General features: G+C 31.6%; 10 protein-coding genes, 2 long non-coding RNA genes and 2 pseudogenes across 17 annotated transcripts; 7 read left to right on the forward strand and 7 right to left on the reverse strand.

Moving 5' to 3' along the window:
- Positions 1–25,493: 25,493 nt before the first annotated feature.
- LOC143045206 (ras-related protein Rap-2a pseudogene) lies at positions 25,494–52,663 on the forward strand (annotated as a pseudogene).
- Positions 52,664–67,259: 14,596 nt separating this feature from the next.
- LOC143045208 (toll-like receptor 4) lies at positions 67,260–70,371 on the forward strand. Its single transcript, XM_076217555.1, has one exon. It carries the CDS (start codon positions 67,268–67,270, stop codon positions 69,719–69,721), a length of 2,454 nt encoding a protein of 817 aa, XP_076073670.1. The 5' UTR covers positions 67,260–67,267; the 3' UTR covers positions 69,722–70,371.
- A 7,845-nt stretch (positions 70,372–78,216) lies between these two features.
- LOC143045209 (uncharacterized) lies at positions 78,217–80,002 on the forward strand. The gene is made up of 3 exons (XM_076217556.1): positions 78,217–78,362; positions 79,203–79,226; positions 79,788–80,002. Exons 1-3 carry the CDS (start codon positions 78,308–78,310, stop codon positions 79,964–79,966), a joined length of 258 nt encoding a protein of 85 aa, XP_076073671.1. The 5' UTR covers positions 78,217–78,307; the 3' UTR covers positions 79,967–80,002.
- Positions 80,003–85,962: 5,960 nt separating this feature from the next.
- On the forward strand, positions 85,963–110,186 carry LOC143045210 (inhibitor of nuclear factor kappa-B kinase subunit alpha-like). Its single transcript, XM_076217558.1, has 19 exons — positions 85,963–86,083; positions 88,710–88,807; positions 89,630–89,842; positions 90,377–90,535; positions 91,136–91,225; positions 91,917–92,041; positions 92,645–92,752; positions 93,223–93,352; positions 95,536–95,736; positions 96,489–96,623; positions 97,265–97,356; positions 98,152–98,253; positions 101,074–101,191; positions 101,590–101,702; positions 101,993–102,042; positions 103,131–103,233; positions 103,899–104,043; positions 104,646–104,788; positions 105,514–110,186. Exons 2-19 carry the CDS (start codon positions 88,712–88,714, stop codon positions 105,605–105,607), a joined length of 2,217 nt encoding a protein of 738 aa, XP_076073673.1. The 5' UTR covers positions 85,963–86,083; positions 88,710–88,711; the 3' UTR covers positions 105,608–110,186.
- Positions 110,187–113,409: 3,223 nt separating this feature from the next.
- Positions 113,410–120,405, reverse strand: LOC143045211 (multiple inositol polyphosphate phosphatase 1-like). Its single transcript, XM_076217559.1, has 4 exons — positions 119,658–120,405; positions 116,126–116,247; positions 115,206–115,321; positions 113,410–114,163 (listed from the first exon to the last, which is right to left on the reverse strand). Exons 1-4 carry the CDS (start codon positions 120,385–120,387, stop codon positions 113,791–113,793), a joined length of 1,341 nt encoding a protein of 446 aa, XP_076073674.1. The 5' UTR covers positions 120,388–120,405; the 3' UTR covers positions 113,410–113,790.
- A 186-nt stretch (positions 120,406–120,591) lies between these two features.
- LOC143045212 (bifunctional 3'-phosphoadenosine 5'-phosphosulfate synthase-like) lies at positions 120,592–154,368 on the forward strand. Of its 4 annotated transcripts, none has more exons than XM_076217563.1 (12): positions 120,592–120,722; positions 143,102–143,452; positions 144,359–144,497; positions 144,964–145,082; positions 145,816–145,929; positions 146,653–146,764; positions 148,024–148,229; positions 148,838–148,969; positions 151,283–151,412; positions 151,968–152,110; positions 152,470–152,595; positions 153,244–154,368. In XM_076217563.1, exons 1-12 carry the CDS (start codon positions 120,693–120,695, stop codon positions 153,484–153,486), a joined length of 1,845 nt encoding a protein of 614 aa, XP_076073678.1. In that variant the 5' UTR covers positions 120,592–120,692; the 3' UTR covers positions 153,487–154,368. The 4 variants fall into 4 exon arrangements, with proteins under 4 accessions (XP_076073678.1, XP_076073675.1, XP_076073676.1 ...); XM_076217560.1 differs by lacking the exon at positions 120,592–120,722 and adding an exon at positions 128,202–128,270; XM_076217561.1 differs by lacking the exon at positions 120,592–120,722 and adding an exon at positions 129,834–129,857.
- An 8,639-nt stretch (positions 154,369–163,007) lies between these two features.
- LOC143045213 (transcription initiation factor TFIID subunit 6-like) lies at positions 163,008–183,225 on the reverse strand. 2 transcript variants are annotated; one of them, XM_076217566.1, is made up of 13 exons: positions 183,075–183,225; positions 178,882–179,078; positions 175,603–175,689; positions 174,906–175,059; positions 173,487–173,704; positions 171,686–171,751; positions 171,021–171,098; positions 170,401–170,502; positions 169,624–169,748; positions 168,124–168,256; positions 167,444–167,569; positions 165,313–165,519; positions 163,008–163,850 (listed from the first exon to the last, which is right to left on the reverse strand). In XM_076217566.1, exons 2-13 carry the CDS (start codon positions 179,038–179,040, stop codon positions 163,395–163,397), a joined length of 1,911 nt encoding a protein of 636 aa, XP_076073681.1. In that variant the 5' UTR covers positions 179,041–179,078; positions 183,075–183,225; the 3' UTR covers positions 163,008–163,394. The 2 variants fall into 2 exon arrangements, with proteins under 2 accessions (XP_076073681.1, XP_076073680.1); XM_076217565.1 differs by having other exon boundaries at positions 183,071–183,225.
- Positions 183,226–184,903: 1,678 nt separating this feature from the next.
- Positions 184,904–186,936, reverse strand: LOC143046949 (uncharacterized). Its single transcript, XR_012969325.1, has 2 exons — positions 185,965–186,936; positions 184,904–185,145 (listed from the first exon to the last, which is right to left on the reverse strand). It is a non-coding gene; the product is annotated as an uncharacterized LOC143046949 (long non-coding RNA).
- A 1,633-nt stretch (positions 186,937–188,569) lies between these two features.
- Positions 188,570–189,354, reverse strand: LOC143046567 (uncharacterized; the record flags this gene model as incomplete). The annotated part of the gene is made up of 1 exon (XM_076219726.1): positions 188,570–189,354. A coding segment is annotated over one exon (672 nt), but the record flags the coding sequence as incomplete, so codon positions are not given.
- Positions 189,355–189,558: 204 nt separating this feature from the next.
- On the reverse strand, positions 189,559–193,936 carry LOC143046568 (adenosine deaminase-like; annotated as a pseudogene).
- Positions 193,937–208,783: 14,847 nt separating this feature from the next.
- LOC143045215 (uncharacterized) lies at positions 208,784–210,860 on the reverse strand. Its single transcript, XR_012968907.1, has 2 exons — positions 209,605–210,860; positions 208,784–209,132 (listed from the first exon to the last, which is right to left on the reverse strand). It is a non-coding gene; the product is annotated as an uncharacterized LOC143045215 (long non-coding RNA).
- Positions 210,861–223,859: 12,999 nt separating this feature from the next.
- LOC143045216 (adenosine deaminase 2-like) lies at positions 223,860–252,734 on the reverse strand. Of its 2 annotated transcripts, none has more exons than XM_076217568.1 (4): positions 252,716–252,734; positions 231,398–231,599; positions 226,144–226,321; positions 223,860–225,498 (listed from the first exon to the last, which is right to left on the reverse strand). In XM_076217568.1, exons 2-4 carry the CDS (start codon positions 231,557–231,559, stop codon positions 223,913–223,915), a joined length of 1,926 nt encoding a protein of 641 aa, XP_076073683.1. In that variant the 5' UTR covers positions 231,560–231,599; positions 252,716–252,734; the 3' UTR covers positions 223,860–223,912. The 2 variants fall into 2 exon arrangements, with proteins under 2 accessions (XP_076073683.1, XP_076073682.1); XM_076217567.1 differs by lacking the exon at positions 252,716–252,734 and adding an exon at positions 247,656–247,815.
- A 17,306-nt stretch (positions 252,735–270,040) lies between these two features.
- Positions 270,041–274,553, forward strand: LOC143045217 (uncharacterized). The gene is made up of 6 exons (XM_076217569.1): positions 270,041–270,100; positions 270,763–270,919; positions 271,944–272,227; positions 272,569–272,682; positions 273,073–273,179; positions 274,138–274,553. The coding sequence occupies exons 2-6, from the start codon at positions 270,879–270,881 to the stop codon at positions 274,318–274,320; spliced, it is 729 nt and encodes a 242-aa protein (XP_076073684.1). The 5' UTR covers positions 270,041–270,100; positions 270,763–270,878; the 3' UTR covers positions 274,321–274,553.
- Positions 274,554–279,921: 5,368 nt separating this feature from the next.
- LOC143046950 (uncharacterized) lies at positions 279,922–284,191 on the forward strand. The gene is made up of 6 exons (XM_076219986.1): positions 279,922–280,015; positions 280,987–281,146; positions 281,557–282,083; positions 282,382–282,498; positions 283,000–283,106; positions 283,793–284,191. Exons 1-6 carry the CDS (start codon positions 279,928–279,930, stop codon positions 283,973–283,975), a joined length of 1,182 nt encoding a protein of 393 aa, XP_076076101.1. The 5' UTR covers positions 279,922–279,927; the 3' UTR covers positions 283,976–284,191.
- Positions 284,192–288,358: the final 4,167 nt, after the last annotated feature.

The following is a 288,358-nucleotide window of genomic DNA, read 5'->3' on the forward strand; positions in this document are numbered from 1 at the left end:
TGCAGAGTTCATACCAAACCTTCTCAAAGACTGATATAAGACAAGTTATGTATGCTTTAGTTTTTCGGATGTATTAAAAATACATATCTTTTGTCGTGCATTTAAATTCATCAGTGAGTGTTTGAATCTCATTATATGTAACAAGTTACACCACAAGGTTTGATGATGAGTAAATTAAAATATGCACCAATAACTTTCTTGAAATCATCATGTAACACCTGCTTTATACTGAACTTGCTAGCCTGTCCTGTGGCGAAATTATGTTGCTTGTGTCAAAATAACATCTGATTATGTTGCTGATATGACATATGTCTGCAAGACTGCTGATTTTGTAATAAAAAGATTTTTTTTTATCAAATATCAGATTTTGTGCATATTTGTACGTAAATTATCAGCTGCAATAGAGACAACATGAAGTTGTCGTCTGACGACTGACAAATAGTTCAAAAAGGCTACATAATGTGTCGAGCAGCTACTGACTAGCTAGCAATTAAGATATGATTAAAAGCTTATAATCTGTATGGGAATGTAGTTGTAAAATTTTCACAAATGTGTTGTATTTGTTTCACCAGCAAACAGGGAGAGCACTAAAAAATAGGTAATTAATTTCATGCGTCAGGGATGCTTTTCTGGATTAACCTTCATCATGAACACGCAAAGCCATATATCTAAAAAACAATTATTTATAAAGATAAAATAAAATAAGGGTGGTTTACGCCTTTATTTAACTATCGTTGGATGTCTACGGAAAGTACAAAACAGAAACAGCTAGAGCGTGTAATGACTTAAAAGGAACTACACAAATTTGCCAAATCAAATTTGATGTTCTTGATAGAGGGAAGCTATTAAACCAAGAGTTCCAAATGGTGAAGTTGAAATCATCCCTTCGTAGATTTTACGGACGCCATCACGAGGTGGTTGGCCGTTATGGAATAACCGTTTCACATAATCTATGCCTGAGGTAGAAAAGCCTTAGTATTTCAAAATTTCAAAATTTTGTAAACAGGTAATTTATAAATATAACCATATCAATGATAATTCATGTCAATACGAAAAAGTGCTGACAACTGGTTTGCATGACCACAAATCTTTACAAAAATATCAGTTTAAAAAGATACTGGTACACTTTGTAGTTTATTGTATCCTTAGGACCAAACGTTTATTCATTAAGTCAAATGTAAGTTTTGTTCTAGAAAATCCATTAAGTTTAAACCTTAGCAAATCCTCAATAATATATTTGTAACTAAGCTCCTTATGTAATATTGTAAGTGTTTACGTTTCCTAGACTTCTCATAAATCCGCACAGCTGACATTTGTCCAATTGACAGGTCTTCATTCCAATGACATTTTGTGAATTCACTGATCCGACATACCACTTCAACTAATATTGAAGATTAAATATTAACTGTTGATATGATCAACAGCTCTAAGAATACAAAATAACAAAATGTACTATATAATATATCAAAAGTACCAGGATTATAATTTAGTACGCCAGACGCGCGTTTCGTCATAAGACTCATCAGTGACGTTCATATCAAAACATTTATAAAGCCAAACAAGTACAAAATTTAAGAGCATTGAGGATCCAAAATTCCAAAAAGTTGTGCCAAATTCGGCCAAGGTAATCTATGCCTGGGATAAGAAAATCCTTAGTTTTTCGAAAAATCCAAAGTTTTGTAAACAGGAAATTTATAAAAATGACCACATTATTGAAATTCATGTCAAAACCGAAGTGTTGACTACTGGGCTGGTGATACCCTCAGGAACAAAACGTCCACCAGTACTATGCCACATGTGCCAATTTTACCTGCTTTTTATGATACTCTGGTAAAGCAAATGCTAAACTCAAAAAAGAGTACAAAGAAAGACCTTAAGGCAACTAAGCTGTTATGACAGTTGTTCCAAACTACAATATATCTTTAAATTGAAAGCCTTTTAAGAATTGCTCATATCATCTATCAATTGAATACGGTTTATTTGAGAATTTTGAACGTTAAAAGACTTATTGGAGTTTATTTTATATAAGGGTTTGAGCGTTCCTGGTATAGATTAATCAAGAAAAGCACTTCGAACCCATGAAATGTATAACTAAATGTTTTCAATTTTTATATTCTATATCGACTAAAAAGGTCACACATATTCGTTTCATTCTCAGATTAACGCAGAGATGTTTCCGTGCAAAGACAGGAGTGTTTGAATAACCCAAATTATAGCAATTAATATGATTGATATTACACGAAAATCGCAGGTATTCGTCCATTTGACAGCAACGAAACAATAGTTAAAACACAACTTATAAGATAGATTTTCAGTCAGATTGTTAAAATCTTCTTTGCATTTTGGGTTTTTAAAATGGTAACTTAGAGTGTGTCAGATATCTGTTGGTTCACTAAACAATATTGTTCCTTCTTTTACGACTAAATATTATTAAAATCGAGGAAAAGGTTGGTTTTTGTGTAAATAGTTATCAAAAGTACCAGGATTATAATTTTATACGCCAGACGCGCGTTTCGTCTACATAAGACTCATCAGTGACGCTCAGATCAAAATAGTTAAAAAGCCGAATAAATACAAAGTTGAAGAGCATTGAGGATCCCAAAAAGTTGTGCCAAATACGGCTAAGGTTATCTACTCCTGGGGTAAGAAAATCCTTAGTTTTTCGAAAAATTCAAAGTTTTGTAAACAGAAAATTTATAAAAATGACCATATAATTGATATTCATGTCAACACCGAAGTGCTAACTACTGGGCTGGTGATACCCTCGGGGACGAAACGTCCACCAGCAGTGGCATCGACCCAGTGTTGTAAATAGTTATCAAAAGTACCAGGATTATAATTTACTACGCCAGACGCGCGTTTCGTCTACATAAGACTCATCAGTGAGGTTTTTGTGTAATTGTCTTTAAGGAACAAACACGAGTAATTATCAAATTTAGAAATCTAGAAATCACGATCTAATAAAATGGGGGAAATTATATTTATCCCTTCAAAACATATTATATACGGTTTATTTTAAGGTTTTAGACTGTTAACGACCTTTTTTCTATACACTAGTACATTTAATATCCAATATCGACTTGAACAGTTACACTGGAGGTTTATGCAAAATTACCCAAGTGATTTTTGTATTTGAACATTTTAAATTTAGCATCATATACATATTTTTAAAATGACATTCTTCTATTGTATAATAATGAGATTGCTTCACTGGGTTGTTATTTGTGACAACCAAAAATATATTAATATGGATCTTTCAAAAGTTTGCGGTATCTATAAATTAAGACCAGGTTCTCTTTTCACTAAATTTCTACTAACTGAAATTAATCGTAAGTTTCATTAAAATGTTCATGACTTACGAGTGTTTCAACTTCTAATATGGTTTATGAGAAGAATCCGCAGATGTTTATTAAAAGTCCCTTTAAAGTAAAATGTAAATTTTATTCTTGAAAATCTATTAGATTTAATCCTTTGCAAATCCTCAATATGATATTTGTAACTGAGCTCCTTGTGTAATATAAGTAAGTGGTTTTGATTCGTATACTTTACATAAATCCCTTTGTAATATCATGCTTCATTGTCCCGTGCACATTACATAACATTTATATTGTTCGTCCGCTTCAAAAATAAAGTCAGTGACAAATCCCTGCAAGTTTTATGACCATAAATACCAACAATATCATTTTGAAAAGATACGAGTACGCATTGCATTTTGTTATTTTTCTGAAGACCAGACGTTTATTCATTAAGTCAAATGTAAATTTTGTTCTTGAAAATCTATTAGATTTAATCCTTTATAAATCCTCTGTATGAGTTTTGTCTCGTAGACTTAACATAAATCCTTACGAGTGACATTTGTCCAATTGACATTTTGTAGAATTTACCGATCTTATAAACCACTTTAATAAATATTCAAAATTAAATATTGACTGTTGATGTGTTCAACAGTTCTAAGATTACAAAATAACAAAATTTTACTGTGCCAGTGTTACTTGTGTGTAATGATACTCTTGTAGCAAGTGTTAAACTTATTTTGGTGGGGTTCGTGTTGCTTTCATAGTCTTCAACTCTCTATGCTGTGTCATGTGTACTATTGTTTGTCTTTTTTCCATTTTTTGCAATGGCGTTGCAGTTTATTTTCGATGTATAATATGATTAACTCTCTGGTATCTTTCGCCCCTCTTCTTTAACAAAGCTTTAAAACAAAGCACCTTTGTGCAACTAAGCTGAAATGATAATTATTCCAAACTACAATACTGTTATATCTTTTTATTGATAGCCTTCTAAGAAAGGGAACACAACAAACATTGAAGAAGTTCTAATATTTACTATCAAATCAACACATATGAAATACCGTTCATTTGAGGGTTTTTGACGTTAAAGGGGCACTAGCTACGAGATATATGAAAAACCTAATATATTATTTTTTTGGCTCAATCATTAATGAAATACAGATAGTGAAGTACAAATTCATTTTTAGTAGCCAATAAGGTTTATTTTTTTTTAAATAAGCAAACAAACATTGATTATGAATTATTCACTTGCAAGTGAATAATTCGACCTCATTGAATCCGTATTCATGTGAACTTTAATTTAACCCCTTAGCTTCAGATGGATAATACGTGACGTGAATTGTATGTGTAAATTTATTTAAAGGAAGAGAATGACAACATTGAAAGTGAAACAAAGGTAAATCATTTGATTGACTGATTCAATCCACAAATAAACATTCTAATACAGGTAAAAACGATGATAAACATTTATTTTTCATCTGTAATATGAAATTAAATAGATCTAGAATAATTTAACAGCACGTTTTTGCTTAATCTATGTATATCTATATTTATGTTTACATCGCTTATATGGTCATCGGATGACTTTGGAGGTCGATAAATAATTAGATGGCGTCTAAACTCAAATACACACGAAACGAAGCTTCGTATTTCATGCCTGTGCACAGTTTGTTGTTTTATTTAGACTTTTAATAGTTTGAACAAATGTTTTATATTGTTATAAATAAAATTCTCTAGAATCGGTGAACATGAACTTGACAGCTAGTGCCCCTTTCAAAGACGTTTTGCATTTTATTTTCAAAACAAAAAACGGATATGGGATATATATCCGTGACAAAACATCAATACAACCACAACAACAACAACAACAAACACAACATAAAAAGCAGAGTAACTGAGCTTTTAGTTGCTATTCTTAGCCTCTTAACATCCTTGGCTTTTAAATATACGGGTTTGAACGTTCCTGATGAAGGTTAATCCAGGAGCGCTTCGACCCCATGAAATTTATAAAATGTTTTTTTATATCTTCTATCGACTAAAACGGTCACACATATGGTTTATACAAAATAAAACAGAGGCGTTTGTATTTTAACATTTATGTAGCAGCATATATATGATTTTAAAGTGACATTTTTTTGTATTCAATAATGATGTTTGTTTAATTAGTCTCGTCCTCATGTCAATCAAACATAAAATTAGGGGGTGGTGCAATCTCACTCGTTTAATTCAGTGGTTGTCGTTTGATGCTGTATATTATTTGTATGATCATTATTTTAAGCATAAATCAGACTGCTGGTGTTTTTGTTAGAATCGTTTTATGTTCGTCATTTACGGTCCGTTTATAGCCGACTATGCGGTATGGAGTTGATGCATTGTTGAACGACGCACGGTGACCTATAGTTATTAATTTCTGTGTTTTATGGTCAATTGTTGAGAGGTGTCTATCAATCATGCAATTTCCTCTTATTATCATATAAACGGCATATATGAAAACAAATCAGTTTGAGGAGAAGTTTTGTACAAAATGCAGTTTACTGTATCCCTTACTAAGACCAGACGAATATTTATTAAGTTAAATGTAAATTTTGTAAAAATTGATTAGATTTAATCCTTTGCATAATATTTATATTGCATTTTGTAACTGAGCTCCTTATGTAATATTTATAAGTGTTAACGTTACCAAGATTTACATAAAATCGCATGACTGACATTTGTGCAAATGACATGTATTCATTCCAGTGACATTTTGTAGAATTTACTGATCCAACAAACCACATTAACTAATATTCAAGATTAAATATTGGATGTCTGTTAATCAATATGTCTACGAATTCACAATACAAAAAAAGGTACTGATAGTCAGTTAAACGTGTTTCTAAAGATATTCAAGCAATTTTGCATAGTTTCTCATTATTTTGTATCCACATTCATAGTCCGAGATATAAAATAGTCGTTCCATTGTCAGATTATCGAAGAGTTGTTTCTATGCAAACAAACAAATGTTTGAATTACCTAAATTAGGTGTCATACCACCAATCACTCCCTCAAATTTAGAACGTATGTGAAAGTCAGCCTACTCGGACAAAAAATAGTGCATTTGATGTCATTGTTTACTTAAACTAACCAACAAATTGGCAGAAATGAAACTTTTGGTGAAAGAGAAATATATTAAGACCATTTTGAGCTAAAATTTACTTGTTTATGAGTTTGCATTCAAAATTGAGGATTAATGCACTCCATAGTATACTAATTTAAGATTTCCAGAAAACCAGGGGTTATTTTTAGTGGAACCTCTATTCGGAAGACCTTTTCTTTTTTATATGATTTTAAACATCTGTTGAAAATTGGCATGTAGAAAGCTGATACATGTACAATTCAGGATATACCTGGTTTCTATGAAGTTAAACTTAAGGTAAAATATTTAGAAAGCTGTGAAAATTGTAAAATTTGGTTGAACAGATAGGGACTTTTAATTGGTTGTATGACACCTAAAGTATAAAACTTAATATGATTGATAATACCACCAATATTTCAGGTATTCGTCCACTAGACAGCAACATAACATCAGTGAAAAACACAATTACAAATAAGACAAATATTCATTCAGATGTTTTAAAATATAAAAAGTCCTTGTATTTTGGGTTTGTATAGGGAAAAACTAAAAGTGTGTCGGATATCTGTTGGGTCACTAAATTTTTCCAGCTTTTCACAAAATTGATGTTAAGATATTGTCCCTTTTTATGACTAAAGAGTCATTTAAATCTAGGAAGGGTTTGTTTTTATTAATTTGTCTTTAAGAAACAAACACGAATACTCATCAAATTCGAAGTTCCCGACCAATTAAAAATGGAAATAATATCTATCACTTCAGCACATATCTACTACGGCTTATTTTATGGTTTTCGACAGATAACGACTTTTTTCTTCATACATTTTATATCCTTTAAAGACTTGAACAGTTACACTCCAGGTTTATTCAAAATAACACAAGTGACTTTTGTTTTGGAACATTTTCAATAATATGATATTATTACGTAAGTATTTCTGTATTGGCCTTGTTATTGGTCCGAGGCTTGCTGTATTGGCCTGAGGCGAAGCCGAAGGCCAATACAGCTGGCCGAGGACCAATAACAAGGCCAATACAGAAATACACGTAATAATATCTTTATTAATTAACTACAGTGTTACAATATTTTTTTAATTTCATTTCAAAAGAGATAAATATTTTTACCTTGCAGTAGAACTATCCAAATCTCAGTTTGTTTCTTTTTATTAGATGCAATACATAATGATGTGGTGCTGTTTCCAGGTGTCTTCAGCATTTTCTCATCTGATGAATTTTTCTACCCTTTTCAGTTACTATAAAGTGTTACAACTTAAATTTAGACGCACCACATAAATAGTAATTGGAAAGGTACTGCCATTGCATGTGTAATGCAGAAACTAATTTAAAATCGATGTGTACAATCGTGAAATTATGAGGTCGTCAAGAAATGAACTTTGTGATAATCTACTCGTTCCCCAAACCTGAAATAGTTTTATCGTCACGTCTGCTTTCAAAATACCTTTTAAATGAATGTGACCGTCTTTCGCCTGAAATGTATGCCATACTGACATTTTCAGCATGTTTAAGATAACTAAATGACAACTGTGAACTGCGTCTTCAAAACAACTGTTTACTTTCAGTTTGTGTTTATCGTGACTTTCGATGTAAAACCTAGAGACGTTCCGAAATCCTGCACTTGTGTCAACTCGGCCAATATAGAATAACTCGGCCAATACAGAAAAAAATCTGTATTGGCCCAGTTATTCTGTATTGGCCCAGTCTACACATTATATTGCATAGGCAGTTTTCATCATATTAAGTCCAATAACAGTGTAGTTAATTAATAATACATCATAAAATCATTTTGAAATGGTATTCTTATATTGTATATTGATGTTTGTTTCACTTGGTTCTTCTTCCTGTCAACCAAAAGTATAGGTTATTTTTTTTACATAAATAAGGCCGTTAGTTTTCTTGTTTGAAATGTTTTGCATTGTCTTATCGGGCCCTTTTATAGCTGAATATGCGGTATGGGCTTTGCGCTTTGTTGAAGGCCGTACGGTGACCTATAGCTGTTAATGTCTGTGTCATTTTGGTCTCTTGTGGACAGTTGTCTCATTGGCAATCAAACCACATCTTCTTTTTTATAATATAGATCTTCAGTTTGAAACAATTTTAGTACGCTATGCAGTGTACTGCTATACTAAAATGTTCATGTCTTACGAGTGTTTTAACTTGTAAGATATTTTATGAAAATAGTCGCAGACATTTATTCATTAAGTAAAATTTAAATGTATTCTTGAAAATCAATTAGTTTTATTCCTTTGCAAATCCTTACTATATTAATTGTAACTGAGCTCCTTATGTAATATTTGTAAGTGGTTTTGTCTCGTAGACTTTACATAAATCCTTACGAGTGATATTTGTCTAATTGACAGGTATTCATTCCATTGACATTTTGTAGAATTTACCGATCCAATAAACCACTTTAATTTATATTCAAGATTAAATATTGACTGTTGGTATGATCAGTATGTCTAAGATTGTAAAATAACAAAAAGTACTGTAAGCAAGATTTTTGTGTTTATAAAGATACTTTGGTAGCAAGTTTACACAGCGTGACAAAGAATTCGTCATATTTGTATGTTAAAAAGTTATGAGGTGAGGTTTCGAAAACATCTAAGCTGAGGGAATAGTTATTCCAAACCGTAAAAGAGGACCGAAAGATACCAAAGGGACAGTCAAGTAAAGTATTATATTGAAAGGCTTCTACGAATGCACACACAACGGTCATTGAAGTAGTGTAAATAACGTATCAATTCAATAATATAATCAAATAGTTTTGGGTTTTAGACTAATAAGGTTATATTTTTATGCTTGTTAAAAGTTTTTTAAAATCCTTTATTGCATAAACTTTACTCACTTTAGGTTCATATTAAAACGTTGTAGAAAGTAATAGTCTTTTTAACGTTTTTAATGAACATGCAGGCAGAGATGGGTCCGATTACTTTCAATGTAATTGATTAAATTACAATTACTTTTTCATTTGTACGATTAAATTAAATTAATGATTACATCATTTCTGAAAGTATCTGATTAAATTAATGATTACATTGGCAAAGTAATCATGATTACATCTGATTACAATGAATTTAAAAACAAAACATTTTGAATGATATGAATGAATAAACGTTCAATATAACTATAGCATTTTTGAGAAAGTATTTCATTTGGTTCAATTATAAAATGATAACTTCAAATTAAACTTCATCTATTTAAATAAACACCAAATTTCACTACATATATATACATTACACTTTATCACCAATGATCTCTGAATTATTTTGAATTAAATTTAATAAAGATATATCATAATCAAGAGTTTTTTGTTTGTCTTCTGACCTCTTTCATAATTTATATGTATTCCAAGTTGCAGTTTATGGAAGTTTAAATATGGATGAAATAAAGTTACCAGTTAAAACTATGTTTAATTTTAATAGAAATGTTTAATCAAATTTTAAACAATATGTAAGTACTAAAAATCATTGCATTTTACATGTCCAGTCCAAATACAAAAAAAAATTAAACAATATATTTGTCCAACTTTTAATTTAGTTTGTGCTAATTAGATAAATTTTCATGTCTGATGTATCTCTTATCATACATGTATATATTTCCCTACAGCTATACTGAATTGGTAATTGCAATAAAAACAAACCTTAATTAGTCCCCTACCTGTCAATTCAAAGTTGACAAAAATCACAAAAATTAACAAAAGATTATAATTCAGGGTTAAAGAAAAGTATTACTTGAATATATAACAGTTATTATCAAATATTAATATGAAGATCATTATAAAACGATGAATATACATGTATGTACAATATCTTTTACCAAGATAACAGGTATATAATTGTATTATATGTCTCTGCTTAGGCTAATGGTGACTTTTCAATACTGTAACAGTTTATTTTTTTTTACTGAAGTAGACATGCTTAAAGTAACCAAACCATTTAAGTTTGTTTAAAATTTATCAAAAATGAATAACAAAGAGATTCATTTAATGACCAAAATCACAATTTTTTTCATTGTAATCAGAATGTAATCAAAAAGTAATCATGATTACAGGGTATTTTGAAAAGTAATTGATTAAATTAAATTACATGTAATCAGATTTTTGACTGATTACTTGAAAAATTGTAATCAATTACAGCTGATTAACGATTAACGATTACAATTACAATTACCCCAAGTCTGCATGAAGGTCAATGGTTTGGTTTTTTTCGACGTGTTTTGTCCCGCTTGTAATGTAATATGTTATTCTCTGACACAACGGCAAAATCATATTACCAGTACAAGAGAGGTGAAAGATAACAAATGGACATTCATTTGTCGAAAACAAACTGGCAATGTCACAACATAAAACGAATAACCACAAAAACCCAAACAACAGTACACAATACACAGCATAGAAAACTATATACTGAATTAAATGAACCGCACAAAAAACGGATGTAATATACGGTGCCTCCAAACGGTAAGCAGATCCTAATTTACAGGCACCCGTCATGTTGCTCATTGGTATCTCTATTGTTATAATTGTTTTTTTCTTCATTTAATGAAAATGTACCACATCTTTCTATATCTATGTGATAGCTAGTGATGTATACGTCAGCAGAATCTTCAGTGTATACAGCATCTGTAAAACTTAAAATCCTCGTCTTGTTTTGCTTTTCCATTTTTTATCTGTTGCCACAATTTTGATTCTGTTTTAAGAATTCAGTTCATACCATTATTTTTTATGGTAAAACAAAATATGGATGATTTGATGGTATTAGCATTTAGAAATGTGAATATTGATAAAAAGCACATATATATGTAACATTTCTACCAGAGTTGTATTTTATTTACAATTTTATCATTTGATATTTTTATGAGCATTTCCCAATTGTACATTGAAATCAAATTCATCACAATAATGCTGCAGGTTTATGATCAGGCGAGTTGCATACCAACAAAAAACTTCTTTGGTTAATATTAAAGTTTTATTGAGTTCCTACATATACGCAGACGCAATTTTATCTATTTAAAGTTGAAATATTTTTTAGAATAAAGAAGGGAATAGTATTTATGTCATAAATTGTCATTATGAACAACTCACAGAAGATACCAGTTTAAAAAGTGTACGCCAGAAGCCTCATTAGTGACAGTCGAAAAAAAAGTGAAACATTCCAAATAAAGTACGATGTTGGGGAGAATTGAGGACATCATTCCAAAATGTTTTGCCAAATCAAGTAAATATAACATTTTCTTTTGGGTTTTTTTCAAGCAGAGCTCCTATAAAGTGTGATAAATGTAGTAATTGGCCTTCTGTTGTCTTTGCAGATTAATCGACACAAAACACAATATTTTGAGATAATGAAAATGCATCAAATAAGGTTAAAATTCATAAATGCAGCATTCAAAGATATATAGAGAAACTCTTAGTTTGAATGTCTTACTTCGTGCACTTTATTCCGGGACAATATATATTTTTTTAAGGTGCTTGTTTAACCAAAAGAAGAACCGGCACATGGAAATGATATTCATAGGAAAGGTTATTACGATATGCAGTTTCCAGTATCATTAGATTATAAAGTCCAGACGCTTATTCATTACTTAATTGTAAATTTTTATTTGAGAAAATCGATTACATTAAATACTTCTCAGGCTATTAAGACGAGTTTTAAACTGAGCTCCTTACGTAATATTTATAAGCGTTTACGTTTCCTAGACTTCTCATTATTCCTTACTAGTGACATTTGTCCAATTGACAGGTATTCATTCCATTGACATTTTGTAGAATTTTCTAATCGTACTAACCACTTTAACTCATATTTAAGATTAAATAGAAACTGTTGATGCATTCAGTAACTCTAAGTATACAAAATTCCAAAATGTATTGTTAGCCAGTTTTTTTTTTTTATGTTTGTAAAGATACATTGTAACCAAGTGTCAAACTTTACAAAGCTTTACCAAGAGACGATAATGTTATTATGTTTATACCGGTAAATACCTTGCACAATAAAAGAGTAAAATTTATCCAACTCACCTGTGAAAATATTTATTCCTAACTATTATGTATCATTTGATTAGGAGGCTGTAAAGAATGCGTTTAGAATGGCCATTTAAGTGCTGTTAATAATGCATATCAATTCAACAAATATCAAAACAAAATTTTTAGTCTTTATCGCCTAAAACTTGCCCACTTAAGGCTCATACAAACACAATACAGAAATTTCCGTTTTTTTTGTTAACATTTTAAATAGAGTATAAAAATCGGTGATTTTTTTCTATTATTTTTGTCGAAATTGTACTATGATAATGTACATATTTGGTTATTCTCTGACAACAGTAACTGACACAACTGTAAAATTATTTTACCAGTTAAGGAGAAGCACAAATAACAAATGAACATTAATCTGACAATGGTATGGTATACAACGAAACATGACAAAAACAATAAACAGTACACAGAAGTAGACTGATCAACACGAACCCCACAAATAAACTAGTTTGATCTCTGGTGCTCCAGAACGGTAAGCATATTCCACTCTATAGTCGGCACCCGTTATATTTCTCATTGGTATTGTCAATGTAGTAACCACGTTTTTATCTAATGACGGTATGCATTTAACAGTCAGGGCGCTGTATAAATCAATAGAAATTGTAGTGTTTAAATCATCTTTATATCGTCTTTAATTGGTTTGGTTTCTTTTCTTCTTTTGCCATTTCAGGAGTGGTAACTTCCGACACTTTTATAACTTCAAAAAACCAGATCAATTAATGTAACATTCGTGCTTGTTTGCTGTTCCTTTGAGACTGTTAAATTAATATAGTAACAGAGGGGTGAAAGATATCAGAAGAAAAGTCGAACTCAAAGATCGAAAAAAAAAAAAACTGACATACCATGGCTAACAAAAAAAAAAAACGACAAACAGACAAAAACACAATTTCTCGATACTTTAACTTCTTCTGAGCAATTTTAATTTTGTTTTTTTTTTTCAAATTCAGTTAATTTTCATCTGTTCATACGATGCTACTTATTTCGGTATGTTTCAAAACTTCTTTTATACAGAATTAATTAATACAAATTTATTACAAGGAAGCTATTAAACCAAGAGTTCCAAATGGTGAAGTTGAAATCATTCCTTCGTAAATTTTACGACGCCATCACGAGTTAGTTGACCGTTATGAAATAGCCGTTTCACAAATGATATCGGATATGTTCCTTACGTCGTAACTACAATCCCCTTTCTTTTCATGAATGTGACCTACAGAATTAGACTATTTAGAGAATTTGTTATCACATAAGCAACACGACGGGTGCCACATGTGGAGCAGGATCTGCTTACCCTTCCGGAACACCTGAGATCACCCCAAGTTTTTGGTGGGGTTCGTGTTGTTTATTCTTTAGTTTTCTATGTTGTGTCATGTGTACTATTGTTTGTCTTTTTTTCATTTTTAGCCATGTCGTTGTCAGTTTATTTTAGATTTTTTAGTTTGACTGTCCTTTTGGTATCTTTCGTCCCTCTTTTATTAAAAAAATATAAAATAGATCTACAATAGTTGTATATATTATTCATAATAAGCAGCTAAAAATGCATTGGAAATCATCTCATATTTTTGGGGTTTTTATATTATTATTAGCGTGCATTTTTTATGAACATTTCCCATTTGAAAGTAAAATCACAAAAATAACTCCGATGATAAATCAAAATGGGAAGTGCGTGATCAAAAGACAAAACCAAAGGCTCAAACACATCAAACGAATAGATAACAACTGTCATATATATAACTTAGTACAGGCAATTTCGTATGTAGAAAATGGTGAATTAAAACAATTTTTATAACATGCCAAACCTCTTTCTTGTATGACAGTCGTATTGAATTAAACATAGAGTGTAGATGTATAGAAAATCGAATTCATAATATTAACGGTGCAAATAAAGTTTCTGATCAGGTAACAGGCATAAAAAACACAATTTTTATATAACTTAAGTGTGTTAAATAGTTACCAGGGCCAGAATGATAATATAATAGACAGACGCGCGTTTCGTCTATATAAGACCCATAAGTGACGCTCAGATCAACAGAGTTATTAAGCCAAACAAGTACAAAGTTGATGAGCATTTAGGATCCAATATTCCGAAACGTTGTGCCAAATACGGTTAAGGTAATCTATGCCTTGGATAAGAAAATCTTTAGTATTTAGAAAAGTTCATACTTTTGTAAACAGGAAATTTATAAAAATGACCATATATATTTAATATTCATGTCACCACAGAAGTGCTGACTCCTGGGTTCTCGGGGACGAAACGGCTACAGTTGCATCGAGACGCATATCATCTTGTTAAAGTTTTCATTCACTTATAGGAGAAAGGCGGGCATTGACATTTTTAAGAAACTCGCATTAGATACCAGCCTCAAAAATGTTTTTCATCTACAAAAGACTCATCTTTGGCGGTTTTATAAAAACCGTTAAAAATACCAAATAAAATTACGAAGATGAGAAGAATTAAGGACCCAAATGATCGAAATATTTTGCTATATAAAGTAAATCTAACATTTCCTGTTGGGTATTTTGGTAAACATAGTGTATATAATTTGTTATGTCTTGTAATGACTTCATTAACTCATCTAACGTCTAAATGAATTAACTGACATACAACACAGTTTGGTATGTTTATAAAATAGCACTTAATAAGGATAAAATTCACAAATACAATATTATAAGATTTATAAAGAAACTCCTAGTTTGAATAACTTACTTTATGCACTTTATTCCGAGTTAACAGTCATTTTAAAAGTTGATGTTTGTTAAAATGAATTAAAGTACTTGAACAGGGTTATAATTTTAGGAGGAAAGGTTGTCACGATATGCAGTTTGCGGTACCATTATGTTATTATAACTAGAAGTTTATTCATTAAGTCAAATGTAAATGTTGTTCTCGAAAATCATGTAGAATTAATCCCTTCCAGACTCTGAAGATTATTTTTCTAACAGAGCTCGTTATGTAATATTTGTAAGGGCTTACGTTATCAAGATTAAACATAAATCCTTACGACTGACATTTGTTTAATTGACAGGTATTCATTCCAATGACATTTTGTAGAATTTACTGACACAACAAACCACATTTACTAATATTCTAAATTAAATATTGACTGTTTGTGTTCAATAAGTCTGGGAATGAAAAAACAACAAAACGTATTGTAGACCAATTATATGTGTTTGGGGACATATTCTAGCTAGTCGGAAATATCATGATTATCAATGCTTAACAAAGAAACGGTACTTCATTGGATGTTAATAATCAGTAGTACATGTTCACGTTATATAGTTGAGGTATACCCAATTAGACTGCAATGACAGTAGAGCCATTTCATAATGTATCTTTTAACATTTGAAGAATACAAGGAATAACCTCATCATAGATACCACACTTAAAAAATGTTTTCTGTTTACAAAACAAAACCGCTCGAATCATTAGGTAAAACAGGCAAGTTAAAATTCGAAGTTAAAGAGCATTTAGGACAAAAAATTCCGAAAGTTTTTGCTTTAAACAGCTAAATTTATCTACTCCCGGGTTAGAAGACCATAAGTATAACAATTCATGTCAACAAAAGTGTGCTGACAACAAACATTGAAGAAATGTAACTAACGCATAACAAATTCAACAAATGTTTTACACGATTTATTGCAGGATTTTGAATGTGTTTTATGCATTATATTTTATATAGCCTCCTACATGTTATATCCTTTGTCGCTTAAACCTTGCATTGTAGTTAAGTTGAAGAACATCAATGGTTTTGCTTTTTTTTTAAACATCAAGGTCAATTATTGTTTTTTTCTGATAACATTTTTTGTCACTGATAATATACAAATTTGGTTGTTTTTGGACATGTTAAAGACTGTTAATGTATAAATGTATAAATGAAAATAAAACTCATAAGTGGTTTATTTTTGGATCCCTATCATGGAACGCTCAAAGAAATATTTGAAATTTTAGCGATTTATACATACCTTAAAACTTTATCGTATTACTGTTATTGCATCGATATTATTCAGTTCCTTAATTTGTTTTGTCATTAAAGGGGCTCGCGGGTCTAAATAAAAAATAAATAGTACAGGATTTTGATATATTTTTTCTATAAATGAACTTTATCTGATACTTAATAGATGAATAAAAAAATGGGATAACCGTTCATTTTCGCTCAAAATTTGCCTTCGAACGAAGCATACATTTTTGTACAGGTACGTTTTGTCTGTTGAAATAAAAGGAGAAAAGGACGTTATATTGAAATAAAAAAAAAATAATTACAGAAATCGCTCAAATTTTACAATATTTAAGTTTAAGTACAGCTTATCTGAATATTATAATAAAAAATATAGGTCACCGATGAGTTAAAGAAGATATTTCAATTTTAATGCCAAAAAATGACATTTTTGCACCAAAGGGAGATAATTTGGAGCTTTTTCAATGATATATACATTTTAAAAATCATCTGGGGCCAACACGAATTGATTTTTGAATGAATTTTGTACCATATGATAAAGTAACAAGTAATAAAGGTAATAAATAAAATTTGTAATGAAAAATAAATATTTTTTTTCCGAAATTGTTAAACCCTCGAGCCTCCTTGACTTGTTATTTCTTTTTCTTCTTTCTGTTGCAACTTCGATTCTAAAAGTGCTTTCATCTCAACTTCCAACACTTTAATGACTATTTGTTGAAGTTTGTATTATATTTTAAGATAGAGCCGGAAGACTGCGTTTGATTTATGTCCTGATTTGACTTTACAAACGAAAAATACGTCCTATGTTTGTTTTTAGCAGAATGCCTATTATGAGTGACATTCATGGTAATGGGTTTGTTAGTGCGATAATGTGATTATCTTGGCAGATAATTTGACACATCACACAGCTATGTGTATTAATGGAATGGCACCAATAATGAGTAAAGTTCACAAATAACAGCATTCAAGATGTAAGATGTTTAAAGCTGCATTTCAAGACAATAGATAAGTTCTAGTACTCGGAAACGGTTCATTTGTTGAAGAAATCTTCTTTGGTTTCAGTTTTGATAAACTCCGTTGATTTAACAAGCACTATCAATTAGTATCACATGTTATCGATAATTTAACGTATAATTCTTAAAACAACTCTTACGACATTTAAATTGAAATTATGCATTTCTTGAATTTAATTACGCTGTGTCTCACAAATGATTTACTTAACATTTAAAGTCAAAATACGTATCGAAACATTGAATCTGACTGAACATGTACACAGGGAATCAACTGTGTGAAATACTATTGAGGCTGATAGCTCTCTATATGTCATTAATTCTGGTAATATTGAAAACGTAAGAAACGTAACCCTGAGACTAGTCTACCATAAAACAATATGTCTTATCTTTTTGACATCACATCAAAATCGATTATAATTAAATTTCATGCATCAATAATTGTTGTTTGAAGTTGTGATATTTGTGAAATTGAAGATAACAAGATTTCCGTAATTCTTACATCTAAACAAGATTAATGATTCCGATGTCATCGGGATAAAAGTAAAGCTTCATCAAAACAAAGGTATAACTACATATGAACATATCGAATATTAGAGGCACAAACAATGGAATGTCATATTCAAAATAAATCATGTTTGGCCATGACATTAATGTCGCAATATTTTGAGGAGAAGTATATTAATTTGGATTTTATACTTTTCTAAAGTCTCAACGGATTTGTTCTTTCGTTTAAATTTGAAATTAAATGATCATAGTGGTACTTGAAGAACTTCCGATGTCATTTAAGATTTACAGAAGGAAAATCTCATTTTTACAGGTGACGGCGGAAATGTTTTACCTGAAATTCTGATTTTCCGTCTCTTTAATTCAAACTCGTGGAAGACGATCTAAAACTACAAATTCTCAAACTTATATCTTACATGTACGTTTAGGATGATCTGTTCAAATAGATATGATCGTAAATATTTATTGCTCTACGAGTTTAATTTTAGTCTCCAATTGATGTTCTAACGTCTCATGGGAAACACGTGTTTCGAAAGAACATTCGACTTATAATAATTGTAATTTTAACTTACAATCAATATTTGCAGCAATAAATTGATTACAGTATGGTTCATAGGAAAGTCATCGCATGTTTTGTTTCTGATGCTGTCTTAATTGGGTGTTAGTTGTCTTAAGCGAACTTCAAAATCAATCAATCTGACAACCAGAAGAAAACAATGCATAAATAAGATTTCTTTTCTGACTAAGAATTAATGATGAAGAAAAACCAAACATTACTAGAACTTTAGTCGATAACAGATATTAAAAGAATTTAGTAATTTGCATTTTTTTACACAACAAAATATTATTATTTACCAAAAAAGAAGGAATAACATAAAAATGTGGCGAACACTGTAAAAACCGTGCAGCAAGTTATTTTAAAGAATGCACCACCTTTTTATGTTATTTTGAATAGACACAACAAATATTACAATCATTACTTATAATTTAATTCTAAGTAGTTGTAATCATAAAAAAACGTTGATGACGTCAAAATCGCATAACAGAACTATGTTTATGATCAGATAGACAAAACAATGTCAGCCAATCAGTAGACGTGTTATATTCAAAATTAAATTATTAAATGGTGAAACAATGAGACATACTAAGTCATTCAAATCTGTTTATTTGCGAATTTCTTTTATTTCTTTTTTCTATTTCTTTTTTATGAATCAGAGTAGTTTGCAGATTATTAGTTTTAAAAGACGTTTGTTCGATTTAAGTTTCAAAATGGTAATTTTAAATGATTACAAGAAAAATAATTTGGAGGAAACTCACTTTTTAAAATATTTTGATTCTTGGGTGTTAAGATAAAATGTGACCACCAACTACAAATTAAGACTGCTCATTGTTATTGGTGTAAAAAATTTGAAAGTTATATATAAGTTTCCTGTTTTTGTAAATATTATTTATTGGTCTTTTTTCACCAATAAAAAAGTGTTCAATGCACATTGTCTTTTTAATGTATAAACTTTTGGACATTTTTTTTTTCACTAATGAAAGAACTCTGCTTATATCTTTCACATGAAATAAAATTTCAATCAAATCGATACTAACGACAAGAAAATTGTTATTTACAGCCATAAAAAAGAAACAAAATAACTATAATGCCTTCTTAAATAGGCGCTAGTCTATGTCATTAAATAGAGGAATCGAAGTAACAAAATAGAAATACCGAATGCATAAGACAAGCGTGGAATGCTTTTTCAGTTCATATTTCAATTCAATATACCCTGTCGACATTCACGCTTTGTAAATATATTCAATATGTAGTCTTCTATATTGTTCTGACATATACAGTTAACCTCCAATTTAGACGTTTTGTATGACGAGAGCCTGTCAATGATCTTTCTATTTCATTTTGCCACTTTCCAGAAGCACCTACATAGGTATGCATCCCAAAACGGACATAGTATCTCAGGTTTCGTTATTTTTCTCGATATCAGCAAAAGAGGGGTGTTGCTTACTGCAAAAATGTGAAGTGCAAACTCTTTAAATTAAATCTATCTCTTCAGACCATTGTGTTGGCCTTTTTTTGGTTTACTATCTAAATGCGGCTCAATAAATTTTTAATTTGATAAAGACGCAGTCCTATCCCTCTTGTAGATGATATTACCGATAATTAATTTACAAGATATATAAAATATCACATAATATATGCAAGTGTTTTATTTATAGAAGACACATTAAATGTACCCATTCAACTCTCGATACTAGTATACTTTTGATGAACGACAAAAAAAAACGCCATTCACTACAAAGAATGCATTTGCCGTTGTAATTTGTGGAGCAGAATAAATACTTTGACCTATACTTGTTAACGTTTTCACATTGTGACTTGGTTTTAGATGTGTCTCATTGGCACTCATACCTCATCTTCTTATTTATATTGATACATAAAATAAATAATAACATATCATTATTTTTTTTTGGGGGGGGGAGGGTTTGTTTGGGAATTTCTATGTTATGATAAAATAACTCACGAATGTTTACAAGTTTTATTAATAACTGACATGATTGAAAATACTTTGTGTCATGAATTCGGTTACAAATAACCACACTTTCATTAAATGTAGTACTAAAATAAAAAAAAAACACAACAGAAATAATTGTATTTTGCATGCAAATTTAATATTCTACGCCCACATTTATTTGTTCATGAAATTGGATCAGCTATCTTCTTTCAGACATATAGTTTTAACATTTCAAATGTATTCAGAATACAAAAAGTTCAATATTATTTAGATATTAATCGAAGTACAAATGGGCAAAATAACTAGTGTACTAGAATTTCAACTTCAGTTTATGAGCTCCGCCAATACAAGGAGCGTATTTTTTTAATATTTGTCTGTTTTGGTTTGATTGTTAACTTAATGTGATCATTTTTATAAATTTCCTGATACAAAACTTTGAATTTTTCGAAAAACTAAGGATTTTCTTGTCCCAGGAATAGATTACCTTAGCCGTATTTGGCACAACTTTTTGGAATTTTGGATCCTCTATGCTCTTCAACTTTGTATTGTTTGGCTTTATAACTATTTTGATATGAGCGTCACTGATGAGTCTTATGTAGACGAAACGCGCGTCTGGCGTACTAAATTATAATCCTGGTAATTTTGATAACTATTTACACCACTGGGTCGATGCCACTGCTGGTGGACGTTTCGTCCCCGAGGGTATCACCAGCCCAGTAGTCAGCACTTCGGTGTTGACATGAATATCAATAATGTGATCATTTTTATAAATTTCCTGATACAAAACTTTGAATTTTTCGAAAAACTAAGGATTTTCTTGTCCAAGGAATAGATTACCTTAGCCGTATTTGGCACAACTTTTTGGAATTTTGGATCCTCTATGCTCTTCAACTTTGTATTGTTTGGCTTTATAACTATTTTGATATGAGCGTCATTGATGAGTCTTATGTAGACGAAACGCACGTCTGGCGTACTAAATTATAATCCTGGTACTTTTGATAACTATTTACACCACTGGGTCGATGCCACTGCTTGTGGACGTTTCGTCCCCGAGGGTATCACCAGCCCAGTAGTCAGCACTTCGGTGTTGACATGAATATTAATAATGTGATCATTTTTATAAATTTCCTGATACAAAACTTTGAATTTTTCGAAAAACTAAGGATTTTCTTGTCCCAGGAATAGATTACCTTAGCCGTATTTGGCACAACTTTTTGGAATTTTAGATCCTCTTTACTCTTCAACTTTGTATTGTTTGGCTTTATAACTATTTTGATATGAGCGTCTGGCGTACTAAATTATAATCCTGGTACTTTTGATAACTATTATCCACTTTATTAATATCATAATAAGTGTATCTACTATCTAGTATATACCTAACATTAACCAATACCAATGCAATCAAAACTTTTTATTACTGACTGAATGCTTTGCATATTTTATAAATTTTAGACTATATATAGTTTTATTAGCTATGTATATATCTTTATAATGTGTCTGTTATGGAAAAAAAATTCAATTTATTTGCTCACCGAGAAAACTGCAGTAAAATGGAAACAAATAAACAATAATTGCTGGTGAATTATTCATTGTGTCGTGGCTTCATTTTTATGCCCCATCAACGAAAGTAAAGGGGCATTATAGTTTTTGATGAAGTCGAACTTGAAACTTAGTACACTTTTGCTTATTATATGATCTTTCTTATTTTAAAGCCAAATTAGACTTCTGACCCCAATTTCACGGTCCACTGAACATAGAAAATGAAAGTGGGAGTTTCAGGTTAAGGTTTTTGGTCAAGGTAGTTTTTGATGAAGCTGAAGTCCAATCAACTTGAAACTTTGTACACTTGTTGCTTATAATATGGTCTTTCTAATTTTAAAGCCAAATTAGACTTTTGACCCCAATTTCACGGTCCACTGAACATAGAAAATGAAAGTGGGAGTTTCAGGTTCAATGGGAACAATGGGAACAAACTGTGCCCCTCTACTTGCCGACTTGATTCTTTATTATTATGAGGCTGACTTCATACAGGAACTTCTTGGGAAGAAAGATAAGAAGTTAGCAATATCCTTTAACTCTACTTTTCGCTATATAGATGATGTTCTTTCACTAAATAATTCAAAATTTGGTGACTATGTGGAACGCATCTATCCAATCGAGCTAGAGATAAAGGATACTACAGATACAGTTAAGTCGGCCTCATATCTTGACTTACATCTAGAAATTGACGATGAGGGTCGGTTGAAAACAAAACTTTACGACAAAAGAGATGATTTCAGCTTTCCAATTGTGAACTTTCCATTTCTAAGTAGCAACATTCCAGCAGCACCTGCATACGGGGCATATATCTCCCAATTGATACACTATTCCCGTGCTTGCATTTCCTATCATGATTTTCTTGATAGAGGGTTACTGCTTACAAGGAAGCTATTAAACCAAGAGTTCCAAATGGTGAAGTTGAAATCATTCCTTCGTAAATTTTACGGACGCCAGCACGAGTTGGTTGACCGTTATGGAATAACCGTTTCACAAATTATATCAGATATGTTCCTTACGTCGTAACTACAATCCCCTTCCCTTTCATGAATGTGACCTACCGAATTAGACTATTTACCGGATTTGTTATCACATAAGCAACACGACGGGTGCCACATGTGGAGCAGGATCTGCTTACCCTTCCGGAGCACCTGAGATCACCCCTAGTTTTTTGGTGGGATTCGTGTTGTTTATTCTTTAGTTTTCTATGTTGTGTCGTATGTGCTGTTGTTTGTTTGTCTTTTTCATTTTTAGCCATGGCGTTGTCAGTTTGTTTTAGATTTATGAGTTTGACTGTCCCTTTGGTATCTTTCGTCCCCCTTTTAAAGTTTTTGGTAAACTAAAGGTAGTTTTTGATGAAATTGAAGTCCAATGAACTTGAAACTTAATACATATGTTCTCTATAGTATAATCTTTCTAATTTTAATGCCAAATTAGATTATTACCTAATTTCACGGTCCATGGAACATGGAAAAGGATAGTGCGAGTGGGGCATCCGTGTACAATGGACACATTCTTGTTTCTCTATGAGATTATCTGTCCTTCACTGTACTACAATTCGTTGCACTGTCAAAATACCATACAGCAACCTAATCCAACGCGATTAAAGTATGTGACGTTATTAGTCCTTTCAAGCATAAAATGAATTTACTTTACATTGAGTTTTGTGAAATGCAATGTTCGTTTCTATCATTATTTGTTGCTAGCTATAAATTAAGGTTTAATCCACCATTTTTCTATATTAGGAAAATATATGTTCCATGTCAGTAATATGACAGTTGTTTCTATATTCGTATGATTTGTTTGAGCTTTTTATTTTGCCATTAGATAAGAGACTTTTCGCTTTCAATTATCATTGAAGCTAGATTTCAAATCACAGGTTCTTCATTGTGAGAGTTAAACCCCAATTTTTGACCAATGGTGTAAAAGAAAAGTATCTGAACAAATTGGAAAACATAAGTTGAAAAGGGCGTGAATCATCAAATCGACAATAAGCCAATAATCAGCCTATAAAATGACATAAGACATAAGTATCAATTAGAGAGTGCTGGTAGTATCTGAAACACTAGTTCAAAGCCAAAATTCTCTTATATAATGAATAGACAATGTTCCTAGATTAAAATATCAACCAGTCAACCTCTAACGAAATCAAAGTAAAGAAGTCATGAGCAGTCTGAGAAAAGCATGACGTTGTACAGTACAAAAACATTAGTATCAACAGGATGTGGATTATAAGGGATTAAAACCAAATAACAATAAACATTAACAAGTAATGAGTTCAACTATTGAAAATAAATTCAATATTACTATCGATGAGGACAATATCAAAAGATATTGCAACAAAAACAAGGTCATATTGATAAACTTTAAATTTAAGATAACGTCTATTTAAAAGACAAATCCTATAAAGGTATTTCCCTATATAGTAACCGAAATAGTACGATAGAATATCCCGTTTGTAATACAATTTCTATTTTCACAATAGAATTTAGTGGTTTTTAATCAATCCACTAATACATCACGCAAAATGTGATTCATGGATGAAAAAAAAAACGTACACATTTGTATTGTTGTTATTTTTTCGGATTGTTAAGTTATGTAAAACATTTAATTTCTACTTGAACAGTGATGTGAATTTTATGAAATGCGATATTAAAGTCTCAACAGATAGATTCCCCAATGATCTACAGTCTTTTTATTGTATATATTACGGCAATTGGTCTTACATGCTCATTAAAAATAGAGTGAACATTATTTTGTACATGTACACAAATAAGAAATTTATAGATATAAAATGTGTAGCATTTCTTCGGGCACTCCTTTGCTTTAGATTAACTGTATGATTTAACAATAAAGAAAGGCTACTTAAGTATTTTAGTAAAGAAATTCCGATTTGATAATTTACCAGTTAAACAAAGATTACCTTCATTGGAATTCTAAATATCAGTACAGACACGAGCATAAGGAACAATTTCGGACTGCATTTGCATGTTCTGATCCTTTGCATGGTCAAGTTTGTAAAGGAAATTATGACAAGCACTGAATGTTTAAAATTACTCACCAGCGAATTAAAATCTGTTAACAACCGATTCCAAGTCTCTATTAAATATAAAAAAAGAAGATGTGGTATGATTGCCAATGAGACAACTCTCCACAAGAGAGAAATAAAGTCAGCTAATTTTATAAACAAACAAGCACTTATTATACAATTACTAATTACGCTAATCTGTATAGGGACTCGTTTTGTAAACAAAACAAAAACAAGTTTCTATTGTTTTACATAAATATGAACCTCATGACCCGTTGAACAATCAATTATACGAATTTTGTTCTGGTTCATAGAAAAGTAACAGCAACCGCTCATGTTTCCCCAGCTGTGTTAATACTCATTGGTCTTAAACAAGATTACGTGGGTCCGTCCTGATATTTCTGTAAAAGATACAATCGGCTTTTGTTTTATAACTGTTATCTGTAATACGATCTAAACGTTCCATGAGATGTAATTTTAATGTCAGTTTCATATTGATTTTAACTCAAATGGAGGAAAAATTAAAATTCCAAACAGAGGAGGATTCCTTATGATATCTGTTAAATGGTATGAAACATGTCATTTAAGATGACGAGCACAAATTATGATTGAATTTCTATGTAAGGTAAGGAGGTTTTACTGTACTAATTTACCAATGAGAATTTTCTCATAGCGTTTATTATTATTATTCATCATGTCTAAGTTGTATATCCCTTGATTTAACTTTAAAAATGAGATTTGTAACAAACAAACGTGAAATAATTTGCAAGTGCTCAATCAAAGTTATTGCTAGAGGGTAAAGTTAATTGAAACTTTTGCGTTTGCTTGAAATATATCGTATTTATAAACGGTTTCTTCCAACATAAAAGCTTCAATGTAACGGAATAAAAAAAAAACAATCTTCTTCTGGCAGAAATGATACATTAAGAAGTTTCAAAACTGAGAACAGCCAAAAGCTTTCAACAAAGATCATTTACTTTATTTTAAAATAAAACACTTAGTTCGCTTTTGCTTTTCAGTCATAGATTGTAGATGTTAAACGTAAGTCGCTTGATGTCTGTATATAGAAAAGTTAAACTACAAAAGACATAAAAATTCAATACGAAATAAATAAATAGAAAATCTCAAAGGTCATTGATATATCTAGCCTGTGAAATCTTATTGTTCATGAGGTATAGTGCCAATTCTCTAATGATATTATATAATGTTACTTGCCATTGTATGTTTTGAAACTCAAGGGTAAATTAACAATAACAAAATAGCTACCACTATAACTAGTAAACGAATAATAGTCTGAAACGGCAATTTTCAATTGAACAATAATCCTTAAGTTATTTTCATTTTTAAGTTAGTTTTCTACTGCGATAAATTCAATATTTTTCTAATCATTCGTTTGCAGTCAATTAACATGATTAAGTCTTTGTTCACAATGTTCAATCGTTGTGTAGTTACCTATGCAGATCAACAGCATTTCTGAATTGTCTGAATAGCTACTGACCATATTCAGACAAAGTAATCTATTGGCTGTCTGTAATTTCTCAAATTATAAAGCCATAGCTAGGTCTTTGATCGGTCACATAAGGTGCAAATACTTATGCATGTTATGCAAACACTTTCACATGGATTCAATTTGTTACGGCTTAATGCATTATCGTATTTAGTATGTTAAAGATTAAAAAAAAATCATTAATATCATGAAAAACTTTACAAAAATACGATACGAAATATTTAACATGTATTAATTCCATGAGTTACGAAATGGAAGATGTATTTTGACCATAGGGTACGAAATGTATATAATCCTTGGTACGAAATGGATACAATCCTTGTTACAAAATGCTAAATGTGGGGTACTAAAAGGCAAATTTGGGTACAAAATGACAGAAGTACGGAATGGTGAAGGTACGAAATGACTTGCTTTCATGCAGACTTTTCAGATGATGTTATTATAAATTTAAATGAGCGTTTCAGACTAAAATTAGTTTACTGTCAATTGAGAGGTTTACCTAGTTGTAAAACCAGGTTAATTCACGATTTTCTACATCAAGAAAATGTCTGTACACGTCAGGAGTATGACAGATATTTTCCGTTCGTCGGAACATTTGAGGTTTTGATTTTGCTATTGTATCTAGGAATTTTCGTTCTGAACTTCACTTGGATTTCGGTATTTTTTATTATTTTTTTATTTTACTTTTCACAAGTGTATGAAAGTTGACAAAACATATCATGTTACATTCTTCAATGAAATCAGGAACTTATAATCCAATGGTTGTGGTAGGTTGACTTCTTCCTTTTATGTTTGTCATTGTTTACTGTAATTGAGCTGTAAGATTTATCTTTTGAAATATTTAACACATAACTTACTATTGGTGATATGGCTGTTGTGTTTTTATTTGTTGAAGTTTAAATAGTGACTTGTAGTTGTTTATATTCTTGTTCTTTGTTGTGCAACACATTTCCTTACTTTACATATTTGAGTCATCAAGTATGTATGACATATTGCTTTCTTTACATGGTTATTCAAATGGAAATGCTCTTAGCAGATAAATGCATTACTGTACGTTCTGTAGCTCTAAAGTAAATAATATTCTCTGGAGTGTCACAATTTTTTAATTGCGTAATTTTAAATATCTTTAATTGATCAATAAATAAAACTATTTTAATACGATCATCAGATCACGTTCCAAAGATAGAGTTACAGAAAAGTAAAAATTAATCATAGCTGGATTCATTTGTAGTATTGAAACAAACCTGAATATTAGTCATAAATAGATAAAACTAACCGTTTTGTGTTTGTCAAACTCGATGTTTTATTTTAATCTTAAAGATATTAATTCAAGAATCACCATAAACAAATACTTCATGCGCAATCAACAAATACGTCGTATGTTACATCAAATTGTTTGAATTACAATATAAAATAAATATAAATCTTCTCAACAAAGCAGGAAATCAAGCAAAATGTCTGAATTGTTTTCGTATTAACAAACCCAAGAATTAGTACAAGAGCCAAACCATGTACACTGTTCAGTTACTATATCCGATTTTATAATTAAGGAGTAATCATGCAAAATGTATGTTATACGTTAAATAAAAAAAGTCAAGAATCCATAATGTATTCCGAATCTAACGGACAGATATTCAGATGAATGTTTATACATCACGAAAACAATCAGTGCTATTTCGCATTTGATCAGAATTACTATTAGGAAAGTAAAACGAGACAACTACATGTAATTCTTATAGTTGGTTTGCCTGCCAAAAAGTTGTTTCATTTGATCTAGATAACATCAAACCCACATGTTCAGATATTTCAAAATATCTTTAAAAAGTAAAAAATATGCCCACAAATGCATTTGGATACGTTTGCAAACAAGCTCTTTTGTTTCATTTATACTTTTTACCTATATGGAATTAGTTGAAGAATGTACATAGCGGCTTCTAGACGCCTTTTCTGCGAAATTGTTAGTATTCTATACTGAAAAAGACACAACTTTATAAAAGTGTGCTGTGTCTTTCTAAATAGATTGCAGTTTGAGGAAGAATAAAACAAAAATGAAAGTAAGTTTATTTTATTCCTCTGAAGTTTACCTGGCATAAAGCAACTATTGGCTAACTGCTACTCTTTAAAAATATAAAAAAAATATCACTATGATGATACAAACTTGGGGAAGATGTCGTTTGCGAGCTCAAAAAGAAAGTAATTATTGTCAAAAGATTTAAAAATTAATAATAAAAAAATAGAGTACTGCATGCTGATGAATACTATCATTCAAGCAGACTGTACTTGGTTCTGTCAACAGTTTAATATCTCAAACAGAATACTTTACATATGTTTTAGTCCTTGTATTATTTATGCCAAAAATGGTACTATCGGTGGTAAAGGCCAAAACAAATTAAAAAACAAAAAAACATATAACTTAGTCAGTTGTGTTTCCATGGAATGTTATTTCTGAAATACATACCACGAGCACTGAAATTCATATATTATACTTTTCTTACAAATCAAATAGGTAAAAAGAACCCAATAAGACCAGGGCACGCGGGTGGTGTCAAATGTTATTTGCGCTAACAACTCTTGTCTCTAGCAGGTTTTTTTTTATCCAGGAGAATTTGAAAAAGATAATATAATTTTAATTTTAAATTGCGATGTTCCAACTTGAAGCTGGAAAATGGATAAATATCCCTGGAAAGAGCGATATTAGTACATGTTGTGGATTAGCAGATTATTTGGGAATGATTTTCATTATAATTTATTTATTTGAATGCTAACAAATAGGTATCATATCTTCATTGAGACAAATATAGCAGATTTGTTTTAAAGTTTATCCTGGATAATTATGATAAAATGAAAAGTATGATAACTAATTGTAATATTACTCATGTCCTAAAATAATAATCTTTAAAAAGAAAATCCCTCAATATGTATGAAATTAAATTCATCGAAGATACCAGGATCAGGTTTACGTGAGAATGGTTATATCAATAACGTTGTTTTTATAGGTGAAATGTACTGTAATATTTTGATAATTTAAAAAATGTATTTATAATGCTACGCATTACAGCTTTATGTATAATGGTTGTGTTCATCTTGTAACAAATACTGTATTAGGTTAAATAAAACAAAAAATCCTGTAAAATTTGAATTTTATAAACGTAAATAACTTGTTTTATACGTAACAAAATATGAAAAATTAAGACAGATGAATAATTAATAATGCAAAGGGAAAAACTAAAACAAAATCAGTAAATTATATATGAAGTAAAACTTAAAATTAGAATTAAATGAAATACACGTGTTTTAACATAAGTCGTTGTGTAGGCTTTCGAACAACTTTGAAAAATACACGTGTTTCAACACAAGTCGCTGTGGAGGCTTTCTATAAATATCAAATCTTATTGGAATAAAGTTCTGACAAACTATATGAGAGCATGCTGGTGGTGATTAATGGTGTACATGCTCAGAACTCTAGTTTCTTAATTTGGGATACGTTTACTTACAACAAACATAAACAAAGAGAAATAAGTTGATTCTTAAAAAAGTTGAATCATTAATCATTGTTCCGAAAGCTTATGATTACTATAAATAACCGTGATTACTATAGCGCAAACTATGACGCGTCGAATCATTGTTCCTCAAGCTTATGATTACTATAAATAACCGGGATTACTATAGCACAAACTATGACGCGTCTCAGTTAATGATATCATATGCGTTTTAGTAATTGCTGCAACTGACACTTTCTTGACCCGGTGATGGTGAAATATGAACATTTCATGGTACAGAAATTTTCAAAAAAAGAACAAAAAGATGACTAATGTAAAAGTTAAATAGCACAAATACCGTACTCTGAGGAAAGTTCAAAACGGAGTGCCCTATTCAAATGGCAAAATCAAAAGCTCAAACACATCAAGCTGATGGATAACGAATGTCGTATTCCTGACTTGGTGCAGGCATTTTCTTATGTAGAAAACCCTGGTTTTACAGCGATTTAAAGTTCTCAATTGTATGAGAGTCGAATAATATTTTATTAAATTGACAGCGAAATGTGAACAAAACAAACAGACAAGAAAAGAAAAAATGTCAAAAATAAGGTACAACAGGCAACATTATATTAAAATAAATATGCCAAAAGAGAATAAAACAAACAGGAATATAGTAAAGCACATTATCAAAAACGGAAGAAAAGAAAACACAAATTTACCATTTACCACAATAACACTATGACGGAGTGGATAAATTCCGGTCAAGTCAATGAATATTGCCAAAACTAAACTAATTTACAGTACAACTAATAATTTGCAAAGACAAATAAAAGACATATATAACACTTTTTATTAAGATGATAAACAATAAAATCCATACTTCAAGACCATAAAAAGGTTTCAACAAAAAAAAGAGAAAAGTATGAGACAACGTCTGTAAACATATTGTTAAATTTCAAAATAACTTGATTTAAGAGAAAACAACACGTGTCGATAAATCAGGTATACTATTAAATAGATGACTATAAGAATCAACGTATAGACAATACGTATATAAGTAATTCAGGATTTTATTTATGAATTACAGTGGATGTCTTTGCTCAAATTACTTTTATTGAAAACTCTTAATAGGTTTAGTTAAACTTATATTACTGATTGTTCTTTCTGTTAATGCACCAAAAGTTTCATTAATTATGTCGATAGGCCATTCGATATAAGAATATAAATTTTAGATTAAAAATATTTTTATAGACCAAATTATGGTGCAACTATACAGCTTTAATAAGTAAAACCCCATTCCACATACTATAATAGATTTTGAGTCATGAATTCAAAATACACGGTAACACTTCTTTTATAATAGCAATTATTGTTTATCAGATAATTGAATTTAATGAGGCTACTGGCGTATGTTGTTTTTGGATTATGTACACGTGTTTGTATTATAAATCAAAAGTGTCCGCTTACACTGTCTTACATTTTGGAAACACCTCTTGTTAAGAATGATTACTATCACGTGCATTTTGTTCTTAAGAGTGTAAAGCACGTTATAACTTTCTCACATAGCATCTGTTTAGCTTTATACAAACATTTTGTTATAATCACCCACAGAAAGACAATAGGGTCCCGGTAACATTACCATTATTACGACAGATTACAGACGCTCTCCCTAGTATTTGTTCATCTACTTATGAATCTTTATTATTTAAATCTTCATTTATTTTGGCATTTTTCGCTATGTTACGTGTAAGTGAATTTACGACAAAAAATAAATCCGATTCTAGTACCGAGGCACTGCAATTGTCGGGTGTGGTCGTGTCAGATTGTCAATTAAAAATTAACATTAAGAAAAGTAAAACGGATCAGAGAGGTTATTCAACGTTCATTGTGATAAATAAATACAGAGATAACGCGAGCATTTGCCATGTGTTAACCTTGAAGAAATATTTAGCTGCACGTCCTGCGGTTTCAGGCTGTTATCATTTATTTATGCATTTTGACGGGTCACCGCTAACCCGTTATCAACTGTCAGCTATGCTAAGAAAGTCAAATATTTTTTGTAACATTCCAAACCCTAACCTTTTGAAATTGCATTCATTTAGAATTGGAGCCGCCACAGAGGCGAGCAAACGTGGTATTAATGACGAAGCTATTACAAAATGGGGAAGGTGGTCGTCAGGTGCATTTGAGCGTTACATCAGGATTCATTGGTGAAAATAATTTCAATTTTCAATTTCTTTATATGTACATAAAGAACAGAAGTAAACAACATTATAACAAACTCCTTAAATAGTTTTCGGTTTGTAGGTCATGAGCTCCAGTCAACTATTTGGATAATGGGATCTTCTATTCCCCATTGGGCTGGCATAACAGCTGCTAGCCGATCTGGTGGGAAAAACCTTAATTTGGATAGGCTTGGAGTACAAGTTAAATGGATAACTAAATCAGGAATGAAATGGAAAGATCTGGATTCATCTTTTGAAAGTGAAATCAAAAAGTGGCCAGCCCCTAATTATATATTTATACATCTAGGTGCAAATGATTTAGTTTTTATGAAATCAAAAGAGCTAATAGAGAACATCAAATGTTCAATTTTGAGAATAAAGGTTTTTGCACCTGACATCAGAATAATTTGGTCAGACATTTTACCAAGGCCCAATTGGCATGGAACATTAAGGCCAAAGTTAGTGGAAATAGCTAGAAAAAGAGTCAATTGTGCCGTAAGATCATTTATAAAGACCGAAGGCCAATATATTTCGAGGTATCCAGCTATCAAAGCCTCTGAACACAATTTATTTAGACATGACGGCTGCCACCTGTCACAAGTCGGTATTGGCATTTTCCTAAATAACATTCAGGCTGCCATTGAAACTTTCGTACTCGGTGTTGCTAAGGTTTTCCCACCAGATGAATGAGCGCAGAGAATGTTTGGCGGTGAATGGGGATTTATAAGACCCTCATTCATTTGGCGGTTCAGGGAGACAATAAACAGACTTGGAACTGTCCCCCTCTGGCACATATCTCTACCCTACCGGCTCTTTAGTGGAGGGTATCAAATAATTTCCTAGGGTTCACTCTTGTCATCAAGAGGAATCCCCTCCACTTCTGGTATCAGAAGGGAGGTGTCATCTCCGCAGTACACGTAATTCAGGTTGTTTGCATTTAAAAAATCGGAGAGACTGTTGTTTTCAGAGGTCTGTGTAAACAGAGGGGGGGTCTCTGTCCAGTCCACTCTTGCACGTAGGAGGGATGTTTTGACACTTATGTTATCATAGGGTCACCGATATGCTCTTTTCAATCCTTTGGCTATCGGTTTGTTTGTCTCCCTGGAACTGGTTAAACATTTTATCTGCGGCCTATCAAATATCCACACATACATATTTTGTACATATACTTGTTGTATTATTAGTAATAAATATTCTATATTCTTTCTACAATTTGTATTGTCTGTTTTTCAGCGCCAGTAGTCCGTTTATTAATAACAAATAACGCATATCTGTGTACTGTTTCATAATGAAATGATGCGATTTCAAACTATCAATCCCTGTTTTTGGTTGGGTACTTGTTGCTTTGTCTTTAGTTTTCTTTTTTATGTGTGTATATTGTTTGTCTTTTGGGCGTTTTTCAATTTTTGTCATGGCGTTGTCAGATTTGTTTCGTCTTATGGGTTATATCCCTTTGGTATTTTCACCTCTCTCTTCCATTGAAACTGTAGTACCACATAATATGTTTTTCCATATGAGGACATTTTTATTTACGTCGTAACTACAATCCCTTTCCCTTTCATGAATGTGACCTACCGAATTAGACCATTTACCGGATTTGTTATCACATAAGCAACACGACGGGTGCCGCATGTGGAGCAGGATCTGCTTACCCTTCCGGAGCACCTGAGAAATGTGAGATCACCCCCAGTTTTTTGGTGGGGTTCGTGTTGTTTATTCTTTAGTTTTCTATGTTGTGTCGTGTGTGCTGTTGTTTGTTTGTCTTTTTCATTTTTAGCCATGGCGTTGTCAGTTTGTTTTAGATTAATGAGTTTGACTGTCCCTTTGGTATCTTTCGTCCCTCTTTTACATCGTCGTTCCATAAATAAATGACAAATGTATGTCCATAAATTAAAGTTTTTGAACACTGAGCTACAAAAAATATGAATTTACGAGGTTGATAAGACTTTTGCACACGACTGAGCCTATCCTAGTATCAGATTTATGTCATTTTGTTTCTAAGCCCAACAAACAGCTAATCACAATAAATGTATATTAGCCATTAATCTTCTATTCGTATTATTTGTTTTGTAACCATAACCTAGATAATTACGTGGGATTATCATGATATTTCCAAGATGAAACACTGTAAGAAATAATCAGCTTTTGCTTTATAACTTTTTGTTTTGAAATCAGATGATTTTCTGTCATTCTTGACAATAATCTGTGATTGTTCATAGTATTTGTTAAGGGTTTTATTGATTTTAATCAACACGGGGATAGAGAAAAGGTTTTCTGACTAATTTTGTAATAGTAACAACCAGGATTCAAATCTTGAAATTCATATAAGGCTGCAATAATTGAATTTGTTATTTCATCTGTATCACAGATGATCATAACTTCAGAAGTTACTTTAATGTCATTTAAAAGGTGCTATTAAGGTAAGAAGCTTAATTATTCTTTTGATTTAATCTTGTTACTCAATATACAGACATTTAATTATTAATTTATTTTATTAAAGACGCCATAGTGAAAAAATATAGAAAATGAAATTGAACAATCTCCATTAAACACACCACATGGGAAAATAAAGATTGATAAACACTAAAACCATCGAAACTCGGAAGTGAAATCAAGTACTTTGGAAAAGCTAGCATTGTCTGGTACATTAGTCGCGTAACTCGTGTTCTGATCCGACAAGTAAAACTCTATGAAAAGGCTTCGGATATGACAAGCAATTCGGCGTCAAGTCTATTTATTTCATAAAAAAGACGGAATAGTGATTACGATGCAGATTTATTGTTTAACTTCTAGAGGATTTATACTCAATATGCTCTTCGGGTACTTCTAAATGTTTGCCATGCAAAGGAAAGTTTGCAGTGAAAAAAAAAGGATCTCGTTTTATGTAGTGTAAAGCTATATTCGGTACCGATCTTAATTGTGAGATCAACTTCAGCTTTTGTATTGCTCGGTCTTTAGTTTTCAAAGTCGTGTTTTGTGTATTTTTGTTTGTCTTCTGGTCGTTTTAAACCATGGCGTTGTCAGTTTATTTTTTACTGATGAGTTTGAATGTTTCTTTGGTATCTTTCGGATCTCTTTTGTCAATTAATTAGTTATTTAAGATATGAAGCAGGCCTCACTATGAGATCCCTTATTATAAGTAAAAATGGGAGAGTTGCGATCAAATAGTCAAGAACATGACAAGAAATCATCTATAGAGCACATAAGAAGTAAAAAGATAATCCCATCTTCTTCTTTTTTTTTTCTTGAAAAAAAACCTTTACAAAGTCTTCCTCATAACAACTCATCGTATAGAGTACCAAAGTTGGTCCCATAGAAATACCGACTGCATGTTAATCAAATGTCAATAGAAAGTGGCAAATATGTTGTCAATATAAATCCAATCATCTCGATGACGTCGTAAAACAAGTGTATACCAAAATTACATAAGCGTTCTAGTCTTTATTCGTCTATGTTGTGTTTGTCTATTTGTCTATTTTTCTTTATATATCATCTGGCCATAGCGTTGTCAGTTTATTTTCAGTTATAAGGGTATCTTTCGCCCGTCTTTTGAATGAATGAATGAATTTATTTATTTGCAAAAAGCATTTACATGCTATAGCAATCAAAGCATATATTACTTATATGACACAATAATAAACAGCAGAAAACAACACATCATACAAAGTTAAGTAAGAATTTGACATCTCTTTTCCCATGCTGCCTTAATATAATTACATAATTTTATAGAAACAGTTTTATTGACAGCTTTTAACATTTGATCCAGTTCATAAATATTTGGCCAAGAACAAAAGTATTTTGGTAAATAATGTGACCTTACAGGTCTGTATACAGGAAAAACTAAAACAAAATGATATTCGTCTTCAACAACGTTCATATTACAACAAAGACACAATCGTAATTCTCTTGGCGTATTGGTATATCTACCAACTTCGATATTTAATTGAAGTGTCCCACTACGTAGTTTCGTAAGTAATCGAACATCACAAAAGAAATTTCAGTAATTTTCAAGACAAAAATCTGTCTTGATTCTTCTATACATGTAAAGTGTTTCACAATCACATAAAGATGTGGACCACTCTTGTAAATATTGATCAGTAATACGTTTTTTTAACAATATCAAAAACTACATAAGTTACATCCTGTGAAATCCACAAAAAGTTTTAAAAAAATAAAATATGAAACCAATATTTTCAAATTCTAATACGCCTTGAAACATACACCACATAGAAATCTACAAAAACGGTTAAAATTAATTCAATATCACGATGAAAGCCCCATATTTCTGATGTGTAACTAAAAACGGAACTAACTATACTGTCAAATAAAATACAACATTGATCAGTTGAAATGTAAACGCTTTTGAGAGTATTCATTAGTGTTGATAAGGCCTTGGATCCTTGCTGAGCCAGACGTTTCTCTGTTTGTAGAAATTTGCCATTAGAATGCAGTAATATTCCGAGGTAAACATATGAATCAACTATTTGGAGTTTGTTGTTGTCATAGAAAAAAATATTCTTAACCCGCTGCCAGCCATTTGTAAGGAAGCAACCATTTGATTTTCTGGGGGGTGGGGTGGGGGGAGCTGGGGGGGTTGCTATGGATTTTTCTGGAAAAAAAGTTTGTTTCCAGTTTTTGTAGAAAAAAATAATTTGTTTTTGATTCTGAGAAAAAAAATTGTTTGTTTCCCCCTCAGCTGCCACTATATGTAATGCTAAAATTGAAAGAAAAAAATTGTTTTCGACTGGACGCGAAAAAAAGTTTGTCAAGAAAAAAATCCAATATCGTCCTCTGTGAATTCAGAATCTAAAACATGTATGTCTAAATTATCAAAAGTTTCATAATTTAATAGATTTGATACTTCCTCACAAAACTCCGAAGGATCAGCACCGAGAACATTTTCAAAGTATCTAGACATCTTTTCATTATCAATTACACATGTTTTCTTCTTTTATGCTTAAGTGCTGACCAAAATTTTCTGGGATCCGTTTTGGCTATATTACACAGTTCCATGCTTTTTCGTCGTTTAAAAGTATATTGTGCTTGGCGTTTTATTTTATTGAAACTATTTCTAGCGACTACATAAGAGAGTCTATTTATATCGGTAGGATGACGTTGAAAAAAGTTCCTTGCTTTATGAAAATGTTGGCGAACTTTTTCACATTTTTCATTGAACCATTCATTATTTGGCCTTTTATGAAGAACTCTTATATATATATCTGGATTTGTTAGCCATTCTCTAAATAATCTTTCAAAATTCCTTACGAAAAAAGGATTACAGTTATTGTGAGTACGAATGATTATACTAATATCCCGTTTATTATCAATTATGATTTTTTTATGTTATGTGATCAACATACAAAAAAAATATTTTGTATTGTGCTTTGTTTGTATATACAAATGACATGACAGAAAGACTGACAACATTTTGCAGGATCTGCTTACCCCTCAGGAGCACCAAAGATCACCGCCAGTTTTTGGTGGGGTTCGTGTTGCTTAGTCTTTAGTTTTCTATGTTTTGTCTTCTGTATTATTTTTTGTCTGTTTGTCTTTTTATTTTTAGCCATGGCATTATCAGTTTATTTTCATTCTATGAGTTTTACTTTCCCTATGGTATCTTTCATTCCGCTTTTGATCTTAAGTTTGAGATGAATGTATTTTATCAGTTCTTCTGTACCCGTATATTTATTCTCATTTGTATCAACGACAGCTATAATGTACTATATATAAGACGTGTTACGGTACTTTTCTATTTCAAATTTATGTATTTGGTTTTGATGTTATTTTTGTTATTCTCATCGGATTTTGTCTTATACTTAGTCCGTTTCTCTGAGTGTTACATTTTAATGTTGTGTCGTTGTTCTCCTTATATTTAATGCGTTTCCTTCATTTTAGTTTGTTCCCCGATTTTGTTTTTTGTCCATCGATTTACGAGTTGTGAACAACGGTATACTACTGTTGCCTTTATTTAATGTCATTTGATAAAAAAGAAACCTTTCCGTTTTGAATTTCATTGGCGTTCTGCATATTTGCTATTTTACTTATTAACCAATTTTAAACAAAAACTTACAATGTTTTACGTTTCACATGTATGTTGACATAATCTTTGACGAAATCCATTAAAATTCAAAAGTTGTGTCTCCAGTAAATGGTTTCATTCTATTTCGATCATTTGACTAACACATTTGTTAGAGATGTTTTGTTGAAAATGTTGTATTAATTTACTAAACAAGGTCATCTGTCTAGCATGTAATCCAATACTGTCAATATTGAAAAAATCTTCCAAGATTTAAGAAATAAATTGGTTGTGCATTAAAACCAATTTTGCGTACTTTTAAACTGTGTATTTCTGTGGGGATTACATACGACATCAACCTTGAGAATGGCTTCTACTCCGATAATGTAATGAATATTAACCAATTTTAGTAATTGACTTATCAAAGATAAATTTGCTGAATAATGAATTGTTGTTCTCTCCTTTGTTGTATACACAATCAGAAGGTTAACGATTTTTATTTTGAATGCTGACTGTGTTTATATGCATTTTGCTTAGAACATGAAATAATTAACCCGGTTTAATTTTTTAAAGTCTGCAATGAACAATGTATACTCAATACGGCAGCTAGCACTGGTTTCAACCGATTTTTATTTCTATAGTTATTAATTGTACTTAATCTTGTCGTTTAAAGTACAGATATTAAAGAGTTATATAAAATAAAATGGCGGACTTTACCTGTCATTTAGTTTTGAATATTATCAGTCACTTAAAATATGAAATGGTTAGTTTTACTGATTTTTTTAATTAGTTTTGATTTAACAAATTCAGATAAGTGATTTTTTTTTTAGATATCAAATGTCCATGACCATACCATTTTAATTTGATTGATTAATTGAAATTGATATGAATACTTTTTTTTCTGCAAAGACAAAAACGAAGATTTACACTACAGTGTTTCTGATGTTCCGTTATATTCCTCTTATAGTTGATGTGTTTCCCTTGGTTTTAGTTTGTAACAGGGATTTATTTTCTCTCAATCGATTTTTGACGTTTTAACAGCGGTGTTCTGCTGTTACCTTTTTTCACAACTGTATCTTTCAGTGGGATAGCTGAAGAATTGCTATATGTTCATAGTCGACAACACCAAAATATTACCAATTTGTATTATCTATAAGTCACGACCAGAAATACCTATTAGTTAATGTATACTACATAAGTTCAGAGTGTTATCAAATATTGAACAAGTCTTTTCTTCTTATCAAATAGGGAAGTTTATCTTACAAACATATTGTTAAAATTCTCATTACGTTTATATTTGCACTTGCAAATTCATTTTTAAGCACACTCAATTAACTTCGAATGATCTTTTAATATTCTTGATTAAGCTTAATTTACAGTCAATTTCCTGGCTGAAACAAGTCTATTCAATTTACGAGCAACAGAGTAGCGGACTAATGATATCTCATCAAGACTCATAACTATATGATCTATAAGAACGCCTTTCTCGTCATGCTCTCACTATGAATAAGTCGGCTATGGAACGATTGTTGCTCAAAGCAAAGTTGTATAATTGAATTTTAACTATAACAATTACTGTTTAATGGAATGTGTTTGGACGACATGGCTACAGGGTTATGACAATCTTTCTGAAGAAGCTTTAGTCGATTTTGTACGTTTATCAATAGAAAAAAAGAAAGAAAAAACTTGTGAATCAAAGATCAGAGATTTACTTGCTACTATATATATGTCAATGTTACAGCAATCAATCGACAAAAAAAAAAGTCGTTTAGAGGTCAAAATACGATTTTCAACAAGTAGCAGACATGAAATCTTTTAAAAAACTTTGTGGAATTTCACCATTGTCAATAAAAAAATGTGATTCCAAGATCAGAGGTTTTACTTCTCCGTATCTATGATAAAAACACAGCAATTTTTGGACAAAATAAAACCAAAGTCGTTTAGTAGTCAATGTACGATTTTCAATAATTGGAAGAAATAGAAATATATAGCTACATGGTGACCGTTACAAAAATATTTTAGCAAAAACCATAGTGGAGTTTTACCTTTATCGGTAGAAGCAAAAAATAACGTCTAGTAAATACAGTGATATAGATTTTACTTGTCCATATCTGTGTTAATAACACAGTAATATATTGTCAAAAACCCAAAGTCGTCTGGAGTTAAGTTTTGAAATTACAACACAACAACCACATTGTGCAAGAAAAGTTGCAAGATTGAAGTTCGTCAAAGTTATTAATATAAGGACAATGAATTGAATGATCCAGTAAATCCTGTTGATAGCAAGACAAATTATACCTTCAGATAACAAGAGTGCACACGCTGAAATGTCTCGCCTTCTATACTAATCATTGATATTATGTTGATAGTCCTAAGTATAAAGCTAAGCTTTATTACAACTGTCACATAAACTTAACATTAACCAAGATAACTAAACAAAGACCAATGAACCTTGAAAAAGAGGTCCAGGTCAGATGAACCATGCCAGGCAGACAGGTACAGCTAACAATGCTTCTATACAACATATATAGTTGACACATTACTTATAGTTTAAGAAAAATAGACCAAAACACAAAAACTTAACACTGTGCAATGAACCGTGAAAATGAGGTCACGGTTAAATAAAACCTGCTCGACTGACATAAAGATCATAAAATATTTCCATACACCAAATATAGTTGACCTATGGCATATAGCATTAGATAAAAAGACCAAAACTCAAAAACTTAACTTTGACCACTGAACCATGAAAATGAGGTCAAGGTCACATGACATCTGCCCGCTAGACATGTACACTTAACAATCATTCCATACAACAAATATAGTAGATCTATTGCATATGGTATGAGAAAAACAGACCAAAACACAAAAATTTAACTATAACCACTGAACCATGAAAATGAGGTCAAGGTCAGATGACACCTGCCAGTTGGACATGTACACCTTACAGTCCTTCCATACACCGAATATACTAACCCTATTGCTTATAGTATCTGAGATATGGACTTGACCACCAAAACTTAACCTTGTTCACTGATCCATGAAATTAGGTCGAGGTCAAGTGAAAACTGTCTGACAGACATGAGGACCTTGCAAGGTACGCACATATCAAATATAGTTATCCTATTACTTATAATAAGAGAGAATTCAACATTACAAAAAATTTGAACTTTTTTTTCAAGTGGTCACTGAACCATGAAAATGAGGTCAAGGACATTGGACATGTGACTGACGGAAACTTCGTAACATGAAGCATCTATATACAAAGTATGAAGCATCCAGGTCTTCCACCTTCTAAAATATAAAACTTTTAAGAAGTGAGCTAACGCCGCCGCCGTAGCCGCCGTAGCCGCCGCCGCCGGATCACTATCCCTATGTCGAGCTTTCTGCAACAAAAGTTGCAGGCTCGACAAAAACGACAATGATCATCAGGGCTCTGAATTCAGGGCTCAGCTCATTTGGATCGGAATTTTGTACTAGACATTTAGTAACCTTTATGATTGTAACAAAGAACAAACCCGGTATGTAACTAAGTGGAACATGTACGTGCTTGTCTTACTGTTTTTATACTGAATTCCGAAAAGTTTTTCTTCGTTTTGGTACTATTCTAGATTAAAGGCCATTATGTGTGTCTTCTACATGTAATATCATTTTCTACTGCCAAATGATATTTATAAATACTCCAATTCAAAAACTGTAATGTGGAAAGAAATTGATCAAATAAAAAAAATTAAAATCACAAAAATACAGAACTCTCATGAAAATTAAAACGGAAAGTCCCTAATCAAAACACGAGTCAAATATGTGATAACTTGTTTTTTAAGGATATGAACTTGAATTAAAATTTGTGAATTGAATGATTTGATACTAATGTTCTTTAGATGAAGACGAGATCTTGAAATGCATGTTAAAGTCAATCTGCTTAAAATCTTTAATATTTAATAATCAATCAGCTGAAAATGAGTCACGTGATGTCGATTTTTTTCTCTATAAAATGTACAGCTTATAGTCAGAACACCATTACATTTATTACATTATAATTAATGAATTAGAACACGACAAAATAAGTACAAATTTTATTAATTTCATCAAGGCTTCTGGCAGACCATTATTCATAGTTGAATCTGAACAAAGCAGTCAGTGTTAAAAATAGATTCTGATGTTTCAGATAATATATAGAGTCTTCGCTTGTGGAGTAAAACTAACATATTTTTAAAATAAATGCGGTCAAGTTTAATCGACACGGTGTTAAGATTCTCATTGTTTTATTGGATTTTACTCTAAACCCAATTTTTGTTGTTACCTGACAGATATGGTTCAAAGTTTGGTACATTGACTTTTAACAAATGAGAGGGGAACACGATGTGCAAAATAATCCTACAACTGTAGAAGTTGGAGACTATTTGGATTATTTGCAAAAAGAGGAGTGTAAACTCTTTTAATATTATGATTTTTACGAATTGCGTTTCTAGTTTACTAAAATTCGATGGTTCATATCAATCATTCGTTTTCATTGCATGAACATTCATATATAAACTATCAAACAAACGCAAACGATATATTGTCTGTTCGTAATATTGCATTTCTTTGTATTTACAATAGGTTTGCATGATGGAATTCCGATTGTCACTAGTTAGTATCGATATATTGCCTTTGTGTTTATTTGATGTTGTCTTGTGAGTATCTACTCCATAACCCTTTATTTGATATAAAGATAATGACTATTTATCGTATGACAGCCCCTCTTCATAACAAAAAAAGTTATTTTTAATCATCACATATATTAATAAGCACACCGGATTTCCTTGTTATGTTATCCAAAAATAGAATAATAATCACTAGGTTGTTGCTGCAGCTGAAATTAGTATCTTTATAATATGTGGGTATTTTGTTGTCACAACGGGTCTATTTTCAATAAAAGCAACTCACACGCAATTACAAAATATATAATAGTGTTTAAAACGCTTTGAACTGTAACTGACAGTTCTTTGAGAAGTTTATATCAGGTTTCATAGTAATCAGGTATGCAGTATAAGGAGTTTAAATTTTCTGGGGTCTCTTGCTTGAACTCTATTGAATCTGTACTGATTGATATGTTGGTCTGGGAAACCTGATGTATCTATTAGTTGTTATTGGATTTCGAGTATCTGTCAGTATCCATTAGTACTCTAATGTCGGTATTTGTGCATCTAGTTTTTTGTTTGTTGTTTTGATGCGTCTTCGAATGATTTTTACATTTTATGTTTTATCGTCACACCATTACACAGGTTTGGGCTGGGAAAGTATATTTAACACATTTTCCTGGTAAAGGCTATTGGGCACTCGCAGACATTTTCTTTAAAGATAAAATTTATGAAGATAGTTTAACAATGGTATTTGTAAGAAAGACTTACCGATATCGGTGTTAGTCGTTCTATAAGGTATAGAACCACTCATTTCGAACCCGGTCAGAAAGAACATGCAATGAAGTAGTGCATATTATAAACAATATAGTTCCTACTTATAGAAGAGGGACGAAAGATACCAGAGGGACAGTCAAATCTATGGCAAGCCGTTCTCGTCAAAACTATGTTTAAACCATTTTTCGAAAAATTTACCCACTGAGAATTACAACAAAATACACTGAGATTTAAAAACTTCAAAACACACACTGAGAATTAAAAATTACACACTGAGAATTAAAAATTACACACTGAGATTTCATAAAGACGCACTGAGATTACAAAAATGAAAAACACACACTGAGAATTGAAAATTACACACTGAGATTTCAAAAAGACACACTTAGAATAAATAAACTGAAAACACACACTAAGAATTTGAAATTACACACTGAGAATTTAGAATTACACACTGAGATTTGTGCGCATTTTTTATGTGCACATATCTAATTAGAATACTTAATCTGAATATATCACAAGCTTAAACAACTAGGGGACAGAACTCGTCAGTCCTTCGATTTGGTCCCAAATTATTTATAAAAAAAACTTTAGAAATACAAGCTAGAACAAGAAAAATACCGACTTATTCTTATTACAAAATATAACCAAATTGTGAAAAACTTTATTAAAATTATAACAAAACATTAGAACAATCTGCAAAAAACCAAAGAATGCCGTGAAATTTTACTCAAGTGTCTATTATGATAGCATATAAACGTAACAAAAATATAAAAGATTACCTTGCGAAATCAGGGTAACAGTTGGAAGACTTTTGAAAAGGGACTCATGCTTAAACTGTTTTAAGTAAAAAAAAAATCCCGATACACTGGTAGTAATGATCTGAATTATAGGCAACAAACTTATGAATATGAGCGATTTTAAGTCTTGAAATTTATTAGGAATGTTGGTTGAAGGAATTGCTTTACATTATAATGACAAGAGTTCTTGAGATCAAGATATTAATCTGTTGAATTATTCATCTCATGAATGTTCATTAGTAATTTGCATATTAATCTCAGTGTGTATTTTTGAAATCTCAGTGTGTAATTAACAATTCTCAGTGTCTGTTTTTCAATTTATTTCATCTTAGTGTGTCTTTTTAAAATCTCATTGTGTAATTTTGAATTCTCAGTGTGTGTTTTTTAATTTTTTAAATCTCAGTGTGTAATTTAGATTTCTCAGTGTGTTATTTTAGGTTTTTAAATCTCAGTGTGTATTTTTTTTCGAAAAAAAGGGTTTAAACATAGTTTTGACGAGAACGGCTTGCCATACAAACCCATCAATCGAAAATAAACTAACAACGCCATAGCTGTATATTTGTCAATAGGGGAACTATTCGGAATATTTCGTATCAAATGAAGTATGGGGACTTGTGATCACTAAAGAATATTTGTTACCAGCTTCTTTTGAATAATACAAAAGTATATAAAATTATAATAGGAGTGCACAATTATCCTGTTGTTCAGATCATAATTACCTATATCATGTATATTTAAACTGCCTATCTTCAAGGAACCTGCACGCTTTAATATGCAATAAAAAGTATGTTAATTGTTCAAATGTTCAAAGTAAAAGTCAGGAGAACTTATAGGTTTGAAATTAATTCCGATTGACTGTCATTTTATAACAACAACTGTAACAAACAAAGTAGCCATTAAGCCTTGAAATTGCAGAATTAAATAAAGATAGTAATGGAGCTATGAATTATAGGTTTTATTTCATAATGGTTTTACATATAAGCATCTATTGACGAATTTTATATTTTTTTCTTTAGATTCGGAGTTCTAAATATTATTATTTTCCATAATTGTTATGTAGTCAAACATCTTCATGTATGCGTTGGTTTCATTGTTGTTGTGTTGTTATATATTGATGTTTACTCAGATATACTTCCACTTATAGTGATGGACAAGTTTTAACTTGATGAATTTATAACATCAAACAATTAAAGCATTGCGTTGGAATCATATTATTAATTGAAAATATCTATTTTCAATCCAGATGATTATATTTTATTGATTTAGAAATAAAAGTCCAATAATTATCTACCAAAATTTTACCCGATAATTTTTATTTTTTCATATTTGGCATTTTATATATTATTCATGTACAAAAATATATAACAGAATGAAATGAGGAATTCTATGACCACGTTCTATGTGAAGATATTTTTAAAATCAATATGAATAAAAATGCACCTTTGCGACTATCATAACTAAAAGCTATAACCTTTGGATTTTATATTTTATAATAGACGAAACCCATTAAAATCTGACGGATTAAAAGTAGTTTATTTTTCATCCTACGGCATTGAATGTTTCAGATATTAAAACTATATGTGTATTGATGAATCGTAGTCTGATTATAAAATAATACAACAACTAAAAAAGTAAAACAAGGTTGAATGTTTGACTATAGGCACAATAAAGTTAATTAGTTCATATCGGTTAAGAATAAGCTTATCTTATGGCACGAGAACACAGTTATTTCGTAGTGCATTTCTTTTAGCCAATAAATTCAAATTAAAACAATCGCACCTGCTCTTTCTCAAAAAGATTTTTACAGTGTAGTGTACTACCAGTGAGACAAATAATATCAAAATTATAGAAACTTTTACCAGGTCTAACTCAAAATATTGACAATTCTGTGTTAAGGGGGTGTAAAATTCAGTTTGACAGCTTCAGACGTGATAAATTTGACCTTTTTGAACTGGACCAAATCACTACTTTACATAAAGATTCAGCACCCAAATTTACATGTAATTACATCCCCCTACTTAATATTTCATGCATTTAATATCAAGAAATAAATTGGGAAAGTGTATCAAATAAAACATGCAAGTTATACACTGTTTACACTAGGGACTAGATCCGTGGACAACGAAAACCACAGGACAATAACTGTGTCCTTGGACCTTATTGGATAAAAAGGAACCACATAACATTCATTATTCTTCAGTAATAAATTCCATCGGTTATCACCAGAACAAAACGGACCAGAAAACCGGTCGTTAACGGATTTTTACATGATAATTATCGATGGGGCATGGTTTACGTCTGTTAATGACCGTTTGAACGTGGTTTCTCTCTGTTAATGACCATTGGGGCGTGGTTTCTTTGTTAATGACCGATGGGGCGTGGTTTCTCTGTTTAGAAAAATGGCACTTTAATAAAACATTTTTTCATGTTGAATAGTTTACCATATGTTTTCGTAAATTATAAGATTATAAAGAACTTGATTTAGTGTATTCATTTACTTAACAATTGCATTAATTAAAAATGAATGGCAGTATTACTACGACTAGTCTTCATATTTGCCATAGAAATCGCACAACTACTCGAGTTTGCTTTGGATATTTTGAATTTATGAGAATTTTTAAAAACCTGGTTCCTCAATAAATAAACATAATAGTTTTTGAAGAACTGGTCATTACCGTGATATACCGCAGGACAATGGTATTGACTGGGACAGCGATAATGACCTCGCCTTCTGCTCAGTCATTATCACAATCTTAGTCAATACCACTGTCCTGTTGGCAGTCCATATATCACGATAATGACCAGCTTTTCATGAACTATTATGTAATTATGTATCCTTGCTCTAGTACAAAACTCAGCATAACACCATCTATTGTGGGAAAAGCGTGCTACTTGTAAACAATTGTAGTTGTGAGCGTGTGTTTTGAAAGAATTCGAGGCTTGGATTATGTAAATTACATCATAAATGAGAAAGATAGAATGAGACAGAATGTTTTTTTCTTATTTTGATTTTCAGTTAATTCCTACATTCTGATGTTGAATGCGAAAGTTTTGAGATTAAAACTTATGTTTGATGTTATAAGGTTGCGCTTCCGGCATGTCTCCGAAAAAGAACAATTATATTTGTCGATATATTTGCGTTAAAAGCTTCGACCACTTACCAATTAGACGGGTACCACAAACATTGAAGGAAATACACACCCTTCACTGTACTTATTGGAGTGTTTTCTATGCGTACGGCGGGTTTTTTCTGTCATTTCACCTAAGCTTGATGTGTTTCATTCGTGTATTGCTTTATGCAGTCTGACTATATATTCCATCTCCACTAGAGCGATATGATGACAGAAAAATACACTCAATGAAGATTTCATTCCAAATTCACAACTATAAAATATCTTCTCAAAGTATTTCTACTGCTGGCGAATTTGAGATATTGATAACATTCCTGTTAATCAAAACTAATTCCTATTTTTTAAAGAATATATGACTTATATGTACATAAGATGGAATCGTCTCATATATTCGTGGCTGACCCCACTTAGATATAAGAACGAACATTCTTATATAATCTATTCATTGTTAATAATAAGACAAATAATTTATAAATATGTCTTTTGGCATAAAATACCTAACGCCTACTTTTAATCTACTCAGGGTTCGTGCATGAATAAATTAGCATTGTATCGTCTGGCGTTAGTATTAGTACATTTCCTATTCACCAATGTCTTAGATTTCAGTGTTTTATGCTAACGAATTGGATAAAATGTGTTCTCACATTAAATGTTTTAGTTTTAGTATGTTGTATAGACATATACGTAATATACTGCTGAATAATATAGAATTAATGTTTTTCCAGTGGTGTTGTTTTCAATTAATGGTATTAGAAAGCAAATAAATATTAATAAAGAGATATAGCTAACATTCTCACACACGGCTAAGAGATAATGCGACTGTTGACGGCTCCTTGAATAAATTGCTTTAATTTTCTCATTGATTATTGGCCGTTGTATATTTTGTTCACGGAGACTTAGCTGTAAACAACAGACGCGTCAGATATGAAATGAACATGATCAACTAATCAGTGTCAGTTAAAATTATTGTCAGTGATTATAGCAGAGATTGCATGTGAACTATGATTTAGGTATGTTTATTTTTTTCTCACTTTTTTTTCGCTTTAAAATCAGCGCTTCCTAGAACATTTGTTTTACTTTATTTCTTTCATTTTTTTTTTCTTATATTTTTTTGTGTGTTGAAAATGTCTTTATAAGTAACTTTAGCTTTTCCTTCTTTTTTCCTTTTTGTTGTAAAAAAGGGGGGTCATTTCATCTTTTTTTGTATTCTGTTTGTTTTACTACTTGAGGTAATATTTAAAGGGAGGGTTCGATACGTTTGAGGTAAACCAACAAAGTTTTTTTCATGGCTTCTTTTTGCATGGGTCATTTTAGTTTTTGATAAAACTTGTATAATCACGGTATACACAGCTACTTTTGAAGAGGTACTATTTCTGTACCAAAAATCTGTAGTACTGGAAATTTACTTTTAATATTCAGTACTATTTTGTTCCTTTGAAATTATTGTAATATTTAGGTACCTGTATTTTACAGTTACTGTACTTGATTTGTACTTGAAATTTAAGTACTACATATTTTTGGTTATTGTTCCTTTTTCAGTATTTTGAAAGTTTGTCTTTTTCAAATTTCGTAAAGATATGATGTTCAAATATGGGATACTGTGGTCATTGTTGGTATTATCTCTATACCAATATTTTAAGTACAAATCAATTACTGGAAAATACAAGAGCCTTGTACATGTATTAATACACAAGCGTTTTTTGTAAATCATCAAAAGTATCATTTTTTCTTTTGCAAGTGCTAGTACATAACTTTTAAACTCTATTGATATTAGTAACAAGAAATGATATGTTTGATGTTTTATGCAGACGATTTAATCATGATTATAAATTCATTTAATCATTGAAAAACTCTTCCGTTTGAACTCTTTAAATAAAACCAAAAAAAGGAGAAATACCATACATGTACATGTATCGTTGTTTAATAGGATATGTACATACTCTCTTGCTAGAGCCAGCATGTTTTCCTTCTCAAGTTATTGCTATGATATTTGTCTATGACACTTATTTTGTTATCTGAAACTGGTTTATTTCCATTAAACTGGTTTATTTCCATAAAACAACAATATCGCAGTTGCTGTTAACAATAGTTTAGGGAGCTACCATTTGAATTTTAGGGAGAGAAGGGGGAGGGAGGTAGGACGAAAAATTAATCCTGAAATTTTGTTAATCGTATAAATCTCTGTCCTGCCTTTTATATTTTGAACTATATTCGGTCCTGCCTTTTTTATCAGTTCATCTTGACTTTCATTTTTACATAAATTGCCGTTCTGTCTTTTTTCCCTATGTTGCTCATCCTGCCTTTTTTTTTTAACTCAAAACTCTTGTACTGCGTTTTTCAAATTTCATCATAGCCCCCACCCACCTCCCTCCTTTCCACATAGCTTTCTTGTATATTGTTTAAGCTTGCTCTTGCTCTCAAATTATCACTTGCGAACAGATGGTCATCATGGCTTTAAAGAATCGTGTATGCCTTGTATCGACTTGTAAAAAACTTATAACCTGACAAAGACACCATTATTCTCAGTCTAAAGGAGTATTCTTAGTTGAACAATTTGTTACTTGTTAATAACCAACAAAAAAACAATCTTTAAAAATCTTTTTCACATTTACCTTTTAAAAATTTATAATTTTATGCATACCTGCAATACAAGTCGTTACTGAAATAGAAATAAGATATCCCGAACACATGCCCCCTTTTTTGCGCCACATATAAAATGCACGCGGCCGAATGAAAGAGAGAGTTTTAAAAAGTCACGCCCACATACACACAAATAAGCTCAACGCTTGATCCCTGACTGAGCTAAATTACTATTGATTTTATATTAACAGATTTCTATCAATTTTAAATGGATTTGAGGATCATATGTATAGTTTATTGGTTTAATTGTAAGTGCAAATCTCATAACGAACTATTATTTATAACACTTTGTTTGAAATGGTAAGGTTTTGATCCGACTCCCGGGAAGCCTTTAAAAACCAGAATATTTTTCTTTGTAATTTTAAGTAGAACTTCGTATAAGAACTCATGATTGTTATAATCTAAAGTAGGAAAATACGATAGTGGTGTCATAAAAAGGGAAATGTGCTGAGAACGAAGTTTTTTTATCACTTGTCCTTTATTCTCGGTCGAAACGAACAAAGAACTCTGTCTCTGCTATTTTAGGAATTCGCTAATTATAATAACACAACACGGAAACGAATGAAACCTACATTGTGTGCGGCATCTTATTTTTTAAAACAATAGACAATTGTGTTATACATATCTTTAGTAAGCATACACGTATAACATGTGCCCGTCATATTTGTGTATTTTTGTTTTCAGTGTTGAAACAAAAAGATGTACATAGCGCTTAATCCATCTTTCTGATTGAATTGATCATTAATTCCTTTTTATTAATTTTCTTACAGGTGACAAAATGTAATTAATGATCAGATGACTGTGATTGGAAGTAAAAACAAACCAGACACATGTCTTTTAATGCGAGAGATAGCTGTACCGCGTCAGATGGCAATATGAATTTACAACAAAAAATCAAACTTTTGTAATCCTTGAAATTAATTGCACAAGTATTTTTTTTTTCGAATCAAAGAAAAAAAAACTCGATCTGCTATTCCACATATCTTAGACACAGAGTAAAATGTTTTGAAATTATTAAAAATCTTACAGTAAATATATCTATATCAGGAAGCGTATGAGAATGGTTGATGTCGATCAAAGGAATAGAGTTGTCTTTCTCGGAGCAGGTGGAGTAGGAAAAAGCTCGGTATTAAAAAGATTTCTGTTTGGTACATATAACGAAAAATACAAAGAGACAATAGAGGATTTGTTCGCTAAGGAATATGATATATGTGGAACTCATTTAAAAGTTGATTTTCTTGATACGGCCGGAAATATTGCTTTCCCAGCAATGCGACGCCTCTCAATTGTCAATGCTCACGGCTTTGTTTTAGTTTATTCTATCACAAATGAACAAACATTTGAAGAAGTCAAACAATTATGGGAGCAAATAAAGGAAGCCCGAGAAAATTATCAAGAAATTCCATGTGTAATTGTGGGGAATCATTTAGATGAGGAAAATAATAGACAAGTTGAGAGATTTGATGCCCTTAATTGGGCTTACAACGAGGACTTAGGCGGAGGGTTTATTGAAGTTTCTGCCAAGGAAGATACCGGAATTTCCGACATTTTTAAACTTTTACTTGGACAAGTCAAAACACCTCGAGCTAAACATACCGAACGTTTTATGTTGCGACGAATGAGTGTTCATTCATTAGAATGTCCCGAACCGGAAACGACGCCACCAGAAGATATTCAGGCTGAAGACAAGTCTAAATTCTCACGCAGTCGCAGTCTTATACGAAGAGGAAGCAAGCCAAAAATGAAGCGATCATCAAGGTCAAAAGGTGACTGTGCCGTTTCATAATTTTTCATACTTTTAAAGGAACAACATTCAAACTTATTGGCTACCAAATGTGCTTATCTATGAGTTTGAGCATTTGCTGCGATGTAAGGTTTGTTATAATTATGAGAGAAAATGTCCAACTTTTTCTTGAATGCACGATTTTTTATAGTTGTATTGCAAACTATTTAAATGTTTTATATCGTATTTAAAGTGCTCATGAAGACTATAAAAGAATTTGTATTGTTTGTTTGTAATAAAAAAACCAAAAACCTTCAAAATTTATGTATATCAGGGTTGAGTTATATATTCAAACTCACAAGTTGTTAATGCCAATTAATTATCCCCATTTGGATATATATAATGCTACTAGATTTAAACATCATGAAAATGACACACATGATATTTTTCAAGGTTACAAATAGCACAAACTTTTGATTACTTTCAAAACATTTTACAGTCGATATATCGGTACTTTGATAGTATTTTTTCCCCGTAAACGTCATTTCATCCTACCATGTATTGTAGGGAGAGGGAGACACAATATCAAGTGGAAAGGAAGGGGGCATATAAACCATAGGTCGAATACTAACAGACAAGGCCATACCCAAAAAGAAAAACGACAAACGGACAAACAAATAAAACAAAAAAAAAACCTTAACCCACTCACAAGTAAAGATTTAGTAAAACCATTCCAGCCAAACCGAAGTGACTTCAGATGATCCGGAAGAACAAACATATCCTAGGCATCTGGTACAAAAGCAACAAAAAAATAAAATCAAAATACAAAAAAAAACAAAACAAAACAAAACAAAAATAATGTTCAAAATTTAAGCAAAAGCAAATCGAACCGATCTAAAACAAAACAAAGGGATGAAATCGGCTTCTTAGGAACTGCAGAAAGTTCTTAAATCGTTCGAAAACAAGGGATACAGGCTTATTTTACTTAAATCAAAATGGTTCCTTCTGACGATTTTAAATATTTAATGACCTTTCACAAACGCTGATGATTTCAATTAAAATTTATGAGACTTCAAGAAACCTGTTTTGTGTCTGTCTGATTGTTTCATTTATTGATGAGCAGTTTTCAACCAGCTGCTGTTACATTAGCTTCTTCAGATAGATTTGACTACAAGGAAACACATTTGACCCTGCCTTTTTGAATAATGGGCCATATTTTATTTCTTTGTTCAAATAAGTGTTTGTAGCTGAGCTTTACATGTCTGAAACTATGCTTTACATTACAACACATGGTTCAAAAAGATAAAAGGTGGAAGTTTGTAAGCACTTAAAACTGGTTACAGACCACAGTTAGTGATGTACTACTGCATGTTAATTCATGATTATTCTTTGTATACCAACCTTCGTGGATTTTGTGAGTACAGGTGAACCACAAAATTAAAAGTTCACCGCATAAAAAATTTATTTAGTCTTGTGTGCAGACTTCGACATTACCACGAAGATAAATATCCATATACAAGTAAGTTTTCCTTCATTCACGAAAATTGGTACCATGACAAACAAATGATTTCACAGTAAGTGAATATTTAAATGAGAAGAGGGTGGTATGATTGTCAATGAGAACACTCTCTGCAAGAGACCAAATGAAACATGCAGAAAGCAGCAACTATCTTGTCTTACTTAACCATGTGTTGTTAGCATATTTCGTCATAATGACGTCATACACGACCTTTCCACAAGCAAATTGACCAGCCTTTACAATGTACGGGTGTCAGTGTCCATGAAGTTCCATGAAGTTCAACGTGGACAGATTCAGTGCATTGAACTTGCTTTCAGTATCTCCATTTTTTAATAAACGGTAGTATTCAGTATTACGTATTGATTAACTTGTTATTGGTTATTTGTAGTTAACGGATTTATGAAAAAGTCAAGTAGTTTTTTTCCTTCTGAAGTGACTTTTATTGATCAAAGTGTTTATGTACCTTCTTCTAATAATAAGTAATCGGTTCAGACTAGATAAACTAGAGGTTTAATTAACCTCGTCACATTTTAAAGTGTGATTATCCAACGCCAGGAACATCATCAGTGTTTTTTCTGTATAGATATCTCAATATTATATTTAACGATTTACCGTCCCTTGTATGTAAAACTAATATCGAACTTATATTATGCAATAATAGCTAACTGATCGTTTTACATTTTGTAACTTTATGAGAAAAAAATGAACAATGCAAATATTCCTCCTTTTTTAAAGGTAATTGATTCAAATATTCCTCCTTTTTAGACGTAATTGGATAAAACAAGAAAACTGTCAAAGATTTATCGCTTTCACTAGATCATTTTGTTATGAATACATGGTTTGTTCTAATACATAACAGTGAAATGATAGAAGAAGATTTAGGAACATACAATTTTTTCTAAAGACAAACTGATATAAATGACATTTTCCCATGATAATATTGCTCAAAAGTTGTTTTGTTTTCAGAATATGGGTTCCAATATACTGTTCAAATTGTAATTTGCACACCACTGTGTGTGTTGGCACATACATAAGACAAACGCAATATATTAAACGTAATTTGAGAACAGTGGTAGACAACAAACACAAAGAGTGTCAACCAGAGTAGAGTTTTTCATTCATTATTAGATGATTAAAAGGAACGGTCTAATATTTCAATATTCGCACCAACATTGGCGGATCCAAAGGGGGGTCCGGGGGGTCCGGGGGTTGCAACCCCCCTTTTTTGGCCGATCAATGCATTTTAATAGGGACACATAGTTGGAACCCCCCCCCTTTCTTTGTTCTGGGTTGGGAATCCCCCCTTTTTAAAATGGCTGGATCCGCGTTTCGTCTTTGTGACGCTCCAATTACATCTTAAAGTTGTAAGTTATTTAGTTAACACAGTATTAAAATATAAATTCAAAATGATATAAGCACGATAAGGACAAACAAGTCCCATATTGCAAAAATACAAAAATGCACAATATTTTCATTAAAACTAGTTTTATTTAAAGATATCTTATCCCTTCTTCTATTTCGGTTTATGTTTTGTTGTTATCCCGACTCCGGTTGCTGACTGACGCTCAGAAACATCTACTTTTATAACTAGTCTGAAACGTTCAAAGGTGCTTCTGTATTTGTACAACGTAGATGTAACTGACATTTTAAAAACGCATAGGTGTCGGAAAAATCCACAAGACCAATGAAAAATACCAACTTGGAAATAAAGTAAGATGCATCTCTTCCACTTTGTGTACATTAACTTGTTCAGGTAAACAAAAGTTCAGACGAGTTAAGTCTTCAATAAATATTGTAAACTACTGTTATGCAGAGTTGTTTAACGTAACTAATACAGGAACACTTAACCAAGAAAATGTCAATGGAAAACAACTGTGTATAAATTGAATGCTTCTTATTGTTATTGTATTGGTATGAAAAATGCGCTGACCGAGGTACATTTTGTAAGCAGAAGCGACCAATTCGATGAATGTGCATGCGCACGGTAAACGTTTTACAACCCTTCATTCTAGCTTTCAATATTCATAATTAATGTTTTTGCTAGGAAAAAAAAAGCAATAGTTTTATAAAGTTTTCCCTCTTTTTACCTGTGCACCTTATTGTGGAAGTTAGTATCATCATGAATGTTATATATCATTTACGCGTGCATGTCATTTTTCAAGTAAACTGTCTGTTTTTTGTAGGTTTCTTAGGAATTATACAAAACGCAAACAAATTCAGATTGTACTTAAAATAGCACCAATCTGATAACTCTAGCAATTTCTAACTGAGTGTTCCTGTCTGTTCTTATGGTGTATTGTTAAACCATTGGCCATGTAAAGGAATTATTGAGCACCACGAAATTGGTTAAACGGCGCAAATTGAAAATTATCAGCCTATCCAGAGCCTGGAACTTGTTATCTAGAAATTGTCGTTAATCGCTGTCTTTTATATTTAGTTTTTCGTTAATTGTTGTAAAATTATCTGTATTTTTTTTTTTTCGTTTTCTCTTTTAAGTTGCTTCACATTTTGTCATACCGGGGTCCTTTAATGCTCGCATACTTTGATGAGTTTTACCTACGACGAGGGCCGTTTTGGTGATCTGTCATTTGGTGTTCACATCTCTTTCCTTCAGGATAGTTCTTGTATTGTAATACCATACCGCATCTCCGCATGCGTAAATAGATATAAAAAGAAAACTCCTTAAAACATTTTATATTACGGTACCTATAATATCTATATATAGCTTTACCGAATTAACGTTCCAGTTATGTTACAGTTATATTTTAGAACTTATAAACGCCTACTTTGACAAGCTATGATATTTCAAAAATGCAAAAATAATTTTTCCTTTATAAATTCAGACACTATATATAAATGATATATGCATTAAGCTGTATATATTTTATGGCAACTGCATCAAATTTAATGATTCAAACACCTACTTAAACAAATATAATATACCAATATACAGTAATAATTGGCCCCTGATGCAATATTTCATATAAAAGCGCTACAAATGATTAAAATATAGTACTAATGACTTGTACGACCATATATTCGTAATTGACTTTTGTATACTAGTTATTGGCCGATCGCATCCGCCTCTCGCCAGGAACTCGATAAAATAATGGGTTTTGATAGTAAAAGTATCCGGCATACCGATTATTCAACGATTAATTGGAGAATAATGTCTCTTTTTGTTACTATGAAATCGTTCGATAACTAATTACAGTAGCTGTCTCAAACGATAGGAGTTAAACCTGATGACACACACAATGATGTCTGTACCAAAGATTAAATTTAAAGTGGTAAACAACCTTGCTATCAATGATAGTCTCTGAATGACCATTCATTTTATGAGCATGTTGACAAGTGTTATATCCAAATCGCAGAAAACTCTATAGAGTTATATTAATGACTTAAACCTTACAAATACAGATGAATTGATAGATAAAGGGTAAAAAACAGTATCATAACTAGACGTTCCATTGAGGCTACTTCAGTTGTTGTAACATTGATCAGTTAATTTTATTACTCATGATTCTGTTCGGCTTCCTGGCACTATAAGATAATCGATCTGACATAGGTGGTATTAGGTTTTTCTTTTGTTTTAGCACACCCGATAAAGTCATACATAGATATATTTATTAATTTAAACATTATAGATCTATACCACCCATTCAGAAGCCATGAACTTTAGCACTTGCTAAAGACATTATTTGATGTTAACTCTCAATTTATATGTTTACTTTCCTTTAATTGATATACGTACAATGGGAAAGCTTTGGTTGGAGAGAAGGGATACTTTGAAACGGATTGATAAATGTTATATCTTTATGAAACATTTTTTTATTGGGTCTTTCATTAAAATCATCGACAAGACGTTTCGTCCCCGAGGGTATCACCAGCCCAGTAGTCAACACTTAGGTGTTGACATGAATATCAATAATGTGGTCATTTTTATAAATTTCCTGTTTACAAAACTTAGAATTTTTCGAAAAAAACTAAGGATTTTCTTATCCCAGGCATAGATTACCTTAGCCGTATTTGACCCAACTTTTTGGAATTTTGAATCCTCAATGCTCTTCAACTTTGTACTTGTTTGTCTTTATAAATATTTTGATATGAGTGTCACTGATGAGTCTTATGTAGATGAAACGCGCGTCTGGCGTACTAAATTATAATCCTGGTACCTTTGATAACTATTAATAGGTAAAATGTTTTTGGTTTTTAATCTAGCCTAATCCAGGTTTTGATTCTGCTTCTCCACATGCATGTCACCTTTTTCAAATGTCAGAATTCTTGGACTCTGGCGTTTTTGGTGAAGTTGCCAAACAAATGTGTTTTGAATACTAGAAATTGGTACGTTTTGTATTTTTACTACCTAGAATGCAAATACAACTTCTGGTAAACTTTTAGTTCTCGAATATTTATCAATTCTAATCATTTATTACGAACACTGGTAAGTTAGTGATTGATATTGGGAATAGTGCAAAAGCCAGATTGCAAACTTTCAGGTTATTAGCCTTCAAAAATCATTGTTATTCTTAATAGAAACATATGTCCCCATTTCTTCTTTTGCAGTTGATTATTCTCTGGACTCTCAATGTCTTTTATAAATAATAGTCCGGGAAAAATCAAACAGATCACAAGTGAAACGCTTCACAACATTCATTTCCACCTGATCGATATTTCTACTAATGTCATGTCATTTTTGGTAGTATTTTTATGCTTTTAACATGAGCTTATAAATAGATAGCTGATTCCTTGGTTATTTTCATAAACCCTTGGTTTATGACTCTCACAATTACGAGACATACAGGAAAGAAGCAAGCAAAATAAATAAAAGCTGACATTAAACGTTTACTTCCTATTCGGTTATATAAATGATTCCTTTCGCTGAATAGTTCAAAGTTTTGATGATTTGAGGATAATATTTGTTGCACTTGAAGGAACGAATCCCATAGATATAGTTATTAAGTCTAATTCATGTCTTGGCTGATATACATGTATGTAAGTTTACAAGGAAGGTCGGTTCAGAATTCAACTTTACTACAAAAGATATATATACTATTTCGACTTCTCTGATGTGAACTTTCCATTTTTATGTAGCAACATTCCAACAGTGCCTACACATGGAGTTTACGTTTTTCATTTTATACGATATTATAGCACTTGTGTTTCTTATCCTTGATAGCGGGTGGTTGTTTACAAACACACTACTGAGTCAATGATTTCAAATGGTAAAGTTGAAGTTGTCCCTAACAAAGATTTGCAGACATATTCCTCAGTTGGTTGTCGGTATATGGATTAGCTGTGTCACAAATAACGACATATATGTTTAACTTGTTAGAATCACAATCCCGTTCATTTTCTTCGAATGTGAGAGCAGTCAATACGATTCATTACGCAATATTAAGTTGCCTTGGGCATCCTAACGGATGTGATTGTTCTATCAGTAAATTATTCAGAGGCACACAATCCACATGTTGTTTTTGTTGAATTTTCATTGGATTTAGCTGCCATTTGTTGGTCTGGTTTTTTTTATTGCGACTTGATACCCCTTGGTATCTTGTACCTCATAATACCAATGGTATTTGGCATAAAGCACTGCGATGTGTGAAATAACTCGTGTCTTCTGTTATTTGTAATGTATTCTGCAAAATTTCGTCATCCCCGTTATTAATAGCAGATAAACCTCCCATCCCTCCAGTTAAAACCATTTAATGTATAAACGACTACTTGTTTTCGCCTCAAATCTGCTTCAAAAACTGCACATCGGCGCTCATACAACATCTTCATATATTGTTATGATATTGTAATCATTGTATTTATTTATGTTGGCCTGATTTGTGTTGTGTAGCCTGATAGTTGTTTACAGAATAATCTTAGAACTGTGCAGTTTAGAAATCACTGGAACAATCACAGAATGATTGGAACTTTCCATTTGACTTACATAATGATTCCAGAATGATCCTAATAAAAGATGCGTTATATAAACTTCTACATTTTACTAGAAACTTCCGTTGTAACTTTCTAAGACGTTCCATTATAGAGTGTTCTAGAATTTTCTGTGACAACTATATATATACAGACACTCAAGTTAAAGTCTCACACTTAGACTTAGACATCGATAGACATTAATATGCATAGTATTTGGATTGACACTTTTATTCTACAAACAACATCATACTGGATTGTGACCGTAGTAGTGAATGTAATATTCAGATTGGATTCCGAAAGATATCCGGATACAGATAAAGATAAAAGATTGGACTCATATTTTGACAGTTAAGTTGACAGTAATATTTGTGTAATACTTCTTGTAAACTTTTGTATAATAAATATTGTTAAATTTTATTATTGATTTGTGTCTTTTGTTGGCTACAATTTAAAGGTAAACACTAAAGTCAAGCCGAAATCAGAATATTTTGATGCAGCAAAAAATATACGTTTGGTTCCCAGATTTTGTGAAAAAAAAACAGTCGATAAATATTTTCCACAGTGAGAAAATTGCTCATAATTTGAATTGACCAAAGCCATATTGGACTACAATGCTACAAAGTATTATTGAAGGTAAGGCTGCTGAAATATACTCCGCACTTCCATCAGAAAAAAGTTCCGATTATGACACGGTGAAACAGGAAGTTTTGAAAACTTGATGTTATTAGAAGAGTTCAAACAATGTGTTCATTTAGACTTAAAACACATTTAGACGACAAAACTGTTGGGACAATACATGATGCAGCTGTAATTTCAGATAATTATACCCTTTCACATAAAAGAAGTTTCAAGGGTCAAAATGTTAATACTTCAAGTGGAAATTACAAAAATCAAAGCACTGAGCGTACTGATAGTAAGCCTGTTGCACAGAATAAGAGTCAGTCCAGTTATAATATTTCTAGTCCAAGATTTGATACTTTTGAGAAGAAGTCACTGATTTGTGCTTATTGTAAGAAAAATGGTGTCACCTGATGGCTGATTGTTTTAGACTCCAGAAGAAGAATGAACGAGATAATAAGCCGAAGTCCAGTGCTTGTACGACACCTTATATTACCAGTACGTTGGAATGTCCTGCGAGTCAGGCTTTAAGTCCAGTTTTTGTGATTACATGGAGGAATATAAACCCTTTATGTCTGATGGGCTTGTTTCTATTGTTGATGATACCACTTTTCAGCCTATTAAGATTTTACGGGACACTGGGGCTTCTCAGTCTTTATTGTTAGAAGGTGTGTTGCCTTTGTCCGAGAAGACTTCTGTTGGTGCCTCCGTTTTGTTACAAGTTAGGTTGTATAGATGTTCCTCTCCATCGTATTTATCTGAAGTCAGATTTGATAACTGGACCAGTTATTGTGGGTGTTCGTCCGAATCTCCCTGTTGAGGGTGTTACATTATTGCTAGGAAATGATCAAGCTAGGAACAAAGTGGTTGCTGAACCAATTGTTACCAGTGAACCAGTGGTGGATGTTAAATTACCTGAAGATGATGCTGAATTGTATCCAGCTTGTGTTGTAAGTAGGGCGATGGCTAGAAAACAACAAGATGAGGATTTGCAAGAAAACCAGTTTGATTACATGGACCTTTCTGACACTTTCCTAGCAGACATTGAAGGTCCTGGTAGCTCAGAAAAGGCCATAATAAGACCACCTAATGTTAACAAGAATGTAATTATGCCATGGCCAGACGTAAACAGCCATTCATTAAACAGAAAGAACCTTTTGGAAGAACAAAATAATGACCCTGAGGTTCTTCAGCTCTGCAAGAGGGCTCAACCACAGGAGGAAGCAGACAAAGTGGCTGAATGCTATTTCCATCAGGACGGCATTTTAATGAGGAAGTGGAAGCCTCCAGATGCTACCCCAGAGGAGAAATGGAGAGTGGTATACCAAGTGGTGGTGCCTAAAGTTTATAGGCAAGAAATTATTGGTCTTGCCCATGACACCCCCTTGGCTGGACACTTAGGTATAAGGAAGACTTGCCTTAAGATCTTGCAGCATTTCTACTGGCCAAGACTTAGAAATGATGTTGCAGAATACTGCAAATCATGTCATATATGCCAGGTTGTTGGTAAGCCTAATCAGAAAATACCATCAGCACCACTCCTACCTATTCCAGCCTTTGATGAACCTTTCAGCAGAGTTCTAATTGACTGTGTTGGACCTTTACCAAAGACCAAAACTGGAAATGCGTATTTATTGACAATCATGTGTACATCCACTCGCTTTCCTGAGGCTACTCCGCTAAGAAATATCAAGACACCTACTATTGTCAAAGCACTTATCAAATTTTTCACATTAGTAGGACTTCCTAAGTCTATACAGTCCGAAAAGGGATCAAATTTCATGTCAGGTTTATTTCAGCAAGTCGTGTACCAGTTAGCGATTGCTCAGTATAGATCAAGTGCGTACCATCCAGAATCTCGAGGTACCTTAGAACGTTTTCACCAAACATTGAAGAACATGATTAGAACTTTTTGTCTTCAATTTGACAGAGACTGGGATGATGGAGTTCACTTTCTACTTTTTGCAGTCCGAGAGGCTGTTCAAGAATCCCTTGGATTTAGTCCCTTTGAGTTGGTATTTGGCTATACTGTAAGGGGACCGTTAAAATTGATTAAGGAAAAGTGACTTACTGAACATACTGACTTGAATCTTTTAGACTATGTATCTAGATTTAAAGAAAAATTGTATACTGCTTGTCAAATTGCTCAGAAAAACTTAAAAAATGTACAGAACAAGATGAAAATTTGTTATGATAAAGATGCCAGGGATAGAGTTTTTGAGCCTGGTGATAAGGTACTTGTATTTTTGCCAGTCACTGGACATCCTTTACAGGCTAAATATTGTGGTCCTTATACAATAGAGAGTAAAATCAATGATTTGAATTATATTGTAAAAACTCCAGGTCGGCGTAAACAAAACAGAGTGTGTCATATTAATATGTTAAAACCATATTTTGAGCGTACTAATGAATGTGAGAGTAAACCAGTTGCCACTTTAGGCATGGTTAAATTTGAGATCAATCATGACAAACCAGATGTAATTGAACCACCTTTTAGTTTTAAAACTTTGGAAGAGACAGTTAGATTGAAAAATTCAGAAATTTTGTCAAATTTAGACTCAAAACTTGCACATCTGTCTTTTGATCGTAGAGAAGAAATAAAAACTTTGGTATTTTCTTTTAAAAATCTTTTTCCAGATGTGCCAAACAAAACCACTGCTGTTTGTCATGATGTTGATATAGGAGATGCTTCTCCAATTAGGCAACATCCTTACCGGCTCAATCCACTCAAACTTGAAGCTATGAGAAAAGAAATTAAATATATGCTTGACAATGATATTATTGAGCCGAGTACCAGTGAATGGAGCTCTCCTTGTCTCCTTGTGCCAAAACCAGATAAAACCTTTCGTTTCGTGACTGATTTCAGAAAAGTAAATTCAGTCTCAAAATCTGATTCCTATCCGATTCCAAGGATAGACGATTGTATTGACAACATTGGTCAAGCAAAATTTGTCAGCAAATTTGATTTGTTGAAAGGTTATTGGCAAGCTCCATTGACACAGAGAGCTCGTGAAATATCAGCTTTTGTTATACCAGATGGCTTATTTCAATATACTGTAATGCCGTTTGGAATGAAAGTGCACCAGCTACATTTCAAAGAATGATCAATAATGTTATAAAAGATTTAAACTGTTGTTATGCTTATATTGATGATCTAATTGTATGTAGTGATCGCTGGGAACAGCATTTAACACATTTGTATGATACTTTTGATAGATTGTCACAATCAAATTTGACTATTAATCTTGGTAAAAGTGATATTTATCAGGCCACTGTTGATAATTTAGGGCATACAGTTGGTCAAGGTCAAGTGAAACCTATTATAGCTAAAGTGGAAGCCATTTCCAAATTTCCTCCTCCTACAAATAGAAAACAACTTATGAGATATTTAGGCATGATTGGATTTTACAGAAAATTTTGTTCAAATTTTGCTACTGTGGTTCAACCACTGACTCATCTTTTACGAAAAGATTCTAAATTTATCTGGAGTGAAAATTGTCAAAACGCTTTTGAAAATAGCAAATCACTTTTAATTAATAGTCCAGTTCTGATTACTCCAGACTTTGAAAAACAATTTAAACTTGCCGTTGATGCAAGCGATGTAGGAATTGGAGCTGTTTTATATCAAGAGACAGATGATAATATTGAGAAACCTATATCCTATTTTTCCAAGAAATTAGATAAACATCAGAAAAATTATTCAACTATCGAAAAAGAGTGTTTTGCAATGTTGTCAGCACTTTGACATTTTGATGTATATTTGAATCCCACTGTATATCCTATTCTTGTTTGTACTGATCATAATCCTCTCACCTTCATACATAAAATGAGAAACAAGAATCAGAGGTTGACTAGGTGGAGTTCATTGTTACAGGAATATGATGTAATTGTAAAACATATTAAGGGTAAAGATAATGTAATAACAGATGCTTTATCTAGAGCTTATTAAAACACTTTGTATATACTATGTATTTTTGTTCATACTATTCATGATAAGTTTTTGTTACACTAAAACTTCTTTTAAGGGGGGAGGTGTTATGATATTGTAATCATTGTATTTATTTATGTTGGCCTGATTTGTGTTGTGTAGCCTGATAGTTGTTTACAGAATAATCTTAGAACTGTGCAGTTTAGAAATCACTGGAACAATCACAGAATGATTGGAACATTCCATTTGACTTACATAATGATTCCAGAATGATCCTAATAAAAGACGCGTTATATAAACTTCTATATTTTACTAGAAACTTCCGTTGTAACTTTCTAAGACGTTCCATTATAGAGTGTTCTAGAATTTTCCGTGACAACTATATATATACAGACACTCAAGTTAAAGTCTCACACTTACACTTAGACATCGATAGACATTAATATTCATAGCATTTGGATTGACACTTTTATTCTACAAACAACATCATACTGGATTGTGACCGTAGTAGTGAATGTAATATTCAGATTGGATTCCGAAAGATATCCAGATACAGATAATAGATTGGACTCATATTTTGACAGTTAAGTTGACAGTAATATTTGTGTAATACTTCTTGTAAACTTTTGTATCATAAATATTGTTAAATTTTATTATTGATTTGTGTCTTTTGTTGGTTACAATTTTAAGGTAATTTCTGGCCGTAACAATATCTACATAACAAACTAAGAATACCTTTACATTTAATCCAAATTCAGAATTGCCTTCAACTTAATATGATTTATTTGTTAAGTAAATTGTTCCCGATGAAAAAGGGTAATCATCTTCCAGTGTTTCCTTTCGGTCAAAAGTTAATCTTATTTTATGACAAAAAGTGATATTTGATTTAACTTTATAGCATGATTACTAATATTCCTTTAATGTCCCTTTGGTATCTTTCGTCTTTGTTCTAGATCATTGTTATTTCGTACTGTTGTAGATAACATATTGATTTAGTCGTAGTAAATTACAATACCCTTAATCCAGACTACACTTCCATGCAGGTTTCAGACAAGCTTTACAAAAACTGTCTATATAATGTTTTACGAAATAGACAACCCAGATACACGAGTAGTTGACTGAAATATGACTACGTGTTCTATATGAAACATAAAAAGTACAATAGTTTAAAGTTATGACACAGCGCTAAATAATTAACATCGAATAATTAGTTTACGCAACAGCTTTCTGTGTCATAAGGCAAAACAAGATCATGGAATTAGGATAAAAAAAAATGCAAACGTGAAACATTTTTTAAGACACGTGAATATTTTCTTATTTTATGTAAAAAGAATTATATTTTATTATTTTTTTCATGTGAAATTTATTATTTTTTTTTCATGTGAAATTCATTTCTAGAGGAAGAGCAATAACTCTTAAGTTTTATTTCGAGGAAAAAACAAGTATGCATTTATATCAGGAAACACTTTCCCTGTCTGTCAAGGGTCTCTCTATATTGTATATTGTTACATGTAGTAAATTTTCAATATGTTATTATCTTTATTGCATACTAATAAAGTTCATAATTTCATTGTACCATTCTTGACTTAAACATAAGGTCATTGTTTTTTTTATTCCCAAACCAGGTAAGAACAAAGACTTTCATTGTAATTATCAAAGGTAAAATGCTTAAAATTTGATACGCCAGACTACACAATAACACTCATTAGTGACGCTCAGATCAAAATAGTTAGATAACCAAAACAGGTACAAAGTTGAAAAGCATTAAGGACCCAAAATTCAAAAAAGTTGTGTCAAATACGGCTACGGTAATCTATACATGGGATAAGAAAATTCTTAGTATATCGAATAATTCATTCTTTTACAAACAGAAATGTATACGAATAGCAATATAATGGCTATGCATATCAACACCGAAGTGCTGATTACGAGTTAGTGATACACTCGGGGATGAGACGTCGACCAGCAGTGGCATCGACTTAGTGATGTAAATAGCCATCAAAGGTACTAGGCTTATGATTTAATACGCGTGTTTCGTCTACATTATAAGTCTAATTAAAATAGTTAAAAATTAGTACAAAATTGGAGAGCATGAGGACCCAAAATTCCAAAAAGTTGTGTCAAATACGGCAATGGTAATCTAAGCCTGGGATAAGTAATACTTCATTCTTTTTCAAACAGCAAATTTATAAAAGTGACAATGTAAATGATATTATACATGTCAACATCGAAGTGCTGACTACTGGGATGGTGATACCCTCGTGTACTTCTTAGTCCTTAGTATTTCGAAAAATTCATTCTTTTGCAAACAGTAAATTTATAAATATGACATCATAATTGATATGCATGTCAACAACGGAGTTTTGACTACTAGTCTGGTAGTACCCTCGGGAACAAAACATCTATCCACAGTAGCATATACTCAGTGGTGTTCATGGTCAAATGTTCAAGGCTTATCATTTGATACGCCAGATGCGCGTTTCGTCTATATATATAATAGGACTCATAATTGACGCTCAGATTTTTTAGTTTTTCGAATTTTCCATTCTTTTTGCAAACAGTAAATTTATAAAAATGACACTATAATTGATATGCATGTCAACACCGAAGTGTGGACTTCTTGTATGGGATACACTCTGGGACGTCTGAATCCTTAGTATTAGCCAGGCGTTGTCAGTTTATTTTCGATTTATGAGTCTGACTGTCCCTCTGGTATCTTTCGTCCCTCTTTTATTACCTTTAAGTTGATAACGAGCAGGCTGAAATATAAAAATACACAACCTGTGGTCATGATTATTGGAAAAATAATGCCGCATGAACGTCATTCATTTACAGTTGGTTGTTCCGTATTATTCTGCCTTGTTCTTGATTTGGTTCGGAATCTCCTGATGATCTTCATTAAAAAAACAAGTTCTTGTCAGACAAAAATCACATTTTTACTCACGGCGATCTTATTTAAGGTTAAATCCATTGGTTGACTTTTATAAAAATTTATTTACAACAATAATATCAAAGAATCGATCAATTTTGTTTCACCATTTATTTTGTCAATTCGAATAAATGTCTTCGTAACGATGTTTTCATTTGTTTTTTTGTTTGTTTGTTTTTACTTGTTGAGTTAAAACAGAAAGTAAGTTATATGAAAAACGTTATCCACTATTATATTCAATTGAGGTATCATAATTCATAGTTTTGTAATCGTTGTACAAGTTGTAACCCAAGGTTGTTTGTGTATAGAAATATGATCACTTGGTCTTAATAGATTTAAACAATTGTTGTGATAGTGTATTTTAAAATTTCCTTGTTTATCAAACATTTTATATTAAAAATTTAAACTTTTAAGATTTACACTGTTAATTTCCGCAATGAAGTATATTGTGGCTTCTGTTTTGATACTGACAATTGTCCTCGCCGAAGATCTTTGTAAAAGACATACAGACGGTGAAAATGTGTATTGTCTCTGTGTGTATCAAAATCTTTCTTCAGTACCCGACGTTTGCGCAGAAAATACTACCGTTTTGGACATTCGGGGGAATCGATTTAGGACACTGTATAATCGTTCATTCACAGGACTACCTTATCTGCGGAAATTGATTATATCTCATTCTTATGTTGAAAGGATTGAAGTTCTAGCATTTTACAACTTACTTGACCTAGCTTCGTTAGATTTAAGTCATAACGTTATAAGAAGCGATTCATTGCCTAATGGTGTATTTCAGTCTTTGCTTCAATTGAAACGATTGGATTTACGTTACAATGCGTTTGCTGAGTATCCAGACAGACAACTGAGCGATTTGGTAGGTCTTGAAATTTTATCTTTAAACGGCATCAACGGAAAAAAATTTGGAAAGGGATTTTCAAAGTTAATCAACCTTGAACAATTCAGATTACAGCCTTGTAACTATGAAATGCTACACAACGACACGTTCAAGAACCTACGACGACTACCTATTACTTATTTTCCTTTGTCATGTAAAATACGCAAAGTAGAAACCGGGGCATTTTCCCCATTACAGCACCTGACATCTATCAGTATATACCAAAACCGTTTTATACGAATAAGTGATTTACTTCCGTCTTTTGTTGCGTTCAGAGGACATAATATGTCATCAATACTTTTGAACAAAAATAATTTCTATTATGGAAAACATTTTGATACACTATCGGAAAGAGATGGTGCATTATTAGGTAATATTTGTACCAGAAAAATTTCATTAGAATCGAATTCATTAATTGAAATCCGTCTTGGTTTTCTGCATGGCATGAAATATAGAAACTGTATCGAAACACTCATGCTGCGAGGAAACTCCATCAATCGTCACCAAGAATATATTTTTGAGTTGAATTTATTGAGTAATCTAAAATATGTGGACTTATCCTCGCAGAACCCTTATTCTTTCATTGGTAAAAAGTCTTTACAAAATAATTTTATTGGAACCCCTAGCGGGTTTACAATAAAATTACCATCTACTTTAAAATTTATCAATTATTCAAACATTATCACCAAAAACACGAAATTTCCCCCAAAAGTGAAAGTAGTCGGTGGGTACAATGTTGAAGTGTTGGATCTTGCAAATGCACATTATATTTCTTGCAACACGACAATTTGGGGTTTTGCAAACCTCAAAAACTTCAACTTTTCCGGTTCTGATTGTTCTTTGTTGTCACCAACATTTTTTAGATATTTTAAACGCCTTGATCATTTGACATTCCAAAACGTAAAATTATATCATCCTCTTCGCATTTATGGTCAGTTTGAAAATTTATTACATGGATTGGTTCACTTAGAATATATAGACTTTTCTCACAATAACTTGGAATTTTCTGTTTCTAAATTTCTTGTTCATCAAAGGCACTCATTGAAAAAACTTATTCTGGATACAAATGATTTTACTGATATTCCAATAAAGGTATCAGATTTTCGTAAAATGATACATTTGGATTTAAGAAACAACAAAATAGAATATATACAAAATCACATGATGGCCGATATAGACAAGTCGGTGAGCAGTGGGTACAATTTGACAATTTTTCTATCTGGAAACCCACTGAAATGCAACTGTGACACTTTAGATTTTATTGAATGGTTATTTAGAACAAATGTTAAACTTGATGCAGACAGGAATTATTCATGTGTTGATACGGATGGATTAGCTCAGACGACTAAAATGGCGTATTCTAAGCTTCGTGAAACAAAGTTAAACTGCATGTCAACTACATACCTGACAATATCTATAATATTATCATCAAGTGTCGTTATATTTGTAATAATGGCGTCATGGTTTTGTAAATACAGAATAGCACTCAAATATTGGTATTACAACATTCGGTGGAAATATCGCTTATTTAAAGACATTAACACTCGTACTAACTTTACGTATGATGTATTTATTGGTTATCATCACACTGACCAAAAGTTTGTGTCGGATAAAGTAGTTGCTTTTCTTGAGAAAGAGAAAGGTCTTAAGCTCTGTCTCCATCAGCGTGATTTTCTTGCTGGACTTTATATTGCTGATAATATCATAAGTGCAATCAAAGATAGTCGAAAAGTCCTTTTTATAATGACAAACAATTATCTGAAAAGTAAATGGGGGAAATTTGAATTCGACATGGCACGTATGCAAATGTTTCAAGAAAATCTTGAGCCGCTAATTATAATATTGCTCGAAGATATTCCACCATCGGACATGCCCAGTGATCTGATAGATATTTGGGGACGGATAACATGTATAGAAGCAGACGATATCGTCCGTGAGTCTACGCAAGCGTTCAGTGGTCACCAGTTTTGGGAAAAACTTTACTTAGCTGTGAAACCGTAACAAATGACAGTATGAAATGTGTGGGAATTTTAGAAAACACACAAGTCTTACTCTTAAAGTTGTTTTTCTGTTGGATTAGAATCAAACAACAACACCAAGCCTGTCTTTAAATATTTCATGTTGGTGTTAATAATTCGAATAGGAATAAGACGAATTTCTGTAAATAGGATTCATTCCGACAGTCCACAGAAACAGCGACTCTAGACGTACACATTAAGCCGAAGCCAAAGGGAACACTAAATAGTCCAGGTAGACAGACCGACCGTAAAAATGCTAAATGAACTGAATGGGTTAGAATTGGCAGTCCATGTTAGAGAATGAGCAACCATAAATAAAGTGCAATATTAATCTACATTTTTATATACATGTAACGATAAATACAAACTTGATTTTACATTTTTGAATACTATGGACTATGACATTACTGAAGAGACATTTATTGTTGAAATGAGCATATGATGCAATAAAAAAATTGGTTCGATATTATTACAGTTATTACAGTAACATCAGAAAATAGTTCAGAACAAAACATGACTGCAAAGACTTTTTTCATACAAACAAAACAAACAAAAACAGTATGTATAATACTAATGAATTATTAAACTTGATGTGTGAATAAGACACGTTTGAGCATTAATCGGGAAATGACACAAAACAGCCATCACATACCATAAGTCGCTTAACAACAAGCGGTACAATGGCTTAAAAGACAAACAAACAAAGACAATCTGATTAACATACAGAGCTTTTTTTACAAGGATCTGACAACAATCCATATTACTTTCGTTTCTGGTAATCATTGCATCAGCCGATGAAATTTCAGCTTACAATTTTTTTGAAGTTGTGTATCAATCCGACAAAACCAGAGAAACCTAATGGTCTTTAAAACAGAAAGTAGAATGAAACGTTTTCAGATCCTGGTAATCAAATCTTGAAGACACAGGATCGGTCTGTTAATCAGATTGTTACAATTCTCTTTCTCATTGCTTCAAACTTAAAATAAAATTTTTCTGTTTTTGAATCACTACTCCTTGGGGTAAATATCAAATCTAAAATGTGTATGCCTTTATGGTGTTTTTCAGTCGGAAAAAATTGCAAGTGTCATTGCATAAATCAACAATGTCATACTATTTCGTAAACAAACCATTTAATTTTGTTTAATTTTAAAAGTTTCAAAGACTACAAACAAAATAAATACAATTGAAATAGTGAAAAGAAATCATTAACATAAAATCTAAAAAAAAGCTTACAGAAATATACATATGTACGTCAGATAAAGAAGATATAAGGATGTACTATATATAGTTTCGTTTGGTGTTCTATCCAATAGTTATGGTGAATGTTATATTTTGGATGTGAATTACGATTGTTCGTTTTTTCTTAGTTTTGTTTTTGTTGCTTATCAAAATATGCATATGAGATACGGCACAAATACTGTATTAAAAGTTTGTACGCGGAAAATTCGCTTATTTCTAATAGTCAAAATAGTTGGAATGATGCGCCTTCACAATGGAGATCAATACCGAAAACTGAAAAATTTGAAACTGCTCATTGTTATGCAAAATGTGTGTTTCTTTCTGAAACACTTGTTACATTATCGGTCTATGTCCACCAGATATTCGCTTTAAAGAGCTATTGTTAATTTGTAATAACTTGTCGAGTTTCAATTGACTTTAGATATTTTACAAAAGTATAGTGTGGAAAATTTTGTTGTCTTTTATTATTCGAATATGTACACTTAATGTTCTGAAAAAAAGTAAAATGACAAAAATACTGAACTCCGTGGAAAGTTCTGAACAGGAAAGACTGTAAGCAAATGGCAAAATCAAAAGCTCAAACACATCAAATGAATGGATATCAACTGTCATATTCCTGGCAGGCATTTTCTTATGTAGAAAATGGTGAACTAAATCTGGTTTTAAAACTAACTAAACTTAACTTGTATGTCAGTTTCATTAATCTACATTATATTGACATTATGTAGAAAATGGTGAACTAAATCTGGTTTTATAGTAACTAAACTTCACTTGTATGACAGTTTATGAGTTTGACTGTCCCTTTGGTATCTTTCGTCACTCTTTTTTCATTAATTTCTAGTATATTGACAACGATGTGTTAATAAAACAAACAGACATAATAAGTAATCATGTCAAAAGTAGGGATACAACAGTCAACATTGTGTTATTATCTTATAAAAACAAGCAAATATATCAGCATAAAAAAACAATAAGGCATATAGACAAAGTACAATAGCAAAAACGGAACACAAGAAACCAAAGACTTACCTTAAATTTGAGAATAGACTACACAGTAAAAGTAATAATTTACAGAGACAAATAAATGGTTACTATAACATGTTTTTAGGATGATTAACAATTTCTGTACCTAGAATCTATACTTCAAGACCACCGTGTATTATTTGTGAAGTTGATACAGAATATTTATCAACAAGGTCTTGGTATCTTCCGATGAACTTTTTTAGAAAAAGTAAGAGACGTTTTTTTACATACCCCTGGTTCGTCAATTTTCTTCTCAGACACTGGTGACGTTTTACGAAGTATGAGTGACAGCTGCAAGCTCTGCATACTGAATGAGTTAGGAAATGTATATCCCATATACAGTTGAAGTAGTTATATGAATATTAAGGTGGGGGAATTGATATTTTCAAAATTAAAATCGTCCCGTTTGTCATAGATTCGGGTACTGAGATGACCGTTGAGTCCAATTCTAGCTAAAAGTCTAAAATGAGGCAGATGAAGCCATTTTCATTGTATTTTTAATTCTAGTTCTTGGTGATATATTAATGGAACCCAATCAGAAAAGTTTAGATTGTAATGGAAAGAGCATCATCCATATATCTGGATGTGAAATTAAATGATTTGGCTTCTTTGATCTTTGAACACACTTTCCATTATCCCTTGTTAACCGATGTGTTTATATTGGATCAAATGAACATATTAATTCAGATATTTTAAAGATGTAAGGAAAACATTTCAATGTAATGAAAATTTTGATATACAGCATGTCAATCGACTTTTCTAATGTTGTCAAAATAAAATATCTCTCCAATCAATAAATAATGTGATATGCTGTTTATCTGACATGTATTGGATTTAGGTCATATTTCATTGATTTATGAAATTTTAATTGTTTTGTACCACTGATATGTCACGAAATAGTAAATTTAGTATTTTCATTTCAATGTATTGAAGTTTATATAAGGGAATGCAACTAATAGTAATATTTTTACCGCGCTGTTAAAGTATATTTTTCTTCAATATATTGAGCTAGATCTACAATTTGGTTTTTTTTAATAAGTATACAGCATATTTCCTAGTTACTATTTTCTAAGGTGATGAATGAATAATATTTCAATAAATTACTATAAACAAAGCAAGATATTTCATTCTTTTCTGATAGAAACTAATTTATATAGAATTATGGGGGGGTTGTTTTTGATACTAACTTTATCAGCAAGAAGATGAAGTAACCCCGCTAGGTCATGTAGAGCAGGTTCTAATTTTCTGTGTTTGCCATGGTATTGTCAGATTTAGTTAATTTAGTTACTTATCAATTTGAATGTCCCTTTTGATGTCTTTCGCCTCTTTTCTACAAAAAAACATATTTTTCATTTCGACGGGTGCCGTATACGGTGCATGAAATGCTTACCCTTCCGGAGCACCTGATTTCACTCCCGGTTTTTAGTGGAGTTCGTGTTGTTTCTTAACTATTATTTATAACTGTTGATGTAAATGTCCTTTGGTTTTATGAGTCTTTGTTTACTCCTTGGTTTTGATTGTTATTGTCTAATATATAGGAACTTTTGAAAATCCATTGCAGTTCTTTGATAGTTCCTGTTGGATTTATTCACAACTCTTCTTGACTAAGAACAATGAATATATAGCTTGTGAAATTGAAAAGCTATCTGTTTTATGTTGAAGTACGTATTTCATCTCTAAAAATGGGTTAGTGTGATATAATGTTGCTGTCTCAATGACGTATCCAATACATATCAATTTATGTATATGCTCGGACAGGTTTTATATAGTGACACTTATTCCTTAGTAGTGATGAGAATTTTTCTTTTTTTATTTTTATTTTGAACACAATGTTGACTGCTGCCCAATTTTTGACATTTTTACCTATTGGGTCTGTTTGTTTTGTTCATGCATCGTTGTCAAATATAATGGAAATTGAGAACACTGTCATAGAGGTGAGAGGTTTAGCTAGCTATAAAACCAGGTTCAATCAACCACCTTCTACATAAGAAAGTGCATGTACTTAGTCAGGAATATGACAGTTGTTATCCATTTGTTTGATGTGTTTGAGCTTATGATTTTGTTATTTGATAAGGGACTTTCCTTTTGGAGTTAAAGATTTTACTTTCCGATGAAAAACCATGTTTAATCCTCCAGTTTCTTCATATAGAAATGCCTGTATCAAGTTCGAAATATGACATTTGTTTTCAATTCGTTTGATGAGTTCGGTATTTTTGTATTTTTTCTTTTTACTGTAAAATGATTTAACCTATCATTTCAAAAGTATTAAGAATGTCTGACATTTCAGTGCGAACTCTAGCTGTATTACTTTAAAGGTAAGCTGCTTATAACTAAAACATGCGGCTTATGTCATTGAAAATTACAGAATTCAATTAATTCAAATTCTATGAACTTAAAACAAAACTGTAAGAATAAATTTCTCTGTTTTATTAAATATCCATTACCCACATATATACTTCTTTTAAGTATGAATGTTAAAGGTTAAAAAAAAAAAGAGGTTTTATAATTGTAAAGAGGCGAACAAATCCGTCTCTCGCGTTGCAGGAACGGAAATGTAATCTAACCTGTCGTTTTTTATAGGATCATTTTACAGGTATTTTCAATTTATTATGCAAATTATTTATATAAAAGTAAAACACGTTCAAAGACAAAATATTCCAGAAAATTTAACGCCAACCCAAATTCAATATTTCTAGATTAACATAAGATATCTCCCTTAATATATTTGTTTTTTTTTTAATTTATCCCAGATTATCAAATACTTGACAGATATGGACACCAAATGAGGAAAAACACACAGTTGTCCTAATGTTTTAGATTACCTGCTGCATTTGGCAAAACATTTTACGAATTTTGGTCCTCAATGCTCTTCAACTTCGTACTTTATTTGGCCTTTTTAACTTTTATGGATTCGAGGGTCACTGATGAGTCTTTTGAAGACGTATGGCGTATATACAAAATTTAGTCCTGGTATCTATGATGAGTTTATTTACACCATATACCGCATAGTATATCAGAAGGAAGTGATCATACAAAAGATGTAAAAAAAAAAGATGACTTTTGGACAATGCACTACTAAAAAAAATGCAAAGAAGATGACACAATAAAAAGAAAATAAACGTTTATTAAAAGAGATCGTTTGTATATCCGTGATGCTAGTTGGGATTATTTCTATTATTTTAGAGTATTTATTGTTAGGTGAGATTACTCTTACTCGCCTATCAAATTTAAGAGGACTTAATTGTTGATCAAGGGGTCAGCTTTAAAAGCTATAAGCACAAGAAACAATCAAACCCCTTTAAAACGTAGAATCACACAAATACTGAACTCCGTGGAAAATTAAAAAAGGGATATCCATAATCAAATGGCAAAATCAAAATCTCAAACACATCAAACGAATGGACAACTGTCATAGTCCAGACTTGGTACAGACATCTTCTTATGTACAATATGGTGGATTGAAGCTAGTTTTCAATCTAGCTAAACCCCTCACTTACACGTACTTCAACGTCTGTCCCATATCTCACTCTCACAATATACTGATCTTTTTTTAACTGCATTTCAGTTATGTGTGTTAAATTCATATGTGTGACATTCATTTTCATAAAAAAACATCTTTGACATATTTACGGACATTCAGTCCTCTTTTTACTAGTATATAAATCAAATGATATTTTCTTGAATACGGAACTAGTTCTATGACTTCTATAAGAAGATCTTTATTTGAGACAAAGGTAAATTAACGACTAAATACTACATGTAGTAGAATATATTGAAAAAAATGGATTAACGCCACTATATGACAGGCTCTTATCATTTATCTATACCGGTGGCGGATTCAATCAAGGCGTGGAGGGCGTACCCCTTCCTCCTCACACACACAAATACACTTCGGTCGGGAAAAAACATATATCATTTCTAATCATGTTAACATCGCCTACAAAAATATTTCTCTTCACCAAGCTCAACAGTATGTATTCTGTTTTCTGCTACTAACATCCATTTCAAAAATGCAAGAACAGTTTATCTTTCGTTTTTTATCATTTAAATACGGTTGATTTTCAACGAACTTTCAAATAAGGAGAAATAATTCAAAAGGTCGAACTGTCGCATGTTATATAATCTTAAACTGTGAAAGTACAAAAAGAATAGGTTTTAAATGACATAATTTATCATATAATTTTAAGCTGCTTTAACAGTGTACGACCACACGTGCTCTTATATATAAGAACTTCCTGGTATGAATCATAACCAATAAAATTATAAATACGTTTGATGTGACATTTGAGAATATCAGACATAAAACTTGGGGCATACGGAAATCTAGAAGTGCGTTTTGTAACAATTATGGAATAACGTATTATAGTCTTAAATTTTATTGAAATAATCGTCAAGAATCTGATTGTTCTTAAACCCACTGGCTGTTTCACTTCCCACACTCAATCAGAAAATATCATACATGTAACTATAATTATGACTCCGAAGATCTCATTACTGATATCAAACCAGTAATTTATCATTTCGTTTTAAACAACCTCATCAGAGATACCAGGAATTGAAATTTTGTATTAGCGCCATACGCAGAAGGGGTGTGAACTTCCCATGGCAGAAATAAAGAACATTAGGTGAAGAAAATGTATATCAAAAGAAAGACCAAGATGGTGCATCACGAACCCCGTCAAAATTGAGGTTGAACTCAGATGCTGTGGAAGGGTTTAAGCAGTTCCTGTTTAACTAGTTTCACCTGTCGCGATACTCATAAATAGCAGTTATTCAATGACAAGTTGCATTCGGTGATGTAAATGGAGAAAAAGAGGACGTTTTTTATCATTTAACATTCTTGCGTTTCTTTTTGTGAACTTCCCATTTTACTACTATTTTTCTTTTCGTTTTTTATAAGTAACGTTTTTTTCCTGATCTTTTGATTTTTCAAACATGTCTTAATTGCCAAATTGGTAGTATAACATTTCAGTTATTATTAAATGTTTTAAAGACAAATAAACACGTTTTCATCAATATTTTTCATTAAAACTGTCTGCTTACAATCGTAAATATTCGTCGATATGTCTAGATAATCGGTATATTTAGCTTGTTAATATTTTTTTCTTAATTTTATTTGTACCATTTTTTTTAATTTTTTTTTTGACAAGTCATATATTTCCATTTTATTTGTTTTGATTTATCGTTTGATAAATGTTTAAACACATGCATGTTTAACCCCTACACATTCTGTATGTATGTGCCTGACCCAAGTCAGGAACCTGCATGTAATTCAGTGGCTGTCGTTTGTTGATGTGTTACATAAAATTATTTGTTTTTAGTGATTTTTTTTAAATTGAATTATGCCGTTTACTTTCTCGTTTGAATTGTATTACATTTGTCATTTCGGGGCCTTTTATAGCTGACTTTGCGGTATGGGCTTTGCTCATTGTTGAAGACCTACAGATGTTAATTTCAGCGTCATTAGGTCTCTTGTTGAGAGTTGTGTCATTGGCAATCATACCACATTTTCTTTTTGTATATACAATGGAACACTATCTTCTGGATAAAATGATGGTCTTATGACATTTCATAGTCGTAAGAAAAGTACCTCAAGTTACGATAAGTCAAAACCTTAAAAATAAATCACCTCTTCACACTATTATGAGAGAATTTTTATGAAAAGATACACTTTCCAAATGTAATTTACTATTCTATCAATTTTCAAGCTGTTTGTAAGTCAAATATAATTTCAAAAGTTTTGAAACATTATCAGAAACTATTTTTGTGCAACTCATGATTATTTCAAATCTCTAGGAATAATTTAACTAGAGAGAGATAAGAATTGAAATTGGAATCTCCTGTAACGCAGAATTTCTACTCCTATTCTTTATACTCATGATTATTGTTTTTTTTATATATAGTAGTTCATTAATGTATTTGCAGGAGCAATTCGTTAAGCGGTTATTCGGTGTACCAAATCTAATCCGTTATTAAAAAAAACGGTTTTTATTTCCACTTATGACAGTCATAAGAGCAGAATAGGGTTGACTATCCTAGAACAGTTTAGTTTTACATTTTATGGCATATCATATGATAGTCATAAGATGGTCCTAAAATTATTGCTGATGTTATGATAAATATCCATGTATTCTGAAACTATTAAAGGGCGTATATGAAACATGCATGCAATTTCTAGAATATACAAATCGGTCGGGATATTATCTATATTACATTTCAATAAAATCCATCGTATGGAAACAGGTGTGTCACGCATATCTGTTGTAGACTGTTCTTGCTGCAAGGAAGTTGTAATATCTGATCAAAGATGAGGATTCTTTTAATAATTGTTGTGATTTTTGCTTTCTTGGCTTTGATTGATGGTAAGGATGAAACTTAAGATATATGCACTTATAATTTAAAAGTACACTCTGTCTTAAAATGCATTGTAAAAAAAAAAACCAACGTAGTGCATTTGCTGGTTGCATAAGGCAAATGAAAAAATGTTGGCCGTTCAAGTTCAAATATCTGCTTGAATATGTAATAAAGTTTAAAAGATGTTTAAATTGCTTTATCAGTCTTGTTTAGAAATATTTGGATATTATACCTTATAATTTCTTTTCTGAATTTGTAACAAGAAACTAGATAAAAAGACATTAAATAAAGGCAACAGTAGTATACCGCTGTTCAAAAGTCATATTAAATCGATTGAGAGAAAACAAATCCAGGTTACAAGCTAAATCCGAGGGAAACTATAAAAGGCAAACAACGGAACAACAGAAACACTGTAGTACAACAAAAACAAACGACAATGCAACACACACAGAAATGAACTATGGGATAACAATTGACGTGTTCCAGTCTTGGAACAGGACATTTTAAGAAACATCGGTGTGTTGCCCCTGGTTTTGGATTATTCTCATTATACAAGTACAAAATAAGATAAGCTAGATTTAGAAAGCATTTTTCACGTGAGCACAAACCCGTCGATTTGCCTATCTAAACTCCGTCATTAAACTTAAGACACACAATAAAGCATTAGAAAAAAAATCGGGTTAGTATCCAATTTTAATTGCAATAATCCAAGAACTACAACGTAGGTTGAATGCTCTGTCTTTATGCAATCTGATAACACCTGTTGTGTATAATTGTGTATAATCAATTGAATTGATAATTTTTACTAATCATTGTAGTTCTTTTCTTTTCATTTTATTCTGTTTCAGCTCAGGCAAAAGTGAAGGCTAAAAGTAAGTATATATGTCTTATGTTGCACACAAATATAGTATAACATCATTACGATAGAACACACCAGCGAAAAAGGATCTTGCAGGCCAGTATTCATTTACATATGCAACAAATCTGTATTTGTCAAATCATAAAATGGCCAATTCCTAATTTCAAAATATGTTATACTCGCTGCATTGCAGACCTGTTGGTGAGTGACCTTCTGCTGTTGTCTGTTCTATGGTCGGGTTGTTGTCTCTTTGACACATTCCCCATTTCCAATCTCAATTTTATAGATCTTACAAGCCGGATTTTCATCATGGGACGACCATTTCTATATTTTGGTTTGGGGGGGCGGGATTTTTTTTTTTTGGATTGACTTTTCATTCTGAACTATTTCTGCGCATGCTTACCCTTTTGTACACTATTGATTCCCGTATATCGAAAGATCATCGCTAAACAACAAGAATTTTTAAGTGTGTCAAGATATTGTATTAAAAAAAAAATACTGATTATCATTAGAAATATATCAAACAAAGTTACTAAGCAATTACATGTATTTTTTTTTTTTTTTTTTTTTTCAGCATGCATTACCAAATGTACAAAGAACATGCTTGGCTACTTCCAGTCATGCGATTCTTGTGAAGCCTACGTCACCTGTGTTTTCAGAGTAAAATATGATCGGAAATGTCCAGGGACACTTAAGTGGAACGACAAAACCAAGGAATGCGACTTCATAACACCAACCTGCGAAAAGATTTGATTGACATTTACAATAAAGCAAAATTCTTTGAAAGCATTTATCTCTTATTTTTATTTACATCCAAATGCAGGTTTTCGGTTGTTGTGTGGGAAAATTTTGTTTGGATTTTAATACTTGTTGACACATTAGCGTCATCTTTTTTTTTCAGTTCCACTATGCTCCTTTGTCCTTGTTAGCAAAGATCTTGATTATGCTATGTGATAGTTGGTTTATGTTTTATTAAACCTTTGCTCAAGACCTTTTTTCAGGTAATAAATGATAGATTTTTTGAAAACTTTAAGCAGTTATTTGGTCGGTACAATTTAATTAGACAAATCAAAAAATCGTTTGTCAAATATAAAACATACGAAACCATGACCAAAGAAAATTACGAAAGACGAAAAACACTTAATTTAAATTAAGGACTAAACAACACAAAACCCAACAAGAACACGGAATGAACTCATGTGGTCCTAATGAAGGGCATGCAGTGAATGTAACAGTTTGAATTATTGAAGACCGTGCATATGTTCATTTCAAAGACATATTTAGAGAAATACCATTGATTCAACCCAAATGGTTTAAGTATATCTTTGAATAATTTGAAACAGCTGTTGTGGTGCTTTGTATAGATGTTTATTACGCTAATGTTTATTTGCAAGTCGAAGTTTGAAACCTTTTAATATAGATGTATTACGTTATATCTTTATTCGTTGTCATTTGGGGAATTTATTTCAAAGTTTCGCAGATCTTTGATAAAATCTGGTCATAACTGTTTCTTTAGGCTATGGACAATTTAGACCTTGACATATTGAATAGTCACCTCGCTATGAATATAAAATAAGGCGATGTGGTTTGATTGACAGTGATACAATTATTTACCAGAGACAAACAGACGCAGATGTCATGTTACCGTAAAACCACCAACAAAGATAAAAACGCATATCGCATTTAAAGCTATGGAAGGGCATACACATATTTAAAGCAATTCAAACGAGAAACCAACGGCCGGATTTATGAACAATTAAAACTTCAATAAAAAAAACCAAATATGGTATACAGCAACAAACAACAACCCCTGAGTTGCATGCTCTTGGCTTGCGACAGGCATGTACAGAATGTAACGGGATAGAACACCCAAAAATACCCTCTCACTTCCTAGTACAGTTGCACAATATAAGAAGTTCAACATACTATAAAAATCAGTTGACCAGAGGTTGGCTCTTCAGATCGATACAAAACAACAACAAAAGAAACAACTTACAAAATTGATATTATTATCAATAAAAGAAAACATTTGGTAAACCGTCCGTGATGCAGCACCTCAACGAGACAAAGCCTACAGACATCTTGAGGTCAACATACGGTCTTCACCTATAGACGGTGTCTAAACAAACATGGCGGAATGGAACGAAATTTTTTCTTTATTATAACGTCTTACGCCCTCATATAACAGTGGTTGTACTCACGGGGGGGGGGGGGGGTCTCAACATGGGATTTTGGGTACAGGTGTGCAGCTGGGATTTTAAAAACACCCCCCATTCATATATTGAATAATTGTGAAATCCCTACCTATACATATATTTCACAGCGAAATCATGACCCATTCATATATTTATCAGCTCAAATAGTACCTATATGCATATACAATCTTATTATACATCAAAAACACTTTTCAATTATACAATACACTTTAATTTATATGAAACATTGAACTTTTCAAACAATAACAAGTAAAAACACTGTTTTGAAGGTGCAATAGCACAAACAATATGACTTCACAGCTGGTTATAATTATGAGCCAAAAACACGCAGTTTTGAGGAAATAAACCTGTATTTAATGCATTTTTTTTGCTCTATGAGCAATCAGTTGAAAAGTTAAGCAAATTCTGCACAATTTTTTGAAAAATTTAATTTAACAAACAGTAATAGAAGTTCCGTGTTGAAGGCCGTACTTTGACCTATAACTGTTAACTTTTTATACATTGTGACTTGCATGGAGAGTTGTCTCATTGACACTCATACCACATCTTCTTATTTATAAGTAATAGAAAACTCTTTGGTGGTTTTGCACCTATGTAATGTAGTGGATTTGCTTCCTCCTCTTGTTTTCGAATGTGTTTTGCAGCTACACAGTCACAATAATCACATCTTAAAGTTCCAGTAAATTCCTCACATTCATGACAATTTAAACATTTTCCTCTGTCAATGCTTCGTATGTCTTTCATTTTGGCAATCAAATAATGACAAATTCTTTCAACAAATTAAAAGTGATTAAGCAAGACACACAATGTCAATGAGAATAGACGCAACAAATTAAGTGCAAATAAATCGATGTGTTACGCAACTCACGTGACGCAACTAGTGCAAAAGGTTCGATATCTACTGGATAATTTACTGAAGATTATTAATTGTGACAGTGTAATTTTTAATCAATATCAAAACTTGTGTACATAAGTTTCAGCAGATGTGGAAATTTTAATGACAAAGAGTTTGGGAAATTCAGTGAAGATCGTTGCACAACAAACTGAAATTTATGACCCATTGATATATCACAATCGGTCAATTACTACCTATTGATATATTTCCTCGGTAAAATTGCACCCCATTGATATATTTGACGGATCAAAAAAGGGACCCATTCCAGCGGCACATATGTATATACCTTTATATAGGAAGAGACCCCCCCCCCGTGGTTGTACTATGTATGCAATTGTATTGAATCAGTGGCGGATCCAGGGGGGGGGGGGGTTCCGGGGGTGCGCACCCCCCTTTATTTTTGCCGATCAATGCATTTGTATCGGGACATATGTTTTGCACCCCCCCTTTGCCCTGGGTTCCCTGGGTTAGCACCCCCCTTTCGAAAATTCCTGCATCCGCCCCTGTGAATTTAGTTACTTTAACATATACATGATATATAGCAGAAAATATGCTTTGACATTTCAAGTTAATTTTTATAATAACAAAACATGAGAAATCAATATATCAAAATTGCTGAAGTATCCTATCCTATGAAAAGTTTAGTTCGGCATGGTGTCAAAAATTGAAAACATGCAAAAATGGAATAGTGATAAAATATTTTGCTGAACTTGGATAGACTTATTTTTTTAAAGGTTCTTTTTTCTATAGCAATAACGTGAAATTAATCAGGATTTGCCTGCATCTTAATTTCTTTGAACCAATCAATCAGCACTTGAGACTCGGATTCTAATATAGATATGAGATGGTCATAATCAGGACGGCTAAAAGACAGAGTATTGTCGTCAGCATAATTATATAAGGTACTAAATATATTTTTAACAAATTAAACTATCATTTATGAAGACATTAAAAAAGGGGCCCCAATATAGAACCTTGACCCCGTATGGATGGCAGCCCTGCTACTCAGAACACTGTTTACTTTAATTTGCTGTGTTCTGTCAGAAAGATATGATTTTTATAAAGATAGAATGTCGAGAAACACTTTTTTCTGATGTCACCTTTCGTTTCGTAGAGCACGTTTGACAATTACATCGTGATTGTGCCAGTCTTTGCTCAGACAGATGACAATATAACACTGTGTCTATTCATCGATAGACTATATCGGCTACTATTTACCTTGCAAAATTTCCAACAGACCCTTATTTTAGAGGGTGTGAAATAATTGCCTACGTCCAGACTATCGAATGTTTCCAAGATATTCACACTGTGACAGGAGCTTGGTGGTATTGACCCTCTTTTTATTCTATTTTCCCCCCATTTTATTTTTAAAAAATTCTTAAAGACTTTTATACATTTTTAAATTCTTTAATTTGCTCTTACTCTCGTTCAGTCAATACAGTTACAATAACAATAGTTTATATAAATATACTTGAATAAGGGTATACGGTCAATGTACACCGAAGCTAATATATATGATTCAATATAAAAAAGGAGATGTGGCATGATTGCCAATGAGACACTGACTTTCCAAAAGAGACCAAATGACACAGCATTAACCGTACGATCTTCAACAATGAGCAACACCCATACCACATAGTCAACTATAAGAGGCCCCGAAATAATAATGTAAAACTATTCAAACGAGAAAACTAACGCCCTATTTTTTTCTTAGATATAGGAAGATGTGGTGTGAGTGCCAATGAGGCAATTGGCAACTCTCCATCCAAATTACAATTTATAAAAGAAAACCATTATAGGTCATTGTACCGTGCCTTCAACACGGAGCCTTGGCTCACACCGAACAACAAGCTATAAATGGCCCCAAAATTACTAGTGTAAAACCATTCAAACGGGAAAACAAACGGTCTAATCTATATAAAAAACGAGAAACGAGAAACACGTATAAATTAAATAAACAAACGACAACTACTGCACATCATATTCCTGACTTAGGACAGGTGCAAACATTTGCAGCGGGATTAAACGTTTTAATGGTAGCAAACGTTCTCCCTTTTTCTGAAACAATAGCATAACATCACAACATAGAAAAACACACGATAAAATATCAATTGTCAGGCTTAACTCAATCAAAAAACGTAAATTAACACACTATGAACGAATAAATTTGATCTGCGATATCTGCATGATCTGCATGCAAATGCACAGTTAATAAAATATTAGGGACAAACATTCAAGGCCAAAAAGCAAACAAACAATTCCAAACAAAGCCATGGCAAGACACCTACGCTAAATATTTAACCCTTCGAAAATAATCACTTTTGAAAAGAACCGGGTTTAATAATATGTACAGGTAAATGAAAAATAACTTTGTCGTTTTAGGTATACTACTTAATTATGTGTATAAAATTCCTCCAACAATTAGGAATACTAAGAAAGTTCTGTCATATAAATACATGTACATAATTTAACACTAGATACAAATTGGGGTGAGTATCAACAATAAAACCATACAGTTAGAGCTAATGCTAAAACTTCCCTGTACAGATTTAAGGAGACTGAATAATCTTTAAGTTCATACAAATGTAGTACGAAGATGTGAAAATTAGTAGATATTCCAAATAATCAAAGCTGGTATATAGACAAGATCCATATTGATATCAAAGAACAAAAAAGCACTATTATAAACTGTATCAGCCAATGGTTTGTCAACAGGTAGTCAAATTTGCCGGTATTTTTTCTAAGTCGTTTAAGGTAGCACAATACAAAGATTTGTTCACTCCCAATCAGACAACTTTAAACTGATGTAATTCATTTCATCCTTCTTTATATTTTATAAATGAGGTACCAAATGAAAGAAGAAAGATTAATCTTTCAAATTGTGATAATTTCATAATGACATAATTATTACATAATCAATCGTTATGTAATTAGTTTCTATATTGTTATGTCCACACTTGAATGAATTTAGCTTCTTTGTTCTTCATAGCATCCCAAAATATTTTATAGATTCTTGTACAACACAGCTTGACCTCCAAAACTGTGTCTCAGATTTCCAAAAACATCAATAGAACAAATTTTATACCACATTGAATTTAGTGATCTGTTATGAATTTATGTTGCAAACTTCATTGAAGATTTATGAGAGAATGAAATACAATAGGAAAAATCTGAGACACAGTTTTGGAGGTCAAACTGTGTTGTGCAAGAATCTATAAAATATTTTGGGATGCTATGAATAACAAAGAAGCTAAATTCATTCAAGTATGGACATCACAATATAGCAACTAATTACATAACAATGAATTATGTAATAATTATGTCATAATGAAATTATCACAATTTGAAAGATTAATCATTCTTCTTTCTTTTGGTACCTCATTTATAAAATTTAAGGAAGATGAGTGGAATTACATCAGTTTTAAGATGTCTGATTGGGGATGAAAAATCTTTGTATTGTGCTACCTTAAATCACTCGAAACTAGGTGAGCCATGCACAGAAGTGATACATATTATAAATATAAAAAAAAAATGAATATTTTAATCAACAACAAAAGAAAAAAATCTGTATCATTTACCTCTGTGGACACGAGCAAAAACTGGGTCAAAGTTTGGTATATAAAAATACCGGAAATGAACAATTCCTTTACCGTACTTTTACCAAATTTACAATCGCCATTGGCAGGAAGTAAAAATTTCCAAGAATGTGATGGTGAAATGAAACAAGCAATATTTCTTTCAACAATGAATTTACTACAGGTTTTAATTTACAAAACAACACATAATATTCGAACTTTTATCAGCTTAATTGAATCCTAACAAAATTCACTTCGTCCTTTGTATTTTTGAGGTGACATTTCACGTAAAACTGAAAATATTTTTGTTTACAATTACATGTATTTAATTTTCAAGTTCATCACTAATGACACTATTATACTATTAAAACAACTGTCCCTATGTTATTATCTTATGACTTACACACCAGTCTGATACAATCTGAAGGGGTCTGGTATTGGTCTACAGATAGTCTGAGTCATAGGGACTGTCTGTCAATATTAAAGTCTAATTCCCTAAAATTTGTAATGGTTTACTGAAAGTTTTGTCATCTTCTTAAATCTAATTGATTAAATAATTATGATATTTATAATTTCATAACACTTTGATGTTTCTGTTCTGATAATATGAGGGTACATTTTGTATACAAGTATAGAACATCTGATATGACTAATATTCCGTTTATTGGATGGGTCATTAATGAACATCAATATTATTTCATTCAAATAGAATCAGTCAGTCGGTAATTATCTTTGAAGAAATGTACGACAATTTGGACACAATTTACAATGTTTACTGTAGTTTCATGGAGAAAACGTAATGCCAGAAAGTTGAAAACCACAAACAACTCGTAGAAGGCATTGTTTTACTTGTTCTCCGTGAAATAAATAGCAAATTCAGACGTATTTGTCATTGACTGCCCTCATTTTTGATACGAAAATAACAAAATCGGCTGCCATATTGACTTTATTGTTGATCATATTTACATCTTCTACACACATTTTTTGTACTGTTTATAATCTTCCAAAGATATATATATATATATGTTTAGGTATTTTGAGTAATGGGAAAAGTTAAAGAGGGTCTTAGTAGTAGTGTTGGTAGGGTGCTTTGGTCATCTTTTTTCTGTTTTCTTTATTTTTAATACACAAATTTTCACTGTTGCTATATCCTAACATTGTGCATTTACTGAGCACAGCTGTTTTGTACTGTATTGACATTAAGCACAACAGAAGTAGAAAGGTGAAACTGGTAAAGTGTGTCAGACCATAGAAACAGAATGAAGCAGGTCACCTTTAAAAAAATGCTGCATAAAAAGCTTAACTGTGCCAAGTAATGATTTAAAACCTGTGTGACAAGCTGCTTGACAAGTTTTTCAGCCTAAAAAGTAGAAAGATAGAGTTCGATATGGGCTAATGATGTAGTTCTTGTATAACCAGTGATTTCAATGAATAAACACAATATTTGATTAATATCTTGATTAAAACATGCCCTTTTCATATCATATCACACGTTAAATGCCCTTTTTCAGGATTGGCACCCTGCCCTTTTGAAAACCTAGATGGAACACTGATATGTAATTGTTAAAGTCTTCCAAAGGGACAGAAAATATTAAAATTGATCATGTTGATAAGTTCAAGTATACATTTATAACATAGATCAAGGACTGAATGATTTACATAATGTATCAAATTTACATGTATCCATATATTATAAAATTATGTACTCCATCAGCTAAAATTGGATTCATTTCATTCCAAATTAATCAAATTGTATCAAAATGAAATTAATTTTTCACTGCATCCTTGGCAGTCTGTTTTGTTCAAATAAGTTATATCTTAAGATGGCATGTACAGGAAATTTGAAGAACTCTAAACAACTGGGTTTCCCTAATTTCTGATACACATTACACAAAGTATTTTCAAAGTCTTGAGGGTGAATTCAGAATTACAGATTTCATCATGTTAACATGGTTAATGAGTTAAAAGTATGTTGTGAATTTGTCTTACAAAATTATCAGATTATTGGTTTTGTGAATTTACCAAAGTGCAGCTAAAAGTCTTAGGTGCGCAGCTACATGGTACAATACCTATAAAAACATATGACACCAGCTTTAACCGTTGATTAGCTTGGGGTCGTAAACAAAGTCATTAACTTTTCGCCAGGTAAAATTTAAAAATTAGCGGATCATATCAATATGAACAAAGTAATATACAATTGATCTTCAAAAAAGGCAGGGCGCCCTAGGCCTAGAAACTGTAAAAAGGGCACAGGGCGGCACTGAGGAAAGGGTGGGCGCCGCACCCTCTGAAAACAGCCTAGCTGGAACACTGCATAAGTACAAGAATGATTCCATTTGTATTTCATTGTGGCTATGGTGAAACAAGGTTATGCTTGATATCACAAACAGCACAGACACAGGAGACTCCACTGTAGATGTACAAATGTTCTGCCAATAAACAAAATTTTATTAATTCTAATATTACAAAATGTATTATATAATTTATTATGATGTTTTTGGGGTGAACTTTTTTTTACCAAAATTTTCCAGCTAAACATTTCATGACTGAAACATATGCCCATGTGATAAATTTCATAATAAATGTGTAGGCTTGTCTATTTAGTTTTGTACAATGATCTGTTGAACATGTTGAATATCATTCTGTGGTTCTCCATTAGCAGACTTAAGTCTTTGTGATACACTTTTGAAGCCACAGGCCACACACTAATTTTTTGAAATTTGAATAGTTTCTATAGACCTAAAGAAGAAATTCTTAAAGGCATAAATTAGCAATTTTATAACTTGCAAACACAATTATTTTTTCCACAGGTATGAGTGCCACTTTAGGTGGTGAAAAGGGAGGATGGAAGGAAGAGAGACTTCTAGGGTCTGGAGGTTTTGGAGCTGTACATCTGTGGAAGGATAAGGTAATTTATGACAGACCTGGTCACCAGCTGGCAACTAACAAAAAGTATACAGGTTTCCCTCACAAAAGGTGTTATCCTGACCCTTTTAAAACTTTATTTTTTGTGACCTTAACCTCAAATCAGACATTTACATGAATGCAAAAGGTAATTTAAAAGCTCATACTATGTCCAACATACATACTGATTCAAATAATATAGAACATAGAATAGATTAAAATACTTATTACAATATACATGATATAAGAGAAGCAGTTGGTCTTCTTGCTCTAAAAATCACCCATGGAGATTTTTAAAAGTTGGCAGGTACTGTAAGGATCGCACAGCATTTTTGGGCCACTCCTTATAAAATTAACATGTAATATGTTAGAACATCATCATGATCATTCAACAATTTTGTAGATAAGACTGGCAGGTGTTTATGTATTATGTATGTATATCATGTATATATTATATATGTAAAGTAGCAGTTTGTTGACATTTTGTCAAACTTGATAGCATGCACAATGCTCACAAAATTTAACACAAAGAGGTATAGCATTGGGTAACAACCTGACAACATGAACAAGTATATCTTGAAACATATTAAAGAAAACTGTTTTAATGATTCAACCTTAAAAAAAATCATTTTGCAAAGTTACTTATTGATATTTGTTTTTACGACTTGACGAGGTTATAAATTATAGTAGACTGGCCAAAACATTATTATTGCATATAGATTACAACTACAGATGAAATCTTTTTCAGAAATAATTATTAAATACTTTCATTATTTTTCATAGCAATAATGAAAATAAACATTCTTTAATTATTTTTTTTTGTCAGAATGGAGAATATATAGCACTGAAAAGATGTAGGGTCCAGAATGAGATGACAGCTCGTCACCGACAAAGATGGGCCCTGGAAGTAAATATCATGAAAAAGTTGGTCCATCCAAATGTGATAGGTGCTAGAGATGTACCCCCTGAGTTAGATGTTGGTCCAGACGATCTTCCTTTACTGGCCATGGAGTACTGCTCTGGTGGCGATTTGAGAAAGGTTTGATCATTTGTAATTCTGTGTAATTCTTATATATGTGAAAGTTTAAAAGGCTTTGCATATAAGCCGTTTCATATTTTTGATTGCACTTATTTACATTTAGTTGAAGAATTTGGGTTATTAAAATTCTTTGATTTATTGTATCAATTTCAGAATTCATTGATGATTTTTTTCGAACTTTTAAAATTTTCTAGTTTCATGGATCAGTAGAAGTGAGGATCATATGAATGATTGTTAGTTTATAAATTTATACCATATCAACATGTTCTTGGGTTAAATATATTTGATAGATTGTATGTTAGACAATTAACCAGTTGTCAGTGCATCCATTTGAGATGACACATACTAGAAGTTAGTAGTTCCTCCTGCTCAATTTAGCTCAAAAGAAAACATTGAAAATGTATAGAGGAATTGTATATTATTTTATAAGCTTCTTACTTAAAGCAATAAGATACAAGCTTTATAAATTCATTTAGAGATCAAAACTATGAAAACAAATAAAATTAGTATTATAAATGGTTTTATTATTTACAGATTTTAAACAAGCCAGAAAGTTGTTGTGGCCTAAAAGAGTACGAAGTGAGGTGTTTAGTGAAGGATATTGCCTCAGCAGTGGAATATCTACATAGTAAACGTATCATACACAGAGATCTGAAACCAGAAAATATTGTTCTACAACCTTCAGAAGATAGGGTACTTATTACAAAGGCTTTAAATAAAGTCATTAAGTTGTGCATTTGTGGGGGAAATATTTTTAATAATTTTTTTCTGCGACTTGATTTATATAGTTTGTATTCAGTTACAGGTAGATGTTGTTTGATATAGGACAAACTAATGACACTGAACACACAGTTGTCAAGTATAAGGTTGTGAAATAACCTTTCTTCTATATTTGTTTCTAGTTCTGGCTTGCTTGAAAGGACAACATTTAAGCAACAAAACACAAATAACATGTACAAATTTAATCCTTCATAATTTTCTCTGTAAAGATTAGGGTGACATTTTTCTTAAATTTCCACATTAATTTTTTGATTCACAGTATATAAATAGCTATGCCCTCTAGTCTTTATTGAACCATTAAGATTTTGTGTGACTATATTTATTATTTCAGACTAAATGGCAGTTAATGGACAATTTGGTCATCTACCTGAAACTATATGGAGTTCAGCTTTGCTTCTATCCTGTTCCTGGTCAATAAAATGCCATAAAGCCATTAGTCTAAAGCATTTATTTCATAAAATGTTAACATTCACAAGCTTCAAGCATTCTTAACAATTAGCTGTTCCTTTTCAGATTATATACAAACTGATAGATTTAGGATATGCCAAAGAACTGGACCAGGGTAGTGTCTGTACCTCATTTGTGGGCACATTGCAATATTTAGTAAGTTAAAATTGATATCATTAAAGCAGATTTAATTGATGTCTGTACTGTTTCAATGTATTGATTATATCTCTTGTATAGTTAGTTGAATAATGCCAATAATTTTCAAAGTTTTTTTAAATACAACTTCTTGTCATAAAAAGAAGAAAACACGTTTTAAAGAAGATTCCATGTAATTAGATAGTCGAAATGAATGAGTTGTACATGTAATATTATTTCAAAACACTAAACTAATTGTAAATTTTATTGTGTATTTGAATATTGGATAGGAAAGACTGTACTTTTTTTTTCTGTCTATTCAAAATAACCTCAAAATGAAGTACACACTTTAAATACATGTAGCAAGCTACATGAGTTATTTGGTGTTCTGCCAGAATCTACTGTAATGCAATAACTCAATGAAAAAACAATATCAAGCATATAAATCATAAAAGTGTACTTATATTTTAATAAAAGATAAAGTTTTTATAAGGTAAGACCGTTAATTTTCTTGTTTAAATGGTTTACGCTAGTCACTTTTAGGGCTCTTTGTAGCCATAATAGCTTGGTGTTCGGTGTGAGCTAAGGCTCTGTGTTGAAGACCCTTCTTTGAACTTTAATGGTTTACTTTTACAAATTATGATTTGGATGGAGAGTTGTCTCATTGGCATTCATACCACATCTTCTTATATCTATAATTAATATTTTGCAGGCTCCAGAATTATTTGCTAGTCAGAAGTACACCTGTACGGTGGATTACTGGTCATTTGGTACCGTTGTGTTTGAATGTATAACTGGTGTTCGACCATTTTTGCCACAATCACCACCTGTTCAATGGTATGAAATGAAATTGAATATTATTTAAAATTTATGTTTTTTCTGTAGCTTTGGGACATGCACAAAATTCTATAAAGAATATGAATAAAAAAGACTTATCATTAATGCAGATAAATATTAATTGTGTAATTTTTTTTCCTTAATAAATTTAAGCATACTTTGCAAAGGTTCTGCAATTGTATTAAGGTGGTACACAACACTACAGGGAGATAACTCTGTAAAGATCAGCTGAAAGTTTTATTTATGTTCTATTGTTCAGGAATTATTAAGCTTCTCAATGATCAAAATTGGTGTTAGGCAAACTGCTAATTGTCCAAGGAAAATTTTCTGATAAAGTGTGTAGTTCAAGTTTTTTGAATTTTTTATATTTTTGTCATATGGTCAAAGTAAAGATTTTGTCAAAATTTTATGAAAATGAAACTAGTCAAATTTAATTTAGTGAAGGTGTTTGGTACCACCTTAAATGTAGTTTATTGATTGAAAAAAACTGAAAATGCAATTAATAAGAGGAAATCAGTTTCAATTTCTACTGTCCAAAAGAGTCCCTAGTTTAATCAGGATAATATTTGAAGACTATATTATATTATGACTTTGATATTTTAGGCACAGAGAAGTGTGTAAGAAATCTCCAGATGACATTTGTGCTTACCATGACTCAAATGGAGAAGTCAGATTCTCTAAAACATTGTTCCAGCCAAATTATCTTTGTAGGTAGGTATTTAAAGTTCTCTGAATCTACATCACAGTACTTTGTTTATTTAAATACAATCCATAATGTGAAAATCTCAATTGTTAGAATGGATTAATTTCTGATTAATTTATAAAGTATTTAACTAAAATCTGACCAGATAATCATGAATTGCTACAGTCTGTAAAAACTCTCCTTTGACATTTTTACACATGAATTATAATGAAAGAAGCACATCATATGACAAACTACATGTCATTATTGTTATACCATTTTATGTTCTAAGATGAATTTGAAAAATTCAGAGACACAGTCAGGAGGAATGCACTTCATCTGAAAAATGTTTCATGCATTTGTTATACAGTTTTGTCCTGAAGCATTTTCGGAAAGTTAATCTAAAAATGCACTTCCGAATATTACAGATTTTTTATTTAGTCCAGTCTACAAAATTGCATAATAATGATATATTTGTATGAATGATTTGTATTTATAGAACATTGCAAGCCTATTTTGAGAAGTGGTTACGTATGATTTTGCGATGGGACCCCAAGTCTAGGGGACATGGCTTAGTGGACAACAGACCTAAATGTTTTACATTCCTAGATACTATTTTGAATATGAAGGTAATGCTGTTTTTATTTCCTGTCATACATCAGAAGGTTTTACAGGGCTCATAATTTTTGTCATTTAAGCCCTGGTCACAACAGATTGTATGATTTTTTGTCGTGGAAGATCTATTAAATAGCTGTCGTGCAAAATGTCAAAAAAATATTTCCAGTGGACCACTGTCCCAGGTTAGGGGGAGGGTTGGGATCCTGCTAACATGTTTAACCCCGCCACATTATTTATGTATGTGCCTGTCCCAAGTCAGGAGCCTGTAATTCAGTGGTTGTCGTTTGTTTTTGTGTTACAGATTTGTTTTTCGTTCATTTTTTTACATAAATAAGGCAGTTAGTTTTCTCGTTTGAATTGTTTTACATTGTCTTATCAGGGCCTTTTATAGCTGACTATGCGGTATGGGCTTTGTTCATTGTTGAAGGCCGTATGATGACGTATAGTTGTTAATGTCTTTTTCATTTTGGTCTTTTGTGGATAGTTGTCTCATTGGCAATCACACCACATCTTCTTTGTTATACATCAGCTACGACATGTCTACGATGATTCCACGATGGGTACACACCAGAAAATAGTTGTAATTGAACTGTCGTGGGTTTGTTGCAAGTCGGTTGTGCGAAAGTCGTACAACAATCTTCAGTTGTTTACGGCTATCTTTTCAGGTTTTCTTGTCGTGGGATGTGCGTGTTAGTGTCCTGTCACTGTCATACGACTGTCCCATAACAGTCGTGGGTCACTTGCACATTTGACTCCGAACAACATTTTTCTTTTATATAAATTAGGCCGTTAATTTATAAGGCTGTTAATATCCCCTTTGAATTGTTTTACATTATCATATCGGGGAGCTATTTATAGCTGACTATGCGGTATGGACTTTGCTCATTGTTGAAGGCCGTACGGTGACCTATAGTTTTTGATTTCTGTGTTATTTTGGTCTCTTGTGGACAGTTGTCTCATTGTCAATCATACCACATCTTCTTTTTTATAATATATAATGAAGGCCCGATTAATTGGGTTAGTGATGCGAAGGATGACTCTCAGCAATGTCTCTTGAAACGTGCCAGGCTCCATCCACATAAATCCAACGAAATCACCGATAGGTTCCCACTCTAACTCTTGCATCAGTGTACTAAACTGCTCAAATATTGTGCTGTTCGATCCATGGCCTAACCCATCAAAGGAGGGCGTTTCGCTGGTTTCTATGCTGTTTACGGGTTCGAATCAACGCCAACAAGACCATATTTTGCTCCTGTTGGAGTCCGGCAAGGCGCTTTTTAGCAGGACCAAGCGTTATCGTTCTGTTTAAATAACCATCTTCTTTAAACGACAGACTGTTTCCATACATTCATTCACGCTGAATTGTATTCCTCTAAATAAAACAAAAATATGTTGCACGACAAACGTACCACTGTCGTACTACAGACAATCAATGTCGTGCGAGCATCGTATGTAATTTAATATTCATGAGACAATCGTACAACTGTATACATATCACGAGTGTCTTGCGACAGTCCTGATATTGTCTTACGACCCACGTGCAACAGTCGTACGATTATTTTCTATTAAAATGGTTTGTTGTTATATTGGTACCCACATCAATGTTTAAAAAATAGTGGAGCAAAAAAGGTGCATGTCCAATTTTCGTCCCTAGACACACGACAGTGCCACGATGCTAAAAATGTAGTGCGACTGTCGTGCGACAATCACAGATGAACAGCCATTTGACAAATTTTTATGTCATAGAGCTGTATAGATGTGTCGTGAGCTCGTTGTGACCAGGGTTGACTAATTAAATGTTAAAACAATTTTTAAAATCCCTAAGATTTTCAGACCAATTTTGACACTAAAATTTGTAAAAATATAAAATCAAAAGAAAATCTACAATGTTACTTGGCAACATCTTTATTACAAGTTAACTGCATATCCATGCTTTTAGAAAGCACACTTTTTTTTATTGTTAATTCATATTTTTTCAACTTTAAATTCATAGAAAAGTCAATTTGAATCCTTTCTGCACGTTAAGAAATTATTTTCTGTTTATATTTAACATAGCATACACAGCCAAATTTTGCTCTGTAATGAAGATCATTTTTACCTGCGATGATATCTTCACAACTTTATTCTTATTATAAAATAAGGAAACATTTTCAACTTTGCATTGGGTTGATACTTATATTTCATTTTTTTTTAGATGATACATATACTCAATGTAGCCACTAACTCAGAACTACAAGTATTATCATACCCTATCACAGAACAAACTTTAATGATTGAAATTCAACAAATGATAGAAAAAGAGACCAGAATTCCTATCGTTGAACAAGATATACTACTTGCTAGTGGTGCTAGTCCTGATCCAAATAAAATAGCTACGCAATGTTGGAATAGTCCCGTAAGTACATAAAGTAAAATGTTTTTTAGCATTTGTTTTGTGCCAGTAAAATTTGACAGTTTGAGCCTTTAGGATATTTATATAAATAAGAGCTGTTCCAGATTTAGATCTAACAGGTGGATATGGGGCACTGTTTTTAGACCACCTAAAATATGAATCTTTCTTTTTACTCCTTATTCCTACGAAAAACAACCATCCATAATTTATTAATTGAAGTACCTTCCATTTCCTGTGTGTTTAAGTCTGGTACAATTCTTATTTGAAATTTTAATCCAATCTCCTTGTATTTGAAAGTTCAGAATGGGATCAGTCTTGTGGTTCCCAGAATACACTAACTTCTGACAATCATTGCATTGGCAAGTGAATTGTGTCCCCTTGCATGTAGTGAATGCCCTTATAATTTTAAAGTTAGGGTTTTTTGCTTGTTAGGGATCTAGAGCTGTTTACATATTCCATGATACTCATCAATTTCAATTCAATATTTTATTTATGTCTCACCTTATGAATAAAATTACACAAAACATTTATAAAGGATATTAATTTGGATTCTTGTGGAGAGTTGTCTAATTCGCAATCATATCACAACTTATTTTTACATCATGAAATTGCTGAACTGTTGTATGATTGGATAAAAGTTTTGAAAACTAAACTATTATTGTCAGTTCTACACAGGTTATAGACATGATAAGAGTTGGTAATTTTAGAATTAGTTTATGATCACTGTTTTAATTTTCTCTATTGTTTTTTCACAGAGTGATGAAGATTGGGTTGTATTTTTGTTTAAGAAAGGGGAGGTAATAGAACCTGTATCTAAGAGACTTTATAAACCATTTTCACCTCGTGTTCAGGATATCGTGAAGGAGCCTACAATAATATTGACTTACCAGGTGAGCAATGCTTACTTTTAGTTTCTGTTAATGAAAGTAAAATCATCACTTGTCTTCTTTTATTTTTTTGCTTTTCTGTGATGCATTTTTTAAAATGAAAAACTTATATTTAAAAAGAATCAGTAGACTGAAATTTCAGAATGCGTTTTAAAAGTTTAATGTCAGATCATATGACTTTAAAACAATACTGTAAATTCAGAAATTATTGCGATGATTTTATTATTGTGAAAAATGTGACAAAAAGTTATTATCGCAATATTTAAAACTCGCATTTTGAATTTTATATATGAATCAAACAGGATTTTCCTGAATAAATTGCAAAAGTTATAATCACCTGTTAGTCTAAAATGATAAAATCACAATAATAAATGCACACAATTATTTCTGAAATTACAGTAATCAGAGAACAACAGTTTAAAATTGCTATTTGAACCAGACCAGACCATCATTTGTCATGTGAAAAATTTTGATAAAAAAAAAACCAATCCATTCAGACATTGAAGAAGGATACTGAGAAAATAGAAATAGAAAATTACAAAATATTTTTGATTTGATCTATTTATTGGCTTAAAAAGGTAGAATGAATTAATATTTGTATTCACAATTATTTCATAATATCAAGTTATTGTATTGTTCTGCAGGAAATGAAGAAAGCCTGGGGTGAAGCAGTGTATTATTGTTCTCAACAATTGTTAGATTATAAAAGACTAATATTAAGTCAAAGAGCTAGTATGTAAGTATACATCAGATTATATACTGTTTAGTTAGAAATTATTGCAAGGTTTTTATGAATGCGAAAAATGCAACTTGGTGAATATTGCAGTTATAAGAACTTGCATTCTGATATAGAAATAAAAAACAAAACATTTATTATGAAATTGTAGTTTATTTATATGAATAAAAAGAGATTGGGGTAAAATACAGCAATCAAACAATGCATTAAAAAAAAAGAAAGATTAGAGGTTAATGTACAGCTTGATGACAGGCAAATATTCATGCTATAAGATAAGAAAAAAAAAAGAAATCTTCAATAATTTATGATAGTACTGTGTATATATATTGGTTAGTTTTTGTAACGTTTGTGGCTCCTTCCAAATAATTACCATCCCACATCTTGAAAATTTGAGTACAAACAGTGGAACTGCACATCAGAAAAAATGCAATAAAATCTAAAAACTAAATGTTACACTTCTTGAAGACTGAAATTTGATTTTTTTCTGAGCTTTTACCTATTTTTGAACTCTATTGAAAATAAGGTTCATATTATACCCTGTGATTGATGCATTTAGTTCATAGAAAAGTCCAGTAATTCTATAGAATATGTTTGTGATCATAATTTATTCAATTAAAAAAACAATGCTGTATGGGAGACAACTCTACACACCAATAATAAAAAATAAAGGCATTGTAGAAAGTACTTTAATGGGTGTTAAAATATATGACATATATATATATATATATATATATGTCATATAGTTTATGTACAAGTAATGAAGTCAACTTTGTTTTATATTTTTTCTCATTACAGGTTAAGTTTGCTGAGGACAAACTCAGAATTTGTTAAATTGAAAAATATAATGATAAATGAATGGGAGCAGTTATTATCAAAGAAAAATTATTTCAAAGAAAGGTATATATTTTAGCTATATGCAGTACTGCGAATTCATTATTATTTGTTGGATACCAAATTTAGTGGATTTTGTTGATACATCTGAACCAGGAATTCAAATGTTCAAAGAGTTACAAATTTTCTATAGGATTTTGTATTCAGAGTTTGGCAAATCCACAAAAACAAATATCCATGTAAATGCAAGTTTCTCAATCCATGAAAATTGCTGCCTCAAAATAAATGAATCCACTGTATAAGAATTTATGCTTAGGCCACACCAATTTGATTTATAGTTCTTTGGATTTCCAATGGCTGTTTTGCCAGAAAAGCTGGGGCTGGGGCTTGTCTGGCAAAACAGCTGTTTGATGTCAGATTAATTTCGGACTACACCTATCAATGTTGACACTGACATGGATATTTCTGTGTTTGGATAGTTAAACTGTAAATTTGTGAATTTTGAAATAGATAGAACACCCTCCAATCAATTTTAAAAAAAAAGATATCGGTCGCTCTTCTTGCGTACCACTCGCCTGTCAAAAACTCATTTTCAATAATTTTTTAAAAACGCTCGCCATATTTTTTAGAGCAAATGTCCGAAGAACTATTTATCAAATTGGTGTGGCCTAATATACAAGTCAATATAAGAGTGTCATATTAGGTCCATTTATACTGTTAAGGGCATATCCAACAGTTTCAGGGGAGGTAATAACAAACATAACCGTCGTCTATTGTTTCCCGTAATTAAACATTGTTTCAACGACGTCATCACGGAATCACCATTGGCTATGGCCGTCTGGCAAGGGCGGTTTCTTTCCTCAAAGGAAAGGGCACATCGGGAATCGGCAGAAAACTCATTCGGAATATTAACAGAAATAGAAGTCAAATCTTAAAAGATGTTGTCCTCTTGGTCCATTATAAAAGAACTGCAATTAACTTTATAAGTATAGACAGAAACTCTTTAAATGAAAAACGACACTGTAATAAAAAAAATATGAAATAAGAAAACATTGTAATATATACACTGACATACAAGTAAAAAATATCTGACGGTTTTAGTGTTTACTTATGTATGAGGAAATAAATATAATTAAACAAACAAAAAGAAAAGGGTGTAAGTCTTAATGTAAGTCTTGACTTATTACCAACCCCCTCTTAAAACCAGCGGTTCCATAATAGGATAGAAAAAAACAGCCATCAAAATATCATAATCCAAAGTTGGAGGGGGCTAATAGCTTAACTCAAGATTTTGATCATTATTCAACTCTCACTACACTATGCATAGGATATATGACAATTTTTATTTCGACTAAACAAGGCTGTAAATTTATACATCCGAGCAGCTAAACAGCCGCACCCAATCATAGCAAAGACATACTGTCGGACGTGAGAAGTCTAGAGATGTGAATATTTCTATATCCTGTCCAATCAATCCTCATGTTTTGAAAAAAAATTTAAATGTAAATACATTTACATTAATACGACAGCAACCGAACGACACATATAATTCAAAACACAAAGAGTCAACATACATATTTTTGTTAAAGCTAGAAGCCTATAAAAAATAAAAAGCCCAAAACTGTAACATGAATAAATAATACAGAGTCAGTGAGTTTTTAGACAAGTAATTGGTTGCAAAATTTCACTAGCTTTTTATTAATTTGGATATGTGAAATTATAGACGGTGTAATATAAATCAGTGTAAGAAAAACACTTCATTTTAAACTAACTGAATTGTCATCTCGTCCATATACTAGTTCATTATAAATAAGAAGATGCGATATGAGATATGAGACAACTATCCAACAAAGTCACAGTGTATAAATACATTTGTCTGCCGTCGCACTGCCTTTGAAAAATAAGCGGGGAAATATAGCGTTATTTCCCGAAACGTCTTAATTTTTGGCGCAATTTGTGAGGCTTACGGAAGGGATTTAGTAAACAATATCATATTTCTTGATTTTTCTCAAAAACGAGTACAGTGACAAATATTTTTCAAAACGTTATAACGTTCCATTTTTTCAAAGAATAACATATCTTACTTTGGCCAAATCCACACCGTTAGAAATATTTTAATAAATTAAAAATGTGCATTTCAAATGTTCATTTCTTGCCGTTGTTTGGGTCCATCATAACGTGTTTGGCTTTATTTGAGTAAGAATTAATGCTTTAAATGGTAAAGTTAGATTTTTCTAACCATCTTGAATTATTTTGCTTTAATTTGAGCCCCATTATATGAGTATGTGTTGATTCAAAAATAATATTTAATTTTTTAAATAAAAAACGTTTTTTACTCCAAAATTGCAAAAATGTTATATTTTCAGCAGTATTTTTTGAAAAAACGAAATTGACGACTAATATTTTTTTTGGCAAAATTTGATTTTCTGTCAATTAAAGAATGAAATATCTTTAAGGGAAAAAATTATAACCGTCAAAAATAAACTGTTGGATTGCCCTTAAGAATAAAAAAATCAAATGAGCAGAGATACATACCTCTCATATAGCAATGGAGACAAACAAAGAAAAATACCCACAAAACGAGACATTCACAATAAAGAAAGAAAAAAAAAAAGTTTTGTACATGCTTGTCCTACAAAAGAATTATTTATTGATTAGGTAAGAATTTCTTGACAAAAACAGAGGATATGTTTTATTTGTTACATCTCATTGCTATTTGTCAACCATTAGATTCCAGTAAACTTTGAAGTGACATGAAACAAATGTCTGATGCCACAAAGCAATATATATGACATAAATAGAGTGTTTCAATTTGCTTTACTCCTTTCTATCTCTTTTTCAAGTAAATTATGACCATCTTAAAACCACCTTTTGATTATATTTCAGTTTAGCGTTTGATATAGATCATTATAAGTATTATGTGAGTAATGGTGGCCACCAGTCAAGTGATATGTTTCAATCATGGCTTCAGTCTGGTGAAGATATTGATAATATTCTGTCTTTGGTAAGTATACTTCAGAACAAACACTTTTAGGTATTGGTGAAAGTCTAATGAATACTTTTTTTTTAAAGATTTAAGTATGTAAACTTTTATTACATATTATTAAATCAGGAAAAGTGTTGTTTTCACTTCTGCAACTTAACTTATCTAAAAAATGATTTTTTTTTTACTGTGGATTCCTTAGTTTAAGGTGAATCACAAATTTAAAGGATCAATAAAGTTATGTAGATTTGTATCCATGAAAATAAACTGGTATTCACAAAAAAATGAATATATAATTCTTAGATGTCATATAAGAATGTGAATATAAATTTTTCTTTACAGAATAAAAAAAAAAAAACTGGTCTTAGATTTCATATTATTCTGTAGAATTAAAATTGCTCTATATACATATTTTACAGAAGGAAAAAGTTGACAGATTAGATCAGCAAGCTGCAGCCTTACAAACTAAAATAATGGAGTTGAATAAAAGCCCTTTCTCAAAAATAACTAAAAATGAAAAGCTGGAAGAATGGTGAGAATTGTATATAGATTTTCCAAATAAAAATGTAAAAATAAAATAATCATAAAATTATGTTCTCAGTTTAGATTTATAATTTATGTGTTTTTTATTGTCAATGTATGAATTTCTTAAGACATTTCCTAATAGTGTTTTCAGATTGGAATTTACTTTATTAAATTATCTGTATTTCTGTTTAAGAATTATATTGAGGATTAAGTACCAATTGGAACTTGTGATTGAGCAACAAAATGTTTTTATGTTAGCATATAGGTTTACTACATTTGTACATTTATATTTTTTAGTGAGAGAAAATCAAGAGAATTATATCAAGAATTAAGGCAAGCTGGAAAAGGTATAAAGAAATTAATGATGATCATTCTTTAGTGAATATTTATGTCTGTTATCCCTCTCTAAATTTTGAAATTTTGGTACCATCTATTTTTATGTCCCCGTCAGAGTAGAAGGGGCATTAAGTTTTCCCCTTGTCCTTTTTTTCGTCTGTACTTCCCAAAGTTAGTTTCTGTTCTCTAACTTTAGTTTGCCTCAATCAAAATGCTATGAAACTCATTCACAATGTTTATTACCACAAATACAGATCAAGTTTAAATTTTGGTGGTGTCCCTTTAACTGTTCTAGAGTTATGCCCCTTTACTAATGAAAAAAATGTTGAATTTTTGTGTCCGTTCTCACACAAGTTTGCCAACAACCAAATTTTATGAAAGTTATACACAATACTTATCACCACAAAATACAGATCAAGTTTGAATATTGAGGTTGTCACTTTTATTGTATTAAAGTTATGCCCCTTATCAAAGGAAAAATTGTTGAATTTTGTTTACATTCTCTAACAGGTCTTGCTTTTCCCAACCAAATTTTATGAAACTTAAACACAATACTTATAACCACAAAACTAAGATCAAGTACAAATTTTGGTAGCATCACTGTTAATGTTTTTAGTTATGTCCCTTTAGCACTTCATATGATATGCAAGCTGTGGCATCATCTGTGTCCCATGGAAACATTTTTTTCCTGACATGTACAATGAATAGAATTTTTTATCAACCTTAAGAGTCATGAAGAAAAAAATGGGGAAATCTTAAATGATTGAATAAAAAACAGTCCTGTGTTACAGTTTTAAGGATATTCACAGCTCTTGTTTCAAAACACAATAGAAAAAGAAAATCTGAAATTTTTGCAACATTATACATGTAATCTCTATCAATATCTTTGAAACACTAGAAGAATTAAACAATTAAAAAATAACATACTTAAAGTGTATTTTCATGGCAGAGTGAAAAAAACATAACCATAAAACACAGTTTAACACAATTCATAAAAATAGGATACAATATGGAAATAATAGAATTGAGAAAATCCAGAACTGTCTTGTTAAAATCTTTTATATATGTTCTAAAATATTATTTACAAATTTTATATTAGTAGCAAAAGAGAATGTTAAAGACCACAAACAAATGGTACAGGTTGTAGTTAAATGTGTGATTACAAGGGACAGCAGTCTACATGATCTTTTTACACATCTATCGTAAGTTATTTTACACACTTTATTTTGTTAAATGTGTGATAAAAAGGACAGCAGTCTACAAGATCTATTTATACTTGTAGCGTAGGTTATTTAACACTTTAATACTCTTTATTCTGATAACTGTGTGATAACAAGGGATAGCAGTCTACACAATCTATTTTACATCTATCATAAGTTATTTTACACAGATCTATTTTGTTACATTTGTAATTGCATGGGACAGTAGTCTACACGATCTTTTTACACATCTATGGCAAGTTATACCAAACTCTTTACTTTCATAAGTTTGTGGTTACAGGTAATACAGATGCAAGTATGAGAATGTTGCAAATTATTGTATCTTGTTTGATTTTTGCATTGATAGAAAATCTAGTTTAAACACCTTATTTGTGTTCATAGAGTAAAAAAATACTACAGCAACATTACATACTATTTTATTGGAGAATTCTTTAGATAAATTGAACTTGGCTTTTACTCACAATCTTCACATAACTAATATACAAAGAGCATTTTAAATACTATCGAATTTATTGGTAAAAATCTGGCACTGCAACATTATTTATCACTATAATTAATGAAAATAGATGTATGTAGTAGTTGTTGTAGTAGTATTAGTGAAATAAAATTTAATAATCATAAAAAGTAATCATGGAAGTAAATTTTAGAAAAATATGTTCCTGTAAGTGTGAGTTGTCCCAGTTAGAACCAGAGATCAAACAACAAAATAGGGAACTGGCTGAGGTTAACCAAAACTTATTAAGTATACAAAAACAACGACAAGATAACATATGGAAATTACTTAATTTCACTGTAAGTATTAATTTTAATTTCTGGGTAAAAAAAGGAAATCTTGTTATAGCTATTTTACATGCTTTTACTAATGCGGCGTAAAGCAGACAACAATCAATCAATTTAACATGCTTTTGTGAAATTTAGTATGAAGATTTTTTTATGATTTGCATTGAAGTGTATTTTTCAAGGAATCAATTGCAGTTTTGCATTCAGATGTGGCAGAATTATTAGACTGCAGTATGTTTTATTGTAAAATAATCATCTTAATAGAATTTTTTGCTTCTATGGTTGTATGGAATTGTGTTCATCTTGAGCTCCATGGGGGATTCGAAACCTGCCCAGTTCATTTTGAAAGACAGGTCATTGCAGATTTAGTGGTTAAGGTTTATTCTATTACCTTTTACTAATCTGCTCAAAGAAAACCAATTATAATGAACTAATCACAATATTAAACAAGAATGAAAGACTATTTTGCCACCAAAAGCATTTTTGCATGATGAAAATCTGTTAAAAGATAACAACATGTTATGTATTTATATGGAAAATAGAAACAAATTTTGAAGTGAGTTTCTGATTAAAGTATTGCAAAAATATTTATGTATACATGCAATATTTTGCAGTTAAAGAATAATGTGATTAATCGGCAAGATTCAAAGTCTAGTAGCTCTTCTAATGAACAGGCTAGCATGCTAATGTCTATCTGTGGTGAATCTTCAATAGAAACCAGCAAAGTTGTTGCCAGCTCCAAAGACCTAAACAAAAAGTAAGTAATACTAATTATCCACCATAGTCCAATTTGAAAAAAAATTTAAACACTGTTTATTCAGGAATTATTTTGAGATTTTTATTAATGCAGATAATATGACTGGGCGAGTATTTCAAAAATAAGAACTTACATCTGTATGCAGATTTTCCTGAAATCGCCATAATCAATCTTTTTAAAATTCTTGTCCATTCTTAGAAAATTGTAAAAATAATTCATGCAATAATTTCTGAATTTATAGTATTCTGTATGATCGAAATGAGATGAATATATTCATCAGTGGAACTTCAACCCATCAACACAATAAAACAAAAAAGACTTTTCAGAAGGTTTTATGTTTAAAACTATTGGTAACCTTCAAAATTATAAAGCAGGTTAACATTCTTAGTTCCTCAAGGCTAAATGCCATGACAAAAAAATGTGATACATTTCCTGTTAAAATCTTCAACATGTACAAGTATGAGGGAAAATGATTAATTGAAAATGAAACAAAAGCATACATAAAATATAATAATTAGTATTCACATAAAAGGAGACGTAGGGTTTACATCGGAGTCAGCAATCAACACACACAAAAAATTAATTCATCTGGAATTTGAGGTAAATTGATTCTAAAATTAAAAAAGTTGAATATCGAAATAAATAGGGTTCATATATAGAGTATTTTTAAACCTTAAACATATTTGGACATATTTTCTAATAAATATTTGAATCTATCTTTACAGACTAGGTGACATTGTGGATCATGTTATATTAGAGCAAGAAGAACTATTTTCTATGGACTGGAACTTTTTATCTCCTAAACAGGAGAATTCTTGACAGGGGAGTGAACAAGTAGTTGCATTTGCTGAACAATCATAACAGAAGTTAATCTTGTCATATTTTACTATGATTCAGTTATGTTGTATAACAATGTGAAATGTGATGTGTCAATGGGATCATCATGATCATACTTAACCCTTTCCTCCATAATGACGCCTATTGACGCCATCCCCTTTACTCCATAAGGACGCCTTTTGGTGCCTACGTAGTGCCTCAATTGAAACGTCTTGCCTAACGAAAATCTGTGTCAGACTTGATAAAATTTGTATCTAATATAAAAAGGATATTCATGAGAATATCTGACTGGAATTTCATCGATGAAATATTTGTTTTTTTCGCAATGCATTAATACTTTAAACCTGATAATTTTTTTTTTATTGAAAAAATCCATGGAGGAAAGGGTTAAAAGCTTGTATTTGTAAAGTCTGAAAATTTGATCGCAAAAGTTCCTTGATGTCTTCAGAGTATATTGCAGGTGCTCAACAATACACTCATTAAAAACATGCAATTGTTATTTGACAGTCAAATGAAAATAGTGAAAAAGGACTATGAAACTCTATTGCATCAAACTGATTTGATGATAAGCTAATACAATGCATTTATTCTTTATATTCTTTCACCATCAGATATGAATGCCACATTATACTTACACCTTATTCATGGGACCATTTAGTTGTCATGTGCAATAACATTCTGCAGGAACAATAATTATCAACACCAGTACCAAAACCTCAGTCAGTTATAAATCATTGATCTTATGATGTGTTTTTAATTATTATTATTATTATCAATTCTTGTAAATAGTTTAAGTAAATATAAATGGACTAACTAACACTTCATTATGTATATTTATCAGATCACACTTCATGTATTGTTATGATTCATTCATGTAAGATATGAAATATTTCCCACTAGATGTTGTTTAGTCAGAATTTATATACTATAATGATAACACATCTCTTGTTTAAAATTTCAAATCACAGATATATAAAATTATTTATATATATTAGCTGGGATGTAGTTTTTGATAAGAGAGCTGTTTCATAAAATTTCTCTGTTAGTCTTTGAAATTACTTTGTCTGTGTGTCTCATTGGGGTCTAAGCGTGACGCAGGATTGTTGATTTTATGTAAAAGTGACATGTGAAAGACAGATTATTGTGCCATGAAAACAGGAAATGAAGTCAAGGGGGACACAGGAAATTACAAACAAAATGAGAATTGCTTACGTAAAAGTGTAAGCAGGATACGAGCATCTGACAAAACAGTAAGCAGGATCAGGATCAGAACCCCCCCAATGAGACCCTCTCTTAAGTACTACATGTTTATATTCTATAATGTTAAATCTTTTGTTTAAGGCAGATTACTATGAAGTTGTGATCAGGTCATTTTGGAACATGTTTATTATGATGCAAACTTTATGTTTCTCTGAGCATGATAATGTAAAATTTTGAGTAAGGTATTGTATGGACACATTAAAATCATGTTCTTCATTAAAAATTAGAAATTTAATGAATTGCTTGATCATTTGGAAGAATCAAAATTGTAGAGATTTGAATACATACTATGGAGTGCTTTTTTCTGGAACATTCTTAAACGTTTTACCCGGTACAGTGTTTATTTTTTAATCAGGATTAATTGTGAAAATGATTATTCTCATTGTAAATATGCTATAAATGTGAACATTTGATAATAAGTACATATTTTACATATTTTGCATTTATTGTGACACTTTTTTATCTTGGTAAGTCTATGCCATAGCTGTATATTTGGCGCTTAGTTCATCTTGTTATTTCATACTGTACATGTATATCATATGTTTGAGTTCCCATATTGTTCTACTTCCTGATTGCCAAAAATTATATCTCTAGCCAGTGGATAACTTGTGAGTAAAAGCTCACAGAACATCTTGTTTATTTATTTTAACAATTTTTAGTTGGGTTGTAAATTTTTTTTTTTAATGTATTCTGTCGTACTTGATTACAAGAGATAACGTTCAAAATCAAGTATATTATTATTATTTGAATTTTATGTCAATAAAATCTTGTAAACACACTTTTAAAATTTGGCAAAATTTAAAAAAGAAAGAAAGAAACACTTTTCTCTTCAACCAATTAATCATCATGTGAACACTAAAATAGCTTATTGCTGGTTGTTAGTTAAAAGCAAATAATATCTCACTTCAGGTGAAAGTTTTTAGTCAAGGTAGTTTTTAAAGAAATTGAAGTTCAATCAACTTGAAATGTAAAATTGAGAATGGAAATGGGGAATGTGTCTAAGAGCCAACAACCCAACCATAGAACAGACAACAGCAAAAAGTCACCAACAGGTCTTAAATAGAGCGAGAAATTCTCGCACCAGGAGGCGTCCTTCAGCTGGCCCCATAACAAATGTATATACCAGTTCAGTGATAATGAACGCCATACTTAACTCCAAATTGTACACAAGAAACTAAAATAAAAAAATAATACAAGACTAACAAAGGCCAGAGGCTCCTGACTTGGTACAGGTACAAAATTGCGGCAGGGTTAGATATGTTTATGAAATCTCAACCCTCCCCTATACCTCTAGCCAATGTAGAAAAGTAAACGCATAACAATACACACACTAAATTTTAAGTTCAAGAGAAGTCCGAGTCTGATGTCAGAAGTAGTACACATGCATGTTCCCTATGATATGACCTTTCTTATTTTCAAACTTCAAATTAAAGTTTGACTCCAATTTCAGGTCCACTGAATAGTAATTGATAGTGCTAGTTGGGCATCCGTGTACTATGGACACACTCTTGTTTGTATTTATATTGTTTTGAACATTCTGTATGTCATTACATTTTATGCTTGGCCAGCTATCTCTTTCATATGTCTAATTTGACACCATCCAGTTTTATAGTACTGTAACTATATCATATTTTATTACTGTAAAATTTTGTAATTTCAAATGACTGCAAACAGTTTTGATGGTGTGATTGTGTGATGTGAATTAGAGTATATTTAATGAATGTGTACATAAGATGATTATGAACAAATCTTTATACACACTTTAAGTATATAGGTGTAATACCACCATTGATTTTCCCCTATTAGTCTTTGTTAAATTGGCATTTTTAAAAAAATTGTACAGTATTTACCTTTATTTCAACCAAAGAAATACTTTGCATGTATAAAGTTTAATCCTTTCCAGTGCTACAGTGAAAATTTCACACTTCATTTCATTGCATATAAGAAAGTAACCATCACCGGAAGTAAACAACCCAACTTTTACACTGTTATTTACTGTTACCTGCTTTGGTAACTATGTAACGTTAACTTTCCAAAATATTTTATAAGACCATCAAATAAAAAAGGAATGATGCTTTCAGACACCCACCATACATGTTTATGACTCAGAAAAATTTAAGTGCATTGAAATGCAGGGTTAATTTTCTACAACTGTCAAATTCAAGGGAATATTTTTTTAGACCTACTTTCGTATACAACTGGATGTGACGTACCATGATTTGGTGGTATTACACCTACCGGTATATGTGTGCTTTCAGTAATTTATATTGTTTCCTCAAGTTGTGTTTTGTTCCTGTTTTTGGCAGTAAAATGTACTTGCAAGCCTACAGTATACCAATAATGGGTGCTTATGTTCTCTGACATTCAACACTGATGATGTATGGTCATCATAATATGGATGACACTAGTACAATTTAGATTCTTATTATTGCATTAAAATTTTGTGACTTGAAATTAATTTTATATTGGCATTATGTTGACTTTTAAAAAAATTGTTCAACATTTTTTAACTAATGTAATTTTTTAATGAAGAAATAATTGTTTATATAAGAGGGGCATAACAGGAGGGTATCTTTACAGAAGAACAGGATATAAAATTGCCATTTCACGATGAATAAACAATTTAAAATTTCTTGGACGTTGTTATTTTCACAGATTTCACAAAACACAGTGAATAACGAACTAATTTCATGGCTGCACATGAAATAAAAATAGCAAAACATGCTGCATGAAATAACCATTTACCACCCTCATATAACAATATTTTCACACAACACTTGTAATTATATTATTTTGACATCTTCAAGATGCATCGTATGAAATGTTCATATTACTATAAATTTTGTTCTATTTTAATTTTCTTTTTAATTTTCTTTTCTGTTAGAATATATGTGACTTGAATTTCTGCTACAAAGTAACATAAGTATAAACAAGTTGTGAAGTAGATTGAAGAGATTTACTCTGAAACTGTCAACTTTTGTGTTGATTCAAATGGATAACTGCAATTTTAAATTGATTGGCATGTGTAATTTTACCTGAAGAAGTAAATGATAAAGGCTATTCAATTATTTTACTATGAACAATTTAAAGTAAATAGAGCCAGATGCCACAAGATGGTTTTCCTGTTATCATTAATTTTGTCATACTTTTTTGTACTTGGAATAAATTTATACATGTACTAACAGTTGTCCATAGTAAGTTGATACATTTTTAAAAATTGCATCAATGTTTTATGTTGCTATTAATCTGTGATATTGTAAGATAACAAATATTTATATATAGCAATAAAAATGTGAAAATATTTTTTGTTTGTTTTTATATGTGTACGGACAGAGCTGTAGGAATTGCACTGTACTGATTGATATTTCAGTCAGGGAAAATATCAGTGGAACTAGCTTCCAGTAACTTCAAGTACACTTAGAAAGGTTGTTTGCTACTACATGTATTTTTATTTTGGGTTTGTATTATACTATGATATTGTCCTCATAGTCAAGGACACATATGGTTTCTGGTCGATTTTAGTTTCAGTTAATGGATCTCTTATTCATTTTTTAAAATAAATAAGGCCGTTAGTTTTTCTCATTTGAATTGTTTTACATTGTCTTATCAAGACTTTTTATAGCTGACTATGCAATATGGGCTTTGCTCATTGTTGAAGGCTGTACGGTGACCTATAGTTGTTAATGTCTATGTCATTTTGGTCTCTTATGGACAGTTGTTGGCAATCATACCACATCTTCTTTTTTATATACCGGTACTCTATAACATTTTACTGGAAGGTTCAATACCACAAAAAGGAAGGTTGGGATTTTTTTGGGGGTTATGGTACCAACAGTTTAGGAATTATGGGCAAAAAATGTGCCAAAAAACAAGCATTTCTGTAGTTTCTGAACAATAATTTGTGTCTAAGTGTATGGACCTCTCTGACATTGTACCACAAGGTTCCATATCACAAAGAGAAGGTTGGGATTGAGTTTTGGGTCAATTGCCCCAAACATGCAGGAATCAGGGGAAAAAACAAGCATTTTGCTTGTTTCCAGACAATAACTTGTGTTGAAGTATCACATGTGCCGTTGTGATGATTGTAAAGTGAAGTACCTTATCGTAATTTTTGGCTCAACTGATCATCTATCTGTAATAATTAGGCTTCTTAATAACAACAAATTAATGTGGACATATTTAATGTTCAATTGTAAAAGTTAACTTTAAAATGTAAATAAACTAACATGAATTTAATTATAACACAAACAATGGTTTCTTGGATTATTCTTGTCATACACCATTTAAGCAATAACTTTAATCACACCAGATATCTTTATGAACTAGAAAAATTAGTAACACATTAAGTTTTCCTAAAAGGAAGGGGTTAAAAAGGCATCCCCAATCCAAGAATAAAAATGCATAATGATTATATAAAACAAAAATGAACTGTCCTGGTGCAAGTACATTGTACAGTGAAATGCAACCCAAAAATGTAACAAAAAAAGTTCTTGTCATGTTTGAAACATGTTATATTATTTGACCGTTATGTTATTTCTCAATAAGAGAAAGTTTAAGGGTAAGTTTTTATCTGATTCAAAATATTTTCACTCTTTTTTTAAGGTGGTACCTAACACTACAGGGAGATAACTCTGTAAAGTCAGCTAAACGTTTTAATTACGTTGTATTGTAAAGGGAATATTAAGCTTCTCAATGATCAAAATTGGTGTTTGCCAATTTGCTATATAACCAGTGTAATTTTTCTAACATATTATTTGACCGTTATGTTATTTCTCAATAAGAGAAAGTTTAAGGGTAAGTTTTTATCTGATTCAAAATATTTTCACTCTTTTTTTAAGGTGGTACCTAACACTACAGGGAGATAACTCTGTAAAGTCAGCTAAACGTTTTAATTACGTTGTATTGTAAAGGGAATATTAAGCTTCTCAATGATCAAAATTGGTGTTTGCCAATTTGCTATATAACCAGTGTAATTTTTCTGACAAAATGGTTGGTTCAAATTTTTTTAAATTTTTAAATTTTTGTTAAAGTGTCAAAGTAAATACTTTGACAAAATTTTATGAAAATTAAACGAGCCAAATTAATTTAAGTGAAAGTGTTGGGTACCACCTTAAGTACATTGTAGCAGTAAAAGTAAAAATTATGATATAAATTTTACACTTAATTTGTCATGGTTAAAAACTGGTAAATGTTAAGATAAAATCGTGATTATTTTTCCATAGCACCATAACACTAAAAAGGGAAAGACTTGGCAGTTAATTAAACTGTTCAGAGCAGTGTTGCATCTCTCAGTCCAAACGTGCATGTACTGCATTCAAATAATTGTCTACTGAGTTCAAAATATTAATATAAAACAAAATTAACAAGAATGTGTCCCAAGTACACAGATGCCCCATCCGCACTATCAATTTCTATGTTCAGTGGACGGTGAAAATGGGATAAAATCTCTAATTTGGCATTAAAATTAGAAAAAATCATATCATAGGGAACATGTTTACTAAGTTTCAAGTTGATTGGACTTCAACTTCATTAAAAACTACCTCAACCAAAAAACTTTAACCTGAAGCGGGATGAACGGACGCACAGATGAATGAACGAACAGATGGATCGACGAACAGACGCACAGACCAGAAAACATAATGCCTATAAATGGGGCATAAAAACATATTTTCAAAACACAAGTAATATTCAACAAAGCTTTCATAAGACAGTTTTATCCATACAATATTAAAATAAGGAGATGTGGTAGGATTGATATTCTTTTGTAATTCATTTCAAAAATTCAAGAAAACATTAGCTAGGTAAATTTTGCCAATTTAGATTCATCGTCATGATTTTATTTCTGTTTTCAACTGTTTATTTAAAATAAAATCAGAAATAGATTTCATTATAGTTAGAGTGCATACACTGCAATGTGTTGCCTGCATAACTGATTATGATTGAATTTTATATTGAAAGTCTTTAACTTTATGCAATGTCTTAATACAGGTTAAATAGAAACATCAATTGTCAATGCAAATACTGTAAACGTGAGATGAACCCTGTCATACAGACATGTACACAAAATCATTCCTTACAATCAACATCAATAAACATACTGGGTTGGAAACCTATAAATTATAGTGAAAGTATCTGATAAATGTTCAGACCTTATGACTCAAATTTTATGTTGACCATGAAACGAGGTCAATCTCAGGCTAACTCTATGTTTATCACATGGACATGTATACTTTGCAACGAATCTATATCATGTATAAAAAAAAAACATAAGTGTCATCCAAGATTGTTGTCATGAGTTAATACTTATATTTGTTCTGAGACATTTAAGAGGCACATTTCCATGTTATTGTAAATAAGAATGAAAAGAGATATGGTTTCATTGGAATGAGTGATCAACCCAACAACAAAATACATGTAAGCCGTCAGATATTTAGAGATCAACAAATATTCTTAATACATAATCAATTCAACAAATACAACAAATTAAAATAAATATATCCTTCAAATTTTAGACCATATTTTTTAAGCCAAGATATCAGGTCAAAGTAATATCAAAATGTAGTTCTTTGTTTCTATAAAACAAAGAAGTATAAAATTCCACTTTGAATATCAATGGCTTATATCAGACATGTTTCATATCTCTTGATGTATTAAAAATTCCAAATAACATGATTAATAGTTAAACAACTTTTCTTTTACTAGCTGTTTTTAAAATATAGACAAATATTTGCAGCAAATTGTTACCAAAAGTTGATAATAGATTATGGTATCTGATATTTCAGAAAAATGTAAAAAATTCAAGAGTGCTTCCTACTCTACAAATACTACATCTGAATTGGAATCAAGTAGTTAATTTTATTTCCTGAGACTGATGTTTAAATTTCCTAATTATTGGGAAGCCTTCATCACAATTCATCATGTGGTTTGTTATTTTCACATATTTCTGCATAATTACAATTGACTAAGTCATCATAATACTTCATAAATTGTTTATATTCACATATTTCCTGTCCACATGCAGGTATAACAACTGGTTTTTCATTGACAAACATTCTGACAACATAAACTTCTTCTGGGTCTTCACTAGCCTCACATTGGTATAGTCCTATGCCAAAACTAGCAGACATTGGCACTATCTTACTGGTTCTAAATTGTCGTTCCTTTTGAGATTCATAATTATCTGCTTTCAGTGGAACAGAATCATTAAATAAACCAAATGCTGTAAATATTGGAATGATAGTTTCTGCATGTGCAAACTGTATATCTGCCACCTTATAACTGAAAAGAAAAAAAAAACATTAACATAAAGTAAACAAACTAAGAAATTTCTTCATTGTATGAAGTATTAATTTCTTCAAGTACAAGGAGCCTCTTTTTCTTATCTACCAAAAGTGAATCAATTAGATTTACATTATACAATTGGGATCAACAATTTATTTACATAGCTCCCCTGTTGGCTCACCACTAAGGCTATTAGGAGTTATCAAATTACTGTGACCAGTTAATCAATTTGCAGATCTCAATTTGCTAGTTTGCTTGAATAATATTATATAGCTTTTAAATGCAAACAATTAATAAAAATCACCATTAAAGAACAAATAATCTAAAAGGACCTCTAACAGTTTAAATGGATTGATTTTCCAAGAAGTTGGTAATTTCTGTGTCATTTGGTCTATAGTGGAGAGTTGCCTCATTAACAATTATACCACATCTTCTCATTTTATAAGCTAGTGATACCCTGTTAACTCTGAAGTTGTTAAATAAAAGCCTGATCCATGAGGAGAAGTCTTCCACTCCCATTCTTATTCACAAGGATTGTCAGTTTTTCTCTTGTGAAAACTGATGGTTCTGTACCAGAATGTCAGGCTCCCTCCACCTCCCACCCCAACCACCCAAAAAAAAATCAATAAAAAAATACTGAACACCATGATATATCCAAGGAAGTTGAAAATGGTGTTAAACATCAACCAAAAAAAAACCATTTTGTTGTCAACATTAGATCTAAGATTATCAATCAATGCAGACTTTTTCTTTTTTTCTGTGACAATTTTGCAATTATTTCCTTAGAGCTGTTCCAAAAATAAATGTATAGAGGAGGAGGGAGGAAGGCCCTTTTTATTTGACCCCACCATGCATATATTTTAAATTGGATATTTCATTTAAATGTTTATTAAAAGTGCCTTCCTTTCCCCAATACAATTAATTCTGGAAAAGCCCTTAATAAGTCCTTTTGGATATAATTTGAAATAATTAACACATAAACCTAGTGGATATTTGTGAATGCTGTAGTTCATTTAAGTTTGAAGATGAGTTCACTTACTCTTCGCCATTCCTAGCTTTATAGATGACATCATTTAACTGTTTGAATACATTGCTGTTAAATGGACATGACATTCCCCAGTTAACTGAGTGACCATAACCTCTTTTCCAGTATTGCTACAAAATATTAAAAAAAAACACAGGTAATTATGCGAAAGTTTGCCCAAAAAATGTATCAACAGTAAAAGTAGAGTTAGGCGCTTTTTTGGTACATTATTTTATGTGCCTTTTGTCATTTCAGTGAGCTAGATAAACCACCATTTTTAAGGGACTTTGTGGTTCATGGCAAATTTTTTATAAGTCTCTGCCAAATTTATTTACAACTTTCCTTGACTCATGATGATTCATGTATGAGCTCAGAATATTTGATTGATTCAGTGACCCTTATCACCAAAATTTCTTTAAATTAAAAACTTATGACAATTACACTGAGAAATATCATACCAAAATATAGGTAGATAAATTACTATCCACACATTGTACATGTTGTATAAAGAAAGATAGAAGAATAATTTGCTCACAGACATGATAATATTCTGATAAAAAAATGATATTGATTAGTTTTTCACAAACAAATATAACACTGCCTCCACCCCCCCAAAAAAAACATTGAGGGTCCAAGTAGCCTTAATTTCTTATCTGACAAAAGTAATTTGTGATTTTATTCTAAGAAGTAAAATGATCAGATGAATTTTCTTATCAATCATTGTGTATTGTGTATAGGTATAGATTTCTGCTGTCATCATTTTTTCTCAGAATGTTTTTATTGGTGTAATCAAGGCTTTGTATACAGTTGACATTTATCATGTTTATACAAATCTGTTGCAATCATCTGTTGCTAACATCAATTATTTTCATTGTCTTATTTGATTGATTTATTTTATGGTATATATATATATATATATATATTCAATAACTTACCTTCAAATCATAAAGATATTCAAATATAAATAAATCTTCCTTTTCTAACATATCACACCAATCAGACTTATCAAACAATGCTAGCTCAAAGGCACATAAATGGTGAATAGTCTGGGCTTCTTCTGTAATAGAAATTAATTAAATATTGTAATCCTCAAACTGGTTTTTGAAACATCAAATAAGTTCTACATGTACAAGGGTCTGGTTTGGTGGTCATCACTTCTACATATATATCTAACAAAATTTAGGTTGTTTTGTTCTCTAAATTCTATAATCATTTTGCATACAACTTTCTATCCTTTTAGCAATACATAACACAAAGACCATAACACAAAACTTCTTTATTCTTTTTTTTTACCATATTTCTCTATTATATCAGAAACCCTGTCCTACATATTTTTCAAATTTGTGTGGGTGTGCTTAAAATAAATAAGGTTGAAAACCATGAAAACTGTGTCAATGCAATAAGGGAGGAGTCAAACAATGCAAGCTGTTATTTTTACATTACATTCATATGTAATAAAATAAGTAATTATGTAAAATGTATAAGAAAGATAGCAATTGAAAATTATACTAGCACTTTTTATTAACTTTAAGAGTTTAACAAGAGTGCACACGCTAAAATGTCTCTCCTGCTTTGCTGACCATTGATTTTACGTTAAAATTCTTACAGATATATATGTTTAACTACAAGTATTAAAAAAACAAAACAATTTTAAAGATTTATTACAATGAGGTCAAGATCAAGGTCATATTAATCCTGTCAGACAGACATGTACAACTTACAATTTTTCTGAATACTATATAGTTAACCAATTACTTATGGTACTTATGGTAAGTATATATTTAACCATTGTCAAATTCATATTTCAAAATTATTGTGATATCTGTCTGTCATATCTATTTACCATAAAAAATTATTTTGATTATATTCTCAGGAAATTGCATGCTTCATTGACATGTTTTTTTTTTTTATTTTACATACTGACATATATATATATATATGTCATGTATGTGTTTGTATTATATATATATTATACATGTTATATGTTATTCAGGTCTCAGACAGAGTATATACTGTGACATTCCCGGCTTAGAGTTATATCCCTTTAGCCAAAGGCGAAGGGGATATAAGCCCTAAGCCGGGAATGTCACAGTATATACCTTTTGGATTTCATATTATTATTATATTTTAAATCTAAAATGCTTTTTTCCTTTCAAATTTTAAGCTAATACTTGATGGATTTATCAAGTTGATCTTGTTGACGAATTTGTCATTGTGAATTTTTTAACTACAGAGTAAACATAAAAGTGATAATGTTTAATGTTTGTGAAGTATTAATGGTCATTAAATGTGTGTATGTTAGTTAATCAAATGTATGACATGTTCATGGTTGTCATGGTTGTATAAAATGTACATTAGAACAAGGTTTTTTTTCATATCCAACTTTTTTCAGACATCATTTTATTGTTTTGCTGAGATTTATTTTTTTAAAGCGCTTGCTCTAAAGGCCATTTTAGTTTTTTTTCAAGGTTAATATAATCAAATATACATTTTTTGTAAACAAATATTTTAACATTAATTATGGCTATCACAGTGCAGTGGATCAGTTTTTACTAGTGTTTTAACAATGAAACAAAAATTAATATTGAAAGAGAATATTGAAATAAGACCAGAAAATATAGCTTTTGGGGGGGAAATTTTCACAATAGTATTTGTGATTTTTTTTCAAATGGTCATTCATCATGTACATGTTACACCAGTGCTTGTTTTAAGTTTTACACATGTCCAATTTAATTATCATCTAGTCTGTAAATAGTCTTAGTCTTTCATCTGCAATATTATGGCTGTCAGTTGTCTTGTTTCAATTGCATTATTCAATAAAATTTTTATTAGTAATCTGTTTCTTATACTGTAATAAAAATTATGTTTGGAATCATTATTCTAGTCATTTATTTATGATTTTATATTTTTGTATGATTTTGGTTATAATATTGTGAAAAACACACCAAAAAATAGTAAAATAAAAGTATTGCCTGCATGCAATATGATTTGACTCATTTTGTTTACTTTTCATCAATATCATGATTTTATTATTAGTCAGGAATGTATAAAAAATCTGAATGCGAGTGACAATTTCCTATGCCAATATTGTGTTCACATATTTTGTTGATTATAGTTGAATAAAAAAATGAAAATAATGGCTGTGTTTACTTTTTTTTAGGGGAGACAATTCAAACAATAATACAGGCTTAACATTGCCATTTTTTTTTACCTGTACAAGTTAAAAAATTGTTTTCTTGGTAAGGGAAACAACTCTTACTCATTTTTTTTTACTTGTAGAAGTAAAAAAAAAATACTTGTATAAATAATTAATATTTATGTAAACACATTAATTTAAATTTACTTGTAGAAGTAAAAAAAATACACTTGTATAAGTAGTACCCCTGACTGTAAGTGAAAAACCGACCAAAAACACTAAAAAAAAAACACTGGCCAACATGGTCAACAAAACCTGAAAATGAGGTCAATGTCAGATCAAACCTGCCACACAGACACCTGTACACCTTACAATCATTCCATAGACCAAATATAGTTGACATACTGCTTAAAGTTTAAAAAAAAAGGACCATAACACAAAAAAACTTCTATCATTGACCAACGAGTTATGAAAATGAGGTCACAGTCATATGAAACCCACCAGACTGACATGTTCTCCTTGCAATCATTCCATACACCACATCAAATACAATCATGAATGTATAGATACTGCTTATATATTGTAAGTTATAGAAGATTTATACAAAAGGTTTATGCTGCCTCTGCCACTGCCACTGCTTGATAGTAAAACATATGTCTCACAGGCAGGATAAAAACTAACTACTTGTGTATTATTAAATATGTGTAAAGTCTAAGGATGATTTTATTCATTAAAATGTTTAGTCTGTTTATAATGTCTTAGTGTTTACATGGTTAAGATTACAAGCCATAAACATGATAAAGGTGTTTGGTGTGAATGACAGATCTGTGGATTTTACATTTTCTTTTTCTTTCATTAATATGTTGAGATTCATCATGTTCATAGAGAGATGAGGTGCTACATGTATAATAGAGGGTGAAATGCAAAATATATGATAATGACATTCATTTATATTTGGTACATTGTACAAAATGTTGTATATGCAATATGGAAATTGGAATATTTATCAGAAAAAAAAAGAATAAATTTTTGATGATTTTCTTTTTTTCAATTATGTGGTCATGGTGGTGGTGAACAAATGTAACTATCTGTTTTGGATGAAGTGACACCTTCTTATGTTTTTATTTTTATTTTTGGTGATCATTTGTGAAGTAGTTTTATAAATGTTAATAATTGATAAATGATCATGAATCTGGTGCATATGTTGTGAAACCTCTGAAATATTATTTCTAACTTTACTTTTCGCCAACAGTTTGAATCAAGATATGCAGTCCATAAAAATATAAAATTATATGAAAGCTTCAGGTGTTCTTGTGTGATGCTTCATATACCTGAATTTAAAGTCTTTAGTCCAAGTTTGTCTGCAATCTTTTGAGCAATTCTTTGCATCTCAGCTCCATATTTAAATGAATTATGTTCTGGGGCAGCTGTTTTATTATTTTCAACTGATTTAATATATTTTGAACAAGTGTCAAAGAACCTCAGGAGTTTATCATTTATTGCAGGTTTCACATTTTTCTGTGATTCCCCATCCAATGTGTCAGTTAAACCCTCGTAAAATGAAGCACAGCTGGCCTGTGTTCGCTGCTTATAAGTGACACCATAGAAAATGTTTTCCAAATCACCAGTAAATAGTAAACTAAACCTTCGCCCAAATCTCCTCCCAAGTGAAAAATGTTCATCTTCTCCTAGGTCAGACAAATGACCAGCCTGTGTTTCTGGGAAAGGATTTTCCCATGAATTGATAAATGGAAACCTTTCAAGGACCTCAGGGTTGGTCTTAAGGATATTTCCAAGTACTGTCATTTTCTTTATCCATGATAAAGTAGGTAATCTAGACCCATGTCTAAGAATTAAGTTCAAATGAATAATTTGACATTCTTTATTGTCATAATCAACCCAAATTTCCTCATCTTCCCGTATGAATTCATCTATATCTTTTCCCCAGAAATATGGTGTTTTAGTTGAATACAAAGGAATTCTAAAATCAGTTCTGCCCATTCCATAATTTGCTATGAATAATAATACAAAACACAAAATCAAAAAAAGCAGACTATCCATTTTCACCGGAAGTGACTGAAACCAAAAGTGAAAGTAGATTTTAAAAAATATGTCTTACGTACCGAAAACAAAATATCGAACATTAAACTTTTCAAAAAGTTTTTTTTTAATACACATCGATGAAAATAATGATCGCATATTTTTTTTAAATACTGTATTATTATATGATGGTATAGCAAAATGAGTTTACTGAGCCAAATAGGATTTTAATTGATACTTAACGTTGGGTTTTATATCGGGATGAAATAGCTTTTTTATATCACACAACATCCTGTCTGGTCAAGCTCCAATTCAGAATCTGAAAGATGAGTGGAGACAAAATATTTTCGAGACATGTAAGATTATAATTGATATTAAAATACAACAACGTTTAACCATTCACAAGTCGAGAAGGTCATTGTAAGTTCAGATGATCCTGATTCTAACTTTTAAGGCTGAAACTTTTGACACAACTTATCTCTAGAGTTGATCTACTAGTACTAGTACCATGACTACTCTACGTCTCTAGTCTCTGGAAACACAATCATCCACATAAGCTTAATCATAGATACTGTATATGATTTGAATAGAAAGTCAAGAAGATTAAAATGAAATATCTAATAATAAAAATTATAGCACACCTGAACAACAACTTATCATGAAAATGTTTCAACTCCAACATTGTAGAGGTCAAATTTGACATAGCAGAAATTGAATATGACAAGGTGAATAAATATCTTACTGACATGTTGGGGCCTTTTAAAGCTGACTATACGGTAATCAGGGTTTTCTCATTGTTGAAGACCATACAGCTGTGCACAATTGATTACATGAACAATGTACATCCACTTCATATTAACTTTGTTGGGTAGCTGTTGTCTCATTGGCAAATACCCAATATTATGTACCACATCACCTTATTAGCTCACCTGGCCCGAAGGGACAAGTGAGCTTTTCTCATCACTTTGCGTCTGTCGTCCATCGTCCGTCATCGTTAACTTTTACAAAAATCTTCTCCTCTGTAACTTCTGGGCCAAATTAAACCAAACTTGGCCACAATCATCATTGGGGTATCTAGTTTTAAAAATGTGTCCAGTGACCCGGCCAACAAAGATGGCCGCCATGGCTAAAAATAGAACATAGGGGTAAAATGCAGTTTTTGGCTTATAACTCAAAAACCAAAGCATTTAGAGCAAACCTGACAGGGTAAAATTGTTTATCATGTGAAGATCTATCTGCCCTGAAATTTTCAAATGAATCGGACAACCCATTGTTGGGTTGCCGCCCCTGAATCGGTAATTTTTAGGAAATTTTGCTGTTTTTGGTTATTATCTTGAATATTATTATAGATAGAGATAAACTGTAAACTGCAATAATGTTCAGCAAAGTAAGATTTACAAATAAGTCAATGTGACCCAAATGGTCAGTTGACCCCTTTAGGAGTTATTGCCCTTCATAGTCAATTTTTAACCATTTTTTCGTAAATCTTAGTTATCTTTTACAAAAATCTTCTCCTCTGAAACTACTGGGCCAAATTAATCCAAACTTGGCCACAATCATCTTTGTGGTATCTAGTTTAAAAAATGTGTCCAGTGACCTGGCCATCAAATCAAGATGGCCGCCACGGCTAAAAATAGAACATAGGGGTAAAATGCAGTTTTTGGCTTTTAACTCAAAAACCAAAGCATTTAGAGCAAATCTGACATCGGGTAAATTTGTTAATCAGGTCAAGATCTATCTGCCTGGAAATTTTCAAAAGAATTGGACAACCTGTTGTTGGGTTGCTACCCCTGAATCGGTAATTTTAAGGAAATTTTGCTGTTTTTGGTTATTATCTTGAATATTATTATAGATAGATCGAGATAAACTGTAAACAGCAATAATGTTCAGCAAAGTAAGATTTACAAATAAGTCAAACATGACCGAAATGGTCAATTGACCCCCTAAGGAGTTATTGCCCTGATAGTCAATTTTAACAATTTTCATAAAATTTGTAAATTTTTATTAACACATGTAACATTTTCCACTGAAACTACTGGGCCAAGTTTATTATAGATAGAGATAATTGTAAGCAGCAAGACTGTTTAGTAAAGTAAGATGTACAATCACATCACCATCACCAAAACACAATTTTGTCATGAATCCATCTGCTTCCTTTGTTTAATATTCACATAGACCAAGGTGAGCGACACAGGCTCTTTAGAGCCTCTAGTTTTTATATTAACATCAAAGTTCGCAAAATCTTTTTTTCCCTGGTGGTCCTTGAAGAAAATCTGCTGGTTCTCACTATTAACTCTATTGAAAAAATACTAAAATTGTGTCAGTCCAATGCAAAATTTTGGTGGTAAAATCCTGAGGACCACCACTTTTCGCGAACTCTGTAACATGAATATAATTGTGATTACTTAACGGATTGTGAGTTTCACTCGCTTTATTGGTTTTAGAGTTGTGTTTAACTTGAAGAAGTTTTAAGGACAATAGGAAGGTGGGACAGCTAGACTAATACTTGGAACATACTCACCCCTTCTCGTCCAATGAAAAGTCAGTTTTCCCCCCTCTAATTTTCATAGTCATGATAGTACATGGTTTTCCATGCACTATGAAATGCTATACATGAATGACTTTTCATTGTCAATTAATTTTGAAAGTGAACTCTTAATAGATGCACTAACAAAGTGAACAATCCCCTGAGGCATTTTCCATGGGAAAAGTGCCTACTAATTAAAGATGAAAGAGCAAAGATTAAAGATTAAATAAAAACGTTTTGAATTTTGCAAATTTTTATACATTTTCTAACGGTACACATATAGAATAAAGAAAAACAATTTGGGTAAGGATGTATGTAAAAAAATACTTATTTAATTTATAAACCTGACATTTGAGGGATTTTTTTTTTCTTTCAAGAAAACAATGCCAAACTGCTGATATATATATATTTATATAAAGCAAAGATTTTTTTCAGAGAAACACAATACATGTTAATTTATCAATAAAAAGTAAGCATTTAATGTCGAATGGTCTGAATTCAAATATTTATACACAGAGTTTTATATTTACCAAAAAAAGTAAAATTTCAGAAAGGGGATTTATATAACATAAAAAAATCTCAAGATATATATAAGTATTAAATTTTACCTGAAGTAGAAGAAAAACAATTTATCCACAATTCAGACTCACAAACTATGTCCGAGCTTTTTCATTCCATCCATTGAAATGATTACCTATGTTTTACATTTAGACACAAGATTTATGACCACAAAAGGAAGATTGGGATTGATTTTGGGAGTTTTGGTCCCAACAGTTTAGGAATTAGGGGCCAAAAAAGGGCCCAAATAAGCATTATTCTTGGTTTTCGCACAATAACTTTAGTATAAGTAAATAGAAATCAATGAAATTTAAACACAAGGTTTATGATTACAAAAGGAAGGTTGGGATTGATTTTGGGAGTTGAGGTCCCAACAGTTTAGGAATTAGGGGCCAAAAAGGGGCCCAAATAAGCATTATTCTTGGTTTTCGCACCATAACTTTAGTGTAAGTAAGTAGAAATCTATAAAATTTAAACACAAGGTTTATGACCATAAAAGGAAGGTTGGAGTTTGATTTTGGGAGTTTTGGTCCCAACAGTTTAGGAATAAAGGTTCCAAAGGGTCCAAAATCGAACTTTGTTTGATTTCATTAAAAATTGAATAATTGGGGTTCTTTGATATGCCGAATCTAACTGTGTATGTAGATTCTTAATTTTTGATCCCGTTTTCAAATTGGTCTACATTTAAAGGTCCAAAGGGTCCAAAATTAAACTTAGTTTGATTTTAACAAAAATTGAATCCTTGGGGTTCTTTGATATGCTGAATCTTAAAATGTACTTAGATTTTTTATTATTGGCCCAGTTTTCAAGTTGGTCCAAATCAGGGTCCAAAATTAAACTTGTTTGATTTCATCAAAAATTGAATAATTGGGGTTCTTTGATATGCCAAACCTAACTGTGTATGTAGATTCTTAATTGTTGGTCCCGTTTTCAAATTGGTCTACATTAAAGTCCAAAGGGTCCAAAATTAAACTAAGTTTGATTTTAACAAAAATTGAATTCTTGGGCTTTTTTGATATGCTGAATCTAAACATGTACTTAGATTTTTGATATGGGCCCAGTTTTCAAGTTGGTTCAAATCAGGATCCAAAATTATTATATTAAGTATTGTGCAATAGCAAGAAATTTTCAATTGCACAGTATTCAGCAATAGCAAGAAATCTTCAATTGCACAGTATTGTGCAATAGCAAATATTTTCAATTGCACAGTATTGCACAATAGCAAGAAATATCTAATTGCACAATATTGTGCAATAGCAAGAAATTTTCAATTGGAGTTATCTTTCTTTGTCCAGAATAGTAGTTGAATCTACTTAAATCATTGTTTTATACAATATCACAATATACAGTGTATATTCACTTTTACTACCAACTGATAAATTAAAACAATCTTTACCATTCAGTGATAACAAGCACTTTATTTTACATTTTAATATATATTATGATGTATTTAAATGAGTAGTTATTGTTGCAAACTCCATTAGAAATTTGAATTGAGATCAGTTTTGGAAAAAGGGAAAGGGGGATATGAAAAAAAAATGGGGGTGGGGGAGTTAAATTTTTCTCATTTCAGATTTCGTAAATAGAAAGAAAATTTCTTCAAACATTTTTTTGAGAAGATTAATATTCAACAGCATAGTGAATTGCTCAAAGGCAAAAAAAATATTTTAAGTTCATTAGACCACATTCATTCTGTGTCAGAAACCTATGCTGTGTCAACTATTTAATCACAATCCAAATTTAGAGCTGAATCCAGCTTGAATGTTGTGTCCATACTTGCCCCAACCGTTCAGGGTTCAACCTCTGTGGTTGTATAAAACTGCGCCCTTGCGGAGTATCTGGTTTTCTTTGCTGTGAAATTCTATCTGGGTAGTTACCTTATGGAATAGTTATTAGAAAAATCTTATCCTTTACAAATACTATGAAATAATAATAGTGTATTTGAATTAAAGCTAAATTGTTAAAAAAAAATGTATTATAATCAGTGATAATGGGAAATGATTTCACAAATTATCATTGAAATTTTTTTTTGAAATATTCAAGCAAATATCATTCTTTTAAAAAGAAAATTATCATGAAACAAAAGAAAGAAAACAAGAAGTAATTTCAAAAATCGTAATTGTGAAATAATACCATATTAAATAGGTGAGTGAAATGCATGTAAAAGTGAGTTGTTTTCAAATCTCAGTACAAATATAAATTAAAAAATAAATTAAAAAGTAAAGGTAGAACTATATAGTTGCATTAACAGTGATTAATTTCACTACAGTAAACAATTATGGAAGAATTTGAATATTTTTTAACTATATAAACAGTTTTGTGTGGGGCCAAAGATGTGGTTGTTGATTGTATGGAAATCAGATAATCATAACATGAAATGTTATCCGTCTTATTAAATCATGTTGTAAGTCATCTTTTTATATAAATGAATATATATAAAAAATAAGATTCAAGAAAAAATCTCACTATGAAATAGATTCAGTAATATATTATATTAAAAAATCTTTAAAATATAAATTGTTCATAATCACCTCCCTTTGATAAATTATGCAAATTTGTTCTACCTTTGTGAAACATTTTAGAATTATAGTCAGGTATATATTGATTGCGAGTAACTTCCATAGTAGTTAATGGGACTCTATATCACAAGGTTCTGTGAAATATGGTATGGCGAATATATACTGGTACATACTATACCCAGAACACAGATAGATTTTCACTCCTAAGGAAAAAATGTACATATGAAATACCATGCCTGGAAAAAAATTACTGTGACAAATTAACCCCAGGATAAAATATCACAGAGGAAGAAATAAACCGTTACATGATCACTATGACCAAATTTTGACTATCTTACCACATTGACACCTTTTGAAACATCATTTTATTCATTATTTACATAATCATAATGGCTAGGTAATTTTCACTAGACCTTAGCAATCTTTTAATCATTAGTTAGTACATTGAAATAATCCAGATTTAGAATTTTATTGGCGAAAATAACTTTTTTGTTAAGCCTTCAACTTTTGTCGAAAAAGCGAGACATAGCAATTTTACATTCTCAGTGTGGAAGCCGCCAAAGTTTTGAAATTTTAATAACTTTCTTAAACTTACCTGGAACTTACCTGGATTTCTACCAAACTTGAACAGAAAGTTCATTTTTTCCGTATTTTCCGTATACTTATAAATGGACTTCTTTTTCTGCCACGAAACTACATTCACTAGATCTGTGGTTCAAGTTTTTAAAATTTAAATAACTTACTTAAACTGACATGGATTTTACTAAACGTGGACAGAAGCTTGTTTATGATGATATTAGATAGTATCCAGAAGTAAATTTTGTTAACAAAAAAAATCCTGTTATTCTGTAATTTGCATATAACCACTCTGTGGTTAAAGTTTTTGAAATTTTACTGATTTTACCCTCTTTAAATGAAGTATATTATTATTATTATTATTATTATAAGCTCGTCTACAATTATAAGAAAGTATTCAAAAGTTAATTTTGTAAAAAAAATGTACCTGTTTTTCTGTATTTTACTTATAAATAGACTTTTTCTTCCTGTTAACATTACATACAGTCTGCAGTTAAAGTTTTAAAACATTTATTACATTCATAAACTATCCTGTAATTTTACCAAACTTGGACAGAATTTTCTTATAATCAAATGACAAAAGATAGTATCAAGAGGAATATTTTGATTAATTTTTTGCCTCATTTTTGTTGAGCCTGCAATTAACAGCAAAAGTAGGCAAGAAACTGGGTTCTGTGGAACCCTTAAGAATTTTGTGTTTGACAAACACTGAATAATATTACGTATTATGTAACAAAAGCCAAATTTTTCAGTACCAGTATACATGATATACATGGTATACCTCTAATATGTCTTTTTAAAAGTTGTTGAATTTGATGGACAATTTGAATCCATTTTGGTATTTATTGGAAATAAAACTATAATATAGGAGATATATAATTTACAAATTCAAAATCTTATGAACAAATTGCCAGATCAACATAAAAGATGTCTTAGTATTGATTTATATTCTTTTCTTTAATTGGCGTAGAGTTGCAATTGTTAATAAATATTTAGTCCACAAGACATTGAAGACAGTATGCTACATTGATATGCATGCATTGTATATATAATTTCAAATTTGGCTGCAACAATGAAATGGAAATAGAGATTTAAATACGAAACCTGCCTCATTTTATAGTGTACATTACATTCATGTAGATAGAATTGTATAGTACAACATTTTAAGCTTGCACTCAAACCAATGATTAATTTGTCAAGTGCAGTTGCCAGTCGGTCATATATTTAGTTCAAAACAATTATGCTGTACTGGTATGTGACGTACATTGTGTTCACATCATTATTAAGTCTGTTAGTGTAAATAAAATAAAGGTCAACATTTAGAACAATGTTGCAAGTTTACTTATCATGGCATATTATCTTAATAAAATCATAATTGACCCTATAATGAGATGACTATATACTGTACATGATGTAAAGTGTTCCTAAGATTTTGGTATAAATATATGTCACTCAACAAATTTTCCAAATTATCATGATCTTTATGGGATCAAAATGATATAATTTAGGTAGTAATAAATGACCTAGAGCCAGTTTATTTCATCTTGTTACATGTAGATAACATTTACACTGAAGGCAATTTTGTATTCAGATTTCTTGAAAAAGTTTTTGTAAATGATATATATTAGGCATAGCAATTCCTACTAGCTACCCAAACTGCCTGTTTAATGATGGCAGCCAACTATTTTGCATGGAATTCTTATGGAGATTATAATTGCAAGAATGTAGGTTAACATTTGACAGTCTATTGAAATTTTTATGATTTTGAAACTTAATGACAATGTTTGTAGACAATGCTAGATTAATTTATTTAAAATTACCAGCAAAACACAAAATCATAAAAAGGAATAACAGAATTAAATGTGTGGTATCCCTGTAAAGCTCAATGAGACAGCAACAAAACAAAACAAATTTAAACACACTTGAGACATCTTCAGGTTATTTACCATGTTTACCATTAACATACAGTCTACAAAAATTGACATCTTTTGGTCATACGGTTGCATATAATTGCTTACATCCACACCATTAGAACTTTAATTGAAACATGTAGTTGTCTCATTGGTATTCATACCACATGTATATAATATATATCCTTATTTTAACAGTGTAATGGTCGCTGCTGGTGACCATTTGTTGCTTAAATATTATATTTACTATTTGTAATTGACCCCATGTCTGTTTCAAATTCTATATATATGACATGTATGAGAAAATGTCAATCCCTCGTTTTTGTGTCAAATATAATTTATAAACATTTGATTTGAATCCATTTGGCTCTATAGCTGGGTCATAGATATAAATAGATAATTATAATGCTTCATGTTTATGACTTTTTTTCTTATTAAACTGAAAATTTGAATTACATATGACTCTGTCATTCTGTCATCCATTATTAACTTTTTTTCAAAATATTTTATTTATAAAACTGGTATTAAAAATAAAAGTAAAACATATGGTACTATATTTAAAAATGAGTTATCTGCAATATGACGATTAGGAGTTATAGATAAATGACATGTACATTTAGTAACAGATGACTTAAAATTCTGTTACTACATGTATATGTACTAAGACTAGTATATATATATAATTTAAGATAGCATATTTAGCTTGATTAAAACGGCCAGAGATCTGAATTCAGGTCTGAAAATTGCTAGGAATTAATTATTCATTCTTCTCCTACAGAAAGTGAAATTGTGTATTTCATGTTCATGATATGTTTTAAGATTCTTTAAGCCAACTATTTGTTTTCAAAATGTTTTTGAAAGTGCATATTCCTCTATCAAAAGTTTGAACTGTTCATAAGATACACTAGTATTATTGTTCTATAATTTTTTTTATAAAACCTTGATATTCACTCACATATATTCCATATAGAATTGGTTTCTTTGGATTGTAATTGTATTGCAAAAGCATGCACTTATTCCATGTATACATGTTTTTTTTGGAACCATAAAAATTTGTATCCCAGTTTTTGTACCACTTTCACAACTTAAAAAGTTAAGTGATTTCCAATTTGTTATAAATTCATAATGTATAATTATTGTCTTTTTTTTCTTCCCTCAATCCATATATGATTTCTTACTTGATAGATCATTGAGAAGTAACAGATGTTGAAAAAATAAAAATAAAAGAAATATATATATATATATAAATCTCTCATTAATAATCATACGTGACAGTTGTAAAGTGACTTAGTCCTGTCTCAGCATAAACATATTCATAATTTGGACCTAAAATTTACATCTCCAGTTAGGAAAAGGTTGTTTATTATGTCAGCTTTCAATTTTTCTTATGCAATGCACCAGGTAAGCAGAATTAGCAGATCAATATTGCTGAAGAAGGAATATAAGCATTTGTATAAATTAGTCTTAGGTACAATTAAGGGAGTTTTTCATTGATGAAAGACTTTCTTATACCATTGAATAATGATGCGGTGAGACTTTCATACTTGACTAGTTAGCTTTGATAAACAATTACTATTTCATGTATGACAGTTTTCAATCTATGAAATTTTAAATGAATTATAAAAAGATTTGAAGTTTTTCAATTTTGAACTAAATTGACTGTTGCAATTTAAACCTATGAATTGATGGGCGTTGTCTTTCCTCCCTTTTAATGTACAAAAGTTTAAATCTAAATAATATAAAGATAAGGAAATATGGTATGATTGCCAGTGAGACAACTATCTACTAAAGTTCAAATGGAGTGGATGTATGTAATTATAGGCAACTGTTGGGCCTTCAACAATGAGAAAAACCCATACCTTATAGTACATGATCGTTAAAGATTTCTAATAAAAACTGTGGTTAAGTATCTTTTAAAATTAATATTTCTTTGTTTGCTAATGAAATAGAACTTTTTGTAATCTTTCATACAAAGGAACTAAATTTAAATTTAGAATTTACTAATAAATCATTCAATTTTAATGCCCAAAAGAAAAATAATTAAAAGTTTCATTCAATTGGTTTATTTAAATTACATGACTTTTTCTCAGCATTTTTTTTATACCAGGTATGACGTCCTTATGAGAAAGATTTAAAGTTATATAATTAGATAAACTTTATTCCTGTGAAAATAGAAAGATTATTTTTGTAAACTATTAACTTAAATCTCATTTTAACACTCATTATTTTAAGATCAGATTTAAAATGTCTAGGATAATTCCCACAAAACTTAATTTTCAACCTAATATGTAAAATTTGAAGGCCTTTATGATTAAAGAAAGACATTTTTGTAAAGTACAGAATAAAAAAAGTTGAGTACTCATAAACTATATATATAATAGTAGTTTTTTTTAGAACAAGAGGATGTTTCTCAACTACAATATAATCTAAGGGCAACAACCCTGAGATGAGATGTGGCAGAGAAAAATCCTTATATCGCTGTTTTTCTTGGCAATGTCAATTTCAATAATGTACGGTAGGCTCATGACATAATATATTTTTTTCAGAGAAATTCAATATCAATTGGGTAGTGTAACTGAAAAATTATCACAATAAAAAAAGAAGATGAAAGCAAACATGGCAAAGTGTGACAAAATAGTGATAATATTTGATCAAAACTAGATAATTGTAAAGTGTCTGTTCAAGGTCCTCATTCTCTCTGTAGGTTATTTTCCAATTTGATGAAATTTATGACTGTTGAGTTTATAATTACAAATTGTAGCTTGTACTTTTATTAAGGGTATACATACTTATCATGCTTATTGTGACAGAACTGTCATTATTTGATCAGAATTGTTTCCATACATAATTACATCTTTATCATTGTCTTTTTGAGTGAGGAAAAATAACTTTTACAACTATTTTATTTTAAAATTATTTTACACGGAGATAGTAGGCCGTACTGGGAAAGTGAGCTTTTATTTTTATTTGATTTTTTATTAATGTCTGTTAGAAGAAAAAGAAAAGCAAGCAAAGGTTGTTAATAAAGTATTTCAAAATTTGAAGATTTTTTGGAAGAGACTATTTGAATTCCATTCAGACAAAATGATAATCTTAGACAAACATTTTGTACAGCAAACACTTTGAAGAACATTTAAAGAGTCATAATTGATGTTGTAACTTTGATATACAGGATTCATTCAAACTTGGAAGAAGTTCAATGTCTGCATCATTTTAAAATTGATCAGTTATAAGTGTATAGTTTTACTGAATGTGCTCTTTTCTTTTCTTTTTAAGAATACTTACTTTTATTTAAGTGTACATACCACATCTTCCTATATCTATATCCATTCAATCCAAGGAAACAATAAACAATATGTATCTTGCAACTATACATCAAGAACTTCAGTGCAAATGTTGTAGATTTTTATTCTGCTTTATTTTATTGAATGTTAAAATTACCTCATAATAAAAAGGCACATTATTTAAGGATAGATTATAGGGTTACCAGAAACATAGGTCTTTTTTTAAAGGCCTATTAAACTTTTATATTGAGAGATACACTTTAATTTGGTATTAAAAAAGTATCATAATTTAAACCATAGGGAAACTTCCGATCAGTAATATGGTAGGTTAGGAGATATGAATGACCTTAACATTTCTGTTGTAGGTGAAAATATAGGAGATCTAAAAATATCATGTGATAATTGAAAATCATATTTTTTTAAAATTTTGATAAATATAATTTTAACCCCTTGAAATTACCTGATCTTGAAAAAAAGTTCAAAGTATTATTTTAAGATTCTTGGCTTACTAACTAAAAACTTGAGTAACATTGTATTGAACAGAATCATTAAAAGTTTGCAAAACTTGAGTCCCATTAGGTTTGTTCATTAAGTTACTGGCATACGTAATTTTATTGGAAATCTCTATCATTACATTAAGTTTTGAAGTTATCAGGAACATAATTGTGCAATCACAATTGCAGTCTAATGTTAATGTTAATGGGATTTGAAATATTTGTAAAGTTTAAGAGTAATACATAAGAATAGAATATAACTGTATTTGAGAATTTGCCACTGTCAATTTTTGACTGCGGCAAATCTTTAAGAACAGTACTTTTACTCCTTAAGTCTACGAGCTGACCTCATCTGTTGTGTAACAATTGAGTTTAGCCAAGTGAAAGGGGAAACTTGTTTTTGTGAAGAAAACAAGCGTAAGTTCTTTTTTACATATATTTACATGCATAGATACATATACAATGTATATATATCTACCAACAACATGCCTGCACCATGATCATTAGTAATTATATACAAGAAAGATTTAATGTTCTTTCATTTGATTTCTTTTCAAACTTGAGGCTTGAGTATGTTGAGTGACAGCTTGTTGAAGTTTCTATGAAATCAACACAATCTTTTGTTAGTAAAAATTATCTATATTGATTATCACTATTTATATACTGAAAAGATTCATTTCTGGTGCATCAATGAAATTTCTTTCATACGTGGCTCAAAAGGACAGTAAATTTTTCTTCAGAATTCAACCATTTATAAACTGAACATTTGTTGATAGTAAAATAATGAATTAGTTGTAACAAATTTGTATTGCAAAATTTCATGTTATGAGGTTAATTAAGTTCTTAGTAAGAACTTGTATTGACTCTCAACATGTTAAGACGGAAATTATATGTTGGTTATGAAACTCTTGGTTTGTATATGTACAGTAAATGATGTACTGCTCTTGATGCTCTTGTCCCATCATAAACATAGTTTCCATATGACCATCAGTGCTCTAGCTAGAATTCAAAAGGGGCAGGGTGCCAGGGGAGGGCAGGGCACTTTTTTTATGATAGAAGGCACTGCTCATTTTTTTTTCCTACGTCCCTGCGTGTATCACGAGTTCACATATTTTTTTACTGTATATATTGTTAATAAAGATGCATTTATAAACTTGTTGTTTGGATTATTTATTCTATAAAATTTGCATAAGAAAAGTCATTCATACTATATCATGTTCATAATACATGGCAATACACATTCATACTATTAACCAAAAGAGGCAAAATAAACTTACTATTCTCCCCACCCCCTCTGCTTCCAAAAGAAAGAACATAAACTAAACATCTCATAGTTTACCATACATGTACATGACAGAGAAGTTGTATTTCAAAATGTCATCTAGAGCTTGGCCCTCAAAACCTGTTTTTATTGTTCGTGTATAAGAATATATTATTTAGTATAGCTTCATCAAGTTGATTTGTGATGAGAGTATTACTGCACACTTCTATTTTAGTAACATGACAGGTTGGACATCATTCAAACAAATTTATAGTTCATATTTCTTTATTGATAATAAATAAAACATGGATTGCCAAAAGTATGATTATCAAAAATAAATTGCAATATATTTTTTTTTGTATGTTCAAAGACAGTTAATATCCTTAAGGTAACATTCTTATATAATTTTGTATTCAATTGGTTATTTTTTCCTATTTTTAGTACTAGATAATATTTTAGGGGCACAATTTTGTAATAAGCATTTTCAGGGGAAATAACTCCAAAATTAATTTCCATGTTTACGTCTGCTTGTCGCACACAAGTTGAGATGTACGATGTCTCTGTGTCAGAAGGCATAGTTTTATTTTGATTACTTCAATTCAATTTTAAATTCATGAAAGTCTTCATTCGCATACACTTTCATTGAGACTTGAAGATCGAAAGAAAATGCCGACACATTCATCATATTTATGACAAAAAGGTACATTGTCTTAATTAAATTACCTAGTAATTAACACCTTTAATTGAAGTCTTATCCACAATAATTGATTGTAATAACATGATAAACCTCATTACCTGGGGGCAATCACCAGGTGTCATATTTGTAATTCAACTTCTGATAAGAAATCGATGAAACAAAGGCAATTTTACCAAAACGGCACAAGGGTTTTTTTGGAAAACGGCGTCAGGGCAGAAGGGCGCGACTGAGGGCACACAGGGCGCGGCTGAGGGCACCCAGGGCGCGGCGCCCTTCTATTTTGGGCTAACGAGACCACTGACCATCTCTGATCAGATTTGATTCTTATTTTATTGCTATATATATATTTTATATTAACTTAAGTTATTTATTTTTTATTCTTTTTCTTAACTTTTGATCAATGGGGGAATGAGAAAAGCATGATTGCCCAAACAAACAAAGAAAAAAACTTACAGAAATGATCCTCATGAGGTACTAAAACATGAGATTAAATCTAAAACATGTAAAAGATAATCATGATAACGATCCATTGGGCACTTACAAATGCTTTAAAAATATTTATATAAATCTATCTTCCTGCATATATGACTGGCATGCACTTTTTTAAAGCAGGATATACTGAAAAAGAAGAAATTTTCATGGAGGATTTAATTTCGTTTATTTCTTAGAAAGTATATGTCCACGAAATTAAAACCTAGAAAATTTAACCCTCATATAATATCACTTCCATTTACTAGAAACCAAGAAATTAAATCCCAATGAAATCTTATATAGAGACATAACTACGAAATTTAAACCCTACGAAAATTAATGTTTCTACAGTATATGTTTTAGACATAGACTTCTTCTAATGATTTAAGTCATGCAATCTTAGTTCTTCTAGTACTTGTTCACTCTCAAACAGATATTTCTCTCTTGTGCTTAACCTGCAAAACTTATTTTTCATTAATTTTATTCAAATATTGAAAGTCGGTTATTCAAATTTATGATAAATACTACAATGAATCAATCAGTTTCTCCAGAATGTTTATCTAAAGTAGGAATAGAAGACTGGTAAAACAATTATGGTACATATATGTATTTGCACAAGAGTCTTATAATATTGCTCTTCAGAAACATGAAAAGGGGAAATCATAGTTGTTTCAAATGACAATCTTTCTTAGATAAACATTTGAGATTTCAGTAATTTAGTCCAGTCAAACTAAGTTCAAACCTCAAACTAATTGCAACAGAAAATGTTTAAGTTCTTATCTATAGCATAAAAGCCCCAAATATACACAGAAAAAAGTTTCATAAAATCAAACTTGAGGAAAACTCAAAATCAGCATTTTTAATTTCTTATGGAAATTAACATTGGAAGGGGAGATAACTCCACAAAAATAAGTCTTTTTTTTGGGCAGTTTTTAGTGGATTTTCTTAAAATTCATGTAGAGTATGATACTTTGATGGGGTTATAAGTTCGTATTTGACTATATTATATAATCTTCTGCTAATGAAAGGTACAAAACCTAAGTGTTATAAGGGTATTTTTTTATTTTTTTTTCACATTTTTCATTAAAAAGAAATGGCAAATTTATGGCTTTGTGACCATTTTGAAAAAAATAATGTGAGTATTTGGTATTGTTTATATCTGTAAATTATATTTGTTCAGCATCTACCTTGTTAAAAGAAACTTTCAACCACAAGACGAAGAATATATGCTTAATTAGTTTTATTCAATTTGAGATTCTTTACCTTATTAAACGTGCTGAAAAATCTAATAAATTTCGTAAACTTGAAATCTAGATTCAATTGAGATTGATAAAAGATATGAAAACACCTTTATATAGAGTTGTTTGTTAACTCTAAATACGGCTAAAATATCAAGAATCGATACACCCTTTTGAATAGAAGCGGTTAAGTTCGCAAATCATTGCAAATCTCCATGGGAATTTTAAAATTGTGATTTTTTTTGTTTTCCTCAAGTTAGATTTTTCTGTGGATGTTTGGGGTATAATGCTAAAGACTAAAACTTTAAAATCTTCTGTTGCAATTACTTCAAGGTTAGAGTCAAATTTATGCTAAATTGACTCAATGACTGGACTAAATGTAATGTTGCATACATGTATTGCATCAACATTTAAAATACAGTTATATATTTTCAAACTTGGCCCTTTTATAATTTTTCTCAATAATCATGATAATGAAAAACATTGTTCAATTTCTGAATCTACAGTTTATAATTTATTGAACAAGGATTAGAGTTTAAATGTCACAAAAATACAAGGGCAATTCAAATCAAACCCTATTGAAATATTGCATTCTTTTAATGTATTATTTACCATGTTTTACAGACCATGAATACAAAACATGCAAAAGGAATATACATCTTTATGAGTAAAGCATTTTAAATGGTACTGTAAATTAACCCACTTTAATACACAGGGCCATAGTGCCTCAGTGTGCTAGAATATGAAAAAATAGCAGGCTTCAAAGTGCTTGCTCTGTGGTATGGGATTTGCTCATTGTTGAAGGCAGTGACCTATACTTGCTGACTTCTATATCATTTGGTGTAAGGTGGAAAGGTTTCTCGTTTGGCAATCGAATCATGTGTTGTAACTTGTAATTTGAGTTGTTATAACTCGTAAATCTTGTTGACATCAGATTTGTGTATTAAAAGAATTACAATGTAATATATTTAATTATTAACAAAAATAAAGAATGTTTTTATTTTGTATTTTCCTATGACATGGGCTTTCTATTTAAAATTCTCAGATTTAAATGTTATATTTAGTAGTTGTAAAAATAAAATTAAATGATTAAATAGATGATTAATTTTAAATTATTTGTTAAGCGTAAAATCAGTTATGAGTTAGAGTATGTTTATAAGAAAGCTGATTTCAATTAATCTGCGTATCACGAAATCAGCTAACATAGTATTTATCTTATTATGATGTCAGGAAGACAATCTTTTTTTCAAAAATTTGCAAAAGTTAAATATTTATGTCCCTCTTAACTATATAGTCATGAACAAAAAGTTAAAATTAATCTGATATACCAGAGACTTGATTTATAACCGGGCGCAAAGCCCACCTTTTGGGGTAAAAATTTGTTGATAATATATGATTATATTAAGCATAACTGGAGCTGGTCCCTTTTAAGTCAGTTAGTGGGCTCCCTCTTATGAACATTTCTGGACCCAACACTGTATACCTATTGAAATCAAAAAGACTATTTGTGATGAAGCTTCAGGCTTCAGTGCCTGCATTTTAAGGAGGTATTACCTCCCTTGAACACTTAGCTATGCAGTTTTAATGTCAATAAAATGATCTGTTGACAAGTAAAATACAAACTGTAACAATGCCTCAGACAATGGTTAAGACAAAGTTCTTTGATGTCACAATCAATTTATTTTAAGAGATATTAGTAACTGATGATATGGCAATTTCTAGTTTTATTTAAATTTAATATATATACACACCACTTAATAATAAGTTATTATTCTCTTACCCAACTAACCTAATGATTGAAAAGCTATAAATCATGGACTAATAGAAGCTCCTTGTAATATTGAAAAATATGAAAGTAGGGTTATGGTTTTGCATTTATTATATATACAGAACACAGTTATGCGCTTCTTTTTACCATGTTTACATGGAAAACAAATATAAATTGAAAAGAGTGTTTAGATTTTGTATTGGAGAATATCAAGACGTCAATACTGTTACAGTAATTAAAGTTATTTGAATAATATAAATAATACACACTACTGTTGAAGATGTGCATTTAAACTTGTAACTAGGTAACTCTGAGTTAAAAAGGTGGAACTTTAAATAAGAACATTAATCTACAGGTACACACATTTCATATATATGGTCTGAAGGTGGAACTTTGTGAAAGATAAAAATCAAGTAAAACTGATGACATAATTTAGAATATGTACATTACTGGAAAAATCATTAAAAAACATTGACATCTGACGACATAAATAATGACCTCTCATTTTGTAAAATCACTCATCCAATGACCTGTACGCTATCTATAAATACTAAGTAAAACAAGTCTATCATCCATACCACAAACACATCATCATATTGCCACGTTATATGAAAAGTTTTTAAATCAATATATTGTACCAAGAGGATTCAACATGTCAGAGAAAAAGCTGATAACTTCAGTAAGTCTTTTCTTTTGATTTTATGTTAATTGCAGAGATTACTCTTTAAATTTCTTCCTTGTTCTTAACAATATCACGAATAAATTAGACATAAAAATATGTATGCAATGTTTTGTTTATACCACACTTTTCTACACTCAAGTTGTAGTTTTTAATCTAAATCAGGTAACAGGTGCAATCCACTAAAAACTTCTTATTTTGAATTCTTCGATCATTATCTTCAAATTTTCTAAAATTTGTTTGATTTAAGAATAGAGAAGGGGAGAGTATATCGCGGGGCCCACATTATACATGAAAAGGAGTTGAATAAGTTAGATGTAAGATGTAAGATAAATCTACAACAATATCTGGTTGCAGATGCAGACATTAAAACTTTTTATTTATCTTTATTATCTTTGAATTTTCCAAAAAGTATGATTATTTAATCATGCATAAAGAAGGGGATTTTAAACCAAGGGGACATTCAAAAACTTTGATTAGCACTTCAATAAGATGTGTATACGTTATATATAGATTTCTTAAGGTATAACCAAAAAAATAACTGCAGAAATTCACTTATCACCTAAACAGTGTACATGTTATTGTAGACATGCTTAAAAATGTTGATGTTGACAGCAAATAACTTTATATAAGACATAAACTAGCTAATTATAGTGTTCATCATGTTCATCATGTCCATTAAAAAATATATATAAGAGATATTGAATATTAAAAATAACTTCAAAGTTTTTTTCTTACCCTGTAACTTAGTAACCAAATTGATAATTACTGTTGTTAATTTAAGATTAAGGTTTTTGTTTTTAACTCAATCTGTAAGTGGCAGAAAAAGGAATCCCCAAACTAATAGGGCACTATATATATATATATATATATGTAAGGGGTCATTCTGTACACTGTTATTAAAAGATATACATGATATATTAATATTGTGAACATTATAATAATGGTAAGCAGCAGTAAAATGCTATTTATTAGGCACATGTGATTTAGTGTTTTAAATATTGACCTATAAATTGACACTACATCATTATCTTTGTCCTGCACATATAAGAGATACAAGAATTTGACCTAGATGTGTCTTCATATACTGTATATAGTACATGTAGTAAACATATTCAAATCAGTCCACATTGTCATTCATAATTACCTGACTATTAGTATCAGACTGTACACAAATTATTCATTGTTAGACCTGGTGTATTGGACAATTTTACATTGATTTATTATTCATTGGAAATAACTGTGGCCCTGCACTTCAGAGGGGTCCTGATCTCGAAATTTGAAAAAAGAATTCCTGTATCCCGAAAGGATCAATCCCGAAATCCTGAGCTTAAAAACACCTGATCCCGATGTCCCGAAAAGGTCTTGGCACCTCCATGGGAGGGCTAACATAACCATTCTGGAAATATTGCTGTACCCAGTGTTAAATTTTAAAATGTATGTAATGTTACAATAAATTAATTTGACAATTTATAAAATTTTCTGTTCAAAGCAGATTTAATAATTATTAAGATGTGTTTGAAAGGAAAACAATATTTTAAAAACCATTACAGTAACTGTCTCACTATTTATAAGTACACAACACTTTTATCTGTGACTTAATAACCAACTTTTTGCATAAATTATGACATTGATAAATAGCTTTTTTTAAGTATAAATTGATGTTAAATATTTTTTAAGTACAATTTTAGTGTTGCATAATGGGTGATTTTTGTATTGTATAGTTAAGTACATATAAAGACTTTCTTTTAAAAAAGATGTAGTTGAATTTCATAGGGAGCAACGTCCACAAAAATATTCATTCTGATCTAGTGATGATGTTTGAATTTAAAAACGTCACATGTGTTTACCCTTTGTATTGTTAGAATCATAAACCATGACTTTGTTACCTAGCTTTAAGTGACAATAAGAAAATCATTTATTTAAAATTAAACCTCTATTTCATAGTTTTACCAAATTTTCTTGATAATTGAATTGATTAAAAAGAAGTTGTATCATTTAGATCTCATATACACTTTTAATGGCCAATTTACATTAATTCAGAACTGTTATACATATGTACTACAATAAAAGTTTTATATGAAATCAAGAAATATATTTACATGCTTTATTGACTTTTAATAGTTCATATCAATGAGGAAATGGGTTATGAAATCATAGTATGACGTTTGTTTTGTATGTGAAAGTCATGCTGCCCACCAGCGCCCTTTGATTTAAAAGAACAATATTTTCCAGGGCTATATAAATGTCCACTCTTTGTAATTGCAAGGTATTTTTCACCATTTAACTGAAAGTTATTTTTTAGTTCTAAAAATAGAATGAAACTGGCATATTATTACATTTATTGATGTTTTACAGTTGTTTAACTGTTGAGTTATGCTTGACAGTGCAACTAGGCCATTGAAGCAGTACTTTATGATAAATAGAATACAACCACTTATAAAGCTAGATTATGATCATGTAAACTTTTTAAAAATACAAAGTAGATTGCGTAAACAATTTATTTCTGTACATAGCAACAACTACCAATGTCACACTTCATGATGATGAAATTTCATAACGAATCAATTTTATTTAACAATGGTCTACTTGTAAAGAAATAGTATAAAAAAGATAATTAGAAAAGGGTATGAGAAGTTTATGTAATGAGCATCAGATGAGGAAGAAAGAAACGATATGTACAAAATATAAATTATATTGTGGAAAAGTATCAATATAATTCTATATGTAATTTGATTATTCAAATAAGTATGAAAGACAAAGATTTAAACAAAAATAAAGATTTTAGTAATTATTTCCCAATTCCTCATAATTATATGAAAGAAAAAAAAAGTTTGACAATTTTTAGTTCCTGTATATCATGTATATTATTATGACTTCTGAAATACATTTTTCATAGGAACTAATGTCATGAATGTCTAGTTCCTGTATATTGATACTAGAAATTCTAATCTCACAGGAACTTTATATTGACAATGATTTAATTATTTTCACAGGAACTTGAAGTTCTTCTTCCTGTATATTAACGCCAGTATAATCCTATTTTCACAGGAAATATCGTCTTGATATACATGATATAATGCCATCAATAATTTTATGTAAGAAAAAGAAATTCAATATATAATTTTTTTAGCTTTGTTGCGATGTCCCTAATCTTTTTAGATTATTTTAAATTTGATATCATGGAAAATCTACTAAGGAACACAAAAGTTTTTATTTAATCATATTTTTTTTTTCTAAACTGATATAGATACATGTATTTTAAGATGCACACACTGTAACAGTTTACATTTATAGATAATTAAAAGCATAAAATGTGTCCACTTCAGAATTGTGTTTCCATTTTGCAGATAATACTTTGAGTCAGTACTTGAGTATAGCTCAGAAAAAGAAAAGTGTACTTGATTAGTAATATGGTAATTCTTCAAATGTTGAGTTGATCTCCACCACCTATTGACATCCCTAATAATTTCACATATATAACAGCCAAAAAAAAGCTCTCAATACGTACATGGTTAAACATGTAAAATGTACTGAACAGGAATGTGTCCCCAGTACACTGATGCCCCATCCCCACTATCATTTGCTATGTTCAGTGGACCGTGAAAATGGAATAAAATCTCTAATTTGGTATTAAAATTAGAAAGATCATTTCATAGGGAACATGTTTCAAATTGATTGGACTTCAACTAACAACTTCATCAAAAAATAACTCCACAAAAACTTTAACCTGAAGTGGAACTGACGAACGAACAAACGGGCGCACAGACCAGAAAAGTCATATTGTTCATTAAAAATTAAAACTTGTAAAGATTATATAGTGTTTAAATAATCAATATTTAAATGAAGTCAAGAAAAAGCTTTAGATAATTAAATAGTTATTAAATGCATTTTAAAAAGTTGAATATCGTTACTTTTAGAAAATATAGTAGTCAATTTAATAGAAATGCAAGATTTTTGTTTAAGATATATACCCTATTAAGCTAGAAGCATGATTATTTCATACTTTTTTTTCAGAAATTTATAAATAAAGTCAATGTAAACATTCTATGTATTTCTTAAATGTAATACAAATAATTTCTAGGAATAAATGAAAATAATATGGGGTGTATAGATGTTGCATAAAGGTTAAAATTAGTCATCAAGGTGAAACTATGATAATGGTGTTAGAATACACTACTGAATTATAAAAAAAATCATTTCTTGGAATAAAGCACTAAAAAAAGCCCAGTAGAAAAGAAAGGTTCTATTGAAATGTTTGAATGGGCTGGAGATCTATAAGTAATACTATACATGTTATTAAACTTGTAATACAATACTGAACCAGGAACCTTGTTATTTTCCAATAATTCATAAAAGGCCAATTTAAACCACAAATTACATACTATATATGTCTTTCATGTCATTACAACATTGGACTAGAACATATATTATTTTGTATTGTTTGGATGGTTTTTTTATACATGATACAAAATAAAAAAATTTGTGAAAAATCTTAAAAAGCCATGCAGACATTTCTTGTAAAAGTAAAACAGAAGTTTGACATGACATTCATTGAAACGACAAATATTTGAAGACATCAATCAAAAAGATCACATTTAATGGGGAAAAGTGTTGTTTTCGATGAAAGATTTGTATACATTTGTAGTAACGTTGATATATATTTACAGACTTGGTCAATATGTTACAAATAAATAACGTTAAAAACTGGATGGACATGAAAAAGGAAATATATTTTGATTATCATTTACAGGCAGTGCAGAAAGCCACAAATGTTACTTTCCAAGAAAACCTTGTTGGTCGTGATAAGAGAGGTCAGGTCCTAGGACAAGGAAACCGTTTCTTGGGATGCACTGTATGGTTGACGGGACTCTCAGGAGCAGGAAAGACCACTCTTTCATTTGCTCTGGAAAATTATTTGGTCAGTCAAGGAATTCCATCATACAGTTTGGATGGGGACAACGTAAGAACCGGTTTGAACAAGAATCTCGGATTCACACCTGAGGATCGTGAAGAGAACATCAGACGTATTTCTGAAGTTGCTAAGTTATTTGCTGATGGTGGAATAGTTTGCCTGACATCCTTCATCAGTCCATATGAAAGGGTTCGTAAAGAAAAATATCATACTTTTATTATCAATTTTTTAGGTCAGTTTTATTTTTGATAAGGCTTGATTAAAAAAAAAACTTTGTAAGGTGATTCTGTATATAGAATTTTAAATCAAATCAAAATGTCATATGCTATTGTAAGTTTAATTCTCCTTTCTTATCTGTAATAGAAAAAAAATCACAAAAACTATAACAGTTCCTCAACATGCACAATTACATGCACTGCAATCACAGTAATATGTATGTATGATTCTCATTTTAAATATATTTTAAAATTCTTAATTTATGGAAGGAGATTTATATAAATTTATGCTTTATGAACTTAAGTGCATGTCCATTTCTATCAAAGGAGTAAATAAATGTTTATGTTTATTTTCATAACTTGAGAATATCAGCTTTTTATAAGGCATTACATGTAACACTATAATAAATTAATTTTAGATACATGAAATTCAAAGATTTTAAATGAAATGAAAAAAGATACAATATCATGTCCAATTCCTGGAAATATACAGGTATTACATTTTCATGAATTGATTTAAAAAAAATGAACAAATAATACCCAACTCCAAGTTAAATTCTGAAAGGGGAAGTACAAAAAAACTGACAAAATCAAACTAAAATTTAAAATTACTGCTTCAAAAATGTGTACTAAAGATAAATTTATTATTTTCTACAGCATTATGCTATTGTAACAGAAGCATAGGTCAATTTTTAGCTTAAAAAATCATTGAAAAAATTAATGTAGCACTCGATTAACTTCATGTGCACATCAATAGCATTTCACCATTTATATCTAGACTAAAATTATCAATAGATTTCTGAAAAATCTGCAAGGGTCCAACTTATTGTGTATACAGAATAAAAAATGTCTTATTTCTCTTTTTATATCTTTTTTACAGGACAGAGCAAAGGCCAGAGAGTTGCATGAGAAAGCTGGACTTAAATTTGTGGAAGTATTTGTAGATACCCCACTAGAAGTTTGTGAAGAGAGAGATGTCAAAGGACTGTATAAGAAAGCCAGAGCTGGACAAATTAAAGGTTAATTCTTGGAGATTTGTGTTAAGAATGTCAACATAGCTCTCTATTCATAATCAGTTTGGTTCATAATGGACATAATTAGACTTTTTTTTATCCCAATTAAGAAGATTTAAATGTAAAATGTTGTTAAAACTCATCATTAAAAAAGTCTTCTTAGAATTAACTGATGTTGATTCAGTCTATAAAGTTGATGAGACTCAACTCAGTCCAGATTTGGTGGTAAAGACAGAAAAGCTTGCTGTAATTTGATCTCTTTAATAAGTTAGAAAATATGAAAATTTCTTCCTTAAGATTCAATGATATGGAATCAGACTAGGTTTACTTTTACAAATTGTGACTTGGATGAAGAGTTGTGTCATTGGCACTCATACCACATCTTCTTATCAAAATTAACTGTCATTGGAAATAAACAGATAAACTAAAATGTACTGTAAGTTTCACTAATTTTGATATTTCTCTTTGACAGGGTTCACTGGAGTTGATTCAGCCTATGAACCTCCTTCTAATCCTGATGTTAGGGTGAAGGCTAGTGAATTTATTGTGGATGAATGTGTTAATCAGATCGTTCTACATCTCATGGAATTGGTATGTGATATACATAACAGCTTAAGGAAATATATTTTCCCATGGCCTAGCTGTTGAACTGTAGCTCCTGTAAGGTCCTTGTGATATATTTTGACATTTGCAGACTGAAAATTGTTTAAAAATATCATTATGACAACAAGAGTTACAGTTCTGCAGCTACACATGGTCTACATATTTACATTTAAAATTGTCAAACAAGTAAAATTATATTATCACCTTTTATTATTATGGTATACATATATTATGATTTTGATGAAGTTTTTACCCTTATACTCTGCTACAGAATAATTTTGACTTGTTTGTAGAAATTATTATTTATAAAAATAAAAAGATATATGGTTAAAAGCCAATGAGACAGCAACCCAAATACATAAAAAGCCACAAAAGGTCAAACATAGTATAGTATATTGTTGAACAACAAAATTTAAAAGTAGGATATTTTGGATAAATATAAATAAGAGATCTAGAGTTGCCAAACAAATTATTTTTTTCTCTACTTTGGTAAGCCAGTGAATCAATCTTTGTTTTAACTGCAGTTGTTTTTGAAATATCGTAATTATTATTCAAATTAAAACAGGATTGGCATGGAAAAAAATTGGTAAAGACACATGCAACTTTTTTTTTATGTCTCATAATCTGAGTTAAAACCCATGATTGTACAAGGCCAATAGTAATGTATTCAACTTTACAGTTTTTTTAGCTATTTTGATATTTATTTACTCTATTTTTTAAGGGAGTAGTTCCGTCTACAGCAGTAAGGAGTGTAAAGGAGTTGTTTGTACAAGAGAACCAACTAGAAGCTGCCAAGGCAGAAGCTGAAGCTCTCCCATGTATGGAGATCAACAAGGTATCTAATTAACTATAAATTATTATAAGTATAAAAATTTATTATTGGTCAGATTTTTAGCGTGAGAAATTCAAACATTTCGTATGTATCTCAAAAACATTTTCTTTTTTTATCATTTTTACATAAAATGTCAGGTGGGAAACTATCTCCATTAATTTATTAATTACTTTTCTCTAATTTTTGTGCTATTTTCACATTTCTTGATCGGTGTGAGAAAAATATTTCTCCTCACTAGTGAAATATCTGTTCTCGGCAAATAATTAGTCAAAATTTGATTATGACGCCATAATGTTTTGTTTTCTTCTTAATTTTCCTATTGACTGTGATGTCATGAAAAAAGGCGACCTTGCCTGATGACGTCCCATATAAAGAACACAAGTTTCTGAAAATCACTTTGAAAAAGAATGATAAAAATCTTAAGAAAAACAGATTCCGACACTATAACTCGTGTATTACGATATTTCTCAACAGTTTAATTTTAATTATTTGAAAAGCTCGGCAAGCCTCGCACTTTAAATAATAAAATTTAACTGTCTCGAGTGGAGAAATATCGTAATACACTTGTTGCAGTGTAGGAATCGATATATATACATTATTGTAAAAGGTATATTGCAAAAACTTGGGTGTTTTTCCTGCTAAAGTATTCTTTCCTTTAATTTTATGTTGGATTATTAGCAGCAGTCCAAAAGATACAAAAACCAATGTAATTTATTACTTTTTCAGCTTGATACTCAGTGGGTACAAGTTTTATCAGAAGGTTGGGCCACACCATTGAATGGTTTCATGAGGGAGAGAGAATACTTACAATGTCAGCACTTTGGCTGTTTGTTAGATGGTAGGTAGAACAAATGCAAAAAATTACTATAAATAGAAAAAGAAGATGTGGTATGAATGTCAAGGAGACAACTCTTCACAAGCTACCAAATGACACAGAAATTAACAACTATAGGTCATTGTATGGCCGTCAACAATGAGCAAATCCTATACCGCATAGTCTGTTAATAAAACACTGCTATTGAAATTTAAAAAAATAAATTTTTGTTCAACTCTGTAATGTGAAGTTCCAAAATGAAATTACCCATGCCTATTAGTTACAGCCTTACAACTGTGTCAAAATATGTTTCTTTTTCCTGGATTTTAAGGAAGAAAACTGTCACTCGACTTTTGATTTAGTATTGCTAGGGGAAAAACAAGCATTTTATATTAAGATTAGAATTTAAATAGCAATTTTCATAAATTACCTATGATAGATGTCATTATCTGTAGTTATACATGGTGAAGTGATTAATTTGACATTAATCATGTTAATGCCTAAATGACTTTTTATAAATTGGTTTTATCCTGACATAATAAAATTAACCATAGGTTTTAATGTTTTCAGTAATTCAAATTGTGATCTAGGGTAAAATGTTCAGCAGTGATTACCTGCACTAAAAATGGTTGTCATGAATAATATTTATTTCTTGTTTCTTTAACCGGGTCACTGATAGAAATTATTATGTAAAGAACCCTAGAAGATTTTGTAAGATGGCAAAAATATACATATATTATAATAGGCTAGATTAAAAATGACGTGGAAAGGTAACACCCGGCCACTGAAAGCTTCATTTTAATGAAGCCCAGGTGGTCGTGTGGTCTAGTGGGACGGCTACAGTGCAGGCGATTTGGTGTCACAATATCTCAGTAGCATGGGTTCGAATCCCGGTAAGGGAAGAACAAAAAATTTGCGAAAACAAATTTACAGATCTAACATTGTTGGGTTGATGTTTAGACGAGTTGCATATATTATAATATATATACAAATTTTATTTACAAATTATATAAAAAAAAATCTAACTATTGTAACAAAAAAATTTGAGAGAATATAACTATGATTATGACAAAATAGGTACCTTGACCATTTGACAAAAATAGAAAGATTTAAAAAAAAAACTTGAATCACACACTTTATTGGAATATTTTCATTGAATTTATAGCATTTTGATCATTGAGAAGCTAAATATTTCTTAAACAATAGAACATACTTTTTACAGAGTTATCTCCCTGTAGTTTTATGTACAACTTTAAGAACTATTTCTTTTGGATAATTTGCAGGTGGTGTAACAAATCAGTCTGTACCCATTGTACTTCCTGTTTGTACTGAAGATAAAGAGAGACTGAAGGATTGTACTGCTTTTACGTTAAAGTATGAAGGGAAAAATATAGCCATCATTCGAGATCCAGAATTCTATGCACATAACAAGGAGGAGAGGTGTTGTAGACAGTTTGGGACTAGTAATAAGGGCCAACCCTATGTCAAGGTATGTTGTAGACAATTTGGAGACTTTACCATTTTAAGTCTGTATTCCAAAATTTTTTGTTTTCGTTGCATAACTTAAGTTTGTCTAAACCAAAGTTTAGGAAGCTTATACACAATGATTATTACCTCAAAATTAGATCAGGAACAAATTAGGGTAATATCACTTGTATCATTCTTGAGTTATATCCCTTTATAGTGTTACATGCTAGTGGAGGCATCATCTGTGGTCCATGAACACATTTCCCATTTATTTTTATAAAACAATAAAGACTACAAAAGATGAAAAATACAAAAAAAGGAAAAAGTGTTGCCATATAAAATTACAATCAAGATTTAAGAGCAAGTGGGGAGGCATGTAGTGTTCCTTTGAGATTTGTGAAACATGTATGTCATATCAAAAACATTTATACTTTTTTTTTTAGATATTTCCATTAATTTCCATGATAGCATTTGCAATAAAAGCTTAAAAAAATGTTCAAAAAAATTAAATGTAAATAGATGAATTGTTTAATTTTTCAAGCCAGTAAATTTTTTTAATTTATCTTTGCACGTTCGCTTTTAATGGATCACTTAAATGTTATTTCTAAACTACAATGTGTTTTTTTTCAGATGATATATGAAAGTGGTGACTGGTTGGTTGGTGGTGACTTGTCTGTGTTAGAACGGATAACTTGGAACGATGGTCTAGATGAATATCGATTAACACCATTAGAACTAAGAGCAGAATTTAGAAGACTTGGGGTAAGTGTGTTTGTGTTGTTGTTGGATGTTGCTTGAGACTTAACATAGTTTTTTTAACCTTTTCAACACTATACACGGCAAATGCCGCGATGACATACGCCGTCCACCACTGCTATTCACGGCATATGCCGCGATGACAACAGATTTTTCATAAGGACTCTTAAACCATTCGGTTTTCATTCGGGTCCTCTCTAATTTTTCCTTGTATGAATCGAGGATATGCAAGGTCTCATTTGCGCTTGAAATCCGGGCAATTTTTATTGTAAAATTATGCAGTAGAAGGAAAATTGAAGGAAAATAAAAACAATTATTTTGACAAATGCAAATGGCGGAAATCGGAAACGAAGCTGTAAATATGGAAATATTTCAGCATTTCTATGGCGAAACTGATGACGAGGATTAGTTAAAAGGTTTCTTGTTATCTCAATGTGTTTATTACATTCAATTCGTGTGGGAAATATGATTTGATCGATCATTACGAGATGTAGAAAAAGTGGGCAAAACGGAGGTTGACTGAAAATTTTGAGGACTGAGCCACTGATTTGTGCCATGATTACATAATACGTTGTGTATGGTGCAATACGCTACGGAATCGAGCAATTGGTGTCTTCTTTATTATATGGCAGATAAAAAAACAAAATAGATCAAGACGAAAAGTAGTTTTTATTCAAAATTCAACACAAATGTAACAAATTACACCTTTTACCTGTTAATTACCTGAAAATGCAGGTAACCTGATAAAAATTTTACTGAAATAACTGCCTAACATTACAGTTCATACTCTCCTGAGCATTTTTCATGCAATAACTTTTTCTGTATCTCTTATAATAAAAAAGATACAGCAGTCTGAAAAGGAATATACTGTTCTAATGAATGAAAACAAAAAAAATGCAGCAGCAGCAGCCGCTTTTCTATTTTTTTGTGTAGCGTTGAAAGGGTTAAGTGGGTAATTTGGAAATATATAAATTAGATAGCATTGAAACCATAGGAACTTGAGTAGATATTTGTTTACAGTACCAACTAAGTGTATATGGAACTTATGTCTGAAATATATTATCTCTCTCTATGAACCTTGGCAATGAAATTAATAAAGTTGTCATAGGTAAAATAGCGATAAACAGATTATCATTGATCATCATAACTCAATTGTTTTTCTCACTTTCGCCATACCAGCTCAAGCGAGAAAATCAATCTCTTTAAGATGACCAAAGTTAATCTATAATTTTCTTGGGTTCAAATACTATCTTAACTGAAAAGTTTTGTCAAAGGAGTAGGTGCAGTAAGACCCCTTTTTGGCCCCAAAATTAAACAGTTTTGCAAAATTGTGAAAATTTAATCTTTTAGCTATTTTTTGGAAAGTAGAATGCTTCTGCTACATAAATATGAGCTGTTTTTGACAATACAATGCACATATATCGTGTACTAGCATCATAAAGTCATGCTAAATTACTGAAATCTTCACAATTATAGCATTTTAGTTAAATTTTAGACAGTTTTCGTCTTAAATGAAAGTGGCCGCATTCGTGTTCATTCATAATATTGAAATGTAAGTTGTATTTGAAGATAATACATAACATATATAAAGGTTGAGGATGAACACAGATCACTTTCATTTTTGACGAAAACCATCTGAAAAGTGACGTTTTTTGGCATATTTGATAGATTTTTCATATTTAAGCTTCAATCGGAGCGTTTTTAATGACTGAATCAGTTAAAATCTTTTACATAAACTAATGGAATTAATTGAAATAGACCCTTAAGTGTTTAAAAAGTGTCCTAAATATCTCGTTAGATGAAACTGAAATTTGGGGCCAAAATCGGCACTTACCGGACCTACTCCTTTCAAGTATGTAAAAAAAATGTGAACAATATATTTTAATTGAATAAACATTGGAGGGTTGGGATCCCGCTAACATATTTAACCCCGCCACATTATTTATGTATGTGCCTGTCCCAAGTCAGGAGCCTGTAATTCAGTGGTTGTCGTTTGTTTATGTGTTACATATTTGTTTGTTGTTTATTTTTTTTTTTTTTTTTTTTTTTTTAAATGAATAAGGCTGTTTGTTTTCTTGTTTGAATTATTTACATTGTCTTATCGGGGCCTTTTATAACTGACTATGCAGTATGGGCTTTGCTCATTGTTGAAGGCCGTGCGGTGACTATAGTTGTTAATGTCTGTGTCATTTTGGTCTTTTGTAGATACTCATTGGCAATCATACCACATCTTCTTTTTTATATTAAATCACAGTACGTCTTCTCATCAGATATAAGTGCAATTTTAGCATGTTTTTAATTAGTTTTTATTCATTGTAGGCAGACGCAGTGTTTGCATTTCAGCTACGCAATCCTATACACAATGGACATGCTCTATTAATGGCAGATACAAAGAGAAGACTTATAGACAAAGGATACAAAAAACCAACCCTTCTACTACATCCTCTAGGTATATTTTTAAGAAGATATAAATTTAAAATAAATTCATAAATTAGTTATTCCCACAATACATGCAATAATAATCCCATAATTCACATTTATATTATAAATAAAAAACAAGAATGTGTCCTCAGTACACGAATGCCCCACTCGCACTTTCATTTTCTATGTTCAGTGGACCGTGACATTGGGATAAAAACTCTAATTCAAGAGCCCCTTAGCAAAATGCACAAAGATCTGGTATTCTCTCTAAGAGCAGTCCTTAAATAATTGCAAGCAGCTTTGTAGAGTTAATGATGAAATAAAAACAAAAACTAATTTTTAAAATGTATAATGACTCATAGACATTTAAATTTGTTTAGAAGGGTACTTATGTTTTACAATTTACCCTATTGTTTTTAACATTTAAAAAATACCTACTAGGACATGTATTGTCAGTATAACAATGTGCTCTACTAGTTACTACAATTTTTTTTTATGCAATTTATATATACTTGATGTAGATGAGATTTAAAATTGGTAATATTTAAATAGATTTTCCATAAATTTGATCTTTTATTAATAGGTGGTTGGACAAAAGATGATGATGTACCTTTACCTAATCGTATAGAACAACATAAAGCTATATTAGAGGAAGGTGTATTAGATCCAGAATCAACAGTGTTAGCCATATTTCCATCACCAATGATGTATGCTGGTCCAACAGAGGTAAGTCTTACATTTTATTAGGCTGTAAATGATCAGTTTGTTTTAATTAAATTGAATTATTTAATTTTTCAGTTTACACCATATAAAAAATCTACTATGGTGAATATTCAGAACATGTATTAAATTATTATAAAATAAAAAAAATCCATATGCTTTATTTCATTCTCAAGTTTACAGCATATAAAAAAATCCTTTATTGTCAGAATTCAGATGTAGTGTCTATTATTGAAACATAATGTGCGCTTAAAAATATTGTAATATGAGGCAAACTCAAATTTTACAATTTATGAATTAGTAGTTGAGTTCTTAGTAGATTGCTTAAATCTAGAATCTTATCAATTTGATTCATTTGTGAATAGGTACAGTGGCATGCCAAAGCCAGAATGGCCACAGGAGCAAACTTTTACATAGTTGGTAGAGATCCAGCGGGAATGCCACACCCAGATGGAGGGAAAGATCTATTTGACCCTACACATGGAGCAAAGGTTGGTTTTCCTTATACCAGTTAGAAAAATTATTATTGTTTCGCTATTAAATTTAAAATAACATTATGGTGTTTTTGCAGTTAATGAAAGCCAGCTCAAACTCCAAAAACAACTTATAAATAAACCGTGTCTTCCAAGACTTTAATATCAATCAGCCATTGTAAAGAATGCATAAGCATATACATATTCTTATTTACATTAAAACAGCAAAAAGTGACATACACACAAAAAATTAAATTAAATTATGATTTATGATAAAATACATAGCTCAAGTGTCACAGACAAAAAAAAAATTACAAGTAAGCACACAGCATTTTAATGGGGAGTTCTGCTACTGTAATAACAAGCCAGTCAAAGCTAAGGTGGTGAGTTTAAACCCCACTTGTGTGGGTGCAATCGACTGCAATCTTAATTGACTAGGATGGTCAGTATTCCTATCTAAGATCATGGTTTTTTTTGGGCACTGTAGCTTCCTCCACCCATAAAAACTGACTTTAAGTAATTTTAAATCATATTAAGTATAACATGTACTAAATGTACTCTCAATTATTAGGAGTTTCGGCAAGTATATCTTTTTAGGACTTGGTTACTTAGTTTTGAATAACTGTTTTATGTGATTGACTAATTTACGTTCACTATTTTTAATAGGTTTTAACAATGGCGCCAGGTCTAACACAGTTAGAAATAGTACCATTTAGAGTAGCAGCATACAACACAAAACTCAAATGTATGGATTTCTACAATCCTGAGAAGAAAGAAGATTTTGAGTTTATATCTGGCACAAAAATGAGAAAGTTAGCCAGGGAAGGTCAATACCCACCAGATGGGTTCATGGCACCAAAGGCATGGAAGGTCCTTCAAGCATATTACCAATCTTTGAACAACCAATAACACTAAAATCGGAACAAAAATCTATGTGATAATGGGATCGACAAATTGTGGGACCATATTTATTCAAGAAGTTGTACTTCTTAAATTTACCTTTAATGAAATATGTTTCAAATATGTGTACTATTTAGAGAAAAAAATCTTTTAGAAATATTTACAAATTACACAATTTATTTTAATAGGGGTCTGATCAGAATTATGTAAAGTGTAATGATTTATAAAAAGCCTGCATATTTAACCTCTTTTCTAAAGTTTTTGCAAACTTTCATTTACCAAAAAGTTTTAAATATTTTTTGTTCAAAAATTTATGTAAAACTTTAATGTAAAACGAAATTGAATTTGTGCAAAATGGGTGGTATATTACCAACATCTTTGTGTGTGGTATAGTTTTGTGTAATTACTTATACACAATGTGATAGCAGTTCTATTTTTAAATTTATTTTTCAATCTTTATTTCTTTTAGGTTGTACAGATTTTCATTTGTTTTTTTAAATCGAGAATTTAAATGGAAACTTGATATTTAACATTTTTCCATGTGAAAATCATCACTGCCAAAACGTAAAAGTTAAAGATCAATCTTCCTGTATTTTTGTTTACTCCAATTGTTGGATCCCCTTTCTACAAATATATATTTTTGTTTGTCTTTTAACATGCATGTATGAAGCAGTTTCAGTCGTTATAGTATTTTTTATCATTTATTTATTATAAATTTGTATTGGCTGTTTATCAATCTGCTGCACAGAACTTTTATGAAATTTATATTTTACATATTTCTGAATGCAATGTTACTTGTATCAAAATTTTAAGTGTTTTTTATTGATTGTTAGAAGAGAAAATATATTTTGGTTGAATTTCAAAGATTTTAGATATACATTTGGGACTTAGTTTATATGTGTTGTTGTTATTTGAGCCAAGAAATTTAATTAGTTGTCAAATTAGTAGAATCAGTCGTCTGTTCTATTCACAACATTTATATAATATTTCCCTACTTACAAGTATTCCAACATCAAATAATGTTTTTATGCCCCACCTACGATAGTAGAGGGGCATTATGTTTTCTGGTCTGTGCGTCCGTTCGTTCGTTCGTCCGTCTGTGCGTCCGTTCGTTCGTTCGTCTGTCTGTGCGTCCGTTCGCTTCAGGTTAAAGTTTTTGGTCAAGGTAGTTTTTGATGAAGTTGAAGTCCAATCTACTTCAAACTTAGTACACATGTTCCCCATGATATGATCTTTCTAATTTTAATGCCAAATTATAGTTTTGACCCCAATTTCATGGTCCACTGAACATAGAAAATGATAGAGCGAAATTTAGGTTAAAGTTTTTGGTCAAGGTAGTTTTTGATGAAGTTAAAGTTACATCAACTTGAAACTTAGTACACATGTTCCCTATGATATGATATTTCTAATTTTTATTCCAAATTAAAGTTTTTACCCAATTTCACGGTCCACCGAACATAGAAAATGATAGTGCGAGTGGGGCATCCGTGTACTAAGGACATATTCTTGTTTTTATATGTTTTACATTGGTATGGTTCTGGAAGGTTGATAACACTTGAAGGTGTGAAGTGTTATTTCTTGTTTGAATAAATAGCCTTAGTGTCCTTGTGTAATTGTTCACACCTCAAGTGTTAGAAATCATGAGTTCAATCCCAGGCTAGGCCAAACCAAAGACTATATTCAGGAGTAAAAGCAGACAGACTGGTTTGGCTCAGAGTCAAAATAATGTGTTCAGGTAGGGTGGCATGTCTTCCTTGTAACTGTTACCTTGTGAACTATATGAAAATAAGATGTGGTATGATTTCCAATGAATCAACTCTCCACCAAAGGCCAAATGACAGAAGTTACCAACTTTAGGTCAACTTACAGCCTTCACCATCGAGCAAAATATATACCACATAGAAAGCTATAAAAGGCCCAAAATGACAAATGAAAAAAAATTTGAACGAGAAAAATATCACCTGATTTATCTACAATAATCTGGCTCTGTGTGTAGTACAAATCAGTGGTCCTTTTATATCACATTAACATGCATGTTCCCAATCTGATTTTGCATGTAATATATGCCACAGGACTTTAAAGACCATTTCACCACCATTTCCATCTTGTCTGACTGTTATTAAATCAAATAAAGGACATGTTGTATTGGGTTGGCTTGGAAAAGATGAAACTATTTTCTATCTTGAATTTACTTGTTGATATATAGGGCACTGTTCCATTAATGGTAGATTAAGCTGGAGAACCCAGAGGGATAAATGAATATCAGCAGGAAAACTAGCAATTATAGTCAATTATGATCATAGTAGAATATACCTTGCAACTTGCTAGGTATAAACTAGCAAGTCGCTGGCTATTGATCACTTTAGATGAAATACTTAAAACATATGGCCACCAAGACCTCAAAACCTTAAAAAAAAAAAAGGAAAACAAAATTAAACTTTTTACTAGAACCAGATGTCTATAGAAGAATATTAGTTAACACTTCTATTAAAGTCAAAATGGTGTAAAGAGGATTTATGATTTTGCCTCTAAATATGATTGGGACACTCACTCAATTATATTTTGTTTGCCTGGTGGCTCCATAATTAATGAAAAACATTCTATAAACAACTATGAAAAAGAAATGTTCAGGGTTACGTCAGTAGCTCACTTGCTTAGGAATAGAGGTTTGTATTTTTATACGACCGCAACATTTGTTTTGGGTTCATAAAATGCTATGGGGTTGCATCCGAAGACGCATTTGGTTTCCGGACAATAACATGTTTTAGGTGATGGATCTTTATGATTTTTTTTAACAGGTTTAAAACCACAAAAGGAAGGTTGGCATTGACTTTGGGGATGATGGTCCCAACTGTTTAGGAATTAGGGGCCCAAATTCAGACAGTATCAAGCACGAATATTGTGTCCAAATTGGCAGCAACTGTTCAGGATTGGACCTCTGTGGTCATATCAGGCTGCACTCGGGGAAGCATTTTATTAAAACAAATGATGCTATATACATTTGTATCTTGATATAACATGAACAAGATATATTTTGAGAACTAACTACAACTAATTAACATGAAATTTGGTACAACATGCAAGGTATATAACTGATATTGTGAAAACTAATAAGTATTCAGTATGGCTTAAAGTTGTCAAGTTAGGAATCAATTTATGATGTTGGGCCAGGTATTTATATTAACCCATTAACCACCTAAGGGAATTTGGAATAAAAATTAATATAAGAGATGACAATTCACCAAAGTTTCAAGCAAATTGGTTGAAGCATTCTTTATGTATGCATGTTGATGACAGATGGAAGAACAGACAACAGTATACTATTACTATGATACTTCCCGTAAACAGGCATATAATTTAATCTGTAAAAATGGGCAAGAACTTTCAGAGCAACAACCATAGGGAGCCTACTGACAATTTCAGTTATATGATTAACTTCTTCTAGTGCCAATAATTTTCTGGGTTTAAATTTGATATCTATCATTGGTTTCAAGATTATTACAAAAACCGCCAGAATTTCTCTCACTTTGTTTTGTTTTTTTCAGATATAAGACAATACTTGCAATTATCCCTATGTTTAATATAAGCCTATAGTGACAAGCTGGTTAATTGGTAGGGGGAATGATAATTTTCAAGATTATAACATTTAAGAACAAGAACGTGTCCATAGTACACGGATGCCCCACTCGCACTATCATTTTCTATGTTTAGTGGACCATGAAATTGGGGTCAAAACTTTATTTTGGAATTAAAATTAGAAAGATCATATCATGGGGAACATGTGTACTAAATTTCAAGTTGATTGGACTTCAACTTCATCAAAAACTACCTTGACCAAAAACTTTAACCTGAAGCGGGACAGACAGACAAACGAACGGACGCACAGACCAGAAAACATAATGCCCCTCTACTAGGTGGGGCATAAAAATCACACTGATGATCATTTCTGCTGTTTACAGTTTCTATTTATTATAGTTTTAACAGCATTAACCACTTAAGTAGCCCTCTGACTTTTAGTAACAATCAATTTTCGGAACATATTGTCCCTGCAAGATGTTGTCTATTACAATTTAAAAATACTTAATAATACATGTACTTGCATTTTACTCCTTATCTTCTATTTCTAGTAACAGCTGTCATGTTTGTTGATCATCATTCACATGTTAAAACTTGATTATCTAAAAATGTTTTGATTGGTCAAGAAGTTTCAAAGGACAAAAAGTTAAATCAATGTCAGACTGATGCCAGGCAAGTGATGGCTATAGCTCATAATATTCCTTTTCACAAGTTTACTACCAAGTTTTCCACCGAAACCTGTGTCTCACCTGCACTTGTTTAAAAACTTATGTTGACTGCGGCAAACTAAGGTGATAAAAGGAAAATTGAATACATATGAAAGTAAAAAAAAAATTCTCAAAAACCAGACTGTAATGTTCAGTATAAGAAACATGCTGCTATATACAGTAAAAGCAGAAATTATCGTGGGGATTTAATTTCGTTGAGTTTGCGGAAAGAATATATCCACAAAATTAAAGACCCCACGAAAATTTAACCTCCATGTAATACCACTTACATTTTAGGAAACCAGGAAATTAAATCCCCATGAAATCTTATAGAGAGACAAAACCACGAAATTTTAACCCAACAAAAATTAATGTTTCTACAGTAGCCATTTTGTGCTGATGCAGCGTAAACCAATCATCAATCAATCAGTAAATGAAACAGATATGCCATCAAACCAAAATTTACACTTTGTGTATCATTTTTATCCTGTGTTCAACTGAATTGTCCTTGATTCACTAACACATATTGTAAATTAAATTCCGGGAGGTGAACCAACGCCTGTGAAATTGTTTCGGTAGAGTCCCTGAAGTGGATACCTTGGTATGCCGGGTTGTCAAATCATGCAAATAAATGCAATCCTTAAATAATAATTAAAATTGACAACAACACTTCAAAGGATCTGCAATTTTATTAACTATGTCAACATGTTTCACCTGCGAGGCAGGCGTCTTCAGGACAATTTATTTACAATTTGTTTCGCCTGAAGTACTCAAAAGTGGTGCATATAATGTGACGTAATAATGAATAATGGTAGGTATTAGTAACGTGATGGTTATTGTTTATGTATACAAATAAAAATTAAAAATAGATTTAAAAACGAAAGTGTTCAAGTTATAAATAGATTATTATACAGGTTGTACAGATTTTCATTTGTTTTTTTACATCAAGTATTTAAATGAAAACTTGATATTTAACATTTTTCCATGTGAAAATCATCACTGCCAAAACGTAAAAGTTATGGACCAATCTTCCTGTATTTTTGTTTACTCCAAATGTTGGATCCCCTTTCTACAAATATATATTTGTTTGTCTTTTAACATGCATTTATGAAGCAGTTTCAGTTGTTATAGTATTTTTTATCATTTATTTATTATAAATTTGTATTGGCTGTTTATCAATCTGCTGCACAGAACTTTTATGAAATTTATATTTTACATATTTCTGAATGCAATGTTACTTGTATCAAAATTTTAAGTGTTTTTATTGATTGTTAGAAGAGAAAATATATTTTGGTTGAATTTCAAAGATTTTAGATATACATTTGGGACTTAGTTTATATGTGTTGTTGTTTTTTGAGCCAAGAAATTTAATTAGTTTTTAAATTAGTAGAATCAGTCATCTGTTCTATTCACAACATTGATATAATATTTCCCTACTTACAAGTATTCCAACATCACATAATGTTTTTTTTATATGTTTTACATTGGTATGGTTCTGGAAGGTTGATAACACTTGAAGGTGTGAAGTGTTATTTCTTTTTTGAATAAATAGCCTTAGTGTCCTTGTGTAATTGTTCACACCTCAAGTGTTGGAAGTCATGAGTTCAATCCCAGGCTAGGCCAAACCAAAGACTATATTCAGGAGTAAAAGCAGACAGACTGGTTTGGCTCAGAGTCAAAATAATGTGTCCAGGTAGGGTAGCATGTCTTCCTGGTAACTGTTACCTTGTGAACTATATGAAAATAAGAGTTAACAACTTTAGGTCAACTTACAGCCTTCACCATCAAGTAAAATATATACCACATAGAAAGCTATAGAAGGCCCAAAATGACAAATGAAAAAAAATTTGAATGAGAAAAATATCACCTGATTTATCTACAATAATCTGGCTCTGTGTGTAGTACAAATCAGTGGTCCTTTAATAGTTATCCCACAAGGACGCGGTGTGTCGGTGTAAGATCACCCCGATGGCCGGAGGCCAGAGGGTGATCTAACACTGACACACCAAGTCCGAATGGGATAACTATTTACATCCCAGCTGTTTTAGATTGACGGAAAACCATTTACAATTCATAAAATCTAGTTTAGAATGCCACACAACCATTATAATATACTTTACATATTCTATATGATGTATACCCTTAATGACCCTCAAACACGATGAGTAGATATCAAATAATGTCAACTCGCCCCACTTGCCAATCGCCCCACACTATATCGCCACTTAATAGAAAAAACCGCCCAACTCTTGTTTACCGACTCGCCTCACTTTTGAAAAAGTGTAAAATCAAATTGAACAATCAGTCTGAAAAATCACTTATTCATGTTATTAATGAAAAAGGTTTAAACCCCACTGAATAAAGGTTTGACAACTCGCCCCACTTATAAAAAGATCTTGCTTCCTTTAAGTATGTCAAATTACTTTTAATTCGTATCCAGTCGTTCTGGTGTAGTGGTATGTGTCGTGGCTTGATATGCTAAAGGTCTTGAGTTCGAATCCCAGCATATACACTGGATTTTTTCTACGTGAATTTTGAAAGATAGTCTTTTCCCTATAGTTAATTATAAGTTTTATAGTGGATTTGACATTCCCGCTAAAATGTTACAGAACAAAGGAAAGCATGCATCACAAAGAAACTCAAACTGGGGTGATCTGGTAGGGGTGATCCGGCTCAGATCACCCCTGTTAGAACAAAGGAGCTGGGATGTAACAAAAGGTCTCGTATAAAAAAAACACACCAGCAAACATGAAAGATAATACAAAAAGAAATAATAAAGATAAAAAAAAAAAATGTGTTGTGGCTTGATATGCTAAAGGTCTTGAGTTCGAATCCCAGCATATACACTGGATTTTTTCTACGTGAATTTTGAAAGATAGTCTTTTCCCTATAATTAATTATAAGTTTTATAGTGGATTTGACATTCCCGCCAAAATGTTACAGAACAAAGGAAAGCATGCATCACAAAGAAACTCAAACTGGGGTGATCTGGTAGGGGTGATCCGGCTCAGATCACCCCTGTTAGAACAAAGGAGCTGGGATGTAATTTATATCACTTTAACATACGCATGTTCCCAATCTGATTTTGCATGTAATATATGCCACAGGACTTTAAAGACCATTTCACTACCATTGCCATCTTGTCTGACTGTTATTAAATCAAATAAAGGACATGTTGTATTGGGTTGGCTTGAAAAAGATGAAACTATTTTCTATCTTGAATTTACTTGTTGATATATAGGGCACTGTTCCATTAATAGTAGATTTTCACCATTATTCTTTAGGATAATCCTTTATTGGTTGTTGTATTTAAGATCTTGGACATTTCATGGTGTCAAGTTGTAAATTGGAGAAAGCTGAAGAACCCAGAGGGATAAATGAATATCAGCAGGAAAACTAGCAATTATAGTCAATTATGATCAGAGTAGAATATACCTAGCAACTTGCTAGGTATAAACTAGCAACAGTGTCGCTGGCTATTGATCACTTTAGATGAAATACTTAAAACATATGGCCACCAAGGCCCCAAAGCCTTAAAAAAAAGAGGAAAACAAAGGAGTAGGGGCAATAAGGCCCTTATTTAGCCCAAAAATTACTGCAAATTTAAAAGTTATCATAAATAATCTTAAATTACTGAAAACTTTACTAATGTATAAGAAAAACAAAACAAATTTGACATCGAACAAGTTACCATGGCAACAAATCATGACCTTATTTGCATATTTTGGTAAATTTCGTGATTTTCCTTGTTTTTTCATCAAATTTTAGGTATATTTTTTATTGAAAAAGTATGCGCACCCAAGAAACAACTTTATATTTGGTGAGATTATGCCAATAGTTGTAATAAAGCTTCTGTTAAATTATTTTGTTGTTTTCGGCTGCACAGGATGTTTCCACAACGGAAATAAAGACAGAAAACTGCATAAGTTCTGTATTTTTCATCCTTTTTTTGAAAACAGTACATATTATGACATCATTGTGAGGTCATCAGATCAAAATCTTTGTTTTTCATTTATATTTCTTTACCCTATGCATTTCTAAACATTATGTGCCAATTTGAAATGGTTATCAAACATTTTTTTTCTTGGGCCAAAACTAGGCCTTAATGCCCCTACTCCTTTGAACTTTTGACAAGAACCAGATTTCTATAGAAGAATATTAGTAAACACTTCTATCAAAGTCAAAATGGTGTAATTAGGACTTATGATTTTGCCTCTAAATATGATTGGGACACTCGCTAAATTATATTTTGTTTGCCTGGTGGCTCCATAATTAATGAAAAAATTCTAAAAACAACTATGAGAAGACTTGCTCATGGTTATGTTAGTATCTCACTTGCTTAGGAATAGAGGTTTGTATTTTTATGGCCCGCAACAAAGTTGTTGGTGCCATATTGTTTTACCCTAATTGTCCGTCATTCCGTCATTCTGTCATTACATCATTTGGTCGTTCAGCAACAAACCATCATATTGACTTTTTTTCTAAACACCTTCAGATATTGGGCTGATTTTTGGTATGTGAGTTACAGATTAAGTTTTAGTTTCATTTTGCTTCGTTAATTTTTTGCTGAAATATCGGGCTTTGGACATTGATAAATTGTTGAAATTCACAGTTATACAGGATTTTTTCTAAATACATTTAGATATTGGGCTGATATTTTAAGTGTCAGGTAACCATGATGAGTTACAGATCAAGTTCAAGTTTATTTCAACTCTGCTGATTTTTGCAGAAATAAAGGGTTAAGACTTAGAAAATTGCTGAAAATCACAGTTATACAGACTTTTTTTTCTATACCCTTTCAGATTTTGAGCTGATTTTTTATATGTGAGACTACCATCATGTTTGTGTTCACATGTGTTGTAGATTTTTCTACTTTTTGAGACGGGGGGGGGGGGGATACTTTTAGAAAGAAAAACTATATGAAAGCTTAGTTTGGACAATTTTATAGCAATTCAAAATAAACAGTTCCTCTTCAGCATGGAAATGACTATAATATAACTATACACACTGATGAACTAATTTTGTCACAACATCATTAAAGTGGAGTTAAAGTCTTATAGGATTGTAAGTATATTTTATTTTATCACCTTGCACTTTCACATTTTGTTCAATATTCTGACCAGTTGAACAATTTGGTTTAATAAAACAAATTGCAATTTGGTCAAAATTTTGAATGAGTTCCAATTGGTGAAGACCAACACTAACAGTCAACTCACTGTAATAATAATCAAATGATAAAGATTCAAGTAGTTTTAAATTTTTAATTCACAGTTTTGACATTCTAGAAAAAGTGACATTTCAGCAATACTTAATATTAATACACTTTCTGTGGTATATTGTTTATACTTTTGTACTGTATGAAAGAATGAAGTAATCACATGTATTGATATTATCAATATTTTTAGTCGGCCAATCTTATTGCAATGTCAAGCTAGTTCATTATTTTCGGTCCTTTTTCAAATAACTTTACATCTTCTTTATATTTCTGACAATTTTCAGTCTTAATATACATATATCTCTATACAATTATATTCTTTAACCTGTATATACAAAATCTATAAAATGATCATGATTGATGTGTTGATATTCTTAAATAGTTTGTTTACAGCAAAAAACATATATCTATGTTAATTATCAACCATTGTCAGGTTCAGGTTTAATGTTTGATTGTGCAGCTGCTTGTTCACTGAACACACTTTTCATGCCCAGGTCCATGGCAGATGATACAGTAGATAAATCTGAAGTACCAGTCCCTATACTGGGCCCCGTTCCCGATGGTAGAGATACTACTACTATTTTCTGAGTTGGTGTTCTTGGTATGACACTTTGAGTCCTTGGTAAAGACCCTGGGTTTGATGATGAGACAACTTTTACGATAGTTGGCGTGTTTCCTAGTGATGATGGTAGTGACTGTCGTATCTGAGGTGACATGCTGATGGGTTGACCTGGTGTATGTGTTGCCCGTGGCTGGGATGACATGACAATGAATTTGGGTTGAGATCCTACGCCAGGTGTTCGTGGAAATGGTGATTGATGTGTCATTGTAGGACCTGCTGATCCTGGCTGCTGTAAAATGATTTGTGGTCTGGCCTGGAAATACATAAACAATTATACATGAATCTGCTTACATTAAATACATAAACAATTATACACGAATTAATGTCTTGCTTACATAAAATACATAAAAATTATACCAAAAAAACAACAAAAAAAACATAAGAAACTAGCATATCTGTATAATTTCCACTTGAAAGTCAGCTGATATTTTTGGAGGAAATAAAATTATAAGGAACTTTGCCCCATATCATTTTCTCTATTTTTAAAAAAGGTTTTCAAGATTTTTGACAGTAACTTGAATTTTACTCATGTAATTTAAGCACTAGTGGCAATGTCGGTAAAGGCTCGTTTTTATTCAGCCCCAAATTTTGATGAATCAATCTTCTGGTTAGAGAGGATAATATTTTTTTAAGAAGGTTGACAACAACAAAATAATGGTTGTCAAGTGATGGCAATAGCATATAGCAAGTCAGCTAGCTAAAAATAGGATGCACATTATGATATATAAGTAGTGAAACTGTCTACTTTTATTACCATTTCTTCTAATTTTGCCATTTCAACAAATAAGTAACACCAATTGCTATACATTCTAATATGACATGCTTCTTTCGCTTTGTAAACAACACTGTGATAAAATTCTCGATATATCTATACTTAGCGCAGACTCAGAGATATACATAATAATGGCTGTTACAATATACTTCCCACGTAAATCCACATGTATTTGAATCTATTTGCAAACCCTTTGCCGATTTTATTGTTTTAAAAATTGCAATTAAAAAAAGAAAAATAATTTGTATTCTTATTCGGATGCATATTAAAAGTAATGCACATGAGCTCGAAGAAATCAACAAAATAAAAATAAATTAAAATTCTGCGAAAGTCTATTGCTGATTTTGGCGCATTTAAGTCATTTTAAACATGATGTCATACAAATGAAAACGCTAGAGTTGAAAGTTCTCTGTTATGTGAGCCTTCCAAATTCGTATAATATTGTATTTAAATTGAATTTTGAGGTAGGTTTTGTTTAATTTTCTATGGTATTGCTTTATTCGCATATTTACTGATTTAAGCAAGTCAACATGGCGGCTCCTTAGTTACGAAATGTACACTTTGGATTTGACGGTAGCTTACGAGAAAAACATGTAAACTAAAAACGGCAAATGTTAGGTTGGAGAATTAAAAGAATTAAACAGATTTTTTTCTAGCGGTTATTAACGAAATAATCCATGCAAGCTATAGATTTATTAGAATGCTTGAGCTTTATCTCACGGGGCGTAAAAAAGAACAGCCACAGGCATAGCATACCCACTCTCACTTCAGTTTTGTAATGACCGTATTTGTCTTATTAGAATCGCTAACGCTCAGGATAAAATTCGAATATCACGGCCCAGGCCATGTGTAAATTTCCAACAATCTATGGCTTCCATGAATTATTTCTTCATTTTAGTATACATGCTGAATTAATAAAATACAAATGTATCAAATATTTTACCTGGCTGAGGTTGAGCTGTGGTCGTGGAGGCTGAGCTATCCCTACCATTGACCTTGAGTGTTGTGATTGAGGTGATATTTGAGGTGTTCTTCTCTCTCTTTCCACTGACTGGTGTATATGTGGACCAAGATATCCAAACTCTTGTATATACTCCTCAACAGTTACTGATGGTAACATTGTATTCTTCAATACTGGTGACAGGTATTTCTTGAAAAACAGAGAAGATATTAAAGACCATTTATCTTTAAATTGTTATCAAATAGTTCACTAATAATAAGCATTGGGAATAAATTCATATAGTTCTAACGAGCCCTTCCCCAGTTTTGCGTAGAGTACAAAAAAGTTTATATTTTTATGACATTGACCTAATATTGTTTTTATACTGCCACTTAAATTAATAAAATGATAGCTTTTTTAATCGTAACACAAATGTCAAACTTATTTTCATCCCTTAATGGACCTCTGATGTGGAGAAAGTGTTCCATGATGAAATTGGCATTATACAAAATATATATAGCTACTGTAAAAGTACTTTTATTCGTGGGTATCAATTTTTTCGTGGTTTGAGCAAAAGTTACATGTTCGTGGGTTCTTAAATTCGTGGATTTTAGTTTTCTAAAAACAAAATAGAGTGAAGAATTGAAGCCACTAGAAACGACGATTACAAATTGTCTCGATTGAAGGAAATTGCAAAGTAAACATTCACATTGTTGCACCTGTGTTAATCATAGTGATGACACTAATTAACCCGAGATCGAGTGATCAGCAGATTAAAGACCATCAAAGGTGTTAATTAGGTCATAAACATGTCAATATGGAAGAAAACAGTTAACAAAGGCTTAAAATGGACATTGAACTATTTATTTTTTTAATTTCTAATCAAAAGCAGGCCCACGATGAAGTTATTAGTTTCCGTAGGAGAATTATGATATAATATGAACACTTTATCATAGATAATCATCACCGAAAATCTGACTTTCATCTATTAGAAATATTTTGTATGAGAATTCAAAGATCTAACGTTGTACAAATTATGTTTTTAAAGATTAAATGGGTAAAATCCTGACTGCAGTTGTAGTTCATAGTGCATTTGGTAGATTTGCCGATTTTTAATGTATTCTCTGTATATTATCGGTAGTCAAGCCTATTTAGGGATCATTCCATGTCTTAATTTGAACAACATTTATTTTATTTTGTTGGACACTTAACTTCGTGGATAAAATCATCCACGAAATCCACGAAAATTGGTTCCCCATAAATAAAAGTACTTTCACAGTATGTTACTATATTTAGGAAATAAACACAACTAGTTGCAGTATAAAAGACTGTATAATATTTTTGACTAGCAAATATACAAACAGTCAACATAACCTTACTGACCAAATAGCACAGTTGCAGTATAAAGAATAATTTTGTGTAATATAACAGCTGTGATTGCAAGAATTTGTTATATTTAAACAGCTGTGCTTTCAAAAATATGTTTAACAGCTGCCTTGTGAAAATACACAAACTATAAAAAGATAAATTGTTAAAATTTTATTGACATCACAATTATCAATAAAATAATTGCTAAATTCTATAACCTTTAAGTAAACCCATTACAGGATGCTAATATTTCTTAAAATAGTTAATTATAATGCAACATCTTTTGTCACTTTCATTTTGACTGGATATGTCATTAATTTTCATGGCATTCACAATTGATGCTATGAAAACTTATGTACAAGCACAGAAGACATATGATAGATTTTAAATTTATGGTTTGAGGTCGTTTTCTGTCAGTTTCATTAGAATGGAGATAACAGTATTGTATAATAGCTCCGACGTTATCAGTTGGTGTTTTGATGGTCGCAAATACTTGTTTACTGGCTTCTCTAATGTGTTGCCAGTAAACTTAATTTGCAATCATCAATTCACCAATTGAAGCTAACTATATATCCAGTTGACTAATAGCTTTTCCATTTAAAATACTTAGTCAGATATTTCATATACAAGTCTAATCAAATAAATTTTTCTTATAATAAAAACTTATTCATATTTTTATGTTTTTCGTTTTATTTCCATTCTGTAGGATTCCAATTTGAACACTTCAAGACACCTTTTGTTCAGCAGCCTCCATATAAATACTTACAGATAGAGCTTTCTTTATATTATCAGCAGCTATTTTGTCAGCATTATTAACAACAAGACCTTCCATTGTAGCCTTCATCCTGTCTGATACATACTTCACTCTAGGTACAAGAAATGTTCTTACAACCTACAAAACAGTAATTAAAAGTCATTAAAACATGTATACATGTTGTATCTCTTACATCTAAAGTAGCTTGAGTATAACATAAACATGTTTCCAGATTTTCAGGTGTTGAAATTTTCTGTAATCCAATCACAGAGCTAGTTGACCTATCAAGCAATATTTAATTATTTGACTAACTTACTGTTGAAGTTTGAATGTCCTCCCTTCAGGACAGTAATGTTCCTTCTACTAAGTTTATTCTTATAAAAGAATAAAAGTGACTTTCTAATCTGTGTTGAATGATTCTTTCTGGATCATTGTCTCCTTTATAGCTGAGCAGGCAAATTTTGTATTTTTCTAATGTAAAGATTTTGGTATTTTTCAGTGCTTTATTGGTTATCTTTGAATAGTACAAGAGTCTGCTTCTTAATGATGATCCAACCCATTTTTTTCACTTTAAGAATTTTATTTGTACCTAGTGAATAACATTTTCATTTTCTGATGTTTCTTGTAATTTATGCAATCAATCGACCTTATAATATTGTTTCAACATAGCCTCTAAGCAAATAAATATTAACCTCTGCACCAAGCTCTCCAAGGCCAGCAACAGCCCCATATTGTGAAGCTAATGCAGCTTTCTCACTCTGTATGGCAGCACTAAATGTTTTGGTAATCCTAGACTGGATATTGTTGATATTTGTGCTGAAATTCCTGAAACAAAATATTTAAATATAGTCCAAATCAAAAGGGATATGTTTGTCAATGTCTATCTTGTGATTTACAATGTCAGAGATAACTACATATCTTACACCACTTGGAAAAACATTAAAAAAATAGATCAGTTCTGTTTTTTATTCCTCAAATACTGCATATTACATTTTGTTTATCATTTAATTCCTGTTAGGTAACTTTATGTCCAGAGAATTCTGTTTAAGTTATTCAACCATATTTCATGCAACATTTTTATTCTACATTCAATATGTATGCAGTGTGTCCAAAGAGAAAATGTATGGCAATAATTTATGCAATATTGGTAAAAACTTATTATTCTGTAGATAATATAAAATTGAGAATGGAAATGGGGAATGTGTCAAAGAGACAACAATCCGACCATAGAACAGACAACAGCAGAAGGTCACCAACAGGTCTTCAATGCAGCGAGAAATTCCAGCACCCGGAGGTGTCCTTCAGATGGCCCCTTAACAAATATATATATACTAGTTCAGTGATAATGAACACCATACTAAACTACAAATTGTACATAAGAAACTGAAATTAAAAATAATACAAGACTAACAAAGGCCAGAGGCTCCTGACTTGGGACAGGCGCAAAAATGTGACAGGGTTTAACATGTTTATGAGATCTCAACCCTCCCCCTATACCTCTAGCCAATGTAGAAAAGTAATTGCATAACAATACGCACATTAAAATTCAGTTCAAGAGAAGTCCGAGTCTGATGTTAGAAGATGTAACCAAAGAAAATAAACAAAATGACAATAATACATAAATAACAACAGACTACTAGCAGTTAACTGACATGTCGGCTCCAGACTTCAATTTAAATGATTGAAAGATCATGTCTTCATCATATGAATATCAGGCACAATCCCTCATGTTAGGGGTTTAGTATCATACCATCATAACATATATGAGAAAAGCATAACCCGTGTCATGCCAACAACTAGTTTTTAAATAAATGTGTTTAGTTCTGATGCAAAGACCCTATTAGTGAATCAATATTAATGCCAAAATATGCAATCTTTAATGACCTGACAACAGTATCGTAACTATATCCCTTCTTAATAAGTCTATTTAAAGGTTTTGTTAGCTTCTTAGGTGAATACTGACATTTTTGTGCTTTATAAAGAATATTTCCATAAAAAATTGGATGTGAAATACCTGAACATATAAGAAGTCTGCATATTGAGCTATATTTACGAATGAGGTCCTTATACCGCTGATAAAATTTAGTATATGTTTTGACTAGTTTGTGATATCAAAAATCCTGGTGTAATAATTTTTCAGTAATACATAAATTTCTCTCATTAAACTCTAAAACATTGTTACATATACTTACTTGCACATCTGTGCCATAAGTCTAGCAGCAAAATCTCTTAATGCCCAGTGGTTATCTGCTTCAGGTCTCATACACAACTGTTTACTTACAATACAAGTACAAACAGCTGGTACAAACTCATGCAACTAAAAATATACAAAATACATATTTAGTTTTAAACATTTTTCATGTTCCTGACCCCAAGCCAGTAGTCAGTATTTCAGTTGTTGTTGTTGGTTCATGTCTGTCATTTTTATTTTGTAAATTATATTGTTATAAATACTTTTTTTAGGCTGTTAGTTTTCTTGTCTTGAATTGTTACATTTTTCATGTCAAGCTTTTTATAGCTCACTATATAATATATGTTTGCTTAGTGTTAAAGGTTGTACACCTAGATGACCTTTAATTGCTTTCATCCACATCATTTTAACTCTGGTGGATGGCTATCTTGTTGGTAATCATACACCATGTCCTTATAGTCATATAAATTCATATTTACATGAATTAAGAGGAAAAAGTCAATTTCTCAGGAACAGATTCATTTTTGCCTTTATTTCATTCTCAAATGTAATAACTGTGCATCTCATTACAAAATTCCGTTTTTTCTTTTTCATGTAAAAAGATCAAAATTCAAATTTATATACACTGTCATAGAAAAATTAAGCATAATCAATAATAATTTTGATATTTCCCATCAAATTTTGTAACTTTACTTTTGCTTTCAAAAGAATTGCCTTTTCACCAATAAATCAAAACTACTGTAAAACTTATACTAATTTTTATAATACTAAAACTTACATATTTTTCGAGGTATAAAGTCTGATTATCCATCAAGGATTTGACCATCCTCATCAAGTAAATTAACAAAGCCAAATTATTCTGTACAACATTGGTCTTCACCTAAAATATTGATCATGTTATATTACATTACAATTGAAAATAGTAAAATTGCCAATTCTCAATATAAATTTATACATGTATAACTTTGATGACACTTTAAGTAAGTATTTTTTCCATGATTGCTTAAAATGTTTAATATGTATTGATAAGTGAATGGTTTTGAGGCCCTTTATAGCTTGCTGTTTGGTGTGAGCCAACACTATGGTTGAAATTGTACTTTCACCTATAATAGTTTACTTTTACAAATTACGACTTGGATGGAGAGATGTCTCATTGGCACTCATACCACATCTGCTTATATCTGTTGATCAAAACTATGACCTCCATTGCAGTAGAGGAAGTTGATATCAGCTGATTCTGTCTAAATGAAATTAAGTCTACAACTTTGCAATTTTGATCTGTTATATATTTTTTTACAATTTTACAGGTATATTTACAATTAATTTTTAATCATTGCAATATGTGGACAAATCATCAACAATTATACAGATGACATAATAATCTTATTCAATACCAACCCCTTCAGATATAAAAGTACTAAATCTTGGCAACATCTGATGTAATCCAGGATCTGATGATAAACTCTGTAAAGCTTCCTAGAAAATAAAACAGAAATCAATGTTAAATGTGTGCACACAAAAATGTACATAACACAGTCAACAGAAGACATAACGTGCAAATCACTGCATTTGCTTTAGAAACAATTCTTTCATATCATGCTCTACTTTCATAGTCAGATGGATATGTATTATATTTTCATAATCTTTATACTAAACATTAGTGATGTTTAAAACTCTGACATATGATGCATACCCACATTGAATTGTCCCAATGTTAATTGTACGAATACAAATAAATTACTTGAATTTCATGACTAGAATCTCTTGTAGAAATTATCATTTTTTTTTCCAGCTTTGATTAAAATACAACTGATGTTCAGTTTTAAATTCATTTTTGACATCAAGCATGTGTACCCAACGTTTTATTGGAATTAAAACAAGGTATTATTTACTAAGTGAAAGAAAATCACAATATTAACCTTTTTGGTTAATTTCAAAAAAACAATTTATTATAACAGTTGTATCATCTTCCTTGCTAGAATATCCAACTATAACATCTTATAAAAATGACTTAATTTTACCAGGATAAGAAATATATTTTAAAATACTATATAAAATCTTACCGATCTCCTTCCTTCATCAGCACCAACACAGGCCTCTGTAATCTCCTTGTAATACAACTGTTGTTCCTGAAAAGAATAAAATATTTACATATTAACGTTTTAATGGGATGATTGCTAACTAATTTTACCAACTGATTTAAAAATAAATGTAAAGATAGCAACTTAGACATCAACAATTAAAGGAAAGAAATAAACTGTACTTTATGTAAATTATATGGGGACGAAGTCCCCAATAACAGTAGAAAATTAAAAAAAAAAAACGGGAAAATTTTCCCGATATTTTCATTGTACTAATGAACTCAAAATCGTTCAAATTTTTTTTGTCGCGCTTTTGAATTTCCGGATCTGCGCAGAAATCTACAATGTACTTCCTTTTTCCGGTCTCGTTTGTATGAAACTTTGAGTAAAATATATATTTATCAGTCTAGTATAAAATAGGAAGGGACGCAATACCAATTTCATTTTTAACTAGATATCATTGAGATGGGAGCCATCTCTGTGGGCCCCGCTGTGAATAATGTGCATTAAAAAATTGTATCTTTACCATAAGACATGGGTTTGTCAACTGAAATCAAAGTTTTTGACCTTGACCTTTGACCTAGGAAGTTGTAAATAAATTATGACACACCCTTTGGTGTCGGTTTATAAACATGTCAAGTATAAACTTTGAAATGATAACGGTTCTCAAGATATAGAGCGGACACGATCTTTACCATAGGACATGGGGTTGTCAACTGAAACCAAAGTTTTTGACCTTGAACTTTGCCCTAGGCAGTCGTTCATAAATTACGACACACCCTCTGGTGTTGGTTCATATACATGTCAAGTATAAACTTTGAAATCATAACGGTTCTCAAGATATAGAGCGGACACGATCTTCACCACAGGACACAGGGTTGTCAACTGAAACCAAAGTTTTTTTACCTTGACCTTTGACCTAGGAAGTTGTACATACATCATGACACGCCCTCTGGTGGTGGTTAATAAACATGTAAAGTATAAAGTATGAAATCATAATGGTTCTCTAGATATGGAGCGGAAACAAAGTGTTACGGACGGACGGACGGACGGACAGACTGATCACTATAGGGCGACCCGCCTTTGGCGGGGCCCTAATAATTCCTTGATATGAAATAACGTTACCTGATGATAGCGTTTCTTTGTTTACATTGCATATGATGTCATAACTTAAATAACGTCACAACTAAAATCCCTAACAACAGAACCAAAATCGGAAACGTTACGGTATTTCCGTTTCTTTTTTTTTTAAAACAAATATTTAAGTTACAAAAAAATAATTCATACAGACTTCGTCCCCATTTACAGGAAATGCCTGCCTCATATTAAATTTGAATAGCTCTAAATGTAATAAGGACCTAATAAAATCAGTTTATAAATAATCCCTATTATTTAAATAAATATGGAAGAATTTCTTTGCTATGGGTTACTTTTCTCACTGCCCATCAGTAAACAGTAAAATCTTGACAAAAGATATATAAATAATGTTTAAAACAACCTCCAAACAAATTCCAAACATACTCATAACTTCTAACCAAAAAAGAGCTCATGACCTTAATATATTAAACAATTTAAGAAACTGTTACTTCTGCAAAACACTCATTTCAAGGCTTCTGATATTAAAATGGATATATACTACCAACAGCAAATTATTTAATTTGACATATTACAATGCATTACGAAAGCCTGTATTTTAGTGGTTGAACAGTAAAAATAAGACATATTACAATTTAAAGAAATAATTTATTCTTGCCCGACTACAAACATACTACAAAATACAAACCACAGATAACTCATGGGTAGATAACTCCTTGACTTTGACCAAATCAACAGCTTTATGTCGATGCCGAGACTTCTCAGGAACAACAGGTTTCTGTGGTTTGTTGTCAATAGCTGTCTTTACTTTGGTATCTAATATCTCTTTCTTCTGTTGATCCTTGCTGGCTTGAGGAGGATTTTCTGGTATTGTAGGCTGAATACCCTCAATACATAACCAATGAGCTGAAATAGTAACAACATACTATAATCATCTTTGTTTGGTAAACCTCCATGACCTTATTTTTTTAAGAAAAAAAAAGAAAACAGTTTTATTACAAAGAAATGATAAAATAGTTCCAAGTAACTTCTCCATATATAATTAGACAATTATAACAGCAAGTATGTTTTTTTCTCTCAATTATCTGCTAAATGATATATACACCAAAGTTTAAAGGATTGTAGAAAACAATTTTGACAAATTCCTATCTTCCAATTCACTGTCTTTACTTTTAAATGCAAAATGCAGCACTTTGTTATTTTTAATCATGCAAATTCTGTTTTAAATGAATTTTCATCTATATCATATGAGAAGTTATTTCTAATGCTAATGTGGATTTTTTTTTCAAGATATTCATGGATTAAAGGGGCACTATATGTAGCTGTCAAATTCATGTTCACCCATTTTAATCAAATTCTCATATCTTATTTATAACAATGTAAAACAATTATCCAAAATATTAAAAGTCAAAAATAAATAAATAGGGAACTGGCATGAAAAGACATAGCTTCATTTCGTGTGTAATTTAGTGAAGACTCCATCTAATTATTTATCTAGTTGACCTCTAAAATCATCCGATGCCCATATAAGCGATGTAAACATATAAATAGATTAAGCAAACTTGTGCTGTTTGATTATTCTAGGTCTATTTAATTTCATATTATAGATGAAAAATAAATGTTTATGATCGTTTTTACCTGTATGAGAATGATAGTTTGTGGATCGAATCAGTCAATCAAATGTTTTACCTTGTTTCACTTTTAATGTTGACATTCTGTTCCTTAAAATAACTTTAAACTTACAATTCACATGTTATTCATCTCAAGCTAAGGGGTTAAATTGAAGTTCACATGAATACGGATTCAATGAGGTTGAATTATTCATTTGCAAGTGAATAATTCATAATCAATGTTTTTTAGCATATTTTGTCAAATGTGAACCATACTGGATGCTAAAAGCGAATTATTAATTCACCATTTGCATATTTCTCGTAGCTAGTGCCCCTTTAAGGAAAATATGTCTATTTTATAAATATGTGATTTCCTGGTCAAACATCTTGAACTAAAATCAGCATACATTGAATACCTAAATTTATGATTAGCCTTTACCCCCAAAAATTTGTATCCACAAATAATAATAAATGCAGAGTTTGTGAAACTATTTCACCTTTCAAAGCCACATCTAGAGGGACTTTAGGCAGTGTAGTGTTGATGATATCGGATAACTCCAACTCCTTCTCCTCAGTAAAATGTAGCTCTCTTCCACCTCCACTGGCAAAACGGAATGGTACAAATTCTTTACTGTGAAATCCATAAAGAGGCTGTAAAATATTGAAAATTTTAAGAAATTGATCAATAAATGAAAAGCTTTTTCTATTTGTTTCTAAGAGTATTTAATCATTAAAAGAATGAAAAATACATGTTATCATATTTGCATTTCTATCAAATTTCTTGAATTTTCATCATGTTTTCATCATATGTAACAATTTTTAATTCATGCACTCTCTTTCAGTGCACAAAACTTCATGTTTTACATAATCATGTTAAACATTTCCTGCATGATGTTGTTAAACAAAAATGAAATAGAAAAATGAAAATGATTTTCTTTTCTGATGAAAAAACAAATGTAGATAGTCTCTATCTGGTTAAAATCATGAGATATTACAACTTTAGCTACTATTCCATGCATTTTTTTATCTTGATGGCAAGTACTCTCTTTAAAAAAAAAAAGTTTTTAAGTGAAAAATTTATACGAAATAAATTGTATGTAATAATACGAACCCCAGTCTCTTTGCTCTGTAGCATATATTTCAAACTTAATATATTTATCTAAATGTATGTCTATTTTTAAGTACATATTTAACCTCCACATTCTTTAACCTCAATGCCTGATCAAAATCAGAGGTTGACAGCTTCTGACCTTTTCTATGTCCAGAAAATTTGATTGCTTCCTATAATGTACAAGAATATATATATACGGAAAAGATGCATAATTACAGACATGATAGATGAGCATTATGTAAATTTTCAACCTATTTCTTAAGGATGTCTAGTTAATATATGAGTGTTTGATCTTTTTGTTTTGTTTATAATATGTTACCATTTGTTTCATGTTATCTTAACCATGTTCAACTTTTCAGTTCTGATTTAACCTTCAACTTAAAAAAAAACCACTATTATTTTAAATTGGTTTCATCAAAATTTAAATGAACATTTTATGTTTCCATCACTTATTCCTTCTTGCTATTCTTGGCTAAGTTTTCCAGCAGTTTCTGCAAATTGTAAATGACCTCAGGTATAGATTGTCTTTTGTTTGAAGGAGATCATAAAATTATTCATTTGAGCAGGTTATGACATAACATAAATTTATTCAATGGAAGAATTTCCAGATTTATGTAACTTAATAGATATACGAAGATGTGGTATGAGTGCCAATGAGACAACTCTCCATCTAAGTCACAATTTGTAAAAGTAAATCATTATGGGTCAAAGTACGGTTGTCAACACAGAGCCTTGGTTCACATCAAACAACAAGCTATAAAGGGCCCCAAAATTGACTAGTGTAAAATCATTCAAACAGGAAAACTAACAGACATATCTTTATAAAAAAGAACTACTGAACAGCAGATTCATGACTTAACACAGGTGCAAACAAATGCAGCAGGTTTAAACATTTTAATATGTACAAACCTTCAGCCTTCTCGGAAACAATGCTGTTATTATTATTTGTTGGATACCAATTTTCATGGGTTTCATGGGCATGATGGGTGCAGGTGAACAACGAATTCAAATGTTCAGCAAATGAAAAAAATTCTATAGGTTTTGTGTGCACAGATTGGCAAAACCACGAAATCAAAGATCAAAGCTTTCCTCATCCACGAAAATTGAAACCCACGAAAATAAATGAATCCACCGTAATGTAACATCAAAACATAGAAGACACACTATACAATATCAATTAAACATGTTTTAAAGTGCATTCACATGTACATTTTTTTTGGTACATCCTTTCTTCCCAAAGATCATTAGTTATTTTTTTAAAGTTCTGTTTTAAAATGATATGAAACAGGAAATGACTACATGGAACCCACACCAAATCTTAAAATCATTTACATAAATCAACTCATTATTAAATATTACTGCAGAAGCTGAGGAATACATGGAATATGTAATGAAAGTTATATCTTCCACTCTAAATCTGTGAGTGGGATATTATATACTACGGTATAGTGTTATTTATTAACCAACTAAGTACATTATTGCCAAAAATGACTGTTTATTAAAAATTATATATTTTTTGTAATGGCCCTGTTTTTCTGTAATGGCCCTGTTTTTTCTGTAATGGCCCTGTTTTTCTGTAATGGCCCTGTATTAATGCCCAGTTTGTCTGTATAAAGCACAGTTAGGGTTTTTAATAAAGTTAATAAAATTAAGTTGTAAAGATTATAATTTTTTTTTTATTTAATTTAGTAACCAGCAACCAACATTAAAGAACCACATATAGGGATCACTGTTCATCCTGTTTTTCAATACATAACTTCTGTCAACTTTGAAATATCTTGGATATTTGGTATATTAAAAGATTTATCATGGTGAAGTACAAATTAGTTAATTGAAAGAGTAGAGAGTACATCAAGTTGGCAGCAACCCATACACTTTTATTCAGTTGGTTAATAAATGTATTAATAAATCGGTGTTTTTATAATGGCTCTGTTATATGTCCTCGGTCAGTAATAATGGCCTCGGATGTCTGTAATGGCCCTCGGCGTTGCCTCCGGCCATTACAGACTTCCTCGACCATTATTACAGACCTTGGACATATAACAGGGCCATTATAAAAACACCCATTCATTAATACTGTTTATTAACCAACTAAGTGCATTATTGCCAAAAGTGACCGTTTATTAAAAATTACATATTTTCTGTAATGGCCCTGTTTTTCAGTAATGGCCCTGTTTTTTTCTGTAATGGCCGTTTTTTCTGTAATGGCCCTGTTTTTCTGTAATGGCCCTGTTTTTTCTGTAATGGCCCTGTTTTTCTGTAATGGCCCTGTATTAATGCCCAGTTTGTCTGTATTAAGACCTATTAGGGTTTTTAATAAAGTTAATAAAACAAAGTTGTAAAGAGTATAATACCTTTTTGTATTTTATTTAATTTAGTAACCAACACCAACATTAAAGAACCATATAAAGGGATCACTGTTCATCCTGTTTTTTAACACATATCTCTTTCAACTTAATATCTTGGATATTTGGTATATTTAAAGCTTTATAATGGTGGAGTACAAATTATTTTGTTCAAACTAAGCTGTCATTAAAAGAGTAAGACAGTACATCAAGTTAGCAGCAACACATACACTTTTGTTCAGTTGGTTAATAAATGTATTAAGAAATGGGCGTTTTTATAAAGGCCCTGTTATATGTCCTCGGTCAGTAATAATGGCCTCGGATGTCTGTAATAGCCCTCGGCGTTGCCTCGGGCCATTACAGACTTCCTGGACCATTATTACAGACCTTGGACATATAACAGGGCCATTATAAAAACACCCATTCATTAATACTATAATAACTGGCTGTTTCTGTATTGGCACTGGTATAGATTCAAGGTTTGCTGTATTGGCCTCGAGACCTGTAGGGTCGAGGGCCAATACAGCTGACCGAGAATCTATACCAGTGCCAATACAGAAACAGCCAGTTCATAACACTTTTATTAAATGATTATAAGAAAATTAAAAACCGGAAGTGAACGTCCCGTATTAGCCCATGGGCCAATACGGCTTTTTTCCCGCTTTTTCTGTATTGGCCCTGTTTTTTCCGTTTCAAAACTTTAAGAAGTTACAAAACATTGCACATCATATAACCTGTTTATTTTATGATTTTAATTTAAAAAATATTATACAAATTCTATGTTTTCATGCATAACTATACTTCCAAAGTTAAGTAATGGCGTAAGAAAATTGAAAACCGGAAGTGAACTTCTTTTTTCCCGCTTTTTTCTGTATTGGCCCTGTTTCGAAGAGCAATATTAAATCTTGATTTATATCGACAGTGGGACGTTTTCAGTATTGCACATGATGATTTATCCGTATTAGGGCTTACTTGCTCATATCATTTAATAATATCTTATACAATTTACTTTCATACCTGTACTAATTGTTTAACCCTGTATGTACAGTCTGCTGCTAAATACTGTGCTGCATCATCTGGCAATCCCACAATTCCAACTTGCTCAGAGACGACTTTGACAGACTCTGATGTAAGATGGCTGCTGATCTTATGGTCCTTGTGTTCCTTATCAGCCATGATAAGTTATATTTTCATGTCTTTTGGCAATAGTTATCCTAAAATTTAACAATCAATTAATTTAGTTTAATAAATATTGATTTGTAAATTAAACTCCATGCTACAAAGTACATTATAAATGCTAAACAAAAATATATGTGTGTTTGGAACTTTCAGTTACCCTACCTACTCTACTTTTTAGTCTTCATAATAGCATACCCTCAAGATTTTTTTGTCATTTTTCATTAAGAACTGTTAAAGTCAGAATGTTGTTCACATAGACGTGATATTCACAGAAAAAAAAAAAACACGAAATAAAAAAAATCCCTACCTAGTCCAGGGTTCTCAACTTCTCACTATTGCGAGTCCATGCGCCATAAAACTATTTGAGTAATGTTTTTTTACTCAGCCTGGGAATTTTTTTATTCTCAGCAAAATGCACCGCCATAAAAAAATTCTCAGATATTTTCCTACTCAAAGTTGAGAATATTAACAGATTATTACATGGCATTTTTCATATCGCATGTATTATCAGCCCTAGGTTCAATATCAGCCCAAGAGCCGCATGGCTCGAGGGCTGATATTGACCGAGGGCTGATAATACATGCGATATGAAAAATGACATGTTATGATCTTTTTATCATATGCTTCAACAGTAGAGAAAAATAACAGATTCACATATTGATCCTCTACGTGGTTTCCGAAAAGAAGTTGAAAGAGTAAAAAGTTCACGGACGTCGGACCCAAAATTTGATACATTCAATATGAAATCTTTCCATCATATGCCTCAACAGAAGAAAAAAAAACACATTTTAATATAGACGAATTGACAAAAAAATAATTCAACAATATGATACATAATGAACATTCAGATTGTTTGGAAAAGTCAACTTTTTTAAAGTAACTTTCTATATATGTTTCAGAAAAACTTAAAAAATTCATTTATTTAATATTCTTTTTTTTAATCAAATTTAATTATTTTACACAATATACTTTCCAGTATTCAAATAATTGTTTTGTACACTACTTTGTAATGGTAGCATTGAGATGTATTTTCCGGAATTTGCAGAATATCACCGGAATGCCATGTGATAACGTTACGGAAAGGCATGTGATAACAATCGAAGCATGTGATAAACTTTTCATATCAGCCCGCTAAGCACCAATTCGAAAAATATGGAAAATACTTTAATTTAATGCTATTATCATACGGTAAAAATCATATGTTATTTAGTCTAAGTATATGATAATCTTAAATATTTGAGTATAGCCAAAACTATACTTAATAATAATAGATTCTTTTTATGTTTTACATTATTGTTAAAGAGATAAAACCTGCGTTTTTTGGGAAAGTTTGGTACATATTTTTGTTTTCAAACATCCATTTTACCGCTTACATCACTGAGAAATGCTGAGAATATTTTTTTATGGCAGAGAAAAAAGTTCTTATTCTCAGCTGAGTAATATAATTCATTCTGGGAATATTTTTTTACTCAGAAAATAAAAGTTTTATGGTGCCGGGGCCTGGACTCATGAAAATCTGTCTTGACTCACCATTTTCAAAACTTGTGAGTCCAAAGATGCATCAAGATTGAAGTATTTTGTATAAACATGTCATCATTCTAGAGCAAAGTTAAAATGTAATCTGAAGTTAATGTCATTTCATAGCTCTATAAAGTCATGGAGACTAAATTAATACATTATATGTATATTGCAAGAAAATATCTTCTTCCTACTGTTGGACTTACCATGGCTAAAATATAGTATTTAGCATGTTCACACTTTGTTAATCTGTTAACCTGTGGTGGAGATTTTCAGTATGTGATACATGTATAAGTAAAAAAATCATCCTTTCTTCTTTTCTTGAATTCTTAAGATTTCTTTGCTCTATTAGAATTTTAAATTGTGTACCCTTCATGCAGATGTCTTTACTAATCATTTAAGTGTAATTTCATGGACAATGAAAATCCCATTTGTCTGTTATCTTCATAACACTGCTCATTTACAAGCCCCAAAGGAGCAATTTTTGATTGCCTTGCGCAAATATGCAAGATCTTTGCTCAATCAGTTTCTTTGATGAATTAATGAGATGAAACATTGAACTTTAATGAAAAAAATTGAGTAAACCTGGGAAAAATCATTGCATGATTTTACATCTCAAAACTTGAGGATTTTTGTGGGATTGTAAGAATAAGTAATTTTTTTAGAAAATTAAGGGGAGATAATTCAAGCATTATTTATTTACTTATATGTGTATATTTTTGTTTACTTCTTCAAGTAAATAAAATACACTTGTACAAGTAGTACCCCTGACTGACATTTGTAAATCACAGGATTGCAGTTATTATTTGTAAACCTCTTGAACTTATCAATTTTATTCTTTTTCATCCCTTCGGAAGGCTAAAACAATAACCAGAAAGATTTTATTTGTGTTACTGTGTTGATATGACAAAATCAGCTAATGCACGGTATCAATGGCCGTACGGACACCGGGGACTTCACTGCACATTAATAATTTGTACATTGTCATGATTGTAGATTATAAGTCTAGATAATCATGTTGTCTTTTGATGTTTTGGATAATTTTCAATAGTCTTTTTTAAAGTCCTCAAAACAACAAATTAAATATGTCCTCATTATTTTGACTAAAATAATTTTTACATGTTGACTTTGTATCCATCGGATTTTGATCAGTTTGAGTCAACATGGTCATGATGGTACAGCAATAAATCAATCCCTGAAAAAATCAGAAAACAAAAATTCTGTCAAAAAATTAATTAACCCTGTTTTTTTAATATGCCTATTAAGTACAATGAAGTATAAGACTGCACTGCAGGGGTTAAAAAATCCACTTGCCCGACGCCCGGGACTAGATCATTTACGCCTCGGGCAATTAAAATGTGTAATCCGATATGCTTGACGGACTAGTAACAAAAAATTCTTGACGTTTCCAAAATAGAAAGTGAAAAATCCCTTCATCACTATTTTATGTTAGCCATTTCGATTCAATTAAGTCATCCGGGATTCCAAGAATTTGAACTGGTTTGTACAGGTCCTGTTGTAAATATTTTAAAAATAGAACAAATAACTCTGGCATGTCTGGGTGGCTTGGTATCATGTGTTGATTGCAATTCTTGTACTTTAAATATCGATTTCTCATACCATGGCTTGGGGTATTGTACATTGCTTATCGTGCCGAGATTTTCAATTAACGATATTTGGGGGACCGGGTATGATGTATTGCTTGGTATTGACCTGTCTTGTTGCACAGCTCTTGAGCACGAAACCATGCAACAAAATATTTCTTAATATTTTAGTACAGGAACCCCAGGAACTTCGTCAGTTTCAAAACGAAAAACGGTAGATGAAGGGAGTAACAAGGCTGAAAATTCATCCCCCAAAAATGCTAAATACGACAGGGAAAAGCTGCGGAAAAAAATAATAGTGTCCAGGACAGCAGGGCTGTCAAGTCTGTAGCGCGAGACTCGCACATGTTCAGGCTTATTTGGCGGCATCTATTGTTTTTTCTCTTTGATCTTTACATTTTGGCCAAAACATCACGCATTCACTTCCTGAAAAGTTGGCAGAACTGGGACACAATGATTCCCCTGGCAAGGTTGGCTGTTGCTGATGAAAAAACAGACAATGCTCTGTGAATATTGCCGTTAGTTGCCCCAAGCACGCCAATAAAAAGTCTGCTTTGAATGTGGGAACAACTAAGTTGGGTTAAGCACCAAAAGAATAAATAACAGATCAACAAAAATTATAAAATACAATGTATAATGTCTCCTTCAAAAACAAAGGACACCTACTTTGTATTATGCAGCAAACTCTTGATTTTTAAGGCATACTAGGGCTAGCAGGTCAGTTTTGATGGACTAGCAGTTCTTCCAACAGGGCTAGTAAAATCCTGCTGCCAATAAGTCCTGGGCTAGTTAGCTTTAACAAAAAAATTTAACCCCTGTGCAGAAACTTAAATTTCTGTTCAAAAAGTACCAAAGGGGAGGTAATTTCTATGGCAAGCAAATGAGTTATGTAGCAAACACTGTACCTACTGTCCACATGACTGTCCTTGAAAGCATTCAACAGAGTGCCAAAATCGCTTCAATTCAATTCAACATTTAAATTATTTGCATGAAACACAACACCAGAAGGAAATAATACAAAACGGGTAGCTGAATGTTTTTCGGCTCGAAACAACCGGAAGCAGAATTATTAAACTAATATGTGAACAAACTCGGGATGAGAAATTTGTTCCGGATTTGTGAATAAACTTTTTTTTGCTTTTTAAATGTTTAAAACTATCATGTGAGAACAATATTAGCGTAATATGAAAGGTTTTAACAGTTAAGATAAATAATAAAGTTAAATTAAATCAACAGATGAATGAATGCTGTTTTTAAGGTTTACTTTAACCTATTATAATTATCTGGTATAAAAAAAGACCTTCAGGCTTTTTTTTCTTCTGGTATGAAGTTACAACTTCATAACGTTGAAGATAACGTTCTGTTTCCATACGTTTGGAATGTAAACTCTGACTTCTCTAGAACTGAATTTTAATGTGCGTATTGTTATGCGTTTACTTTTCTACATTGGCTACGGAGGTATAGGGGGAGGGCTGAGATCTCATAAACATGTTAACCCCGCCGCATTTTTGCGCCTGTCCAAAGTCAGGAGCCTCTGGCCTCTGTTAGTTTTGTATTATTTTTAATTTTAGTTTCTTGTGTACAATTTGGAGTTTAGTATGGCGTTCATTGTCACTGTTCTAGTATATATATTTGTTTAGGGGCCAGCTGAAGGACGGCTCCGGGTGCGCGGGGAATTTCTCGCTGCATTGAAGACCTGTTGGTGACCTTCTGCTGTTGTCTGTTCTATGGTCGGGTTGTTGTCTCTTTGACACATTCCCCATTTCCATTCTCAATTTTATGATATATCACAGAAAACAATTATAATTCAAATTTTGCGAATTTTCATGCTACAGTGGTGTGACCGTTTAGTGACAAACTCGAGAAATTCAAAAGAGATTAAAATCATGTACATTGATATCTATACTGTTACATGGTGTTACAGGGAACAGTAAGTTTATGTGTCAACTGTTCTCTGAAGGATCTAAATGCTGAACACGATGTAACAACGTGTGGAACTGAAGCATGTTCCCAGACAACATGAGTATGTTGGCCCAACATTGGCACAACGTATATCATTGCATTGGCCCATCGTTGTATTTTAACGTTGGCCCAACGTATAAGTGCAAAGTGGGCCTACGTTGGCCCAACGTTGTACGGTTATATGCAATACATAGAGCCAACGTTGGCCCATTGTATGAAAAACGAAATCCATGTTGGCACAACGTTGGACCAACGTAGCGATATATGTTCTTATGTTGGCACTATGTTGGTCCAAGGTAGGTATTTCTCATTTTAATGTTGGCAATACGTTGGTATATTGTTTCAACCAAATTACAATGGATGCTGCATTAAGAGCTGTATATGATAAATACTCCGGAGCGCATTTGATCTTTTTTTGTATTCCAAACTGCCAAAGTTTAAGGTAGCAATTCTGTATTTTTGTATTACCCATTGTTGTTACTGTCCTTGTTTTTTTCATGAACTTTGCCTCTCTTTAATTTTATTTATTGTGTGACGCTAAGATATTTCTTTGACAATGTTTGATGGATCGACCAGATAAACTCTGTGTCATTTGGTGTCTTGTAAAGACTTGTCTCATTAGCAATCATACCACATCTTCTTTTTTCATATAAATTTCATTTATTTCTTTAACAGAACAAATGACGTATGGCTTATGGTTAGGCGATCATACAAATAGTTTTTTTCGGAGATGTAATTTTAGTTGTATTGGTTCCAGATCCAGAATGAAAATTAAATAATTCAGAAGATGAAACTTTATTTATTTTAAATTTGATATCATTGGTCGTCACCACGAGTAGTGTCCTCCTCAATTTGAACTTCAACAGTGTCATTATTACTTATATATGTTATTCTTTTTTTCCCTTCTGTATTTCTTGCCACCTTCTCAGTCAAGGCTTAAGCGCCGCCAATCTTTAGCTGCATCATCTATCTCCTTATCCGAAGACTATTTACAGCTATGTTTTTTTTCTAACCGACTCTGTAATAAAGTTATAAGTAAACTTGAATTGCGTATTAATTTGTCTAATGCATGCGTGCGTAATCTCCCTTCTAGATATGTAATATAAATTAATGTATATTCTAAATAGTTTAAACACTATTTAATACAAAATCAAATCTTAAATAACCAATTTTTTATATATTGGTTATTTGTCTAATTGTCAGAAATTCATTAGTATTAGACGGATTTGTGGGTATAACAAACCCTTATTACTTTTATTTCAGAATTCGGTATCATACTTTATATATTCGTAATATACATGATATATAAAGAATAATTTAGATGTGTATTAATGAACAGTTATATATTTGATATATAAAAACACTGTTACATATTCAAGTGTGTATATGATCAGGTTTCACAAATATATCGTATCTGTTTGCATGCGATTTAGAAATACAATAAATCTAACAAATTCATTTATATTTTAATGAAGTAGAAATCATTATACCACATTTTTGAAACATTACGGAATAAGGTACATCTTAAGACAATTTTATTTCATTAACTTCAGTAATGATCATACATGTTGTGGTTATAGATTTATATAATTTACCATTTGTTTGAAGATAATAATGTTCAGTGGCAACTATTTCATGATAATTAATAGGATTGAAATGATTTAAAATCTAGAAAATATTTCGCCCAAAACGTAGGAACTTTAAGATCAGCATTATAAAATGATAGAAATTAATATATGTTTTGATATTTAATAACATCCCTCAGATTAAAAAATCATATTGTATTTGTCATTCTGAATCGTATATATATATCAGATTTTTTAAAGTTACAACTTACATGTTACTATCTTTCTCTTTGAATCTCAGATGATATGATTTTCTCTTTTTGTTTTCTTCGTATCACTGCTTTCTTACAAATACACAACAGGAAATAATCACAAAAGTGACCATCCCATTACATTCAGATTTCCTATAAACTTAATTACCATAGCAACTATCTTTGAAATTTGTCGAACATATGGTCAACCTTATCAGAATGGGCTTGATTAACAGACTGGCTGTATCAAATATCACTCAGCATATAATTGCTATTATTATGTTTCACAAAGTTTAATGAATAAAGTTATTATAAATAATGATTGCAATAAATTTTAATTTTTAACCAGGCAATCTATGTTTACGGTATACATTTTTTTTATTACAGTAATGATATTCCAGTATAAATTTTATCTGACTTATATATAGAGTATAATATATGATCACGCAACGTTGGGCCAGCTTTGGCCCAACATAGAGTTGTAAATGTAATTTCAGTTGATAAACACTGTCGGTATAACATTAACTTTTCATAAAGCCTGCTGCAATCGAAATTATCCGCCTCCCAAGAGAAATAAAGCGTAAAATATTATATAATCAATTCTATTAACAAAATTTCATATCGGCCCTATGTTGCTACTAACATAATGCCAACATTTGCCCGATTATTTATAACCAACATGAGATAATAATATGAATTTACAACAACAGACCAACGTTTGGCCAATGTTGTGCAGCCGACACCAACGTGCGACCAATGTACCGACAATTTGCCAACGTTGGGCCAATGTTGTGTAGCCAACATAAACTTGCGACCAACGGACCGACAATTTGCCAACGTTGGGCCAATGTTGTGCAGCCAACATAAACTTGCGACCAACGGACCGACAATTTGCCAACGTTGGGCCAATGTTGTGAAGCCAACACCAACGGTCGACCAACGGGCCGACCATTTGCCAACGTTGGCCCACTGTTAGTCTGCTGACTGGGTTCTACTGTACACAGGCACTTGTCTCAGAATTTTTTTTCTTATATGTACCTTAATATTATATTAAGGTATATATATCTAGCAAATTGCAAAGTGCGGCGCCTCTGTACTATTTCAAGATTGATAATAGGATGGAAGTTCATGATCCATCAGCCTCCCATTTGACAGCAATATCAAGGTCCGCTTGTAAATTTCAAATGTCTTCTTTGGAACCAATTTCTCGGTAAATATAGAAAGGTATCGCCAGGAAAGAGGTTTATTTTCTTTGCTTTTTAGTCAGTCTGATTTGGTGTTTAGCCAGTTTCTAATGTTTTGGTGAAAGTGCATGTTAAGATTGGTGCTCTATGTGATCGAAGTTCTTTACAAACTACCACTGATGTTACCTGGTCAACTGACTTTGTGCGGATTTAAGTTTTGTTGTAATTTTTATCCACACTTGCTTATCTGATTTTAATTTCTGTTATTTAAGTGTGCTGACTGAAATCGTTGGTTTGAGATATCAGCTTTTTAGTAGTGACTGTTACAAGTATGCTCTTTTCAGTGGTGGGATTTGTAATTATCACATTTAGTGCTTTTGATGTACTGGAATCATTTAATTGGTTTTGTGTTTGAGAAAAGGTGTTGGTCTGGTTTATTAATGTATAAATAGGTCCAATATGACCACTTTTGTTCTTTGTGTACTGCTTTTCAAATGTTGTAGTTTCTCGTTTTTTGATAAATTTTGGTGTCTATATATCTTTATATATGCAGCGGGTTTAAACATGTTTTGTGAGATATGAAACCTTTATCTATATTTCTAGCCAATAAATAAACTAAGCAAGATAAACAGTTAGTAGGAGGACATTTCAGCATACCCGGGAACATCAATCCGAGTCATATTTTTTTTTATCACAATTATAAATGTTGCACACGATTTTGTTGTAAAATCCAGCCGTAAACCAAACCCTTAAAACCCAAAAATCCCGCACTCCAGGCATACGCTACCGTGAATTTACAGGAGCAGCTTGTAGACTGAAAACGAAAATATAGTTGTGTTCAGTCTGAAATTACACTAAATTGGATTCTTCTGAAAAAGAAACCATTGTATGTGTACTAATTGATATTTAAGCCTATTAAAACATGTTTTTTTTTAGGATTATTTCACCGTTGCGTTTTTTGAAAATTCAATTTTGAAGTGTACAATTTAAAAAACACCAATTTACTCTGGTTTAGCTATTTCAGTAAGTTGCAGTTGTATTTAACACATTGACACAGTCATGCATTTAAGTAACGCACATATATTCTCTAAAATAACTATTGGATGGATAATTACTCTTTTGAATGTAAATGCTGGAAGCTGTAAATCCATTTTTTTTTTTTTTACATTTTTCAATTTAAATAAAACATGACGGGTGTCAATAGTGAATCTGGATCAGCTTTCCCTTTTATGAACAGCTAGGATCAACCTATACTTTTGGTTGGGTTCGCGTTGTGCACTCTTCAGTTTTCTATATAGTTTTTTCTTTAACCTTTTTTTGTCTTATTGTCATATATCCTTTCACACACACTTTAATTTTGAATGTGACCATGAAATCTTCTGCCTTTTATTAAATCAGAAAAGTCTCCGTTAAATAGCTAGAGAAATTTACACATACATGTATGCTTTTAATTATTTAATCATTTATTTATTTCATCTTTAAATAAAACCGAACAAAATCTTTTTAAAATCAAACTAGATCAATGAAATCAGATGTCACTTTCAATGTTAAAAAATCATTTCCCAATACCGTGATCTGTAATAGACACATGAGGACGTTGTAGATATGAGAAGGTAAAAGTCTTCGACAGGAAAGTATGGCCTCCATCAAGCGAAAAGCTAAATGGTACATGGTTAGTAGTTACCCCATTGGTTGTTTGAGGCTGATTAGGAGATTTGCAAACGATTCTGTTATTGTATACATATCTTCCTTTTGTTATGATATTACCAAATCGACAAATTATCTTTTGGCAAATTGCAACTTGAAAATTTCTTCCAAAAACCTGGATGTTAGTTCCCCCTGTCACGTGACCTTCTTGTGGAAAAATTCTGAAAACTTGTGGCACAGTATTTTGAAAGGATTCCGAACAAGCACTTCCTTTTGTGTTGATGATAAAGTCATTATATAATATATTCCATTTTTGTATTGCTGCGATTTTCTCAGAACTTGAAAGTGAACTATACTGTAGCGAATTAAGAGCTAGATGTCGGAGATCGGCCAGAGTAAGTCCCCAACTCTTGAAAGCCTCATACCAATCGACGGTGAATTCGTCATAGCCGAAAGTACCTGGATCGTCTGAACCTAATATAACAGGTATTCCATACCTAAGATAGGTGATAGCTGGATGATGGCGCTGATCTGCGACGTATCCCAACATTTTGTTGCTAATTGGATTGACCTCTACTGCGGGGGTCTCATTGGGGGGTTCCAATCCCGGATCCCGCTTACCGTTTTGTCAGATTCCCGTATCCCGCTTACACTATGTACATAAGCAATTCTGATTTTTTTGTCATTTCCCGGGTCCCGCTAGACCTCATTTCCCGTTTTCACGACACAATAATTTGACTTTATCGTGTCACGCTTACCAAAAATCGGCAATCCCGCGTCACGCTTAGACCCCAATGAGACCCACTACTGCAATTTTATTCTTTTTAAGCACTTCCATGAGGTAGGGATGTTTCACGTATCCTATTCCGTGACCAACTCTTTTCGCACCAAGAAGGATTGCATCGTAAAGATTGTCCATTGTCGGGACAGGATCATCATCATGAAGAGATGTCATAAGATCGTCTGGCCAGTTTGTTTCCCCATCGTGAAAAAAGTATGGCAACGTTAAGTTCTGAACTTTTATTTTGGAAAAGTCTTCAAGGAAAAACAAAAGAGAATAGCCCCTGTCTTCCTCAGACACGAGATCAAACCCTGACACCAAGTTTGGATATTTTTCATACAACCTCGATCAAGGCCTTTTGCACGTCTTGTCCCACATAATTTATTTTCCCGCCGCGATAGGAGTTAACTATTCTTTTATACCCGATAAAATTAGGATGGCTTCCTTTAAATGTTTTAATAACTTCCTCGACCATTTTCAATTCTAGCTCTCCGTAATCATTGTCAATAAAGTGTTTTCCATTTTTTGAAGCATATTTTGTATCTCGATCCAGCACATAAAGCTTATTGTAGGCTGATGACTTTGCTTCGAGATATTGCACGTTTTCGTCGATTGCTGCCTGAAGCACTGCATCCATGTATAATTTGGTAAAATTTGCATTATTGATAATATGTGAACCGATCACGCTGAATAATGGACCAATTTCTTTCCATCGAAGTCCACTGTCTGTTGGATCATTTATTGCTTTATCGTCAATAATTCCCAGAAAAGTTGAATGCTGAACCAGAATGTCTTTCGTGTAAGTAGAATTCTCTTTGACCTTAGCCCATCCTGCTGGTGGATTCAAGAAAAAGTCCATATTCCATTGTTTGGGTGGACCCGTCTTTACGTACAAATTTTCGTACAAAGGGCTTGCAAAGATTAAATCAAGTATCTTCAACTTACTCACAACATGATCTGTAAAAATTCAAAATTATTCAGAAAATTAGTCTTCATACATTACATTAAGAGTTTCGATATTTGTAGACAGGTTCCCGACCGTCAAGTTTGATAATATTTGAAAAGATACTGAATATTTTAAGGATATAAGTGACCAACTTAGTTGGTTGCAGCAATATTAATGATATCAGAGAATGCATGCTATACCTCTTCAAATATGCACAATTATGAATATCATAATTAATTTAATTTAATAGATATCTTTTAATGCATTTCATGATATTGAATAGTTAATACCGAGTTTAACAAACCAAGCTATATATTTAATTGTCAGAAACAACGAACGAATTACAATAAAACAACTTTGTTTTAATATATATATCTCTGCATGTGTGTGGATTTTTAAATGTTAAATAACAAAAATACCAAACTCCGGGGGGAAATTCCATTTAGTATTTACAACGATGTGTGAAGACGTTCTTTGACATACCTGTCATTCATCAACTTTCTGCTCAGACATTGGTTGACGTTTTACAAAGTCTGAGTAGCAGATTCAAGCTCTTCGGCTGCTGTCTGCACTTTGGTCGTATTTTTGTCTCTTTGACATATTCCCCATTTCCATTCTCAATTTTATCTTAAATACAGAATGCGTTGGGAAATGTATATCCCATATGCAGGTGAAGTTGGTATATGTTGGGGGAAATTGATTTAAAGATTAAAATCGTCTTGTTTGTCAAATATTCTGATACTGAGATGACTGCTTATGTTAAATTCGAGGTCTAAGTCTAAAAATAGGGCAGATGAAGTCGTGTATTTTGTTTCTTTAATTTCTAATTATAACAATGGAACCCAATCAGAAAAGTTTGGATTGTTAGTGGAAAGAACATCATCAATATATCTGAATAGGAAATAAAATGATCTGGCTTTTTCTTTATCTTGTTGTTTTAACAAGGGTCTGCAGGAACTCAGACACACATATAAATAAGAAGAGGTAGACAAGGAGAGGCAAACAGTTCGTGCCTGTTTGAATGTTGACAATTTGTTGAAACAGTCATCTCCAAATACAACAAATATGTTGTCATTAAGAAACTCCAGCATACTGATCACTTGTTCCTCTGTGTAGCATGTTTTACTTTTTTGTTTGTTATTTAAAAAATATGCCATATTGTATCCCAAAGAAATAAATTTATAGCGTATGTTACCTTTTTTATGCTGAAAAGCATTGTGGATGAAATTATTTAGACGATGTTCAATTTCACATAGGTAATGGTGAATAAAGGGTTAAAAAATCAAAAGTTTGTTCACTATTAACCTATCCCTTTTTTATAGAAAAAATAACAACTTCAGAATAAATGTGACTAAAGTAGATATAACTTACTATGATGCAAATGCATGTTTCCCCCTTTGGGGAATCTTTTAAGAAGCTTGTAAATCTTTGACTGCTTGATGTCAGCGATATGAAGTTTTATAGGTCTAGCAGGCGGAAAGTCATCACGGGTTCTATTAAATTCTTCCCATTTCAAGAACTCAAGATAGCTGTATACAATTTGTTCATTCTATGGGAAAATATAGATAATCATAATCATGAGTGTGCACACTTATATAAGTATCACCAAAACTAAGTAAGGTTGATTAATCAATTTTTAATCGTCGAAGTGTGGACCAATACGTTTTTAGTTGTATCAAACAATTGAATTGGTATATAATGTATGTCTTTTTTTAAATTGAAATAACACACGATTGGACAAAACTCTTATTTATCGTCACAAGCGTGACAAGACTAGAATATATAATCTTTTTGACTGCAAATGTGATTTTTTTGCGTCATTATCAGACGATGTGTCTCGTACCAAGACCAACATATTGCAGCGATAAGCTCATGAGGATGAAACATTTGTCATTTCCAAAACATAATTAACGTATGTCATTCTGCAAGTGGTTAATACCATTAGAAACGTGCCCTGTACTGTCAATAGTTATCAAAGGTACCAGGATTATAATTTAATACGTTAGACGTATCCACATGAGACCTTTGACTTTCACTGTAAGATATTTTTGAGCTTGTTTTTCCGTATATTTTTTGAAATTTTTACACACCAGGCTGATTATATTTGTTTCCTCTATCATTGGCGTACATCCAACGTCTTTATTCAAATGGCGTTCCCCGATAACATATTGAATTGCTTTTTTTTTTACAATGAAGGAAAATCATGCACACCTTGCTAACAAATAAAACTGTTGATAAACGTAAATACTAGTACCTATTAACTTAATCTAGGTTATAATTGGTTTCATGTTTACTACTTTTTTAATTTCATTTTGTTTTCCTGATTCGTTTACTAATATATATATATATATAAACTCATCATAGATACCAGACGCGCGTTTCGTCTACAAAAGACTCACCAGTGACGCTTGAATCCAAAAAAGTTTAGAAGGGCCAAATAAAGTACGAAGTTGAAGAGCATTGAGGACCAAAATTCCTAAAAGTTTTCCCAAATACAGCTAAGACAATCCATGCCTGAGGTAGAAAAGCCTTAGTATTTCGAAAATTCAAAATGTTGTAAACAGTTAATTTATAAATATAACTATATCAATTTTAATTCATGTCAGCACAAAAGTACTGACTACTGGGCTGGTGATATGTATGCCCTAAGCTTGGTTCGAAAAGAATCATTCGAACTGATAGTATAAGCCAACATGTTCGTTAAACTTGAACAATAAGAATTTCACAATGTTCGTACTTGTTTGATAATAGAACTTTATAGATATGGTATGGTTATTGTAAAATATTGCACCCATTTTTAAGACGATAACAAAAATTGTTAATAGTTTCTGGATTTTATTATTCCCATTATTCGATAGATTACTTTTTTTCTGCATGAAAGAAATGTGGTTTACTCACACCTAATATTCGATTTCGGTATTGCATATGATATAGGCAACATATCAAAACCTACAGTTCACGATGGCAATATCGATTTGAATGCAATGGCAATTGGAAACGCAAATACAAATCTGCTATGCACGATAGCGAAAACGATTGATTCTAATCTATATAATCTATCGCCATGATGTCGATACAATGACGTGTACCTTTACTTCTGTGTTCTGCAATATGATTCATGCTGAACGTGCGAAAAAGAGGAAACGAAGTAACGTTTGTGTTGCATTTGGACGGACAACTAGATACATCGTATTTTTGTGAGAGTACTATTACCAATTCCCGTTGTTATCATTCTTATAACTTATATGTGTTTTTAAACACACTACCAACCTCGTCATACGCTTGTTGGTATCCTGCCAAAGTATGCTCTTCGTCCTGCAAAGCTTGTCGCTGTAGTGAGTAGTTATACTCAAACGCACCAAACGAATCATCATATGCAAGCGTAGCGTTTACCATATATAGCAAAATAAATGTCAACCTTTTAATCAGCATGATAAAGATTTGGCTTATAAGTAAGATATTTGGATATCTTCCTTTGCTGAAAAAAATGTGATCATCAATATCGTAGATATATTTAGAAACTTCATAAGATTAAAGGAAACTAATGATATGAAGCTTGTTATTACAAAAACACATGAGATCCTCCCGATAATTGGCCATCTTCGTGTTGCCTTAAGCTTATCTTTAGTTTTCTAGGGAGTGTTTTGGTTGATTGGTATTTGTCTTTTCGTCATTTTTATTGTTTTGTTCTCGACATATGAATTTTGGTCGACTCCTTCGGTATTTTCCATCTCTTTTTATTGATCTTCAAATCTCTTAGACCGGATAATTTTACCGGATTTGTAATAACACAAGCAACAAGACGGGTGCCACATGTGGATCAGGATCTGCTTAGCCTTCAGGAGCACCTGATATCACCCCCATTTTTGGTTGGGGTTTGTGTTGCTGAATCTTTAGTTTTCTAGTTGTGTCTTGTGTACTATTATTTGTTTGTTTGTCTTTTTATTATTTAGCCATGGTGTTGTCAGATTATTTTCAATCTATGAGCTTGACTGTCCCTCTGGTACCTTTCAACCCCTCTTTTAGATCTATTATGAATATATCATTTAAGCTTAACATAAAATGCAATTTTAAAGAAATCTCACGAACTGCATGCAAACGGCGCAATACTGAGTTGGTCGACAGGATAAGTGTCTTCTGTCTTCCATTAAAAATATGTTGAAATTGCTATATTTGACATTAAAGGGTCAGTTTATTCATACTTTTGATACTCATCATAGAATTTTAATGAAATCGGCAGTATTCAATTAAAGAAAATTGTGTTGTGAAATCTGGGTCACCGAACTTGTATCAAATACTAAGTCAATATATAGACAAAGAATATTAACAGTAATCAAAAGCTGGCTCAAAATGCACAGACATCATACCAGCTGATTCTCACTGTAAGTATATATCACTTGCAACATCAACTGTAGAAAGTCAATAAAAAAGACCGTTTAAGATTTCTTCAAAATTAGCCGCTGTCTGCAATTTTTAGAGGTCGAACAAAGTAATAATAAAAAATCCTTTTCCACAACTAGTCAACTGTTTTATCATTTGAAAGGTTAAAAAAGTGACTATGATATCAACAATTTAAAAACATATATGTCTATTGTTTTGTCTTCATTTGAAAAACCTAAACTTCTTACCTTTGATTAGCAATTTTTTTATATCAAGATCAACTGGTTACATAATTTCGTTATCTAGCTACCTAGATGTTAATGTGTAATCCCTTGTCACTATTTTCTATTTATCAGCTGTCAGCTTCAGTCAATTAAAAAAAATCAATGATGGCAATATGTATTTGTATTTCTCATCATATGCAGTGTTTCCGTCGGTGTTACACCTCTCCTTTAAAAAAACCCAATAATGGACTCGGCAACTGAGAATTGCAACACATATGGGACAACATCCCTATTGCGCCTCGAAATGAGGAACTCAAAAGTCACGTGTAAAGAAAAAATCTCTGTGTAGGAATATTGGACATATTTCTATTTTTAACAAATGACTGAACTTAATTATTTGTGGTGATTAGGAAAGTAGAGGAACATAAAATAAATGTGTAAAAACTATGGAGCTATTGAATGTGTTCAAAGTATTAAATTTTCAAAGAACTTATTGTTTTAAAAAGGGGATATTTTACCACAAGGAGCCGCATCACAAAAGGATGTTCCGGGTTTGCTAATTTACGGGAAAAGTAATCTCACTTCGTACCCCGAAAATTTAACCACATATGTGAAAATGTCACAGTTTCGAAACGAGCTATCATACATATCCAAGTTTACGATATGAACTGTGCTACAGGAAAAAACGTTACCATTACCGCCTATGTAAAAACAATTAAAGATATTGAGCCATATGATTGTTATTGCAAAATGTACAGCGTGTATGAATACTATCAAATCAGTATTTAAGTACTTCAAGGAATGGTATGGATTGATTGATTGATACGTGACTGCTGTACGGCGAATCAGTAAAAAAAGTATTTTGCGGCACGAATGTTACGGATGTTTCAACACTATTCCCCAGCGATAAAAATATTAATCGCATTGTTTAATTGTGGTAGCATAATTTGTATGCCAGATTTCTTAAAATCGAATGTTCTCCTAGTTCTCAACGTGTTCTGAAACTAGACGAATAAACCAAAATGAAAGATTGATGTAAAGGTGTACCGGCATTTTCACAATTAACATTAAATTATTTATTGTACATTACTAGAACCAAATAACTGCTTTCATTTTCTGGAATCTTTTTTGAAATCAAAGCATAGAAAATTGGTTCGCTGATCTTTCACAATACTGATAAATTAAAGAACTATATAAAACGAAGAAAATGTTTGACGCAGAATTTTTAAATCAAGTAGTATAAAAAATAATCATATGGTTGTAAAGACAACATCAATGGTATATGATACCAAGTCTCCCCTGCAACCCAGTAAATGTGCTTCTGCGTTTTGCACAAATGTCATTAGGAATTCATTACATTCACAAAAACATTTTTTCATTAGCTCTTCAAAACGTATAAGTGTATTGCAAGTTATGTTGGAAAATGATTGTGTCACAAATGTCCATTTTTATTAATATAAACTTGGATGTTGCCTTCCACAGACTTTCAGACTGGTTTGGAATTATAAAAGACGAATCAGGATCTGATCCTTTATGAAAATTCACAAAAGTGTTCTAACAAACAAGTTGTGTTGCTTGGTTTCCAAATTAGTTAAAAAGTAAAATATCAAAAATACTGAACTCCGAGGAAAATTCAAAACGGAAAGTCCCTAATCAAATGGCAAAATCAAATGATGAAAAACATCAAACGAATTGACAACAACTGTCATATTCCTGATTGGGAACAGGCATTCACAAATGTAGAAAATGGTTGGTTGAATCTGGTTTTATAGCGCTAAACCTCTCACTTATATGACCGTCGCATTATATTCCATTATATTGACAACGATGTGTGAACAAAACAAACATACATAAGCCACTTTTTTGAGACGTCGTATGATTCCCAATGTAACAGAAAAACATGTAGGAATTAAGGAATAACAGTACTGTAGTTGAAGAGTTGCCACCGTCAATTGTAGATTTGACGGTCGCAAATGTAGTTTTAAAGGCGACGCGTAGCGGAGACAGTAAAACGGAGATTTGCGACCGTCAAATCAAAATTGACGGTGGCAACTCTTCAACTACAGTACTGTTATTCCGATTCTAATGCATTTCAAAAAGAAATAATACGATAAAACTTGGAAAAAAGTCTAAATTTGACAAATAAAAAAAAATCCGCGAAACTTCATGAATGATTTTGGCGCAAAGACGTCATGGGTAAACGTGACGTCATACAAACAAAAACTTATAAACTGGAGGTTATTACGTTACCTGAACGCTTCAAATTCGGATAAAATAACTTGCTGCCGAGTTTTTTTCTTGCTTTGTCGCGCCAAAAGCATCTTGACGTTTCTTATCTGTGACGTTGCAAAACTTGTGCCTATCTGTAAAACTGCGCTTTCCCGCCGTCCATAATTTTTCCCGCGTCAATGTAGCCGTAATTATGAAAACGATGTATAAGTAGTTTTACGGAGGTTAAATATGCTCTAAGATTGTCATAAACGATGTTTTTAATACAAGATTATTTACAAATACAACTTTTAACCTTGGAATGTATTTTTTTTTTATCTTTCTTGTCTTAAAATAAAGTGAAAATAATATACCAATTGCTATACTAGCTTTAAGGGCGACTTTGTTTTATCTTTGTCAAGTGAAATGCATAAATGATTCTTAATCACCTATGAAATAGTAAAATATTTATTCTCGTTTTTTTATTAGATAATTGGTATAAATACTGTAAAAAAAAAAATCTCAAATCATTATATAAACGGCAAAACAACGGCACTCAATGGAAATGAAAATAAAAACAAAGCGTGAACAAATTCATAAAAATAAATAAAATCTCCGAGCAGCTGTTCTATAGTGGAAGATATTAACAAGCAAAATCGAGAGAATTGTGCAAATGATGATACAAGCATGAAAATTAGCACGAAGCATCATTTTTATATACTTTTTAAGAAAAAACTGCTGGCCATAAAAAAAAATCATTTTTTCAAGATGGCCACCACCTTTTCTAAAATGGCTGTTTTTTCTAGGTTTAAAATACATATTTTTCTGGAAAACGATTTCTTTGGACTTCTTTAAGAAAAAAATTTGGTGGCTACCTTCTTTTCGTTTGACATATATATACTAGAAATGAATATTTTACACGTTCAGGGTTTGCGCATGCGCGAAAATGTTACAAAATTAGCACAAAAACATTTGAACTATTCATTATATACTTAGCGCTTTTGGATTTTTAATGACGTTCTGAATTTGTTTAATACCCTTTTTAAGGTTATGATACATATGCGTTTAACAATTTCGCGCATGCGCAGACTATTTGTAGACATAAAGAGCTATTTGCACGTACAACAAGGGCACAATAATGTAAATCGTAGTTCATCTTACAGATGAGGATTTGGATTTTGTTAACATGTCATCATTTCTTTCCTCTAAACATCTAAGCTCTTCTGGTTAAGTTCGTGTAACTTCTATGACGCCATTGTTTGAAAACACGTCCTTTTAGGTGCAATGATCAAGCATTCATTGGATAAGGTGAAAAAGGTGGTTACCTTTCTAAATCCCGGGCAACCATAAAGTATAGCTACAGATCTACCACTTTGGTATTGGCTAAGCAATTTCAGTCGGAAAGGTTAGATTTGTACGGGGAAGATAAGTTTATCGTCATGTTTGGTGGATTGTTCATGTACATTACAATGCCTTGTTTTAAAAGTCTGATTGAAATATTGCGTGAGAGTTGATGCACATGCGCCCTCACTGAAGCCGATATTGCAACACCTAGAATGGCAGATTATTTTCATGTATGTTCAAATGCAATTAGGACTAAACACGCACATCGATGACAACATGGGTTTTGCTTGAATTGATAATGTCAGCTTATGAAAGCGTAAACACAGAAAATATAACTCATCACTCCGTGACGTTTAAGTATTTGATCAACTGTTGTAAGGAAAGAGTGTCTCATCGACCACAGTTTAATTTTTGGCGTTCATTTATGAATTAAGAACTTCTTGTGCTTTCGGTAGTACGCCCATTTCACAAGTCAGAAATCGTACTTTACAAATAGTCCATACCAAGCATGATACCGTATTGTGTTTGTCTTGATCATGTTAATTATGCTCGATGGTTACCGATCCATTTCCGAGATCGAACATCAGCGACAGGTAGCAATGAAATTTACAAGTGGTAATTTTACTATGCGTAAGACCAGATAGTTGTTTTCTTAAACATGTTGAATCACAATTTTATCAGACACAAAAACAGAATAATACAAATGTGAAGGGCGATGTTGGTGCCATACGTTTAACCGAAGATCCATTCGAGACGATGTATCATGGTAGCTGGACCAGAATTCAGTAGACTGGTGGATGCATTTTATAGATCTAGTGGTTTGAGTCATTCTACAACAGATGAACGACATCATGAAAACTCTAAGATACACAAAAGTTTTTCTTCGAAAACTTCAAAGGTTTTTCAAAGTGATGAACGAGTTTGAATTCATTTCTACAAGAGTCGTCAGATTTGTACACAATTGACTCCTTTAAGGAAGTTGTTGATTCGGAAGCAGGTAAGATATGTATATAAACTCAAAGTTATTGGGTTCAAACAATACGAAGATCTTTTGAAGCAAATGGAAAACGAAAGAGAATCTGTTTTTATAACCAGATAAAGAAGATCAATTTCCTATAAAAGGCGTAAAATGAAACTGGAAACTTCTTTGTCAAAAACAAAGCTGGAGAACATGAAAAGTGATTCCGATCTTTTTTCTTTACTTTAATTTCTTGTCAAAGTAGACAGTTTGACTTTGCAGATTTCTTTAGCCATGAAAACCAAAACGTCTTTGTCTCAGAATGTCACTTTAACCAGTGGTATTAAATCACAGCAAGTTGGTGTACTTGAGACATTTTGCGATTTCACATCAACTGATCAAAATTCTGACGCATTTGTCGTTTGTGGAGCAGCAATGGTTTATTCCAGGCCACCACGTGGGGCAAAATATTTGATGATTATGCCTTTTAGCCTAAAATCTTGCAACGATAAATAAGTATCCAAGAGTAGACATTGTATTTGATGCTTCTTAAGTGAACGATTTAAAGACTGGGACGAGAAAAAAGGCAAGTTACTGGTGCTAGACGGGAAGTTGTTGGTTCTGGTAACACGCCAAAGGTCCGGAGTTGCTTTTTCTGTGAAGATGACATCAAAACGGATTTGTTCAAGTTTCTTGCCGACATAATTGCTTGTTTAGTGATTTATAAAAATGCTTATGTTACTCAAGGTGAAAATATTCTTTCAATTTCAATACGGATACTTCCCAGCTTTCCCCTTGTAACCACGAAGAAACAAATACACGAACGATTATCCATGACAAGCATGCTGCTGAAAATGATTGTGAAAAGTAGTTTTTAGTAGTACTGACACAGATGTAGTAGTATTAGAAATTGCAGCACTCGCAAGATGGGGTGTGGGCAAATTGTGAATAGGTTTTTGAAGGAATGAAGGCTTTCTATGGCTTCCTCTACATGTCATAGAAAATTCGTTTGGTCCTCGTGTAGTTCTCCTTTTCTGCAATGCATTTAATGGATGTGACACTGTGTTGGCATTTTATGGTAAAGTGAAAAGGTCTGCTTTGCACACATGGAAAGTATTCCCAGATGTAACAGACGTTTTTATCCCGCTTGTGTATCAAAACACAGACACAGACATTGATGGTATAGGAGCATCATGTATGGCAACATTAACATTTGCTGTTAACGAGGCACGATTTAAACCATTTACAAGGAAGCCTCGGATTTATGATGCTATTCTGCCTACCAGAGGTTCTCTTCCGGATCACATTAAAAGAGAAGCATATCAAGGTGGACATGTTTGGGCTTATCCAGATTTATGCATTCGACAGGTCCATTAACACTCTAGTTGGATAAAAGAAAATAAAACAATGACAGTTGAAAACCAAAATGGATGTCTTTGGCTGCCGTTGCATTCACGTGTCAGGATTTTTGAAATCCGAATACAAGAAATCAAGCTGTGTGGGTAACTGTAAATGCTACCGTTCTGGTCTTCCTTGTACAGGTGTGTGTATTGGTAACTTTCAGATAATTATTAGATACTCAACTTGTATATATGCATTTGAACAGAACAAAGACTGTGATATCTCTTGTTAAGTTGATAGAAATGATGAAATTGACATTTTCCACGTTGTTGCCGCTAATTTGGAACCGGAAGTAACTTTTTTCTTTATGTATGTATTGTTTTGTCGTACTTTAGGAACTTTAATTGAAGTTTTATCAAAACTTACATCGGATTATACCTATAAAACAGCTTTAAAAGGATTTACGAAATGTAGCCAATTGGATATGACGCCATTTCCAAATGAACGGTGGCCATTTTGAAAAAATGAAAATTTTTGATGGCCAGCAGCTGATTTTTTTTAATTGTCATTTAGTCAACCTGTATACCAAATTTCATGCTTGTATCACGATTTGCACAATTATGTCCATAATATCTCCCACTATATGAACTACTTCCTGTTGTAAAGTATCAAACGTGTCAGATTAAAATTATCATGATTTCAATCCTTCTTTCGGTAGGCGAGAAAATATTTTTTATATAAAAATTATTATCCATATTCATTTTGCTTATTTCTTAATCATGTTTATTATAATTTTGTTGACCACTTATTGCTCAAATTTTAGAGAATACGAATTAAAAAAAAACCTAGTAAAAACGAGGTAAGAAATTCTCTAAAATGATTTTTTATTGTCTACAAGTGAACCTGAATCAATAATAAATCATTTTCATTTACTATGATAAAGTACACAATGTAATTAACATACACGAAATATCTTTAAATCTGTTAATTGACAAATTGTTCTCTTCTCAATGTTCAGTGGCAAATATTTCATGCAATATTAAGGACGTCTGAATTCAATATACAATAAATTTATTGCTCTATGAGTCCTACAAAGTAAAAGATCTGTGGTGAATGCCAGAAAAAAAGAGGTTGCCACTGGGAAAGGATATCTATGATATATATGATAGGAATAGAAATCATTATGTCTACTACTAATTAAACATCCCCATTTCGAATGAAAATAAACATTTTTAAGGCAGTGCTTCCATGATGAAACATGTGTGTACTTTTACAAAAAAAAAAATCCTAACTGAGATTTCAATCGTGGTATTTGAGCCCTAAATAAATTATCCAGTTCTTTTAAATAAAGCGTGTATGGTGTATTGTGAATGAATATTAATATTTAACGTAATCAAGTATAACAGTTACCTTTTTATGATTATTTATCAGGGATAAGATTTTTGATTTATATGAGATATTCTGATTGATAGATGTAGAAAAAAAACCGTAAAACAAATTTCTCGAAAGAATGCAACATTTTACATGAAAATGACGGACTAGATAATTAGTAAACACGTTAAATAAGTTTGTATTATAGTACTAACAAGCTTATGATCCTGTATCATTTCTTAACATCCGTTTAAAGTACACTTTTAAAGCATTTTATTCAGTTTGCTTCATTCCCGCCAAAATCGCCCTTTTGACGCCGTATTGTGACGTTGTCAGTGCCCCTGAGTATTGTGACGTTACAATGGACCTTTGACGTTCTACACAATCAACAAGATTTGTGTGTAGAAGCCATAAATGTCCCTTTGGCAGCAAGAGGGTTAAAACGGCGAATTCGAGGTAGGAGTTGTTTTATTATGGATTATATATTAGTAATCGAACATTTGTTGATTCAATCATTTCAAAATGTTGTCCCTCCTTAGGTACGCCTGGTCAACTGTGGATTTGACGGCAACTTTTAGCCAATGAAAAAAATTGTTACATACAAATTGCATTAGAATTGGATATCTATACCATTAGAAAATATTGTGCATATGATGATTGGTGACCATAAGCAGTTCGTGTACAAAAATGTTCTCGTGACCGTTTTAAGATTTTTATCGTTTAAGAAAAACTACTCTGACTACATTACATGATTTATTTATTTATCAAGTTTTTCCAGATAATAAGTGACCTACAATGTTTTATCATATGCATTTTAAAGTCGAGCAAATATTTCATTATCAGTAAACCTTCAACTTTAATTTTATCAAGCCAAATTTGTAATAAGACGAACTTTGTAATCGATGATAACCTACGTTTTGTTTTGAAATACACATACCTTAACTGTATAGATATAAGACTTCAGACAAATTTGCTTTTTTCTTGGGGGTGGGGGATGGGGGGATTGTGTGTGTGTGTGTGTGGGGGGGGGGGGGTAATAAAACCAGATGAATGTAAAAAAAAAAAAAAAAACAAGTAAAAGACATATATTTAATATTTCAAACATTACACGACAATTTCGTATCAACTGCTGATAAATAAATTTAATACAAAACTAAAGGAAGGCAATATGTTTTGATAAAATCAGAGTTTATAAAATAATTTTTTTATGGAAATACTTTTAATATATGCAAATTTTGAAAGAGATCGAATTATCAAAAATATCATCTCAAACGTGTTATATGTTTGACTTTTCAAAGTTTTGCAGTTTTTATATATTTTAAACGGAAGTGAGCGCTTAACCCTTTACATATTGTAGACAATGTTGTATTGTAAATACAACAATAGAACAGAATGTACATGTATAACCGTAAAAAAGAATGGACAACAGGTAACGATTTTTCGCTATATAGATGACGTTCTATCACTAAATGATTAAAAAAATTGGTGACTGTTGAACGCATCTATCCCATCGAACTAGAGATAAAGGATACAACAGATACAGTTAAATCGGCCTTATATTCTGACTCAAATCTAGAAATTGACTAAGGGTCGGTTGAAAACAAAACTTTACGACAAAAGAGATGATTTCAGCTTTCAAATTGTAAACTTTTCATTTCTAAGAAGCAACATTCCAACAGCAACTGCATACGGGGTATATATCTCCCAATTGATACGATATTGCCGTGCTTACATTTCCTTACATGATTTTTTATGACCCCGCAACGAAGTTGTCGGTGCCATATAGTTTTACCCTTGTCCGAAATTCCGTCATTCCGCAGCAAACCATTATACGGAGTTTTTTTCTAAACGCCTTCAGATATAGGGCTGATTTTTGGTTTGTGAGTTAACCATGATGAGTTACAGATCAAGTTTAAGTTTTGTTCCTCTCCATTAATTTTTGCTAAAATTAAGGGTTTACAACTTTGAAAATTGTTGAAGATCACAGTTATACGGAGTTTTTTTCTATACGCTTTCAGATATTGGGCTGATTTTTGGTATGTGAGGTAACCATGATGAGATACATGTCAAGTATAAGTATTGTTCAACTTCGCTAATTTTTGCCCAAATTACGGGCTTTGATAAATTATTGAAAATAACAGTTATGTAGACTTTTTTTTCTAAACGCTTTCAGATATTGGGCTGATTTTTTGTATGTGAGTTACTCATGATGAGTTACAGATCAAGTTTAAGTTTTGTTCCTCTCCATTAATTTTTGCCAAAATTAAGGGTTTACAACTTTGAAAATTGTTGAAAATCACAGTTATACAGACTTTTTTCTATAGGCCTCCACATTTTGAGCTGAGTTTTGTTAACAGTTATACAGACTTTTTTTCTATAGGCCTCCACATTTTGAGCTGAGTTTTATTAACAGTTAATTTATAATTAATAACATATCAATGTGAGAATACCCTCATGTTCGTGTCCACATGTGTTATTGAAATTGCTGATGTTTTAACTTTTGGGGACGGGGCCATTCGTGTCGCTTTGAAACATCTAGTTTGATAGAGAGTTGCTGCTCACAAGGAAGCTATTAAACCAAGAGTTCCAAATGGTGAAGTTGAAATCATCCCTTCGTAAATTTTACGGACGCCATCACGAGTTGGTCGACCGTTACGAAATAACAGTTTCACAAATGATATCGGATATGTTCCTTACGTCGTAACTACAATCCCCTTCCCTTTCATGAATGTGACCTTCTGAATTATACTATTTACCGGATTTGTTATAACATAAGGTAGCACTCCACAGTTCGAAAATAAAATTAAAAATGAGGCACAAAATGTTTTATCATCTCCTATTCCTGGATTTCTAATGCATTAACCTAACTGTTTGTGTTGTACATGTGCATATATATGTAATCAGTATCTGCCATATATTTGATTTTCAAAAGTTAATAGGGTGAAAAATAATTCCTTTTATGTGTATCCATGGCAACATTCTGCATTTATTTACCATAAAATATTGCAAAAAGGGAGGGGGGAAACACGTTACATATCCCCCAAAATTTGGATCAAACTAGAATTTCAATGCCTTTGAGTGATACCTTTTTAGAAACTGTTGCAATAAATCTTTCTTATGATCAAATAAATAATGGGTGTCTTTCGCCTCATTTTTCGTAAAATCGAATCACAATGTTCGTGCGATAAAAAGTTAGAAAAAAACATTACAATAATTGCCGGACCAATGTATGGTAGGGAAATGCAAATACGGACTGTCATACAGAAAACAACCTATATTACACACATTACATAACCTTGATGTTCATATAAACCCAATACAAAGGCTATTTTAATACTCACATATCCAAAAATGAATTTTACTGCACACTAGCTCTCATATTTGAAAACTCCACAGGGGCCAAAATGCGAAACTACACACCTAACTGTGGAGTGCTACCTAAGCAACACGACGGGTGCCACATGTGGAACAGGAAAATGCCTGTACCAAGTCAGGAATATGACAGTTTTTGTCCATTCGTTTTTGATGCGTTTTGTTATTTGATTTTGCCATGTGATTATGGACTTTCCCAATTGATCTTCCTCTAAGTTCAGTATTTTTGTGATTTTACTTCTTACCCTTCCTGAGCACCTGATATCACCCCTAGTTTTTGATGGGGTTTGTGTTGCTTATTCTTTAGTTTTCTATGTTGTGTCATGTGTTCTATTGTATGTCTGTTTGTCTGTTTGTCTTCTTTCAATTTTAGCCAGGCGTTGTCAGTTTATTTTCGATCTATGAGTTTAATTGTCCCTCTGTTATCTTTCGTCCCTCTTTCGTTACTGTTACTTCTTAATCTTATGGTTCATGTCATTACTTCTTAATCTTATGGTTCATGTCATTACTTCTTAATCTTATGGTTCATGTCAATATATTTCTGATGAAGCAAGGATGGCTTAAAAAACCATATGCTAGTTTGAACATCTAATTAGGAGACAAATGAAGACAACATTTGTATACCGGTGTTCAAAAGTCATGTCTTTCGTTATGATTGATATTAAACAGTGCATGATAAAATAGTACAACAACAATTGTGTTTATCAATCTATTCCTTAACAAGGGAACTGATTATTATGATCAATTATTGTTTGTTTCTGAATCCTAATTGCGAATGTGTTTATAAAATATAATTGGATTATTCATAATAGAGCTTTCTTTTTGAAAATTGACGAAAGGTACGAACGAACGTAAAGGGATCACGTATTTCATTTCTACAATAAAAGTTAAAAGAGTCTTTGTTTTAACCAGTGAAACAGCATTCTTTTCTAAATCAAGTTTATTTTAAGAAATGATAATATTGTAAATAATACACGATTTTAATATAATCAAACAGAGAAAAATAGTGTCAAATACACTTACGTCCGATACGTTACTTACGTAAACCACGAGTACACACATTTCCGCAGGAATTTTTTAAGCACGAGTTTCACGATAAACATTTCAATGACATTATTGAAGTACGTTTAAGGAGGCTCGACAAGATTCACATTTATTTTTATTTGTTACAGTACACTTTCAGCAAATTGTCAAAGTGGAAAATCGAGATTTGCTAAAACAATGATGCTACAATGTTTTTAAAAAGTAATGTTGAATAAATCTAGAAACAAGGCTTTGTATATCAAGAAAATAAATCTACAATTTTGCACCATACATATTGTGGATTTTATAATGACGATTTAACAGTACACATGTTTGGAAGATAGACGCGAAGTTGTCACTTATCGTCCAGTGGCTAATATTTCGTGAATGTTCAGGACTATAGGCAAAACGCAGTTTCAACTTTTGATCCTCAGTGCTGTACAACTTTGCACCCTTTTTTTGACTATCGAACTTTTATAACTGGGCGTCATCGGTAAGTCTTGGACGAGGCGCGTTTTTGACGTATTGTATTTTAAACCTGATGCCTTTTGTTATCTATTATTCATGTGTATCTTTGCCTAATACGTTCTCCTATTTATTTGTATTGTAGTCCTGTAATATTATGTTGTCATTTTAATATTATATTTAACAATGCCATTAAAGTGCAAGGTTTGGCATGCCACAAAACCAGGTTCAACCCACAATTTTTTTCTTTAAAAATGTCCTGTTCGAAGTCAGGAAAATGGCCATTGTTATATATCATAGTTCGTTTCTGTGTGTAACATTTTTAGGTTGTGTTTCCGTTGTGTCGTTTGTTTTCTCCTATATTTGAGTGTGAATTCACATTACTATAAGACGTGTCACGGTACTTTTCTATCACAAATTCATTGATATGTTTTTTATGTTATATATGTTATTCTCATCGGATTTTGTCTAATGCTTAGTGCGTTGCTGTGTGTGTTACATTTTAATGTTGTGTCGTTGTTCTCCTCATATATTTAATGCGTTTCCCTAAGTTTTAGTTTGTTACCCCGATTTTGTTTTTTGTCCATAGATTTACGAGTTTTGAACAGCGGTATACTACTGTTGCCTTTATTTATACGCTTAAATAACCGTTCTATTGCTCCGGTGTATCATATAAACACATTTAGGGGGGGGGGGGGGGACAATGAATATTACCAGGGGAGAGGCGATGATTCAAAAGTTATAAAACGAACATCAGCATATGGCATAGTATGATTATTAGTTTTTTTTTCTTCATTTTCATTTTATTATTTTGAGCGTTGCAAATTTTGAATCAATGAAGTATTCGTGTTTCTGTTAGGGAAGAAGACAATGTATTTGTTTTGACATTTTATTAGGTTAAACAGTGCAACATTGTAATATTGAAGAGTGGGGGAGGGGCCGGTTTTTAGTCTTCTAGGGGCATTTTTTTCGTCTGACTTCTCTATATTTAGAATATTTTGTAGTGTTATCTCCTCCGACCTGTTGGTATCAATAATCATATTCTTACCAATCGTAAGTCCCGAAATCCAAAATATATCTCAAGAAAAATCCAATTTAATAAGTGTCGTTGCATGCACGATAATTGTCCAATTTAATAAGTGTCGTTGCATGCACGATAATTGTCCGAAGTTCCACGACTATCATTTAAATATGTCAAAATAAAGGATCCATAAAACGAGTCTTACGTATGATTCGTCAAGCATACGTACCTTTCGTCAATTTGTAAGAAAGCTCTGTTAGGATATTGTTTACACTACGGGTACATTGTTAATATACATGTTTTATCGTTTATTACCCAACGAGGTTAATTGGATGATTAACGTAACGGTTATGGCAAAACTTACCCAGGTGATTTAATTATAACATGCATTTATATAGAATAATAGCATATCTTTAGTGAAATAGAATTGAAAAAAGAATAGTTTACAAACAACTTACATAATGACAGATAATTATCTTTCTGAATATGCTATGGTCTTCTGGCCACAATTATTAATGATATGGCAATGTTTTAACAGTGAGTGCAATATTATTGTTGGATAATACAACTAAAAATGATGTAGATCATAAAACTATAACTATATATATTATAATGTTATACACTAACAATTATGAAGAACACACTGTACTTAGAAGTGAACCCATGAATTACTTTTAAACATAGTTTTTTTTTATCAAAATAATAAAATTCTCTTTTGAATGTATCATTTTTCAATTCCTGTCTTTTAACATTATACAATGAGATATTCAATTTATTTGACAGTTTTTCCAAAGCCATGTTTCCAGTGAGAACAAAATATGGCTGAAACAAGAGTCACAATGACCAGCAAACCAAGAGAACTCATTCCTATGATGATATATATCTTGTTGTTGTTCTTCTTGACTATTATATGGTCAGATGTATCTGTAAGAAACAAATAAAAATATCGTGAACATCCCAGTAATGGAATGAGTATCGAAGTTAATACATATTTCCATCCATGGTTTGAATTGTTCAAATCAAATTTTATAAAATCATTAGTATGAGCCCTTGTCACATAAATGTCTGAATAGATATGTAGAAGGTTGTTGTGGGGTCAGGGGGAGAGGAGAGATTATGGAAATCTGTTTTCTCCAGAAAGATTTTATAATAAACTTAATCATATAATTGATTGTTTCCACATTTTAATTATCGACTACTAGTACATGTAGTAGCTAAGCGTGAATGGGCATTTTCTGTAATTTTATATTCGACCGTACGGTACGGGTTTACATTATCCTCAAAGACTCTTCGGGTGTCTAAAATTGACTACATTCACTTCATTTGAACTCAAGAAGAAGAAGAAATTTACATATAGTCACTATTTGAAACATTTTTGTATATAGTGTTTAATTACCTTTAACAAAAGGGTCGGCGGTAACATTAAACGATATGACATCACAATTTGCATCTACACATCCCTGAGACGAAATAACTTTAAAGGAAACATCTTTTGTGTCACCAAACAAACCCCCAGTTTGAACCTTTGTTTGGAAGTCAGCAACCGTGGCATTCAAATCAGATTTTAAAACATTTTTTGGATCTAAATCATATTTTTTCCCATCAGCCAGAAAAATATTTAAAAGCAATTTCTTTGATGCGATACTGGTAGAGTTATCATCGTAAGAAAACCAAACAATCCCTCTCTTGTCCCAGTTAAGTTGTTTAGCAATATGATCAACAATATCGTTGGACAATCTTATTGATTTCTCAGACACAGAACGACGTCTTCTGATCACTCCCAACCCTTTGTGTTCAATTGTCATTTGTATATTTCGAATGTCCCCATCGAAACTATATTTTATGAAAAAAATACATTGTTTCATAGTGTTCCAAAGTCCATTGATAGTTTCAAGTGAGGAATCAACGGACATTACAAGACTTGACTTTATAGTCCAAAATACAGAGAAGACGTCCGAAGGATCGAGATTACAAATAGAAACCTCAGGTACCATTTCGTTTGGCTGCACATAGCATGGCACATGAGAATTAAAAGCAAATTGTTTTACTTCACTGCATGAAAAGGGTCGCCAGGGACGCAATATTGGCACCAGTGTTACTTGAAGGCATTTACGCACTGCATTAACCCATGTTTGTCCGTCAGTCGTAAATTTTCCATAGTGTTCTGTATAAAGGTTACAAAATTTTGTTGCAAAAGCCATAGCATAGTCATCTTTTGATTCACTGCATTTATATTTTCTTTCTAAGCAGTCCTGGTACCATGTGCAATCTGTTCCGGAAGGACTGTAGCATCGTGTTGGAAGAGTAAGGTTTGACACTTTATGTTGTTCACCGTTAGAACATGAGCAGTCAGGAGACACGGCACCAATATTTTCGTCATGGAATTCAGCCATGCATTGGAAATAGCAATATACTACAGTTCTGTTCTTGCATTCCCATATATTATTGGTTTTTGCTCTCATGTATTCATCGGTCACACACGTAGACCATTGGTACGTATAATAATTTGGCCACTGGATACAATCTGTATCTCCTGATGGTCCACTAGTATAATTACAATCCGCCAAAACCCAATTAAATGGTACAAGTACATTAGATATATATATGATGGTAATGAAAAACAATCCCTCCATTGCGTTTAGAAAGACGTTTTATCTGATAAATGTCAAATATTAAATGGGTTATGTGAATAACACCGATAAAAGATAAAATTTGATAAATGTTATTTGTTTTTCAGTGAAGTGCTTTTCACATTTTTAATCTGTTAAACAATTTGATTTTTCCTGACTTGAAAATACATTTTGAGACACATTTTCTCACCTTTTTTGTCAATATAAAGGATCAATTAACAACTGTCATACGAGTGATAGGTTTATCTAGCTATAAATAGTAATCAGAGGTACCAGGATTATAATTTAATATGCCAGAAGCGCGTTTTGTCTACATAAGACTCATCAGTGATGTTCAGATAAAAACCTGGTTTTATAGCGCTACACTTCTGACTTGTATGACCGTCGCGTCAAATTGATGCAAACTTTAGTTTTTATGGACTGGACTGGCCCTTTTGGAATTTACCTTGGAGTAAGATAATTTTGTTATACTTTTTTGTTATGTCTAAACATCAGTCCAACAATGTTAAATCTGTAAATATATATAACCAGCCTAAAAGGGTACAACATCACGTCTACTCTAATAAAAGCGGTTCAACTGCTGGATGGTGCAAGTCGTGTGGTAACAAACGATGTCTGACTTGCCAACAAATACAAAACATTTACTTGCCACTTCACTGGATCTGTGGACACTTTATTTTGTTATGTTACTTGAAAAACTCAGAATGATGCATGCACATTCTTGAGTGCCGATTTGGCATGCAGTATGTTGGCGTGACATTTCAGCCATTCAACAAACGCATGAACGGTAATCGAGGTGACTACACCTGCAAACCTGACCTCCCCGTAAGTCGTCATTTAAGATCACCTTGGCACGCCCAAGCTGATCTCAAAAACCTTACCATCAGAATCATAGACCACAACGAGGGTTGGTCAAGGGCCGACAGACTTGCTTGGGAAACGTTTTGGATAAGAAAGTGTAGGACAGTTTTCCCTGAGGGCATAAATGAAAAAAAACATAGAATGAGACACTTATTTTGCCTACCATCACTCAATTTCCTGACATCACTTATTTTAAACCTCAGTCCAAATTTTTAAAAAAGTATTTTTCTTATCATTATCAAACCTCTATTTATGTTTAAATACGCAGCCTCTGTTTTAATTTCTGTACCGTTGTCAAATTTAAAATATTATACAAACTAAAATCGGTCAGTACTGTTTATTGGGAATGTTACTCCACGCAGTTGTTGTAACATCTTAACTGTCGTTACCTTTGAAATTTTAAAAGGTGTGCCAGCTCATATCGCAAATTATTACTATTTGTATTTTAGATATTTCTTTGCGTCGTGCTTGGAAATTTTAGAATTGTACTAGCGTCTCTTTGATGTTCTGGCTTAACTATTTTTGTATAGAATTCAAGATTGGTGTAGTACTATAATAAGAATGGATTGATATGATTCATGACATCGTGATCATACTGATGCAGGATATCTGTTATCCGAAATATTTATAGTTATGATGATGGTGTACCCTCTTAGACTGGTTACATATTATATGTTGTAGTGTACTGTATCATAATTATATGATCCATCGCCCGGCAAGATTGATCGATGGCTATTAATGAGTCATTATATATATACACTGACACTGACGAAGGCTATTTGTTAAGCCGAAATATTTGTCAACACGATTTAATAACATATCTTATATTAGTACCGTTGTGCAACATTTTAGACTAATATAATGTTTTCCTTATCTGCATACTATATATTATTTGTTGAGATAAAGAATTTTTATTTTGCAAGAAATTAATCAAACTAAAATAAGAAAAAAGACACATGAGAAAATATAGATTACGCAAGCTAAAAAGTCCAGCCGCAGTCTGTAAAATACAATTAAATCATTGTTCTTGACTACTCATGAGTGACCATTCTGCTTATGTTTTTAATAAATCTAATGCTGCCTTATTTATGCGTACGAAAAATACTTCTATTTTTATATTATTTGACTTTATTAAGGTAAATAATCTAATAAGAATGCGTAAATTTTCAGAATTTATATCAATCAAAACTTTTATCCCTTTATAAAAAATTATTCGTGCTCCTTTTTTCTCGGATAATATCCATGGCGATATTTTACTGAAAAAGATACGTGTATTCTCAAAGGTGCATAATTTATGACATGGTGGTAATTTTATGTCATTGACACACGCAACGTATTTGGAGAAGTCGACCATTTTTTAATAGTTTATTTTCGAAATGAGTGTAATGATATTTTCATGATATATATGCATAACGTTAATGTCAAATCGGAAACGTATTTGAAAAATCAAAGAAAATGAAATGAATATCATGCATTGGAAATTCTATGTAACCAAATGAATTGCTTGAAGTATTATGAAATTGTTCTCTTGCGTAAACGTACAAATTTTCAGCAATCAACATCCAATTAGTTAACCTCCATAGAAATAACCTTACAAAACCTAGGAATATTAAATATAAAGTTCTTGATACTTTTTTTTCACTGAAATAGGCAAAGGGAACTTCTATTTCTATGTAAACTGAAACGAACAATCTCTTGAATATATTTATGTACTGACTGACTTTAAAAAGAAGCACTCATTTTGTTAATTTTTTAAAACAAATCATGTTTGATCCTCATACAACCACTATTCATGCTTACCATACTTCTTTCTCTTTAGAAAAAGTCAACATCGTACTTACATGTGGTTATTGAATATACAGGATTTTTGAAGTCGCACGAATTTCTTAAAGCGGAATTAGAAACCCCTAACAGATTTTTGTTCTGTTTGATTTCTTCATGAAACAGTTCTTTCAAATCTTGGCCACACTTAAATCAATTAAAAAATGTTGCATCTCCATACTTGCAAGACTAAGGAATAAAAAAACTGAATCAGCCCATTCCATTACTGCAAACACGTGAACGTGTTGCAACCAGACAATTTGACGTCAGAAACTCGTCTTACTGCCTTTCTGACAACGATACAGGTAGACGAGATTTGTTGATGACCATCAATATTCAGATAAATATGTAGTGACAATGCAACGTCAATAAAATTTGATTACGCAACGTCATTTGCAAGACATGTTTACGAACGCAACGTCAAGTGATAATCAAATTGCCGAATGCCATTCAGCACAGTTTCATGCCATACAATTTTCCCATAAACTGAACTGCTAAAGAATCAACTACAGAAAAATATTTAGAGCCCTAAATGTTCACCCGCATAATTGCCAAAACACATTGTAATGGGTGGACAAAGGAACAATCAGAAGGTGCAAAACAGACCCCATACCAAGCCGAACAGAATTGGTTGACCTTTCTGACAATCATGCTGGTGATTGTTACAGGCAGTCATTGCATTTGACGGTGACACATTCATTGGTAAGGTTTTGAGTTTCGAGTTGAGATGACCAATGCTAATCTGTTTATTGCTTTTTTTTTTACCTATGACGACGTTGTTAATTTCATTTACAACGCAACGTACCCCATATACCTTTAGTTTCTAGCGACAATTTTCCATATCACTCCACTGTGCTTAGAACGGAAATTATCAGTCTCGTAGGTAAACAGAAAGTTTCGTAAAATAAAGATCAATTCTAATATTGAAAATATTCAGCAGTTAACAATAGATATTGAACATTACTTGAAGTGGATATTAAAATTTTTCTGTAATTGTATACTGATGAACACTACAACTGGTTGAATCTAATTATGAGTCACATAGCCCGAAAACGCTCAGACGTCCGATGGCATTGCTTTCTGACTTATTGGACTACCGTTTACTATTGATGTCAATGGAATTATCAGCAGCTGTGAATAGTTAAGAGTTGCTTTTCCTAGAAAAAGGTTGTGTACCGACACCTTAAACTGTACACATATTTAGGCGTTTAAAGCAATTTACGTTAAATGAATTATCTTGATTTCCAAGCGAAATAAAAACCGATAATTTTACATGTGAAAAAATCGGTTATTTCACTCCTGCTGACGTCATACAACTATAGGTATTGTCGTCGCATCAACACAACTGTGAACTGTGAACTATAAACACATATTTGTATAAAGTTCCTTACATTATCTACCTTAATTCTTCTAAAGTTGAAAAGAATAAGTAATCAAAGAATTTAAATATAGAAAAATATTCTACTCGTGACTGAACAATACTGTAAATTAACTCATACGCTACGCGCATTCGTGAATTAATACACTGTTCTGTTACTCGTTCAATATTTTTCTCTATTTGAATTCGCCGATACGTCATTCTTTAAATATGTGTTACAGTACAAACTGGAATTGATAGGACCTAAAATCGTGCTAGTTCAAATCGGAATTTCCGTATCATAGAAATTGGAATATCAAGATTTGTATTAAGAGGATTCTTGATTGTGCTAGATATCTAGAAGAATCAAGATTATTACAAAACGATATTGAGTAGGGCTCTGGATTCTACTGCATATCTCTAACTTTCCTGTTGTTTTTCTTGATGCACTGGATACTAGTAAGTAAACATCCCAATAATTTAAGGACACTTTAGATTCTTAAGCAAATAAAAAATACGGAAAAATACACAAAACTTTCATGACGTTCTTTTATTTATATTTAAAATTTGCTAGAATTTGAATGAACAGTGTTCATAGAAACGGTGTTTAAGTAAATTAACCAGATGTATCGAAAGACACCATGGACATTGTTTATCTTGAAGACAATATTTTACATACTTTCAAATACTTTTTGGTTTTCGTTAAGAATGTCCTGACAATACCAAATAAATTGCTAATATTAAAGTTTTTTTTATCATATGCAAGTATCACTATGATCAAATGTTTTGAAAATTAGTACTCGTGTACATTTACGTGTAACTTTACTCATAATGTTCTATGTTGCGTCTTGTGTGCTATTATTTGTCTGTTTGTCTTTTTCCTGTTTGGTCATTACGTTGTCAGTTTGTTTTCGATCTATGAGCTTGAATGTCCCTCTGTATCTTTCGTCACTCTTTCATAGGAATAAATGATGTGTTTTTAGTAATGATTGAAAGGCAAATCTTATAGCTACCCTAGAAATTAAAATTCCGATTTCCTCCTCGATTTTAATTGACATAAATCTAAATTTTGATTAGTAGATATTGAAATTCTTGATCCTTCTCAATTCCAATTCTAATTATAAAATCAAGTTATTATGAATTTTACTTTATATCAAAAAGCGATACACATCTTTATCGGTAAAGTACACAGTGTATGATCCGAACGTGGATAGATTTGCACTAGGAGAACAGGTCGTTATTTATATTTAGTTTGTCTATCTGCTGCAGGGAAGCAGCCGTCAAACCTTCAAGTGTATATGAACATGAGTTTTTTTCTAACCAATTGTTTCTACTGTACTTACGTTTTGTATTTCTCTGTCTTATGATATGTTAATGTATATGATCTACTGTGTTTAGTTTCCTGTTTTTTCACGTTATTTGAGTATTTAAGGTCTTTCCCCTACATGGGAAAGACCTTATTGTTTTTCTAATGTTTTTTTTTCTTTTTTTTTCTTTTTTTTCTTTTTTTTCTTCCAACATTTTTTTGACATGCCCACCTCTTGTTTCTGTTGAAGTTATTAAGACCAAATATGGACCATCGCTAGACCTCACCAAGATGTATTATCAAATGACCCTGTTAAGGATTTCATCATCCCCTTTAGGAGTTATCTCCCTTTTATTGATTTTTTTCAACATGCCCCCCCCCCTTGTTGGTTTTATAGATATCATGACCTTAAATGGACATAATGTAGATCTCATCATGATGTATTACCATTTGAGGCTGAATAGGATTTAATCGTCCCCTATGAGAGTTATATCCCCTTAAAACAATTTCTTTCCTTTGCATTTTTCTCAAAAAGTATAAGAGATAGAATCGATTTGAAAACGGCAACATGTACAGGAACAGATGGCAATGTTAATGAACATATACAATCATTTGTTATTAACCCTTATAAGGAGTTATTCCCCTTGAAAAATTGAACATAATTTTAGAAAAATTGTATTTCGAGAACCAGAAGTCGTAGAGACTTGGGACCTCCACCAATAATCTTTAATTCATGTGACCTTTAATATGCAGTCAAAGTCAAAGGTCACTGAGTGCAAAAAAAAAATTACGCTGCAATTTCAAGCTTACATATATAAGCCCAAACATGTCTGACCGTCTGTTCAAAAGTTACAACGGGATGATTCTTAAAAGTATAGTATTTTGTGTATATCTTTTTAAAGGTAACAGATATCAATCTACTATAAACTGCAAAGATGATCAGTAATTCCAGACCTTCAATTTGAGGTCAATGTCAGGTCATGATGAAATTTCACCTTTACCTTCACATTATACTATGACCTTGACCTTGTGATATTTGAAAGGTTAAGTGGTCCTGAGTTGAATGGTGGTAATCCCATGTCTCTACGACTTCCGGTTCTCAAGTTTGGTATTGCATCATATATTTGATGATAAATTGTGACCTTGGTGAACTTTGAAATTGTCCCAATTCTTTTTCTATAATGTTGTCCTTTAACTGTAGATCATTTACCATTTAACAGATTTGAAATATCTATTGTCGTTTTAGAGATAATACAGTTTGAAATTTTGCGAGCGGCGGCATGTATTTCTGAATCAACAACAACTTACCACTTAAAATATTTAAGAAATTGAAAAAGTTAACATAGTTATATGTTTGACCAAATACCAAAATCATTCCATTTAAAAAAAACCACCAAAAAATCATTTTGAAATTTTCACGTTTTGCATTGACTTTGTAAGTTTCATAACTTCTATTTATATCGTTGATATTGCATCATTTTTGGCACTTTGTCAAATGGGGTCATCTGATATATCAAATTGAAGGTCTCAATAAACTCTACTTAAAAATGAAAATTGTAAACCTCTTTTTCATCCCAGGCGGAAGGGTGGGGTCATTTAGTGCAAAAATTCAAATTTCTCAGATGGTAAGGTTGTCGCATATCAAATGAAAGAACATAAAGCGTACATTTCAAATTTCAAATTGACGTCCCCCAAAAATTGGTTGGATGGGGTCATTGAGTGCAAAAAATATTTTTTTCTTTACTATAGGGTTGTTGTATATCAAATGAAAGGTCATGATGTGTACATTTGAAATATCAAATTCCCAACCTCCAAAAATTGGTTGGATGGTGTTATTAAGTGCAAAAATCAAACTTTGTAGAACATGGCGTTTTCGCATATCAAATGAAAGCTCATTTACCCTGTGTCACATATATCATACTTCCGATCTCAAAAATGTAGGCGGATGAGGTCATTAAGTGTAAAAAGCGAAAAGTTTCAGAAGGTATGCTTGTCATATATCAAACGAAAGGTCGTACAAAGAACATTACGAAAACATCACTTTTACAGGAAAGACCTTTCAATTGTTATACAAACAATTGAGATACTAGTAATAGTTTATAGATACTTTTGCTTTGTCTTGACATATATTATTCATGGATGTAAGATATTCGGCGTGTTCAATGCCAAGGTCAACCGCTTTGTAGAACAAACATAACATTTGATGTTTCCTTTAAATATTTTCGTGTAGAGACACGAGTTATTATACCTTGTTAAGTATATATCGTTGACGTTTTCTACTTCTCTAGATATGTAGTCATGCTTGACGAATCGTTGTGCTCTTTTTGTACGCTTTTACTTTCATTATTCCTTTGGTTTCTGGCTTCCAGCAGTTTTTTCGGATACTATCGTATCATGCCATAGTTAGGTAGTTTATTGCACTCTTTGAACTTTAATTTGTTGTGAGCCTCCTTCTCAGGAAACCAAATACAGCTTCATTTACTGGAAGCTTGTTCTATCTAAAGGCCAATTTAGGTCATCTTATACATGTATATCAATACCTATGTAAGGGTTAATTTGAACGAACTAACACTGTAATTTTAACGTTTAGCAGACACAAATATTTAGAGTTTTGTTTTTATGCTAGCAGTTTCAGCATTAAAATTTTAATTTTTTGATTTGCTACCCATACCAGTAATTTCAGAATTGTTTGTCTTAGTGATGTGGACTATACAGTGGCGGATCCAAAACTTTTCATAAGAGGTGAGGGACGCTCTCGTCATTCTTTAGTGATTCCCTCTATAACCAACTAAATTTTCCCCACCAAAGCTCCCCATTTCCGTTGGATCCGCTAATGATATGGGAGAAAGATGTCTGCAATTACACAACCTTGGGATTTAAAACATTCTGACAAATCGTTAATGTAATTGAAGGAGAGCAGTCGTTTTAGTAATCACTTTCAACAACAACCTGCATAAACCGTTTTGGACATACTAATAATATCAAGCTAATCAAACAATCGGAACCTTTTTCATGACCATATGTGTCATATATATTTAATAACGGCTAATGATGTACGTAAAATTCACGACAGGATGATATAAATTTTACCACATGGAACCTTTGGTTCGATAGCTTCCTTGTAAGCAGTAACGAAAATCATGATGGAAACGCACTTTCTGGAATACCGAATCAACTGAGGGCTACGCACTTGATATGCAGGTGCTGCAAGTATGTTGCTACATAGAAATGGAAAGTTCATATCTAGGAAGGTAAAATGTTTGCTTTTGTCCTATTTTTTGTTGTTGTTTTCAATATATCCCATTATCAGTTTCTATATTACGTAACGATTTGAGGCAGACTTTGCTGTAACTATGGTATCCCCATAACAAAGTCACCAAACATCGAATTATTTAGTGAGAGGATATCGTCTGCCTAACGAAACGCAAAAAAAGATTGTGTTACCTTCCTTTCATTCTTCTTGTGAAGCTTCTGTGTGAATAAATGAAGTCAACAGTAGTATACAACTGTGCAATAGTCATAAATCGATTAAGAAGATACAAATCTGGGTCACAAATTAAACCAAACCCGAGGGAAACACATCTATACTATTAAACGAAAAGACCTCATTTGGTGTGTCGCTTCTCTTCTTTCCACAATAAATCAATCATTATGCCTCTGAGTTCTTTAGGTAACATGCATAGTCGCATTTGTCATCCATTCTTATGATTAGTCAGATTGAGTAATTTTGGGAGAAAAACGACAAAATAGGTGTCATACCACCAATTACGCCCTTATATTTAGAACGTATGTGAAAGTAGGCCTACTCGGACAAAACATAGTGCATTTGATGTTATTGTTTACTTAAACTAACCAACAAATTGGCAGAAATGAAACTTTTGGTGAAAGAGAAATATATCAAGACCATTTTGAGCTAAAATTTACTTGTTTATGAGTTTGCATTCAAAATTGAGGATTAATGCACCCCATAGTATACTAATTTAAGATTTCCAGAAAACCAGGGGTTATTTTTAGTGGTACCTCTATTCGGAAGACCTTTTCTTTTTTATATGATTTTAAACACCTATTGAAAATTGGCATGTAGAAAGCTGATACATGTACAATTCAGGATATACCTGGTTTCTATGAAGTTAAACTTAAGGTAAAATATTTAGAAAGCTGTGAAAATTGTAAAATTTGGTTGAACAGATAGGGACTTTTAATTGGTGGTATGACACCAATAGGTGTCCGGATATTGTTTCCGTTATCATACTGACTTTTAGTCAGATATGATTTCCGGTTTAAAACATACACAAGAACAACCAATCGAATGATAGATTACACAAATGAAAAATAAATAAGCCAATCAGAGCGTTCTCCATATCATTGTTTTTAGATCGCAAGAACCACAACTATTATACCTTCTTAGAGACAATTATTTTTTCGCGTTTATCCACCTGTAAACTACGATAATACTACTATAATATACAGAGACTCTCTATATTCTGTCTATTTTTTTCTGAAATATTTACTATCTAAGGGGTCATACCAGTTGCATATATATTGAAATAAGTGAAACATGTGGAAACAAGAATGTTTCCATAGTATACGGAATTTGGCATTTAAACTAGAAAGATCATATCATAGGGAACACATTTACTGAGTTTCGAGTAGGTTGGACTTCAACTTCACCAAAAACTACCTCGACAAAAACTTTAACCTGAAGCGGGACAGACGGACGGACGAACGGACGAACAGACTAGAAAACATAATTCCATAAATGGGGCATAACAATTTATTGTTGAAAGTGAAAACTTTAACCTGAAGCCGGACAGAAGGACGGACGAACGAACGAACGAACGGACGAACAGACTAGAAAACATAATTCGCATAAATGGGGCATAAAAATTTATTGTTGAAAGTGAAAGTAGTGATTTGGCCAAAATGAAAGTAGGGTAGAGATTAGAGGGAGGCAGGACTTATTCCGGACGTCGGGGTCGGATGTTTTTAAGCTCGGATTTCGGGATTTATCTTTACGGGATGCGGGATTTTTTTTTTTTAAATTTCGGGATGTCGGGATATGAATTTCGTTATAATACGCACCTCGGGATTTCAAATTTTTAAGCCTGGGATTTCGGGATCAGGGCCCCTCAGACCACCCCTCAAATGAGCCGTAGTCATTTATACGAGATTCAAATCCTACCATTAACATGTTAATAGGGCTCTCAAAAGGAAAAGCACTGATGGATTGTCCTAGAAGCACATTTTATTAGAATAATAATGGTCTATAAGCAGTTTCATCTATTTCATGTTTGAAGCGGTGCAAATATTTAATTTAATTTTACTTTTACCAAAAATGCACTGTAGCAAAGAGGAAGAATAATTGTGGTTCAAGGCCAGAAACGCGAAAAATAATTGAATTTAACAGAAAGGAAACACATAACAGACTTTGGAAAAAAGGAGATGGCTCTTGATACCTTATATGAAATTCTCCAGTCATAATATCTTTTACAAAAATTCATCCTACAACAGTTTACAAGCTGTATATGCCTGCGATTTCCGCGGGTGTGTTCTAGTCAACTATAAAAGAAAAACAACAACTCCGAACTGCTACAAAAACAAACGCCAACATACATTGAAGCAGAGATGATGTCTGTCTCATATGAATAAAGGAACCAGTTAACAAACAGAGTTGTAAAATTGGTTATAGTTATTTTTTTGGTTAAAAACACACGTCCTCTAGTAAGCAGGCAATTTTAACAAAATAGAATTGAGTTTCACAGAATGATTTTTACAAACATGTTGTACTTTTTAATATATCGTAGGAGGCTTACGTAACTCGTTGCAAATATATCCCATTTACTATTTCTGGAATCATGTCTTTCACCGGAAAAGATCGGCAATTTGGCACGCCTTGATGACGCCATTTATCAACTAGAAGACACGCCTGTATATCTGTTGTATTAAAGTTTCAAGCAATTCCAGAACAGTCATTCTGCAGTATAGTCTAGAAACAATTTATGTTCATTAAGTATGTTATCTTTATTCCCGTACAAGTGAATGGAAGTTGACAAATTTATTAGATTTTAATTTACAAAGATTTTGCAGTATAAGATCAAACTGATTCATCCGTTCGTTCAATACGTGTTCAAAGTTGCTATGTTTACATTTTGGTAACGAAGTGATGGATGTCACATGACGGATTAAACTAACAATAATATCCCAGAACTGGCGTTATTGAGTAAGTATGATAAGTTTCATTTTATACCTGTGTATATAATGTGTTGCCTCTCAATTGAATAAAATAACTGAAAACACTTGTATTTGTCAAGGTGATAACACTACTCTTAAAGATTTTCTTTCATCCTCTGAAGAAGAATTATTACCTTTTTTAACTGACAGATAATCTGAAATATCTTGTAAAAAACTTAACTACTAACTCATCAATATTATTTTCGAATGTACCCGAAACTAAAGTAAATTTAAGTCGATTTGCTGACAGATATTTAAGAACAAGGATTAGATGCTAGAAACAATTTTTTTTTAGCAAATAATTTTGTATTATAAAAAAGAAGATGTGGTATGATTGTTAATGAGACAACTTCCCCTTAAGAGAACAAATGACACAGAAATCAACAGCTATAGGTCACTTTACGGCCCAGATGCGGATTTTTTTTGGGGGGGGTGTGGCTCCATCCCCCTTTTTGGGAAAAAATTGGTTGCTTCTATAGGGAATCACTGAAGCGTGATTGGACCGGGCCCACTCTTAGGCAGTCAGTGGGCCCCCAAAATGAAAAATTCTGGATCCGCCACTGCGGCCTTCAACAATGAACAAAGCCTATACTGCATTGTCAGCTATAAAGGACCCCGAAATCACAAATGAGAAAACTAACGGCCTAATAAATGTACAAAAATTAACGTGGTGTGGTTAATCTTGTAAGGGAGATCCAACCCTACCTGAATACAGTTCTGTGACAGTACAATATAAATATAAGAACGACATATTATAAAAGTACTGAACATCGGATGATGAATGAATTACAGGGAATTCAACCTCCACGTTATAACTATCATATTGTAGTGATACAAATCAGTATATTCTGATTTGTTGTTATATATTTATTGATTTAATTGATATATGACAAGCAAAAAGGAGTGTTATTTTGCGTTTGATTACTGTCGATTTCTTTATTTTCGTGGGTACCAATTTTCGTGGATTAAGGGAAACTTACATGTTTGTGAATATTAAATTTCTTGGTTTTTCTCGAAGTTTGCATAGACACCTAAAGTAAATTTGTCATTCGTTGATCAATTAATTTCGTGGTTCACCTTGACCCACGAAACCTACGAAAATTGGTATTCAACGAATTATAATGAAGCCACAGTATCAGTCAAAAACGAAAGTCTTGCGAGTAGAAATGTATGTGGCATCAATGCACCGAAATGCCCCCACGGTCAGTCGATGTAAAAATCAGTTGAAAAAAGACTAAACTGATCAGATGGATACAAATAGAAATACACATAACAAAAACATAGAGTGGAAGTTGCCGAGTACTTGTACATCCCAACATCAAAAAAGTCACCAAGTACAAATCTGAGACTACTCACAGTTACTGAAAGCTAGTTAAAAAAAACAACTAATAAAACAATCAATGCATTAAGACTAAAGTATCCAATAGTACACACCCAACATCCAATTGATTTAGTTACATTTGACTGTTTTCTTTTTATGTAGGAAAGCAAATTTTCATTATCCAATAATATCCGGAATTGGTAAGTGATTGTTTTGTAAATACGTAAAAGTAAATGTGTTCTGTATGTACGTTAAACCACCGTCGAGCGAGATGGTCAATGGAACAACGCGTGAATGTATTGTATTGCCATGAGACAGGTCTGGAGATTTGCACGTAATTCTATGGCTATATACAAATGTCCCAGTTGTTGTTACATCGCCAAATTTACATACTATTTTCTTGCATATAGCAATGTTAAAGTTTCTTCCAAATACCTGGATTTTTGTTCCACCTTTCATGTCGCCTTCCTGTGGAAAAATTTTAGAAATGTGTGGAGAAGTGTTTTGAAATATCTGTTTACATGCAACTGTCTTTGTATTGAGGATGAAATTGTCATATGATAGTGTCCATTTTTTGTAAGCAATATTCTTTTCTGAACTAGAGAGAGAACTATAACATAAGGAATTGAAAGCTAGATGTCGCAGATCGGCTAGATTAAGTCCCCAACTCATGAAAGCCTCATACCAGTCGACTGTAAATTCGTCATAGCCAAATGTAGCAGGATCGTCGGAACCCAAAACAATAGGTATTCCATAACGAAGATAAGTGATGGCCGGATGATGTCTCTGATCTGCAACGTAACCTAACATTTTGTTACTAACTGGATTAACTTCTATTGCAATGTTCTTCTTTTTCAAAACTTCCATCAGATAAGGATGTTTAACATAACCTAGCCCATGACCTACTCGTTTGGCGCCAAGAAGAATTGCGTCGTAAACATTGCCCATTGTCGGGACAGGGTCGTCGTTATGTGGTGAAGAAAGAAGATCGTCAGGCCAGTTAGTTTCTCCGGTATGAAAAAAGTATGGTAACGAGACATTCTGAGCTGCAATCTTCGCAAAATCGTCAAGGAAGAATAAAAGGGAATACCCTTTATCTTCCTCAGCCACAAGGTCAAATCCCGATACCAAATCAGGATACTTTTCAAATAAGGTCAGCGCTTTGTTAGCATTTTTCAAAATATATTGTTCATCTCCACCACGATAAGAATTAATGATTCTTTTGTATCCGATGAAGTTTGGATTATTTTGTTTGAACTTTTGGACAACCTCACTTGTAAATTGTAATTCCAGCTCACCTAAGTCATTGTCAATGAAGCGTTTTCCATTTTTTCCCAAATAGCTTCTGTCTGGATCTAGCACGTACAATTTATTAGACGATGACGACTTAGTTTCTAAATATTGAACATTTTCATCCATTGCTTGTTGAAGTAACGCGTTCGTGTAATCCTTTGAAAAATTTGCATGATTGACAATGTTGGATCCCAAAACTTCAAACAAAGGGTTCATTTCTTCCCATCGTAGTTCACTGTTTGTTGGGTTATTGGTTGCTTTCATGTCAATTACACCAAGGAGTGTCGCATGTTTTACCAGAATATCTTTGGAATATGAAGGATTGTCTTTGACTTTGTTCCATCCTTGAGGACGATTCAAGAAAAAGTCCAGATTCCACATACCAGGTGCACTAGCTTTGACATATAAATGGTCGTATAAAAAACTGGAAAATATCAACTCAAGCATTTTTTGCTTGGTGACTACGTGATCTGCAAGTAGATATATAAAAAAGTATAAGATACATTTTAGTTAAATATTGTATCATTTTATCAATAATTGTTATGAACATTCATAAATCATTGAAAATTGTAAAACCTTTAAAGAACTTTAATTTTCTGAAAACTGCAAGATTATTTGAGTCTGACGGACACTGTATCGACAACAACGTTTTGCAAAAATATTTTGATATAACTGGTAATATCAGGAAGTAACTACTATTTGTGTATTAGGGACATAGATTGAATATAACATGAATATAAACCTTCACTCTCATCGATGGTTTAGGGATGTAAATTGCGCAAACGAGGGATGGTACTATAATTTAAAAGTATTTTGTTGTTTCTTGGCAATACAAAGTATAATCACTCAACTTAAACATTACAAAACCGTTATTTCATATATTCTATATCTTTGTCGGGTTTGCGTTCCTCATTTTTTAGTTTTGTGTTGGTCTTTTTCTTTGATTTATAACCAAGGCGTTGTCAATTTATTTTGACTTATGAGTAAAACTGTCCCTGTGGAATCTTTCTCCCCTCTCTTTCAAAGACTATTGTAAATCTAAAGCAACATTTGAGTAAGTTTATAACTTCTTGACACACATCTTAATTTAAAGAAGAAACAATAGCAAAACTCACTATGGTGCAAATGGATATTTCCGCCTTTTGGAAATTTTTTAAGCAGCTTGTATACTTCTGACATTTTGATGTCGTCTATATGAAGTTTAAGTGGTCTTGCTGGCGGAAAATCATCACGCGTTCTTTGAAATTCTTTCCATTTCAAGTACTCAAGGTAACTATACACAATCTGTTCATTCTATAAAATAAATTTAACTTATATTTTAAAACCAGTCATAAATATAAGTTGTAGTTTCCTCAACATACAAATAAATAGACAATAACTGTTTAGTGTCTTTAAATATCAGCTGTATTTGTACGAGGCTAGGTGTATGCGAGCTTTTAGCGAGCTATTACACCTGTTTTGAGCCGAGTACAAATACAGCTGATATTTAAAGACACTAAACAGTTATTGTCATTATCCTGCAATTAATTCTGTATATTATCTGTGTTTTGAAAGACGCAAAAAAATATGTTTTGCATTTATTTTAGATTTGAAATCCCTTGAGGCCCGTGTAGTAAGGGAGCTACCATTTGATTTTTATGGGAGGGGGGATAAGTCAGGATAAGCTAAAAAAAAAAAAAAAAAGCAGAACCGAATAGACTGAAAAATAAAAAGGCAGGACAGAGATTAGCCCCCATAAAAATCAAATGGTAGCTCCCTAATACGATACAGTAATGATTCAGTTATCACACATTCAGCTGAAGACGGATTCGCAAAAAAAGAATCTCGAATGGTCAACAATAATACATATCTCACGGTGAATAATTATCTATTTTAACATAACAACTAATTTCAACAGTAAAAACAAATAACAAAACAATTTCCAATTTGAAACAGGAATGTACGAGTTGTCCTACGCTTCATACTCGACATTCACTAAACATGCATGCTGAAATTGACAAGGTTTTTTTTGTTACACAATCATACACATTTAAGTTTTGAAATCGATAGTAGACTGGTGTTCATGTGTGTATGTTATCAGAAAATTGGTGTGATTCTTATTGCTCTAAAGAAATGTCGAATTTTGAAATTGAAAAATTTATTAAAAGTTACTTATTCAAACAACCCTCTACATAAGCAAATCAAAACAAACAGTACTTTAAGAACAACATATTAAAAGATGCAATCTTTATGATGTCATACAAGAATATCTAGAAACATTTTTTGATCGGTGGTACAATATTTTGTCTATCCTGTTACCATTTTCAAAAGAAATTTTGGGTTATTAAGAAAAGGTTTAGATAAAATGTTAAGCTTGTTTTACGTTACCAATTAGATGGTTTACAAGAGAATAAACTTCTATATATATTCATTCTGTAAAATAATAGATTATTTGCCAATTTTCTAGGTTGTACTGAAAAATGGCTCTAAAAATTGGTTTTCAAAGGTTGTAAAAATTACCACCAGTAATGCAAGTCTAAGATAGCAATTTGTATTGTTTGGCCTTTTTTCACCCTTTCAAATAAACCCAACATCAAGTAAATCCCTTATGAGTTAATTTACTTTTCTCTTTATTTCGTTGGTAACAGGAACGTACGTTTCTGATATATCATTATATAAAAGTCTATCCTGTTACCTTTTTTGTCTATCCTGTTACCGATATTAGTATTGCACCTGCAAATGCTTAATTGGGAAGATTAAGACGTTATAACCTTAAGATGAGTTCAAACAATGAAATATTTCATTCGTTTTCCACCTACATGTTAAGATAAAAAAATTAACGACGTTTTTGTCTATAATTGTCTATCCTGTTACTGTAACCATAGCAACCATAGTAACAGGATAGACATAACAGGATAGACAAATTTCTTCGTTTTTGATTGCTGTTGTGAAATAACTACTGCCTTTGGTGAAGTGATTATGGTTTTCTATTGTGAATTTGGTTTCCAACACGTTAAATATTGCACTTTTTACAACCATTCTGTTAGTGTAATTAATCAAAATGGTTAGTAACAGCATAGACATGAAAAAAAGTACGCTCTATTTTTTTCACTAAATGTCTTGAAATTTCTTTTCTCTACATGGTCGTTCAAGAAACGAGGCGTTTTAAATGTAAAGATTACTTTGCATTTTTGAAATCAACACTGACTGATTCAATATTCATAGGGAGAATAATTTAAAGACTGATTTAAGTAGCGGTAACAGGATAGACATGAACCTCCTGTACGCTGATTGAATTTAGTTTGTAGATAATCTGTTACATACAATGATAAAGAAGCTACGATTTTTCGTTAGAATTATAATTAACGTACTTAGAAAGTCCTTTTTGCAGATATCAAGGCGATCAGAAAATCGGAAAAAAATCGTTTGAAATGTGTTTTTCTGACAATGTACGCACACAAATACCCCCAAAATCGGCCTTAAATGCAGTTTAATCTTATCAAAATAGATGTAAGGTGTGTTTATTATTAATGTTCTGAATCACAAATCCGACAAGCGTTCATTTAAACCATTACAACTGAAATTTCCATTAGAAATAAAATTTTTAGCATGGGTGTACTGAAAATTCGACATTTTTTGAAAATGACCCATAAAAGAAATCGTTAATTCGCAATTAATACGTCATTGGAATGCGACTGCAATACACATTCTGAGGTCACGCATGTTCATACAATACTCAGTCCGGCAGTGGGCGGAGCTTTAAAGCGATATCGGTATAGTATACAGACAGCATAGCGATATCTGTAGGGCTGTATCTGTATAGTAGAACACCCAATTGCAGGATAAATAGACAATAATAGTGCATTGACTTGACATATCAACGATATAAGGATGAGGCTTAGAAACGGGGGAATGCGAGGCTGTGCCGAGCATTTTCCCCGTTTCGGGCCGAATCCTTATATCGTTGATATGTCAAGTCAATGCACTATTATTGTCTTTATACTGCAATCTAAAAAACATTTTCAATTGTTGTTTATTGTGTTAATGTTATTTATTTGATTTAAATATTGGGGAAAATCCCCCTTTAAAAAGGCCTCATATCACACAGACGGAGAAATATATAACACGATGAAATATACATCATTACCGCAATCAATGATGAACGAATTCGTTGCAGACTAAAATATCAACAATAAACATAAAACATAATGATTTATAGTTTGCAAACAAAAAAAAATATTAATAAGTGAAATATGTTTTCCCAAAAATTGCAAAAGAAACAAGTTTGAGTCGTTAAACGCATCATTGTTTACATTGGAAACAAGAACAGGTTGAAGAGGTCGTATGAATAATTAAATATAATTTCGACAATTTCTATTTAAATATTCATGAGGAAAAGTGATATCAGGTCAGTGACTGTATACGGCATAGAAATATACAGTCAACGCATTTTGACTGCTCAAATAGAACGAGTGCAGTATAAACAGTTTTATTCTACAAGAAGTTGTGTGTATTTCCTAAATATAGTAACATAGCTATTTTTTTGTATAATGTCAATTTCATCATGGAACACTTTCTCCACAGTCAGGGGTTCATTAAGGGATGAAAATAAATTTGACATTTGTGTTGCGATTTAAAATGCTATCTATGAATTAATTTAAGTTGCAGTATAAAAACAATATTAGGTCAATGTCACAAAAATATAAAACTTTTTTTGTTCTCGGCGCAAAACTGGGGAAGGGCTTGGTAGAACCTCGCCCTTCCCCAGTTTCTCAGTTTCATACAAACAAGTTGATATTTATCTGACATTGACCTAATATTGTAAATATACATGGCGTAAAAAGCGCGTTATTAAAATACAAATAGTTTAACAGGCAGAAATATGATTTTTTTTACATATTGTATAACACATTAAATCTATTTTATTTGAGTGTCACACACTGATTTATACAGTACATATACACAATAAGTTATATCTTTGAAATATAATCAATGCTAATAGGCCAAACAGTTGAATTAGGAAACACTGTAAAAACATACATATACATCTATACAATAAACTGCATGTTGATTTGTAAAATATTTCTAGAGGTATTTAAAAAGGGGCCTTGGTGGCCAAGTGGTCTAAGTCATTCTACAACTGTAATCACGAGCCAGTCAAAACTGAGGTTGTGAATTCGAATCCCGCTCGTGCGGGTGTACTCGAATCTGACTAGGATTGTCAGTTTTCCTATCGAAGGTCGTTGATTTCTCCGAGCATTCCAGCTTCCTCTACGGTACCAATAAAAACTTGCCGTCACGAAAATCGAACAAAAGATGTGCCGAAAAGTGGTCTTAAAGCATCAACCATCAAATCAATCTAAAGTTAAGAATTCAAGTAATTTAATTTAAAATTCGCTTAATACTATCACATATAAAATGTTATGAAAAAGTATATTAAATACACTATTAGAATTCTTATTAAAAAAGTTATCAGTTGACTTGTAAAACAAAAAATAAATATACATCTAAATTGAATAAAAATATCTTGTTTTAAAGATTTGAAAAAATGCCTAATCGTAGCAAGTTTCATTAATATATTCACACAGATCCTGACACTGAAAACGCTGATTCATATGCAGCTGCACTTTAAGCAAGCAACAGCTAGCCAATATAATTGAAGATAGAATAATACTAAATTTGTGATTTTTTTTCAATCAACTTTCAAATATACATTTGTTGATACCAAATGTTAGTATTACTTCAAAACTTATATATGATGGCTCCTGTGCAATTCTTCCTCAAATCAATGTCTTACATGTGATATTGTTTACTTTGTAACATATCTAATGAAGATTTTCTAGAAAATAAAAAAGTCGCAATATTGAACTTTCTAAGCACAACTTAATACAGTTGAACACAATTACGAAATCGATATAAACTGTGGTAAAAATGAATAATTATACAGAGACGGATTTATGGAGTAGGCTAGGGTGCTCTGTTTATATTTCTAGTATTGAAACAATGCTTGTGCATAATAAAACGACTTATCATGCACGAAATCCCACTTCCATCTCCTCGTTGGTGAGCAGAGGAATAACGGAAGGGGTACTTGTACTTGGAAAAATTGAATAAAAATGATAAATAAATAAGTAGTTTTGCGAGTTTACTTGTCAAATAAATACGCGCAAATTTAATTAAAAGCTGCGCGCAAACGTAATGATTTTTGCGCGCAAATGTAATGGTAATGCGCCCAAACGTAATGCACCGATTTGGAGCTACATTAATGGTCGATAAAAGATTTTTACCAGTTTCACTCCAAACATTGCAAAGTTTCAGACCCCCAACACCCCTTTTCAAAATCCTGGGTCCGCATCTATTATTCAGTAGTGGGTATTTATTTATACATACCTCTGTATAGACTTGCTTATATCCAGCTAAGTTATCTTCTCCTTCTTGAAGTGTATTTCGCATCAACGAGTAGTTGTATTCAAACTTGTTGATATCATTGGTCTGTGCCAAAACCAGAGTCAAAACACTAGCTATTACCACTGCCCAAGCAACATCTACCATTCTCGGTTGTAGAGGTTTCAGAATACACGCTTCAGAGCACCTGTTAAAGAAGGTGGACTAAAATTGACAAACAGTTTATGAGATATGAATCTGATCACTGCAGCATGCCTTTATTTTTTCACATACATATATATGTAGTAAGAAGAAAACAATTTGTGCATTTTAAACAATTTTTAGTATCAGCTAAAACCCTTAGAGCAAAAAATAAAATAAACGTAACCCAATGAACACAAAGGACAAGAAACCTTGCATGTGTACGTGAAAAATGATATGTAAAATTGAGAATGGAAATGGGGAATGTGTCAAAGAGACAACAACCCGACCAAATAAAAAACAACAGCAGAGTGTCACCAACAGGTCTTCAATGTAGCGAGAAATTCCCGCACCCGGAGGCGTCCTTCAGCTGGCCCCTAAACAAATATATACTAGTCCAGTGATAATGAACGCCATACTAATTTCCAAATTGTACACAAGAAACTAAAATTAAAATAATACAAGACTAACAAAGGCCAGAGGCTCCTGACTTGGGACAGGCGCAAAAATGCGGCGGGGTTAAACATGTTTGTGAGATCTCAACCCTCCCCCTATACCTCTAACCAATGTAGAAAAGTAAACGCATAACAATACGCACATTAAAATTCAGTTCAAGAGAAGTCCGAGTCTGATGTCAGAAGATGTAACCAAAGAAAATAAACAAAATGACAATAATACATAAATAACAACAGACTACTAGCAGTTAACTGACATGCCAGCTCCAGACTTCAATTAAACTGACTGAAAGATTATGATTTCATCATATGAACATCAGGCACAATCCTTCCCGTTAGGGGTTTAGTATCATACCATCATAACATATATGAGAAGAACATAACCCGTGTCATGCCAACAACTGTTTTTAGAATAAATGTGTTTAGTTCCGATGCAAAGACCTTATCAGTGACTCAATATTAACGCCAAAATATGCAATCTTTAATGACTTGACAACAGTATCGTAATTATATCCCTTCTTAATAAGTCTATTCAAAGGTTTTGTAAGTTTCTGAGGTGAATACTGACACCTTTGTGCTTTATAAAGAATATTTCCATAAAAAATTGGATGTGAAATACCTGAACGTATTAGAAGTCTGCATGTTGAGCTATATTTACGAATGATGTCTTTATACCGATGATAAAATTTAGTAAATGTTTTGACTAGTTTGTGATATCGAAAACCCTGGTGTAATAATTTTTCAGTAATACATAAATTTCTCTCGTTAAAAGTCTAAAACATTGTTACATACACGAGCGAATCGTACAAGTTGAGATATATAAACACCGTTTATATATCTCAACTGCATATATAATGATGCAAAAATGCATAATATTTAAAGTTATTTACTAATAAATTATAAAAAACAGTTTTGTTGGATGATAGGAAAATGCACAGAAGTTTAATTTAATATTTGTCGATACATTATTAAATTGTATTTTCAAAAGTTATCTACACGACTAAGTTATTTACCTGTTTTTATAAGTTAAGGCTTAAGACCCCCTGTACCCAGCTACGTATTAACTTTTCAAACTGCAATTGTATCAAAACCACAAATATAATGAACAATAGAGATATGCCGTTTTGTACATATACCAAGCGGAAACTTCGTGCAAAGCATTATTATTTAATGTGTCATTGCATTTTAAGAAAAGAAAAAAGGGGACTTTGTGGCAAATAAACCAACATTTGTTGATAGAAAATCCACAGCCTTTTAAATCAATAAAAAGATATTTGTTATAAAATTTTAAACATAGATTACTCACTTGATTTTCTATACTGTGCTAGCGTTTATTGTTTACAATAAGTTCTCAACAACCTTTAAATTCCAAAAAAACTCGTGCTGGGTCACTAAAGTCAAGTGTTCTTGATTTGGTCCATATTTATATTTGTTTTAACCAATAGTAAACTTGTTTTATGGAAACCATTACTAGCACTGCATGCAATAACTCTCTATCTATCAGTTATTGAATTGCCAAATATTAGGGTACCAAGGGGAAGGCTGTGGATTTTCTATAAAATTTCAATATGTTAACCATTGAATCATCACAAGGATACATAATCCTTAAGGTTCATGTGGACCCTATGGCTAAAATGGCTGTATTTTCACCTCAAAATTTACTCTGAGTACAGACAAACCTGTGCATCTGTAAAAATTTTCAGGCATAGCATGCCCTAGATAAATAAATTTCAAATATGTTCTGTGTTTTAGAAAAATAAAAACTTACCAGGATTTTGCCGTGCACTTTTTTTCATTCCTCCAGAAGGTGCCAAAATAAACTAAGTTGGGAAACAGGTTTGAGAACTTCCCCACAGGTAATTATTGAAGTGAGCTGGTTTGTTTGACATGGACATGAGATGGACAATAGATACCTGACAATAATTGTTTTTTAAACTGTGTACCTGAGTGGACCATATCAAGGTAAACTCAACTGTTTGTTAATTTTATCATCTTCTGCAGGGACGAAAAAAAGTGTACGGTAAAATTCAGTTAAGTTATGAATTTTCTAAATCATACAATGCATTTGAATTCTATTTATCTAGGGCATGCGATGCCTTAAAACTTCTCAAAATGCACAGGTTTGCCTGTACTCAGATTAAATTTTGAGGTGAAAATACAGCCATTTTAGCCATAGGGTCCACATGAACCTTAAATACCTTTTAATAGAGGTGTTGTAGAACTGAAGTATTTAGATACGTATACGTTGAGAATGTGTCATGTATGCTTGTTTTTCTCTATATACCCATTCAATGTACAGAACATTAAGGTTTATGTACCCTTCTGTAGCCATTTTTGTACGAATTTTTCAAACTCTAATTTTATCAAAACTAAAGATATAATAAGTAATAGAGATAGGCCATTTAGTACATGTTCCAAGGGGAAACTTGATGCAAAGCATTATTTTTTACTGTTTCATTGCATTTGATAGAAAAAGAGGACTTTGTGGCAAATAAATCAAGATTTTTATAGAAAATCCACAGCCTTTAATACAGAGATTTTTGTTATGAAATTTGAAACATAAATTACTCATTTGATTTTCTATGATGTGCTAGTATTTATTTTTTACAAAAAGTTCTAAGTACCCTGTAAATTCCAAAACACCTCGTGCTGAGTCACTAAAGTCGAGCGCACCCTAAAAGGTGTACTTGATTTTGGCCATATTTATACTTGTCTTAACCAATAACTACATTTATAAACTTATTTTAAGGAAATTAATGCTAGCACTGCATGCAATAATCCTATATATATCAGTCATCAAATTGCCAAATATGAGAGTACAAGGATAAAGGCTGTGGATTTTCTATAAAAATCTTGATTTATTTGCCACAAAGTCCTCTTTTTCTATTAAATGCAATGGAACAGTAAAAAATAATGTTTTGCATCAAGTTTCCCCTTGGAATATGTACAAAATGGCCTATCTCTATTATTCATTATATCTGTAGTTTTGATACAATTGAAGTTTGAAAAGTTCGTACAAAAATGGCTACAGAAGGGTACATAAACCTTAAAGTACCGAAGAATGATTTTTAAAGAAATTAATCAAAACAAAATATAACTTCGAGATTCGAGTGTAAAGTCAGGCACACCTATTATTCAAAGCGTGTTCGGGGTGATTTTTTTTGTCCTTTAAATGTTTAATGCAGAAACTGAAAGAATATCATCTCGCTTCAAATTCCATTATTTTTATATTTTAAAGCTAGATTTTTATATATTGACATTCAAATTTTATCTTTTAATAAAAGACCGCAAAAGATATTGGTCAAGTGAAATACTTTGTAATGAGTCATCATAACAGGATAGGCGTGTTTGATTATAGAAATAACCTTTGGCTAAATTGTTGAACTTCTCACTCGTAATGAATTTAATTTATTTGACCAATTATTTAATAAAAAAGTTTGACAAACTATCATCTTATTCATAAATACGTGCTTCAAAATAAAAGTCGGACGTTCATTCCTTCTTCCCTTTTTTATGCAGATAGTTTATTTCTTTGAAACTACTAGTAAACTAATAGGGGGGCTATGATGAACTTTTAAAAAAAATTCAGTAAGAGAAACTCCCCCCCTCCCCCCAAAAAAACCCACAAAGACAGGATGAAAATTTATGTCAAAGAAGTCAGGATAAGCTTATAAAAAATGCAGATCCGATTAGAGTGAAAAATAAAAAAGCAGGACAGAGATTACAACTTAAAAAAAATGCAGGACAAAATCTTTTATCCTAGCCCCCCCCCCCCCTTTCCATAAAAATCAAATGGTAGCTCCCTTTAGTATAGTTCTTTACAAACCCTTGATTTAACAAAACACAGCAGAGGTAGATTAACGGGGAGGCCCAGGTTGATTATATATGGATTCACTAAAACATGACTGGCACGGCCCCTCTTATGAACATTTTTGTATCCACCACTGCACAGAGTGGAGGTGGCTAGGTACTTAAAAATTAAAAAAAAAAATACAGATCTGAGAGTCTCTACTGTTGTTTCATATACTAGTATTTTAGAAATGTAGATGAAATACGTTAGCCACCATTCCAATGTAACATACATTTCCCATGACATTTTTGCGTGTATTTTAAAAGGCAAAATCGAATATTGCCAATCGTTTTATTTCACGGCGTCAACAGATTTTATTTTGGGCTGTACAATTCAAAAGTAAAACAATATCTTTATCCCATCCCCTACCTTTCAAGATCTACCTATTGTATTGTTGTTTTTTTTTTTCGTTTTTTTCTTCATATATATACATGTATATTTAAATATCGCCCTCCCATCAAAGCGGTCCATGTTAATTTAAACAGCTCCCTTCTACAAAAACTTCGAAGATTTTATTACACGTCAAAAAGGTTCTGGTAGTATTTTAATTTACCTTGCGTGCTAATTAAATCATTTACCTTAGGCCACACCAATTTAATTTCTTGTTCTACGGATTTTTGGACTCCAAAATTTGGGGCGAGCGAGCGATTTGAAAATTTTAATAAAAAAATATTTAATTTGCAAATTTTTGAGGCGAAGCTTGAAAAGTAAAGGCGAGCGATTATAATTTTTTTTTTTGTAAACATAAAATAGTAGGTTTTGACAATATTAAAGCTTGATTTATCACTTGTACTTTGACATTTCTTTAATTTCTGAAGTATTTTTTCCCTGTTCACCAAGAAATAATTAATTCTGACGCCTCCGGGTGCGGGAATTTCTCGCTACATTGAAGACCTGTTGGTGACCCTCTGCTGTTGTTTTTTTATTTGGTCGGGTTGTTGTCTCTTTGACACATTCCCCATTTCCATTCTCAATTTTATTTTTTACAGAGTTTGTCTTTAGTGCCGTGTGGAGGTAGTAGAGTGCCTCCCCGTGCTTCAGGTTTATGCTCTTATAATATACTAGATTATGGAGTGTGTGTCCGAGCGAGAACTGCTCTAATTCATTACTTTAGGAATATTTATCAAAAAGCAGTATTTCAATATTCAGCCCCATTCTACTATTTAATACTGATAGCGTTTGACATTTTTAGCCGAACAAATTTATTCATTTTATATAACTTCAATTATTGTATGCTGGTTCATATTCTGGACGCCAATCTTTGCTCCTTTATTATATAATTCACTAACAAAACACTTATGAAGCTTAGAAATGGAAAATTACTAAATACTAAACTTGTTCAAAGGGTATCCACACGTCTCAATCTTCAAAATCGGTTATCTAAAAATACTACCATCGCTAACATTTCTAACAATAAAAATCGTGGTTACCCTTCTATCGATAAGTGTCATGCCAAAAAATGACTTACATGTCCCCGTCTTTCCACCAACAATACGGTTAGGTCCACGTTTAATGGTCGCACATTTTCTTTAAATTTTGAAACTGATATAACTTGAAAAACAAACAGTATTATTTATTTACTCACATGAAACAAACCGGGGTGTGGTATTCAGTACGTAGGAGAAACTGGACGATATTTATCTAAACGCACTCAAGAACATCTGTATCGTTTTAAAAGACCCAATAAATTCAAAAGTATCATTTACCAACACCTTAAGAAGCACAACCATCCTTTTAAATATTTAGCAGTTCAACCTTTAGAAGTTGTAAATAAGCAGCCTGGTGAATCGCATTCAAAGTTTGTACGATCACGGAAAATAATTGAATTAAATTGGATTAAAAAATTACAGACAGTTTACCCTCTCGGTCTAAATGGTAATATCATGGGAATTGGTAATATATATAGAACCAATTCCGTTAACATTTTGGATATAGTTTCTAAAACTGTTCGTAAAAAACGTTCTCACGGTCGTAGAACAAATCGCAATCAAAGAAAATTTCGGGCCAATCATACCAATATTTCGGACCTAATTTCTATTTCAAAAAACAACGGCAGACATTATCTGTTAACAAAACTTCGTTACCGGTTAATAAGTTAAATAAAATTTTGGAGGATTGCAACACAATTTCATATAGCAGTCCTAAGTATGAAATTGTTTAAATTATTATGGCATATTGTTATTCTAAATTATTTCCCAAAATTGATCGCCCTGAAGATCATAAAAAACATTTTATTAAAATTAAGTATGTCAATAAAGGCTTTGATTTTGTAAATATTGCCGGTATATTTAACGACCATTCTGTTAAAGAACAAATTCCTGGATATTTTGACAATACTGAGCTACCTCTTATTTGTTATATTTACAAGAAATCTACCCGGAAATTTGTGTTTAATTATAGTCAATTGTGTAAAGATGTTAATATCAGTGAAAATACACCTACTTCATGTAATTGCAGTAATTCCGAATATATTTATGGACCCATTTCCCATGTTATAACAGGAGATCTTAACATCGTTCAAGACCGAGAGTTAAAATCATTCCTCAGTAAAGGACCTAAATATCGTCCCCCGTCAATTATTAATTGGAATGAGTGTCGTAATATCATCCACGACTCACTCCATACTTACTGTATGAAATGGATAAAACGGGAAAAAGCTGACACAAAATCTTTGGACTCTTTTTTTAATTCAGTAATGAAGATAGTTGATATACGTATTCAACATTTTAAAGAACATTTTACTATAAACAATAACCACAATAAACCTATTTCTCGTATCAAACATAAACTAAAAGAACTAGCCAAGGAATTTGTTTTTGTCCCGGCAGATAAAGCTGCTAATAATATTATTATTGTTTGACGTAAATTTTACATTGAGGTTCTGAAAAAGGAAATCACCAATTCACCAACATTCCAACTGACTCCATTTTCAGAAAACGAAATCTGTAACAAACATAAACTTTTAGCCACCGCTTTACAAACAGAGCCAAATACAATGAAAGTCCCAACTATGTATTGGCTTCCGAAGCTACACAAAACCCCTTACAAATATAGATTTATTTCGTCTTCAAGCCATAGTTCAACTACTAAATTGTCTATTCTTCTTACCAGCACACTTGGTACAATTAAAAACCTGATAATAAATTGTTCATATAAGGCCTTCGAAAATAGTGGAATAAATTACTTTTGGAGTGTCAAGAACTCGTTGGAAGTACTTGATAAATTGCATGCTTATATTGGTGATTTTGAATCTGTTCAAAGTTTTGATTTTTCTACCCTGTATACCACATTGCCTCACATTCTCATTAAGAAAAAATTCACACACCTAATTAAATGGGCATTCAAAAAATCAGAATGTGAATATATATGTTCAAACTCTTTTAGGTCATTTTTTAGTAGCAAGAAACAAAAAAACTATGTTAATTGGACATGCTTTGATACTATATATGCCCTTGAATTTTTACTAGATAACATTTTTGTTCGCTTTGGAGATTCCGTATATCGTCAGATTATCGGAATTCCAATGGGGACTAACTGTGCACCACTTATTGCGGACCTGTTTTTGTATTGTTATGAGTTACAATTTATGACAAAAATAAGCAAAGACCCATCGAAACAACATCTGATAAACAAATTTAATAATACTTTTAGATATTTGGATGATATTTTTGCTCTCAATAATGACGACTTCAGTATGTATATTAATGATATTTATCCTGTTGAACTTACTTTAAATAAAGCTAATACTAACAATGACCACTGCCCTTTTCTCGATCTTGATATCTATATCACTAATGGAAAGCTGAATACTAAAATTTATGATAAAAGGGATGATTTTTCATTTCCTATCGTTAATTATCCGTTTTTAGATGGTGACGTTCCCTTGTCACCATCTTACGGTGTTTATATATCTCAACTTGTACGATTCGCTCGTGTATGTAACAATGTTTTCGATTTTAACGAGAGAAATTTATGTATTACTGAAAAATTATTACACCAGGGTTTTCGATATCACAAACTAGTCAAAACATTTACTAAATTTTATCATCGGTATAAAGACATCATTCGTAAATATAGCTCAACATGCAGACTTCTAATACGTTCAGGTATTTCACATCCAATTTTTTATGGTAATATTCTTTATAAAGCACAAAAGTGTCAGTATTTACCTCAGAAACTTACAAAACCTTTGAATAGACTTATTAAGAAGGGATATAATTACGATACTGTTGTCAAGTCATTAAAGACTGCATATTTTGGCGTTAATATTGAGTCACTGATAAGGTCTTTGCATCGGAACTAAACACATTTATTCTAAAAACAGTTGTTGGCATGACACGGGTTATGTTCTTCTCATATATGTTATGATGGTATGATACTAAACTCCTAACGGGAAGGATTGTGCCTGATGTTCATATGATGAAATCATAACCTTTCAGTCAGTTTAATTTAAGTCTAGAGCTGGCATGTCAGTTAACTGCTAGTAGTCTGTTGTTATTTATGTATTATTGTCATTTTGTTTATTTTCTTTGGTTACATCTTCTGACATCAGACTCGGATTTCTCTTGAACTGAATTTTAATGTGCGTATTGTTATGCGTTTACTTTACTACATTGGTTCGAGGTATAGGGGGAGGGTTGAGATCTCACAAACATGTTTAACCCCGCCGCATTTTTGCGCCTGTCCCAAGTCAGGAGCCTCTGGCCTTTGTTAGTCTTGTATTATTTTATTTTTAGTTTCTTGTGTACAATTTGGAAATTAGTATGGCGTTCATTATCACTGGACTAGTATATATTTGTTTAGGGGCCAGCTGAAGGACGCCTCCGGGTGCGGGAATTTCTCGCTACATTGAAGACCTGTTGGTGACCCTCTGCTGTTGTTTTTTATTTGGTCGGGTTGTTGTCTCTTTGACACATTCCCCATTTCCATTCTCAATTTTATATATGTGTGACTGACAATGAGACAATTCTCCATCCAAGTCATAATCAGTTTGGGGACAACCCCTTAATGTTATAAATATCCCTTTTACATGTTTTATGAGGGATCAATATAAGTTATAATATATTTGTTTGTACAAAAGGGCTCATATTTTCTCAAAGAACTATCTATCTATCTGGTATTAAATGGTCAAAACATGTCCAAGAATTTTGTAATATTCCTGGACTTTAACCATGTTAACACATTTACTTTAACAGTTTAATATTATTCAAAATAAGTGGACCCCTCTTTTAGAAAAAAGTTGTTTAAAATATGATGTAACTCTCCTCTTTTTGAGTACAAAATTCTAAGTTTTCAAAGGTTTTGTATAGAAGAACTATACAAATCCTTGGTATTTCTATTTTCTTTTCTACATCAGTAAAATGACCCCTTGTCTGAGGGAGGGTTGTTCTTAACCTGATAATAACAAACACAGGTCAAAGTACGGCCTTTTACACAGGCTTTGATACAGACCAAACAGCAGGCTATAAAGGACCCCAAAATTTTTAGCATTACACAATTCGAACAGAAAAACCAACGATCTAAGCTATATATCATGTATATCCAAACGGGAAAATACCAATGAACAACATCAACAAACGATAACTGCTGAACGGGGTCAGACCTATAATCCGACAGTCCCATAATCCGACAGTCCGATAGTCCGACAGTCCTATAATTCGACAGCCCGATAGTCCGATGCACGGTCACTTGTCTCCGAAAAGTATGCCTATATAGACATGGAACGTTTGTAAATTGGTATATATTTTTTCACACAGAAAATTAACAAATCAGTCAGTATGACGTCTTGTACAGGACAGCAATAATCCCATCGGAAATGAACGGAATCCGGGTCCGTTCATCTTAAAACATAAAGATAGTATAACGCAGTCAGGATTCTACTTCGTCAAAATTATCTCCCCATTACGCCAGTTCATTTTCACAATTGTAGAAATGGAAGCCATTGTAGGGATGACGCGCTACCAATTTTGCTCTTGGAAACCGATAAATTTATCCACATTGCACCATTACGATCCTTATATGTCAGTTGTATTTTAAAAGACAAATGTACCAACTAGCTTATGAGCATCAGTTAATGATCTTATCTGCATTGATTCAACTTAAAACTATTGTCTGATCGGTTGTCGGGTGGAATTTTTGAAAATTCATTAACATTAAAAAAAATTCTAATTAAATATTTCGTGGAAGGGCAGACTAGATTTGTTTAGTGATTGAAGACTATAAACCCTAGTTATCACAGACAAAAAAAATATAATTTTTCGAAGATATGCATTTTCATCATCTAACTTGAAAGACTGTCGTCAAGTACTTTCAGTAAAAAATAGCTATTCGAACACACCAACTCTGTGTTTTTGTGATTCATCAGATAGGTATTTCACTTGACCCATATATTTCATCTTTTAGTACTGGGATTTTTTTATGTTATAAAGTCAACCTGTAGCTTTGGTATATGAAAATGATAGAATCTGAAGCGAGACGATGTATGAAATATTCTTGCTATGTACGATATCAAGACAAAATATTCAACTCAAACACGCCCTAACATAAAAAGGTGCACTCGATTGTCTCTTTTCGATACTATTATTACCCAGTTTTTGGAATTTTTTCTTGAGTCACATAATGGAAGGGCAGACACGAAAATTACTGAACTAATAGATTGATATGTTTTCCGTCCGTGGTAAAAAAAAATTTAAATCGGAGGATATGCATTTTCTACATCCAACTTGAAAGATACCCATGTCGTCGACTTGATATCTAATTGTTCTGCTTAACTATGTACTAGATAAATTGAAAACTTATGCAAATGGTGTTTTTAAAATAAAACACATCGTAATTGAGAAGAAAATTATAATTTGGTTTGTTTCTATAAACTTTTAAAATGTTTGTCACTATAGTAAACATTTCCGACTGTAACGTATCTACTTGTAACCTACGGAAGATGTCAAGTTTAAATTGTTAACATTTACACCCTTCATCTTCCTGTAATGATGTGTCATCATTTAACTTATGATATTGTCACATAGTACTGATATTGTAAGTATAACGTATCCACTTGTAACCTACAGAAGATGTCAAGTTTAAATTGTTAACATTTACACCCTTATCACAAACATGTCCCGAGTGTAGTCTCTTTATTATCAATCTAATTAAAATTAAATCCTTTAATTGCTCCTGTTCTGATATGTATTAAATTAAAGGATTTAATTTTGATTAGATTGCTTTATTATGAGATTGGCCGTTCACCTTAAAACATGATCGCTCTCATTCAAATTCGCCCCCTTTCACTTTCACACCCTACACGTTCTTACCAAAAGTCCGTTTGCACCCTATACGTTTGCTTTTGTTTATTATGAAAACAATGATAAACATATTTATAGCAATACTATTACTGCCCAATTAATATTCTAACCAAAACTCGATTTTTTTTCATTATTTCATAATAAATTGACATTCTAAAAACGTTTTTTTGTGTTGATGGTTTGGTTAGAGACTTGCAATGACTATATATTTTTTTCATTGTTTCAAAATAAAGAGGCATTCTGGCAACGGTTTTGTGTTGAAGAAATCTAAATCATGTTTTTGTTAGTGTATTTGTATTGCTATAAAAAAAAATGACTAGGGATGCTCAGGTCCTTATGATAATTTACATATAAGTGTTATCTGTTATCAGCAAATAGTTTAGGTTTTGGCAATCAGTAAACCAAAAAAAAATACTAGATAGTACAGCGGTTTATATTGCCATACAAGCTAGAGCAATGATAAGGTATTATAAATAGACGCAATTTAAGTTAAGATTTCATTCCTTATCATTGAAACCGTTCTGAACGTGGTTTTGCATCTTGACTGAAATTTGAGATAATAACACTATTCCTATTTTATTAAAACTAATTGCTCTTTTTAGAAAACGAAAGAAAAGATAAAAAAAAATATTGATACTTCTGTGTTATTCTATCCGAAGTAGTCGTTTCATATCTTCGGGGAGAAACCCCTCAGATATAAAAGCAAACATCTAATACTTAATTGTGACATATCACATTCAACCAGATTATACCTTACATCTTGGAACAGTATATTTAACAATATATGTGCTCCTGGTTACATGCATGCGCTTGCGCATGTACAAAATGTATGAAAACCGACATTCTCGTTATCAACATCGACATGATGATATAAGGAATCTTATATTAATTGTTCAAACAAGAAAAGAGGGGGCAATACTTTTTTGTGTTAACCTGTTATGGCCCTTTTCAAGGTGTTGTTAACTGTTATCTGAGATCAATTTAAGCTGTTAACTGTTTTCAACCCACTTTCTTTACTGTTATCAGCATTTCTGCATTTTTTGTTAACTGTTTTTGCCAAAATCGAGGTGTTGTTAACATGTTATTGCCGGCTCCCTCAAGAAGGGATTTAATTTATATCCCATTTCGATGCATTCCACTTTTTAAATTTTAAACACTGCTTGCATTTCAGCAGTATGCTAATACGCTTTTAAGAAGACAATCATCCTTTGCAGCAGCACGGCTTCGCGTCGGACCATCGGATTGTCGGATTAACGGACTGTCGGACTGTCGGATTATCGGACTGTCGGACTACTGGACTGTCGGAATTTCGGGGTGTCGGATTATAGCTACGCTCCCCTGCTGAACGACAGGCCCCTCAATCAATCAGGACAGGTGCATAAACATGCAGCGGCTATGGATACTTTTGTTTCGTCAGCATACAATATAATTTGCAGTTGAAGGCAAATCCTTCAGAAGTTCTTTGTACTTTATTCTAACAACGAACATATTTTGATAGGGAATATAAGTAATTGGGAAAGTAACCTATTTGTTCTTTACAGGTATTTCCGCTGTTATAAATTTATGTCGGAGCACTCCCGCTTTGGATAAATAGGTTTCATGCTGAAACAAATATTCTCACAGATATTTACAAAGTGTCGTGGGGTGCTTTTATGTTTAAAATCGTTATATACAGGTTAGACTGTGATTTTAAAAACAAATGTTGATATCTTTTTATAATATTTACAAAAAAAACGGTGCGGGAAATGGACATAATTACATTTCCGGATGCGGGAAGCGGGAATATAAAAAAAATAAAAAAATTCTGTTTTGAAAAAAATAGGTGCGGGCGGGTCCGTCGAACAAGGAATCAAATTGGTGTGGCCTTAGACTGTGATTTTAAAAACAAATGTTGATATCTTTTTATAATATTTACAAAAAAAAAAAAAAAAAAACGGTGCGGGAAATGGACATGATTACATTTCCGGATGCGGGAAGCGGGAATATAAAAAAAATAAAAAAATTCTGTTTTGAAAAAAATAGGTGCGGGCGGGTCCGTCGAACAAGGAATCAAATTGGTGTGGCCTTAATACTATTTCAAACTTTGCCTATAGTTTATTTAGTCTATATGACGATTTTATTTTTGAATATGAATAAATTCACTTTACTGTAAAATATGTTTTAAAGCTTCAAACTCGTTTATTCTATACTTATAAAGAAAACTTACCAATTAGCTGGGGGGCTTTATATTTTTTTATTGTGTTCCTTTCTTGATCAACCTTCTTATTTTGATACTTGCTTAAATGTTAAAAGTAAACGAACTCACAGAATAGGGAATAATGGGCATGAAGTACAGAATAAGTGAGATGCTGGAATATTAAGAATCGAAAATAATGGACCAAGCAAATTAAAGAATACAGAAAAATCCTCCCCAAAATTGAAGAATACAGAAAAGCAGGACCAATCTGTCCAGACTCTCTTATGTGACAGGCACTTAATTATCTGATATTTATCATATTTTTAGGAGCTGCTTATAAATACGCTTAAATATTTTTTGAATCTTGTTCTGATTATATTAATTAATGAATATTAATTCTCTGTCTGTAGGCGAGAGAAATAAAGGATGTAATATTAAAATTTATTGATTAATTTATCAACTTGATAATTAAAGTTAAAATGTCAGGATATTTTATTTAATTGACATCTATATGATTAAGGCGTTGACCCTTGTCCAATCTCTAATGTGGTAGTTAGCCCAAATATCAGGTTACGTAAACTTTGTCATATCAAAATACATCATCAGACAAACATGCTTACATCAAATATATATTAAGGTTGCTTTCAATTTTTTAGAAAGCCATCTTTCACTGTCGTACAAAGTGAGAGGTTTGGCGCTATAAAACCAGGTTTAATCCACCATTTTGTACATTTGAAAATGCATGTACCAAGTCAGGAATATGACAGTTCTTGTCCATTCGTTTTTGATGTGTTTTGTCATTTGATTTTGCCATATGATTAGGGACTTTCCGATTTGATTTTCTTCTGAGTTCAGTATTTTTGTGATTTGACTTTTTTTTTGTAGCACCTGAGAATTTTGTTTTTATTACATGATCATTATGTGGAAGAATAAAAAAAGATTCGGTACACAGAAAGAAGATGAACAATGCACCACGCAGTTAAAAATGTTCACATCAAACTTGATACCCGGATTCTTAAGCAATTAACATCAAATTTTTATGGGGCAGACAGACTGACATACAGACGTTTACCAGTATACTCCCAATTTTCGAAGTTACTAGTTACTAATTACTATTTATTACACGCTGTATACTAATTTGAAACAAACCTTGATATAATTTAAAAAATCACATTCTATCACATATAGTAGAAGTTTACTACAAAATGTATGATCACATTTACAGAAAATAAGAAAATAATAAATTCTTACAACACAATATAACTAGTATGTTTTGAAAAAAAAAAAAAAAAAAACGTTTAAAAAAACTACTAAAACTGAGTGATCCAATATTGATCCAAATTAGTTTACGAGAATACGTAATATACATTTAAATACGAGAGGAGTGATGTATTGTCTGTTTATCACTTAAACATTGCGATGAAACTATGTTTGAAACCTAAATGTTAATCTTAGGTCACCGATATCTGTTTTACACTGAAATATAAACACTGGAAACGGGTCACGAATGAATTTACAGTGAATAAAGGTACAGTCTGTCATTCAATTACTTTGAAGCGTACATTATAGTCCCACATACAAAAATGTATGTAGCCAATGCTTCGGCCAGAGAAAAACATGACCCTGTGCAATGCCAAGATACAGGTATTGACAGATTGTAGATCCATGACTGTGTATATGTATATAGCAATTATATTTTGGTTAGTTTTAATTTACTGATAATAAAGTCAATATCAATACCAATAAAAACAATATTCAATGATTTAATTAAGTGTTGAATTGATAATCTTTTAGAATAAGTATATTTACAGGATCGATAAGTTTAACAGATTCATTCTAAAATTTCGGGGCACGGCAAACAACAATTCCGCAAAAATCAGGACTTGGATTGTGCTATCCCGTTTGAAATAAGTTTTTTACAGGTACAACCAAATCTTTATATTTATGGAATAATTTAGTGAAGGTTTGAATATGTAATTTGTGGTAACGAAATCACTGGCTTATTCACATAAAATATATAATACATAGATTACGTTCGTAAAAAATCAAAAACGTCACAACTTTATTATTTGAAATCTTACCATATCTCCCTAATTCTATGTTAAGAAGTTTTTTCGTCAATACGTAGTGTTGGAATATCAAATAACAATATTATGGAATATTTTTTTCAAGATTGATATTTTAGACCTGCTTAAATCATTTTACAAAAAAATATTCACCATGAATGATTACAACATTAGTAAAACTAGCAAATTGAACAAATTGAAGTTTTAAACTGTCTTACTTTGCTTCTGTATCCCTGTCTAATTTATTCCACAGAGCAGTGCGTTGATCGTCTTAATAATATTAAGTGACAATCTACTCTAAATGAACTTTTAACACTATTTATACTAATATGTTTAAACAAACTGTGACTAAATCGATAATTTTAAGTTCAGATGAACTTTTACGGAGGTTATCAAAGTTAAAGAATATCTCACTCTTAAATACTATGTTTAAACAAACTTACTCAATATACTGTATCTGTTTATAATAGCAGCTTGAACGTATTATACAGGCAAAAAAATCGTGTAAAAAAATTACCAATAAGGAAAATTCATGATGCTAAATTTGCATTAATTACATGTAGCTGCTTTATTTAGTTATTGATATAAAATTATTATCAAAAATTGCTCATAGTGTTATTCAATAACGTTTACCACAATTTTCAAGATCACATGGAAAGTTTGATATTGCGTTGTTAAAACTCCAAAATTCAACAGAAAAATTTTAACCAGGGCCCAGTTTCACGAAGCTGTCTTAGGACTAAGAGATGTCTTAGGATGGTCTTACGACATATCTTAGTCCTAAGTGGGTTTCACAAAGTGGTCCTAAATTAGGACATCTCTTAAAGTTGGTCATAAAGTTAGGACAACACAGAGGTGTCTTATGATGGTCTTAGGATAGTCATACGTTCATTTATATAAATTGCACTCATTTTTTATATTAATTTTGCTTATTTATCTTATTATTATCTAATTATCAAAAGTATTCTCCTTTTCCAGTTTATAACGTAATCTTTACAGATTGACGGATTATCATGATTTGTAAACAATGAAAAATCGATGTATTCATATCAAGAATGCATGATTTTATCCTTTAACCTTAAAAGTTTTATAACCAATAAAGTGGAAATTGAAATCAACTCACTTGTACCAAAAAAATGTCATCATTTTATATTCTTTTTTCCTTAATTTTTCCTTAAATTTCATATGTATATTGATGTATTATTTATAGATAATTTTATATAAATAACATTTATTTTTTATATTAATTTTGCTAATCATGTCATTATATTAAACAATACATTTAGTATAATTTATTGTAAAGACAAACTACATTTACATGAATTTTCCGTGTATCAATGTTTATATTTGAAAATTTTAAGAACTTGCGACATGGTTAGGATGTCTTAGCTAAGATCATTCTAAGACAGCTTCGAGACGAGGTCTGAGGTATGTCCTAGGATAGTCCCAAGAGAATCATAAGACATGTTCTAAGATATATCTTATGACATGTCTTAGGATAGCTTCGTGAAACCGGCCCCAGGAGTTTGCCAAACTTCGAACCTCTGCTCAATAATGTCATAATTCCATTTGGATGCGCTGTATGGTGCGGTAAGTAAAGCACGCAGTACATTCAATAAAACTTAAAAGTTCAATACGATGCCTTACGTAGGAAGAATGACACTCTCTCTCTGCATCTTTAAGGAGCCCAGCACAAAAATCCGCATGGTAAAATTTCTATCCCATTCTTCAGTGACGTCAAAAATTCTAGCCCTGCTTTGTAGAATTTTATTTATTTTTGGTATGTCCTCGTCCTAAATTTTCGTGCGATATTTGCCACTGGATGTCAGGGAAACACCAATAAATCTATCAATCTAAAGATTCCCCTTGATGTTTGCTAATCTTGTACAGTTTTTTTGTTTGTGTAATTCGAATAGGAGACTAGATAACGAAATTAGTCCGGCAACCAAGAATGAATATCTGATAATAATCCTTAATTATATCTAATAACATTTTTTTTCAAATGCAACATTGTGCCCAATCGAGTAAAAAAATATGAAAAGTTGCATGAATCTCATTATACTTTTTTTTAAGGGTTAACATATTAAAATCTTTCTTGAAATAGTGTGTGCATATGAAATACATATGGTTAAAAATTAGGTGAGTACAAAAATGCATATGCTCTAATTATTTTTCAGTTTAAGACTTCAAACACACACAAAAATTAATTAAAGAAAAAGGATTACCATTTTGCAGTCAAGATGACAATAATATTGGCTGAAATCCCATTATGATAATTCAAAATAAATCTGTATTGAAAAAAAAAGATAATTAATGGTGCTCCGATCCAGTTTAACAAACACACCTACAAATTAAAAAAAAAGCGACGAGTCATTTTGCGGAATAAATTTAAGTGAAATATTGTTTACACATGCTTATTATCCCAATTTCTATGGCACAGTAAATGTCTCATAACATAATAACTAGTTACAATCCTTAATCAGTTAAATTTAAGAAAGACACATTTTTACACAGAGGTGTTAATGTATATAACAAAGAACGAACGGTTAAGTTGACCTACCAAATTAGACTTATTACCAGGTTTGTGCTGACATGAGCAACTTGACACGACGGGTGTCATATGTGCGAAGTGGGCGGGAGAAACTACGATAACTTAATCATAGTTTCTGTTAGGTCTGCCGGCATGAATGAATACAAATGTAGTCTGATTAAAACCCCTTATGATATAGTATTTGACATTATTTTAACTACTGATATGAAACTCATTTTTTCCTTCAATCAATATCCCATCTTAATACCAAGAAGACTTCATGTAATTGTTCATCAAAACTGAAGCAATATTGATGGAAATTCATTCAGATTTTTCATTACATTTGTTGCAATTTTGAACTGTTCAAACAAAATTATATCGTTGAAAAAAAAAATGCTTTTCTATGAGGAGTATTCAAAGTAAAAATGAAACAATATACCAAATTGATATTCAAACTCATAGGTTGAAAACAATTTAACAAAAATTTGACTTTTTAAAAGAGCTTATCATGCTGATCATATTTTTGATTTAAAGTGTTTATATCTGTTATAATTTAAATCATATAAAGGTATAAGAGGAAAAAAAGAATCACTCTAAATATCATAGGCTTCATGAAAAAAGACAAAAATGAAAAAAAATGTAAAAAATTGTCATTTATGGGCAATAACTCCTATACGAATTTGATGTATACAGACAATTGATGGAGCTCATTTTTCTAAACATTATTGTTCCTTCCAGATTTTTTTTTATTTATAACGATTCAAAAAAACAATTGACAAAAAATGCATTTTACCCCTATGTCCGTCGTTGTCTGTTAACTTTTACAAAAAGAATTTTGCTAAAAATTGTTTACACAATATAACAAAGAAAACTGAAAGAGGGGTGAAAGATACCAGAATGACAGTCAAACGCATATATCGGAAATAACCTGACAAAGCCATGGCTATAAATGGACAAACAGACAAATTATAGTACACAAGACACAACCAAGAAAACTAAAGACTAAGTAACACGAACCCCACCAAAAACTGGGGGTGATCTCAGGTGCACCGGAAGGGCAAGCAGATTTTGCTCCACATGTGGCACCCGTCGTGTTGCTCAATGACATGTTATTACCCAGTGAATAGTCTTATTCGTTACGTCTCATTCACGAATAGGGAAGGGGATTGTAGTTACGACGTAAGACACATACCCGATATCATCTGTGAAACGGTTATTCCATAACGGTCAACCAACTCGTGATGGCGTCCTTAAAATTTACGAAGGGATGATTTCAACTAATAGTTTGTCTGATGAGTTATGTATAAAAATGTCATCTTCGCTAGCCAAGGGTTACGATCCATACCCTCCTTCCCACCATTGGCCAATTAAGCCAACATTAATGATAACAATGTTGCACCATCTATCTGTTAAAGTCTCGCCCATTCCGAATACATTTTCTTGACCAATGACAGCACTTAAACACTTTTCAGTGTGGAGGTGAAAACATTGAAGCGTCTAGAGTTTACAAACTAGGTGAATCAGGAAACGAAAATATACGTTGACATTCCAGTATTTGTGCAAGAAACATACACAGGAACTTCAATTAGTCGATTGAGATCATTTAAATTGTCACTAAATATCGTCGTATGTTTTTGGGGGCAAAGACTCGTCGCACCTTCAGCACATGGCAATTGTTTACCTATGTTTTTTTCGTTTACACGTAATTGGATGCAGACAGTTACCACTGAAACCAATGCATATCATGACCTCGTGTATCAGTATTCTCTCTCAATCCGTCAAGGGTGGAGAGGAGGGGAGTGAATCGTTACCCTTGGCTAGCAAAGATGTAAAAACGTGTGATAATGCATTGTATAAATTGTGTAATAAGTTTGTGGTTGGTCTTTTCGGACTATGTCAGTTCTAAATATGTTTTGATAAATTAGATTTTTAATGTCCTTCTTTTTGGTACGGTTTTGAATATAAAAATGTGGTAATGTAAAGCCTTTTCCAAATTTAGATATATTGATAATGAACTACAATGGTTTGCCAAATTGGAGTTAAAAGGAGATATGGATACATCAAGGTACCAACGAGACCGCAGCCAAGCATGGATACATCAAGGTACCAACGAGACCGCAGCCAAGCAGAAACATGTAAGGGTCAACATAGCTATCACGATCTTAATCAGTAGACCTGTGGATAAATTTTACATAAATCTTGCAGACAGAATAAAAGTTTTGCCCTTCCTGAAAATGCATGACATATTTACACAGTGGATTGTAAGCAACCAACAACCAATCAATCAAAGGTTTGCAACCGGCGCTAATTTCCAAAAAGATCAATCTCAGAAACATGTTTAACCCCGCCGCAATTTTTCGCCTGTCCCAAGTCAGGAGCCTCTGGCCTTTGTTAGTCTTGTATGATTTTAATTTTAGTTTCTTGTGTATAATTCGGAGTTTAGTATGACGTCCATTATCACTGAACTAGTATACGTATTTTTTAAGGGACCAGCTGAAGGACGCCTCCGGGTGCGGGGGTTTCTGGCTAACTTGAAGACCCATTGGTGGCCTTCGGCTGTTGTCTGCTCTATGGTCGGGTTGTTGTCGCTTTGACACATTCCCCATTTCCTTTCCCAATTTTAAATGCACTTAAGTTATATCTAAAAACACCAAATGACAATACACATATATATATAATTTCCACTTGGTTTCTACCACTCTCGACTTTGTACCTCGTAAATGAATAAAGAAATAAAATTGGTCTTACCTTCTTTCGATCCAGACAGTTTTTTACTTTGCAAACAAAATAAATTACGATGGCTTAAAATTGATTAAATTTTTTTTCTGTATTAATCTGCATCTTTCTCTACTATTTATTATACAATATGTACACTTTTGAATAACGTCAAACTGCAGATGTATTCCAACCTAATCGAAACCATGATGGCTTCATAGATGTAATGTTTTATTTATAAGACTATTATATAAACATTTGGAAATCCTTATTCATGGCAGTAATTATCTTTTTGTTCTTTCCAATATGGGATTCTTTTGTTATCTCATCTGGAATAAAACGATGTGGTTTAAAATCATTATTGTGAGATCTGAATTCAATTTTGTTTTGTCTATTTTGAATGGATATCGTCATGTCCAATTACGAACGAGTCTCATATATTTAAATGAGAATATCGTTTTCAAATTCTGAATGAATGCAACTTCTGTCAAATCCAGAAATTGACTTCTTGGTTTTGTTCGACAAAAGGACACTGCAGATTTACATTAGGTTCATTGAAGAAAAACAAACTTTTCTATATCTGTCTCCTTTAGTCTCCTTCTGTATAGAGTGTCAGATATAACTCAGTGGCAGGGGGGGGATTCCGGGGTTGAAACCCCCCTTTTTTATGACGATCAATGCATTTGAATGGGGACATGTGGTTTGAACCCCCCTTTATCCTGTGTTGGGACCCCTCCCCTTTTTAAAATGGCTGGATCCGCCCCTGTAATTTAATGTGTTTAATCGTTGAAGACACTATATCTGAGAAAAATCACCAAATGCACCCTCATTGAAATTTTAAGAAAAATTTCAAGCCTTGAGCATCGAATGACGACTACAACTGATACTGTAAAAAACAATATATAAGAGCGAGTAAGATAATTCTTATGTCACAGTTTTGCACTTTGATTTTAAAGTGTTGTTCATAGTAATGCAAGCACGTCCTCTTAATCCCCAGTTGTAAAAATTCCGAATGAGAATGTGAAGAAACTACTTTTATTAAACTGGTTCTCTTTCAATAGTATTATTGAGGGGGGATATCGGGACTCCGGGATCGGGTGTTTTTAAGCTCGGGATTTCGGGATTGACTATTTCGGGATCCGGGAATCCTTTTTTTCGAATTTCGGGATGTCGGGATTTAAATTTATTTAAATATGGGACATCGGGATGTCGTGTTTTTTAAGCCCGGGATATCGGGATCAGGACCCCTCCTACCCCCCCCCCCCATTATTCATGTAAAAAAAACACTCGAAAAAACTTTAAATGAACTTAAGTATTCAACCAGCTAATCTAATCTGGTCGTTTTACACTTTTACATCGGTTGTTGTACTACAAGATCGTGTAAAGCAATGACATACAAAGTACATAAAATGAACGATATTATGAAATGCCCATGCAGAAACACAAGGCATTATTATGAATTGCCTCAAACGATAAAAAAAATTGACAATAAATCTCTATTTTTGTAAAATCATTTAGTAAATTTTGTAACTATGCAGTGTACAATATCAATGTTCCTGTTGTTAAAGGTTATAGGATTGTTAATGTTTTATTTTCTTTTTTTAATAACTTTTAGGTGTGATACCACAATCATACTACGTCACATCCGGTTGCATACGAAAATAGGTCGAAAACAAATGTTAAGGAGGCTCCAGGGTATACAAATTTCAAAAAAAAAAAAAAATAAAGATTTTGTTATTCATAACACATTTTATTTATTACTTTATTCAAGGATTTGTATATATATAAATCCTTGCTTTATTAGTTGTTACTTTATCATATGGTACAAAAATCATTCAAATAAATCAATTCGTTTTGGCCTCAGATGACTTATATATATAGATGAAATGTATATATCATTGAAAAAGCTTCAAATTATCTCCCTTTGGTGCAAAAATGCCATTTTTTGGCATTAAAATTGAAATATCTTTTTCAACTCATCGGTGACCTATATTTTTTATCATTTTTTTTCAAATAAGCTGTACTTAAACTAAACTATAGTAATTTTATTTTATTTCGATATAACCTCTATTTCCCTATTAGTTCAACTGAAAAAAGTACTTTTAAAATGTATGCTTCTTTCGAAGGCAGACTGCGAGCGTAAATGAACGGTGACCCCAGTTATTTATTTTATTTTATTTTTCTATTAAGTATAAGATAAAGTTCATTTATAGAAAAATATAGCGAAATCCTATATTAAGAAAACAAATTGATTTAGACCCACGAGCCCCCTTATGTAATTAATTCTACATTTCATCCAGTAAACAATTTCTAGGTCATGAATACATATTTTTCAAGAGTATTACAAAGCACCATGAATTTTCATTTGGGGTTTTCTATAGAATATTTTGGAAACTTGAGGTTACATGGTTACTAAGTTTGTACGCGGGTAAAAAAGAGGAGAAAATTTGATAGGTTTACTTCCAGTGATAGTTATTTTCTTATATGCAATGACATGTTATATGGAATTTTTTCTATAGTACTGGACAGGAGATTTTTTTTCTCGTGTCAAGTATTTCTGTATTGCAAACAAAGATAAATTCTGCACAATTTTTTGAAAAAAGCAAATTAAAAAAAAAACTAATATTAGACAATCAATGTTGGTACTAGTCTACACCTTTTAAGATTTGTCAGATCACCAGTTTAATCAACTTAACGTTTATTTCTTCAATGTTGGTAACAAAGATATCATAAAATATATAACCAGTCGACAACAATTTGAGAACTTTATGTCTTGATAAGAAATCAGATTAAAACTTCATTACAATCTACTCAGTTTATTTGTTGAGAGTTGATACAATACGCAAAGCAATGTTTGACAGTAGCAAGACTATAATTTTGCAAAAGAGGGCAGTTATATTAACTCAATATCTTTTTGGAAACTATTTATTTACCTCAGAAAAGTACTTGCTCTCCATTTTTCTTTAAAAGATAAAAATGTGAATAAAAAGGGAAATGTTTCAAAGAGACCAAACAACCACTTAAAGCAGACTTAGTCCAATGACACCAATGGGTGTTCAACACAGAGAGAAAATATATAAGCTTTCATATACTACGTTGTGTTAATTTTCCGTTAGTTTTGTCAAGATTATTCATCAAGAAGTTCTGCTTCACCATCTTCCTTTATAATATTGTTGGAGAGGCAGGACGAGCTGTTCATTGGAAAATCTTTACCTATAAGTGTATGTAGATTTTATTACACTAAAGGAATGAACATAACACTCCGCAAAAAAAAAGGTAGAACGAAAATAAACAGCCCAATAGTGACAATCAGTGCTTTGCAAGATGTCATGCTAACGTTTTCATATACTGTTTTCTGCATTTTTGTTCTGATATAACAAAACAGACAAACAGTAGGAGTACTATAGTCCAAGGAAAATTCAAAACGGAAAGTCCTTTAACAAATGACAAAATCAAAAGCTCAATAAAGGCAAAAGAAATATACCGCTGTTTAAAAGTTATAAATCGATTGAGAGAAATCAAATCTTGGTTACAAACTAAAACCAAAGGAATCACAACAAAAAGAGAAGTGCAACAAAAAAAACAACAACAAGGGAATATGCATAGAAACGAAATGTAGATTTAATCAATTTTCAATCACCAAATGCATTTCCTAATTTTGTTGATTTTCCTAAGATATCTTGTCTAATTTCTCTTTCTACTTCGTGCGTCTTACTATCGCACTTACAGCCTTTCTCATGCAACTTAATGATATATCACTGGGGTAAAGCTGATGACCGTAACTGCATTCACGGTCATCCCAAGATGTCGGATGAAAAATTAGGTCAGTTTCTGTATTGTCTGTTAAAGTGTTTCTATATCATTTTCTTTACAAATCATACATTGAAACGATGTAAATTTATAAAAGAATCACTCGGAAATCACTAATTACTTCTGAGAAATGTGCATGAAACGGGAAATTCGATTTGAAAAAATCGCCAAGATGACCGTAAATCACAATCGAGATGACCGTAACAGAATCAGCGATTCATAACAAGGGTGACCGTAACTGCTTTTAAGATGACCGTAATTTGTAAATGATGACCGTAACTTTTAAAGGATGACCCTCAATTCTAAGAAGTACACACTACTTATATATAACAATAAATATATCAAACACAATTTATAATTGCCGATCGCCCACAAGACTAGAGGGACACCGTATTTTATTATAATCTATCTTAACAAACATAATATTTTTCAATAATATATATATATATATATATACATATAAACAATGCTTTCAATACAAAATGAAAAACATTGACTCCGTCATAAACGAACCCGCCGGCCAGGAAAAACCAACAACCAAGCTACCTTAGTCGATATGGAAACCTGTGTCCAAACCCTAATGCTCGGAAGATCGTCTCGAGAGGTGTACTTGGACAATACTGAAAGTTAGCTTATGTTTACATAAACAAAATATCATCAAAATGTGTAATAGCAAACAAAAATACCAATATATAGTACAAAAAACAAGAAAAAATCAAACAATAATGAACCAACATTAAATCTGAACTTGACCAGTTCGAAGTTGGCGAGAAAATGGTCTGATAGGTAAATTAACCCGCCAAAAAATGACCATTCACGTGATACTACAATTAATATCACGTGTCCATACATATATTGAAAGAACCGTTAGTACAATAATTTTCCTCTATACTTCGAAACGCGGAAAATTATAAATATCCGTATTTATATAACTATCTTTTTGTATCAAATGATTAATCGTGTTGGTATACACATATTAATATGAGAGTTTTATCCTATAGGTAGAAGAAAATAAGACGTGCTTCAAATGCAAAGATTACCATATGTATCTTTTTTACAGTGGAGGGTTTAATTTTTAAAATGAATTTGCCAAAAGACATGCAAATGAAGAAGAAGGGAAAACATGCTACAAAAGCGCGATAAAATGACACCTTACAAGCATAATGGAAAAAAATGCACTGCACAGCCTTCAAGTGCTCGACAAAAGATTTTTTTTTGGTTTCTGGGATTCCTTTTAATGACATATAATAAATACACATTTTTAAAAATGCCAAAAAATTGCATGTACACCCATTGATATTATATCGTCTTTCATTTTGTCGTGCAAATAAAATAACAGAAATATTTTGAAAATATCATTCGAATAAACTAGTGAAGGTGAGCTCCTGCAAAGTAGATCCTTAAAATAGTATTGTACGAAAAGCGTATCACAAGGCGGAACTTTGTCACTTTGTATATATACAGAAATGTTATTCATACAGTCAGGATTCTACTTCTTCAAAATTATCTCCCCATTACGCCAGTTCATGCTCACAGTCGTAGAAACGGAAGCCATTGTAGGGATGACGCTCTGCCAATTTTGCTCTTGAAAACTAATAAATTTATCCACATAGCACCATTACGATCGATAGTTATATGTCAGTTATATTTTAAAAGACAAATGTATCTACTAGCTAATGAGCATTAGTTAATGATCTTGTCTGCATTGATTCAACTTAAAAATATTGTCTGTTCGGATGTCAGATGGAATTTTTGAAAATTCTTAAGCATTTAAAAAAATTCTAATTAAATATTTCGTAGAAGGGCAGACTAAACATTTTCAGTGGTTGAAGATTATAAACCCTAGTTATCACACACAAGAAAATCATATTTTTTCGAAGATATCCATTTTCATCATCCAAATTAAAAGACTGTCGTCAAGTACTTTTAGAAAAAATAGATATTCGAACACACCTACTCTGTTTTTGTGATTCATTAGATAGGTATCTCACTTTACCCATATATTTCATCTTTTCGTACTGTCATTTTTTTACGTTATAAAGTCAACCTGTAGCTTTGATATATAATAATGATAGAATCTAAACGAGATGCTATATAAAATACTCTTGCTTTGTACGTTTTAAAGACAAAATATACACCCCAAACATGCCCTAACATAAAAAGGTGCACTCGATTTTTCTCTTTTCGATACAATCGTTACCTGTTTTGTGGAATTTTTTCTTGATTCACATAATGGAAGGGCAGACACGAAAATTTCTGAACTAAAGAATGGTATGTTCTCCGTCCGTACGTGATAAAAAAAAATCGGAGGTTATGCATTTTCTACATCCAACTTATAGATACTATATATAAAAAAGAAGATGTGGTATTATTGCCAATGAGACAACTATTCAGAAAAGACCAAAATGACACAAACATCAACAACTATAGGTAACCGTAAGGCCTTCAAGAATGAGCAAAGCCCATACCGCATAGTCAGCTATAAAAGGCCCCGATAAGAACCATGTCGTCGACTTGATATCGTATTGTTTTGCATTACTATGTAGTAGATACATTGAAAACTTATGCAAATGGTGTTTTTAAAATAAGAAAATTGTCGTTTTATTTGTTTCTATTCACTTTTTAAAATTTTGTTACTATATCAAACATTACAGTTAACATGTATTGCTTTCTCGATAAACACAGAGATTCGATTATTTTGTTCTATTTCAAAAGTGTTTCCGCCTGCATATATCAAGACAAATTAAGATTTTAATCTGCTTCCTCTGGAACCATACACATGGGCTCGATTACCAAATATTCGTATGTATTATTAATGTTTTTAATGCTCCATTTATTGGCATTATGTTTTTCTGGTCTGTGAGTACGTTCGTCCGTTCGTCTGTTTGTTTGTCCGTTTGTCCAGCTTCAAGTTAAATAAAATTGAAACTTAGTACACTTTTTCCCTATGGTATGATCTTTTTAATTCTAATGCCAAATTACAGTTTTATCCCATTTTCATAGTCCACTAAACATAGAAAATGATAGTGTAGATCAGGCATCCGTGTACTAGGAACACATTCATGTTTCTTCAAATTTTCGTCGTATCGCTGTCAATTTGTGTTAAAATTTTAACGTCGATATCAAAAATATTTCATTGTTTACGAGAAATATGCAATTTACTATCATTGTTATAAATCCTAAATATGGCCAATTATATTATAGTTTAAAAAAAGAAATTTATGAAACATATTGATATCCGCTAACCGAGCCCCTATTGAGATCGACAAACTCAATAAAAAAGCTTTGAATACAATACGGATATTTCTTAGAATTGATGGTCATCCTATAAAAGTTACGGTCGTCTTTTTACCAATCACGGTCATCCTTGTTTTATGTTACGGTCATCTTGAAAATATTTTGATTATGATTTACGGTCATCTTAACGATTTTTTCAAATCGAATTTCCCGTTTCATGCACATTTCTCGGAAGTAATTAGTGACTTTCGAGTGATTCTTTTATAAATTTACATCGTTTCAATGTATGATTTGTAAAGAAAATGATATAGAAACACTTTGACAGACAATACTGAAACTGACCTAATTTTTCATCCGACATCTTGGGATGACCGTGAATGCAGTTACGGTCATCAGCTTTACCCCAGTGATATATAGAATAACCATTTAAATATATATTATATGTATATATACATAAGCACATAATTACATTAAATAACGCACAGTTTTTGTTTGTTTGTTAATAATGAACTTCAGAAGAAAAAATAAGTTTGAAAGTCAATACATTGAAATACTTTTAAAATTTAAAACAAAATATGTATTATTTAGTATACAGTCAATTATTCTTAATTAACCACTTATTTATAAAAAGTAATTTTACAGTATGTATTCGCAATACATAAGTATTCTTTGTTGTTGTTTTACTTTACGCGTTGCCGTTTTGCTGTATTTGTCCGATTAATAAGCTTCCCTTTTCTCTGAACTTTCTTCTTTCCTCTGGCTCTAGCGTCGTCGGCAATCTGCTGACTAAACTAATTTGGTTATAATGCGTTATCAGTGGAACCTGGCAAAATATTTGTATCGTTCTATTAAAGTCTCGTTTGTCTTTACGTGTCCGACAATCTTAAAATGATCCTGTGTCCTCCAAATCGTATAAGGTCTGTTTCTTTTCATAACTATCTATTGATCTTTACTTTTTAGCCTCAACCATTCTGTCACATTCCTAATTTTGAGTGTTGCTGCTATCCAAAATCAAATAAAGTACATATTTTTAACAGAATCATTTGTAATCCATGCAATTAGTGTATCCTCCATAACAGTCTTAAACATTGAAACTAAGTATAAAAAAACACGCTGCTTATTTTTAGTGTTTTGTACAGGTTAGCTGTCACTGTACAACACAGTTTAACCTAGAGCCCGTTGGAATAAAATAAAGAAATCCTTTTTGTCTCAAAACACTGTCGAACATCCAAATATACTATTTTTTCCCATTAATCAGAATCCATGCATCATTCTCATTAATCACGTCTCAGTCCTAACAGCTGAAAGGACGTTACGGATTAGCTCATAATTATCCGTTAACTACAACATGTTACGCCGCTTAGATGGTCCAACGACAAACTAGTTTATTAGACTTCCGTACAGTAAACCTGCGTCAGCTATAATCTGAAACCCATTGTGGATGGGTGAGTGTCACAGTATGCCCATCGTCCGAGTAATATGTGTATTATAGTATTATCTAGTCATCTAATACTATACCGAGTCTTCCAACCAATTACAACAAAATATTCAATGCTCAACAATCGCCTCCGGACACGAGCCAACCATGCGAGGGCTGATTAGCCAGTCAAGGTCGTTCAAAACTCGCATCATCATTAACTTAATTGTTGGTCGTATACATGGCTGATTTTTCGGCTAACATTTTCCTCAAATCTATATACTTTTTAATAGTAAAAAAATGTTTACAGTTTATTTATTTATTCAATCATCAAATGACAATTTTGTCACATCTATGAATAATACAGTATCTAGGTACCAGTTTGTCTATTCCTTTATATTTTTATTAAAATTAAAAGACCATTAGCTTAAAACAACATTTATGGCAAGCCGTTTTACTATTTATTCTAACTTCAAGATATCTAACAAACTTTATAAGATATCTCATATAGTTTATAAGATATCTTATATAGTTTATAAGATATCTTATATAGTTTATAAGATATCTTATATAGTTTATAAGATATCTTATATAGTTTATAAGATATCTCATATAATTTTTTTTATAAGATATCTTATAAACTAAATAAGATATATTATAAAGTATATAAGATATCTTATAAAGTATATAAGATATCTTATAAACTATATGAGATATCTTATAAAGTATATAAGATATCTTATATAAAAAATATTTATAAGATATCTTATAAACTTAATAAGATATCTTATATCCTTTATGAGATATCTTATATAGTTTATAAGATATCTTATAAAGAAAATTAAATGAGATATCTTATATAATTTATAAGATATCTTATAAACGCGACTTCAACCATTATTTTTGAATAACAAACGCTCCCTACATCAGAACCGCAGAAAATTAAAAAAAATTATAATTCAATGCGATTTTTTGCTTATACTATTAAAGCATGGGTCCCTTTTCAAAAGTCTCCCAACTATTTCCTCAGTTTAGCAATGTATTCTTTGATATTTTGTTACGCTTAAATGCTATGATAGGCACCTGGGTGAAAATTTCACTGCATTTTTTGTCTTTTTGCAGATTGCTCCAATGTTTTCTTATAACTTTACTAAGGTTTTTTACCATTGGATTAATTTTGTTCGCTATGTTAAAGAAATCTTCAACCTGTTTTAATGTGCCTGTGAATACCTTGCTAATTCAAAAAAATAGTTGGGAGACTTTTGAAAAGGGACCCATGCTTTAATAGTATAAGCAAAAAATCCCAAAACACTGTTAGTTATTATCTCAATTATAGGCAACAAGCTTTCATATGAATGAAATTAAATAAAACGGTGTAAAGTCTTGAGATTTATTACGTATGTTGGTTGAAGGAACCGCATTTAATTATGATTTAAAAGGAGACTTTGATTTTCAATGCAATTATTTATATAAGATAACTTATAAACTTTAGGAGATATCTTATAAATAATTTTTATATAAGATATCTTATAAAACATATGAGATATCTCATATAATATATAAGATATCTTATAAAGTATATAAGATATCTTATAAAGAAAATTATATGAGATATCTTATAAATTATATGAGATATCTTATAAACTATTTAAGATATCTTATAAAGTATATAAGATATCTTATAAAGTATATAAGATATCTTATAAAGTATATAAGATATCTTATATGATTTATAAGATATTTCATATAATTTTCTTTATAAGATATCTTCTAAAGTTTATAAGATATCTTACAAAGTTTATATGATATCTTCTAAAGTTTATAAGATATCTTATAAAGTTTATAAGATATCTTTTAAAGTTTATAAGATATTTTATAAAAACTGGATTATATAAGATATCTTATATATTATATGAGATATCTTATATATTTTATGAGATATCTTATATATTATATGAGATATCTTGAAGTTAGAATAAATAGTAAAACGGCTTGCCATAAACATTAGTTAGTTTTATTATCAAAATGCTTATTGTATTTCGATAATATGCGAATAAAGGCATTGATGTGTTCTTTTGAACATACAAGATCATATGGGTTGCGAATAAACTCGGTCATCTTTAGTCTCGTGTCACTGTAACATATAACATCTTCATATAGTTTAGTAGTTCCAAAGTTAACATGTCACCGCTATTAACCATTAATTAGTTTTGATCTGTAACAGGAACCACAACGTGTATTTGAAAGTGTAGGGAGAATTTTCAGATGTTACTATGGATTCCCCGTTTTATTTGTAAGTGTACGTACAAACACTTGAAATGAAATATTAACAGAACTCATTAATTATTGACATGAAATAGTAAGTTAACTTCATTGTTGTACACGTGTATACTTTGTAGTTACACCAGTTTCTTGTTGTACGTTAAAGTTGATTTAGTTAACTAAAATATATTTTGCATTATTCTATCGTAAGGGCCATGAGCATCAAACTTTACAAAAAATAAAGCTTATGTTTTTATACATTTATATTTTAAATATAAAAAAAGTAATCCTTTTTTTTAACCATTCATGTCGGGTGTTTGAAATACTAGGCATTTTCTGATTTTTGAATTAAAGCTATCCAAATTTATCACGTAATAATTATGATATTTAATTATAACACCGAAAACGTTCATTCCTTTTGCTTTGATTATATTTGAAACCCTTTGGAAAACGGAAATAGGATGAGGTTTGGGGTTTAGTTTATATCTGAATAGCGATACCTAAACAATAAATTTAAAATAATTTCTTTTACATATTTTGAAACGTAGCACGTGTTTATCAAAAATTAAACCTAAAACAAGTGCAGATTTATTATGTTTAACCTAATTAGATTCTCGATTCAATTGACGATTCTATAGATGTGAGAAGTTTCTAAAACTGTCATGTGAAACAAGGGTACCCAAACAATAAAGTAATATGAGGATTGTGACAATAAAGTAATGTGTTGCACATTTTTTGTTTTGTTTTGCGGTGATCAGAACTGACATGAAAATTTGTTTGTCTTGAATAAAAATTTGAAATGATGCAACTCCACATGTACACCATTTCTGATTTTCATTGTAAAAACAAAGATTTTGTCCGAATACCTGGCATTTTTAGAATATTTAAAAACACATATTCATGTGGACACGAACACTTCTATGATGTGGACAAATAGTTATCAAAGGTACCAGGATTATAATTTAGTACGCCAGACGCGCGTTTCGTCTACATAAGACTCATCAGTGACGCTCATATCTATATATTTATATAGCCAAACAAGTACAAAGTTGAAGAGCATTGAGGATCCAAAATTCCAAAAAGTTGTGCCAAATACGGCTAAGGTAATCTATGCCTGGGATAAGAAAATCCTTAGTTTTTCAAAAATTCAAAGTTTGGTAAACAGGAAATGTATAAAAATGACCACATTATTGATATGCATGTCAAAACCGAAGTGTTGACTACTGGGCTGGTGATACCCTCGGGGACGAAACGTCCACCAGCAGTGGCATCGACCCAGTGGTGTAAATAGTTATCAAAGGTACCAGGATTATTATTTAGTACGCCAGACGCGCGTTTCGTCTACATAAGACTCATCAGTGACGCTCATATCTAAATATTTATATAGCCAAACAAGTACAAAGTTGAAGAGCATTGAGGATCCAAAATTCCAAAAAGTTGTGCCAAATACGGCTAAAGTAATCTATGCCTGGGATAAGAAAATCCTTAGTTTTTCAAAAATTCAAAGTTTGGTAAACAGGAAATACACTACCTGCAAAATAATAGAGCTGTAGCACATCAAGAAATGTAGGAGATAGTCGAAGATATCATGTGTCAATATCTATATCTGAATACAGATATAGACATTTTTTTAAATCATTTTACGTCAAGATGCAGTACTCCTTTACGTGGTATAAACATTTAAAAACTATCTATATTTAGTTAATTTATCATTTAAATGAGCCTGTTGCGATTCTTGTAAAACAATTTTCAGCTGAAACGTTAGCACGTAACAACATTGACCAAATATGAAATTTACAGGTTCTATTATTGGATTTACCTTGTTTGTATTTTCATTTTACCATATATTTTGTAATTATAACCTTTTGAATGTTAATTAAATTCAACCCGGAGGCGCATGTTACAAAAAGAATATGTCAAATCCAGTCCGATATTTTATTAACGTATGGAGTGACGTATTGTGATAGATCTAATAGTATGTGGGAGTAGTGTTTGTTTCTGTGTTCTAGAAAATATTTAAATCTTTTCAAACACACTGGTGGTAAGCGGATGGTCGTAAATTAAAGTAACGACCATCAGAAAATGGGAGACAATTCTAGGGATAAGTTTTCTTTTCCGATTTTCGTGCAGTAAAAGATTTATTTGAGTCAAACCGCTTGTCTCATACATACTTATCGTCAGTGCGTTGATATTGAAACAAAATTTTACATATAAAAACATTCCAATTTTCGTAAAATAGTCATTTAAAAATTCGAGCATGATGGTCGTTACTAAAACAACAAAAATGTCGTGGTTGGTCGTAACGTAAATCTTTGATGGTCGTAACTCTTTCTTAATCATGTTAACGTAGGCTCGAATACGGAAAGTCAAGAGTTTTTAGCGTGTCCTTAATATATGAATATATATGAGTATATATGATATATGGTACCTGTAAAGTGCGAAACGGAGGAAAAATTGGATAGAATTGAATTTTTGTTTTTTACAAAATACAATGAACAGTCACTGTTACTTAAAACATAATGTATAAAATTAACCAATACGCAAATAGTTGTAAGTGTTTAAATTCAACAACAATATAAATTTCTCAAGAGTTGAGAATTCATTTTAAAACAAGAAACAAAGCTCTGGTAATGATCATTATTAGTTACGAATAAAGAAAAGGCGTTTTTAACAAATTGGACATCACATGAATTATCAGTATCCTGATTTTTTTCTTTAGATTTTGCATCTATTGAAAAACTTTTAAAAAGCTATTATATACCTACTACATTTAAGTGGAATAAAAAAAAACTACAATTCTACAATTTAAAAATGATATTTTTACTCGAAAGATCATAAAGTACGGAATCAAAATATTGTTATGGAGGTCGTCATCGAGACTAGACTATACCCGCAAATTCGCAGGTCCGTACCTGAATTAAAGAACATACGCCTTGTTCTTAGCCTGGATTTTGAGAAGTCGTAATGTCATTTGGTAGTCAAGCTGATTATAAGGTGCAATGTAGAAATAAATTCGTTATCATGGTGTAATCAGGGGTGTACGAAATTTTACAACGTTGTTGAAAATTCATACACCCTGCGCCTAAGGATGTATGAATTTTCAACAACGGTGTAAAATTCTGTATACCCCCGAATACACCAAGATAACTAAATTAAATAACACTGTTTGTAGTAAACCATATATAACAACTGAGTTTATTAACATGGTTATGTGCACAGTACTTTTAAAATACTTAGATAAAAGTTCGTCTAAATACTTGAGTTATGGTCATCTTTCAAAATTACGACAATCTTGTGTCGGTTACGACCATCATCCAAAACACTATAATTTACATTACGACCATTATGCTCAAATTCATGAATGACTTTTTACGAAAATTGGAATGATTTTATGTATCAAACTGGGTTTCAATATCCACGCACTCACGATAAGTGTATATGAGACAACCGGTTTGGCTCAAATGATCCTTTTTAGTCCAATCAAACTAAGTTTAAACCTCAAACTAATTGCAACAGAAAATGTTTTAGTTTTAATCTATAGCAATAAGCCATAAATATACACGGAAAAAAAAACATAAAATCTAACTTGAGGAAAACTCAAAATCAGCGTTTTAATTTCTTATGGAAATTTACATTGAAAGGGGAGATAACTCCGCAAAACTGAGTCTTTTTTTGTAAGGTTTTGGTTGATTTTCTTTAAATTTATGTAAAGTATGATACTTTGATGGGGTTAAAGGTTCGTATTTGACTATATTATATAATCTGCTCATGAAATGGAGTGTTATGTTTTTTCTTTTTTCATTTTTCATTGAAGAAGTCGCAAATTTGTGAATGGGTGACCATTTTGAAAAAAATAATGTAAAAATTTTGTTTTGTTTATATTTGTTTGAATTACAAACTTGATGGTTGCTTGATAATAGATATTTAAACACTTAAAATATCAAGAATCAATACATTCTGTTGAACAGAAGTGGTAAAGTTTAATTTTTGTATCAATTTTTATTGATATTCCTGCCTTTTTTTGCAGATTTATCTCCCTTTTCGATGCAAATGTCCATAGGAATTTTATTTTTTTTTAGTTTTCCCCGAGTGATTTTATGGGACTTTTTTCTGTGTATATTTTGGGTATAATGCTAAAGATCAAAACTTAAAAATATTCTGTTGCAATTACTTTAAGGTTAGGGTCAAATTTATACTAGATTGACTGGACTAAAAAATCGGAAAAGAAAACCTAATACCTAGAGTTGTCTCCAATATTCAGATGGTCGTAACTTTACGTTACGACCATCCGCTTATCACCAGTGAAACAGCCTGTTTATCTACAAACTGATTTAACGTGAATAATGCTTAACAAATATACCTGTTTACCCTTCCCTTTTTGTATATATTATTTATTAATTAGAATTAAAAATGGAAAGGGGGAATGTGCCAAAGAGACAAAAAACCCGATCAAAGAGATTGCACATTGTATGTTTATTTTGAATGAATTATTTGTAAACTAATTTCTTCTTGAAGATTAACAAATCTTAAGACATAATTTTATTTTAGAGGAAACTGTCAATGAACAAACGTCTTTTGGTCAAGTGATCTTTACATTATAATTAACACTTTACGACAAATGAGTTGTTTTCTGCTTCCCAATTGCTAAGTAGTAACATTCCAGCAGTTCTTGTGTACGGACTATGTATCTTACATTTGTTCTGATATTCTAGGGCTTGCATTTCCTATTATGATTTCCTTGATGGAGCAATCTGCTCACACGGAAGCTATCAAACCAAGAGTTCCATGTGGTTAAGTCAAACTCACTAGAACACACCCGCGAAATAGCGGGCATTCCGAGCGTAGTTTAAAGTATGTAAAGTGTTCTTGGAAGAATTTTGTAAAATATTAATTGACTGGAGAATTTCAGCAAAAGTATCATAAGTCATAGGTTATTGGGGACAGGAAAATATTTTTTTTTATCCCTCCTCCTTTATTTCCAAAATTCCCAATTTTTGGTTTTCTATCAATTTCAATACGAATATAACATACATTTAGTATGTTATGAACATTTAAGTAAAGAGCCTGTAATTCAGTGGTTGTCGTTTGTTTATGTGTTACATACTTGTTTTTCGTTCATTTTTTTTAACATAAATAAGGCCGCTAGTTTTCTCGTTTGAATTGTTTTACATTGTTATTTCGGGGCCTTTTAAAGCTGAGTATGCAGTATGGGCTTTGCTCGTTGTTGAAGGCCGTACGGTGACCTATAGTTGTTAATTTCTGTGTCATTTTGGTCTCTTGTAGAGAGTTGTCAACATGGCAATCATACCACATCTTCTTTGTTTTTGTAATCAATGAATTTTGTAAAAGATTTAATGACTGGAGAATTTCAGAAAAGAATCAAAAGTTCACATGAATAATTTTAGCGCTTATCTGTATATCATGAACATTCATTACCGAGTTCATTACTTTATATTTAAAGTGTATTTACTTTCAATTCTAAGTTTTCTAATCGATCCATGGTGGTCATATATATAGCATACAGACCCTTAATAAACTGTGTGACCGCCGTGGATAGTAAACTTGAAAATGATAGCAGATAGAATTCTGAAAATACACTTTATTCGTTCAAAGTATACAGAAAAAAGCAAACCGGAAGTCTAATCTGACTTAAAATTTTGTCCAATGACGGGACAATCTCCCAAAATAACTCAATCTGAAAAGTCATATGAATGGATGACAAATGCGACTATGCACTATACCTATAGGACACACAGGCGTGTTGATTAATTTATTGTGGAAAGAACAGAAGCGACACACAAAATGAGGTCTTTTCGTTTAATAGTATAGATTCCTTTGTCAATTTTATGACCGCCATCACGAGTTGGTTGACTTTTTATAGAATTATGGAATAGCTTTTCGACGAATGACAACGGATATGTACAGATTGTCGTAATCACACTCCCGTCCATCCCTTTCCTGAATGCGACCCACCTAAATAGACTTATCATCGGGATTGTACGCGTATGAAAAACAGGACGAGTACAACATGTAGAGCAATAATGGTTTCCTTTTGGAGCACCTAAGAAAACCGCAGTTTTTTGATGGGGTTTGTGTTGCTAAGTCTTTAGTTTTCTATGGTACGTTTTCTGTACATTTTTTTGTCTTTTGGCCTTTTCTTAAATAGTTATGGCGTTGTCAGTTTTTTTTTTTGGAATTATGATTTTGAGTTTTCCCTTGATATATTTCACCTTTCTCCTTCAAGTAGTAAATAGACAAAACAAAAGTCAAGAAAAAAAAAACCATTTACTAATTTGCTTAATTTGTCTATGACAAAAGCTATACATAAATGAGTTTGCTACATTTTATTTTTCTATTCAGACAGTAGCATTTGCAGATCTATTTTATAATATCATTTTAAGCGGCACTATTTTAACCTTTATGACCTTGAGCAATTTAAATCAATGTGACATATGTTGGAATATAACATTTTTTCAAAATAATGTCTAGCCGTTAGGTTCTAATAATCGTGACATATTTTGTGCTTGATTCTGAAAACTGGCATAACTATTGAGTATAAATAAAGAAATTTTGCCAATATATTATAGTTTTGAAAATGAACAAGATTATACCTTTCGTTTTGGAAGTAGTGGTAATATTTTTCTGTCTTTGTCATGGAGAGTTAGACTCCCTTCATCAAAACAACTTAAAAAGTAGGTAGAAATTTTGTCACAACAGTGTAATAAATGTAGATATAACATTTTTGTCTGATAATTTTAAACTTATAATTGTGCATTGTAAAATGCGGACTGTAATATGTCCACTTCTTATAAGCTTTAGCTCATTTATGTTATATTCCGGACTATACTAAATTACCAATAATGTGTTTTGTTTAAATTACTGGACTTTTTTTTGCAATATCTGATATAAAAACATCGCATTTAGGAGATAACTGTACTGTATTTTAAGCTCCGACGGCATCAATTGGGGATTCGATGGTCGCAAATTAAGTTTACTGGCGACGAGTTAGCGGAGACAGTAAACGGGTATTTGCGACCATCAAATCCCCAATTGATTCCGTCGGAGCTTAAAATACAATATTGTTATCTCCATTCTAATTAAACTGACAGAAAACAACGTTAAAACATGTATTTAAAATCTGTCATATGCCGTCTTCGCCTTCGCGTATGTCCCATAGCATCAATTGTCAATTGATGCCATGTAAGAAAGTGACGTTATCCAATCAAAATGAACGTTACAAACGTTGTTGCATTAGAATATAGGTTTAATGATTTTTTTTCCAAACGCCTATACTTGTTTGATCATTTATATGAAAAAAAATATTTACGCATATGGTCTTTGTTTTTGCTTTTAGAAATAAATATTCAGACGAGCAAAGACATTTTACTTTATATTCTCGATGAAGTTGAAAAGATTACAAACGCTCAGAGGGTTTCCTCATTAGAATGCGAGGCCAACATTAACCAAACAATGTTATCATGCAGACAATGTGAAAAAAATCGTTGTCAATCGTAAGTGTTATTTTGTAATTGATAATATTGATAATAAATAAACTCATCATAGATACCAGGATTGAATTTTGTACTTACGCCTGACACGCGTTGTCTTCAAAAGACACTCGCTCGAATAGAAAATGTAAAAAAACAAATAAACTATGAAGTTAAAGAGCATTGAGGACAACAATTCAAAGATACTTGTCTTAAGATAAAAATCGTTTCTTTGATTTGAGTGATTGTTTGAATATCAATTTACTAGCCTATGTCACCTTTAAACTGAAACAATGACTCATATAAAATCAAAATGTACCTCTGTGCAAATTTCTTCCGTCATCTTTAATTGAAGGGATTTGATAGGATTCACAAAGTGACAACCATCTCTCAAAGAACCAAGTGACGTGGAGGTAAAGAAACTACACATAGGGATCACCGTTCGGACTTCCATAAAGAATATATCCCATGCTGTATTATAAGCAAAAATAACCCTGTTATATTTTGATTTAAAACAACTAAACGAGTTATGATCATAACACAATTAAACCATAAAGAAATAAGACATATGGCACCGACAACTACTGATTAACAGGATCATGATTTCGAACAACCACATATAGAAAATCGCAGTGTTAAAAATCATGCGATGGCTCAACCCTCCTCTGACGTGAAATGTAATATATTAGCACATTAGTATTCAAAGATTAAAATAGTGTTAAACTGATACCCATTAAGAACAAAATACTTTTAAGGCTCAATAAGAGAACAGATGATGAAAGTATACATAGACGGTACTATACGAACGAATCACTTTAAAACTTCGGATTTGATAACAAGTCTGTAATAAATCTTCAGCTCATTGACATTTTTGTTGTCTTGTATCTTGAGATATCAGTAGTAGTCCGATGTGTTTTATTTTTATACTAGTCTGTTAATTTGTTCTTGTCCTGAACATGCATTAGATATTTGGACATTGAGCAACAAACAATCGATAATTAAAACAATGCCTTAATCATATGCATACTTTTTTATATTTATTTTTTAGCACACCGCCACAAATACACGAACATATGATTAATGGATTATTAAACGAAGTTAATAAACCTATTACAAAAGCTGCTAAGTTCGGACAGAAAGTTGGACAATTGGTTAACAATCTAGAACGAAAACTTAATTCTTGGTCTGAAGATATCACTTGGAAATTTAATGGGTGGTTAAAGCAAGCCGAGAAACATGCGAATAATGTTAAAAATGGTATTGTCGACACTGGTAAAAAAATCGGGAAAGGTGCTGAGAATACTGGTAAAAAAGTATGGGGTGGCATTAAAAGTAAGATTGTAATACTTATTTTAAGATATAATTATGGTATAACAATTGACTTATATGCATGTAAGGAATACAGCATATTACAAAATATGCAAAAGTTATATATAAAAAGATCAATGACTTTTGGTGATCCTATGGTATCTTTCGCTTTATTTTCTCTTCAGTGATGCTCGAGCCCAAAATGTTTAAAAGTTCAATATTGGTTGATTAAATACAAGTTTCATGACTACTTAAACATCTTTCCAACACAAGTATCTCTTTATTCTCATCATTAAATGATATATTTACTTTAAAGTACATGCACCAATTTGATAACATGAAATATTTATAACATTCTATTTCAGGTATCTTTGGTAAACGGTCAACCAGACATTTAAACAAACGATGTGCAAACAGTTGTCCGCAATGTGATCGACTCAATACCAACAAGAATAAAGATGATAAAGTAATATTATCTAGTAAGTAGAACGAAATATACAATATAACAGTATTCCTGTATGTCATTATCTAGAAGATTTGTTGTACGTATTTCCGTTCATACATTCGTGCGTCTACCCGTGCAAAACAAATTCGTAATAGTGTCTAGATATAAAGATTTTGATTTTGATTGCAAAGTAAAATCATCAATATTGAGTCGGAGTAATTTCAGTAATATATATATATATATATTTATGTGATATGTGATAGTAGGTAATCTGTGTTTAAGGTCTGAGAATAAGATTATCTTGAAATAATTCTTGACGCCTGTTTTAAGTTGTGTAAATAGATAATATTTTACATGTACATGTACTTTATTCAATAATTGATATTTTATATGCCGATAAATGTGATATTTAATTTCATTTTAGTTTGTGGATCCAATTTCGTTACAAACCAGAAGAAAACAACTACAAGAATAAAAGATTTAAAAGCCCTTTACAGTTTCATCCTCTCGAAGAACTCGATTGTTTTAAAGGTAGCTTCTTTTTTGTCAGCGATCGCTATCCATAATTTGAAATATCCTAATGTCAATAATTTTAAATGCTAAATCGTCAGTTCGCTTAACAAAATGCCTTCAGCAATTACGGAATTGAATGATGTTCCATAACACAGCATGATGACATAAAAGAGGGACGAAAGATACTAGAGGGACAGTCAAACTCATAGGTCGAAAATAAACTGACAACGCCATGGCTTATATAAATGACAAACATAAAAATAATAGTACAGAAGACACAACATCGAAAACTAAAGACTAAGCAACACGAACCCCACCAAAACCTGGGGATGATCTCAGGTGTTCAAGAAGGGTAAGCAGATCTTGCTCCACATGTGGCACCCATAGTGTTGCTTATGTTATTACAAATCCGGTAGGTCACATTCATGAAAAGGGAAGGGTATTGTAGTTACGACATAAGGAACATATCCGATATCTTCTGTTAAACGGTTATTCCGTAACGGTCAACCAACTCGTGATGGTGTCCGTAAGTGGCAATGCTCAAATCGTTTCATTATGGAAATTGAGACATAGTTTCATACATAAGTTGTTGAAGTGGCCACAGATTAATTTTGTAATTTAAAAATATTACAGAAATTCATCAAACATTGGTTAGTTATCATTCGTTTAATTGTTCTATGTTATGTACACGTTTCACCTATTTTGTTTGTTGTATTGCTATACATAATAGTAATTAACTATCATTTGTGATAAAAATAAAATGAAAAAAAAGTGCACTTATGACCAAATTGAAATTGTGAAAGCATTTTACATACATATGGCTTTTCATTTTACGTTTCAACCCGGCTATTTTTTTGTTGATTAAACCATATCTTTGACACATTTTAAGCTTAATTTAAGCTGGAATAATTGCGTATTGTTCCTTTGATGGAACTTTACAGTGCAGACCAATATACATTTTATTTTTCACTTTCAGGTGGAGTATGAAAAGAAAAGTGTTCTCTTTACAGGCGGAAAAGTAGAGTTCAAGACATCATTTATAACATTTCAAACTGGTAAAACGAAACAACGATTCAAACTTCCTGGAATGTTTGTAATCTCTGACATTAACAGAATGTCCATGAAAATATCACAAGAAGTGTTTAGCCGAATGTTTTAAAAAAAGTCTCAAGCAGGAAATTATTACCTATTTTTGACATGTTAAGATATGAGTTGTGTTTCTTTTTTGCCTGTAACACAATATCGCTCCTCGTTGATACTTGTCAAAAATATAATATAAATGTTCGTTGTAATATAATCGTTTATGTTTTTTTAAATGATATTTTGATATTTTCTGAATATGCAACTTTCAGCTTGAATCTCATTTAATTGAAAATAAATATATGCCAAAAACGGTGTTTTTAAAATGAGGATTGTACTAGTGAATATTTTGAGATACAGGTTTAACGTTAAAAGAGGGACGAAAGATACCAAAGTGACAGTCAAACTCATAAATCTAAAACAAACTGACAACGCCATGGCTAAAAATGAAAAAGACAAACAAACAACAGCACACATGACACGACATAGAAAACTAAAAAATAAACAACACGAACCCCAACAAAAACTAGGGGTGATCTCATGTGCTCCGGAATGGTAAGCAGATCCTGCTCCACATGTGGCACCCGTCGTTTTGCTTATGTGATAACAAATCCGGTAAATAATCTAATTCGGTAGGTCACATTTATGAAAGGGAAGGGGGTTGTAGTTACGACGTAAGTAACATATCCGATATCATTTGTGAAACGGTTATTCCATAACGGTCAATCAACTCGTGATGGCGACTGTAAAATTTACGAAGGGATGATTTCAACTTCACCATTTGGAACTCTTGGTTTAATAGCTTCCTTGTGACCAGCAACCCTCTATCAAGAAAATCATTATAGGAAATGCAAGCACGGGAATATCGTATCAATTGTGAGATATATACCCCGTATGCAGGTGCTGCTGTAATTTTGCTACTTAGAAATGGAAAGTTCACAATTGTAAAGCTGAAATCATCTCTTTTGTCGTAAATTTTTGTTTTCAACCGACCCTCATTGTCAATTTCTAGATGTAAGTCGAGATATGAGGCCGACTTAACTGTATCTGTAGTATCCTTTATCTCTAGCTCGATGGGATAGATGCGTTCCACATAGTCACAAAATTTTGAATTATTTAGTGAAAGAACATCATCTATATAGCGGAAAGTAGAGTTAAAGGATATCACTACCTTCTTATCCTTCTTCCTAAGAAGTTCCTGCATGAAGTCAGCCTCATAATAATAATGAAACAAGTCGGCAAGTAGAGGGGCACAGTTTGTTCCCATTGGAATGCCGACAGTCTGTTGAAAAACACGTCCTCCGAACGTAACAAATATATTGTTAATCAAGAAATCAAGCATCTTGATAATATCAGTTTCAGAGAATTTTTTGATTGAATCAGAGTGATTATGTTAGAAAAACAAGCTAAACTAATTAGACATTGGGTGTTTAGAGTGATAACAAGATTCAGTCTATGTGACAAGTTATGTGTTTTTCCCAACAACTAAAGGCGATCAAACGTCTGTCAATCAAATCCAAATTACGAACACCAAATAATTGAATAATTTGATAACCTGTTATTTTGTTTAACAATCATATCTTTATTTTTTTAATGAACGAAAGCCAAAAGATATGAAAGGGTCATTCAAACTCATAAGTCGAAAAAAAAATCCAACAAAAAAAAAACGACAAAAACCACACTTTTCAAAATACAACAAAGGAAACTAAAGATTGAGCAACACAAAACCCACCAGAATCCGGAGTTGATCTCATTTACTACGAGAGGTTTATCAGCTACTTCCATGTCTTTGAACTTAAAATTTGACTAACGGTTTCCAAAAATTGGTTGATATTGAAATTTCATTTATAATGGGTCAAATATATACTTTCAACAAAGTTTTGTTCAGCATTTTCCAGGTTAGTGCACATACAATAATAGTGCATTGACTTGACATATCAACGATATAAGATGAGAAACGGGGAAATGCGAGACTCTGCCGAGCTTTTTCCCTTCTCGGGTCGAATCCTTATATCGTTGATATGTCAAATCAATGCATTGTTATTGTCTTGATACTGCAATCTAAAAAAAAATTTGCAATTGTTGTTTAATGTGTTAATGTTATTATTTGATTTAAATATTGGGAAAAGTCCCCTTTTATAAAAATTTAAGGCCTCATATCATGCAGGCGGAGAAATATACAACACAATGAAATGTATATTACCTGTTGAATCCCACTATCGACGGGGAACGAATTTGTTTTTATACTTCAACTAGTCGTGTTTATTTCCTAAATATAGTAACACAACTATATTTTGTGCAATGTCAATTTCATCATGGAACACTTTTTCCAGTCAGGGGTTCATAAAGGGATGAAAATAAATTTGAAATTTGTGTTACAATTTAAAAAGCTATGAATTTATTTATTTAAGTTGCAGTATAAAAACAAAATTAAGTAAATGTCAGAAAAATATCAACTTTTTGTACTCGGCCTTTCACCTCATACAAAAAAAGTGGCATTAACCTAATATTGGATATGAGAATGAACTAAAATATCAACAATAAGCATAAAACATAAAGATTTATAGTTTGCAAACCAAAAATAATTAATTAGTGAAATATGTTTTTTTCTTCAAAAAATTGCAAATGCAGTAAGTTTTAGTCATTGTATACATTGGAAACAAGAACAGGTTGAATAGGTCGTATGAATAATTAATTATAATTTCGGCAATTTCTATTTAAATATTTATGAGGAAAGTGATATCAGTTTAGTAACTGTATATGACGTAGAAATATACGGTCAACACATTTTGACTGCTCAAATATAACGCTTAATATGCTGAGCATGAATGGTTTAACAATAAAATAATAGATACGTCTGTTTGGTAATATTTTTTTTAAAAAATTGTTTCCACTTGTTATTTGGTTGTGAAGTGTCAGAAAGACGATATTGTACACGTAGATAAGATCTCAGTTTCATTGTTTTTAAGAGGAAGAAGATTCCAAAGAGGTATTCAAACCATTAAATCGGTGACAAATGTCATCAATCAACGCCAATATTTTTTACTTGGGTAGAAAACCATCTAGAAATAAATACGACGTTTAAATATATGGTTGTTGGACGTTTGAATATCTTAATTAGTACGTGAAGTTCGTGCCTGTTTATAGTTTATTGACTTAGTTAACATTGGGACAGAAATAGTGTTGCAAGTTTCCACATGCTCGAAGATTCCAACCTTTCCCCTAACTTGGGACAATGTTATAACTGCACACCATTAGAACTAGCTTCAAGATTACAAAACAAAATGAGAAACAGCAACAAACAACACTCACTCAAGTACAGCCCCCTGGGGGGACATACTGAATGAGGCATGGTCCTTTTTTATCTGATTATGCTCATCGTTGACGGCCGTACAGTAACCTATAGTTGTTAATTGCTGGGTTATTTGGTCTCTTGTAGAGGGTTGTATCAATGACAATCATATCGCATCTTTTTTTATATATATAAATATGTTTTCTGCTGTCAAACCCTCCCTTCGACAGGGTACACTACAACATAAAAAAAATCAAAATCAGTTGAAAAGGCCTGACTTAATACGAGGTATCAGAGATTCTTTTACACACAATGTTCCCACAGCAAGAAAGACAATATGAGTCTACGCACAGTTACTGACAGCTATTGCAAAGGCAATAACAACTAATCGAACATCATGTATCGAAGGATAGTTTTCAATGTATATTGTTGTTTTATCTTTTAGTCGTTTTGTGTTTTGCTATGTCATTATTTATTCGATTTTAACTCATTTCAATATCCCTCTGGTAACTTTCGCCTCTCTCTTTCATGTCAAATTTTATAGTTCTTTATGAAAATTATTTAAATATCAAACAGAAGATAACTAATTTTCTTCGAGTACACCATCTAAAGAATACAGATATTTTTAAGATTTTTAAGATTTTTAAGTATAGTAATTTCAATGACAAAGCTACAAATGTGAAAATTTATTTGTAGATACAAACTTTAAATTTCTTATCAATATGATTTCTAACGAAAACTTATTAAGTTAGCTAGATGGAAAGCTCCAGTCCCACAATACTTAACACGTTTGAAACCATAGACGACAAAATGGTAAGGCAGTGAAGCTAAAAACAATTAAAATTCAAATTTTAAAGGATTAGTAGGGCTTATCATTAACTAAATTCTAACTATAAATCATATAAAACACAGTAAAGAGGGATAACAAAAAACACTATACATGTTCAAAGTAACTGAGGTGTCAAAAAAATATTCATTGCTTAATTAGTTTCGTTAGGGATAAATTTATCACCGAATCTTTCAAAATATCTCAACTTTACGGTGATTTGCATCCAAATTATAAATCAACTCGGAATAATGGAATTCAGAAATGTTAAAAATACTAAGATCAAGAACAATACCTTACCTCAATAACAAAACATGATCAAGTATATCACACACACACACACAAACACACCAACCAGGTAAAAATATAAAACAATACAAACTAAGTCATTTAGAACACAGAATTAACATTAAAATCTAGGTAATTCTGTCCTTTTTCCAAGTTTTATTGGAGGAAACTGCACATTCAGGCAGAAAACTACTAACGTGATGGTCTAAAACTTTTGATAAAAACATTTTTTGCATTCGCCCACCTGACGTAAATGTCTTCTTATGTCTGTAATTTTGACTGTTCTTTCAGAAGTTCTGGTTCACCATCTTCCACTGATATATATCGAAATCATCTTATTCTGCATATGGAAAGATTTCAAAGGTTTTCAACCAATGCTTTACATAACAACATACTTTTTATCTTTAAAATTAATATTTTATCATTGTTATTGTTCTGTATCGCTTTATATATAATCATTATCATATATTGGTGGATGGTTCTTTATATCCAACAATGGATTTGCATCACCTTATGAGTTTAAAATGCAATTCTTGAACATACACCAAAATTCTTATAATGAGAACATGTTTCAAAGGACGTTGACTGCTCATTCTGTGTAACAATTGCTGGAATTGCAGAAATTTGTAGAAATGTATCGACTGAAAATCACATAATACTGAAAGGGTACATAATTTAACTGTTATAATCCGAGTGCAATTAAAAATCAACTTGTATATATTTTGGCAAAGATTAAGTAGGTTTGATTTATACCAGGATATCAATGTGGCTGTGAAAGTAAAGGGAAAATTTCCACATTATTATCGAATACACACTTCAGATGGCGTAAACAAGAAAATTTCCATTTGGATGTGGTTTCCCAAAAATATATCAACAAAAATAATAGATTTTGAATATGACAAGTACGTAATGACATTGTTTTACATATTCTTGTGGTTAAATTACACTAGTTCTATGAGGTTCTAGTAAGGTTGGTGCAAGTTAGATTACATTTATTTAAATATATTATCTTTTGAGATATGAAAATACACTTTCTTAACAAAATGGACATTTTTTTAATGATAATACAAAATAATAATGAAAGAAAAAAATTATATATTAACTTTGTAAATCGCATGAAACACCCATTATCCCTCATTTTAATAATAGATGGCTGAACATATCACGTAAATGTTAATAGGATTGCTTTTTTGATAATTAATTCTTGGAACTGCCTTAATTTTACTATATAAAAACACAACATATCTGCTTCAAATCATCCAGCTTTTAAAACTTTTATCATGTTCATTCCTCTTGTCGTGGCAGTAGTCGCAGTACTTTGTACATGCAATGGAGAACTACTCTCTCTCCAACAAAATAATTTGGATAGTAAGTTAAACATTTTAAAATTGATAATTATACATGTAAATAGTATTATAACACTTCTTCTTTAACATGCCATTATGCAGTTTAGTTTACTAGTTTAGGTTACGAGCATTACTGGTAGAGGTTGTTTCAGAAACACGTGTTGCGCGCGTTAATGTGTATTATTTTTTCAAGTTTCTGTTTAGTGTCTTCAACTGATGCGCTAGGAACCGACTTCTCCTAACTATCAATTGAAGTGTAAGCTTTAGGTCAATGTTGTAACATTTATTTGAGATGAAGTACAACAATACTAACAGCATTCCTTTAATAATTTGCTCTTTCCTGGGTTTTTTTCCTGACGTGTATGCAACAATATTTTTTTTCTAATCAATAAATTTACTTCTTTACTAGATGCTAAAGTTTGATTTTGCTTCGAGCCATTGATGAAAATTAAGCAAGAGGCAATTTAAAGAGCAGGATTTGACACCCTGTTTCATTTATGTTTATTTATCCATATCTACTATGCATCTTTTTTACTATTTAGTATATGTATTTAAAGCTGTTTGTCATAAATTATATGGGATAGAGAATATATAAGTGAACTTAGCTAATTATTCTAAATGCATAGTCTGACATTTCTTGACAATTTTTAACAAACATTAGAATAAAAGAATGCAGTTTATTTTACTATAAATTGTTGTATTTCGTTTGTTTTCTTATGCATAATATCAAATTTAAATGTCACAATAATTGAAAAAAAAAGAGAAAAAGAGTTCCTGAATAGGGTAAACAAACTCACCACAGATACCAGGATTAAATTTTGTATTTGCGCCAGACGTGCGCCTCGTCTACAAAAGACTCAGCAGTGACGCTCAAATCCAAAAAAGTTTAAAAAAACCCCAATAAATCCTTACTCAGAAATAAAAATAATTAAAAATAAATATAATGAAATGAATACAGTTTTTGCAAATAATTAAAACATAATATATTTTCAGTAATAAACGACCAAGCACGAGCAGATATTGTAGATTATATCGTTGATGAAATTGATGCTACTGTAGATGAGGAGAAGGTTCTAACACTATCATGTGAAACCAAAGTTAACCAAACAATAAGGTCATGTGACGAATGTGCAGGAAATATTTGTGCAGCGGTGTAAGTTGAAATGATTTCATAAACTTCTATAAGAATATGTTTTTTTTTGTGTTTAATTTTAATTTTTTAATAAGAGAATGTTATATTTGATATAACGTTGTTTTAATCAGAACACGTTGAATATTATTTTTTAATTTAAATGGTCGACAATTCCGATATTCTTAAGGTTTAAACATATTTGACACACGTTTACACGTTGAATGAAAACAGTCACAAACACAGATGATATGCGAGTCTCCGAATTGACTCTTACAGGAATAGGGTTTCAGATTGCTTATTACCCATTATATTGTCATTAGAGAATCCAAAATATTACTAAATAAAACCACATTTACAGTGAATAAGAATATGAAAATGTATGAGTATTACTTATGTTGAAATGAAACTATAACTATGTGTATTCCTTGTAGAGAACATACACAAAAACATAAGAAAATCAATTTAGGAAAGTTACTAAGTGTGATCAACAACCCTGTTATAAAAGTAGCGAATTTAATGAAGGTAATTGGAAAAACATTGGACGTTGTCAAAAAAATTAGCGATAAGGTCCTTCGAAAACTTAAAGGCATAACCACGAAAGTAGAAAACGTATTGAAAAAAGCTGGAGAAAAAATATTTGGCAAAGCTATTTCTGAAGTGGCATCTTTCGGTAAAAAAGTTGGAAAGGAAGCCGCTAGATTTGGAAAGAGGATAGGAAAAACAGTTAGAAGAATTGGAGGGAAGGTAAAAAGTACCGTAAAAAAAGTAAGAGTCGGAATTAAAAAAATCGGGTCGAAAATAGGAAGTCATGTTAAAAGACTAGGAAAGGGAGTCGGTAAAATCGGCAGGAATATTGGACGAGGTGTTGCCAAAATAACCAAGAAGGTTGGACGTGGTATCAAGAAATTCGGACAAGGTGTCAAGAAAACTGGCAAAAAAGTTTGGAAGAAAATCAAAAGTATGTTATAATAAAAGATTAATGTTTTATTAAACTTATAATTGAATTGTCTGAAAAAATACGTGTTATTTATATTCCTCATGATGATTAATGAACATGCAATGTTAATGATTAATTTGTCTTTCAAATATGTTTATTAACAGATTTTTAAGTCTCATCAAGCTTGTTTTTCTTTTTGAGTCCTTCCTTATAATTTGTTATAATCTATTACTCTAACTTAGATTAAAGTTTTCAATTTGATTTGTCATGTACACTGTTTCTTTATGGCATTTGAAAATTTTGGTATTTTCCCTTTCAGAAATATTTGGAAAACGATCAACCAGACACCTAATTGAAAAGCGTTGTGTAAGCAGTTGTCCAGTTTGTGACAAACTTGATAAAGATATATTCACGGATGAACAAATAGTTGGAAAAAGTAAGTATATAATTAAAATCTAGATAAGTTATATATTATATATCAATATTATATAGTTTTATATGTACGGACTCGATGTCCTTCAAAAACGCTTGAAATGAACATTGGTTAATGTTCGTCATCTTCGATTGTCGTAAATGGTGTTGTAATAAATTAGGCCGCTAGCCTTCTTTTTTGAGTTGCATCTCAGTTTTCATTTCATGTCTGGGCCTTTATTAGCCAACTTTACGGTATGGCATATTCTCATTGCTAAAGGTCGTAAGCTGTAAATGATCATATTCGCATATTTGCACGCATTTTTAAGATTTTAATATTGGTAATCATACCACATCACCATATTTTTAAATTGTACTTCATTTGTATCAAACGAGATTAAAAACAAATAATAATTTATTTGTTTTGTTGCTAAATTTAAAAGGCAATTTAAAGAATAATAAACGCGAAATTTAAATTAAAAGCATATTTTCTATTATAACTGTATATTTTCTGCTTTATTTGCAGTATGTGGGGCAAGTTTTGTTTCAAGGCAGAAACAGTTATATGAAAAAGTGAGAGGTTTAGAGGACACATACAACTATATAGTTTCTAATGCACCAGTAGTGACAAAGGTAATTCCTTTTATAGGCCTCATAATGCAATTACAGCCCTTTGTAACAATCCTGTATAAACTCAAAGCTAATGTGGTTAAATAATTGTTTTGTTGATTTTTTGTAATACAGACGTTTTCATTTTTTAATACATGTACAGTGTAAAATAAAATTGAGAACGGATGTGCGGAATGTGTCAAAGAGACAACAACTCGACCAAAGAGCAGATAACAGCCGAACTCCACCAACGGTTCTTCAATGCAGCATATAATTCAGCACCCGGGGCCGTGTTTTAGCTGGGATCTAAACACAAATGTGTAGTAGTTCAGTGATAATGGACGTCATACTAAACTCCGAAATATATAAAAGATTCTAAAATAAAAAAATCATTCAAGACAAACAAAGATCTATAGTAAAGAATAACACCTTTTTACAGACAAAATTGAAAGTTATGCTTGAAATAGTATTATAACGGGACAGAATTAGATTTGAATAAAACAAAGAAGCTCGAAAAATGTGAAAGACACGACCACTTGACGACAAAAAGTTCAAACAGACGTTCACCATTTTCACATCTGAATGTAACACTCCAAGAATTAGATATAGGATGTCCTTTCAGCGTTGATTTTTTGTCTTTTCCTTTAAAATTGATGTTCTCTAATGTTATCAGTTGTAAACTGCATTAACCTGTACTTTATATTTTTTAGGTGGAATATGAAACTAGTAGTATTATTATTGTTAACGGGAAATTGGCATTTAAAAAGTCCTTTGTAACGTACCAAACAAACAAGATCAAGAGGAGATCTCAGCTTTCTGGACTGTTTGAAATCTCAAACATAGATGGCATGGCCATAAAAATATCAAAGGAAATATTAATGAAAATACAATAGAGTTACTGTATAGACCATTTAGTCGATAGAAGCTTAAATAAAGGAAAATGTGCAATCCATTATGGCCAATTTGTTCAGCAACATAATTGTAATTTATGTAATAGTATATACTGTTGAACTTATTAGTATGTTATATTTTGTTATCCATTTTTTGTTTTGTTTACATGTATTTAAAAGTTAATAACGTTTCACCTGCAATAAAGATCTATTACATATTGAATTTTTATATGTTGCATTTAGAAGATACAATGGATAATCATCAGACTCATATTGCAGAAAGTTACGTTTTATATGAAAAATTAAGTCACAAAAAGACATATACATGTATGATTAAGTTTTAAATGCTTAGTATTGGTAAGAGATTAATGAACTTGATCAGTAGGTTGAAAGGTATTTTAATGAAGAAAAAACAAAACGCATCATGATTTATTCAATAGTTTTAAAAAAAGGATGGTACAAGTCAATGGGACAGCAAGCTAACAAAACTGATAATCGAAACGAATTAAGACAAAAACATGTAATACAGTATCCAGCAATGGACATAATAGGTGTTTATACAAATATATCAAGGTCTAAATTATGCTGAGTTTTTAACAAATTGAAAAAGAGAAAGATTTACAGATCTGCTACTAATGTATGTCTACATAAATAACAGGTAATACAGATAAAAAAAAAGTTTTGAATAAACTTGAAGAATGTTTAGAAGTGGACACTTAATACATTTAGAAAATAAAGCCCTCCTTTTACAATTGGTTTCAAGACAGTCAATTTGGTATGTTTACTTAAATATGTTTGTATATTGAATTCCTAATATCGTAAAAGAAAAAAAACTAATAATATCATATTTGCTTCTTTGATTTTGTAATTAATTTTACAAGTGTCTTCAATGATATAGTTAATGATGCGGAAATTCATAGCCAATTATGGCTCCTGTTCGAAATCAGACAGCGATAAGACACGGAAAGGGAAAATTTCGGATTTTATCTACAATGATTGGTTTGGAATATCCTAACATTGTCTGAGATTCCTAAACAGATCGAGAACGAGATAATCGGGACGCTTCCTAAACAATATTTGATAATTGTCATAATTAAATACATGGATTAGTTTTGTTCACCCATTGTAGTTAATATAATTGAATTTTACACGACTGTCATACAATTGACACATTTAGCTAGATATAAAACTAGGTTAAATCCACCTTTTACTGCATAAGAAATAGTCTGTACCTAGTCAGGAATATGACAGTTGTTATTCACTTGTTTTATGTGTTTGAGCATTTGATTCTGTCATTTGCTTACGGATTTTCCGTTTAGAATTTTCCTCGGAGTTTGGTATTTTTATATATTTTACTGTATACAAATTTCCAATGAATAACAAGATCTTAATCAAACGTTTGACAAATAATATGGAATGTCCGGGCGCAATACAAAATCCTAATATTGAGACTGAGGCTGTTCTATCTAAAACGTATTTGACAGGTGAACACTGAAATCTACAGTTTCACATACATGTATTCCTTGTTCACAACTTTGCAATATTCATGTAAAAAGCGAATTCTGTTATCATTGTCTCCATTGTCTTGCGAACATACCGAACTTTGTACACTTGGTGCTCGGTACATGTATATTTGATAATTATACATATGTTTATAGTAAGACAACGTAATTGTGAATGATTTGTTTTCATGACAAGGCGCCTTAAGTGGTAATTTTACAAATGAGAACATGTTTTAAGTAAATCTTGTCAATTATTTTGACAACTTCTACGCCTAGTATAAAACTTTACATGTCAAAACAAAGGTACTAATTACACACTTATAAATGTGTATTTGAAGGTGTATAACAAATACAGCTACACTAAATGTATTCAAGCCTCATGATCAAACTGATGTGAGACTTGTAAGGAACGATCATGACTACAATTTTAATGTTTCTAGCTTTAACATTTTTCAACATAAACAACACATTTTTTTTCAACATTTAAACTCTTCTTACTATTCAAACTGTGCACTATGCTTGCCACTTTCACTATGAAGTTTCGTAATAAATCATATCTTCATATAAACAGTTCATACGCACTACTATTTCTTTTTGCAAAGGTCAAAACATTGATTTGTGCGACATATTTTTCAACATGTTTATGCCTTGAGCTTCCGGAAATTCAAACTTATACTACAGTTAAATACTATTCATCCCTTTCTCTATAGTACATTTAACACGCTCACCTTTGTTTCAATTTTCTAACCGGAAATTATTTGCATGTTTTCAACTTTTCATCACAATTTGCCTTACTAGTATATTTTGAACATATTCATCGATGAGTCGTCATTTGCAGACGAAATACTCTTCTTGCAAACACACTTTCAATCTTGTTACAAAATGCATTGATAAGAGTTTATAATGTCAGATATTAGACTTTAAATTTTAGGTGCATCTGCTATATAAAATAGAAAATGTTTTTTTTTTTTTTAAAGAGGTCCAAAAGTCTTGCCAAATTGCCAAGTATTACAATATAACCATCGTTAAGATAATTTTATAAAAAACATCAATATTTTGATATGATCCAAGGTCTTTATTGCTATTGGACATGTTGGATATACCGTATGCGTAAACCATCATTTCGTTGAGGCCTTGTCTCATATCTTAATTTACCAAACACTACGTGTAAAGCGTTCATTAACAAACAGACAAATATGCTAATAAAAACACGTTTATAAGTATATAGCATAATAACGACAAATATTTTTCTTTGAAAGTTTCTAGGTGAAATCACACTATAAAAGAGTAAGTCCGGTAAGGACCGATTTTGGCTTCAAATTTCAGGTTCATCTGACGAAAGATTTTGACCACTTTTTAAACACTTTTAAAAAGATGGCTATTTCATTTGAATCAATTAGTTTATGTGAAAGATTTTAACTGATTTAGTCTTCAAAAACGATTCGATTCAAGCTCAAATATGTAAAATCTACAAAATATGCCGAAAAATGTCACTTTTCAGATGGTTTTTGTCAAAAATGAAAGTGGCCGCATCCGTGTTTATCCTCAACTTTTATATATGTTATGTATATTCATCAAATGCAACTTACATTTCAATATTAAGGATGAACACGAGTGCGGCCACTTTCGTTTTACACAAAAACCGTCCAAAATTTAACTTAAATGCTAGAATAGTGAAGATTTCAGTAATTTAGCATGACTTAATGTTGCTAGATCCCGATATATGTGCACTGTATTGTCAAAAACAGGCCATATTTATGTGGCAGCAGCATTCTACTGTCCAATAAATAATAAAAGTTTACATTTTAACAATTTTGTAAAACTGCTATATTTTGGGGCCAAAAAGGGGTCTTACTGGACCTACTACTTTAACTTTTGAACTTACATAATATTAAACGCATTAGAAAATTTAACAATTTCTGAAATGTTTATGCTAGATAAAAACATAAGTAAACATTGGCAAACCTCCTCCTGTTTCTTTTTTAGTCAAAGGCGTCTTTTTGAAAAAAATGATACCATAAACAACAATATGACAGTTTTATTAATATTTATTCATTATTATGATAAATAAAGGCAACATCAGTATACCGCCGTTTGAAATTCACTAATTATCGATTTAGAAAAAAACAAATCCGGGTTACTAACTTTAACTGAGAGAAACACATCAAATATAAGAGAAGTACGACACAACAGAAACACAACATTTAAATGTAACACACACAGAAACGAACTATAATATAACAATGGCCATTTTCCTGACTTGGTACGGGACATATGAAGAAAAAATGGTGGGTTAAACCTGGTTTTATGGAATGCCAAACCTCCCGCTTTTATGGCGATTTTAAATATAACATTAAAATGACAACATTACATGACAGGACTACTATACAAATAAATGGGAGAAAATATAGGACAGAGAAAAACACGAATAATAGCTAACAAAATGTACCAGGTTTCAAATTTGATACACCAGACGCGCGTTCGTTTCGTCCACACAAGACTTACCAGTGACGCCTCAGGCTTAGATGAAAAAAGTTCGAAAGCCAAAAAAAGTACAAAGCCAAAGAGAATTGAGGACCAAATGTTCCAAAATGAGTTTCATTCAATGTTATGCCTAACAAGATTTTGTGAGGTAGACAAAATTGACCTTAAAACGATCGTATTGACTTTTTTGCTCTAAAAATAGGTAGATCGGACATATTTTGACTTTATTTAATGACTTACTTAGTTTGGGATTAATTGTAATTAGCATGTTCCAATGAGACTGAAAAATGTTGTTTTTTTTTTGAAAAGATGAATAATAATTTTACCTAGCGTAGCGGTGTGTAAAGTGTATTTCGGCATTTCTCTCCGAAAAATGACTTGTTGATTGGAATAAAACGTC

Source organism: Mytilus galloprovincialis, chromosome 9 (assembly GCF_965363235.1).
Source record: "Mytilus galloprovincialis chromosome 9, xbMytGall1.hap1.1, whole genome shotgun sequence".
NCBI lineage: Eukaryota > Metazoa > Mollusca > Bivalvia > Mytilida > Mytilidae > Mytilus > Mytilus galloprovincialis.

Bases quoted from the DNA above. Each gene is read 5' to 3' on its own strand.
- LOC143045216 (XM_076217568.1), bottom strand. From the start codon at position 231,559: ATGGTAGATGTTGCTTGGGCAGTGGTAATAGCTAGTGTTTTGACTCTG. The intron at 226,322-231,397 runs GTATGTATAAAT...TTTATTTTATAG, and splicing joins ATAAGCAAGTCTATACAGAG to AATGAACAGATTGTGTATAG. The intron at 225,499-226,143 runs GTGAGTTTTGCT...ATCTACTTGCAG, and splicing joins AAATATCCATTTGCACCATA to ATCACGTAGTCACCAAGCAA.
- LOC143045213 (XM_076217566.1), bottom strand. From the start codon at position 179,040: ATGGCTGATAAGGAACACAAGGACCATAAGATCAGCAGCCATCTTACA. The intron at 171,099-171,685 runs GTAAGATTTTAT...TTTATTTTCTAG, and splicing joins CTGATGAAGGAAGGAGATCG to GAAGCTTTACAGAGTTTATC. The intron at 170,503-171,020 runs GTTGGTATTGAA...TCAATATTTTAG, and splicing joins GTACTTTTATATCTGAAGGG to GTGAAGACCAATGTTGTACA.
- LOC143045210 (XM_076217558.1), top strand. From the start codon at position 88,712: ATGAGTGCCACTTTAGGTGGTGAAAAGGGAGGATGGAAGGAAGAGAGA. The intron at 97,357-98,151 runs GTAAGTATACAT...TTCTCATTACAG, and splicing joins TTAAGTCAAAGAGCTAGTAT to GTTAAGTTTGCTGAGGACAA. The intron at 103,234-103,898 runs GTAAGTTATTTT...AGTAAATTTTAG, and splicing joins GATCTTTTTACACATCTATC to AAAAATATGTTCCTGTAAGT.
- LOC143045217 (XM_076217569.1), top strand. From the start codon at position 270,879: ATGTTATCATGCAGACAATGTGAAAAAAATCGTTGTCAATC. The intron at 272,228-272,568 runs GTAAGATTGTAA...ATTCTATTTCAG, and splicing joins AGTATGGGGTGGCATTAAAA to GTATCTTTGGTAAACGGTCA. The intron at 272,683-273,072 runs GTAAGTAGAACG...ATTTCATTTTAG, and splicing joins TGATAAAGTAATATTATCTA to TTTGTGGATCCAATTTCGTT.
- LOC143046950 (XM_076219986.1), top strand. From the start codon at position 279,928: ATGTTCATTCCTCTTGTCGTGGCAGTAGTCGCAGTACTTTGTACATGC. The intron at 282,084-282,381 runs GTATGTTATAAT...TTTCCCTTTCAG, and splicing joins AGTTTGGAAGAAAATCAAAA to AAATATTTGGAAAACGATCA. The intron at 282,499-282,999 runs GTAAGTATATAA...CTTTATTTGCAG, and splicing joins TGAACAAATAGTTGGAAAAA to TATGTGGGGCAAGTTTTGTT.
- LOC143045211 (XM_076217559.1), bottom strand. From the start codon at position 120,387: ATGGATAGTCTGCTTTTTTTGATTTTGTGTTTTGTATTATTATTCATA. The intron at 115,322-116,125 runs GTAAGTTATTGA...AATATTTTGTAG, and splicing joins AATATCTTTATGATTTGAAG to CAATACTGGAAAAGAGGTTA. The intron at 114,164-115,205 runs GTAAGTGAACTC...TTTTCTTTTCAG, and splicing joins AAAGCTAGGAATGGCGAAGA to TTATAAGGTGGCAGATATAC.
- LOC143045208 (XM_076217555.1), top strand. From the start codon at position 67,268: ATGAAGTATATTGTGGCTTCTGTTTTGATACTGACAATTGTCCTCGCC.
- LOC143045209 (XM_076217556.1), top strand. From the start codon at position 78,308: ATGAGGATTCTTTTAATAATTGTTGTGATTTTTGCTTTCTTGGCTTTG. The intron at 78,363-79,202 runs GTAAGGATGAAA...ATTCTGTTTCAG, and splicing joins TTTCTTGGCTTTGATTGATG to CTCAGGCAAAAGTGAAGGCT. The intron at 79,227-79,787 runs GTAAGTATATAT...TTTTTTTTTCAG, and splicing joins GGCAAAAGTGAAGGCTAAAA to CATGCATTACCAAATGTACA.
- LOC143045212 (XM_076217560.1), top strand. From the start codon at position 128,214: ATGATGGCAGCCAACTATTTTGCATGGAATTCTTATGGAGATTATAAT. The intron at 148,230-148,837 runs GTATGTTGTAGA...GTTTTTTTTCAG, and splicing joins AGGGCCAACCCTATGTCAAG to ATGATATATGAAAGTGGTGA. The intron at 151,413-151,967 runs GTATATTTTTAA...TTTTATTAATAG, and splicing joins CCTTCTACTACATCCTCTAG to GTGGTTGGACAAAAGATGAT.